We start from the raw sequence: 288358 nt of genomic DNA, 5'->3' as shown, positions 1-288358 counted from the left end.
GAACTTGTACTGTTAACTACCAATTCAGTGAGGAAACAGAATTCTGCTGGGGAATTTTGCTTGTCAGTCTTAGCAAACTAATAAATAAATTGAAAGTAAGAACTTTGCCATGATTTGCCTTCTAGTCCTAATATATTACTCAAGACATAGTAGACATTTGTAGGATATTGATGAATTAATCTATGAAAAAGAATGGTACCATCACTAAATTAGTATATATGACCCTAAAATGTGTATCATTTCCACACAACTGCCCAGATCATGCCACACCTTGTTACTTGTTTATGATAAAGGAGTGTTATATTCCATCTTTCTTTCTTTTAAATGGTTTTACATTTAGAGAGAAACAAAGAAAGTTGGTCTACTTCAACTTACATTGCAAATGTTTTTATCATTGTAAATGTTTTTGTAAGCCTAAGAAAGTGTCTCCAAGATTTTTACATCTTCTGGAGTTCATCCTATTTGGTCTTTACTGGTCCAGGTGGAGATTATGCTATATTCCCATGAGCCTATCACTCAAGGGTAAGAGAAACATTGCAAGCATAGTGATGTCAAGTCTGGAAGTTCCTCCTAGGTTCAAAGCTTGCCTCCTTTCCTGCCTATCCTCTCTGTTCTCCTCTCCATCCCTTTTCATCCTTAACTTCCCCCAATAATTTATAGTGTTTCTTCTTAAATCAGCTCTGTAAAGTAAACACAACAGCACTTTTAGAAATTCCTGAGTTGGATTATGTATTTAAGTTTCTAAATTATTTTACTACACAATCTCAATGACATCATTAAACCCTACAAGCACTCTAACACTCATCTCCTTCAAATTTCTCTAGAAGAAATGAAAATTTCTCCTATGGTTGTTTATTTAAGTCAAAATCCATTTGCAGGTGCTGCTGTGATAGGGGCAGAGACTCTAGCTTGGTGATTTTACAGCCTTAATGCAAGTGATACCTAGGGCTCAGTGGACACTCAGAGAACATTTTTCACATTACAGCTATTTATCAAACCCATCCACCTGACAAACCCTGACTTATCCCTTGCAATAAAAATATGAATAGGTCAAATCTTGAGAGTTTGGGCGAACTACCATGAATACTAAAGGGCCTGAGTAAACACTACCCATCGGAGCTTGTCAGTCCCTGGATCTGCTGAATTTTTCTAACAGAAGTGTGATGGCTATTCTTGGTTGTCAGCTTAACTACATCTGGAATCAGCTAAAACCCATGCAACTGGGAAGACTGTGAGAGATTTGTCTGGTGGGAACTCCCACCCTTTATTGATTATTTAAGACCAGTAGGACCACTCTAAATCTGAGTCACATGTTTCTGGTGGCAGCTTACAAAAAAGGACATGGAAGAAGGATGCTTTTGCTTTTTGCCTGCTTGCCCTCCCTCTTGCTGGCAAGTTCATTCATCCCGTTGATGAAGCATTCCTTTGCTGGCATTAGGACCTACTTCTTCAGGATTACAAAGTAGGATGAAGGCTAGCTGAGACATCCAGCATTGTCTGTGGACTGAGTGGCTATTAGCTTCCTGGCCTCTTCATCAGAAGGCAGCCATTGTTAGACTACCAGAACCACAGCAGGTAAGCCACTCCAATAAATCCAACTTTAATGTGTAGCAATTCATTCTATCAGTTCTGTTCTTTCAGAGAACCCTGAGTAACACATTAAATATCAATTAATTTTTTTTGTATAGATGAAAATGTAGATTTAAGTTTCATTATTCAAGTGTCATTTCAGGAATATTGATAAACACATATCAATGGATTATTATTATTATTATTATTATTATTATTATTATTATTATTGCATTTCAAGGTGGCTAATGGTATTTTATTCTGAGAAGGGAACTGGAATTTTAGGTCACTCTGTTCAGTGACAAAACAATCAATTGTGAGTAGCTTTGCTATCTAGAATGTTCAAGGTCTTCTTGCTAGACAGTCTGCCTGGCCCTCTTGGCCTTGTCTTCTTCAGACTTTGCCCAGCTTGAATTTTAGGTTCTACCAAAGCTCAACAGTTCACACACCCTGACATCTCCCCATGTCCACATTGTGACTTCTCTCCTTACTTTCCACCAGCCTCTCTTACTATGTAAGAAATGGTCCACCTACTCTTTCCATTCATCCCTTCTTCACTCATCTACTACCAGTGCATCAGTGAACACCCAATGTAGAAGCTGAGAATGGTAGTACAGGCATATAATACTCAGGAGGCTGAGGCAGGTAGATCAGGAATTCAAGGCCAGTCCATCCCTATAATGAGACCCAGGAAAAAAGGGAGGGAGGGAAGTAGTGAATTCAGGAAGCTCTTTCCTTCAGGAAGACTTCCATGATACCTATGAACTTTGTTCGTGTCTGTCTTTAGATGCCCAGGGCATTGGGGTTCAATACATAGTATATTAATAATTTGTCAATAGTCTTATCTTACAGATGCCCAGGGCATTGGGGTTCAATACATAGTATATTAATAATTTGTCAATAGTCTTATCTTACCTTCCCCTAAACTAGACATGAGCCTCTCTGTGGTAAGGGCTGTTTGACTTGTGACACACTTCCTCTAAGGTAGAGCCAAGGTCTATCAATGAGAAGCTTAAAAAATTCCTTGACAGAATTCCTAGATTAAGTGGGAATTAAGTTCATTGACAGTTTTGAAATTTTAGGGGGGAAAGATCAAGGTGTTTGGGTCTACTCTAGGCAGATACCGCCAGATGCCCTTCATGTAACATCAGAGCTGGAAGTACGTATGGATCTTCTTGTGTAGCTATTTCATTTTGTGGCAGAAGAAATCAAAGCCAAGAATACACCAGGGATCATGAACAATCCAATGAGAGACAGGCAGCTTGTATGGTGATCATTCTAGAAAAGTTTGTCTGTTATTTTTTGTTTGTTTGTTTGTTTGTTTGACAAAAGGACTGTCTAGAAAGATACAGTGTAGTCTACACAAACACAGATGGTTCCATGAAACTAGAAACAGCTGATGACTGCTCCAGGTCTAAGGTAGCCAACAGTTATTCCAGAACTTGACAGTTCTAAAATTCCAAGTCCCATGTCCTGAGAAGTCCTCTATACCGTCTGTTTCTAAAAAATCAGATGACAGTTGATTCCTCTCTCCCTAGAGCTGGGAAGGAAGACAGACAATGAATGGTTCTTAAAATGGAAAAGGAAAAAACAAACAAACAAAAAAACCAGTCTCCTTGAAAGGAAGCAGCAACTTGAAGGCAAGGTCCCATTTGATACAAAATGACCAAGCAGGTAGAGAATTAGAGAAGTAGAACCCCTGATCTCATTCTTGTCCTTCATTCCTAGCTGAGGCGCATCTTCGAGTTCCCTGTGAGCCAAAACACTTAAACTCATGGTTCCCAGCCAAAAATGCTCATAGATGCAAGCAAAGTAAACAAGCCTGCCTACAAACACAAAACCAAGACCTCCAACTCTGCCCAGTCTAGACTTCACAAGCCCTATTCTAATAAAGAAGATAGAGTTTCCCAAATTCTCAAACCATACTCCTCATGGTTTTCAAACATCTCCACCAAAGAGAGTCTGGTACAAAGGGTTATACTCACTTTCTTACCCCTTCCTTAGCCTTCTTATCACCTGGCCAACCTATGGATAATACCTCCAATCTATAGGTTAAGAGTCCAAAAGTACAATGCAGTTGCTTTGTCAAATGCTATCAAAGAATTCCACTCACGAAAAAAGAAAAAGCATTTTGTATGTGTGCACTTAAGATCCCATTAGACATCTGGACAGAGGCAAAGAACCCCAAACTTAGCACTTTTATCTTTATGCTTCAGCACTATCATGGCTATGAAATGCCCCCTACAGGTTTATATTTTGAATGTGTGGCATTACTTTGAAAGGTTCTAGACACTAGAAAGTGGGTCTAGCTAGTATGTCACTAAAAGCAGGTGTTTGAGGTTTATACTGTCTGATTCCTGCCGTGCTGTCTGCTTCTTGGTCTGCAGAATGTGAACAGTCTCTGCACGTAGTCCCACTGCCGTGAAATGAGTCCGTTCAGCCCACCTCTCCTCCACTGTGGTGGGTCAGGTTCTCTGAAAATATGAGACCAAATAAGTTCTACCTCACCTACGTTATTTCTTTCAGGTTCCAGGGTCACAGTTACACAACTCTAATTAGGATAGAAGCCCTCAACCTGTGCCCATCAAATACTTAGCAGGCCCCACATGCCCTTCAGTTCCCTGTTGCACTCCACAGCTTCATAGCTCAATTCCTGATCCCACTTCTTCCCTTCCCTCACAGCATACAAGCAGCATCTCTTGCTGTGGAGTTTCCCCTTTCTCTCCAAGCCTCCACTATGCCGGTCAGCACCCACCCTTGGCATTGCCCCTTCCTCCCCTAGAGAATTCTGTTTCACTGCCCCCCTGTGATGGGGTTAGAAAGCAGCTGACTTCAATCATTTAAGAAGATTATTAATCAGCTTGCATAAGAGCCCACATCCCTGGTTCTCTTGTCTCATGGAATTCAATTCTTCTTCCGAACATGTCACAGTGCATTACCCTGCCAGAGTTAGCGCATTTGAACATCTTGTCATTGTACGAGTGGCACAACCGTAGCATAAGTGAGCTCATCTTTTTCTTTCAGAGGCAGATTCTGGCAGCTATGATCTCGACTCAACTTTAAAATTACATTGCCATGAATCTTCCTTCGCACAGTGTCTGTCTAAAAGTAATTTTGATTCCTGTGTCACATAAGATGTTCTATCTTTAAGAGTTACATTCAAAATAGCTAATGCATACCTAAGCCTTGTCCCAATTTTATATTTGCCCTTATTTAAGTACAATTGTGAACAAAAGGCCAAGTCCTTCTAAGCATGCTCAGAGTGCCCAGAGCAGCTTCTTCTAAGCACTGATGGCTCCAATGTGGACAGGCAAAAGGAAGAGGAAGGTTTTGGCCCAAAGAGCCAGTCACAAGATACTTGTTTGTTCTGCTTTCTTTTTTAGACAAGAAGAGAACACAGACAAGTTCTAAGTGACACAGGACATGACAGAGACTCCAGAATCAAAGGACTTGGGGACTTTGACATCATAGTTGAATTATTTATGTCATAAATTATGGGATTTCAGAGCTCCTGCTTTAGTTTGCCCTAATCCAGACTTGAGTGTTCTACAGCTGAGTATTTTATTCATGATCCTGGTTTTACTTTTTTAATTTTTTTCTCAGTTTGATCTGTTCAAAGTAATGAATTAGCCAACTGTAGTAATCCCAGGACTCAGGAGGCAGAGACAACAAGATATCCACAAGTTCTAGATTTGAAGATGATATACACAGAAAGTTCTAGGCCTGCCAGAACTACACAGCCAGACCCTGTCTCAAAATGAAGCAAAACTATTGCGTTGAATTAAATAGCATTTGAAAGTATGTCTCTTCGGATCCTGTTAACCACTCCTTTTCCATTTGTTCCCTGAGGAACTCTGTTTTTCTTTAATGTTATAGACCACACAGGCAGGGTTAAAGAGGCATAAAGGAAGGGGCCTGCTACAGGTCAAAAGCATGAGGCTTTAGCATTAAGTGCTGTGTGTGAATTTTGACAATTGAGCTTTAGTTGCTGCTGCATTATAATTAGCTATGGGTTATAGAAATACCATCCACAACACCTTCCCAGGAGGAAACAATAAATAACCTATGGTCAACTAATGTCTTCAGGTGGAATTTCTCCTCCGATGAATCTGGAATCTTTGTCATTCTTTTAAGCACACAGGTCTTTCCCTCACAGCCACAAGATGGCTGCCATGGTGGCAGCCATTTTGCATAGCCTTAGTCAAAGGCAGGAAACAGGTGGGGAGTGAGGACAGTGAATGAGGGAAGATCCTTCTAGAATTCTTTGCCCCAATGTCAGTGTGCTCCCTCTCCTGCCTCATTGCCTTGAACTAGGTCACATTTAAATATCTAGTTTCTAGAGGGCAGCATTGCCAGACACTGGAGTGGTGGATTAACAGGAAAGAAGATTGTTAGGCATGGGTGGGGTGGTAGCTGTTTCTGAAAACTTTACCAAAGGAGACATCTCATAAGAAAATCCTCCAGAACTGCTCTACCAGAACTTGTTTCAGATCCTGGTGGCTCTCTAAAATATAGGTGTGTGTATCAAGGCCAAACTGAGTCCTGCCTGACTTGCATTGTGACTGCTAAAAACATTTCTAAAAGGAAATAATATAAAAAAGAAAACCAGAAGATGGAATCTGGGAGGCAGTTTGAGAGAGCTTAAAACTGTTGGGCCAATAATATCCTAGGCCTTCCATCTCCCAGAAGAGCTATCAAATCAAAACTGGAAGAGTGAGCAGAAAGTCTTCTGTTAACTCATTGCATGCTCAGAATGAAGAGTAGAGTATCTTGATGAATTTAAATCAAACACAAATGGATGACAGTCTTTGGGCTCTCTCATTTCTAGCCCTGCCCTTCCAGAACCTACCCTAAGCCCCATCCCATGAGCACAACCAGCAAGCTTTGTAGCCTAAAACAGAATTAGTCACTGCAGAAATTAAGCCCTGGCTTAACCATAAGCATTCAGTGACTCACAGAGACACGCAACATGAGAGAAATGTCACAGACTTGGCAGATAGAAATGTCTGCAAGAAAACATTCCAGTAGAATGTACTGAAACACACAGAACCAAAGCAGCAAGCCAAGCTCTGCAAAGCAATCCCAGCACAGTCAGGGGCTGTTGGGAATATATATGATACTTAAAATAAAATCCCAAATGTGAGCCTCTTCATTTATGTGTATAAACGATGTATGTGGTGTTAAAGCTACTATGCAAAGCAAATTCAGGTGAGATAGCTATTTCTGATTAATTGGAGTTGGGCAGTTTTTCTCTACTAATGAATATTAGTTTGTCTACTTGATTATCCTATTCAGGGATGAAGATGGTCAAATTTAACATCTTGTAATTCCTTTGCAGTTTGACAGTTATGCATTTGTTGTCCATTCTGCTAATGTATGCAGAACCAGAGAGCCATCATCAATGTGTGCTTTGCTTTCTTTTTGAGTGAAAGAAATTTGGTGGAATGTGTAAAGGAGCATAGAAAATTGAAGCAAACAACAGTAACAACACAAGAGTAAGCCAAGGAGAAGTCCTAGCAAGAGTTGGGAAACTCTATCAAACTGTAAATGACACAGCATGTTACCCAGGGACCCCAAGAACCTTGATGCGGATGCTATCCAGGACTCTCAGACACCCTGAACTCTGTCCCAGTGATCAACTTCAAGCAGAATGTTCTGAACCAGGAATAATTTCCTCCCTCAATGGACATTTGTTAATTTCTAGAGTCTTTTTCTTTCTTTCTTTCTTTCTTTCTTTCTTTCTTTCTTTCTTTCTTTCTTCGTTTTTTCTGTTTTGTTTGTTTGTTTGTTTGTTTGTTTGTTTGTTTTCTAAGACAAGGTTTCTCTGTATTTCTTTGGAGCCTGTCCTGGTACTTGCTCTGCCTCCCAAGTGCTGGGATTAAAGGTGTGTGCCACCAATGCCCAGCTTCCAGAGCAACTTTTTCATTGCTGCCCTGAGGGGTGGGGAAGTCACTAGCAACTCTCATAGAGTAGGGTGGAGATAACTCTAACTACCATGCCAACTATCTACCCCCAATGCCAACAGTGGGAGGGAATGCCCTAGATCACAAAAGAATAAAGTCAAGGTTGAGACAGAGGAAAGGCTTCATTAGACTCATATCATCATCATCAGAACTCTATTCTCCAAGTTACCCTTAAAGTAATAATTGACCTCTACCATAGTTTAGGGGACACCAGGCAATCATATCACCCAGGAGAGTCCAGCCCTTCAGCCATTCAGAAACACTGAGTCTATGTAGGTGATCAGATCCTTCTAAGAGTAAAAATAAGTCTAGAAGTTTCTTTCAGGATTAATTCTGAGTGTGTTTGTTCCAATAGAGCACTTCCCTGGAGAATATGGCCTGAGCCCCATGAGTTGGAAGCAAAGGATAATCAAACATTCTTTAAAGAGATGGTTTTTCTCCAGCTTAATATCAGGATTTGTTCCTGAATCTTGGGGTAGAATTGAAAACTGTTACTGGGAAATGAAGACATTAAAAATCAATGGTTAGAAACATGATGAGTAATGTTGGTACATTTTGAAACATGGTATGTAGCAACCGGGACAAGTGTATTTTCTACTCAATGGTTAACAATGAGAATGGACACACAGGTCTGATGGATGAGCCAGGCCACCTTGTATCTGGAAGACATCATATATACAGAGGGTCAGAAGGACAAGAGGCGTCACTCTCAAGCCAGAGTTGAAGTAAAGAGAATGAGGAAGGAAAAGGCAGAGACTCCAGTTGCTCAGAGCTGGTTGTCAGGAGCTGAGGGCAAAGAGTGCTAAGGTTGCTCAACTTCAGTCTCAGAAAAGTACATGAACACTGTTCCTTGTCTCCATCTGGTTTCTGTCTTCTGTTCATGTTGTTGACTATATTATATGGAGGGCAGGAGTCAAGAAAGCAGTGTCGCCTGGCCTTCATTGCTCCCTACCCAAATCCCACCCGGTATGACAAAGGGTTACCCTTCTAGACATCTGCCTGCATCTTCCGTGAGCTACCATAGCAAGATATATCCATTAAATCCAGGACCAAAGGTCAAGAGTGTGAAGAAGAGATGAGTCACCCATTGGTTCCTTCTCCTCCATGTTGTCACTGTCCCCGAGCAAGTCTAAGAGATGATGAACTTGTTTTCTGGTCATGAATCTACCTTGCAGCTTATTTTTATTGTTTCGCCTCCTTTTCAGGCTCATCACTTCTTTGCAAGTTGTTGTCTAGAGCGCTTGTACCATGCCATTCCCTCAATATGTTCCCTCTGGGCGTAAGACTAAGCCAAGGGACTCTCAGAGATAAGCCACAGCTAGATATAGTCCCTACTTTATCACAAGAAGGTCTCTTTTCCTCTCTGTCTCTCTGTCTCTCTCTCTCGTGTGTGTGTGTTATGTATGTAGGAGTATGGGTGTCTATACAAGAGTGCAATTAAATACACACAGTAAGAAATAACAATGAAACAAGCACACTAAACCTAAAACCTAATGGCTACTGTGCCTTGTGGTGCAGACTTGTAATCCCCACCATTTAGTAGGCTAAGTCAAGGAGGAACTTAGTTTCAAGGTCTGCTTGAACTATAGAGTGAGTTCAAGACCAGCATGGACAATTTAGTGATATCCTTTCTCAACATAAAGGTCTAAAGGGAGGAGGCAGGTGCACTGAGAATGAGGCATCTCTCTCGCAAACCCAGGGCTCTAGGTTCAATCCCCAGTACTACAAAACAAAAATATGACAAAATAGTTGATGCAGTATCTTGCCTCGTAGTAGTATAGTATCTCTTGATCTTTCCTGGTCCTCTGTTTATACTTCTCACCTCTTTACTTCCTCCAAGAGAGAGTCACTGTAGACTACATGTCTGTACTTCTCTGCAGTCTGAATGCTAGATCCCCAACCCCAAAGTGGGATACAACTGGAAGGCAAGGGATTTGGGGAGCAATAAAGTTCTAAGTATCCTGGCCATGCTGGCTCCCTGATCTTCAGATTCTAGCCTCCAAAACTGAGACAAGTAAGTGTCTGTTGGTGAAGCCATCTGGTCTATGACGGTGTTACAGGCCCACAAACCAACTAACACAGATGTGTCCTTCCAATCTGCTCACTGTGAATCTGTTTCATTTTGGACAACCTTACAGCTGCTAGATGTCATGAGAATCTGTCTTCTTCCTCTTCCTAAAGTGTCTTCAAAGTTTCGCTGCTCAGACTAAGCAAACTTGGTGCGGAGGCTCTGTAGAAGAAGAGAGCTGGGTGGCAGGCATCTTTAATGTTAATGTGGGTAGTCTTTGAAATCTGGTTCTGTTCAAGTCTCCTTGTCATTTGTCCCATACTATTATCTCCTGAACCTACTCCAAGTAGGCTTTCACTTCACATTTCACCAGAACTCCTCTCATCACAGGCTCTGAGTGGCTCCCCAGGGAACACTCAGTGGCTAAGTTCCAGCCCTGATTTATTTTATCTGTCAGCAGTATCTGATTCGACTCATCGCTATCTCTGCAGACATCGTCTCTGCACTTCAGACATCACCACTCCCACCCCTGAACCATCTCAGTGGTGTCTCCATGTCAATTCTTGGGTCTTCCTTGTCAGTCTGTGCTTTCAACTGTGAAGTTCCTTGAAGCTTGCCCCGAGACATCATCTTCCTCCATTTCTGGACAGATCAAATAGTCTCAAGATTTGAATATCAGCTAGGAATGGTAGTTAATACTTTAATGTCAGTACGAGAAGCTAAGGCAAGAGGATCGCCATGAGTTTGGTCAATCTGGGCTACTCTGACCTGGGTTATCTAGCAATATTCTGAATGCATATATGCATACATACATACATACATACATGCATGCACACACACACACATATATACACATAAATGCACTAGATTACCACTCTACGTCTCCCATATTTTTTTCTCTAGTCCTTACCTCTTCCCTGAAATGCATGCTTATAATTTGCCATTTAAGCATATAATTGGCACTTCACAGTTAAGAAGTTTACAACTCAAATCCTGGTCCAGAAAGTTGTCTCTGTAGCTTAAGTTACTTGATCCCAAGCATGATGACCTGAATTTAATTCCTAAGTGTACATGGTAGGAAAAGATAAGTTACTCCCACAAATTGTCCACTGATCACCACATGCATATTGTGGGGCACACACACACAGGCACACATACAGGAACACATGCCAACCGATGTAATTTTAAAAATTAAAAGCAAAATAAAACTGGACACTGAAATCTTTTGTTTTGGGGTTTTTTTGTTTGTTTGTTTGTTTGTTTGTTTGTTTTTGTTTTTGGAAACAGGCTGGCCTGGAACTCACATGCATCTTGCCTGCTCTGTCTGCTTCCTGAGTGCTGGGATTAAAAACATGTGCCACCACTGCCCAGCAAAACTGAACTCCAGATTATCCCTAAGTACTGATTCCAAAACTCTACCATTTGGGGCTGAAAATGGAGGAATCATTTATACGTCTCTCTTTTTCTCACATTCCTCACTCAACGGCTCAGAAGCACACCCAGACTGAACCACCACTCCTTGATCATCCCATCAAACGTATCCTGACCACACTTTTTAGATCTTGATCATTTCCCCTTTGGGTTATTGCCATAGAGCTCCCATAGGACCACCCTAGCGTTGATTTCCAGCGGGTCCACCAGAGTGATTCCATGGCAATGTAATCAGATTGAGATTGTATGGAGCCTCTGTTGGCCCTGCCCGCTGCTCCCATCCCACTGCCCGCTGCTCCCATCCCACTTCCTGTACAGCTCCAGTTCTTGAGTTCCGGGTCGCTTTCTACATGACCCCATATCTTCCTTCTCAACAGTCTCACTGTCTGAAGTCCCTCTGTCCAGGAGCCTTTCCCAGAAACTTTCAAACACTCCTCCTCCTTTGACGGAAAGGCTGGGACCCCAAGAGTCCATTCCTCACTGTTCTGTTTGCAATTGCAACCCTCCCTCCTCCCGAAGGCGACTTTGTCTTCTCTGCTTTGTTTATCTCTGAAGTGATGCTTTGAAACTGACACTCTGTTTACATTTAATTGTTGCTTTGACTTTTTTCCTACATGACAATGAAATAAACCTCCATGATGGTGATTTTTTTTTTTTTCATCTTGATTATCGCTGAAAACACTATGCAAGATCCACTCAAAACTTACATGATGAATGAATAAACTATGAGAACACATGAATATCTTTTAGTCATGTATAACAAACCTTGAAGAAACAGTTTAGCTTTGTTAAAAAAAAAAAAGAAAGAAAGAAAAATAAAAGAAACACTGCTCACCAATTTAACGAACACAAATGTTCCATCTCTGGAATGATTATATAACACTGTTTCACAGAAAAATTCTGGTTTTCCTTTGTTCCATACAGTGTCCAAGCACCTGTAGACACACAGAAAACAAAGCTGTTTACTATAACTTTTCAAGGGAAATGTTAGCCCCTGTGACCTCCACTTTCAAAAAACCTGGTTCAAGTCCATTTAAATTGTTCTTTTTCTCTGGACAGATTATATTCATTAGCATAGTGTTTTCTTCAATGTTCTCCAGCCTTCCTAAATTTATTTTGGGTTTGTCCAGGAAAAGTGTTCAAAGTATTGGGATAGGAGACTTTTGTATGCATATGATTTGGTCACCGATCTTGTAGGATTATGCATGCTAAATTATGCACACTTCTGCTCACACTGGTAATGCATGTGTCCTGGTGAGATGGAAGTCAAGTTCCTTAATGTCTCTGAGCAGAGTTTGCTCATCTACAAACGCTAAACACTATTACTGTTGTGATCTCTGCCAGAACTAGATGTGGCCCCATCCCTAGACTGGGTCAGAACTTTACTTCCTTGAACTGAAGAGATCTGTGGAACTCTAGAAATAAGAGACCAGACCAGGAAGTTTTCTCTCTTATTCCCCCATCCAATTTTGTTGCACAACATTCAGATATTGCTGTCCCTGCAGTTGCCCCTTGTCTCCAGCTCTCTGCAAGTTTTCACAAGGCTCTTCCATTCAGCTAGACCCAGGCGTCTAAACTGGAGTGGCTCACTTGGTCAGAAAGAAGGGCTCAGGGGAGTCTGCCTGCAGCCCTCATGCAGCACAGACATGAACGGGCAGTTGCTTCTAAGAGGATAATGGTCTTGCCCTTTAACAGAACTCCCAGTGGGAACAGTGGGCCGATGGAGACAGCCCAGCCTGACATCCTGCCCTGTTTCTCCCTTTTCATCTGGAGCATGTGTCCTATCCTTTAATAGAAAAAAACGTTTGAAAAAGAGTTTATGAATCAAACTGGTATAGCTTTGGACTGGAGACATTCGCAAACACTCCATGTTCTTTCCCCCATTTTGAATATGTCTGGTCTATTTCTGAAACAGGGCACACTGATCTTTATAATATCTTCTCCAAGAAAAGAAGCAAAACAACAATCAAAGCAGAAAAAAATAAGAGAAGCAATCATTAAAGCCTATTAACTCTGCTTTCTACCAAAAAGAAAAAAAAAATTACATGGTGAGTACAAGAAGCGAGTTTGAAGGCAGGAGGTGAGTGTTTAAAGCCCAAGAGGATTTTACAGTAGAGTGGAAACACAGCTACATGTTTCTTAGGAGTGCTATGTTGTTTCAGCAAAATCAATTAAAGTATATACACATACCTTTACAACTTCTAAACATTATGTACTTAAAAGGCTGTGGCATTACTAGCATTTACATCCTGGTGATGGCTACTGAAATGAGTATTTAAACAACTTCCAATAGCCCTGTCACTACCCTTCAATGGAAGCAAGTATGATAAGGCAGCCTACAACAGCAGAGTGAGTGGAGAAGATTTGTTCTCTCTGCACGCTCCCTCCAATGGAGCACACACGGTCACCTGGACACGCCAGAAGAATAGCAGGTGTACATCCAGCCATGATAATACTTGTGAGCCACAGGAGTGACTCAACTATGTTTAATCAGTAAAAAAAAAACAAGTCACTAAACTGAAATACAGTCATACCCTGAAATCACCAAGAACAAGTTAGATCTCACTGTAGACATTTGCTCCTATTCTACACATCCACAGATCTCAAATTATAAAATCACATATATGACACTTATAATAAAGCTCATTTCATAAAAATACACAGGTACATAAAATGTCTGTGCTACATGAAATTCATTTGTCTGTATATGGTCACACATACTGTAACATTGTTTCAGTCAACAAAGGACCACAACATATGAGTGGCCTGATAAGATTTTAACATGGGAAGTAGGGATATGGATCATTCTGTAAAGTAACTGCTATACAAGCTTCAGGACTTGAATAGGATAGTCCTGCTAAAAGGCTGAGCATGACAGCCTGCACCTGTAATCCCAGAATTGGGGAGGTGGAGACATATGGATCTAGATAATCTAACCAGTCTAGCCAATCAGTGAGTTCCAGGTTCAGTGAGAGATTGTGAAAAAAGAAAGAAAGAAAAGTAATTGAAGAAGACACTGACATTAACCTCCAGCTCCCATATGTGTGTACATAAATGTATATGCATACTTGCATGCTCATGGACACACACATACCACACTCGAGTCTGTATGCTCCCCTCCCACACACTTACATGTTTAGTAAGGCATATCATCTAGATTCCTGTAGGTATGCATCTGAAAGAGCGTGATCCAAGTAGGTCATCACAGAACATTTGATGTAAGCAGGTTATGCACATCTTGATCAGCGTGGGTGATGTGTTAGTTATGTTTGCATCCCTGTCTATAGAAGGAGATTTACTTTCCTCATCTATCTTAGTCCCACTGGAAACAATTTCTCTCTACCCACCTGGCCCTGCAGACACTTAATGGAATAACCACTCTGAGGCTTAACATCAGTTATAATTGTTTAGCCAATGGCTCAGGCTAGCTTTCTCTTAATCATTAACTCATTACTATTAATCCGTGTATCTCCCTGTTGGCTTGGCTTACCGGTGATGCCTGGGCCTCTTGCCTCCCCATTGATTCTACCTGCTATCCCTCTCTATCTCTGTTCCGATTTCCCACCTGGCTTTATTCTGTTAAGCCATTGGCTGAAACAACTTTATTCATCAACCAATAACAGAAACATAGAGTCAGAGCACACAGTACATCCCCCCCCCACCCCACCGTCAACTGTCACTTCAAAAGAGGAAGGACCTATTTGGGTCGTGGTTACAGGTCCCATCTGTTGTGTCTGGGAGGGTGTGGCAGGACTGGGAACCAGGAAGCAGAGAGCAGAAGAATTCCAGCATTCAGATAACCTCACCCTTTTCTCTTTTATTCGCTCTGAGCCCTAAACTAGTGAATGATGTCACACATATTAAGAGAGGGTGTTTCCTTCTTACTTAGTCTTCCCCGAAGAAAACCTCACAGCAACACCCAGAGCTGTACTTCAGTTATTGTAAGCATGATGAAATTCTGTGTCCATGAAAGGAAGCTACCAAGATGATGTATCAAAGACACAGGTCATCCTTCAGTACCCTATCTTCTTCCACAGCTACGAAGTATTGGGGTTATCACACATCTGCCCAAATAAGGACTATAATGCCTAACCTCCTTCACAGCCTGAATGGGATGTGACTGAGATGTGGGCAGTGAAATGTCCAGGTTAAAAATGTATCACCTTGGGGGAAGAATTAGAAGTCTGCTGGGAGGAAGAGGAACAAAGAAATGGCAATACTTTAGTTTGCTTTTACTTTGTTCCAAGCCAAACCTATTGCTTTAATAGTGTTTCCTTTCTGTCTTCTTATTAACCTAGGGGGAAGACATTGTTTTCTCTGCTTTATAACCTAAGAAACTGACCTTGACTCTACAGAGAATGACAAGACTATTGCCCTAGTGACTGTCTCTGCATTGCAGGATATTGCTCTCATCTCTCCCCACTCAAAAGTATCCTTAGGGCATTTTCCCATTTTCTAGATGCATTTACAACTGTCAAAGTGTCAGAGTTGTTCACTTAGTGGGCAACCACAAAAAAAAAAAAAAAAAGAAACAAAAGCAAATGTGAGAGGAAGAGGGGGGCAGTTGGGAAGTTGGGACACTTGGGGAAGGGGTGAAATTCACTTCTCTTGGTGAGTAACAGGTCCCTCTCATCCCAACTGGCAGACCGACTTTTCCCAACCCCCCCAAGCTAGCAACCCAATGCCAAGGGTGGGCTATCCCCTGTGAAGAACAACCTATGACCACAATACTTTCTATTTCAAATTAGTGAGTTAATTAAGCACGTGCCAAGTGAAAGTAAAAGAACAATAGCAAGTAACAACAGCTAAACATCATCATCACATAAGGCACTTAGAATGTCCAACAGGAAAGACTGGGAAGCTCCACTGAGTTCTTCTTGGAGTCCTTCACTGACAGAGTCCTGGACTAAATGTCTTCTCCATGGATTGGCTTCTAGCTTGTCATTATGACTGGGGGTGTTTTATACTATAGGATAAACAAAGGGGAACTTTGTTCTCAAGTGGACAAAGCTAGTCACTCAGCTAGAATTTTGGAAGACATCATACAGACCCCACAAAAGCCAGCTAATATGATAGACAAGTAGTAAAATTATCCATTTTGCTTCTACTCAAAAGAGCCCATTATTACCCGATTCTCAAATGTACATCTTAGAAGTGACTTGTTGCATATTTTATCATCTCTGCTCCCATCATACTTGTCACACTAAAGACTTTTTCTCTGCTACAATTTTAAACTACTGGGAGGTCTCTTGAGCATTTCTTAAAAAAAAAAAAAAAAAAAAAAAAACCTTTCTTTCTCTTCCATTCCCTAGGTGTTATTGCACAGAGCAGCCTTCCCTGAAGTGAAAATACAAAGTGAAGCAGACAGCAGCCCCTTCCTTCAGTCAGGTCCCCAACACTGACACCAAACCAAACTTAGGAGTGGCTGCCTTGTAGTCATTACTTCCAGATCTACTCAAGACTGCTTCTGTACAACCATGGCACTGTTCACCTTCATCTCCACCATAGTGTCTCAGCCCAAGATGCCTGGGACTCCAGGCTATACCTAGGAACTGTCCTTTTCTTCCCACAGCAGGATTTGAGGGACTCTTACAGGCTTACCACTTACCTCAGACATCTATTTTCTTGATGAATCTGGGAAAGGAATAAAAGCAGAAAATGAATATACTTAAAGAAAGAACTTCTATAAGAAGAGAGGATGAAACAAAACTCAAGAGGTAGTCCCCATCTTTGGAAGGAAGACTCTGAGAAACCAAAGCACAGAGACATCTTTAATGGGGATGGGGTCCAAATGCTCAAAGCAAGAAGACATTGATAGGAAAGACAGTATCCAGGAGAGAAAAAATGAGAACAAATAAAATGGGGACTATCTGGAGGAACACACTGACATTGATGGTGCTGTAGATTTCAACTTTCTGAGGAGCAATTGTCAAATTCCATGGCATTTTGAGAGCAGGCATGTTTGACCATCTGTATTGTGTTTAAGAGCTAGGTAAGAGTCAAGTGAACCTAACAGCATGGAAAAGTTGGCAAGTGGCTCTAAATCATTTTTAATAGTTGCAGTTTGTAAAATAACGAGTCCTACGGGAAGACATTGAGGAGTTTCATCACAGCTGGGTAGTCCTCATAATTTCCCTCTGAAAATCCCACAACAGCAATGTAATTGTCTTCCTGGATGTTTCCCTTACACCCCAGCTGGAAGACAGAGAGCACAGAAGGAAATGACAATGTGGCATTCAATAAGTGTTCTCAGCAAAGCTCTGGGCTGGGGGCGGGATTCAGAGATGGAAGGGTACAGCACCACTTCCAAATATTGTCCTGCACCGTGCCTGGCCACAGCTAGGAGTAAAAAGATCTAGAGCACTCCACTCTTCTACAATCTTTCTTTCAGGGCATTTGGATCTTGTTTGTTTCATTTTGGCTTCCACTCTGGTTTCATTTGAATGTGCTTGCAAGGGGTGGGGGAAGGAGAAAATTTTTCATAAATAAAGCCCCCAAGTTTTATGTAAACATATCCATTCAAAGAGAGCCCTGGTCACAAGCTAGAGAGTGTGGTAAAACCCAGGGGACTCTTAAACCTCATTTTTTTAGATGCTGTGGCCCTCCAAAGCTAACTATCAGTATGGTTTCAAGAAAATTCTGTTACCATTTCTGGATTACACATAAATGGAATTATATATTACAAACCCTGTTAAGTTCAGATGTGTTTGAAGTTATGTTGATAATATCCACCCATGCCATTACATGTACATATAACCCTTAACTTGTAATAGGATTACATTACAATAAGCCCACCCTAAGAGGAAAATATCATAATTCAAAATATGTTGGATACTTCTAACATGTTGACCATCACAGCACAGGAACACAGTGCACAGGAGAATATAAGTGGTTTCCCCTTGTGTTCATATGACTAATTGGGATCTGTGTGCTGTGGAATAACCCTTTTGTACACTGAATATGTGTTTTTCTCATTGGTTTAAAAAAGGGCTAACTGGCTAATAGATAGACAGGAAGAGGGTAGGTAGGAGAGCCAGATTGAGAAAACTCTGGAATGAAGGGCAGAGTGGCCAGCCAGATTCAGAGGAAGCAGGACATGTAGAAAATGAGGTAAAAAGTCATGATCCATGTGGAAGCATGTAAATTAATAAATGGGGGCTAATTTAAGTTGTAAGAGCTAGTTAGTAACAAGTCTAAGCTATCTGCCAAACATTCATAATTAATAAGTCTCTATGTGGATATTTGGGAGCTGGCCAGTGGGACAGAAACTTCCACCAACATCTGTGGCTTGTTGGTACATCAAGAAAGACTGTCAAATTCTGCTATACTCATAGATCAGTATCTTATTCAGCCATCTCAAAGAGGCTTCCTCCTGCAGCAGATGGGAAAAAGCATCCATACCCAAACATCATGCAGAGAGAGACCTTGGAATACACAGCTCTAAATGAGATGTCTCCATCAAATCCCAACCCTCAGAAGAAGAGATGGAAAGAAAGAGTCAAAGGGGATGGAAGATACCAGGAGAACAAGGCCCTCTAAATAAGCTGAACAACAGTCATATGAAATCACAGACTGAAGCAGCATGCACAGGGCTGATACTAGTCTGTACCAGGTCCTCTGTGTATGTAGTATAGCTCTCAGTTTAGTGTTTTTTAATGGGACTTCTCAGTGTATGAACAAGTGGGTCTCTGACTCTTGTGCCTTCTCTTGGGGTTCTTTGCCTCTTGTTGATATGCCTTGTCCAACTTCCATATGATAGTTTCTGCTTCGTTTCACTACATTTTATTTTGTTATGGTTTTTGTTGTTACCTCTTAGCAGCTTGTTCTTTTCTAATGAGAGACAGAAAAGGAGTGGATCCAGATGGGAGGGGAGATGGGGAAGAACTAGGACGAGTAGAGGGAGGGGACCTGTAATCAGAATATATTGTATGAGAAAATAATCTGTTCTTTAATAGAGAGAGAGAAAGACAGAGAGACTATCAAATATCCTTAGTCTAGAAAATAATTGAATTAAATTTTTGAAATGTGGCTTATTTCTAAGATAATGTTGTTCTTGCCCCATCTTAAAACAAAAATAAACTTGTTGTCAAACCACTACAGATTAAGTACAATTTGCAGCTGTGATGTTTTCTTTTGATTTCTAATAAAACAGTGAGAGTCCTTCAGACCAAGCCCTGCATCTGTAGATTTAAGCATGCATAAATACTAAACAGGTACAGTTTTCTTCATATAGTCATTCCCTTGTCAAAGCAGAATAAAATTTGTTTACATGGCATTAATGTCATATAATTATAAGTAATCTAGGGATGAGTTAATGCATAAAAATGAAGTGCTTAGGTTATACACAAATACATCACTTTAAGGGATTAGAGCATCTGTAGGCTGTGATACCCTGGGTTTCTGGAACCTACCTTCAGCAGATAGCATAGAATGTCTTATTTCATTGTATTAATATGCACAGTACACTGATCCATTGCATTATTTATGGACACTTTGCTATTCATAGTTTGGGTAGGGGAGCTGTTGCAAATAGCGATGCTATAAAAATTCTTGTACTTCTGTTTTGATGAACATTCACATACACTTCTGTTGGGTACATATCCCACAGGAGATTTTCTGGGCCAGAGTAGATATTTAGTATGTTTCTAAGCAGTTTCCCAAAGCAGGAGCCCACTTGCTGCTCCTACCAACAGCAGCTAAAAGTTGTAGCTACTTGAAAAGCTCACAGCTTGTCATCCTCCAGCCATTTTTAGTTCTGTATTAATCCATAATGTGGTTTTATTTTGCATTTTCCTGGTAACTAATGAAGTCAGTCACCTCCATATGCTCATTGACCATGTGATACCCTCATTTGTGATATTTATGTCCATGACGTTTCCCTTTATCCTGTCAGATATAAACCTTACAAATTCTTTTTACCACGTCACTGGCTTTATCACCCTTCTATAGTGCTGCATTTTAGTGAAGGACAGCTCTTAATTTAATATGATTCAATATATTGATTATTTTCTTTATAACTGAAGTATTTAGGGGTCCTCCACAATAATCATTTGCCATCAAAAATATGAAGCTTGTGAAGGTGGTGTTCTGTGTTATCTTGCAAGTAAGTTCATCGCCCTTACCTGTCTACAATCCATCTGGAGTTGATTTTGACTTTGGAGATAATTAAAAGAAGGAGTATTTTTCTTCCCTAATATGAACATCCAAAATAGCATTCCTTTCTCACCACATACAGTTTCACATCTGTCATAGTCATAGCTCTGAATTGGTTTGTAATTTTTAACCTGTGTATTTTTATAGCTGTCTACACCTATAATACCAGTATTTTAGAAGCAATCACAAAGGATAGGGAAGTTAAGACCAACGAAGACTGCATAGTAAGTTCAAGGACTGGGCTAAAAAGTGAGTTCTATGTCCCTAAAATATAAATAAATAAATAAAGATTAATTTGTAAGAGTTCTTGTAAGAATATGCTTCTTATAATTGTATGGCCACTGCTTGCATGAGTTAAAAGAAAGATAAAAGCAAAATGCAGAACCTAAAACAGTTCATAAACTTCTTCCCGTTCAGTCTGGCTCTTCAACATTTCAACTACTCAACTCTGTCATTCATGTTTATTTCTCCATAAAATGTGGTCCCCTGTGCCATCAAGAATATTGATGATCCAATAAAGGATCCCTGCTGTTGTCTCGGGACTTTCTTCAAAGGGTTGACATTCTGCACATTTTTATTTCAAAGTACAGAAAATTACACACACACACAAAAGATTTAACTTGGCAAACAGTGGCGACTGAAAGGTACGATCTGACTTCAGAATTGTTAAACTGCTAGAGTACATGTGCCTGAAAAAACAAGGAAAACATGTCTTAAGTCGTGTTTCTAGAAGCTTCTGACAGATAGACGTGTATGTCATCCAGTGGGGGAAATGGTTTTGAGGAAGGAAAAGTGTCTTCTAATGGAGGGAAGAAAGCGAGATGGGTGAGAGACAGAGGCTGAATGAGGATGGGACCTTGGAAAGTCTAGCTTGAGCTTGCTCTGTCCTGAGATGTGGGAAAGCCCTGTGGCCTTTTGTAACTGTCAATCAGTCCTTGGCTGCCAGCCATACAGGACAGAGTGGGTGGCACACTCCTGTGAAGAAGCAAGACCTCAAAGAAGGGATTAGCTGAGGTATTTTAGCATGAGCTTTCAAAGCAACTGGAAGACAGGTGCCGAGTAATGGGATCAGTGGCTTGGCAGTAGTCTTAATGCCTAAGTGTAAGCGTCCTCATTGACAATCTTTGCAGCAAGTGTGATTAATTGTACTGAAGTTCTTGATTCTTAACTGGTGAGAAGTTTCAACCAGATTCTTCTTCCCTCGTCCCATAATTTCTCTGTCTTCATATCCTAGCTCAAGCCGATGTCTGGATTTCCAAATTGATGGATGTTAACACTTAAGAATAAAAGGATTGCTTTTCCCAGTGTGGGTAAATAGAATAATGTTCAGTTTTTTGTTTTTGTTTCTTATGGAAATTCAAATGTACCTCATGCCTTTGTTCTGTAGGCTAATAAATGAATCCCTTGAACCCTGGAAATTTTAAATGATTCCAGTACCCAAAAAGCACAAAACAAGTGGCTTTCCTAAAGAGTTTCCTCCTTGTTCTACAACTCTGTGAAAGAGGGTTGCTTGAATATCATTATTTCTACTCTAGGGAGTGATAGATCCATATCCACACAAAACATGGTACTAGGTCAGCATGTGGTCCTGTCTCTAAGCTAAAAATCCTGTGGTCTCTTCTGCCACATCTGCATGATTTGTAGAAAGGCATAAGGATGTAAAATCAGTCAGTGCTTCTAGCTGTGATTCTGGGATTTGAGCACCCACTGAAATCTGCCAGGTATCTCAACCTCTGTGTTTGTGAGCCTGATTGTGGAGGTTGGCTTTGTCAACAGCACAGAGCTATTCAAACTAATTTCACGCATCTTTCCCCTCCTTCCCGGTTCTGTTTGTTTTTGCCTAGGTGTGCTCACTTGATCCCTCTCCTCCTCCTGTTAAGATAAAATACACAGATGAATTGTCTCTTTCAGCTGGGAAGGAAGTACAATGAAACACCGAAAGTCAAATAAAATAGAACAAGAAGAAAATGAGGCAGAAAACCCTTTTCCTATTATCTATACTCAATGGAGTCTGCCTTAGCGATAAAAACAACTCTGAATAGCTTCCTTAACTCCTGGTAAACAATAATGAGAGATCATTTCAGTGAAAGGACCACTTTGAAAAATTCAAGAGCTGATGTGTGTGTGAATAGGAGTCATATGTGAGGAACAATGTGGCTGTTATGGGAAATGGGTTTGATGAGCCATTCTTCGTTCTCGCAGATCCTGACTCAGCTTATGACAGGTACTGGAAACAAGTGCATGCCATGTTTTAACAGCACAATGGATGCTTTTCATAAATCAGTGAACAACAAAGAGTAAAAATCCTGCCCTCCGAGACACATGGTGAGCTATAAGGTGATGAAAGATCCCACACTGTGGTATTACTGCTCTGGAGAAAGTAGAGCAGGACACATGAATTGTCCAGATGAGAATTTATACAGCTGTTTCAAGTAGGGTGGTGGGTGGACCTCAGTGAGTGATGGATACTTTAAAAAGGTGAGGTGATTAGCCAGAGCAGAGAAGTGTGAAAGCCTGAGGCAAGTGTGTTTACAGACTTACAGACTAATGAGGAGGCTAATGTGAGGAGGGGAAGGGGAAAGTGAGAACTGCTTTTGATAGACATTAGAAGCCATTGCATGGATTGGGGCTTTCACTCTTCCTGGGAGCCATGTTCCTTCTAAAGAGTGAGAAGGCAGGGTTGACTGGAATTAATCTGAAGGACACAGCAAGTAGGATCTCTAGCAAAGACATTTGATGGGAGATGTCATTTCATAAGTATATTTCTCTTTGTTAATGAATAAAGCACTGTTGGCCAATGGGAAAGCAAGATAGGTGGGACTAGGAGACTAGAAGGAGAGAGGAAGAAGTAGGAAGGAGATTCAAGACGGAGGACAGGGAGAGTAGAACGCCGGCCCCTCTCTCCGGTAAGATGAGACCACATGGAAATACTTAGATTAATAGAAATGGGTTAATATTTAAGACAAAGCTAGCCTATAAAAAAAACTAGTAACAGGCCTACAGAATTATATCTAATACAACATCTCTGTGTGTTATTGGGGGCTGGCACAGCTCAGGGACAAGACGGGCAAAGAAAAAACTACTCATAACAGACATTGAGGGAAAATGAAACTTGGCACCAGTCTATAGACTACTTCAGTTAATGGGTTCTTAATCTTTTCTATGAGAGTTCAGATATTGCTGATAAAACTCGTATCTATTACTCTGTAAATTCTTCATAGATAGTCTTACATCAGGTTTAAAATTATATATGTACTTAGAACCCATTGTTCTCAGCTTTGAAGTTACAGAAGAATCACCAAGATAGGAAGAGTTCCTTTTTATTGTTATTCTATCATCCTGACCAGAAAGTTAGGATCCTCCTGACCTGTCTGACCCAAGGGTGCCACTGTGGTATTCTCCAGCTGCATGAACAGCTGGGTAGTTTAACAGTTATCAAACTTTATTCTCTATAGACCTTAATAACCAAAACCCTGATACTTACTGCCTATGGGGTACAAAGTATCTGTAAAAGTGTCCTCAACATGAAATTGCTTAGTCTTAAAGGGCTTAGAGGTTAGCAGTAGAAGATAGAACTAGAACTTGTAATTAACAATACTGAAAATAAAATGCTGAGCGTAAGTGTATGAAGTACATGTAAGGGAATTCAGTTCTCCATGACCAAAATTACAAGGGTCTTTAGATGAGGCAACATCAGAGTTCGGCTTTAGGTGAGTGGAGATGAACAAATATGATCTGATATGTGGGGTTTGAATAAGAATTGCCCTTCATAGACTCAGATATTTTAACACATTCTACAGTTGGTGGTGATGCCTTAAAGCTTGTGGGATATATAAACTTGCTTGAGGAAGTAAGTCTCTGTGGGTGGGCTTTGAGAGTTCCTAGCTTCATCCCATTTCCTGTTTGTTCTTTCTGCTTCCTGTTGTGGTTGAAGATGTGATCTCTCAGATTCTTCCTATACCTGTCAACATACCTGCCTTTGCTGTTATGTGATTGCAATTGGTTGAAACCTGTCTGTCTGTTATAACATGAGCTGGTTAGACTCTATGCATGGAATCAAAATGCAAGACAATCCCTAATTCAGTGATTGTTTAATTTAGTAGTGAAGACAGGAGACAACACATGTCTGTCAATTGTTTAAGCTCTCAAGTGCCTCTAGAAATGTCCTAGGCAAAAAGGCAGAAGTCCAGAGACCATAAGATCAGCTGAGGTGTGTTCAGCTGCTAAGCCAAAATCATGGGACAAAAGGTTCAGCTTCACTTACCTGCTTTATGCTGCCCACCTTGCTGAAGAGCCCTGGTGAGCTGAGCGGACATTGTGGAAGCTCAAGATACTACAGGTTCCTGCTAAAGCCACTTCCTGCCAGACCTTTCCTTTATACAGACCACATTTTGTCATGTATTAAAAATTATGATCTTTATTTTTGAATATTCTAAAACATATCATCTGTACAAAATGAAAAATAAATATGAAATAACAATTTCCATAATAGAGAATACACAGAATGAGGTATCCAGACTGTAGAGTACCCTGGGTGACCTTTTTTTTTCTTTCATCATCAAAGAGAACATGAAGTAGATAGAGATGATGAAGTACTTTGAAGAGAAAAAAATGTGACTAGATTAAAGGCAGATGGGAACGAAAATCAGAGAAGAAGGGGAGGGTGGCACTTAAGTCTGGCCACTTGAACCAATCAAAGTACAAAGAGAAAACCCATAAGAAGCTGTGGAAGAGGCAGGTGGTGGGAGGAAGATGGGGTAAAAGGAGAGCAAGGGACATGGAACTTCTCAGCAAAGACTTCACCCATGTGCATCTGTTCTGCAAGCCTAGAGTGGGTAACAGAGTGGAACCTGTGCCTCTTTTGAAATGACACCTGAGTTTAGACAAGGTGCAGAGAAAAGTCCAGCATCGCTGTGCTAACCATGGTACTGAGACAAGTCCAGCATCACTGCTCTAACTGTGGTGCTGAGACAAGCCCAGCATCGCTGCTCTAACAGTGTCAACTAAACAGTTTGCATTGCACATTTGCCTTTCGGTTCTTAACTACTTTAAAGGCTGCCTTGTCTAATTCTTCCTTGGGCTCTTTTCTAATAGTTCTGGCTGATTCCTTTGTCCCAATCCTGGGGACAGTCCACTTTAGAATCATTCACTCATGCAATGGGAAAAGCAGTCAGACACAGTGGCCACACAGAGAGAGCTGAGCTTCATACCAGACTGCAGGTGCCTCTCAGGAGACCTCAAGGCCAGCTGGATACCTACCAAGGTCCTTCTTAGGACCAGAATGACTGGGTCACTGCCCTCAGCAGGCTTGACCTGACTTTCTCAACTGCAAGGTGACAAGGATGAATATTTGTTAGGATCCAGTGTAGAAGATACGTGAAAGTACTTTGAACATGGAAAACCTCCTACCAAGGCTCAAACTGTGTTTAAGCAAAGCCTGTGATTCTCTAAGAAAATTTCAGGAGATGACAGAGTGGGACTCTTGGGCTAGCTTTCTGGCTGTATAGTCCTTGTTTAACCAGAAATATTTGTCTTTTGTTACAGTTTAATAGGGTTTCATAACTCTTAAAAATAGCTATTGTATATCACAAATTATTTATTTTCTTCTATATTTCCTCTGAGCATTCCCCTAGACAAGTCAGTCCCTTCTGTTGCTACTACACTATTTTAATTAATATATTATCATCACTATCATCATAACTATTAGTGTGTGTGTGTGTGTGTGTGTGTGTGTATGTGTGTGTGTTATTAGCTTGGAAACACATGGCATGGTGTGTATGTAGAGATCCAAGAACAACCTTTGGGATTGGTTCTTCCCTTCCACTGTGGGTTCCAAGGATCCAAGTCAGATAGGTCATCAGACTAGAGAAGCCAGTACTTTTACTCACTGAGTCATCTCAGACCTCTAAAATAGATTGTTGACAACCCTTCCTTAAACTGAGTCACAGCTGTCACTCATCTCCCTGACAGAAGATGCAGGAAGACATTTCCCTTTAGCCTTTCTCCTCGGGGCAGCTTCTTCTCACACACATCCTCTCACTCTGAGTTGTTATTAGATAGCTGTGTCTCCCAGACAACCAGTTTCTCCCCTAGGGAGGGAACCATACTAGAGATGGCAGAACTCTCTCAGGACCAAATAGGCCATATGGTCAGAGAGGGCAAGAATGAAATACAGAAGGGACTGCAAACAAAGGCAAAAGGAAGGTGAGCTATAAAAATTAAAACTCGAGAGGACTGCGAGAGAAGAGAGAGGCTGGGAAGCTGCAGTTCTGCAGGGGAACAGGGATAAGACTGTACCCTGGCCTCCTGTCTAACCCAACCTGCCACTCTTCTGACGAGGACACTCCCTTGAGACTCCACATACAAAGGACAAAAATGCAGTTCTGTTGGGATCTGCCTGCCTTCCTTGTCAGGGATTAAATGTTACACCCTTCACAGCTTTGTGTTTGAATACTTGGTCCCCATCTGGTGGTGCTGTGTGGGGAAAATGTGAGACTTTAGGAGATGAGACCTAGCTGGAGGAAACCGGTAACTGGGGGACAGTTATTATTATTTTCCCTGTTGCTTCCTGTCACATTGATACTTCCTCCCCACATGCCATCCCCACAACGGTGCATGAACCCTTTGAAACTGAGCTGAAACAGGGTCCCCCCCCCCCTTAAATCGTTCAAAGCAACGGAATCTGATGGATTCTTCTGCCCAGATCAAGCCTTGTAACAATTTATACTTTGATTTTGGAGATCCTTCCCATTCCTTGTCTGGTCACTCACACTGTAGTGTCAGTGGCTAGTAAGTGCCTCTCCTGATAGCTCTGCTTTTAAACAGGCAGCTTAGTCCCCTACACCAACACATAGAACCTGAAGAGATGGCTCAGCAGTTAGGAGCACCGACTACTCTTCCGAAAGACCCAAGTCGGTCCCCAAAACCCATATGGAATCTCCCAGCCATATTTAACTCCAGCCCCAGGGGATCAGAGGCCCTCTTCTGGGTCTCTGGAGGCACTGCACACACATGGCACACAGACATACTTGCAAGAAAACCCCCCACCAGAGAATGATAAAATAAAAATTGTAGAAATCACCACGAGGGATTGACACAGACTGGGAGACACCAGCATTGGGAGCCAATGACAGAGATGGAGGCATCTTGCTGAGATACCCAGTCCAGTCATTTCTTCTTGAGTCAAGCTGCAGGCGGAGCCTGCCTCCGACATCAGTTCCTTTGTGGCAACTCTCTTCCTATCTTCAGGCATACCGCTAGACCTTTCTCCTAGCCCTTCTTGTGGGGTGGTGGGTTGCCAGGACACCCATCCATTCCTCCCTTTCTGTCTCTTTGGGTTGCCCCAGGCTACAGTTTGTGAGCTGCCGCTTCTGAATGCATGGAATGAAGTGTCAACTGGAAAAGGGATGGCTTGATTGTGCCTCTGATGAGAGTGCGGTTTTTATAATGCATAGAGCCGCAATAAGCATTCGAAGTTACGTGACCTTCTGTCGGACGTGTAGGGCAATATAATTAACTTGTTTAACAGCCTGGCTTCCCCTGAAAAAGATTTAGAACTCTGGTCTAGGGGTGTATTTATAGTCCTTGGAATAGACAGTTGTTATTTTCCATGACAATTGCAGGCATCTTTATGTTTATTTTAAGCTGTCTATTTTATGAATCCATAATTCTTTAAGCATTAGTTGTGGCTTATCTGGGACTTAAGAAGAGGAAAGAGGCCAGTACTCAAAAGCATGTTAAATAATGGAAGGTGTAAGATCCAGCTGAGGAAAGAAATTGTAAAGCTAAAGAATTCAATTTAGTTTTCAACTCCTCCTGGGCTATGTAACCTTCCAGAACCTTTGAGGAATGCTTCTGAATTCCTACAGGGTGGAACCAGAATTTTTTCAACATTGTTTAAATTAAATAGGGATGGGGTCCCCAGGATTCCATAGAATTCTCATGGCTATGCAGCAGTTTTCCTCCAGGAAATATCTTCCTGATCCATCTCAAAATTAATGCTCTCAACCTGTCAGAGTCCCAAAGAAGCCACTTTACCTCAATCCAGTCTCTTAATAGAGTCCCACTGACCCGTTGTCCATTGTCATTAGAGCTAAAAATTCTAAACTCGTTTAAAAATTTCTGTATAGACTTCCTCCGACATGCCTCAAATGGCCTAGATGCTAATGTCACATTCTGACTTTGGTTGGTTATCTGGGAAACTCCCAGCACAGCAAATTGAGGACAGATAAGAAATTCCTCCAGAAAGTGGTCTGGAAAGTGAGGAGAAACTATTCCATCCATGGAGTTGCCACAGCAATTTGGCATATGCACTCTACGCCTAGCTAAGTTGGGCCATCTCTGAAAGATGCCTGATGATGTGCCCAGAAGCAGAGCCTAGGCCCATGCCCCTGTGTTTTGGATACAGTTGTAAGCATTGCTCTATAGAAAGAACTAAAAATATTTTCAAAGTGATGGTAACTCCTTGCTCTCAAGCACAAGCCCTACAATAAATAAATATGACCTACAATAAATAACCTACATTGCTGTCATAATTCTGCCACTGCTGTGTGATGCATACAAAGTGAGTTCCCATCCATTACTTTGCCCGGTCCTCAAAGGTAATCCAAAGGGTGGGTGCTTGACCTCTGTGCCACAAAGGAGGTGTCCAAGAACATTAGCAGAAGGTAAAGCTGTTTGATACCAATGGCTTTTTATTCTGGCTTTCTAGTTCGTGCTGCTTATTATACTGCATGGCTACTCAGCCTTTGAAATCTCTAAGAGGAATCTAGAGTTGAGGGACTCAACATTTTGCCATACCCCTCTGCACAGAGTTGGCTAAAGGCAGAAAAAATGTAGATTGGTGTGAAATATGCTCCTAGATGCTCAGAAATACACTTTAACTGACTGAATAAGTGATTCGATGTCTATTAGCTGCTAGGGTTTCAACACAAGTTAAGGTGCCAGCAACAGAGATACATTCCAAATGTAATCAGTAACTTAGGTACCCATTTTAGCATTCTCAAGAATTGTATGGTTGAGACTGCTGTCCACTTAGAAAGTATTCTGCAACAGAACAAGGACCAGAGACAGCAGCAGCAAAATGAACATGTCAATGTAAAAGAAACCAGTTGGCAGGAACTGGAAAACCCTCCTCCTCCAAGGCTATAAGGAACAGCGTGCCCCAGAAATGCCAGAGATAAGCAGACTTGGGAGGGGCAGGCGCTGTAAATTACCTATAAATAATCACAGCTCCATGGCCTGCAGCCTTTTGAGCCTCTCCTTAGCTCTTAGCCCACCTCTGTTCTCACAAGTTCTTTCCTTTTCTTAAGTGATATTTCTATTATAACCATGCAGCTCTGGTCCAGTGCTTTGTCCTGGGATACATGGCCATGGTGACTTCAGCAGGCACCTTCCTGATTCAGACCCACACCTCTCAGTAGGACCAGTCACAATGAAGTAGGCAGATTCAAAGCAAATGAGAATTCTGTTGTTTCCTTCTGATCTTACGTTTATCTGTACAATAAAGGCAAATGCAGAAATTTCCAATAAACCAATAACCTGGAATTTTACTGTTTGAGATTTTCAGGTTATTTTTGAGTAACTGTAATATTCATCCAACAACATGCAGGCAACTACCTTTAAGACTATCAAAATTTCATGAAGTATGGTATGCACACAGAAAGGAACAATACTATATAGATGAACTTTCCAGCATTCTGCAATTGATGTACAGGTCAAGTCCTTTCTCAGCACCTAGGCCTCGTCTATCCTTTCCTTCATGTCTTCCTGCGAGGGCCATCTCTCTTCCAACTTGTAGATTTGTTTTTTCTTTCCCAAATAAGCACATAAAACCATCTTCTAGGACCTTTTATTATTTGTGAGGACCACAGGAGAGACAGGCGGGTCAGACATCTGAATCTTCAACTCAGAAAGAAGCCTCTTCCGAAGACAATAAGCAAGGGTAAATATTTCAGAGGATTGCAGGGAGTGCCTTTAAAATCTCTCCTAGAAACTGAGCTCAGTGGTCTCTCCATCTCCAACTTCCTCATTCTAGCTGTTGAACTCTTAATCTATTGTTCAGCGTAAGGATTATTCCACTGTCAAACTCCGAGCTACATTAGTGTTGTGAGAAAAGTAGTTAGTATTCAAGGCACAGGGTGAAGCCCTTTCTAAATTAAATGAAATTTCAGTGTGGTTATATAATACCAAATCAGATTGTCTGATTTTTAAGAGAGATTTGGCTAAACTCAATTTTATATGTAATTTTCTATTTGTAGAAACTAATAGAAGGAAATTGTAATCGACATGAAAGAGAACAAGAATCTTACAGAGTTTGTCATACTCTGTTATGTATTAAAATGATAACATTGATTTCATGCTTCACTATTTCATTAAGTTTCCTGCTGTCATTAATGCTTTTATAATTAAAATAACCTTAAATTTAACTCAGAACCAAGTACATATTTACAGCTCTACCCAAATCCTTGTAGTCAGACTTCAGAGGGTTTCCCCCTTAAAGGGATGTGATTAACCTTTCCACTGCAGCCTGTATTTGATTTTGGCAGACAGACAAAAAAGATGCCTAGTCAGTAGGAATTCTATATAAAATATTTCCTAGTGAGTGGGATTACATATCAAATAAGGGTTGTATGCTCTTTGGCTGTTTCTTTTAAATTAGTGGCTACTGGGGTCTGTCTTTCCATTTTAATAAGTACAAGCTAACTATTGATCTTCTGATGATGTTATTGTGTATATGTGTTATGATATATGTGTGTGTGTATACAAACAAATGTGTATTTCTTCCTCATTTACCTGTGATATCTCCTTCATTATAAGTTCTTATACATAAATGTGTATTACATATGTGTGAAAAATACATACTAGCATATATGCATAAGTGATTGCAGACACAGCCCCTCCCTATCTGTGATGTATTCCTTTGTCACAAATTAAATTTTTTATATGAGCAGATGTAGATATGTGAGTCACGGAGGATAGTTTCTAATTCAGTTATCTGAATTTTTGTGATTTTTCCAAATGGCTTTGTAAGTAATTTTGATATCAATTAAAACTAATAATAACTAACATTTAAGTGTTAAGTGCTAAGCATGTTGCTAAGTGTCTCAGTCTGTACAAACACAAAATGCTTGCTGTTATTACAAGCTTGTTACACATATAAGAACACCAGAATCAGGAAATATGAGGACCTTGGCCAAGTCCCACAGTTACACATGGCAAAGTCAAAGCTCAAAAATCAATGTTCCTAAAGGCAAATGCTTGTAACGATTCACTCTGCTCGCCTGCCAAGCTCCATGTGGTCCAGAGCTGCCCTCTGTTCCCTGTAATCTCATTAGCAACTCCTTGAAAAGGTCTTCCTCATTCACTTCAGAATTAAGAAGTAACATCACGAAGTACCGTAACTAGATGTTGACTGGAGTTTCTATTTGACCTACAAAAACATTTCGGAATAGTGGATTTTTCTCATAAAAATTTCTTCTTCCCATGAGCTTTCTTTAAGTCTCAGTTTTAAAGCTCAATTTGTGACAATATTATAATTGTCACAAATAGGCCAAAAGTCCTCTTGCCATAAATATTCCTACTTAATCTATAATTTATTTTCTACTGGCAGAAAGACCACACTGTATCTGAGATGTGTCTCCCTGAATCTGTGTGTTGGGATTAATCTCCAAAGTTAAACTCTAATTGTATTTGGAGGTGGGAACCTTTGGAAGGTTGCTGGCCATGAACAGTCAACAGGCAATTGGATTTGTAGATTAGAGGCTTGTTATAAAAGCAAATTCTGTCTGGATAGCTTCTATCTCATATGTGAAGCTATCTATCACACTGTATTGAGCAAGAAGGACCTCACCAGATGCCCAGAAGAGACCAACAACCTCTTCTTCGTACTGTCCAGGCCCCAGAATGAGGAACTAAACAAACTTCTCATCTTTATACATTAGCCAGCATTTAGCACCCGATCACAGCAATCAGAAAAGTGAAAGAACTAAATGGGTATCAAGTATCTATTATAGTTATTGTCAAGCATTGTGTGGGACTGAAGATTTATATTAATTACAAGCTAATACGCCATCCCATAACTGGGTCATGATTGTTGGAAATAAGAGGCTCTGGAACAGGATCATTTTTTTTCCCAGCAAAAACTGTAAGTAAAGGGCCAATGGGACATGTTTGCAAGTGTTCAATCTTCCGATGGGTTGAAGCAAAAGGGCCACTATGGATGCCTCCACATGCTTGGGGGCATGAACCTGGAGCTTGGGGGAATCTCTGCTTATGTATGCTTTGCATGAGCAGATGTCACTTCATTCTTTCAAAACTACTTTTGCAAGCATAACCAGAGAGATAGCTACAGTAAGAAAATGATCAAGTTACGGTTTTGCATTCCCAATGTATCCAGTAAAAGCATGTATGGGCACCTGGGGAAGAAGACAATGGACCTGCAAAAAGGTGTATATGGATAGCATTGGGTTCTATTTATTCATGCACACACACACACACACACACACACACACACACACACACACACACGGTATATTCAAATAACCAAGACTGTATGTATAGTAAACTCAGTACCTGGAACTTCAACCTTGTATTTATTCTACTTTAAAATGCTACTCTTTCTTTTGACACTGTGACCAATACCAATTACATTTCTGTTTTGTTAAAAACATATTTTCATAATCCATATCATATATACATATTTATTTGTCTCTCAACGTATAGTCTCTTTGAACACAGACTTAGCATATTTATCTCTGTAGCTTTTGCACCTCATACAGTGTCTAGACTGGAATATATGAAAGGAACAGAGGGAGAGGGAGGGAGAGAGAGAAGGAAGGAGGGAGGAAAAAAGAGAGGGAAGGAGGGAGGGAAATGAAGGGAAAGTGAATGGACAAATGCATACATGTTACATGGTTATTTGAGTGTATTTTTGCTCTATGTTTCCAGTCTATCTGAGAAGTATTACTTCACCAAACATATTCCCAAGAAATTCTATAAATTTCTAAATTAGGGATAAACAAGCCGTTCTCCCCGAGTTTCTAAAATACCCTGGCAAAGGTCAATTGATTTGTTCAATCTTAATGATGATAACAGAGCTGGCAAATATGAGTCTTTCCAGTATTCTCACTTAATTTTTAAGGTCAAAGCAAAGCTAGCCTGTTTCGCATTTCATCAAAGTCTTTCCCTGAGAGCTCTTCCCAGCAAACTGCCTTTTCTCTCTGAGACATGTGTAAGTGCCACCCTATCTTCCCTCCTTGTTCCTCCTTTCCCTCTGGTCAAAGTCTCATTGTCAATAAGGTGTTTCTGGGCTCTCAACCTTGAGACCTACCTCCTTTGGAACCAGGGAAAGAACTGGCATCTAAAAATTGCTTAATTGGCTGCCAACACTCCACCAAAACCAGGACATTTGAAGAGAAAACTATTTTCTCGAATGTAAGGGCAAAGGCCTGGAGGAAGGGATAAGTATCTCCATGTATCTGAGAAGCTGGGCTGTGAATGGCTGCACAAGAGGGACAGCCTTCAGCAGCTACAGCAGGGCATCTCCAGGTATGTGCAGCTGCTGCTGGGAAGAGGGAGGAGGCTGCACACTCACTTGAGTCCCTTTCTGAAAGTTGTCACCATTCTGAAAAATCATCCCAGCTCCTGATTTGCCTTTTAAAAAAGCTTGCTAGGTAAAGGCAATGTTAACTCAAAGGAATAAATCAAAGCAGAAAGTGAAGAAGATATTTTAGGACAAATGGAAAACCTATGTACCTATCTAATCAAAACTTACAGAAATCAGCTACTTCATCTGCTCTTTGAAGTTCCAAGATGTAATTTGGAGACCCTCTCTTTCTTCCTCCCTCCCTCTCTCTTACACACACACACACACACACACACACACACACACACACTAATCTTTTCTTTTTTGAAAAACAAGACATACAGTGTCATAATTTTTAAAGGAATTCATCAAGAACAAATTAAGTACTGAAAAATAAAAACTGCATGCACAAATACAGACATCCTAAAATGGTCCTGGTCACACAGTACTGAAGAAGGAGGTGACAACCACTTCCTAATGACTGACACCAGATAACTGCTCTGTGTTGGAAAATTGCTATGTGCTTCTAACTGCCCACACTCTGATGCAGGCAAACAACACCAGACCTTGGTACCCTTTGTTAAAAATAAACTGTGAAGGCTCAGAGAAAAGACAGTATTGATTAGAAAATACATTACTGCATGGAGAAGCTCTGGAATCCTAGTAGTGAGAACTCCTACAGAGAACACAATTGCCCCCCCCCCCCAAACATTCAACTGACTCCCAAGATACAAACCCAGCCATAGATTACAGCTTCACAGCCTGGAAAGGGTAAATAAAGGAATAAAGCTATAGGTTCCCCATGGGAAGTCCTGTTAACCTAGGATAATTCTGAAGCAGCAACTCTAGCCTGCATGGGGCTTAGTAATCAAGCACCTAGCAATTTCTTGTACTTGACATGGGGTTTCAATAAAAGTTTCCGCAATTTTCCAAGGATATTTTTCCTTTGCCTCTTGAGCTCATGGGTAGTTTAAGTGAAGATTAATCTGGGACCTTGCTATGTTATACTTACTTCGTTAAAATATTACATTGGAAGAAGCATTTAATACCCAAGGATCCCACTGATCCCTTTTATTAAGCTTTTTAAAGGAACTCTTTAAACAGTGAACAGAGCTGCATATTAGAGTTCTCATTTAATAAGCCCAGGCTTCACTTTGTTACTGGGGGTACTTATATTCAAATTAGATGGTTCCCAGGGCCATTTTTTTGGCACAGGCTTTCACACACACACACATACACACACACACATATATATGTATATGCATGTATATATATATATATATATATCCTGAACTCTTCCAAACAGAGAAAATGAACATCTATCACCAACCACTCTGTTCATAACCAAGAGCACTGACTGTTCTTCCGGAGGACCCAGGTTCAAATCCCAGCACCTGCATGACAACTCACAACTGTCTATAACTCCCCATCTGTTGGATTGGCACCTTCACACATACACACAGGCAAAACACAAATGCACATAAAATTAAAATAAAGTTTAAAAGCAAAAAAAAAACAAAAAAACAAAAAAAAAAACAAATCAACCAAACAAACAAACAAACAAACAAAAAAAAAAAAAAAAAAAAACAGGAATCCCAGAAAGCAGAAGAGCACATTTTCAATAAGGTGCTTGTTACATGGCAAGCACTGTCTTATTGGAGCCATGGTAGCTAAGAGGCAAATGATACCAGGAACTCTGTCTCACAGACAAGGCTAGCAACTTGCCCTAGGATCACCCAAGCCTACCATAATGTTATCCGGGCTGTGACCAACTGTAATACTGAAAGGCTCTTGGTATGCTGATCCCTCCCCCCATGGTCCTCGTCATTCTTCAATCTATGAACTATCAAGAGAGGACTTAGAAAATCAAACCACAGAAAACTAACTCCTTGGCTTCAGAAGAACACATTTCTTTTTCATCTGGAGCACTGTTCAGCTTTTGTTAATGATTAGTACCAGAGTCTATGAAATATATAAAAATAAAACTGTAGATTGTTGTAATCTGTTGACTGATATTAGCCATAACTACCAACAAAATATGTGAGGTAGTCAATAGCAATGAAAGAAAAAAAAACAGTTCTGATATGTCTATGTATTCAGGAAACTGACTATGCATGTAGGAAACTGACATGCTAAACACTGAATATGAAATATGCAGTACATTTGGTGAGCCTGCTTCCCTAAAGGGTTTCTATAGAACCTTATAAAAGACAGACCTTGGCATAGAGAGACCAAGGACCAGACTGTCAGAGTTAGGATGTTTGCAGTTGCAAATATTAGAACATCCTACTAAAAGATATAGCTTAACCAATTCAAGAATTTGCAACCTTACATAATAAATAAATCTATCTGACTTATAACAGGCCCTGTAGAAGTATATGATGATACTATTAGTATTAATACTTTTACTATCATTACATATATCATATATACATATATACATATATACATAGACTATATATACATATATATGTATATATAGTGTGTGTGTTTTCAAGGTTGGTAAAATAGCACTTAGACTCAAGTGATTTTCTTTTCTGTTCTTTAACATTCACACCATGTCATTGGTTCTTCCTCTCATAAACCCAGAAATGTTGAAGCAATTTCACAGGCCATTTTCAGAAAAAAAAATTCACACCCCCAAAAATGAAAACAGCAATGTTTTAGAGAAGGCATTCTCCCAAAACCCTCAGCAGACATCCCTTAGCATTGCATGAGTCAATATTGGTTTACTTGCCATGTCTGCACTAGCTGCAAGAGAGGTGTGGAAAGGTTTAGCTGGCATTTTCTGCATTCTTAATGGGCTTGTGCAACAAGGACAAGATAGAGCAGCTTGCAGGAAGGCAACTCATGGTGCCAGTCAGCCATGCAATGAGGTTACTGTTCTGTAGGCTCTCTCACAGCTTCTGTGAAGATGAAACATTCTTAATATGCTAATGGATAATTTGAGATCATTATAAGAAAAAATATGATTTGATGTTAGTCTTTCCCTTCTGCTCACACAAGAAAAAGATATTAGGAGCTTGAATAAGTAATCTGACCTCTCTAGCAAGAGAGCAGAGAAATATGGGGCTCAGAATTTCAGGAAGAAATGTTTTTTTTTTTTTCTAAATCAAGGAGGTTCACAGAGGTACCACAGACTTTATCATAGCATCTTCCAGGCACCATGGACAAACACAGAGCTGGGCAGGGCAGCTAGATGGCACAGAATGTGGATAAGCAAGATGTCACATGCACTGAACAACAGGTGTGGCCACCATCTGTCAGTCATGGAGTAGCTCATGAAAGGGTCAGCTATCCCTGTACTGCCTTCAACATCCCACTGCACGTCAAGTTTTGTTGTGTAGAGGGAAAGAACAGAATTAGGCATTAGCAACATGGAGAAAATAAATCTCTCCCTAGGAAGAAATGATGTTCAGAGGTCCAAGTCCACACTGGGCTTGATACAGAGGAAATCTAGACTGGATGGAATATTTGAAGAGGTATACATCACAAACAGGATTCCATAGCACCAAAGTGAAATGCTAGTCTCACTTAACTTCAAAAATATTCATGCAGCAGGGATATCTATGAGTCATTTTGTTGACAGGGATGAAGGACATACAAATGAAGAATCTAAACATTGGAAGAATTCAGACAAACAGCTGGTGTTGGCCTCAGTAACAACTTTAAGAAGGAAGAAAGGGCTTGGCCATGGGGATGGTGAACATCAGAGAGAATCGTCCCAGTTAGATCTCCAGCTCCAGTATCAAAAAGATTACGATTCAAATCCAACTTAATAGCTGAATGTCAATTATTCTACCTCTCGGAGTCTCAGTGTCCTCCACAAAAAGATGATGACTTCTTTAGACAGCTGTGGGGAAGATTAAATTAATTAATATATGTAAATACTAATGATTCATGAGAAGGCCAATGGGAGCACACAGTCCTAACCCTTGTGAAATCAAACAGAATCCCTAATTTTACTATGTGAAGTCAATTAATGAGAGAGCTCAATGCAAGAGGATGGTAAAAGAAATGTTTGGAAGAGGGATACATTTACCCTCAATATAAGTTTTGTTACATTAATTAGCTTTTTATACGTCTACTTCTGAATACTGAGGGTGAAGGCAAAACTTCTGTAACACAGTTTTGTAGCTTCTCTGTGATGTATAGGAACAAAGAAGCTAAGGGAGGGGCTACATCATTTGCAGTCTTAATCACAACCTTTGTTAACTCGAACGGAAGCAAGGCATGTGTGTGTCCTACTTAAGCATCTTGATGTCAGCTTAAAGGAGGAGATGTATAATTTAAAGGTGAGCATGAAGAAATAGCTATGAAACTTGGGAATACCCATGAAGTAACATTTCTCAAGAACTGGAGGTGGGCTTGAAATCCAAAGCAGTTCTAGGTCTGTAGCTGTGTCACCCCCTCCTCCCAAGAAGTCCACAGAGCTCTTCTGGTATCACAAATCACATGGTTTATCTCACCTTCTGCATCTCCGACTTCTGCAAATAACTGTGCCCTTGTCTTCTGCTCACTAGTTTTGGTTTACTCATGACTGCTGCTTCCTCGGTTTCTGTCTTTCACAACCTTTGCTTACTACGTTTCTTCTCAGAAATCCTGATTTGTCCAACTTTAGTTTCCATCGTCCTGCCTAAGCAAGTTAGAGCTTTCTATCTTATAGACTGTCTGCAGCCACATGTTCACATCTGGTCTAATCATTTATGCCAAGGACAAAGTCCCATAATGCTAACATGGACATATTTGCTAAACAGCTGACCAAACCGATGATGGCCCTTGGCAAGTAAGGAAGGTGCCAGACCTCTAGAGGAAAGCATTCTGAGGCTTCATCTATGTACCTTAGCAAGTGCTGCAAACTTGAATCGGGAGACTAGAACCAAATAGGAATAAATCATGTACAGTCTTCAAGTTCAGAAAAACGTTGAGTTTTATAAAGAAAAGACTTTGGCACTTGATTGGGCATAAAAGAAACACCGGGGGTGTGCAACAACATAGATGATAACTAGAGCAGACAGCCAAGTCACCTAGGAGAGAGAAACTCTACACTAACTTTAAAATAGAATAAAAACATCAGGGGGTTAATCAAGCATGCTAGATCTTTTAGTGAGAATAGATACTAATGCTATAATTCAGAAAACTTACATTTTTAACTTATAACCCTGAAGTCTTAATGGTGTTAAAATGTAAATTAAGCAACTAGAAACTTGTTGGAAAAAAATGTTAGCATCCTAGTTTGTGAAGCCACCATTTGACCCTGTCAACAATCAAGTAGGCAAACGGGCATTCTTTGGCACTCAAAATGTACTTACAGCTCACTCTCAGAAGACTAAGGGGGAACTTCATGCTGCAATTCAAATGTCATCACTCAGAACTTAAGATCACAGCATGATAGGTTACTTGACTTAAAAATAAAGAAGGAATAGAAAGTACCAAATGGATGGCACGTGACAGAGGGGAGAACAGAACAGTCAGTTCTTCATAAGGAGAGCACTAACAAGATCCCTGCAGACGCAATCGCCTCCCGAAAAGAGCCCAGCAGAACAGAATGAGCAGTTTAATTCAATTTATGTTATTATATCGATGATGCATTTATATAGTCCTTTCTTTTCCGCCAAGGCTGTCAAGCACATTAGGCAAAGTTCTGCACAACAGAATTGAGTCGGAGAGCTTCTTTGTAAAATTCCTCACCTTCAAACGTCTTTTCAGAGATCCACAGAGCTATAGTTGGAGGTAGATGTGAGTCAGGAATTTTAGCTGCTTTGGAGAAATACTTGGTTTCTCTCATTTTGTTCTACCAGTTTCTAAAAGGGAATTTCCATCACTAGTTCTAGTTTCTCAATGTTCAGTGTGGGGTTTTTTGTTTTGTTTTGTTTTGGTTTGGTTTTGGTTTTTTGTTTGTTTGTTTTTTGTTTTAACTCTGCTTGAATGTTTCTACCCCCCCCCCCTTTACACACACACAAATTCACACTGAAACGTAATCTCCAGTACCAGAGTAAGAGAGGTGGCACTTGAGGAAGCTGTTAGGCCATGAAGGCTCCATTCTCAGAGATGGCCTTAGTGTCCATATAGATGAGGGTTTTTGGAAGAAAATCATGCCCATTCCCTCTGCCTTATACCATGTGAAAATATTCAGCAACAAGCTGCCATCTTGAAAGTATACAGAAACTCTCCCTAAGGGTGATAGACTCAGGTCATGAGGAAGTGAGTCAGGGTGTACTGGGCAATAGCCCCTAGTCAAAAAGAATTGTTTGGTCCCAGCCTGATCATTCCACTTCACCTGCAGAGCAACATGCCAGGGTAAGGAAAACAGCCTACCTTAGCTTCCACTCAAACCACCAGAGAATAGCTCTATCTCCCTGTTACTGGTGTCTGTGTCTGTGTGCGTGCGTGCGTGTGTGTGTGTGTGTGTGTGTGTGTGTGTGTGTGTGTGTGTTGTATGTGTATACATGTCTTTCGGCCCCTCTAAGTGTGCTTAACCTTCATCCCACCGAAAGGTCTGGGCCCCTCCCTATTCCAATAAGCAGTCTCAGCCTATTGAGATCAAGTCTGTCTGCCTCTCTGCCTCATTTTGCTCATGTTGGGCACCTGATCATCTGGGCCATGATTTTTGGCTTCCTGGCCTCCAGAACTGCAAGAAATGCATTTTTACTGTTCACAAATTACCCAATCTAAGGTATCTTCTAGTCACGACAGGAAGAGACTGAGACCCTGCTGGACACACTGGATGCTGAGAGCAGTGGCGAATGAAGGCAACGTTCACTTGGTCTGCTCTCCGCTGTGCTGCCCTACAGATTATTTCCGGGTTTATACCAATCTTTGTGAAAGCTCCCCGCAAACAGAAACACTTCCGTCCAGTGATAAAAGCAATCTCTGCTTTTAAAAATGAAGCACACTTTTATAGATGTTCTAGAAGCTGCAAATGACATAAAGCTGGGAAGTGGAATTTAATGTGTGCAGTAAAGAGGCTGGGCCTCCCATCCCTCAGCAGCCCTGAGTCTCTCTTGGCTCTTCTGTTCCCCTGAGAATTCTGAGAATTCTCCTCCCCCCCCCCATCCCTACCTCCCTCTCTCTCTTGCTTGCTTAGGACCTCTAGTCTCTGTTGCAGTAGCACGATGGTTTTGACTTACCATGGTGCCAATTCCAGGTCCTGCTCCAAATGACCTTTCAGTCCAACCATTCATCATCCGGCTCTGCCCGTCAGTGCCCCAATTCCAGATTCCCAGGAGAAATGCCTGGGACAAAAGAGGTCCTGTGATTCATAATGTACTCAGCTCCTCCAGGAGCGGGGGCCACTAAATATGGGGTCTCTAAGAACAGAAGGGAAAAGGGAAAAATTCACTTGTTAATGTCTCCCATCTCCCCTTCAAATGTTAACTCGGCTTATATTATTACAGTAATAACTTACATTTCTGACTGAAAAACAAAATACAAAAATAAGCAAATATATTTTCAATTACCTGTAATCTGGCCGGCTAATTATAACTACTGCAAACATTTTTTTTTTTTTTTTTTTGGCATAGCCCTTGAGAATTTTTTCAACCACGTGTATTTAAATGTGTACTAATATCTTTAACAAGAACAAAATTAATTCATGCACAGTACTTTAAAAACTGCTTTTTCATTAAAAAAGGATGTATGAAAATGTTATATATAGTTCAGTGCCTATAAATCAATATGACTTTTAATTACTGTGTAATGCCCATGTTAACAACATGTTGTAATTTAACCAGGCAGTTCTTATTAATATTAAACCTGTTTATTTCAATTTCTTTTTTTTTTTTTTGATATGAAAAACAACAAAAACATATCTACATTTTTGGGCACCTAACTCTGCATAATGTCTGGGAACTTTTGTTAGTGTACATTCTTCCAGGAGGAATTTCTTGTAGAATGCAAGAGCTAGAAGCAGCATAATGTACACAAATATGGCTCTGATACACATTTCTGTGGGTACTGTATCCATCAGATGTGCAGTTTTTCTCGTTTCCTGGGAATTATCATTCTCTTTAAACTACCTCAGTTTCCTCTTAACTAATGTATTTTTCCTTGGCTTGCCATCCGTGTGTCAAATTGGGCTACAGTCTTAAGGATTATAGCTCCCATTAGGCCGGGAACACCTCATCTGTGACTCCCTTTGGCCATGCATTTCATCTGACAAAGCATTCTTTCCAGTCTGACCTTTCCCTTCCCCGCTGTCTCTCTAACTTGCTAAAATCTTTGCATTGAGCATCTGTCTTTCCTTACCAAGTGGGAGGAATCCAGGAGTGTTGCTTTCCTACTCTATTTAAAGCGGTCAGATAGACCATTTCCAGGTTGAGCCCAGAAAGCCTACTGAATATTCACCCTTGGTCAGAATGTGCAGTCCTGACTGCTAATATAATTAACAATGTAGCCAGTTGTCCAAGAGACTTATTTTTGAGTTGGGCTTTGATATATGGATTTCCAGTTGCTTTTATTATGTCTTTTATATAGATGTGTTGATTATGTGTATATACACATATGTATTAATGGGATTCTATGTAGTATTTCAACACATACATACAGCACTGACTGGCCAAATCCAATCTCCCTTTATCCACACAACTTCTATCACTCAGAACTCTAGGTTTGTTTCTACTTTGAAGAACTTTCTCATGTGAGAGAAGATATTGTCTTTTGTGTCCAATTTACTTCACTTAATAGCCTCTGGGTCTATCCATTTTGCTGTGAATCACGGAATTTCTTTTAAAAAATAATTTTATTAATTATTTGAGAATTTCATACAACCTACTTTGATCATAATTCATATCCAACTTCTTCCCCTAACTCCTAGACCCACCATCCTTCACCTGCAATTTTTGCTGTCCATATACTTCTGGATGTAGGGTCATGAATTAGAGTGTGGCATCCTACCAAGAGTCACATCGTTAAAGAAAATGAATTCTCATCCTCCCAGAAGCCATCCACTTGTAATGGGTAGCCCACCATAGATGACCACTCAGACACAGGTTATAGGCAATTTGAAAGTCTTTATTCTAGCTAGCTGAGATGACACCCAAGTGTCCAGGGACCTGGGTGTGGCCCCAAGTGTCTAGAATACAGGGCTTTTAAAGGCAGAAACCATGCCCTAGCATCTCACTGGGCAGCTGCAGGGGACTTTACAGAAGCAAGCACTTTTAACAGAAGCTAAGTTAGCTAGGACATACTGACTTTTGGGTCCTAGAATAGAGTTGGGTAATTTCCCTTGGGATTCTCCATCAAAGAGAATGGCCTCAGCAAGAACGCAAAAAGGAGGAAGCTTTACACCATCTCCATCTTCCAAAGTTTCTCAGTTAAGAATGGGGACATATGAATCCCTTCCTACTCCGTGATAGAATGCTGACTGGTTTGACCCTGTACAGAGGTCTTATGAAGGCAGCCACAGCTACCATGAGTTTATAAGTTCAGTGGTCACGTCATATCCAAAAGACACTATTTCCATTCTGCTCCTCCCCAACCTGGGTTCTTAAAATCGTCCTGCCCTCTATTCTGCAATGGGGCCCGAGCCTTCCGGAGGAGCTGTGGTATACACGGCCCACTGATGGCTGAGCACCCCACAGCCACTTCTTTGCACGTTGACAAGATATGATACAAAATGGGGACAAGAGAATGGGGAGGGAGATTTTAGTAGGGACAAAAGAGGAGATTGAGGAACGAATAACTAACACTATGGATGTTTGAGAAAAAAAAAACCCACATATAGACCTAGTATTTTATAAACTTCTTAAATACATATATGCTTATATTCATATAAAGGAGTTTCATTAGTGTCTCCTTGCATGAGGGTTGTGCTAATCCAGAATAGGATGCCGAATATAAAGCCCAGTACCAGGTGCAGGATATCCCCTTTTGAATTACTGGTCAGAGCAGTCTCTGAGATTCCAAAAATAACATAAGCTATTGTCATTGCTCTTGTTTGCCCACCAGAACTTTGTAAGACCCTGTCACCGAATACAATACACACACTGTGATCACAGGACATGTAGAAATCAAGTTGGCAATGATCAGGAAGCTTCTGACCTCCTGGCCAGCTCTCAGAGTGCTAGAAGGTATAATCAGGGTGCTGGGTATAGAGGTAAATCAATAGTATTAACCAGCAATGAAGCCTGTGAACTGTAATGATCACCGGCAAAGCAAGATACACCCATGTGTGCAATAGTGGCATAGATATAATGGGGACAACCAAGCATACCCTACTGGGTTTATGGCCCACTCCACAAGGAAACACACTCCTGATGCCATACATCTGACCAAGAACATGTGGTTGAAGAGCTCAACAGGCCCCAGGACTGAACCCGTCACTATTATTTTGCTAAATGGACATAGTATCAGACTGAGGTCTAAATTAATATTTCTCTACCCATACACTACTGATGCTCTCCAATCTCACCAGAAAAGTTTCCTTGTACAGTAGATGGTAACTAACTAAGGGTTTCAGTATTCTTTATAGGTGAATAACACTTGAGTATATATCCATTTCCTTCATCTGTTCACACAGTAATAAACAGATTAGTTCTATATCTCAAATATTTTGAAATGTGCTTCAAAACACATGGGTATGTAGATGTTCTGATTTCATTTCCAAGAAACAAGATAGCTAGGATAGTTTCTATAACTACTCATTGTTTAGGGGAAACAGGTGTTCAGTTACCTATCCATTCATTCATCTTCTCTTCACACATGTCATAAACAAGCCACGAGCCTCTTGCTCTCTTTTTAGTAAGGTCATCCCCAAATAACTCTGTTAATATTTAATTGCTCAACAAGGACAAATGAGAGCAAGCAGACTACAGACAATCAGTAACAATATTTTAATCATTTTTAATAAAAAGAGAATTATGCTTATAAAAGTAATTCCTTCAAACACAGGGCAAGCAAACAAAACTAAAATCATCTGTAATTATATAACCCACATGCAACCAATAAAAAGCCCATTTTTATTTCAATTTCTGGAGTCATTATCTTCAGCATGAGCCCAGATAATAGCTGCTAAAGCAACACTTCCATAAAAGCCTTCAGGATGCATTTAGAGGTGCCTACAAAATGATCCTGTGGATGGAATGGATGGTGATGACTAACCACAGGGAAAAAACAGACAGTAGCCATCTTGGCAGTCCATGTGTGTTGTTGAGATGGGAAAACTTGGAGGAAGTAGAAAGGAATGAAAGTTTAAAAGAAATCACGCATGAAAGAATCACTTGGCTTAAAAAGGCAAAAAGAAGGACTGGGGACTTAGCTCTATCGGTAAAATGCTTGCCTGGCATGTGTAAGACCCTCCGATCAGACTTCAGCACCATACTGAACCTGGACACAAGCTTGCAATCCTAGTATTTGGGGTGGAGGCAGGAAAACCAACATTTCAAGGTTATTCTTGGCTACATCACAAGTTTAAGGCCAACCTTGGTTACACGAGGCTAGTCTCTAAAATGGTGATGGAGGGAAGAGATATTCAAAACATAGGAGAAATAGAATATTGGTTTCAGCATCAAAACAGACCCTTTTTAGCTAGAATCTTTCAGTGTAAATTTAGACATACACACACACATGCACATGGAGGATTAGTCTTTGGAATCATGCTAGATTATTCCTAGTTCATAAAGGAAAAATTAAAGAAACCAATTGTAAGGGGTATGGTTTTTCCACCCGCCGCCTGGTATTGTCCCGCAGCCGCGCCGCCAGCCCCAAATAATGCACAGAGACTCTGTATTTGATACAATGCTGTTGGCCTGGTTACTTGTTTCTTATCGGCTAGCTCTGCCCTAATTATTAACCCATTTCTGCTGATCTATGTATTTCTCTTACCAGGGAGCCGGCGGCATACTGCTTTCTCCAGACTCTCCATCTTGACTCCTCCTTACTACTTCCTATTTCCTCCTTGTCTCCTAGTCCCTCCTATCTTCCTTTCCTATTGGCCAACAGTGCTTTATTATTAACCAGTATGAGAAACATACAGAATGACATCTCCCATCATCTCCTCTTTTCTGTCTAAATAAAAAGAAGGGTTTTAACCTTAACATAGCAAAATATACAACAGTTATCAAGTAAGAATCACAGTTAACAATATTTAGTCCATTAACATTTAGCAAGATTTGAAGAAAATATTTCATCATCTATTCTATCTTTGTGTGTCTAAAGTCTAAGTAACTTATCTTTAATCCTAACTAATGAAAACAATAACCATAACTATCTGTCTTCAACTCCTTCAAAGACCACAGAAGGATTATATATAAGCTCTAGAAATGACAGAGACAACTCATTGCCTGGTCACCCGAAGTTCTTCTGTAATCTTCCATCTTCAGCCCATAGGCCATAGTGTGTCTGGCAGACTCTTCAGCAACGCAGGAAACTTTAAACTGTCTTCTTGTATTGGCAGTTTGTCAGTCACTTTTGTCTGTGTCCTGCATAATGTCTCGCAGACTCTTCCATGAAGCAGGATCTCTGTAGCAATGTCCATCTTGAATCAGAAGTCACTTTACTGTGGGTCCTGCATGTCCAGTTTATACATCACAAAGTCAAACAGTCCAGACAAGAGGAGTATCTTGTCCAAATGGCTAGTCTTGCCATATTGGAAGTAAACTCCAAAACGTGTTTCTTTAATGTCCATCTTCCTTTTTGACGCAGGTGGTGTTACCAGGAGCATTTATTTCTCATTGTCAAGTAAAACCCTAAATCATTTTAAATGCCATATTCTGTAGGTCTTTGAAAGGTTTGAAGAATTCCTATCTATCTTAAATACATCTCTGTGTGTCTTGAAAACCCTAACTAAACTCTAAGCTTTGACTATCATAGGTAATTATCTATAATCTGTACTACATTATACATTACATTTCTAAATGAGCTATACAAACAAGAGGAGAAATATACATATGACATAATTGACCTTAAATTGTATCAATAAATGAAAATCCATTCCAAAACAAACTATGCATATCTATATCATAATTCCCTTTTTACCTTTAAAAATAATTGGCTGTGATCACTACCCATTTATAACCAAGTACATTTAAATGAAACCAAACATTTATAAACAATATTTGGGAATTTGGGCGTCGTTCTTTCCAAACTACTTCCTGCTGATAGGGGGCGCTGTCATGGGGATCCTAAGAAGTTGCAGAAATCTTGGCTGTAGTCTGCGAGGCTGCTTTGTCCAAGCTGTTTTGAATGTTGGATCACCAACGACTCTGTTTCAGGGGGCCTGGCTTGCTCAAACCACATTAGTCTGGAAGGAATCCACAGCTTTTTATTTTCTGTGGAAACAAAAATAGAAATCCTTTTCCCCAGTAACTTGTCCTTGAACTTAAATGTTGGAGTCAAAGCATTTTTAAAATATATAAATTGAATTAATCCAGCAGCATTTCCTTTATCAGTTGTTATTTTCTCAACAGTCAAACAATGTAGAGACAACACAATAGCATACAGTAACCAGATTCTCTCTGAGCTTTTCATCTTTACGTGGCTTTATTATTACTCTGTTTATTTTACTTTTATTTTTTATTTCTTGACATAGGGTTTCACTGTGTAACTCTTATCTGTCCTGGAATTTACTCTGCATACCAGGTTTACTTTGCAAATCACAGAGATCTGCTTGCCTCTGTCTCCTGAGTGCTGGGATTAAAGGCCTGTGCTACAACACCCAGTTCCTCTTTGTCTATTTAAAACCATTTTATTTTTCTCTCCCAAGCCTATGTATTTTTTTTTAAACACACTGTAAACTTTTAGCACCATTTCTTAATGTGAATCTGTCTCTACTGTAAATCTTTATCTTTTTCTGGCCATGAGTCTTTATCTGTTAAACAACAACATTGTTAAAATTAAAGTCTTTGTTTCTGCCGCGGTTTACCAAAGATGGTGGCGGATACTTTTACCGCCAGCACGGAAAGCTGTGCTCACCGCCTTGGTCTGCGCTGCAACCCATAAAGCATGCTGCCTGCTTGGAGATTGCCATCTCTCATACACACCAATAAATTGTTAGCAGGGTTATTTAAAAGCTGTGCGGGTTTTTTTTTTTTTTTTTTTTTTTTTTTTTTTTGGTACAATGCTGTTGGCCCGGTTACTTGTTTCTTATCAGCTAGCTCTGCCCTAATTATTAACCCATTTCTGCTGATCTATGTATTTCTCTTACCGGGGAGCCGGCGGCATACTGCTTTCTCCAGACTCTCCATCTTGACTCCTCCTTACTACTTCCTATTTCCTCCTTGTCTCCTAGTCCCTCCTATCTTCCTTTCCTATTGGCCAACAGTGCTTTATTATTAACCAGTATGAGAAACATACAGAATGACATCTCCCATCAACCAATATAGAATTGGACCCTGTCCTTCCAAGCAGTAGGAACTATAAAGTCAAACAGCATGAAGCCTCCTGAAGTGTGACTCTTTGTTTTTCTCTGTGAGTCATACTTAACACACTCCACTGTAGACCAACTGATATCATATGTTAGAAACCATCATTGTCAAGAACTGGAAAGATTTTCACCTCAAGATTCTCCCTCTCTAGACTGGACTGGGTTTAGTGTGTCAGATTTCCACTTTGGATGGTGAATGCACTCTGGAACCCCTTACCTGTGACAAAATGGCAATGCCAAGTGTGAACACAGCAACCAATTATAGACCTGCATGGCTAGGGAAAGAGAGACATTTCTGGAGAAACAGTGGCATTTTTCTAGAAGGTTCTGAAGGAGAAAACTAGATACATTCCCTCCTCTCAAATGAGCATCCAAGCCAAGCATGGTGGCATACTCTGGTAATCCCAGCATTTGGGAAACAGACTCAGGAGGGTTCAGAGTTCAAAACCAGCCTTGGCCACTTAAAAACAAAATAAGTAAATAACCAAAACAGCGTGGTTCCAAATAATTTTCGAGAAGTTGGAGAGATAAGAGACCACTTTAGCTCCCTGTGTCTGGGAAACCATAAAACAGTAAAAATTCTGATGGTCAAATTCCCAGTGCCTGTTTAGTTTGGGCGTTCCATACCTCCACTGCATTCCCAAGAATCATTAACTGTCCAGGCAAATCAAGTGTTTCCTTAGTCCACTAAGAATCTGTCTTTTGGTATTGAACCTCTAGTATCCTTACTCATGAGCTAGCCCAACCAGCAGAGGGCTTCTGTGAAATATGGAGGACCTCCCTGTTGGATACTGCCAAAGCCCAGCACAGGTACTCAGCAAGACATGGGCAAACAAGTACTGAGTCAGGCTAACCCTGGAAACAGACAGAGCAGACAACATGTGGGCTATCAATTACAAGCCCAGAGATGCTCTGTTGTCTTCAGAAAACAGTATGCCCCCAATCCTAGCTTCTTTTTTTATGTTATATGTTACTTTGTATTTAGTGTTTGAGACAGGATCTTGCTATGTAGCCCAGTGTTGCAGGTGACCCTACTCAGACACCCCTTGGGAGACGGGGTTGGGAGACGGGGTGAGAAGACATAGCACCAGTGTCTCAGGCTCTGGGAGTCAGTGAGTAGCAGAGCATGCTGCAGACTTGTTTATTAAGGAAGTTAGGCCTGCCTTTATACCCCATCCCAAGGTCCCATTGGCTCAGGCTGCTGACTCTGCTGCACGTCCTTTCCTCATTGGTGTCTCTGGGCTGTGTGTCTCAATCAGCATCTCTGAGCATGGAGGCAGGCTTGGTGGCTTGGCTCAGGGAGGAAGTACCTGCTGCGCATGCTCATACCTGTGCTCCTACAGACTGGTCTGGACACCGGGGCTTGGGTAGGCTGGCCACAGTTTCACCTACAGCCCAGGTTGCTCTTGAACTCATAGTAGTCTTCCTGCTTCCTCCTCCCAAATTCTGAGATATAGGTATCTGCTGCTATACTTGGCTTTAGTTTTCTTTCCTCTTAATACCTGCCTGCTTGTTGGCCTGCCTGCTTGCTTGTTTTGTTTTGTTTTTGTTTGTTTGTTTTTTCCTGCTTGCTTTCCTCTTTCTCCTCAGATCATAGACTCTGACTTTATTTTTCAAGCATTTATCTGATACTCTGAGTTAATAAAAATCAAACTTGCTTAAGGACATCCCCACTATTGTTATGCAACCACGCAAAGCAGAACATTATTCCAGCCCTCCTGACATTCTAGACTGTACATTCTATGTGAGTAAGGGGTCTGTTTGATATAATTCTAGATGACTGTCTCTCATCCCTCTCCAAACTTTTAACAAAATGTGACTTTGATTAGGGCTTGGTAAACAATTGTTCAATGGGTTCATATATAATCATAAAGTACGTGGATGTAACAACTATTCCTACCACAAAAGGAGGCTCGGAATCCATGCTATAAATAAGAAGGTGCTAATGAACCCCCTCTGATACCTTTCACAATGCATTTAGTAGTTCACTTCACCCAATATTTTATTGAGTGGCCAACTCTGTCTACTGCACTGTACTAGGCATGCACCTCAGAGCCATAAAATTATTGCTTCCCTGAAGACAGAAGTCCCTTAAGAAAAGTTAGACTGCTACAGAAATAGAATAGGCAAGCCACATTTAAGCATTGTTTGCTGATGACATGTGGAGGATGCTGCTGACAGCTTCAAGCCAGCTTCCTATTTGAGGAGTCTTCAGCAACTCATGCGTCTAAAAGCCCAAACTACACCCAGCATCTTGCTGCTGCTGTTACTGTGTCTGTTTTAAGACCAAGCAGAGTGACGACTCAGAAGGGCTGTTTTGTCCCTGTACCGTCACATTCTCCTGAGCAAGGCATGCAGAGTGCCACTCTTTGAGAAGTCACCATAAATAGAAGCCATTGACGTGTATTAACAAAATTATTCAGCAGCCTTTTGCAGGCCATTTATGCATCCACTGGGTTTCGTTGAATGTTTGGACAATTAGCAGCATGGTCCAATCTTATCCATCATCATCTGTTATCCCTGTCTTGAGAGCTAGGGTTTTGTTTTGTATTTGTTTGTTTGTTTGGTTGGTTGGTTGGTTTTTTTTTTTTTTTTTTTTTTTTTTTTTTGTTTGTTTTTTGTTTTTTTTCAATGTGGTAAGTGTAAATTTTACTTTGTTTTTACTTGGTATCATATACCCTGCCAAAATGAATTCTCCCTGCCCCAGTTATGATTCTCTCTCTCTCTCTCTCTCTCAAGGAAAAATTATGCTATTTTTTCCTTGAATTTTCTGAAGTAGTGAAACCAGTTCAAACAAGTCTATATCTTATTATCCAACTCTGGAAGCACTGAGCTTTGGTTAAATTGTCCTGGCAATGACTGGGTAGAGCAGAGGACAGTACTTTCAGAACACTATCACCACACCCACCACACAGCTTTTGTCACTACTGCAGCCACAAAGGCAAACACAACCATTCCGTCTAACTGTTCCCCAACTTTAAACTTTGTCACTCCCTTTCATAATGGCCTGGTGTTCTTCCATCTTAGTGATATGCAGGAATACCAGAAACATCTCCTGCCCTTTTTAATATGTAAGGAAATGTTTTTCCAGGAGCAAAAAAACAAACAAAAAAATCAATAGCACCCTAGAGCTCTAAGAGCGGCATTGTACACAGAATGTTTTCTCTGATTAAACTGAGGTACCCAACACCCTCATTCTGGCTCTTGACTTCAAGGATTGCTTCTTTCCTGGTCAAAGGGGGACAGCTGGCCTGATGGCGAGGGTGCAAGTGAGTGGGCAGGATGATCAACTCAGCTACCACCCAGGCCCACATCCAGAGCTTTGGGTTGACCCACCCTATCATCAGCCCCATCCATGAACTGCTGGAGCATGTGAAGAGGCCAGTCCTGCAGAACCAAAGTTGGAGGATCTCCATGACACCAAGCGACAACAGGATGTCTGAGGGGAGTCTGGGTGGGGGCCCAGTGTTGATAGTGCAGCAGAGGCCTTGAACCAGATCAATTGATCATTGCAACGAACATTTGCAAATAAAGCTGTTTGGACAAAAGCTGTATGATATACATACAGTGACACAGCTCAACTTCCACAGTAAGATTTCTGTTTGTTTCATTTTGATGGGGAGGGGGGGCGTTGCAAGGGTAGAGGGTGGATATGGAGGGGTGGGGGGATGAATGGGACTGGGGTACGAGATGTGAAATTCACAAAGAACTAATAAAAAGTTTCAAAAAAATGCTGGGGTCAGGTGTCTCTTCACAGCAATAGAAACCCTAACTAAGCCAACTGGTTTCTGTGACTTTAGGAGATTTTTGTAGATTACATTAGTCCATTGTGTTTTCCCTGGCTTTCTCTACTTCATGTAAGAATTGATATCCTAAGTGATTCTAAGTCCATTTCTACTGTTTAATTTCTTCTCAGATTTCAAATATCATTACTATATCCTTCTGTTCTGGTTCTCCTTATGCATGCATACCTCTTTGGTAAATTTATTACAGACATGTCTACAGTTAACCTCCTCTTCATTCCTGACTTCTGCTATATAAATTTGTGCCTCCTATAATTAGGTAACAGAGCCATTTCCAACTCCCTTTAAATGTCAGTAGGCTTCCCTATTTGCTTGGGCCAATAAAATGAGGCAGCATGTCAAAATGAGCAGCATCTTCACAATGATTTGTATGAATCCACTCACCTCCTAGGGGTCCCCTTCTCCCTATGTGGGCCAGCATAAAGTGACCTAGTGGGGGAATGGGAAACTGAGCAGCTCAGTTATCCCAGCTGAGGTCCTAGACATGTGAGAGCTCAGCCAAGATCAACAAAGATGCACTTGACCTGAATGTGCCAGCAAATGTCTGAGATATCACCATCACTGCTGAGGGAGGGAGGGAGGAATAAAGGAAGGAAGAAAGAGGTCAGGGGAGGGAGGGAGGGAGGGAAAGGGGAAGAAGATTATTTGCACCAAGCTCCCACTACACAGATCCCGACGATGAATGGCTATGGTTTTAAACTACTGTATTATGTTACACAGAAAAGCTATTTGTGAAGTCTTTTAAAATCTCTTGCTGATGTTGAGTGGAAATCCAGCTGGGCAAGGATGCATTCGCTTAACCCACCATCCTTATGTAATACCTAATTTGCTGTTTCATCCACTGGGGTTACTGAATCATGCATAGATATCACCTTAAAACTCAGTTATTAAAACCCATACATTTAGTTTTTAATCCATTGACTTGGTCCTTATAAGGTAGGAACTTCATCCAGCATGGCCGCCACAGCTGCTGATCTAGGGTGATCCTGTCAAAGAAGCCATCAATATGACAATACTTAACACTCTGTGGGAAGCATGTTCTTCTTTATAGTTCCTGCACATTGAACCCACTCTGCTGTCCTTCTCAGTGGGATCTTAGGTAGGGAGTCCTTTAGCATGGTCACGGATTAGGATACTATAATTGTGAAATGTAAGCAGTTCGCACACTCCTGACACATAGCTCTTTATTCTTCTTTCTGCTGCTTTTCTTTTTTCATCCTCTCTCTCTCTCTCTCTCTCTCTCTCTCTCTCTCTCTCTCTCTCTCTATTGTTTTAATTGTTTGTATTGTTTTTCAAAACAGCCTGGCTATCCTGGAACTCATTATGTAGACCAAGCTGGCCTTTAACTCAGAAACCTGCCTGCCTCTGCCTCTTGAGTGCTAGGATAAAAAGCATGCACCACCACACCCAGCTCATATCTTTTATTGTTTTGTTTTGTTCCAGATTGCTTGTTTTGTTGTATGTTTTTACAACTTTTCTACAAACAGCACATTTAAATGACTTAAATAATCGATCTATAGTGGGGGGTAAACTTTCTAAATACAATAATAGTATTATGCAGTACACAGTTCAATGTCAAATCAACATAATAAGATTTGAGATCCAAAAATAATAATTTTTATTTCCTAATATATACAATGGCTTGCTTTGTTGGCCTTCATTAGTTGATTTTATTTTTTATCAGCCCTCTGACATCAATAGTTTTCATCAGTTGGATGTTTACTTCCAAGTTGGACTCTAAAGGAAATTATTTGAGTTAGGTCTACGTTACATTCAGCAAAAACAATGGACTTTGCATAGATTTGAAGAAAAAAATGTTGTGTCTTTGGCTCTGTTTGTCAAACTAAAGCAAGAGACAGAACTAAGCCAATGCAATAATTATTGGATCCCAGTCTAATTATGAAGCTTTGGAATACAATCATCATTACACAGAAGCCTTTAATAATTTCTCTCCGCACTTAGCTTTTGTTTAATAGCTTATAATTAAATGTGCTTATTTTAGCCCTAAATTCAATGGTAATCTAATTCACAGACTTTTCAGACTATATAAAGGATTTCTGAGCAATATAGAGAAAACAACAAAAGTAGAAGCATGCAAAAATCCTGTGACCTTGCTTATGAACAGATTTGGAGATACTTTTGCATCCAACAATGTCATCATTTTCATTTCCTACCATAAAATGAAGCAAGCTAACAGAAACATATAGAAGACAGAAACATATGGAAAACACACAAAAAAAACTATGTCCCCATGAGAACACATACTAGAACACGCTTTTTAAAATATATATATTTATTTATTATTATGTATGTAGTGTTCTTCCTGCATATATGCTTGAACGACAGAAGAGAGTACCCGATTTCATTATAGATGGTTGTGAACCATCATGTCGCTGCTGGGAATTGAACTCAGGTCCTCTTGAAGAGCAACCAGTGCTCCTAACCGCTAAGCCATCTCTCTAGCCCAAAACACACCTCACACCTATTTTTTTAATTAGTTTTTCTTATTTTACATATCAACCCCAGTTCCCTTTCTCTTCCATGCCCCCGATCCCTCACTCCCATCCCATTCCCCACCCCCTCCACAGGGAGGGTGAGGCCTTCCAGGAGGGATCAAGAAAATCTGTCAAGTCATGTGGAGTAGGTCCAAGGCCCTCCCACCTGCCTCTAGGTTAAGGGAGTGTCCCTCCATGGGGAATGTGCTTCCAAAGTCCTTTTGTGCACCAGGGATACATCCTGGTTTCACTGTCAGAGGTCTCTTAGACTGCCCAGTCCTCCTAATTGAGAGACACATTCAGGGGTTCTGGGTTGGTCCTATGCTGGTTTCCTAGCTATCAGTCTGGGGTCCATGAGCTCCCCCTTCTTCAGGTCAGCTGATTCTGTGGGTTTCTGTAGCCTGGTCTTGACCACTCTTCTTATCACTCCTCCCTCTCTGCAACTGGATTCTAGGAGTTCTGCTCAGTGTTTACCTGTGGGTGTCTGCTTCTGCTTCTATCAGCTACTAGATGAGGGCTCTAGGATGGCATATAATGTAGTCATCAACTTCATTATCAGGGAAGGACTTTTAAGGTAGCCTCTCCACTATTGCTCAGATTGTTAATTGGGGTCATCCTTATAGGTCTCTGGACATTTCTCTAGAGTCAGTTTTCTCTTCAAACCTATAATGGCTCCCTCAATTATGGTATCTCTTTTCTTGGTCTCATCTACTTGTCCCCCGACTCAATCTTCCTGGTCCCTCATGTTCTCCTCCACCCTGCTCTTCTCCCCTCCTCTTTCTCCTAATTCCCTTTCCACTCACTGATCCCCCCCCCCAGCTCCCAATATGCTCAGGAGATCTTATTCCTTTCCCCTTCTGTGGGGTACCCTTTATGACTCTCTTAGGGTCCTCTTTGAATACATACCATGTTCCTTTTTTTGTGACTCGGTTACCTCAGTCAGGATGGTTTCTTCTACTTCCATCCATTTGCCTGTCAATTTCAAGATTCCACTGTGTTTTTTTTCCCCCGAGTAGTATTCCATTGTATAAATGTACCACATTTTCTTTATCCATTCTTCAGCTGAGGGCCTTCCAGGTTCTTTCTATTACAAATAATGCTGCTATGAACATAGTTGAACAGATGTCTTCGTTGCATGGATGTGGATCTTTTGGGTATCTGCCTAAGTGTGGAATTGCCGGGTCCTGTGGTAGATTGATTCACATTTTCCTGAGGAGCCACCATACTGACCTCCAAAATGGCTGTATGAGTTTGCACTCCCACCAGCAGTGGAGGAGTGTTCCCCTCTCTCCACATCCTCTCCAGCATAACTGTCATTGGTGTTTCTGATTTTAGTCATTCTGGCAGGAGTAAGATGGTATCTCAGAGTTGCCTTGATTTGCATTTCCCTGATGGCTAAGGATGTTGAGCACTTTCTTAAGTGTCTTTCAGCCATTTTGGATTCCTCTATTGAGAATTCTCTATTCAGTTCTATACCCCACTTTTAAATTAGATTATTTGGTGTTTTGATGACTAGCTTCTTGAGTTTTTTGTGTATTTTAGAGATCAGCCCTCTGTCAGATATGAGGTTGGGGAAGATCTTTTCCCACTCTGTGGGGTGCTGTTTTGTCTTGTTGACTGTGTCCTTTGCTTTATAGAAGCGTCTCAGTTTCAGGAAGTCCCATTTATCAATTATTGATCTCTGTGTCTGTGTTACTGGTGTTATGTTCAGGAAGGGGTTTCCTGCAACAATTCCTTCAAGGATACCTCCCAGTTTCTCTTCTAAGAGTTTCAGTGTGGCTGGATTTATGTTGATGTCTTTGATCCATTTGGACTCAAGTTTTGTGTATGGAGATAGAAATGGGTCTATTGCAGTCTTCTACACACCATCATCCAGTAATGCCAGCACCATTTTTTGAAGATGCTTTCCTTCCTCCATTGTATAATTTTAGCTGTTTTGTCAAAAATCAAGTGTTCATAGGTGTGTGGGTTAATATCAGGATTTTCGATTCGATTCCATTGGTCTACCTGTCTATTTTTGTGCCAATACCAAGCTGTTTTCAGTACTATAGCTCTATAATAGGGCTTGAAGTCAGGGGTGGTGATGCCTCCTGAAGTTCTTTTATTGTCCAGGAATTTTTTTTTTTTTTTTTTTTTTGGCTATCCTGGGTCTTTTGTTTTTCCATATAAAGTTGAGTATTATCCTTTCAAGGTCAGTGAAGAATTGTGCTGGGATTTTAATGGGGATGGCATTGAATCTGTAGATTCTTTTTGGCAAGATTGCTATTTTTACTATGTTGATCCTACGTATCCAAGAGCATGGAAGCACTTTCCATTTTCTGGTATGTTCTTTAATTTCTTTCTTTAAAGACACAAAGTTCTTACTATATAGGTCTTTCACTTGTTTGGTTAGTGTTACCCTAAGATAGTTTATGTTGCTAAAACACACTTTTAAAATAGGATAATGTAAGAGTCCCAAGAATAAATTGATGGATTGTTATAAAAGCTGGCAGTCATCTCTGCTGGACAGGTACCTTATCACCCTCATTTAAAGAAAAGCAACTGAGAAATAGGGAGGTGTAAAAGTTTCTTTATATGATGCAGCTATAATGAGACAAACTTGGCTCCCAGACTCAGATGCCTGGTTCTGTAACCAGGCTCTTATGTACCACCCTACAGACCTCTGTATAAAATATTGCACACATCACTTTCTATGAATTCAGTGTCCTCCAATTCACTTTCTTCTGGTAACTCCAAAACTGTCCTATAGGACATTATTGCATAGGTGTAACTGGTTATTTACATACAATTATATCATCTTTACAAGTGTCTTTGTCTCAGTATACCTTCTTAGATCTCATCACCTGCTTTCCCCCCTTTTTAAAAAATCTTTCTTTTTGTACAAAATATCCCCATTGTAGGATATTTAACTAATTAGTGAAAGTGATGTTTTCATGATTGTTGCAGGAGTCACAGTTTCTTTTATGCTGTAGAGTTTGTGTAATCAATGCACCTTTTAAATTCTATAGAGTGTGGTTTTCCTTCTAATTGCAGCAAATTGGTTACACTAATCACTCTGAGTTGTTGGCCAACATATTTATAGATTTGTACCAGGCCTCCTACTACAAGATAATTGCCTAAAAGTACACAGTGTGTCCACGGTGTTGATTGTAAAACTAGACCAACATTAACCCCCCATGATACATCAAGTCTGTGTCAGGCACTAATGGCTACATAGGAAAAATAAAATGCATCGATATATTCCTTGCCTTTAAGGATACAACTTAATAGGTGCTCTAATAAAAATCAAGGATTTTATGCACTATCAGGGTAGGGATGGGAAGGACTGTGTAAAATTTTTCCATGAAAGCCAGAAGAAGAGAAGGTCTGACTCCTCTGGAGTCATGGAGTCCAAGTCACAGAGGAGGTGATAGATCTCCTTCCAAAGGTGCGCAAGTTCTCCAGTTGTAAAGAATGGTGCAGGGCCTGGAAAGATCATCACATTTGTGTCTTCTGCATGTAAGGTGAAGCTCCTGGTAACGAGGTCATGTTGGCAGGGTGGATTCAGATAGTGCAGGTCAGTCATCGTGGAAGGCCATCACATTTTTCATTAAGAATAAAGAATCTTGGAATAATTTCAATCCAAATGATTGCACCTCAAATTAAGCACATCCCACCTTGCCTTGTGTCCCTCTGTACACAGTCTAACTCCTCTATATGACATGGAGTCCTACACACAGCTACTTAAGAAATTCAGTGTACCCCAAATCGTGAAATTAAACTAATGATTTGTTTGTTGGGGTTATTGTTTGTTTTTAAAGACAGTTTGGTTCTGCAAAGCATGGATTTGATTAAATTACCTGGGGAACATGGAAGACAAGTATTTGTGCAAATGTGAGGTCAAACAAAAGTTGGAGAAATAAAAACCAGGTGCAAAGCTACCTAAGCATAGAAATGGAATGAGCACCATACTGCTCTACCAGCAGAGGCCATGAAATCCTAAAAAACCTACCCTGGAATATTGTCATTTGGTTACTCAGCTTATGGAGGCCACTTACTGCTATGACTCTTTGAACATTCCATGATCCTCAAGGCTAAGGCTTTCAGCCTCACAAATAAATGATGTGAACAGCTTTCTCTTGAACTTAAGTCCCTACCCTTTGTTATAACTCATGCATCTGGCCAAGACTTTTGGTATAATTGTACTGCCTTAATAGAATGCCTATCAACTTCAATTGTTTGGAAACTCAACCTATTTGTCCTGACATAACCACAGTGACTTTCAACATCAGCAAAATTCTGTAGGAGCAGAAACAACAGTTATAGGAAGCAAAAAGAGCTTATAAATAAGAAAGACACTAAATGTTAAGGAGATAGGGGGAGTGTAGATAGTAAACAATAGTGAGGGCACAGTGTACATTTAGGCACTATACTTTATAGTATGGCAGGAACCTTAGATGTTTCAAGAGCTAAAGAAAAAATGAGGTGCTTGGAAGAAAAGGATTTAGAGAATATAATAGACCAGGCTGGAAAAGGTCTCCCAAGTTAAACCTACATTTTTTAATGCCATTAGCATTATGAATTCCCAAATACCTGATATTCAGAAGTATCTCTTGAAACAAAAGCACTGGAAATTCATTTTAAAATTACATTATATTAATTTTCCAGAGATCTGTCTGTGACTCAGATTTTACACTTGGTTAAAACTTTTTGTCCACAGACTCAAACTAGGAGAATAAACAACTGTTTCCTTCATTGCATGCCAAAGGGTCTCTAATTTACAACATTACCATATATCTTAAAAGCAACAAGATTTTCCTAGATGGAAAATTATAAGCAGAAGAAACCAAACATTAAAACGTTTTTCCATTATAAGAAAAACATGATTAATTCTCACATCATACATTGATAAACAAAAGCATGACCAATATTATACTCCAATGCTGAGACAGAGACAAACAACATTTGAAAAAATTCACCAAGTTAAGAACATCAACAAGAAATGAATTAAAAACAGCTGGGTTTGGCTGAAGATGATGCCCATTGCCTTGGGCAATGCAAATTTTTGAGGGAGGAAAATATGTACATTTTGATAAATGACTTTACTTTTATTTAGTTTCATGTAAGACTTCAATACATCATTTATAAAAGTCAAAGTATTTAATATCTACAAAACACATTGTTTTGCTTGCACTTTAAGAAATGAAATAAATAATGATATAAAATAATTCCAGTCAAAACTATAGTTTTCATAGAGGACACTTGCTATATCTATCATAGGCAAGTGTTCCCCATAAACCCACATGTTAAAAGTTTGATCAGAAGGCTAGGGTGTTATTGTAAGTCAGTCAATCTTTAAAAGGTCTTGTTAGAACAAAGTCTTTGAGGACTCGTCTTTCTGTATCTGTCAGATAAGCAGACTACCTCCTCCATGAGTTTGACTCTAGAATTGTGCTTTACCGTGGTCCCAAAAGTGACAGGCCAACGGTCTACGGGCTAAATGAAATTTCCCTGTCTGTGAGCCAAAACCAACCAAGCTTTCTTCCGTATAAACTGAGTTTCTCAAGAATTTCTACCATAGTAACTGAGTTTTGCCTCTGATTTTTGTTTTGTGTTTTTTGTTTTTTTTTCCAAGACAGGGTTTCTCTGTGTATCCCTGGCTGTCCTAGAACCCACTCTAGACCAGGCTAGCCCTGAACTCAGAGATCTACCTGCCCTGCCTTCTGAGTGCTGGGATTAAAAGCATGTGCCACCACTGCCCAGAAGTGTCCCTTTCATCCCTTATTAAGATCAACAGCTTTTGAAGCCCCTCCCTAGGACTACACTCTCAAAGATCCAATGGAAATGAGACATTTCGGGCTTAAATCTGTCCCATTCACAGACTTAAATCTATACGTTGTGACAATTGTGACAGCTTAAGTTGATGGATTGAAAACAGGAGTACAGATCTGTCCTAATAGATATTCCCACCTCATCCAGTTCATCTGAGTCTCTGACAAGCTAGGGTTTGGCAGGAATTTCACATACTAATTCTGGATCCCAGATGATACCATTAGTTTTGTCTCTTGGTGGTGTCAGCAGCACATCTGGTTTTAACCCAAGTCTAGAAACAGGGTAAGAAATTCCCTTATGAAGACAGTAAAGCAGCACACTTCTTCTCAATTCTTGTCATTTTCAAACTGTAATAACACCGTTAATTGATCTTTGGTGGACGAGTCACATTGATCTGTCCAGCCATTGACTTGCTAATTTTTTTTTTTTTTTTTTTTTTTTTTTTTTTTTTTGCCAGTGAGTCAGCTGATAGGGGAATATTGCAGTTGTATGTCAACAATTGACTGCAAAAAAAAAAAAAAAAAAAAAAAAAAATGCCAAGAACTCCTGAAAAACATCTCTCTGTCTCTCTCCTTCACACACACAGAGAGAGAGAGAGAAAGAGAGAGAGAGAATGAAATATTGTTTTGTTTGTTGGTTATTTGCATGTCTGTGATGTACATATGAGAGAAGAGATTTAGGTCCAATGAAATAAGTGTGATGTTCAGAAAGAGATGACAACTATTAACATCAACTATGGCTCTAAAGTCAAGGGAAGAGGTTTGGTTAGGAGGTAGAACTACACATAGAATTAATAATTGAAGATATATCGGGGGATGACATGGAAAATGAGGAGAAGGAAGCCTCATTGCACACTGATAAACTCAACCCTGGCCTAAGGAGACCTCTGTATTTTGAGTCCTTGAATAATGAACCGAACCTGGCAAACACTCACTGAAAACTTAACAGACATATGCATCATTTTAAAACTTATATATATTTTATTAAGTTGCCACATTAGCATGCACGGTAATGAATTCCATCGTGGTATTTTATGACTGTGTCATTATACTTTGCTCATTAATTACCCTCCACTATTCTCCCCAGCCCCATCCCACATCTTTGTCCTCTTCCCTTATTGCTGCCTGTCCCACCCCTGTCCCCCGGTTTTCTTCCTTTACCCAGTTAAGTCTCTCTTAGTTACTAAAACCTCTTAACAAATACCTGTGTCTAGACCGATGGTGGCACTCCAGCTTCCGTCCTCTGTGGGTGGCCAGCTGGCTGCATTCGGACGAGACAAATTCTGAGCTGTAATCAATCAAGCATGTGTACGTGTGTGCGACAAAAACTTCGGCTTAATTCCTACAGTCTGCCGTGGCTGTAGCCTCATTCGCAGGGTGGCACTTGGAAGGAGTGGTGCATTATTAGCTCTGTGTAATAGATCAAAGTAGAGGCACTTTGAGAAAGTGCTCTTGCCTTAGCAGCATCCAGTCCAGGCTTTAACCTTGAAGTGACCTAGCACAGGCCACTACTCTACTGCCAGAGAGCCCTGCAGCCTCTGGGCTGTGACTGTGCCTCACTTCGGCTTCCAGTCTTGCACGCTTTCTGGAATGGAGCTCCTTAGAACCTCTGCTGGTTTGAAGGGCTTGTCAATTAGCAAATCATTATTTGCTCGGTTAAACTCTTTTAGGTATGATTTGCTTAAAGTTTATTATTACAATCTCAATATCTTAAATGCCATTGGTTACCTCAAATAAACTAACTAAATTAATTATGCGATGAACTTTAGTTCCGTTGTTGTTGTTTGCTTGTTTGTTTTGAGTTTGGCCAGTCTAGCATGTGGCTTCGTCTGGGGGATTCTGCTGAGCAGGAAGCCTCCCCCGTAATGGGTGAGCACGCTTACCCACCCCATCTGCACCAAAGAATGAAAGTCAACTCAGACTATCGGAAAAAGTAGATCACTTCAGCAGCATTGGCTGAGCCAGAAGGGCTCTTAAGCCTGAAGCTGTTGTTCAGCTTTATCTGCCCTAGCCCTGTGGGAGCGCTTGCTTTGGAATGGTGTTAACAGGGAAAAAAGGAGCTTAAAGAGCCAGAGAAAAGGCTTCCTGGTGGCATCTTCTGATCCAACCATGCCTCAAGCCCAGCTATCTCTGAGTTATCATTTGCAATGGAGAAAAATCTTCATTAATCCAGATGTTTGTAGAAAGGAGTTAGCATCCGAAAAAAGAGGGGAAATTGTATCATAAATACATAGTAAATGTTTAAAGACTGAAACATCTCATAAGAGGCAAAGTGGCCAATTCTATCAAATGTTTAGATTTTTGCTTCCTTGTTTTGAAGTATATATAAATATAAACACGCCTCTTCCAAGATCAGAGCTACACAAGACACAAACATTCAGAACTTTAAAAGGTGTCAGCAACAGGACTCTTCTAAGAGAAACGGAAGTGACTAATGATGAAATGAATGGCTATCTTCATGGTCCATGGCTGTGTCTCAGCCTCCCCTGCCTCCCTTCTATCCAGGAAGAGAGATAATAGCTAATCAATTTCTCCCCAGAACTCGACTGAGCTTGCTTATGAGACCTTTTCCAACGTCGAGTTTCTCATTTATAATTTTTCTTGACTCTCAATTGATTAATCTATTCAAGCTCTCAGGCAAAATCTATTTTCTACATTAAAGAGTAAAGTAACTCATAAGAAATGTGAACTTTTATAGTACATACAGTTAGCAAATACTCAAAAACAAACTAGGCATTAACTTAACATATATGCCCTGACAACAACTGAGGCTTTTAAAAATACCTCCTAAAAATACTTTCACTATATGGTGACCCCTACTATTGTTATGGACCACACAAAATGTTTTAATTCTGACACACTGAGGAGTTGCTAGCTAGCATTATCCTCTTATACAAACATGAAAAATGAAACTCGAATGTGTGTACCAACTTACACAGGGAAAAGAAAACCTCCATCTCCACAGAGTGAGACCAAAACCCATGTTCTCTACCAGGGCAGTGTGCAGCCCAGGAGGGACTTCTCTGCCTGAGAAACTGTGGGCAGACACCTTTGCTACTATTTTCGAGGCTTCTCTAACATAAGAGGAAACATCTATACCTTTCCCAAAAGAAACTTAGAATGGTTTTCAAACCTCTAAATGATGAAAGTTATTACAAAAAGTGAGTCCTGGGGTCATAATCTGTGCCCGGCATCCTGGTGTCCTTTGTCCTTAACCTAGTATAAGAATTACTTGTTTCAGCCTGGCATAGTGGCACATGCCTTTAATCCCGGCACTCGGGAGGCAGAAGCAGGCGGATCTCTGAGATCAAGACCAGCTTCATTTATAAAGCAAGTCTTGGGACAACTAGATCTACACAGAAAAAGCCTGTCTTGACAAAAAAGAATTTCTTGTTTCTTTGCTTTCTTCCCCAACAGGCTATGAACTCTTAGAGAAGAGAGTCCATGAACCTGGCTAAACTGTTTTCATGGAGTTTAATGGGTTTGGTGAATAAACGAATACACTGCTAAGGGATCGCTTTGTGGCTGGTGCAAGGCTGAGTGGAAAATTTCACACCGAGTCCTTCAGAAATAAGCAATGGCACAGTTAAAACAGCAAGATTAAACGGTTTTTGAGTAAGTGTTCTCATTTAACCCAAGGCCAAGTATTTTCCCCCAGAGACGAGGTTTCTCGTTGCAGTCCTGGCTGCCCTGAAACTCACTCTGTTAGACCAGTCTGGACTCAGAGATCAACCTGCCTCTGCCTTTGGAGCTCTGGGATTAAAGGTGTGCACCATCACATCTGGCTCCAATTAAAATAAAAGGACTAGAGAGACGGCTCAGCAATCAAGAGTGCTTACTGATTTTGCAGAAGACCCGGTTTTTGTTCTCAGCACCTCAAAACTTTCAGTTCCAGGAAGTTCAATGCCCTCTTTTGCCCCCCCCCCCCGTTCCTGAATGCATGTGAAACACAAGAATCCATGTAAGCATACACATACACACACAAAGACAAATAAGTCTTTAACATCAAAGTATGGCTTGCTTAGTACAGGGAAATTGGAATAGTGAAGAATTTGTAAGTAGACTATCTCATTTGCCAGATATTTAGTTATATGATACTTTTGCTTCCAACCTTTTACACATATGCATAAACATGACTGCCTAAGTACTTATCTAACATACTCATAGCATTGCCTGTGTCTCCAAAGTTACTGAAAAAAGCATTTCAATAATTAAATTATCTAGAGAGATGCAGAGAATGTATTAAACACTTAATATCCAAAGCAGTCAGGGAACACTATTGAACACTTGCCATGCTTAGCTCTAAAAAGATACAGTGACTGCTATAGACATAGGATTCCTAAACCTTAGGCTCCCCATTTGAAGAACACATAACAGTATGTTGAGGATCATTCTATAAGTACTCTTACAGACACTTTTTAGTGAGTGTAGTATGCATGAGGGTTGTGCATGACTATTCCTGGGGAGATGGGAACCAATATTTATCCATCCTACATCAATATTAGACCAAAGAAATGATTATACCCAAGCCTAGCCTAGTGTGGTAAACCCAATGAGGTTATTGGAGTTGTTTGCAAGGAGCCTAGATCAAGGGCTCCTTACAAAATTATGGGTGACCCTTAGAGACTGGTATAGGTGATGACTTACGAATGTTCTGTCCCTACATCTCGATGCTCAGCTTGCTTGCGGGCAGTTCCACTGAAGAGTGTCTGCTGCTCGAATAACTTTGGAGGAGCCTCCAGAGTCTTGTGACTTTTTGAGCCCCTGGGGCCTTTGTGAGTCTGATTAACCTTCTGAGCCCTTTGAACCTCTCCCCTTCCTTCAGGAAGGAATCTTCCAATTTTTTGGAGGAAGTAACAAACTTACGTTAAGGGCAGGTGAGATGGCACAGGTAGGAAAGACCTTTCCACTCATATGGGTGACCTGAGTTCCCCATCCATGTCAGACTGAAAGTTGCCCTCTGCTTTCAACATTTGTACATGTGCCATGTGCACCTGGACTCACATACACGCATACATATACACACATAATTGTACTACTGTATTTTAGCTTTAAAAACCAATACATATGTATCAAATCCATATGCTTCTGAATATTCGCTTACCTAGATATGAACTTACACACATATGTAAAATAATAATAAATGTTTCATGAAACAATATTAATGCTTACTATATTCCGTGTACTCCTAATTGTCCTAGTCCAGTTTAGTCATCTCAAATGCAATTTTTAAAATAACCAGTTTGACTTACTGCATTGACTTATGGTCCACTAATAAGTATGGTCCTGAATTGTAAAAAAGTGACATGATTTGTCACTATAGGCCTTAATAAAAAATATTACCACCTGCCAAGAATCAAACACAGGTATTGGAGGGATTTAAATGCCCTGAGGCCTGAACTTCCCCTTCATCATAGATCTTGTCATTCTTTAAATAAGGACTGTTGAATTTTAAGCACAATCATCACCAAAGAGGAAGAACAACCATTTTCTGCCTATAGGAGTGGAGCCCAGAAAGCCACAGAGATGCGAAATTGTCAGCCTTTTGACTTCCTGTGGCCCAGAAGAGATGTCAAAAGCTGTAATCTCCGATGAGAACCTCTCAGCAAATGCAACAGTGAATGCATCCACTGATTTGATTGAACTCATGGCAAAAAGAAGTGAGGATTACTGGGGAATATGACTACCTACATATTGAAGGGAATACTACATATTTTACAGTAGGGAGGGGAAAATATAAAAAGCATTTTGGTTCCTAAAGTCAAAACCCTAGGGTAACCAAACACCCTGATTTGCCTGGAATTACCCCAATTTTAGCACTGAGGCTCTTTCATCCCAAGAGAGTCCCACAGTCCTATGTAAATTGGCATGGCTGCCATCTTGAGTGAGTTTGCAGTTTATTGACTAATGATTACACTTGTATTGACACTGTAACATCCAACTGCATGACTCATCACCTCTGAGTAATTGACTCAGCATTTAGGGGCTTCTGTTTCCTCCTGTATATCATGGGAGGAAATAGTTTACCAGCCACCAATAGAAGGCAGAATATTTTGTGGTGGTTCTGGTCTTTCATTGATGCAGGGGCTGGACCCAGAGACAACTACAACTACAGCAGTACTAAGACAAGAACACAGAGTGAACTGGGGAGAAGCAAGGCTCCAATTGCCAGGATTGATGACAACTTCTTGCCCCTTTTAAGTAATCTGAGCAGAGGCACAATGGTCTGGACACCCATATCCTTTCAAGAACAAGGGAAAGATGGGCATCTGTAAAAATAGAAGAGTTAATTTATTATGATTTTATACATGTATGCTAATATATAAACAAGAAAAGTAAACCACCAACTGTGTCCTACCTCCAAAACAGAGAAAATATTATAGATGCATTCTATGTAAAGAAGTTGATGTTATTCCAAAAGAGGTGTTGGCAATTATCTAACAATTCCCATTTTAATTTTTTTTACACTCTCTCATGTTGGAGGTATTTTTTTTGCTTTGCTTAAATTCATAGAGTCAGCTATATTTATCTGAATAACTAGCCTCTGAGATCCATGTGTTCCATCCGATTTAATATGGCCTGCTTTTGTTGTGGATAAGGCACTTCATATTTGCATTTTTTCTTCTTTGTTCAAATGTTACTAGAAAAATAGTCATAAAATGATTCAAAGCAACCTAACCTTCCAAATGTAATATCAGGAGCCAATAATACCACTGTTCTAAAATAATAGTCTCTGATGAGGCTCTGCCCAAACACTGCAGAGGGACATTTTCAGAACCATGTTGAAAGAAGCCATGCCATCCCCTTCGTAAATGGTTAAGCAAAGATGTAAGCCATTAAGCAAAGGCTTTGGTCAGGGATGAAATCCAGGAGGATTCACTGAAGGAAAACAGTGAGCCTTAGCAGCCAAGGCCAAGATCTCTTCCAGAGCAAGGAAGCACAAATCATGTGAAACAAATTAAGACCTTTAAACTGTACCAGAGGCAAGGAATGAAAAAGAGTAGAGATAAAATGTTAACATCACTTGGAGGACATAATGTGTAGGGAACAAATAAATCTTCACAACCAAAAGACTCCAGCTGCAGTAATTAAATGCACATGATGTTTTGTACCCCATCCTGCGTGCTAACCACCGAATTAGCCGTTCTCCTTGAACAAACTTTGTGAGACAGGTATTAGAACTCACCCATAGTAAGTTGGGGAGAGATAACAAATGTGTTGAAGGCTATGTAGCTATTAAATAACTGTTGGGTTTAAAATCAGCTCTAAATGTTTACAAAGTGTGTGTGTGTGTGTGTGTGTGTGTGTGTGTGTGTGTGTGTGACAAATTTGTATGTGTCTAGTAAGGGTTTCTATTGCTGTGAAGAGACACCATGACCACAGCATCTCTTACAAAGAAAAAAATATTTAATTGGTGCTAGCTTGCAGTTTCAGAGGTTTAGCCTATTATCATCATGGTGGGCCATGGTGGCATGCAGGCAGACAAGGTGCTGGAGAGGGAGCTGAGAGTCTGTAGGCAGCAGAAGGTCTCTACGTATCACACTGGACATAGGTTGTGCATATGAGGCCTCAAAGCCTGCCTCCACAGAGACAAACTTCCTCCAAAACGGACACAGCCACTACAATAATACCACACCTCCTAATAGTGCCTCTTCTTATGTGCCAAGCATTCAGATGCATGTTTGGGGGTCATACCTATTCAAACCACACACATAGACACACACACACACAGAGAGAGACAGAGAGAGTCACAAATTAAGATTAATTTTTTTCAAAACTTTATTGATATAAGACTTTCATTTTTTTCTCAATATTTAAATAGAATAGTTTAAATTGAGCCCTTTGGTAACGTTCAAATCAAGTTTTTGTCAGTATTTCTTAGTCTGCCCTCATATGGTGAGTATTCATTCATAGCAGGTTAATATAAATTTCTCAAAGGTCACAGATCATGGTAGAATAGGGCGTCTCATCTCCACAGGTCAGTCTGAACTTTGAAAAAGTCAAATAGGTCTGGATATGGAAGTTCAGTAACTGTATTTGTGAGTTGGGACATTTACAAAGCTGTCTACATCCTACACTGAAACAGAAGGCCTGAGGATAAGCAGAGTCATCCAATGTTGAGGGCATCATGGGTGCTCAGTGAGGCAGCTCTGGTTTTGAATAACCCAGTAATGGCAATAAGGGCTGGGACAGAGATTGCCTTTCTCCTGGGATTTGTTTGGACAGAAGAGAATTTATTGCACCCTCTATTCACTGAGTTAAAAGACCACACCAACAGCTGGCAAAGCAAGTGCTGCCATGCATCTCCCATTTGCCTGTCACCGAGTCCACACATCTCTTGCCCTTGCCAGCCCCTTTGGTGTTTAAGAACTCAGGCCCCGTCATTTACCTTAGCCTGCATCTAGAAGAATGTAGAGTAGTTTATGCAAACACTATTCTGGGGACTGAGGAGGTATACATAAATAAGACAAATAAAGACAGTTCTCCTAAGTAGCTCCCAGTACAGTTAGGTATACAAATAAAACATAGAATTGTGAGTCTGGAGAGGCAGCCATTTAGAGATCAAATCACAAGACAGGCAAGACAGCATAGCAAATGAAGTGCTTGCTGTCAAGCCTGACTACCCCAGTTTGATCCCTCAGGAGCATGATGGGAAAAGAAAGCCAACTATCCACCCACACACATACACAGAAGAAATAAAAATCCATTTAAACCAAAAAAAGATGAAATTATATCAAAATCCATTAAGAAGAGATACTCATATGATGCTAAGACAAATGCATTGAAACCTCTTCATGACGAAACACCTTATGTCATAGAAGGCCATAAAAGTGTGTCAGGAACTAAAGTGCTTTACCTGGATGGAGCATCCTGCTTCCTCTTTGTTGATAGCTTCCTTCCTTCTATGTTAAAGATGACACTACTGCCCTTAAGAGAAAGAACTTCTTCTGTTTTTAATATTTTCTCTTAATTTACATATCAATCCCAGTTTCCTCTTCCTTCCATCCTCCCATGCCCCCCACCCACCCTCCCATCCCATCCCCCATTCACTCCCCAGGGAAGGTGAGGCCTTCCAGGAGGGATCATCAAAATCTGCCAAGTCATTTGGGGTAGGTCCTAGGCCCTCCCTCCTGCCTCTAGGCTAAGGGAGTATCCCTCCATGGGGAATGGGCTCCTGAAGTCCACTCGTGCACCAGGGACACATCCTGGTTCCACTGTCAGAGGTCCCATCAACTGTTCAGGCTTTCTAACTGAGAGCCATGTTCAGGGGATCTGGGTTGGTCCCATGCTGGTTTCCCGGCTATCAGTCTGGGGTTCATGAGCTCCCCCTTGTTCAGGTCAGCTGTCTCTGGATTTCTGCAGCCTGGACTTGGTTCCTTTGCTCATCATTCCTCCCTCCCTGCAACTGGATTCCAGGAATTCGGCTCAGTGTTTAACTCTGGGTATCTGCTTCTGCTTCCATCATCTACTGGATGAGGGTTCTAGGATGGCATAAAATGTAGTCATCAATCTCATTATCAGGGAAGGGCATTTAAGGTAGTCTATCCACTACTGCTTAGATTGTTAGTTGGGGTCATCCTTGTAGGTCTCTGGACATTATCCTAGTGCCAGTTTTCTCTGTAAATTCTAATGGCTCCCTCAATTATGGTATCTCTTTTCTTGTTCTCCTCTATTCGTCCCCCAACTCAATCTTCCTGCTCCCTCATGTTCTCATCTTCCCTCCTCTTCTCCCCTTCTCTTTCTCCTAACTCCCTCTCCCCCGCCCCCTACTCCCAATATGCTTAGGAGATCTTGTCCCTTTCCCCTTCTCCAGGTAACCTTGTATGTAGGGTCCTCCTAGTTTCCTAGCTTCTCTGTCAGTATGGATTGTAGGCTAGTAATCCTTTGTTCTATGTCTAAAATCTATATATGAGTGAGTACATACTATGGCTGTCTTTTTGTGACTGGGTTATCTCACTCAGGATGGTTTCTTCTAGTTCCATCCATTTGCCTGTGAATTTCGAGATTCCATTTTTTCCCCCTCCGAGTAGTACTCCATTGTGTAAATGTACCACATTTTCTTTATCCATTCTTCAGTTCGGGGGCATCTAGGTTGCTTCCAGGTTCTGGTTATTACAAATAATGTTGCTATGAATATAGTTGAACAGATGTCTTTGTTGCATGGATGTGCATCTTTTGTGTATATGCCTAAAAGTGGAATTGCTGGATCTTATGGTAGATGAATTCCCATTTTCTTGAGGAACCGCCATACTGATTTCCATACTGACTGCAGTCCCACCAGCAGTGGAGGAGTGTTCCCCTCTCTTCACATCTTCTCCAGCATAACTGTCATTGGTGTTTTTTATTTTAGCCATCCTGACAGGAATAAGATGGTATCTCAGAATTGTTTTGATTTGCATTAAGAGAAAGGACTTTTTATTATATACCTGCATTAGTGGAAATAGCAGTTCACACAAACAACCTAACACAAAGTAAGCTGGCCAACAACGGCAGCCATCTACAGAACATACACTCTCCAAATGATCTAAACATACATGGCTGAATTTTTTTTTAATGCATCCTTGTGGGGCTTCCCGTGAAAATTTAACTACCTGAGGTTTGGGGGCTAAGAAAATGTGAGAGCCACAGAAATCAAATAAAAGATGGATGAGCAACAGAGGCTAGGGAAAGGACAGAAGAATAAGGCGGAATGTAGCCAAGACTCAAAATACAGAGTGCGGGTCCCAGGGGAGCTCACTGCCATCTCTCCACCCAGGGGCAACTCCCTGCTGCAGAGCTTCGGAGTCCCGGAGGACCTGTTCCTTGAAGGTACTTCAAGGAGACTTACTGAACAACAAGCAACCAGAAAGTATGCTTCCTTGTAACACAACACTGCTTTCAATCTCCCTCAGGTAACATCAATTTAAACACTTTTTGAACAGAAACTCTGAGACAAACAATATACATACATACAGACATACATGTAACTCACAAGCATTTCTTACTGACCCCCTTTGATGTTGCAGGAACCCTGAAGTGCAGGGCCCTAGGGCTGCCCAGCCTGGTAGCTTCCCGTTCACCCCTGTTCTCACCATGTCCACGCAACATTGCTCGGTGTGAATTCCTGGCAAAGCGAGATCAGCTTTCACAACGGCGCTTGTACTCACGTTCTCGAGTGAATTGTGGACTAGAGGACACGGAATGTTAAACCATTGCTGTGGGGGTAAGAGGGACTCCATGTACTCCCTTTGGACTGCGGAGAAGAGAGAAGTGTGGTTAATCAACAGCTTCCCAGTGGAGGTGTCTGACCATGAACCAGTTATCCATACGGCTGTCCAGTGCTGTTTCACATCACACACCTGTGCATATAAGCCAGCTCTGGCTACTGCTTCTTAAAAGGAATGAGCACTACTGAGAAAAACTTTTGGTTTTAAAATTCACCAAAACATACATTTTTTCCAACAAAACTTAAAGTCAAATCGAAAGAAACAAATGCTATCTGTGGCCTAGCAAATACCCGATATTATCTATAATTCACATTACAAAACGCTTAAAAACATGAAGCATCCGCTCAGTAGTGAAATCGATATAGTATATGCCATTTTAATACTACACATTACAAAAATTCCAGCCTTCTTCCCAGTGGTTTATGTCTGCATCTTAAATGATTGCAATGGCTGTATTCTCAACTTGATCCAGAAGTATGCAGTCTTCCCTGGAAACAGCACCGCAGTAAGATGCCAAAGATACCAGATTTTCTGCAGAGTCCATACAGAACTATGGGGTTCCATAAATGATTTGCTTAAAGTCCTGCTCTCTGATGAACCAATGGCATTTACCTGGAAGGCTCAGAAGGGGTGTATCTTGCTCTTTTTGCTGGATGCTGCTCCGCTGTTGGACTGTGGGGATATTTTTAGCTTAGAATTCTTCTCATCTCCAGTACGAACAGGAACTGCATGTGGCCATCAGATCTGTCTGTTATTTAGAATCTTCATCCTTCAGGAAAGACTGTTTCAGTGGCAGTAGGTTCAGCGTTAGATTCCAAATCTCCAGGAGCCCAGCTAAATTAGAGGTTTTCTTTTTCTTATAATTAACAACTGAAACTAAGTTAAACAAATCAATAAATGCAATCACTCATGTGACTCTCTAAGCAAATCAATGAATGTAACCACTCATGTGACTCTATAGTCAGAAGCTATGTGGCTTTAGGGACAACTTGACTCCTTTAGTCTTCCTATATGTTGCGAAGAAGCTCAACACCATTTGCAGGCTTGTTTTCTACCAACCTAGAGACCCATTAACAGGGCAAAGCCGTTCCTTGGGTCCCATCAGAATGACTGGGGTTGAGCTTCGGTGGTTCAGTTCTCTGTAGAGCTGTATGCCATGACTAGCAACCGGGAATGCTGAACTGCTGCCCTTGGATTAAGGGTAAATACGAGTCCAAAATAACACTTGAGATACAATTAGCAGGCATGCACCCTAAAAAGTTCTTACTTTTACTGTCTGTTAAGACACTGGTTTTGTGCAAGTGTGTTTGCTATTGCCAGACAAATTAGAGAAATGTTTAAAGCACTTCCCTGAAAAGTGTCTCCTCATTCTTCAAGACAGTACCATCAACCCAGTTAAAGAAACATTTGATGCACAATATACCTTCAGGCAATAAACTCCTACTTAAAAACACTGTTGTTGCCAAGCTCTAAATGGCTCCTAATTGAATGAGAAAAAAAGAAAGAAAGGAAGGGAGGAAAGGAAAGGAGGACATGACTGGTCCTAAGGGGTTGAAGATTTTATAATAGACACAAGGGAGAAAACATCCAGAGACAGAGGCTTCTGGAAGAGTCCAAACTGACCATTTCTGGTAAATTAAACCATGCTATATGAGGAGATGGGGAAAGGAGAGGGGGAGGCAGAAGGCATAGTCCAGAAAACTGGCCAGGAGACCAGGAGACCAAGAGGCAACACAAAACAAAAATAAAAACAAAAACAAAAAAACCTTGTAGTCAAAATGACTAAGTTATGTAGAAACCAGAGAAGCTATGGGAAAAGTAGCCCAGACCAGTCCCTGTGCTGGTGAGTTCAGAGTAGGGATAGCCTACCCTACCGTAGGTACTGGCCTTGCTGAGACTGGCAAACAGCATCTTCTTTGGTATGCTACATAGGCACCTTAACCATTTGTCTGGAGTTGGAGACCTAACACTAATAAGTCATTGAGTGAAAGTTTCAACCATTTACTACCAATAAGAGCATGAGAGCCAAGCAAGACCATTCTTCAAAGAGTAGCCTGGAATTTGAGGTCCATACTCTGACGTTAAGCACCAGAATCTACTTTTGGCCTTGATTCCTTTCTGCTTTACATCTGTAACAAGTGTTCTAGAGTTTATGAAAATACATCAATAGTCAAGAAATAGGCCAGTACTAAAGCCTAGAGGATGACGAGACATAGATGGTCACCCCAAAAGTGGACAGTCCAGAAAATAAGGCCACCACTAGGGCAACCTGTCTCCTGGTGATTCATGGTGTCAGGCCAGTGGCAATATCAAAGTTTTCTACAGTTTTTCATAAGGACACATAGACGGTTCTAGAAAAGGGGGCTGCAAAATAACTCTAACTCCACTGGGGCATTAATAGTGTTATTCAAGAAGACAAGGCATACTTGGAAAGCCAAGAGTGGGTTTACAGCTTTCAGCTTTTTTTACATTCTACCTGATGAGGTATGCTTTGTCACAGGGCAGTTCCTGCAGTCCTAGAAACCCAAGAACTCATTTGTTTGACAACAAACACTGTGTGTGTTGTATGCACTGTCCACTCAAACACGTCTTTGACATGAAAACAGCAAAGACAACGAGGCCTGGGAAGACTAAATAGTTTGCTGAAGGTCAGACTTTGCAAACAGGTCTGTGTGGTCCAAATAGCCTGGGCTCCCTCCGGATAGTCGTGTTACCTTCCTGTGCAGTCTGGGAATGTTGCCTTGCTGCTTTCCAACAACTTTTTTTCTGATGCCATCCTCTGCCCACAGCCTTCTTGAGCCTCTAGCATTCTATGCTTCCTTTTAAAAAATTATTACATTCACTTGTTTATGGGAATAGCTATGGCGTGCATGAGGTTGGATGATAATTTGTATGAATCAGTTCTCTCACCATGTGGGCCTGATGGGTATTTGAACTCATGTCATTCATCAGACTTGGAAGCAAGTACCTTCATCTGCTAAGCCATCTCACCAGCCTGTATCCTGTCCTTAATTCTCCTTTCTGGAACCAGGCCTTAGACTTCTCTGGTGTAGTCTCCCCTAACTCCAACTGTTCCATTCTATGACCCCATCACCTGAACTAAGTAGTTTCTTGCTCACTTCTTCCAGATTCCAATATCTCTTGACACTCTCTGGCTGAAGTTAATAAATTAAACCTTTGCAAAGTTCCAATGACCATCCTTCTGTCGACATACTAGATTCATAAATAGGAAAAAAAATAGTGCTTAGGATCCTTCCCAGTAAAAATTTCTACTTGAATCTTCTGACCCACAAACTCTAAGAATGAGTACAACATAAAAGATGAGATTGTGACCTGTATGATTCCTGTAATTGAGACAATCTCCAAGAGATAAGAATTCCTGCAGCTACTTTGGAAAATAAAATGAAATGGCAATGCAAATAAATGGAATTATATCTACATACATGGACTCTAACCTGGGATCCTAGGACACAAGAGTCGCAGGGCTTGTTATGCACTTATGTTTGCTGTAGTAATGGTGAAGTCATTTCTCCAGTAGGAAAGCTACTTCTGACAGAGAGTTTGAATAAATCTCTGTGTATGCACGCAAAAAGAAATAAACTAGATCAGTAATAACCTAGGGGAATGTCTGCTCCTTTGGACCAAGCTGACACTCCACTCACCATACTTACACTGACTAATAAATGCAAGCCAGGACCATTAAGGACATTCCTCACTGACCCTGCCATAGCAGTACCACACTCTACATTCCTGAGTCATGGCCTCCCTTTGGTACCAGTCATTCTAAAATTCAACTCTAGTCTTAAGTGGTAAAGCCCTTAAAAAAAAATGAATTCCATCTGTATAGGGCTACAGCAAGATCCGGAGTTTGTAGAGAAGTTGTATCATGGGATGTTGTTTTTATAAAGTAAATAATGTCCAAAAATCAGGTAGATAAAGCTATAAAAAGATTCATATTTAGATACTTATATGAGTTTGAGTAAGGTTGATGATTTTCTTTCACCAAACAATTTTTATTGACAACATAAGATAATTAGGATAGGAACAGAGACAGGATGGGGATACTTTACTGTATTTAAATAAAGAGTTTTTTTCTTTTTCTTTTTGGTTTTTTTAAATCATGGTTTCTCTGTGTAGCTTTGGAGCCTGTCCTGGAACTAGCTCTTGTAAAGCAGGCTGGTCTCGAACGCACAGAGATCTGCCTGCCTCTGCCTCCCAAGTGCTGGGATTAAAGGTGTGTACCACCACCGCCTGACTATAAATAGATATTTTAAAATTATGAAGCCTTTGACTTATTTCTATAGTGAAGTCACCATATATAAGTAAAATTATTTATTTCTAAGCTTTCTTATTTATTTATTTATTTATTTATTTATTTATTGTGTTTGTTTATACATGTGGGTGACTGTGTGTGGAGTCTGGAGGATAAAGTGAGAGCCAGTTCTCTCTTTCTACTATTTCAGATTCAGGGATAAAACTTGAGTGATCTGTTTTGCCAATAAGATCCTTTATCGATGGAACCAGCTCTTCACAACAATAGTATAATTTTAGGAGAGAATTTTTATTTTAAAAAAAAAAGTTTACAGGAGAAATACATATGCCTATAGGGTCAATAGCGAAAAGCACTGTTTCATATAATGCCAAGAATGCCATTCCTGTATGTCTATCATATTCCTCCTACCTCCTTAGGCAACAACCCAGGAATACACTGTGATATCAAAAGTCACAAAATCAGCCGTCTCATAAAAACCGTTCCTGGCAAAAAGATCATCAGATAGAAAGCATGGCAAGCCAGCCTGCAAGAGGTCTGAGGAGTGTGCCACACCTGGAAAGGGGAGGCACAGATGGGCTTGGCTTGGAATTCACCTGCAGAAGAGACCTGACAGGTGACCTTGTCTGCAAATGCAATTCAGTGAGCACACCACAGTTTGATAAATCACTATCAACTTTGGCGTTTTGTGTGTGTGTTATATAAAACTATGGCATTATAGGCCATGGTCACCTTTTCATAGTACCTACCAGGAATGATGTGAGTCCTCAAAGGATTTCCGTGTATGTAAAGTAAACCTCAAATTTAAGCCACCCCCCCAAGGAGGTACTTACAACACCGTACCTTTCATTTTCAATCAAGAGAACACCTCAAATATAAGAAAGACTTATAAGAAAGACTTGGAGAATCAATCTACTTTAATTTATATAGAAAATAAATCTTCATAAGCTTTGATATTTCATCATGAGCAATAGAGTACATGAGTCACACCAAAATGTGATTGCACAAACCTCATTAATCACAACAGAGGATTTCTAACTCAATCCCAGACAGCATTACAGCAAGTAATGGGGCTCCATGTAGAATTTTAAGTGTGTTCATTTGAAAGGAGCGACGTGGAAAGCCCATGTTAACAACTGTTAAAGGAAGAGTACCCTGCCCCCTCCCCAGCCTGGCACTTTTGCCCCCATGCACTTGCTAAGCCACTGGCAGACATGCACCAAACAGCATCCATCCTGCAGCCCCGCCCCCAGATTCGTCATGCATCTCCCAACCGTGAGTTTATCATTGTCACTTGAGGTTTTTGTACTTTGACCTATGACAGTTAATTCTCTGATCTCTAAGGAATGATTTCAAAATACATAGAGGCAGGCTTTCTCTCCCTGTCACCTTGGACAAGAGAGTCGATGCTGGTCCTTCCTTCTAATATTTGATACCCACCCACCATTACCAACTTGCTCAGTCCAAGTCTCTTCCCAAGAAAACAATCAAAAAAGATGTCAAAGATAGTAAAGGTAGGTGGGAAGGAAGTAGAAATCTGATGAGAGCAAAATTACAAGGACTCAGACCAGAGACTATAAACTCTACATAAAAAGGAGCTGGTTTGACAAAGACTAATGCTAGGCAAAAAAAAAAAAAAAAAAATGAGTATAAAGTCGCTACCTTAAGCAAGTACAAACCTCAACACATAGAATGAAAATTAACATAAATTTAACTTTAACTTTTAATGTTCGTTTTAATCCCTCCACACATGGGGGTTAGTGGTAGGGCCCTTACTGGTGCTTTTAAGGCATAATTCTGAGGTATGCATCTTGTATCTTGCTTGTGCCCATTAGAAGGAACAATCCCTCATTTCAGGGCTTTTATAATCATTGTGAAATATTCTTTCCCTGTGTGTGATAGCTCCAAGCTGCAGCCTTAAGAACGATACTGTACCTTACGAAGCACAAATCAACGGCGGTGTGTTTTATGGGATCATTTTTCTTACGCTCCAATTGTATCTTAAAAGGTATAATAACTCATTGGATCTTTGCTCGGTGGCAATAGATGCCAGTCTCTTTTCTTGTAGATGCTTCACACTTTTATGGGACCTCCTTGGTCTCTGTTTACATTTATGCGACTTACTTGGCTCCTGTGTGCGTTTCCATTTACTGTCGCTCATATTGTTTTCATGGCTTTCCCTATATATCTATCTGCAACCACTCAGATCTTGGCACTATGTGGTTGAAAGTGGCTCCATTCTCTTTAACAGTCCTCTTCCAAAGCTGCCTGCTGCTGCTGTTACTAGGAATTCTCCCACCCCATCTTCGAGCGTCTGTTTCCTGCTGTCTATTTTCAGCGCCGTTTCCATCCTTCAGACACATTACCCAGAGACTCCAGAGAGTTCAGACTGAGTAATGCCTGAGAACTTGCCCCTGTAGCGCAGCAGTCACACACTACCGTTCTTGAGGCAGTTGGTAGAAGCGGGACTCATCAGTCATTTCATGACCTCTCACCCACAGAGCCTGAACAAAACCACCTCTTAATAAAAGAGATTAATTCATAGCCGGAGATGGTGACATATACCTATAGCTCCATTGCTCAGGAGGTAGGGTTAAGGAGGCCATGGCTTCAAGGTCAGTTTAAGCTGCACAGTCTAATTTATAAATAAAAAAGTAAATGCATATAAATAAATAAATGTTAATTTGCTATGTCACTTGAAAGACCTATCACCCATCTCCATGTGTGAATCACGGGGATACATAGGAATAGACAATGTTCCTAATCAAGTATCTGATCAGGCTATGTCACACACAAACCATCAGCATCACAAAAAAACTTACATTGCCTTCTTTGTATATAACTCCATTTTAAAATCCCCAGTGTTTCTCATGCTTGGGGAACAGACAATGTGGAAGCATCAACAACATTTTTAATTTGGATGAAGCTGAGATGGACTCTGTCCACCAGGCCAATTAGTCTACTCTCCCGGCATTATTGGGACTCATGTTTATATTGGCCGGCCCATCTCCACTCCCTGCCACCTACAAATTTATAGGTGATGTATGTGGACATGAGGCCTTTAAGAATTAATTAAATTTAAATTTGATCATGAAGTTCAGACCTTCACATAAAGGTTACTGTCCTTAGAAGACAAAGTAGATTCCCCCTACCACTTCTGCCCAATCTCGTGCACAAGCAAGAATAGCCAAGTAAGCACCAAGACAGCGATCCACAGTCAGAACTCTGAGAAATAAATGCTTGTCATTTAAACTGTCCACCCTACAGTATTTTGTTTCAGCAGTCCTAGCTGACTAAGCCATCCGGTAGCAAATGCAATAACCATAAAAATCAAAATTAATAAACTGTAGTTGAACATCTAATGGCTAGTCATCAGCGCATTAACTTCCCCTATGTAGGACTAGCCATGCTGTTTACTCTTGGTGACTCTGAATAAAATGGGCTACATTAAGACAACCATCTGTTCTGTTTGATTTGATGTCTGGAACTAAGACAAGAAACAGCAAGTTTATAGTCAGTGCAACTTGAACTTACACAGCAGAAGGTAAACAATGCTTCATTGGAGACACTGGACAGGCTATCCTCCAGGAATGTGGCTTGCATTAACTCTTGCTCCATAACAATCCGAGTTGAAATTTCATTTAGACAGCTTTGCCTCCAATGGACTTAATAAAAGTGCTAAATATTTACACAATCCCACAGCTCCAACATTGGTTTATTTTATTTTATCACTCTTTCATGCTTCATATGTGAGAAAAAGCCACAAACATTATATAAAGATTTCAAGGCCAATTAGGTTATTCAGTGATTACTTTTGCTTTCTGTGCATATAGACTACTGATGGCGTCTTGTTGATAGAGCTTCCAGCTGCTAAGGCACTAAAGGATTCCTTGATTCTTTCATAGCAGGACTAAAGCTTCCTCCAGTACTTAGCAAAAGTGGTTGTCCTCCTGCCAGGCCTTAAAATGAACTGTTAGTAGCGTTCCAGTAGAAATGGAACCTAAAAGCATTAGGTGCTAACTGCAAACAGCTGCTTTGCTGAACCAAACAGTATACAGCTTTCAAAATAAAAACAGAAATGGACAAGATGTACTGCTACTGCTAATGTATTCTTCCACACAAGAGCAAGACCCAAGAAACGTCCTGGATTTGTGTGGGTGCACACAGATTTTTCAGGATTATTGTGACTTTATTTCCTCATGACAGAATTTCCCCCAGACCTTCTAAAATTATGTCTTTTCCCACGTTTCATGAGCAATTCCCTATTACTGCCTGCAAGGGTAATCAAATTACTTTTAATCTCTTCTTCCAGGTTATTAAAAAGGATATCCAGTGTAAGTAGCCTCATAATAATAACCCAACTGACATTCTGCTAGACAACATCATCCTTGCTCAATCTAAAACAGAACCATCTTTCATTATGGTTTATATGCCTCTGTCCCCTTTCCAGTCTGTTCCCCACTCAGCAGTTCAGAATCGTTCTGATGCATCACTCCTCCACATCAAATTCTTTATTAGCCTCCCATCAGACTGAAGGGCAAGTACACAACTGCTAATTCATACCAGAGACCTTCAGTGAGCTTGTCTTGACCCCATGCCCTTGGTAACTCTGCCTTCCTTTTCATTTTCCACCCTAGAAGCCATAGCTACATTTTAGTATCTCCAATACGATAACAGTCATTTTGTGTGAAGGTCTTTTCACATACATGACAAATAGGAGCTGTATCTGGAAGATTAGGCTCCATCAGCTTTACATTAACTTTCTCCTCTTTCTGCTAAACCTCAATTAAGTCAATTATTTGCCATCCCCCAATGTGTGAGTTCCTTGGAGGCAGCCCTGAATTTGTCATGCTCACGCCTGTGGCCTCTGGTATGTCACAGACTTTCAGGAAATGCTTACAGAATGAGAAAATAAGGGTCTTCATAAAAAGCTTACTTTTGAATCATGCAGCAATTTTCTGCAGATTTTAGATGACAAAAGAAGAAAATATTGCTTTCATTGTAATAGAACAAGAGTTTCACTTGAGGAAATCATAGCACATTTTCCTTTTCAGTCATCTGAGATGAAAAGCAAAATTGACAATATATACAGAGCAAGTATATGCCACAAAGCCAGGACGATATTTCTACTATATTTGAAAGCTTCCAGTTTTAGGCATATCCTAAGGAGTTTGTCTGCTTCTTACAATTATCAAATCCTATGGCAGATAGAGTCCCCTGTGATCATCTTCCATTTCTCTACAAGTTATGAAAGGCATTATAGTTTGAAAAGTCTTTGACACAAAAATTCTTCTGTGCAAAAAGACTGTATCCAGTGATGTGGCAGTAATGGTTTACAGTTTACTGAGCACTGGGGTAAAGTGTATGGCCTATGGCATCTGCCACTTCCTATGGTGTAAGTATCCCACGGCAGCCAGTGCTAAGCTGTGTTCAGTATCCAGCTTACAAAATCCCTCAAAATATAACAATCTGCTTTTACAACACTATGTGAACATCACTAGTGATTCACTGGCTACGTAATGTCACAAAAGCATATTTATAGACTTACATGCTTACAGTTACATGGGATACAAAAAACAAATTAAAATAACTTTCAAAATAATGTGTGCAGTTACAATAAAAATATGCAACAGAATGGTGCATGCCTTTAAACCCTGCACTTGGGAGGCAGAGGCAGGTGGATCTCTGTGAGTTCAAGGCTAGTCTGGTCTACAAAGGGAGTCCCAGGACAGCCAGAGCTATTATACAGATAAAACCCATCTCAAAAAAACATTATATACATATATATATGAAAAATGAAAAATAATAAATGCAAAGAATGAATTCATACTATTTTACCATGAGAAAGTTGATTTTATAATCAATAGATTCCTTCTTCCTATTGCCATCTAGAATCTACCCCAAAGCCATTTCTCTGGTCAGACCCCATTCCCATCACTTGACTGGAAAGAAGTTATTAAATACTATAATAGAAATTTCCTCTCGACTACTGAAAAGTTCACCAAGTCACTGACCACAATTTTTACTCACCACAGATCACACATAATTGTCACCATGAACCAATAAAAGGGCTGCTATCCTTTAGGGATTCAGACAGACACAGACCCTCCTAGCCTCAAAAGAACTCACAGTTCAATCTGAAGAAAAACAAAGGAAACTCCAGGCAGAAACTCCTAGCCAATCATTGTGACCTACAGAACACGCAGTGTATGTACATGATACATCCCGCAATGGAAAGGCCAACATTAAAGTTTGAACTTGAAACAGTAGCTATCAGCCATGGAAAGATTAGGGGAGGGGCACTCCGTGAAAAAGGCATATCACAAGAGGGAACTTATATAAGGACCAGGTCTCCTCTGCTTCTGACTAAACACATTCAAGAGCAGAGCATCAGAGGAAGTGCAAGGAATCCTGATGATTTTAGGAGTGATAGAGCAGTAGCAAGGACTTCTTCGGTGCTATGCAGAGGGCGTGGAACTCAAGGCAAAGGCAACGCATTGGAGAGCAGCTAAGACTTTAACCTGGGGAGCAGTGGGCTGCTGCTTTAGAAAGATGACTAGGACAGGACCATGTAAGGACCCTGGATTGCAATGGGGTGAGAAAGAGACCACATCCCAGTAAACCCATGTCTCTATGCACCACTGTTGTTCCCAAGTTCTGGATGCACCTTAACTCTTAGCAAGTGCCAAGAGACTTCCTTTTTAAAAGTGAGAGCATTCTGCTCTCTTCTTGATCCGAAAATCTCCTTTAGGTCTTCCTCCTCCTCTTCTTCTTTTTCTTCTCCTTTTAATGGAGCAAACATGAGTCACCATTTTGTATCATAAACTTAAGGGAAGAAGGGCTAAAGAGATGGCTCAGAGGTAAAGAGCACTGTCTGCTCTTCCAGAGGTCCTGAGTTCAACTCCCAACAACCACATGGTGGCTCACAATCACCCGTAATGAGATCCGGTGCCCTCTTCAGGCACGCAGTCACACATGCAGGTAGTACACTATATATGTAGTGAATAAATAAAAATTAAAAGAAAAAAACTTAAGGGAAGAAGTAAGAGTAATACTTAGCAAAGCAAAAAGATCGAAGGCCAATGTGAATTCAAGTTTAAATAAGGTAATCCACTGCTGTGGAGGTTTCACGTTGTACACCATCATCAACCATCAACGTGGTATCAAACAACAATGACTATCACCACTGCTCTTTGTTGAAAGGTTGAATGGGTTATGTTGTGGCTCTAGTCTCTCGCGTTGTGGCTGAATGTGGAACAACTCCAAAGGACCGCTGTTGGCACACTTGATGGCTATTACCGTCTACTGACTGGGACCTCAGGAAGGGTTCGCAATTAGATCTTTGTATGGTCTCGGCTTACTTGGGGCACGATGTAGGATTCTACAACGAGTGAGCTGTGATAGACCCAAGTCTATTCTTTAGAAGTGAGTCACTATGGCTGGTTTGTTTAAAAGGACAAGAGTTAAGAGTTCATATTTGATGAGGGAAAATATAAAACAAAAAAAACAAACAAAAGAACGGCAGATTTCTTTAGCAACTGTCAGAATTTCTTCATGTTTCTAACCAACTCAAGATACAGTAAGATATCTAGCCTGCTCGCACTTGTTTCATTGACCACGCCCATTGGGGGTGTGGTCCCAGGTGCTGACTGCCACCTGTGGGAGGCTAGGTCTGGGGTCCTGGACCCCAGCTCTCTCTCTTGCTTCCGATTGGTCACAGAGGGCAGCCAGTGTAGATCCTCGGAGCCCGGGACTTGCAGCAGTCATCTGCACCGCGTGTAAGTGATTTCTCCCTAAATAAAATTACATTAATCTATATTTGAGCCAGTTCCAGGAATCTTGTGCCTTACACCAGTTGTCTATTTCATCAAGGGATATCTCTTTTCATTCTGGCGCAGGAAGCAGGGAGTGGCAGATAAACCACCACAGCCAACCATGTCTAGAATAGACCAAAAGGTTGTAAAACTTCCCATCTGCGTTCTCTGATGAACACCCAGATCTTAAGAGACTGAAGGATCAATCCACATGCAAAAGTTGAGCCTAGACCATGGGAGTCTTCCAGCCTCCTGGAAGGTAAGAAGAGAGCTAGGACTACTGTGTCCTCAGCTAGAGGGACAAACAGACAATTTCCAAAGTGGGAAGAATCTGAAAACTGACTCAGGAATCTATGTAGAGTTGTGAGTGATTGCCATCACAGAGTGTTTGGGGGGGGAGATAATTCTTAAAAAAAAACAAAACAACAAACAAACAAAAACCTTTACATCTTCCAAAGGTGACAAGGAACACATTCAGCTTCTCTATATAGAGAAACCTGCATCCAGGGATGGCAGAACTAGATAAAAACTTTTGTGATAGAATTTTCTTATAACAAGATTTATTTCCATCCAGGTGTGATGTGCTTTTCACATCTGGCTTACAAGAGGAAGAGTATTTGAAATTCTCACAGCTTACAACTAGGTTAGACTAAAGTCATTTGCAATGTCTATGTGATAATTTTCTACACCCTGATCAGCAGAGGGGGAATGAGCATGACAGCTATAAATGCAGGGAGGAGAGGAAAAGGAGATGCTGTTTCTACGTGGTTTGGACCTACTTTTGGCAGAGAAGAAATAAGCATCTGCATTCTCATCCCATTAGAGATCTCCGGGCTTCTCTGTCTGCTCTTCAGTAGTTTAGGGCAAAGGAGTAGGATAAGAGGCAATGTTTGATGGCCCTATAACTACTGACCTAATAGTGACCTAATTGCTGACCGTTTCAACGATCTCATAAAAATCAAAAGTCTCTCTGCTGGCACACTTGGTGGCTACCACTGGCTGCTGGCTGGGCCCTCAATGAGTGTTCCCAACTAGGTTTCTGGTCTGGGCTTCCTCGGAGCACACTGTGAGATTCTACAGTGATTGAGCTATGAAAGACCCAAGTCCATTCTTTAGAAGTGAGTCACTATGGGGCTGGTTTGTAAAAAAAAAAAAAAAAAAAAAAAAAAAAAAACGACGGAGTTCACATTTGGTAAGTTCATATTTGGAATAAGGGGAAAATGCTTATTTAGAAATGCAAATTTCTGGTTTTCACACCACCAAGATCCCAAATGAAATTCAGAGTGGAAATATCTGTTGGAAAGAATAGAAATTTTACACCAGAGCAGGAGAACAGGAAAATTCAGGGTCAGGAAACCAATAGAGATGACTTAAAATAGAGAAGGAAGTAGATGAGTCTCTCAGCTTCCCCATGGCAATGGAAAGTCCTCTTTTTGGGGCTGATATGAAACTAGGAAGAGTTCTAAAGGGAAAGAACACATTGATTGACTATAGTGGAAAAGCTGATGGAAAACCAACAGGATAGGAATTAAAAACTAACTGGATAGCATCGTCTGGTCCACTCTTAGAGAACCTCTCCACCTCCATCATCTCACTTCCATGCTGTCTTCCCACATCTGGGCTCACACAACTTGCAAATACCCCACTCAACTCTCCCCTCCCATCCAAATCCAATCCCTTTCTGTCTCTCATTAGAAAACAAACAGGCTTCTAAAGGATAATAATAAAATATAATGTGATAAAAACAAAACATAATATATCAGAACAAGACAAACCAAATACTAAAAAAGAGAAAACACAAACAACAACAACAAAAAGGAAAAGAACCCAAGAAAAGGCACAAGAAACGTATAGATGCAGAAAGCTGCTCCTTTGCACACTCGGGAATCCCATTTAAAACACTCAACTGGAAACCATAATGTGTATACAAAGAACCTGTAGTGTAGAAGGAGAAGAAAATACCCACAAAAACCCAACAATCTGACACATTAGGAGACAAGGAACTTTCAAGGGCGTCTTTAAGTTAATTTTGTTTTGGCCATCTACTGCTGGACATGCATCCTACCCTTAAGAGGACTTTGTTTCCTCTGTGAGATTCCTTAGGAGAAAATTAAATTTTCATTTGCAAGTGGTTATCAATTGGAGTTAGCTTCTGGTTTAGGGATGGGGGCATGTGACCACTTCTCCTTCAGGTCTAGGACCCCATCTGATGCAGATCATGGCAATTCTTATAAAGAAAAACATTTAATTGGGCTGGCTTACAGTTCAGAGGTTTAATTCACTGTCATCACAGTGGGAAGCATGGTGGCGTGCAGGCAGACATGGTGCTAGAGAAGTAGCTGGGAGTTCTACATCTGAATCCACAGACAGAAGGAAGGAAATGCCTGACGTGAGTATCTGAGACCTCAAAGCCCTCCCCCAGGAACAAACTAACTCCAACAAGACCACACCTACTCCATCAAAGCCACGCCTTCTAATAATGACTTTTCCTATGAGCCTACAGGGGGCCAGTTTTACTCAAACCACCACAACCTCAGACACCCTCAGTTTGACACACTATTTTACATTTAAGTTATTGGTCCTTAAAATCTTCCTGCTCACCTTAATAAATATTGTAGAGCTCATGTAGTTACCTCAGAATATATTTACTATCTAATTTTTATGTGACTATGTACATACACAGACCAACCAATGCATCAATAGTGATAGATAATACATAGGAAAAACACAGTCACTGGTTGTTAAACATGGCTAACAATAGAAACATCTGGGGATGTTGTTAAAATTCATAGTTTTAGATTTCTCCATAGACAAACTGAATCAAAATTTCCAGGGGTGGAAATATGCACGTAAACAGAAACAAAAAAAAAATTCACATTAAAACTTAAAATCAGCTTCATTTGGGATCCCAGCCACACTTAAAATCAGAATTATTCAGCAATGTACTGTGGCCTGCTGATTCCAATAAGGCTAATATTAATGCCCGTGAGATAATCTATATTTTGGATAAAGAAACAGGCAGTCATCTTATTCCACGCAGTAGCATGAAGGCACTTATAGATGGCCAAGATGTCCAACAGCCCCACGGAGAAAGTGCTGGTAGCGCAGTAACCTGCTTAGAACAACTTCTGCTCTCATTTCCACGCACAGAACTCATAATAGGAAGATTTTACAGCTCATGATCATTTTAAGCACCATGGATTTATGAGTATAGCTGCCTCCACTGTTTCAAAAACTTTACTGAGAATTCTATATCTTCCTGCAGTCCCTTAGTATGGAGATGATGTAATTTATTCTTCCATGTGAAGGCTGGGGGAGTGTAAGAAGTTAAGGAGAAGGTAAAACACAATATAGTGGTGCCAGCCTTTGCAATAACATTTTCTTTAACATCTGCTGTGACTTCGTAATTGAAGCATGAGAATTAATTTTTGCTCAACGATTTTCCCCTTAGAAGAGAAAGAAATTTAAAAAAAAAAAAGTATTTAAAAACAAAGGCAATGGAAACTTTCCACAAATACACCTCGTTTTTTCCATCTTTCTTAGCCTAAGCTTTGCACTGTTCTATACCAAATCTTAATAACATCCTTAAGGTGCTAATTTTTCTAAAACGTTAAGTCATAGTATATGCCATGCTAGCTATGGCAGGGGTCTTTCATAAAGGTGACATTGATTTTAGTTCTGGTTTTATAAAAGAATAAAAGCAAAGTGTTTCAGCTGAGTGCTGTGCCAGTTGGCTGCCTCCAGACAGAAGGTTCATTTTCTTCCTTTACAGACTTACTAGATAGAAGACCATCCTAGAGATGCCAACTTGACATCAGGTTCATTGCTAGCCAGGATGCTGCTCCTTGAATGGACTATAAAAATATTAGAGTTCCAATATTCAAAGCCAAGCTCAACAAAAATACAAACTGCAATACTGTATTATATTTCTTTTGTTGTTGTTGTTTAGAGACAGGGTTTCTCTGTGTAGCTTTGGAGCCTGTCCTGGAACTCGCTCTGTAGACCAGGCTGTCCTCGAACTCACAAGGATCCACCTGCCTCTGTCTCTCAAGTGCTGGGATTAAAGGCATGCACCACCACCAATATTATACTTCTTACACTCTTCTAGGGATATGAGCACCCTCCAAGCTTTCCTATGCAACTTCATGGCCCCAATATCACAGACAAGAAAGGCTTCAGAATCTCTTCTCAGGTCTACATCTTTGAATGTTCAGAAAGTTCCCACATGGCTTTCTGAATTCCAAAACCCCACCTTATCTACTTGCAAGTCACACTGAAATTAGAATTTACGGTTGTTCCTGGAGGCTGACAGGATCCTAGCAGTAAGGCATGCTGAGTTTCTCCAGATGTTAGCCCAAGGCTACATTTACTATTATCACTAATTTCTGCTTGTGATGATTTGAAATAGAATGGCTTCCCATAGGCTCAGATGAAAGTTTGGTTCCTAGTTGTTGGAATTGTTTGGGAAGGATTAGGAGGTATGTCTTGCTGAAGTCACTGGGGGCAGGCTTTGAGGTTTGACATACCCAGGGCATTATCAATTCTCTCTCTCTGTCTTTCTTTACCTCGTTCTCTCCCTCTCTTCCTCTCTGTCTCTCCCTCCCTCACTTTCCTCCCCTTCTCTCCCTCCCCTCCTCTCTACCTTGTGTCTTAAGATGCCAGCTCTCAGCTCCTCCTCCAGCACCATGCCTTACTGCTTGCTGGAGTCTGCTGAGACTGTGAGCCCTCAAATAAACTTCTCTAAGTTGCCTCTATCATGGTGTCTGGGAGCATCACGACACTGCTCACTAGAGTTCAAGTGCTACTGGTCCTCATCTTGCTGATGAACAGTTAAGGTGGAGCCATCTACCACCTCTATGAGAAACTGGGGCTTCTAAAACAGTAGCTGCAGACTTTAACCTGAATGAGAATGTCCTGCAGGCCTATTGAAACACAAAGGCTGGCTCTCCCCAGCAGAGATGTAATGTAGTGGCTATAAGAATATGCCCTGCAGGTTTCTCCAGCCAGGCCTTGATCCACACAGAGGGATACTTTCTCAACCTAGACACACACACCTGGGAGGGCCTAGGCCCTGCCCCAAATGATATGACAGACTTTGGAGACTCCCCATGAAAGGCCTCACCCTCCCTGGGGAGCAGAAAGGGAATGGGATGGGGTTTGGTGGGGGAGGAGGGGAAGGGGAGGGAATTGAGATTGACATGTAAAACAAGCTTGTTTCAAATTTTAATTTTTAAAAAAGGAAAAAAAGAAGAAGAAAGAAAGAAAAGAAAAAAAGAAAAAGAATATGCCCTGCACAGTCTCCAGGGGGGGCTGAGTGTCTCCAGAGAAGCAGCCTAGGAAAAGGCCTTCCTATCCCCTCTTGTGTGAAGAAATGTCCCATTTGTTTCTTTGGCTGCTGTTCTAAGGGCACAAAATAGACCCTGCACATGCAGCCCCAGATAAGAGAGCTGATTGGGACCACCCCTGTGGGAGGAAGTACAAGTGCATGCATCAGTAGAGACTGTTCTCTGCTCCGAGTCCTTGCCTTTAGCTTATGTACCCAGTCACTCAGGCACCTCCTCACTACCCCTGTCTGCTACCATAGGAAAAGCATTGTCCTTTGACCGACTAACTTTTCAAGCAATCCCTGCCCTTTATGGTTATGTATATCATTTTTTTTACGACTGGAGTTTTTAATGTCTACCCGAGATTTGCCCTTACCCAAGGTCAAGTGGCCTGCCCAAGTAAGTGTGTACAATATTTAATTTGAGAGTATCATAGTCTCTTCTGCCCTACAGAGTCCTCAAACGCAATAAATTTCAGTATTGTCTTGGCAACCTTCAAATTATATAGTTGAGATGTCATAAGGAGACAAATTGTGACTAAGGGCTATTAATAGATTTTTATCACTTTGGGTGATGAGCCTTAATTAACAGATGCAGGCCACATGAACAAATGTGTACATGTGAGCATACACACACACATTGGAAAAAAAACCCGAGACAACAAGTTCTCCAGCAGAAGGAGATGCAATGCAAGGTTTTCCTTTGCAAGGAGATTGCTGTCCGTGCAGCTCCCTGCACGCTGTTAGAGTGAGTATTATGCTACTCGGTAAATCAATAGCTGTCAGTCACAACATGCAACGAATCTCCAACCCCCAACCTTAGAAGTCAGTGCTCCATCATTAGCATAAATGTGATCATAATTACAAGGAGGTAAGTAGACAGGTGAGCCTTTTTTATGGCTGGTGACCTTTATTGTCTCAGCATGGTATACTATTATATATGCATACCCAGTCAGTTTGGAAAGTGCATATTAATAGTAATACAAAGGACTTGTACCCTGATCAATGTTTCCTTATTTGCTATGTATAGAGTTTTAAATGTATAACAATAGCAAAATTTGCTCAGTGTTGCTCACTACCAGTATTTACTCTGAAAAGGCCCTTAAGGCATGTTCTGTATAAATAATATTGTAAAAAGAATTACATTTTTGTTCCTATTACTAATATAGGTAAATCACCTTTGCATGCACTTGAAGGTAAAATGAAATTACTCACCAGTGTCTTTCAGTGGTAACAAATCTGAGTGAGGGAACAGAAATAAGAAATGGAACACCTTCACCTAAGTACACAAAAATCACATTTGTGTTTAATAACCACAATGTAATATCATTCATTTTTAAAATACCTAATTGATAGCTGTTTGTTTTCTTCATATAGTAAGCTCCCAAGTGTAAGCTTTGATGTTTTCATTATATTGCACAGGTCCCACAGTTTATACACGGATTGAGCCTTCAAGAACTTTTCCTTTTTTTGAAAAAAGTTTCATTATACAATCAAGGCTTGTAAAAGGAGTTCTTAATTGGTCTAGATAATAAAATGCCAGGATCAGATACAGAGGGAAACGCTCTGAGAGATCAGAGAGAAGGAGCAAGACACAGCACACGTCACCTCCAAAGTGTCTTAGCGGACAATAGAGCCATTTCCTGTTTCTCCCTGCTTATATCCTCTTGCTACCTAGCTACATCACTTCCTGTCTGTCTGTATAGACCTCCAGACCTCTATGGTAAGCTAATGGCAAACTCCATTCTCTGACCCCCAGACAGGCTTTATTTGTGTGAGCAAGAAATCACCACAAAGGCTACTTTTGGAATTCATGATCCTCCTGCTTCAACTTACCCAGTGCTGGAAGCACAGGTGGGTGTATGCCACCATGCTAGGATGAGTTGTTTTTCTTCTAGAAAATATAACAGATACTCAAATGCACAGAATATCAATGTGATCTCAATGCGGCCTCGCAGCGGGGAGGTCTGTTTAGGAGTAACTAAGATGCTAAAGGGATGGGAACTTATTATGTTAGAAAATTTACACTGCCAATACTGTCCATGCCAAACACTAAACTGTCGTCTCCAGTTTCACCATAAGTGTGTCCCAGGTCTCTGGCATACATCTAAATCCAGGCTCTCGCTTCTTGCATAAAATGTCGTAGTATTTGCATGTGAACTACCCCAATCTTCCTATATACTTCAGTGATCTCTAGATTATAATACCTGGTAGAGTGTGAATGTGACATAGTTGCTATACTGTATTGGTTAGAGACCATTAACAATGGGAAAGTCTATATATTTGGGGCAGTTTTTTTTTTTTTCAGAATACTTTCCATCAACATTCAGTTGAATCCACAGATGTGGAACATGCAGGCATGGAGAGCTAGCTCTTAGCAATCACCACCTTCCTTGTTTCCAAATGTACAACTAGACTTGTGCATTGCTTCATCCTAACTGCCTCCTTCTTGTACCTTATGTACAAGCCCGGTATTCTGTTGCTTCTTGTTTCTCCTAACTTCACATTGTATTTTAAGTAGTATGTAGAGGTAAGTTGTTCACTGTACTTGGCAGATTCTATATGTGACCTAACAAAAGCTACACATGCATTCACTTTTGGGACATTTGGATTGTTTACAGGTTGAGATTCATAAAACTGAAGCACTGTGGGTATTGGAGCAATAAAGCAAAATCAGTCAGAGATATTGTGCCACACATCCAAACTCTGTTCTGTTGGAGTTGGGCAATGCAAATATTGACATTGCTAACAATACATGTATTATAATTCTTGTGTATAACATGAGGCATATGTTAGCAAGCCCTTGTGCACATATCTGTTGAGTGTGTACTTGGTTGATGAGTTCCAGGGTCACAGGGTATATTTGGCCTCAACTTGTTATGAATGATACCAAAGTATAATACTAACATATACTATTATTGGCGCTAAATAAAATCTCTATTGTTCTTCACCCAGGTCTCAGCTTGAATTCTACATCCTTTTGGGTATCCTAGTTAAAGAACACAGAACCACCACTCTTCCTGTACTATCTTGTCTACTGCTCTCAACAGTTTTCCTTCATATTTGTTTTCATGTTGATTGTTGCTGTGTACTCCCCCAATGAAGGCAAGATCCAAGCAAGCAGGAACATCTTCTTGCCCAAAACAAGGGGCTCTCCTGGAATACAACAGAACCCCAACAAATATTTGTTGAGTGCCTGCTGTAGATGCTCACAATAATGCCAGTAGGAAAGATGTCACAGAACATAAATTTTGAATATCCTATTGAAAGGAGCAATAATTTTTGAAAAGGAATTTCATGATCCATAAAATATGTTTACCAATTAGTATTCAAGAATAATTATCCATTTAAATTATCCTGTAGTATGACCATCATGACACATGTAAAATAATTTTTCCTGCCTCATGAACATGGGGAGCACTAATATTGCCTCTCCTGTGTGAGAAAACAGGTGCCTGTAAATAAAGATGTCTCGCCTTTTAAAGTAGAGCCCATAGCAATCAATTGGCATGCCTGCCATAAACAATAATGCATGGTTTCTCAAGGAATCCAGCACGTAATTGATGATTTAGTCTGAAGAAGCCCATGATTGTTTGATATCTATGGAATCTTCCAGCCAACTTTACTGTCTTGATTTTACACAGCACTTGAAATAAATATTCATGAGTTTTTATTTTACATCCAGTCTCTGTAAAATAGAAAACAGTAATGCATGACTCTGGGAATGTGCTGAATCCTGTCATAGCACTTCAAGGCCACAGTGACAAATACCCAGTCAAGGAGCAGGAAGTCACTTCCTAGCAGGAACAGGACCAATCTCCCAGTGACTCTAAATAACAGAGTCAGGCAATGATATATGAAACTATAGTTCATGATAGATCACTTCCCAAAGTCCCAAATCACCAAATATTACTATGGCAACTGATTGGGTGGAGATTTTCAGTGTTCCAACCTCGTGACTGGTCCACAGTTTCCTTTCTTTTAACATTGTTCTGGGCAGGTGGTTCTACCCACCTGACCACAGTTAAGTGGATCTGGGATGAGTGTCTAACTGAAATCTGCTGATGGCCTGTGTGGTGGCATCTCTGCCAGCAGTACTACTCCACACAGAAAAGTAACTAAGTCAAGTTACCTCCCATTAGGGAGTCTAAATGCAGGACATGAACAGCATTAGAAAAAATGGGGGAGTGTAAAAGAAACATGATAGAATATGTGGTTTTAACTATAAAACTCAGGATACACAAATCACAGTTTTATTTCTTCTGTAATCCTCCAAATATTAAAATTATTCATGAGGCTAGAAAATAAAAAACAAATAAAAGCTATGAGAATTATCTTGTGCAGCAATCTACTAATCTTTGATTTAAACCCTTATGCACCAGCTGCTGTACAGACAACAGAATCACAGAGTAGGCAGAAATCCAGAGAAAAAGAAGTCAGTAGAAACCGTGTGGCAACAGAATCTGTGTGTAGGAGAAAGCAAAACTCGGGAGGTAACAAACAGAAGGGCAGAGAATGGCAGCTGTGACCTAAAGAGGTAATAACTTAGAATTTAAAAAAAAAGTCATTATGTAATCACAATGTTTTTATAATAATGATACTAAAAATGGTAATGATGTTAACATTCGTAATAATGCCAACAAGAAATTATTATTAGAGTCAAGTAAATCACAGGAGTTTTCATGATTTTGAGAGATGGCCAAATTGTGAACATTTGTTGTCTTCCTCCCTTTTAAATTTTGGTGTGAGAATCAAACCTGAGATTTGAATTCAAAGTGAATTATTTCTAATGCCAGAGAGTTTCCAATTCAGCAGATCTGAGGTATGCTCTAGGAATCTTCAGTGAATACATCTAAGCTTGATATTCCTGCCCCTAAAAAAAACCAAAACACAAAATCATCTCTTAAAAATCACTGTTCTAAAATATCCTGTAATTGTTATCCATTACTTAAAACTGGAAGAAAAGGCTACCCATAGAGGTGCTATGTTTGATTTCAATTTTGCATGGTGGTGCATCCAAGACACATGGCTGTATTGGTTTTAAAATTATATGTCTATTAAGTATGTTTTTTTTCAAAATTACGTATTTCGAATATTGAATGATGAAAAGTCCTTATGTGTCCTGATCCCAAGGAAATATAGCAACTTATCTTCCAGTTACTCTGCTCTAGCCAAACCCATCGATTCCCTAATGAGCTAATTATGTTTGTGTCTGAATGCATCCGTGCATCCTATGGTGTTTTGAATGAGGAATGTTCCCCACAGGCTCATGTACTGAACATTTGGTTTCCACTTGATGATGTCATTGAGGGCGCTTATAGAACCTTTAGAGAGTGGAGCCTTACTGGAGAGAGCCTACACTTGGGGTGGGTGAAGATTTTATAACCCTGCCCTGTTTTCTTCTTACTCCTTTAGCTTCCTGGATGCAGATGAAGTGTGATCTTCCTGTTTCTTGTTTCCTGCTCCTACCACCATGCCTGCCAGTGCCCACTATAATGGGCCCTCTCCCTCTGGAACCATGAGCTAAAATAGACCCTTTCTTCCTTAAGTTCCTATTGGTCGTGATAGTTCATCACAGCAACAGAAAAATACATACCCACCTACCCAACCTTGCCCTGGGGAACAGCGAGGAAAGAGCTCTAAAACAGAGTTGTGTAGAAAATTGAGTGATGATTGTGTTGGGACCTATAAGACTTGGTTTGGGGGGGGGGTGGAAATGAAAACTGGAAGTCATTAGAGATAGTCCAAACAAGAGCCAAAACTAAGTTTACTGGTGAGCATCAAGTTTTAAGACTGTTGGACCATGGCAGCAACTAGGGACAAGAATCAAGACCAAGCTCTCAGAGCTGGAAGGACAGAACAAGTACAAACTAGAGTCCAAGCGAAACGGTCTCGTCTACATCACACCAAATGATGCAAATGCCATTTAGTGGTTGCTGCTTAAGTTCACAAGCTGGTGAATAAGAGTCAGTGAATGGAGGGCTCATGTCAGCTTAAAGGTTCCTATGAATCAATTCTTCCTCTAACAACTCCTGTCTAATTCCTAGATTCTTAGAGGATGGGAAGTTGGCAATAGGGCCTCTTCCTAGACACTGTAGTATTTGCAGATACAGCTCCCTATGCCATTGGACTACAAGATACTAAGGGCTTATGAATTGATATCTTGATATCCTACAAGATGGGAAATATAATACCTAGTCCACAAATCAGAAATATTAATACTTGAAATAAGATAACATGTAAGTGTCTGGTGGTTGGTTAATCAGCACTCCAAAGTTCTTGGTAACTGCTACCAACAGTTGTGGCTGCTATATGCCACCATTGCTATGCTCTATTATTACTTCTGATCAAGCAATTGTGTGTGTGTGTGTGTTTGCTTTTTTATTGAGTTATACATTTCTCCCACTCCCATTCCCCCCTCCTCTCCTCTTACACCTTACTCCCTACCCCCTACATTCCCAATATACTCAGGAGGTCTTATCCCCTTCTTACGTAGAACCATGTATGTCTCTCCTAGGCCCCTCTTTGTTACCTAGTTTCTCTGGGATTGTGGATTTTAGGCTGGTTGCTTTATGTCTAATATCCACTTATGAGTGAGTACATATTATATTTGTCTTTCTGGGTCTGAGTTACCTCACTCAGGATGGCTTTTTCTAGACCATCCATTTGTCTGCAAATTTCAAGATGTCATTATTTTTAACCACTGAGTAGTACTTCATTGTGTAAATGTACCACATTTTCCTTATCCATTCTTCGTTTGAGAGGCATTTGAATTGTTTCCAAGTTCTGGCTATTACGAAAAGTGCTGCTATGAACACAGTTGAGCAAGTGTCCTTGTGGTGAGTGTGCATCCTCTGTGTATATGCCCAAAAGTGATATTGCAGGGTCTTGGGGGTATATTGATTCCCAATCTTCTGCAGACCCTACCAACATCTTTCTCCTTTAAACTGGATCTCTCCTTGATGTGTACTACCTGCCCAGACCACAGCACATGCTTTTGACTGTCAGTTTCCTTCCCAGCAATGAATGGGCCTCAATCTTATGTGTACCCAATTATCCACCCTCCCTTTAGAGTTACATGCCCCACCAGGTAACAAATAGACAATGCTCATGTCCCAGCTTAAAGCAATCCCTTCTCCCTTACCAGTTCTATTTGCAGGCCCAATTCGAATACCTCCTTCTTTACAATGCTCTCTGATCTCCAGAATGCCTAGTACAAGTAGTCTAAATAATTAATCTGTCAGTTAATCACTTAGTAAAATCTTTTCAGCAGTCTCTTGAATTGTTATTTAAATCGTGTGCTGTTATTTAATTTATCATGCATCTGTCCTGTGTACTTAGTAAAATAGACCCTTTTGATGGTAGCGACTATGCCTTCCTCATCTTTGTATGCCCCACAGCTAAGTACCATGCTTCGCATAGAGCTCAATAAATAAATGGGATTTGATTTGAAATGCTTAGTTAGAATACCATAAAAGACTAAACCATTCCACATTCGGGGGAAGTCATCAAGATTTAAAGAGGCCATTAAGGACTAATCCAGTAAGGGAGAGGAGAGTAAATTGCTTACCTTTAGGAAGATTCGCTAACTTTCTAGGCCACTCTAGTTCTATTTAAGCAATTTACTAAGGGTAAATTACCAAATGGTATAGGAAGTTCAGAAAGGTTAATACCTGTTACTTCCCACTAAGAGGTGAGTTATTACCTCCCTTCCAGCCAGATCCATCTCTTGTTTACAAGTATATTGAGAGTTATGTTCAAGTAGCCATTATGATTTAATTCTCACAGATGAGGAAAACCGTCCTGTAAACTGGAGAAGTATGATGGCGTGCTAACATTAATAACAGCTGATTTGCTGTAATGTTGACAACAGTCTTCTTGCCCCATATTCCAAAATGTTTATGTGCAATAGGAATGAGGGGAAGAAAAAAATTATACTGGTACCCAATATAAATAAAGTATGAAACATAATGCCTACTTCATGGAGCTACCATCCCAGCTGAGAGAGAATGGGCGAGAAGAGAAATGGAAACACACAGATAGTCGTGACACACTTGGGTGTGTGTTTATTACTATTATGTGATGTTTTCAAGTGTTCTGGGAAGATAGAAGAAACATGAGGGGTCCTGTGGCTTTGGATAGGCATGGGACCCGCTGTGGCTTAAGGGGTTGATAAGCATTCTCCAAACGATACATGGGAAGGAAAGATGATCCCAACAGATAGAGATGTAGAAACAAAAGTTTGGAGGGGGAATAACAAGAACCCTGGATCTGTAGGCAGAGGGAGATTCCAGAAATATTCTTATCCAAACCATGGCTTTTTTACACCAAACACAAGCAAACAAACACAGATAAGATCAAAGCATGTTAAGTGACAGCCACACAACTAGGAGTGGACAAGCAACCCATGAACCTGTGTCTGCCTGACCTATGCCAGGTTGTGACATATGTGTGTGTTTTACCATATGTTTTATATTTAATAGAAGGTCAATAAAAAAATGCAGGCTTGCTCTCTCTTCTCCTCTGTCCTCTCTGTCTCTGTGTCTTCTCCGTGTGTCTTTACCTCTTTTTTTCCTCTTTCCTTCCCCCTTACTCCCCTTTCTAATAAAACTTCTCACTCAGAAAAACAAAACAACGAAACAAACAAAAAACCGCACGCTTTGCAAATGAATTTTACTCCATTTGAAATTTCATATAGACCCATTTTATCGCTTACCCAACAAGTCCTTATTGGTATCAACCCTGCGCCAGGTGTTCTACTAAAAAGGCAGGAAACCAAGACTGGGGTCAAGAAGAATTCTGAGGTGCACCGTGAATTCACCAAGTTAGCATGTTGGTGAAGGATGTGAGCAAACAGGCAGGCAGTTCAGTCACATGTTAAGTGTTGTAATAAGGAAATAGAAGGGGCTGTGGAAACACAAAGGACTTGGAAGAAGTTCTGGGACAAAGAAGAACATTTCTCCACAGAGTAAAAGCGAAAGGATGGGAAGGGGTTGGCGAAGTATGCCGAAAATAGGCAATAGTACATGCAAAGGCCCAAAAGGAACAAGAGAGCCAAAGCTACCAGTAGATTGTGCCTAAGCAAGAGTCAAATTTCAATATGGCTAATTACACTGTAACTATTAGTGTCTTGTTAATTCCGCTGTTCTATTAACGAATCCTCAGACAACTCCCGCTTGTCACTGGAATCAGAAAGGCGTAGTACTCCGCCCTTCCCTGGCATTTGTAAAAGCAGATTCCCCTTGCACTTTGGCTTTCATCTCATTATGAAACTCAACTGCTGACTTATCCTCTAGCTTCCCCATTAGGCCCTAAGCTCTGTAAATTTAAATGCCATGTGCCGGATCTCTGTTGCCTCTCTAGCAGCTTACACATGGTCTTGTACAAGCAATCGAATGATGGAGATTGAACCAATGCTCCCCCAAACATATCCAAGTCCTAATTTATGGGATTTGTGTCTTCTTGTGACGGGGAGGGGGGGGAGGGGGAGTTTGTAGATGTAATTTGCTTGAATAACTTGAGAGGGACCGAGCACCCTGCATTATCAAGACAAGCTCTAAATGCAGTCATGTGTGAAACGCTGCAGCCACAAGCTGATAAAGACCAGTAACACAAGCTGGAACAGGCAAGGAATAGAAAAACTCTTTGGGATGGACATGGGACCCTTGAGAGGCAGGGTCTGATAGTGGCTCTTGAGGTCTACAGCCCAGCCCCATTTTTGATCTGTCACCACTTTCAGGCCCACCCAAATGTGAACAAAGTATCCCATGCTCCTTCTGCCATAGCCACAAGCTCCTCCTACTGTCGTCCCATCTCCTCCCTAGTGAGGCTGTATATACCCAAACCAAGAACCAAAGTTCTTGCTTCTTTCAGGAATTTCCACACAATATGGAATGTTGGTGCCAAGAAGTAAGGCCATTTCTATAATAAACCTGATGGTGTGACTTCTAAGTCTTTGAAAATGTATGCCATGGTGTCAAGAGGTTGGAGCTATGGGCTAAAGAAACGCTGGGATTCTGTAAACAGTTTTAATGAGGTGTTCTGGTGGGAATGTGGAAGACGGGAGTGTGGGGAGAAAAAAAAAAATGACAGCGAAGACTTGACTCATGAGGATTCAGAAAAGAGAGCATGAACTCTGCCCAGAACAGGGAAAGGTCATCCATGTCGCATTCTGGCAAAGGATCTGTTCTCCTCTGTCCATGTCCCAACAACTTGAATGAAGCTAAATTGAAAGGCGATGGCCTAATTGGTTTGGTGAAGAAAATTTCAAGATAGTGTGACATTCAGACTGTGAGGTGGTTATCACCCACTGCATTTACCTGACTTAAAGTGGTGGAGAGCAGAGATTAAAACCCAAAACAAAACTTAACAAAACTGAAGTTTGGTGAGGAAAGGGGTTTGAACCTGTAAAAGTCGCAGACAAGCTAGACAAAGACTACTTACTACCACTAAAGAGGAGCCTTAACGGTTCCACTGGGTCAATCAGAAAGGTGAAGCAGACATGTTGGGAGTAAGCAATCCCCCAAGACCACCCAGGGTGTAACAATGCAAACACATTTGAGAATTTCTCAACAGAAAGCAGAGTGCCTGAACAAAGAGAGCTTGGAGGGTGCTTTACTTCAGTAGAGTATCTAACTTAAATGTCGCCCAAATCTCAAGCATGAAAGCACACAGAGACATTCCAACTGTGGGCCTCGGGGACTCAGGCTGTTGTCAAACTGGCAGCTGAGCTTGACATCATCCACGTGGCGCTGGTTTGGTAGTCATGCAATATTCAAGACTTACCAGGTCATGGAAGCCCATTATGGGATTCCAGAATGCCACTAAAGCAAGCCCTGGTGTGTGTGTGTGTGTGGTTGTGTGTGTGTGTGTGTGTGTGTGTGTGTGTGTGTGTGTGTGTGTAGCTGTGAGAAAGTGAGGCTTGCACTGTAATAGAGATTTCAAGATATTGTTCACGCCCAAAAACATGGGATATCCACCAAACAGAGCTCAGACACTAAGTGAAATGTCACAGGACAGAGGCCACCATGTGTTAGAGGCAAAAGGACTTGTGATGCAGGGTCACCCAGCATGTGCTGAGATGCTGGCCACAGTGCTCCTGGGTTTGACATTTGTGCTTCTGAGTCTCCGTCTTGCTTTGATCTGTTCTTTCACTACTATGACCCCATTCGTCCCTCTTGGGATGGGGGTGTTCACTCTGTGCCATTGGATGTTGGAAGTGTATAATTATCTTTTACTTTACTCTATTATCTTATAAGAGCTCAAAGTTAAGAGATTGCCTTAAGTTTCAGAAAAGGTTTTAGATTTGGGTTTTTTGAGATAAATTGGGAATATTGGAGACTACTTTAAAGCTGGATTTATTTTATCTTGCATTATGGGAGGAATTATGAAAGGGCCAGCAGCCTATGGGGATAGGGATAGACTACCAGGTTTGAATGAGAAATATTCCCACAGGTTCATGTGTTTGCATCTTCAGTCCTCTGTCTCAGGTGAGGGTTCTTGCTACAGTTGAACAGTTTGGGGGAGATGTGGAGCATTTGGGACATAAAGCCTGGCAGAAGGAGATGGTTCTCTGGGGACAGGCAGCATTGATGTGTGTAGCCTGGCCCTGTTTCCTGTCATGTCTCTGCTTTCTGATCTACTCAGATATGTGCAAGCAGCTTCCCGTTCCTGTCACCGCAGTCACAAGTTGCTTGCTCATATTATCATGTCTTTTCTGCAATGATGTGCTGCACCTTCAAAACATGAGCCCAAACCAACCTCTACTTCCTTCTCTCACTTCTTCCAGGACTTTAGCATACTCCTAAAAGCCACATGTGCATGCAGTGGAAACTAGAGACAGACTGGGACTGTAGCCTTGACCAACTAACAGACAAGGCTGAAGGTTTGAGTCCAGTACCATAAAATATCACCTGCAAAGCTAGGCTAATGGTAAGCTTTGGTGTGAGAAACCATGTTGCTATCTCAGAACACAGCTACACAAGACTGCTGTTTTAAATTCTCTTGTCACATGTAAACAAATCCAGTTTTTAAAGATTACCTATTTACACAGTTAAATATCTCTGTGTGTCTGTGTATTTGTGTGTGCCTATGTGTGTGTATGTCTATGTGTGTGCATCTCTGTGTGGGTATGTCTAGATGTGTGTCTCTGTGTGTATTTGTGTCTGTGTGTGTATCTGTGTGTGTGCTTATGTGTGTGTGTGTTTGTGTGTGTATCTCTGTCTGTGTGTGTGCTTATGTGTGTGTGTGTGTGTGTGTGTGTTCATGAACAAAGCTTTAGTAACACAAAAATTAGCAAGGCATTGAACCAGCCATGAAGAAGTTCAGACAGCAAAGGAAGCAGACAGATAAACAGGGAGGCCGGGGCCCTGAGTTATACCTCACCACTTTTCAGTGAGGTTGCCAAAGCTTTCATCTTGTGGTTGAAGCAGACTAGAAACCACAGGACTCCCTTTCCTTAGCTGGCTTCGTTTACTTTGAAATAACAACTGACACCTCCTAGGAAGACAGCACAATGGGACAAAAATTGTGACAGTAGACAATGGGGACATCTACAGAGACTAGTGTATTTAAACTCTGCCCTTAAACATAAGTAGCTCTTTTTTTAATACAGAAAAATGACAGAGGAAACGGAATGTGTGAAGAGAACATGGCATGTCCTGGGAAAAGGAAGTGCTTCAGAAAAATACCAATTATAAACAAACGTGGGAAAGAGAAATACAGTGAGGGAAGTCAAGACTCGAAAAGTTAAGTTAGAGCTAGAGTGACAAATTCCTGCAAAGCTGTGATCTCCGTGTTGTCAACAAAGGTCATACTGAGTTCTCCAGTGAATGTGAGACACAACCTGTGCCTTTCTGACTCTTGCTAGTGCTGGGCCATTAAAATTAAGGGCTTTGAAAAGGTAATGTTGAGAGGTGTTTAAAAAGTTGATGGAAAAAGACCAAGACTGTGACAACCTAGAGAAGAAACTGGCACCAGCACATTGCCCAATAGGATCATTTGCATACAGAAAAGGGAGAGGTGTGTGGGCCTTGGTGAGGAACCCAGGATCATTTTGCAGTTCCTAGTTTGACTCACTGTGGGATGATTTCCAGGGTAGACTGTATTAGGTTCCAGTTGATTCAAGGTCACCTGGGAAGGCAGTACAAAGCAGAAATGTGCTTGTCGTTTAAAAGCAAGACATGGGTTTGAGATCCTGAATGATATTGGTCGCCTATTCCCATCCAAGTCTTTTTCTCACCTGTACGCTTAAAGAGATAATCAGCTTACAACCATACAACATACAGACTCAGAGCCCTAATGTGGTGATATCTTGCTTGAACAAATAAAGCCTGTCTGGGGTCAGAGAATGGAGCTTGCCACTAGCTAACCACAGAGGTCTGGAGGTCTGTACAGACAGAGAGGAAGTGAGGTAGCTGGGCAGAAACAGGATATAAGCAGGGAGAAACAGGAAATCACTCTCTTCTCTGCTGAGACACTTAAGGAGGTGAGGTGTGCTGTGTCTTGCTCCTTCTCTCTGATCTCTCAGCGTTTCCCTCTATATTTGACTCCAGCTTTTTATTACCTTGACCAATTAAGAACGGCATTTACATCCTAAGACTAGAAGGCAGCTGAAGAAAGCCTGTTACCTGATGGCAATATAGCATAGAGATATAGTACAGGTCATTCATCCTGAGATTGTGATGTGAGTGAAAGCCCACCTGTTGTTCTACCAGTTGCATGAATTAAGTACCTTATATAATGGTTGCGAATCATTATTATTGATTGTTTTACTGGTTTATACATTAGCTATACTTAACTGTTTAATTGCTAGTTTAGGGTGTGCTCAACTATTTGCAAAAAAAAAAAAAAAAAAAAAAAAAAAAGTTGACTTTCTCGACATTTACCACAAAGGCTTTCTAAGTTGTGTTCATACAATGAAACTACCTAATGTTCGTTTCTCAGAACGCACCCTGTTATTAAGGATTCTATGACTGTATCTGATTTGCTATCATTATAGTCTAGTCTACCTGAGTCATTTATAAAGCTTAGGACTGAGCCATGGTGCAGTGAAAGGGTTGTGATCTCACTGTCACTGAAGTCAGAGTGGAGATGATGAACGCTATCCTGTCACAAACTCTTGACGATGACCTCAACAGTAAGAACACATGTCTCCATACTCCTGATATATGTCTGACTGTGATACTTGAAAAGACAAATGAACTTTAAGTGAGGGCATATACAGGGTCAATCAGCATACCAACATGGCTTCCACTGCCACCGGCATGGAAATCATTTCTGTTGGGGTCTCCAACACTTGCCGTGTTACATGATCAGTGGGCACTTTCTGAACAAGCACTTCTATATTTTCACAGAGAGATGCCTCTCTTTCCTGGCACATTCTTCTTGCACGACCTGGCTTGGCTTCCTCTCTCACTGACTACTCCATTGTATTCTCCGCAGCCAGGTCCTTCTCTGATGTTGGACCTCCAAACAATATATTTTTTTCAGATCTAAGTTTCAGAGCATGTTTTCTCTTATGGTCCTGCCTTTTCCTCTGAGCCATCCATGTGATTTCCATGACTTTCAATTCTTTATGGCATTCACATTTACATCTAAATGACCTGGGCACCAGGCATACATATCCATCTGCTTACTTGAAATCTCTATTTGGCCACATCTTAGATACCTCAGATCTCACATATTCAGCACAAATCTTTTTCCCCCTTTCCTATCCCCAGCTCCCTATATTGGCCTTCCCATAGAGTATTGACATGGTAAGGGGAATTCAGTCAGGTAAGCCATAAATCTGCCAGTCTTTTCCTTACCCACTGCCTTAGTTACCGTTTTATTTCTATGAAGAGACACCATGAGCAACTTGAAAGAAACAATGTATTGGGGACTCACAATTTCAAAGTGTGAGTCCATGACCACTTTGATGGGAGGATAGCAGCTGGCAGGCAGGCAGGCAGGCAGGCATAGTGCTGGAGCAGTATCTGAGAGCTTACATCTGATCTACAAGCAACAAGCAGATAGAGCTAGAGAGAAACAGAGAGAGAAGAGAGCTAACTGGGAATGGCATGGGCTTTTGAAACCCCAAATCCCACCCCCAGTAACACACTTCCTCTATCATTGTGCCACCTCCTAATCCTTCCCAAACAGATCCACCAACTGAGGACCAAAGCAAAAACTCAAATATATGCGCTTACAGGGGACCTTTCTCATGCAGTCCAGCAAACCTACATCTACAGTTGTTCTGTGCTCAATCCACCACCCATCACTTCATCCTCCAAAATGCACAGAACTTCAAATGTCTTCTGCTTTTATCTTCCCTGCCATCTTTACTCCTAAAAACCCCAGCATTCCTGACCTGGACTAATTCTTTCAACATCTGACATGATTCTCCTGTTTTTCAACATACTTCTTTCCAGCCATTCTAGAGGGACTGTTCTTTAAATGCATACACAGAAGAATGGGGTCTCTCCACCATGTGAGACACATTCAATGTAAGGCAGAAGTAGGACTTCTCAAGGGCCTAGCTGTGTACAGACACACAGAGAAAGACATAAAGACCTTATACAACTCCCTGTGCTAAAAAAGAAAACACAAACAAAACCTTTCCTTTTAGAACCGTTGGATCTAATCCAAACTCTCCAACCCCCAACCTGACCTGACTGCCATCTTTTCTCTTAACCCATTCGGCCCTCACTCCTTCCTTGGTCTACAGCCATAGTAGCCTTCCTGATATTCTTGGACCCTGGCACGTTCTCTTGTTTCCTACTGTGGAAACAGTCTTACTCTTTCATGGAAAGTAAACACAGCTTCCTTAAAGATGCATTTCCCTAGATATCTTATTTAAAAGAGCCCTCACCTTTGCAAACACTTCACTTTATCAATGCTATACTTATTTTATAGCACTGTGTGTTTGTGTGTGTGTGCGTGTGTGTGTTTATGTGTTGGCTCTCCATCTCCTCCATTAGATTCTGAACTCCACTAGAATAGTGGCCATGTGTGATTGCTGTGTTCTTAGCACCAAGCACAGAGCCTGGCACATGGTGACAACAAATAGCACTGGAAAGGCCCAAAGACAGGAAGGGAGAAAAGAAAAAAGGGAAGGAGGAAGGGAAGAAGAAGGGAGGGAGGGAGGGCAGAGCGGGAGAAGGGAGCTTGGTTGGTACAAACTTCAGAGCCTCTTACTAAGGACAGTAACTTTAGCTCTTGTTGTTTAAACCAGCAGAGCTTCTGTATGCAGACATTGGGGATTTGCCTTGTGACACCAACACTTGTACAACTGCGAGAATTAAAGCTGGTAATTAAGGCTGGCAATCAGGGTTTTTCAGTTCTTCTGGATTTAATAACCCTTAATTTGCAAATGCTTGTGCCAGAAAGGCTGCATCTTCAAAAAAAAAAAAAAAAAAAAAAAAAAAAAAAAAAAAAACATGAAAACATAGCTAATAAACAAGCACACTCTGTTTGATTAAACATCAGAGGAGGAATAAAACCCTGAAAAAAGCATTCAAATGTTCAGCACATCTTACTATAAGAGGAAGGAAAACACAGGCAAAATGCATTCAAGAAGGCTTGTGTGTTTGCAGGGTTGTGGTCCCTCCACCCCACCCCTCAATAAATAAAGAAGTGTCTTTCTTACTCCAGGCTAACCTTCCACCAGGGTCTGTTTCTTTACCTCCCCTGATGTCCTGCTACAAAGGTATTGTCCTCCACTCCCTGTATGTCGACATCAGGACCTCTCCACTGGTTTTTCCTCTGACGCCTAAACAAATCCAGCTTCCTAGTCAAAATGCAACTGGTCCTCCATACCAATGAGTTCCACATCCTCAATTCAACAAATCTCTGAATGGGAATATTTGGGGACAATCTCTTTTTTCCTCACCGTTATTTCCTGGGTGATACAATGTGAGCACTGCACACATAGCATTTAGTCTGCATTGGCTGTTATGGGTGACCTAGGGTTGAGTTGGTATGGGGGAAGATATGTGTGGATTATTCGGGCACATTCTGCCTGGAGCCTGCAAATGTTAGCAGGTGTTTCTGGAGCCAGTCTCGATGTGGATACAGAAGGGCAACTGTATGCAGCTTTTTATTTCTCCATGTGCAGTCTATCTTCCTCTCTAGCATGCTCGCCTACAGAAGTCTTTCCTTCCTTAGTGAATTGCCTTAGAGATTATGCTCTTACCATCATCTCCTTGACACTGCACTGGCAAAGGTCAGCTCTGACATCCCAACTCTTTGGTCTTTCTTCCTTCCACTTGACCCCTCTGCATCACCTAACCATACTGGCACCTCTTGGCTTGGAAACTGGAAGCAGTGCTTCTGAATCTCAAGGGCATAATACCAATCCATCTAGCCCCATTGGCTAGCTGCTTCTCCTCTCTGGCTGGCCAATGGACTGAATCTACCTGTATTTCTTTCTATCGGTGCATTCTCCTAACTGATCTTATCCATTCCTGCAGCTTCGGTTGACACGTGCATCACTACGTCACGTCACACAACTCTTCTGTGGTCTGTAAACGCTAATTCTGCTACCTGCGTTATTTGTGGGCATCTAAAACCATCTCCAGTCTCTACACTCACACTTGTTCTAAACGTTCCATATCTTAATGGATGGACTGCCTCTTCATCCATCATCGATGACAAGATTCTACGATCAGTCAGACTCGCCCCTCTCCTTAATTCCAATGCACAACCAAGTCCTGTTTTCAAGTCATTTTTCCAGTGTGTTTCCTTCTTATCAGGCTTGTGTGACCTTCTAAAACTTCCTCTTTCTCCAAATTTAACAACCATCTACCATGTCACAGTAAGGTGCTTTTCTTTTTTTCTTACATTTAAAGTTCTTTCTCTGTGTCCTGCTTCTCGCCCTTGTATTATCTGCTCACCCACATCCTTGGCCTAGAGTTTCTTAGTCTTCATTTTACTCACGGAGTGTTTAGTTTGCTGGATTTTCAGTCACATTTCAAGGTTAAACTCTGTGGGGACTTCTTAAGCCTCTCAACCCTATAAAACGGATGAGTCATGCTGACTCTCTCATTACGGTGCACACGGACATCTGTAATGCCACCCCAAACACTGTGGTGCCTAAAAATAGTCCCACTATATTCTAGGTTTCCTTTGTTCTAGTTTCGCTTCCTTGATTTTGAGAACTGAGACTTTCCAGTCTTCCTCTTCTCTGCATAAGCACGGTGTGAAGCTTGGCCACCTCAGAAGCTTGCTGAGTGAGTAAGAAAGCCTCTACACTGTCAAAAGCACACACACACACACACACACAAATGCCATCATGAAAGGCAGTCCCTTCTGTCTGGGAGCAGTCACACGGCCCATTAAAAATTTACTGCGCCAACATTCACCTCAAAATCCGGTTTTGCTTCTAAATGACGATCTTAACTGTAACCCTGATGGAATATTAAATATTTATTGGATAATGTTTTCTATAATAGAAGGAAGCATAGGTTTTCAGGATTGCCTAGAGGTTTGATGGTAATCTAGACCTTCCATTTGCCATTTGCTGCAGGGCCTCTGTTCCTACCCCTTGTAGAGTCATGCACCCTGCTGACTTCTCTGTTTCCCATACTACAGATACATGCCTGAGCCATCTCTATACTCCAGGTGCCTAAATGTGCTGTGAGAAAAGGTCAGTGGCATCCCACTGAAGTTGTTATCCCAACACTCCTGACCTTGCATTACTTAACTTTGTCTTGCTTCCTGAATTCACTTTCACTATCTGAACCTGACCTATGAGTTATCTTTAGTTCTTTATCAGAGTTAGTTCCTGGATAACACAGACTAGGTCCTAGAAGTAAAGGGAGCTGATGAGCAGGTAATGAGAATACACTGAAAATTGACAGGAATGAAAGGAACAGAGGCCAGACAAGGGTCCCCAGTACTGGAGGTCGGAGACCAAGATTAATAAGAAGCCTATTGCAGATACAGCCCAGAGCTGTATCTGGCCCTTTGAAGTCAATGATTATCTCATCCAACAGGGAACGCACTGGGTAGAAACTGAGAAGTAGAGGTAAGGAGAACAGACCTGTTCAGATCAAAGACAGAGCATGTCAGAAGCTGGCCTGGTTCCCAAGAACAGACAGTAGTAGAGTCACAGCGAGAATTTGACTGTGGTTGTCAGCCTCCAAAGCCTGCGCTGACACACTGAAGCACCCTCAACCTCCACGGTGCTAGTGGTGGTCAGTAAAAAATAGAAAACACCCGACTGGGCACATGGTTCATAGAATGAGGTCACCGTCAACAATAGCGTCGTCTACGGTGGACCCCACAAGGTCATCGGCCACTTTAAAAAAAAAAAACAAACAAACAAAACAAAAAAACTGATTTACTTTGTTTCAGCATCTGAAGGAGCTTTGTGTACCCTTCAAATTTAACAGCTCCGTCATGCTTGCCTTTCTTGCCATTTTTATAAGATGGCTGTTGATTACTGTGGTGACTTTTCCTTGGGTCAGTCCATTGTGAGTCTTCCTACCTCTGTACAAAGAGCTTCACTGCAATGAAGTGGCTTCTCTGTGATTTCACCTGTGAACTTTATTCCGTGTTGATTCAGCGTTGCCTTGTTTCCTCTTCCAGCTGTACTTCTCCAACGCCCTTCAAAGGCTTCTCTTCTCCACCCAATCATCAACTCTCAGAATTCCAACACTCATCTTCTCTACACTCAGAGTTGGGGTATAATTAACGTCTCATCCGAGGCTTGATGAACTCCTTCAATATTATTATTCCTCCAATAGAAATGTATTAACAGTTTTTCCTGAGTATGTGTGTTACAAGCAGAACACATTAGATGTATTGTATGAGCTGGAGAGATGGCTCAGTAGCAAAAGAAAAAAAAAAAAAAAAAAAACAGCTGTCATTGTAGTAGACTTGGGTTCAATTCTTACCACCTACATGGTCACTTATAACTGTCACAGTTATGGGTATCAAGTTCCAGGGCATCCAATACCTACTTCTGGCCTCTACAAATACAAGGTACACACATGGTACACCTACATTTATGCAGGGAAGCACATAACATGAAAATAAATATTTATCAGTGCATTCAGCAAAACAAATAAGTAGATTTACAGGATAAATTATTTTAACACAAACAAATGTCTAATAAGAAGAACACAAGGAACAAAGCACACTTTAAAATGTGGCTCCACTCACACCAAGGAAAACCAGCTGTGTCTCTAAGTTCAGAGAATGTCCACACGGGGAAGTTCCTGTATTTTTTTCATTTTAATCAGTTAATCCCATGTAGAAGTAGAAAGATCAGCAATTTTTAAAACATACTCCATGGCATACAGAGCTGTTCAACAATACTCAACGCAAAGTAAGCAACACAAATGCCTTCACATGGATAGCTAGATCAGAGCACTATCAGACCAATAGTGTCCCCGTTTAAAAAAAAAAAAAAACAGTAGAGTTTTACATTTGAAATGTAATCTTCCACAAGAACATAAACTTATTTTCTTTGCCATTTCTCCATATGACCCGACCATGAAAAAGTGGGGCTCCTGCCAGACAAGACGATGGCTACTAGTGACTGTAGCACATGACCTGGATAGTCGGGGGAAGGGCCACATTCTGCTTGAACAGTAGGAACACATATTGTAGGTTGTAAATATTTATACTCATTTCCAAAAAGGAAAGAGCCAGGAATAATTTAAAATTTAGAGTTTCTTGGGTTCTTAATCTTTGGATTAGAAAACCGTGGTATTTTATTGTTAAGGTCATGGTTGCTTGCATTTAAAATGATTGGGAGAACGACCAAAGAGATTTGGCCATTACACATGGAGGAAAAGAAATAGAACATTTGTCAACTTAAAAGGGTACACTTATAGCACAGATTAAATAATACCTTTAAAATGCCCTGTGGCATTGGTTTCCAAAGAGCAATCCAATTTCCGATTTCTATATGCTTGGTTGGATTGTCTTTTAGTGAAGTTTCTTGGTGCTCCACAGTTATCCTTCATGCTCTAAAATGGTCAATGTTGTTTCTTCTGCATCTCCTGTATTCAAGTTTCACACACAGTAAATGCTTCAAGTTATTATCACACAGCTCTTACATTCTTCAGGTGCCATTAATAGCCCCACATTTAAAAACTAATTTTACACTGCTCTTGTTAAGGCCATGAACTTTGCCATCAGAAGCCTGGTGAGAACCAGTTCTGACATTTAGCCCACTGTGCAAGCATCACCCACTTACTGATGCCTGGGAATCCGGTTTTTCACCTACAGAATAGGAATCATGAGAACTTCCCCTTACGGATCCAGTCTCACTGGCCGTTTAACTTTGCTACGTTTCTGAATTCTTGTGCTTCCATTTTCCTCTTTTATAAAAGTACCAGCACTGCCTCCTTTGTAAGGGTATTTAAGGATCGAATGAGATGGTTTGTGTTAAATGTGTAAAACAAGCATATTTCCAAAGCGTCATCTGCTGTTATTGCTAAAAGGACAAGATGAGCTGTAATTAGCCCGATTGAGTAGAAATAGCCTAGCGTTTAATAATTTGGGTTCATCTTATGCTCTGCCATTTCTGGGATAGGATATCTTATGTAAGTTACTCAACAAGTTCTCTGAGCTTTAGTCATTTCAACTGTATTAAAGTAAAAATTATCAATATTAAAAATAGCATGCACAAAGAACAGAGTAGGAATCCAATACATGGTGGTAATTTTTAGTATCATGCAAAAATCACTCCAAAAAAAAAAAGCTCCTCATCTCTCAGAAGCTTCTAGCTCAGACTTTGTGAGGAATATAAGAAGAAAGCATATGCTAGATAAATAAGAAAAAAAGTAGCAGAACAACTACAATACTAGAGCAAAATATTTTAAGAAATACACCAGGAATTTCACAAAGTAAAAAGAAGGCTCATTGGATTCACAGCTGTTCCTTATGCTTGGTAGATGGTCAACGAGCAACTGTTAATAAGAAATACACAGATCTCCTTTTAAGAAAACCAGGCCTTGTACATAATTGGCCTTGGTAATTATCAATGACAAACATATTAACTATGTAGAGTTGAAAAAGGAAAAGGAAGTGTGTGTGAGAGAGAGAAAGAGAGAGGGGAGGAGGGGGAGAGAGAGAGACTTCCAAACCAGGAGGGCAGGAGGGTAACTTCTTGCTAACCTACAAGCTTTTACATACCAGGCTGTTACAGAGATTGTATGGTGAGATGTACTCTTTCTCAAGCTGTAGCAGAATTGGTAAGCAGTGGATCTCACTTTAGAATGTATGTATGGTCAGTCTGCTATTCATGACCACATGAAAACATAGCTCTTCATCATGGCCACTATTCACCAAGCCTGACAACATGGAAATGACCCCTAGAACCTCCTGTGGTGGGCAAAAAGCAACTCCTGAAAATTTCCCACTGATCTCTGTACACATACCATGGCATGCACCAGTCTTACACACACATACACACACGCGAACGCTCGCGCAAATAATAATGTAACAAAAAAAGTTTAAGTAGTATCAACAGTCTTGTGACATTTTCCTAAAGTTGTTTATAACTTCAAAAAGTAAGGAAAGACACAAATATATGTTGAATAATCATAGGCATATAGAATACATATCCACTGATCTAAGAAGAAATGGGTGTTTTGACCAGTAAGCAACCCCAGTTGCCCTTCAGTATCTGAAGAAATTGATTCATGGACTTCTTACAGAGTGCAAAATCCACAAATGCACAAATATTTTCCATAAAATGGATTAAAATTTCCATATAACCTAGAACATTCTCTCATGTACTTCAAATAATTCTAAATTGATTGTAGCACCTAATGCAGTTAGATGCTATACAAATAGCTATTATACAATATTGCTTAGGGAGTAACTGTCTATCAAGTATAGATGTAATTTTAAAAACGCTTTTCATGCCTCCATTGGTGGAGTCCACAGATTTGCTGATGGGGGCTGACTGTAAATGACACAATGCACAGCTGTCCTAGTTGCCATTCCTTAACCTGTTCTAAGGCTGAAGACTGTGCTATGTCAACGTGCTCTCCTTGCTTCCTGACTCCAGGGCCACCCCTATTCAACTTCCAGAAAATGAAGTTCCCATCAGTATTAGATCAGGCTAGCCATGAGGAGAGGCCTTCCTTCCTCTGTATTGCTCTATCAACATTCAAAGTCTACCACCCTGATTGTTAACATTTTGTGTTAACTTTACTAGGCCATGGTATCTCATTATTTGGTCTATTATCTGTCTAGCTGTTGCTTTTAAGGTGTTTCTTGGATGTGGTTAGCATTTAAATTGACTTGAAACAGATTATCCAATATAGTATGGGGGAGCCTTATCCAATCAATTAAAAGCCTTAAAGGTAAAGACAGATGCTCTCTTGGTAAGGAAGAGTTCCATCTTCAACTTGTCACTTCCGAGTCAAGCTGAAAGCTTGGTCTTTAGCCTGGTAGCTTATCGCACTTAATCCACAGGAATTTATCTGCTACAGAGTGAGGAGCTAGGTGGCATAACACTGTCAACTGTTAGGTTGAAATACCTACTATTCTCTGACCTTAAGCCTGGCAGCCTGCCCTGCAGGTCTCAGGCTTGCCAGCCCCCACAATTGCACAGACCAATTCTTCCTAAGTGCCAGCATGTTCTCTCTTACACACACACACACACACACACACACACACACACACACACACACACACACACACTCACGGATAACAGCTGAGGATAAGGCTAAAGAGGTAACCGGGTGGAATAGGAGAAAGTATAGATCAAGTAGGTCCTCGTAGAACTTGAGAGGGCTCTCGGAGTGAGTGCAAAAGCCCTTGGACATTTTTGAGTATGTATGACACAACTTGACATGCTTTTTTAAAAACTTCAGTTTGTGAGCAGACCAAAACCAGTACTGGAAATCATTTCAGTTTTCTGTACCTTCTTTGTAAAATGTGTAGGTCAGATTAGAGACCCTTTGAGGTTGCATGCAGCTCTTAGGAAATGATAAAAAAAAACATGAGTGGAAAAGATTTTTCAGTTTCCAGTTTAATGAAATGTTTTATAGTTTATGATGAACCAATTGCTTGAGTTATTTTTTTTAAACAATGAATGTGCTTGATGATACTTTATGATGTATCCCTCATCAAAGTGTCCTTCAAATGTTCAGAATCTGCTAGTTGCCATGGACCCTCACTTTGCACAAATTTCTCACTAAAACTTGGCACGGGGAGCTTCTAAAAAGGAAACATGACAGGAATTCAGTAGAGGCAAGTTTTATTGTGAATCAAATTTAGGCAAAACTAATCAAGCACTGGCATGAGTAGTTAGTGCAATGTGCTGAGACACATTTTCCCGATAACACTCACAAAAGAAATCCAAACACAACTGGTCTACCTAGGCCAAACTGCTTAAAATAATAAAGATATTTCTGCATTGGATTAGTGTTCAGTGTGAAAGTAGTATATTTGTATGTATTGTCAGGGTTCTTCAGAACTGAAAAAAAAAATAGATAAATGATGGTAGATAGATGGATAGATAGACAGACAGACAGACAGACAGACAGACAGATGTAATTGATAACAGAAATTCATTTTAAGGAATTATCTCTTGTGGCTATGGTTGTGTGTCTAGCAAGTCTGAAATTTGTGGGACATCAAATTATCCCACTTATTTGAAAATTCATGTTATATCCCAATCATATTTTCATTGTTATCCACTTCTCTCATCTTTCTAGACATAAAACCAAGATCTGTAATTCAAAAACCTCTGATTAGATTCATGCATTATAATGCATAAGAACTCATGAGAACACTAGTATCACTAATGTGGGAAGGAAGAGCAAATTTCTTCTATCTCTTTCTGTATCGCTATGTTGATAATGTATGTGATATTTAAGAATTGTTGGGAAATCCCCCGGTTCAATCCAGCTATTGTTACTTGTGATTCTATTTGAAGGTGGGGTCTTTGGACCTGTGAGACTAATCTCTGGGCACAGCTATGAGGAAATTTCTGATTGAAGTAGAAGGACAACCTACCTGTGGGGTTGTCCCTAGACTGGGGGTCCCAGACTGAGTAAAAAAGTTTAGAAATCTGAGAGCCAGAATCCATCTCCCCATGTCCTGACTGTGATATGATGTGATGGACTGACTTGAGCTCAGGGTTCCACCCATGTCCCCCAGCAATCGACTGTATGCTCGAACTGTGAGCCAAAAGAAACCCATCCTTCCTTACACTGCTTTTGTCATGGGAACAAGAAAAGTAATTAATACAGAAGGTTATTTCATTATAAAGAATTAATGCCCACATAAAAAGATTATACTTACCCCATCTCATAGGAGGTTATACACAAAAAGATGGCTGTCTTCAAATTTGCCAGCCACTTGATCACGGGCTTCCAAGCCTCTGTAACTTTGAGGAGTAAATTGATTATAAGTTATTTTCCCTATAGAATATTCATTATAGCACCTCAAGAAGACTAAGACTTCTGTTACATGAGAAGCTACCTGATAATGCACAGACAACTTTTATAGCAAGTGAGTCTAGGATGTTAGAAGTGACTTAACGTGCTTGCATGGGACATGAAGCCCCTTTTCTCCTCCCAGGTAAAAACTAGTTAGCTTTTCTCATGCTGGAGTTGCTCAGAAAAATCCATCCCTTCAGAGGAATGCAGGTATGATAGCCTATTAGATGATGTTCCTCTTTTTTTTGCTGGGATCAGCTCTGAGTGCACTGGGCCTGCAATATTTACCTCAAACATTCGTTCTACCTTGGTGTTAATGATCTAGTTTCCCTACAGGAGTGGAGCCCTGTGTGGCTTCTGTTGGAGGCCCATTATTTTTAAGGACAGAATATTTGTCACTGGAGCGAAGGTACGTAAGAATTTATCGCACAGGACTGACTGCTTACCTAGATTGTCCCAGATACCTGGCCTACTACTGTTAGTTTTATGTCATCTGCACCTGTGTCTTGGGTAACTCTTGCCATTTAAGTACCATGCTTTCCCATGAGTTCCCGTGGGGCCACGCAAGGTCCACAGTCTCCACTGTGTCTGTAGGTCTAGTTCTAGGTGCTGTCTGCTTCTCTCGGAATACCTTCCCTGCACCAGAATCTGCACAGTGAGCTTTTACACTGTTTAAAAGGGCCTGGATTCGTCCCTTGTAAAATTAGGGGGTTGGACTAGAGATGACCCCTTCGGTTCTGGCAATCGTATGCTTCTATAAATGTCTCTCCTACTTAACAGACCTTAACATTGCTTCAGCGAAAATGAAATCATACCAGGCCCGGAGTAAATTATTTTGACTCCACCATTTCTGTGCCTAGCTCTTTTCTGATAAGTTTTCCATCGCGATTTTTGGGGTAATGCTTCTGCTTCTTTGAGGGAGCTTTCCTGCCAACACCGTAGTTAAATTGTCCATTCACCCCATTTTTCTAGTCAGATCACTTCAGAGGCGTACTAAAGATTTTTCTTCCACATTTACTGTATCACTTAAATAGAACTTAAAGGGAAAACTTTGCTAACCAATTGCTTCCTGTCCTCGGGACCTTGTCACTGAGGTTTTTGGCCGGGACCCAAGCAGGCCGCTGGCCCTGGGTCTCTGCTGGTGGGATATCTTCGGGTTGAATCACTTCCTCTTCTGTTTTGGTGAAAAGGTCTTTTCTCACAATGCATTTATTAGGAAACTTGCTCCCCGAGGCTTATATGTAAATAGAGGATTATGAGCATAGCTAATTTACATGAGATACAAAACATAGTCATAAAGCATAACATATTATAAATGATACAGTGAACAAAAATTAATATGGTTTCCAGTTGCATAAGAATAGACAAATCCTCTTGTCATTTACTTTTGGTTTTAAAACCATAGTTCATAACAACATTGGGTTTTTTGTTTGTTTGTTTTTTGGGTTTTTTTTTTTTTTTTGGTTTTTTTGTTTTTGTTTTTGTTTTTTGCCTATTAGCCAGTCTTTCTTTTTACATCAGAAAACATCGGCAGAGACTTGTCTTAGGAAATAAAGTATCTATACTACATACATAAGCTGGATCTTAAAAAAAAATATGATTAATGAGATTGTTTTCTTTTTTGGAAGCTGAATTAAATCAAAAGCATGATCAAACCACTTGGCTGCACAGCAGTCAGTCATTAATATTGCTTAAAAATTTAATAGGAAACAGCTGATTCAGTAGGCATGGAGCTATATGGCCTCTGTAGAGTTGAACTTGTCTGTCCTGAACCGCATTTGAAGGCATTCCAATAGCTCCAGACGAAATAGTGACAGCATAATTGGCATTAAACAAGATAGAGGATATGTGCTCTTTGGCTATTGTGTTAGCAACTAAGTACATTGAAATCTGCCAGAAATATGATCTCCAAAAAGAACATTACCAATGTAATAAATGCTTGTGACCTTTAGCTCTTCCAAGGGCTTAGTATAGCTATAGGAGGAAAACCCAGACCTTTTTACATTGACTTAGCCTCTTCCTCAGGCAGGGCAAGAGGCTGTATTAGAAGAGCTGTGGGGAGACATTCCATGATCCCAAGTCTTTCTCACACTGACTAAAATCCCACCAGAACCTTCTCCTAAGCATCTGCTCACTGGTAAAATAGTTGAGGAGGGAAGCATTTGGTTCCAGTATGAATTCTTTTTCCTGAGAATCACTGCCAAGGGAGGGAAGTGAAGGTAAGAAAACCACAAACACATCAAGAAGCCACACTTGCCTTGGAGGGATGGGATGTAAGCAAGGCTGAGGGCAGGGCCCACCCCAAGACTTACAAATACAGAAGTTTAATTCATAATAGGCAATGCTATGGCATGAGGGCGGAGGGGAGGGAGAGAGAATGTGACAAAATAGAAATGATACATACACCACTCAGAATTCCACTCTGTTCTGAATTAAAGGTCAAGCAGATAGATGTCTGCGGCAGCTCTTAGATACTTACTTCAGATGTTCTTGTAAACCTTCCTTAGTTGCCACAATGTGTAGATTGTGCCTCTTTGACACGGCCCTCTTCTTCTCCCTGGTCCCCTCCTGTATTCACTTCCTTTTCTCTCTTGTCATTTTAGATCCATCCTCCTTCCCTTCCTTTGTTCTGCACTCTTGATTTTCTGTTCTTTCAAGTCGTGATCAATCATTGTATTCATTCTCCCTTCTTACTGCTGTAAGCGCTCCTCAGCCTGTCTTCCTCAATACCGCCACTCTGGGGCTTGTCATAGATGGCTCAGGGCTCCTCTGCTCAGGTCTTAGAAGGCCCTCAGTCACTTGCATGGTACAAAAGAAACCAAGACTAAGTTGCATGTCAATTGTCATCTGATATATGGTATATCAGTACACAAGCACACATGGGAACACGTACACACACACACACACACACACACACACACACACACACACACACTTTGAATCCTCAATACCAAGCCACTTTACATTCTCAGAACAATTCTGTCCTTCTTTCCCATCTCCACTCAGTCTTCCTGGGGTAGAAATGTTTTCCCATCTACTGTGCATATCCACTTTTATCCTGGCAATCTCCCATTCAGTTCTCAAATGGAGGGTCTACTCTACAAGACCTTCTCCAACTCTTTCTAACCGTTCTAGCATATCATCTGTATGTACCATGGCACTCCAATTTGTTTACTGAGCAATCACAGCACCTGAACATCGAAACGGCTCAGTAAATACTTGCTGCTTGCATGAGAGTTGTACATATGTGCTGGCATGTGTCTCCGACTGTAAGCTTCTCTGTACTCTCAAAAACCTGCCTGACAGAATAGGACTTCCGTTGCTGAGTGTTCCTGCCAGGGAAATTCTCCGACTGCTACAGTCTCCCCCACCTTTAACCTATTTGCATATTTGACAATAAAATCTCAGAATTCTAGCTAGTTTTTAGAGGATTCACACTAAAACTTTAGTAACTTCACATTCATGGAGAAGAGAAACAATATTGATAACAGAAAGTGGTAACTTGTAAAGATAACTTGCTGGTTGTTTTCAAATTAGAAATGACTGTACACCTTTAGCATTTGTGATAGTGACTAAAGATTCAGAGATTGGTGATATATTGAGCATAACTTAAATATGTCCTACAGGGATGCCTTCTCTGCTTCTTGATCCTGACTTCATTCTGGACACGAGTTTCACCACCTCTGAAAGTGACAACATAGAAGAGCGTTGTGCCATCGGTAAGAGCGTTGGAATTGCTCTACACAAGTGAAATCAGGTATTGGTTCACATTTGCCGAAGGAGGATGCTTTGAAAATCCTCTGCTGAAGAGTCTCTGATGGGTGGGAGAGCAAAGGTCAGATTCATTTTAACAGTCAATAAAATGCGACACAACGTATAGATCCTGTAGAACTAACTGAGGCTATAAAAAAGTTCATTTTACTTAGTATAATGGTAATACTTAATACTGATGATAAAATTATAGAAAACTGTCTTCAATGCCAGAATGATTTTTTTTTAAATCTTGACTAAGCAACATCTTCAATATCATATGTGGTTATGTGGATTTTGTTTTGCAGTGATGCTTATTGGCTAAGACCAAACGAGAAGACCTCCCCCACTTCTTCCTCTCCCTTCCCATCTATCCTGCCTAGCAACTTTGTTTCCCATTTTCCCCAGGGGAACATTTCATTCCCCAGGTCCTTAACTCATCACTCATCAAAAGTTTCCTGAACATCCACTTGCCTATATGCACTTACCTAGGAAGATTCAGTACTAAATAAAACAGTTTGAAGTCCTCGTCTAAAGTGATATTTTGTTTGTAATCTAACAAATGAAGCTTGCCGGAAGATCAGAGTGCAGAGCTAAGCCAATAGTGAGCCACATATCTAGTTGAGAGCTAAGCCACTGGTTAACCCCACACATGCATGCCTACTCCAGCTTTGAGGTGACCCAGGGCTCAACTCTTAATGCTATCCTTTCTGAGTGACACCCATGAAGGGGCTGGCCAGAGCAGGTCTGTCTGAAGCCTTCCCTAGAGGGAGGTTTCTCAAGCAATGATTAACCATCCTGCAAAGGAAGAGTAACAACGGAGGAGGGATTTTTCTTCAAAGTCATCATGCACTGTGTGATAGTTTGAACGTAACTGGCCCCCATAATCTCATAGGGAGAGACACTATTAGGAGGCGTGGTCTTTTGGAGTGGGTGTGGCCTTGTTGGAGGAAGCGAGCCACCATAGAGATGGGCTTTGAGGTTTCCTATGTTTAGAATAACAGCCAGTGAGTCAGTTAACTTCCTGTTGCCTACAAGATGCACCACTCTCAGGTCCAGTACCACATGGCCTGCACACCACCACGTTCCCCATCATGATGATAATGGACTGAAACTGTAAGAGAGCCACCCCAATTAAATGATTTCATTTATAAGAGTTGCCTTGGTCATGGTGTCTCTTCACAGTGTTAAGAAACCTAAGACACACTGAATAGGAAAACTAGACAGGAGTGGAGGAATGTACATACATGGTGGGCAGCCCAGCTGTCTGTCTGTGTAAGGCTATGAAAAATGGCAAATGTGTCCAGGAGCCTCAATCCCTAAGGTCTGGCTTGAGAGAATACAAGGTCAGAGCTGTTGGGACTCAGATCCCATGACTGTCAGAACAGCTGCTCTTTTCTTCCAGTCACATGACAACTGATGATGCCTCTGAGGTTTCTCCCTGCTAATTACCACTGATTGCCTTAAACCATACGTTTCAAGGGAAAATGTATTTTATGAAATTTTGTAGGTATGAGTTTATAAATTGGAGTTACCGGGTCAAGAGTGTTTGGATTTCAGCAGGGCTAGTAATAACATGGGGCAGGATGTATGGTGACTAGAGTGGCTTGCCCTGGTGACTAGAGTCATTGGAACTAATGCTCCAAAGTGCTTAGCATTCTTTTTTGGTTACCTAATCTATTTCACTGAATATACGGATAACATTTTTATGCTGAAATTCTTGTGATACAATTTCTTTCCCATTCCCTGCTGTGTGAGCAAGGCCAGCAAGACTACGGGGATCCAAAGGCTTAGGCTGTTCTTTTCCATCACAGCTGGTGTGTATTCAAAATGCAAACCCGCCTGGGTATTTCCAAGGAGAACGTCCTTTTCATGATGAAGCTGGAGTAATCTATTCTTCAGTAGCAACGACCTCTGTTTTCATGGCCTCATAACTGAGCCGTTTCATATGAGTTGATGTATTCTTTTGAGATCAGAAATATCTGTCATAGATTTTTTTTTTCTTCTTCTTAAGATCAGGGTAATAAGCAACCTAGGTTTCTCTGATCTTCAAAGGGAGCTATAAATGACTCCAAGGTCACCAGGAAGAAATTAGCACAAGCAGCAAAAAAAGCCAGATGGATGCTTCTTCTGATTGATTCTCACTGCTTTTCCAAAATGGAAGGAAATAAAAAGAAAAAAGTTTTTAAAAAGTGACTTTAAAAAAAAAAATAAATCTAAAAAGGCTGATGCCTATCTCACTTAAACTGAACACATGGTAATGTTGATCAATTTGGTAAAAACAAAAGGTAGAAAAACAGTAGTATAGATTTTCTCTTTAATTGCATATTAGAGAATACGGACTGCTCTGATTATACCAGTTATATGTTGGATAACAGTAGCTGTCATTTACTGCCTAAGTGCCTGGCTTTACATACAGCATAGACTGATGACATGTGCCGGCTCTAGACTCTGAGTTTATTTCCCACCATTTACCATCTGTGTGATCTCAACAAACAACTGAACCTTTCTGCCTGCTCTTTGGAACACTGAGGATAATCATAGTATTGACATGAGAGAATTGTTTGAAGATTAAATGAAAACTATGCTATAGGTTCACATGCGTGTATTATTTCTCTGATGACATGCAATCAAAGAGATCACATTTCACTTCCATTTTAACAGGGAGAATATACAATATAAGAATTTAGGGTTTTATCAAAACTAACCACCTAGATCAAATCAGCCTTGTAAAAATCTTCAGAACCTGGCTTTTATCTGCCACAGCATACTGCATTTGTTAAATAACACTGGTAACCTCAAATTCTATTGATTTGGGCAGAATACAAAGAATTTATATGTGTCTGAAATTAACAATATGTCCCTATAAAGAATCATTCATTTGACATCACAGTTTTTAGGTTCACTGCTAATGGGCTTATGGGGACTTGAGATGAGCTCCCATCCAACAAGAATTTCCAGTTCATATCCTCAATCAGCCATGAGAATAATTTAAATGTGAAGGCAAAGACGTGTGTTTAGAAACTTGCAGTTCAACAACAAAAGCCTGGGCGTATTTCTAACTGTGCATAGCTTGTTATTTTCCTTTACTATTCTTGATGGACACAATGGTTTAAAATGTCTACAAAAGGAAAAAAGTTATTACAAGTTTATGCATGTGCCGTGATCTGACTTGACACTCAAGAAGTTGAAGTTATGAGGACAAAACTAAATGTGTAAGGATTTGGCCCATGTGATGTAGAACCAGTAGTATGCTTTGACTAGTAGGTGCAATGGTAGGCTGTTGGAGCTCAGAACATAGTAAATAACCTCAACAAATGTATTGGGAAACTAATATTCAAGTTGCTTAGATTGACAGCTCTCAGTTGCAACCCTGTATTACTCATCTCCAACAGGACAATTTTCTTATGAAGAGTTCTCATTTATTTACCACCTTTAATATTTTTCCTTGTACTTATATGTATTATCCAAGTTTGCTTCTCTTTTGAAAAATAATAAGCCAGTGAAGGGGAGATGACTTGTCTTTGTTTGGAAGTGTGCCAAGAAGAAAATCCACTCTCTTCAATTTTCTTCCTAAGCAAAGATGATACTCAGAGTTCTAGATTTGAATTCCCAGAGAAACCTTAGTTTTGAAGAGATCCTCAGATGCCACCAAATAGAACACATTTTGCAATGGATTTTTTTTTATTCACAAGAGTAAAAATTAAACCATAGGTGATGACAACCAAATGAGAAAGAGATCTTTAAAATCAAAGGATTTTTGATTATGTAAGGACATATTCCCACAATGTGGAAGACTGTAGCCTTCTCCAAAGTACACTAAGGGAAAAAGATGTCCACATATGCCCCCACTCATTATTTGTTCTTGAGAAGTATGAGACTCACTTGGAAAAGCACTAAGAAGCAACTCAGAACGGCTTTAATAACATTTTCTTAAACTGTAACGGTTGACAGGGTTCTTTAAGACTCCGTGGGCAAACACAAAAACTTTGAACAATCTCAGAAGGCATAGCAGATCACTCAAAGCCTATTTATGGATATAAGGACCCAGAAGAAGAAGTTTCTTCAGGGCATGATTTATGCTTTATAGGATGCAAATCTGAACCATCCAAGCATAATAAGCACTCCACTCAATGGAACGGTTACCAAAACAAACCTCTTCATAGCCAGAGTTTTAATGGATTTCAAAGTGCTTCTTCATATGACCAGTGTAACTGGGAAAGTGAGGAAGGTAGGCCGAGCAACACAAAAGGTGCTTACACCCCCTGTGCCTGATAAAGCGCCTACTCTATGACAGGTGGCTTAACAACACCCGTGATTCCACTAGAATTATTTTGATAAGGGAAATGTCCCCTCATACATATACTTACGGGTCTTCGTCTTTCAATCCTCTAAAACAGACAACTAGAGTGATAGTTTTTAAAGTTTCACAAGCTGTGTGTTCTTTTATCGGAAATGTTTGGGGCCTCAAATTTCTTGGGAGTTTTGTTGTTCTGTGTTTGCCTTTTTGTTTTTGAGTTTTAGTGCTCAGTGCTTTGGATCACCCCAGATTTTCAGACTGAAGATGCACAGCCTGTATTTGGTTGGGGGTTGGGTATTTCAAGGAAGAATATGAAGTCCTTGCTTTGTCAGTTTGTACACCTCTGCTTGACTTTCTTAATATACTTCAACCAAAACAACATGTTGCAACAGATTGGCTGCAGAGAGCAGATATGAGAATCCAGATGTTTCCAGCCAGACACAAAGCAGGTCTACAAAGACAGAGAGGATGGCACATTCCTCCTGCTTGTTTTGAGAATGCTAATATGGATTTGCATGTCTTACTTTAAAAGAATTAAAGATAGTTAAAGCTTTCATTTTAATTTCTAAGTAGATGCTCTTTGGAGTCCTCATTAAAATTTAAGAACATTAAAGGGGCTTGGGTAACAAAATGCTTGATCATTTGACAAGTCTGAGAGACAGCTTAGTAGATGAGCAAGTGTGGGTTGGGGGGGTGCAGATTGAAGGATAGCGGGGGGGGGGGCTATGTGGGCACGATGTGACTTCTCTTGGGACAGAGTTCCTAGAATGGCACTAAAAGTATGGGGTGAGAGATGGACCCAACCCAGTATACTTTTTCGTTTTGCTTGTGGCCTGACCCAAACACACACAGCTGCTGTGGCAACTAAACTAACAGGAAGAGCTCTGAAAAAGTAAGCAATCAGAGCGTAGTGTCATAAAACAAGGATGTATCTGTAGATTGTAGAATCAAGAACACCAAAACTGCTGCATTCTCAACACAGAAAATGGGGCAAAATTTCCAGAGTTCAGGATTTTTGTTTGTTGTCACTTTGTAAAAGATTCATAAACTTCTGTAATACCTGTCAAGAGTTTTTATCTTCTGTAATACCATTTCGGGGGGTGGGTGGGGAGCAGTTATTAAAGGGTCAAATCAGCAAGAGATACAGGCAAAAGCCTAACATACTCCCCCAAGGCATATATTAAAATTTAACAACAACCTTTAGGCACTAAGCATTTTGCTTGATTTTCCTGTTACTGTGGATGTGTCTTGACTTTGGAATTGTGAAACAAAAAGTTTGCTGGAGATTTACTTGATACCTCGTTCAGGGTAATTTAACTTCAAGTCTCATTAACTTATCTAAAACGTGGATAATATTTATCTCATATAACCCGTGCCAACAGTATATAGTATAATGCATTGCGGATCTTTCAGCGAACAGCGGACAGTGCCTGTAAAGGGCAAGGATAGCTGCTAAGACTGTGCAGACACTTTGAAAGGTGGAAAGTCTAGAGCGCCAGTGTCACTACACACAGAGAGAAGCGCCACGGGTCATCCATGTCAGGAGGTGGGAAGAGGCTCGGGAGAATTCTGGGATATCCCGTTTTCCACGTCCCGACCCCAGGTCCACTCCAGCCAGGCATACCTGTCCAGCGGCCACCCCATCGCACCAGTGTCCAAAGGGCCCCCGCGGCTTCCCCGCCAGATTAGAGGCGCAGGACCCTGCAACCGAGCTGGATGTATCCGCAGAGCCCCTAGCACAGGATCCCACGCGGACCCACGACCCACCCGCTGTTCCAGGGCAGATTCCAAGTGGAGCCTGCACGGTCTGGGGATCACAGCAAGGAACTTCCAAGTTCACAGCCTCCGACCACCCACCACCCTCTCTTCGCGGTAGCTACGATCAGCCTCGAGGATCTCCCGCGGGGGCCCCAACAGCAAGGTCTGAGACTGCAGAGCTTCATCATCAGACCACCCCGCAACCTCCACCACCACCGACCCCCACCGCCACCAAAACCCGAGCTCGGGAGCCCCGGGAATCGAGCGGCCAGAGTTCGTGCGTTCGCACATCGATTGGCACTGCCTCGCTGCTCGGGCTCCGGGCGCCGGGAAGCCGGCGCGAGCCCGGCCGAGTCCAGCGGAGCGCGGGGCGGGCACCCAGGCAGGCGGGCCAGGGGATTGCCGAGCGCACGGATGAGCGCGGCTGCCGGCTCGCACTCCGTCTGGCGGGTGGCGGCGCCGGCTGCTGCTGGTGCGTGCGGCGCGAGGCCCGAGCCCCGCAGTCGCCAGCCCCATCGCCCCGCGCCGGCGCGCTCACGGCGCGTCCCTGCACCTCCCCCGGGAAGGCCGGCCCGCTTGGGGCTCGCGGCCGAGGCAGGGCCGGCGGGAGGGAGGGAGAGAGGGAGGGAGGGAGCGCGCGCGGGCGGCCCCGCCCCTCCCCCTCCGCCGCGGCGGAGCGCGCAGGGAGCAGCCAGGGGCTCGGCGGCGGCGGCGGCGTCTGGCCCCAGCTCCTCCTCCTCCTCCATCTCCTCGCTCCCTCCATCTGCCGTGGGTATGGCCCGTCGCTGGAGCACAAAAGAGTCTCCGCGGCGGGGGTCGGCGTGGCTCTTGCTTTTCCTCGCTGGGGTGTACGGTAAGTGTCCGCCTCCCCGCGCCCCGCTGACCGAACAAAGCTGGGGCGACCCCGAAGGGGCCACCAGGCCTCCAGGACGGGCTTTGCCTAGGCGACCCGAGGAGACCCCGGCTCGCCGGCGGGACAAAGACCCACGCGGGGTGTGCGGGGAGGGTTGTCTGTCTGCTCTCGGGGATGCTTGGGGTCCGCTCGCCGACGCCGACCCCTCGGGGCAGGGGAGGTGGCCGGTCCGGGCCAGGGGACCCTGCAGAGCGGCAGCGTGCGGGCGGACTTGCCAGCCCGGCGCGAGGGCCCGGCGGCTCCCTCCTCTAGCGCTCCGGGTGCACAGTCCTCTCGCACAAAGATGTGACCGTGACACTACGAAGGGGAGGTCGCCTCCGGGACGGTCCGGCCACCACCACCCTCGATCCTTCCCGAGGCAGGAAGTTCTCTTCTCGTCGCGCCCATCTCTCTTGGTCCCCACTCCCTGTAAAAGCATCTCGCTTGCTTCCTTCCCACCCCTCCACCTCGGTGCCCCGGGCTCTGTGGGTCCTGGGCATGTAGGGTCTTGTTGTTCCCCAGTAGCTGCACGCCAGAGAAGGCCAGAAAATAGTTTCCAGCCCCACCTCAGTGTTTCCCTGTTGGGGCATACAAGTCTACCCTGACTCCCTGTTCACTTGCCATTTCATCCACGCTGTTGTCACTGTTGTCTTATTCCATCGGTGATCTGGTTAGGGCCACTTCTTTAAAGATAACAGAAGGCTGATGGTATGTCAGGAGTGTGCTTTGTATGAACGAGAACTAAGAAATTAGGAGGGATGCTCATCACTTGAGACCTGAGGTTGGGCTCGTTTCCTACTTCACCTTAGTTCTCACTAGTTAACTCCTTGAGTGGGTATTGCAGAGAACACGATTAATAATTCCATTTTGGAATATTGCCTTGATTTCTCCAGAAAAAAAAAAAAAAACAGTTCGAAGCCACCTTTTTTTTTTTTTTTTTTTGATAAATTTTACTTATAAAAAGTCCTAGTCATTTGCCACAAATACTGACTCCGTAGTATAATGGTGGTGGTTTCTGTCAACATATAATTCCCCAGCATATGGTAGCATCTCTTTTGAAAGCATTTGCCTGTGGAATTGAATATGATGGTAACTTTCAAAACTGGAGAATTCATATTACATGAGAAATATAATGAACTTAAATTGCCATTTACTGCCAGCCAAGAAACAGTAATCTCTTCAGTATAAATCAGGATGTTTTGCTCCCTTACCTGAGTAGTGTAGTATTTTTTTTTTTTTTTCTGGGCAACTGTCAGTGATGTGTTTGTGTGGGGCCAGGAAACCCAGTGCATGACTTTTGATTGTTAGTTCCATCCCAGCTTGGCTGATGACTTGTGGGTGTGGGTGTACACGAACGATCAATAGGCTATTATGTTGTTTCTTCTAGCCCGGAGGTGAGTATAGTCCTGCTCTAGGTTTGGTATAATGGCCCAGCAGAAAGGAAAGAGAATGGAATCTTTAATCTAGGGTGATTAGGAATGTCCAGTTGTGTAGCTCTGCACTGTAATCAGAATCCAGTGTTTGCGGTGTCTGATCAGACTAGGAAGGTAAGTGAAGACTTCAATAAAACCCACGCCATCAGTATTTGAACTAAAAACCTTTTGCCTTTAGAGGTTAAGAGGCTATGGAGCAGTGTTGGCCTTGGTGTATTCTTTTGTACCAGTACACAAAGTGGCCTTCTGGTAGGTGCTTTACAAGGGTTATCTTTTGGGTGGTTGTTTTCAGTGGGGGAACTGAAGGCAGAGACCAAAACTCCTTTTCCCAGCACTGTGGGATCATGTTTATAAAACTAGCCAGTGATTAAAGTTGATTGATGTCTCCAGCCACTCGAGTTTCAAATGACAAGAAAATAGGAGGCAGGGTGATGAACAAAACATTGATCTATATTGGCAGAGCTGAAAGGGACCCTTCACTCTGGAGCAAGGGACATTCTCTGTGTACACAGCTGGGTCTCTCTCTTTCTCTGTGTGTATCTGTACCTGTCTGTGTGTGCGTGCTGGCTCACTCATGCATGCCTGTCTTTCTCTTCACCCAAATTTGGGTTTATATTAATGGCCAAAACAACAAACTGTAGTGATGGGTAACATATGTACTCTCCTTGGAATAGTGGCATTTGGGTACGTGGACTATTTAATAGCTGTGATGAATAGCTGATGTACTATGAGAGACTACACTTGAATGTTTAAAACATATTTTGGGAGATGTCTCAGTAAAGTGCTTGAAGACCTGAATTTCATCCCTAGAACCCATGTAAAAAGTTGGGCAGGAGGTCATGCACTTGGGAAGGCAGAGACAGCCAGATTCCCTGGGGCTCATTAGCCAGCCAGTTAGCCTAACCATGGCAAGCTCCAGTCCCATGAGAGATCCTTGTCTGGGACAGATGGGCAGTACCTGAGGCCTGAGGAGGGACAACTGAGGTTGTCTCTGACCTCCACATGTACCTACATGTGTGCATGCATGTATATGCACATACACACACACACAGGGCTTCCATAATAAAATATCTATTTCGATAACTCCATAGGTGAAAGGTGTTTGCTACAAAGCCCGGTGACTTGAATTCAATCCCTGGAACCCACATAAGGTGGAAAGAGAGATCCATCCTCACAGAGCTGTCCTCTGGTCTCCATGAACATACACTGTGACACACACCCTTGCTCACAAATAGGTCCTGCACACACACACATATTTACATGAGTAAAGGAATGAATACATGGCATTAGTTCTGTTAAAACTAGTGACTATTCCGAATACCTTGACATAGACCTGGTAAAGAAAGGTTTTCAAGCCTGTGTTTAAGGAATTCCAACACTGTTTTGTTTGCTTGCTTGGTGGGTTGGTTTTTCAGGTTACTTTTGGATAGTAACCAAAATACAAACCTTTAAAACATTTAATATAGCTTTTTTCTTTTCTTTTCTTTTTTTTTTTTTTCCAAGATAGGGTTTCTCTGTGTATCTTTGTAGACCAGGCTAGTCTCCAACTCAAGGAGATGCTCCTGCCTCTGCCTCCCCAGTTCTGGGATTAAAGGTGTGCACCACCACTGCCCACCTCATATAGCTTTAAAAATCCTTACGTGATGTTTATATTCTTTACATGGCCTTTTATTTTTCCAGTGAACTATGATATATGACTGTTATAGCTGCGGGTTATCTTTCTCGATGCCCAGGTCTTATTTGAACGTTAAATTCTGTTAAGGTGTGCAGTGAATTTTGATTTGTCGGACAACTCACGGTTTGTGTTTTCTGAGGTAGTCATCCTAGGACCAGTAGTTACCTTCCAGTTCTCCTGTTAGAATAGCTTTGCGTGTGTGGAGGAAGAGGAGGAAGTGAAGGTTGGCAGCCGCACTGTTTAGACGGTTGAAGGAGTAAAAGCATTAGATCTGGGCTAGCCCTGGGCCCACTGGTGGGGAGCAAGCCCTGCTCAGCTTCTCCTCTCGGGGTGTCTGCCTCGCCACACTGTGGAAGTTCTGAAAACTTCCCTTCGTTAGAACTCAGTCTTGCTCTGTCCCTTCCTGTCTGTTCTATACCTGCCACTCAAAGCGACCCTTAGAGTAACTTCACACTGCTTTCTAGAGGCTTTAAGTTCTTAAGATGGCACCCGTAGGTTGGTGACACACTGAGACATACTGCCTGTCAGTCATTCTCCCTCTTCCCTACCTCATCCTCCCTGGTTTGCTGATCTGGATTCTTCTTTGGGCCTGCTGTGTCATTTGATGAGCCCTGTCCTAGAGGGGACCTTTGCATGTCGTTGAGAACACTTGTTTTGCTTGTCTATGCGTTTATAAATTGCCTCCAAGAGTCGAAGGTCATTGCTTTTTTGCTAACTTCCTGCTGAAGCATTCGGTGTCAGTAAAAACTCATCCTGACCTGTAACTGACTGACCTGTGATAACATTCATGTTTGAACTGTCAGTCCATGTGGCCAAATGCCTTTATTGTGCACCTGCTGTCCTAGATGTTGTGGAAGGGTATGCTAGTCTCCTTACTCTTTATTTTATATTTAATGGATGAATCTTCTTCCCATGGAACATTCAGCAGCACTAAAAAAAAAAAGTCCAGTTTAAGGATAGACTAGAAGTTCCAATTTTAGAAAAGTGGTAGAAATAACTGGAACAGAAGGGGGGTGTAGTAAGCTGATACCAATTACTTCTGAGAAAGTCAGGCTTGATTACATAAAATATGTTGAATAAAACTGAATTAATTGCTTAATATAAATTCTTCCTTGAGTTCAGAATCTCAATTCTGTCTATGCCCTAGGGGAACTGTGAAGATGGGCATCATATTCTACACAATTCTGGATGGTTGTTTAGAGGGGTAGCTGTCTCCATTCCAGGAAGAGCTTAGAAGAGATTTGAATGATGTGTAGTAAATGATTTAGAAGATTCCTAGAAAGCATAGTCTCCACTGAAGAAAACCTAAGAGGGATAGCAAGCTAAAGTGGGAACAGTTAGAAGAAAATGTTGAACCTTAAATGTTTTAAAGCCAGGATATCCCTCTGCGGCCCAGGCTACACAGCAATCCTCCTGCTCCGGACTTCCCAGTGCAGAGAGTACAAATGTGAGCTGCCAGGCCTTTTTTATTTGAAAATAGAAAGTTTATGACTTATGGATAAGTAAAGGGAGTCTCTGTTTCTGGTCTCATGTATTTTGTTGTTACTTAATTGGTAATTTTTCTTAAAATATTGTCAGCAATATTACCTAAAGAATGAGAATTAAATAGGAGATGGATACAGATGAGATTTGTGTTACATTTACACAAATAGAAAACGCTCTGACTTTGAAATTGTAAATTTCAAATTTCAAATTAATACGTTATTGTGGCAAGTCTTTATAAATAAATGAAGGTTGTTCCACATTTAAGACGTGAAATAAAGTTGACCTCTCTCTAACGTCTAAGGTTCCTTCTCTTCTCCCCTTCTCTCTTTAGTCCTAGTTCCCCCTCCTCTTTTGAGAGAAGTTGTTAAATATACAGGGCTTACTACCATCACTTATATAAGTATGCTGAATTAGCTTAGTGAGGTCTCACTTTCTAACCCTTAAGAAGAGAGAAGGGGAAACTACATTAAGCTTCCAGCATTTATCCCTACAAGTTCTGTACCTGAACGTCATTCATTGATAGTTTCAGTCCATCTCACCTGTTCTTTAATAAGAGAAAATTGGAGTTCTGAGAATTGACTTGAGATCATATAGAAAGCAATCATAGAAAGCCTAACCCTCTTTACTCATCCAGGCATCTTGCAAATACTCACTATTAGGTGCTACCAAGCTGACTAAGTTTCTCCCTCATGGTGCTTACACTCTGGTCAATGAATTGTTGCAAGTTCTCTGGCAGAAATCAGCAAGCTTGGGAGATAATAAATGATGGAGTAATTAGGGACTGATGTCTTTCCTAGGGGACCATGAGGGTTATAGTCAGAGAGTCTTGTGTGTGGGAGCAGTATGTGGAAGGCCTGGAATCAGCAGAGCCCGGAAGACTTGGAGCGTTGTAGACATGGGCACACACTTGCTATAGCCAGAGCATTTGCTATCTGTGGGGAGTGGAGGGGAGGAGACAGGTGTAATCAATAGATCTTTGAAAAGACCATAGTAAAATTTGAGCTTTATTTTAGGAGTTAACTATTGGAAAGGTTTAAATGACGTGATACAATTTTTATTTTGAAGTCATCACTTTTGCTACACAGAGTGGATCATTTGAAGTAGGCAGGGTGGTCAGGAAATTGGCTGTAAACCTGTTGAGAGACACAGGTGATTGGAACAAGCTGTTGGTAGGTGAGGTGGATGGGTGTTGTCCTGTTGATAAAGAAGGGTATTTCCTTATAAATTAAAATAAGGGAATACAGTATAAATAATGGAAGGGAGGAGAGGGAAGTGTTGGTGGGTTTGTACTTGGGTACATGGGCTTAGGGTGGGAAAGTGTAATGGCATCTGATTGTTACTCTGTGCTTTCTTGAAGTTGTGTAAAATGAATCATGAGTTAAGAACGAAGAGGAGAAAGATATAATGACCATCATTTCCACACCTCCCATCCACTCTAACGGTGTGGACCCTTGAGAACTATCTGTTAATCCATCTAGAAAGACAGTAGGACAGACACTCAGTGTGCCAAGTGATGTGACTATGCTCCCTACCAGGAGGGTACTGTGATGAGTTAATACAAATGACAAGAACTCCTGAGGAGATGGAGGACAATGTCTCATGGAAAACTCAGCTCTTCGGCTCAGTCTTTTCTCCCACCAAGTATAGAGCATACCTTTATCAGTCTTAGGAGTGTTTCAGGCAAGAATCCAAGGGTAGAATGGAAGATAAATTTCAAGTATCACTTTGCCCAAGTTTAAAAAGTAAGAGATCAATAAAAATTGCTTTATGTCATTGGAAAAGTCAAGACTATATTAGTAGATTGGTGAATTTCAGAAGAAATTAGGAAGAATAAAGTGACCTCTCACCTTCTTACTGAATCCTGTATCTTATTTATAGAAGGATATAGTTTCAGTAGGTTGTAGAACATCACCGTAAATGAATGTGACAGAACAGGTCTCTAGTTTTCTTCTTAAATATTTGATAACTCACTGCCCTGTCTGGACTCAGTATGACAAAGTCAAATTGTTTTAGACCAGTGCTGTCACTGTTGAAGGAGTCCAACTTAATACCTCCTTAGTTCACCTAGACATTTCCGTTTGTAGAGAAATAAAAATGGTGCCGACATGTCAGTGTTAGAGTTAAGTGAGCACGGTAAAATGTTCAGCCCTTGGGGCTTAACCCTTTCAGATATGAGGATGAGAAATGCCAAATGAGTGCATATATCTAATGCATTCTGGAATATGACTCAGATATTCAAGACTTGTTGCTCGTTCTCATGACACCAAAACCTTCTTTAGGAATAGACTGTAGAACAGCTTTGTACACACACAGAAAGTACCCGATGAATTGTGACAGTCGGTGTGAAGTGGCCTCCTTAGGAAAGACAAACTAGGACCAGTGCTGCTGGCTCTGCTTCTGCCGTCTACATGTAGACGCCTGTCGCTTTATTCCCAATATTAATGATATTCCTCTTACATCGTTGTACTGGCTGCCAAGCCAGTCCAGGATTGATTCAGTCACACCACACATGCAAGTCAGGGTGACTTCTGAAATAAATGCAGGCTTCTTCCTGTAACTCGCTTGCATAAACGCTAGCAGTAGGACCAGTGAAGAGGCTCAGCTGGTAAAGGCACTTGCCACCAATGCTGACACCCAGAGTTCCGTCTCTAAGACCCACATGATGGAAGAAGAGAATGACTTCCCGCAAGTCTTCCTCTGACTTCAGTACATATGCTAACTAGGGTGGAACACCCGCACACTTGCATACACCTGTACACACACATGAATGAATGAATGAATGAATGAATGAATGAATGAATGAATGAATGAATTGGTGGGTGGTTAGCAGTGTCTCCCATCCCTGCCCTTCCCCTGCTGAGCTCTTGCCATGCTGTGTGCTTCCCTCATCTCCTGTCCTTTGCACACATTCTTCTATCCACGTCTGCACTAGGCTGCCTTTCAGCTTCCCTTTAGAAGCTGCTATCTTGAGAGGTCTTTCTTGGCTTCCCCAAAGCTATTATAAACATCTCAAATGTATAAGCCTACAATATAAAAGATACACACACACACACACACACACACACACACACACACACACACTCACCAGTGGTCATGCTTTAAAAAAAAAACAACAAATTAATGTTAATATTATTTAATCCAGTATGCCTAAATCATTATTGTTTGTACATAAAATCAATAGGAAATAATTATTAATGAGATACTCTGAATTATGTTTTTCATGCATTCTTCAACTCCAGTGTAAATGCTATACTTAAGGCTGATTTCAGTTCAACTTACGTTGCTTAAAGTGTTCAGTGGCTGCTTGAAAAAGTCAGTGTCTATTAAAATTGAATATGATGTTCTCTATGGCCCAGCAGCTTTACTATTAGGTATAAAACTTAACACAAGTGCATAATGTGTGCCTAAAGGCACATGTATCCTTATTACTGTAGTCCGAGACTGGAAACAGCCCTTACATCAGCAGTGGGCAGGTAAACAGAATATGGAGTGCAGTATAGCAATAGTTCTCAGCCTGAAAGTCTCCGGAACCACTTGTCTTGGAATCCAAATAATATTTTTAAATTTGCCTAAACCCATGACAGAAATTAAAATTTTAATATTAATCTACTTCAAATGGCAGTAAGAAACATGTTATTATCATTACACTGATGGGTAAAAGTATGTTAGATGACACATATTTTCCATAACAACAACAAAACTCCAATGAGAAGAATGGAATTGTTTTACATTTGTGCAAATTATGGGAGAGTTCTGTGTGTAAAACATGCTTGGTATAATACCAGACAATACTTGTTGAATAAATGAATTCATTTACCAATAACTGAAGCGAACCATATTCATGGTATTTCTAATGTTGGAATATTTACGCATTCTTGAGAGTGCCATAGCAGGTTAGTGATGATAACATTTTATGCTGGAAAGTATTTACTGATATTTATTAGACTTTGTAAGATCAGTCAACAGCCACGCTTTGCTTTCTTTTCCCCTTTAGTTCTTGTCACTCTTGTAACCTTACCTGCCCCCACCCCACCCCTACTGCCCCCACCCCACCCCTACTGCCCCCACCCCACCCCTGCTGCCCCCACCCCACCCCTGCTGCCCCCACCCCACCCCTGCTGCCCCCACCCCACCCCTGCTGCCCCCACCCCACCCCTGCTGCCCCCACCCCACCCCTGCTGCCCCCACCCCACCCCTGCTGCCCCACCCCACCCCTGCTGCCCCCACCCCACCCCCTGCTGCCCCCACCCCACCCCTGCTGCCCCCACCCCACCCCTGCTGCCCCCACCCCACCCCTGCTGCCCCCCACCCCATCCCTGCTGCCCCCCACCCCATCCCTGCTGCCCCCCACCCCACCCCTGCTGCCCCCACCCCATCCCTGCTGCCCCCACCCCACCCCTGCTGCCCCCACCCCACCCCTGCTGCCCCCACCCCATCCCTGCTGCCCCCACCCCATCCCTGCTGCCCTCCACCCCACCCCTGCTGCCCCCACCCCATCCCTGCTGCCCCCACCCCATCCCTGCTGCCCCCACCCCACCCCTGCTGCCCCCACCCCACCCCTGCTGCCCCCCATCCCTGCTGCCCCCCACCCCATCCCTGCTGCCCCCACCCCATCCCTGCTGCCCCCACCCCATCCCTGCTGCCCCCACCCCACCCCTGCTGCCCCCACCCCACCCCTGCTGCCCCCACCCCATCCCTGCTGCCCCCCCACCCCACCCCTACTGCCCCCACCCCACCCCTGCTGCCCCCCACCCCACCCCTGCTGCCCCCCACCCCACCCCTGCTGCCCCACCCCACCCCTACTGCCCCCACCCCATCCCTGCTGCCCCCACCCCACCCCTGCTGCCCCACCCCACCCCTACTGCCCCCACCCCACCCCTGCTGCCCCACCCCACCCCTGCTGCCCCCACCCCTGCTGCCCCCACCCCATCCCTGCTGCCCCCACCCCATCCCTGCTGCCCCCCACCCCATCCCTGCTGCCCCCACCCCACCCCTGATGCCCCACCCCACCCCTGCTGCCCCCACCCCATCCCTGCTGCCCCCACCCCACCCCTGCTGCCCCCCCCACCCCACCCCTGCTGCCCCCACCCCATCCCTGCTGCCCCCACCCCATCCCTGCTGCCCCCCCACCCCACCCCTGCCTGATTTTCATATCTGCTCATCCATTCTTTTCATTGTTGATTTTGGTGGCTGGAGCAGTACAGAAGTGTTTTCAGTGTTTGAGTTGTGGTGGTTTTGCCTTTTAAGGTTGGGAAAGCGAGTTGTGTTTATGAGCAGTATTGGTCCTGTGGCGAGAGCAGAAACAAATGGTTTTGTCTTAATAAGGATGCCTGAAAAGAACATCCTTCTCACTGTGATTAAACTTTATTTCACTGAGCGACATAACAGAGATGAGCCTGTTCGGACTTGGAGGAAATGGAGTGGCCTCAGGAGAGTCGAAACCCTCGTCTGAAAGGCGAGAGCTGAGGAGAGGGTCACCAGGAGGAGTACCAAAACAAGAAATGTGAACTGAGCTCGCCAGGGTGGAGGGTCTCTTCAATCACAGTCAGGCACAGGGCATCTGTTTTATGGACTCATACTGAGTAGCAGGTTAAAGTACAAAACAGCCAGTTTCTTCTTAGCACTGCTATAGAAATTTCCCTGAGTACCAGCTAAAATAGTTGGCTATCCCTTATAGACCACATGACAAACATAATTAGTATAGATAAAATTGCCTCATTAAATTAACTTAACCCCATATTACTTTTCTATCAAATTACAGTAAAGGGCTGAGTGGTTTTATATATATATATATATATATATATATATATATATGTGTGTGTGTGTGTGTGTGTGTGTGTGTGTGTGTGTGTGTGTGTGTGATGTATGTATAATATATGTATATACATACATAATATATATTTATGTTGCCATACACTGTACATGTTTATGGAGTGTAGCATCGTAACCATATATATCTATGTGTGTGTGTGTGTATATATATATATGTATACATACATACACATATACATGTATACTGTGTGTAGTTATCAAATCTGAGCAATTAGTATCCCATCTCTTTTTTTTTTTTTTTTTTTTTTTTTTGGTGCTAGGATCCTTTAAACCCTTCTGATTTATTATAAATATAATATACATTGTGAACTGTAGTCGGCCTGATATGCTAGAGAGGCTTAGAATTGGAATACAGGATGTGTCCTTGGTTTTACTTTATTGTTTTATTTTTAATTTCTAATCTAGCCAAATGTGGTGGCGCAGACCTGTAATCCCAGCACATTAAGAGGTGGAGGAAGGAGGATCCAGGAGTTCAAGGCCACTCTGACACCCTGTCAGAAACCAAACACAGAGCAGAATCTCTGCCCTAAGTAAGGAGTTAGCTTTAATAACAGACTTTGCACTTCCTAAGGTTTCTTAGCATTCCTAGGGGTGTAGTATGTGCGCATGATACCCTTGGAGGGATAACTCCTTGGTTGATTTGTTTGTTTCCAATTTCTTCCTTATGTCCAGTTTGCTAATTTATATTTTCCCAGGATATAGTCATTTCGTCTATATTTTTATTTTGCTTTAAAGCTAAAAATAATATTCTCTTAAAGCATTTTCCACATTAGTGATTATCGCCCTTGTTATTCTTAGTACCCATCCGTCTCTTAGCTTTGCCATTGTTTTCTTGAATAGACTTAGCACACTTGTGTCTCTGTTTTAGTTGTCCTACTCACTACTCACTTCGGTGTGGTTTTATGGTATACTGATTCCCTTGCATCCTCACTTCTGAGACAGTCACTTTATAATCATTGACATGATGGAGACCTTGTTTTGTGAATGTTAACACACATGCAGATTGGTACAGTTGGTACCGAATTCTGGACACAGAACAGATACATCACTTTGGACTTCTTCTGCTAATCCCTGGTGGTTGTGCCTGCTGCTTACATGTATCGACCCTTGATAAACATTGATGAGTTCATTACCATAGTGATGGGGTTTTGAGAATGCCATGTAAATGGGATTGTTCATAACCATCTGAGATTAGTTCCTTAAATTAGCATAACTTTGAGAGTCCTCAATTATCACACTTATCGAAAGTTTGTCCCTTGTTATTGTTAAGCAGTATGCCATACAAGCTTGAGTTGCTTCCAGTTTAGGCTAGCGTAAATCCACTGTAATATTAAACATTCGTGTATAGGTTTTGTGTGACATGAGCTTTACTCTCTATGGAGTTACTATTTAGGGGTTCAGTGCCTGTGTCTTAAGTTTCTCACATATGTTCAAATTGAGGAGGAAGCACCAAGCTAGCTTGTCTTCCACAGTGCTTGACAGTTCGCCTTTTATTTCCAAATATGTTATGTGGACATTGACCTTTTCAAATGTCAATCTCTAGAGTACAATCTGGTTGTTTTTAGTATATTCACAGACTGGCCACCCTCTCCCGGTCCAACATGAGAATATTTGCTTCAGCTCCAGGTAAAAACCCTATACCTGTTAGTGATTATTGCCTAGTCAGCACTTGCCACCCTGGCAACCATGAATCAGTCCTGCCACTAGACTTACCTATTCTAGATGTTTTATGTGTGATACATGATCTTTTGAACATGTCTTTTACCTAGCATGTGTTATTTTTGTGATTTCCCAATGCTGTAGCATGACTTGATGCTTCATTCCTGGTTTTGTCCAAATCATAATCTATTCTATGGCTATGTCTCATTTTGTTTATTCATGTGTGTGACATTTCAGTAGTTGTCACTTTTTGTGCTTTCCCTTATTCGGGGTATTTAAAAGGGAATGGAACTCGTGATTCATACTGGAATTCTGTTTGCCTTTGTAAAAATCTCCAAACAGTTATCCAAATGGCAGTGCCATTTTGTTCCCATTAGCATGGCATTCTCTACTCTGTACTAATGCTTTGCTGTCTGACTTTTTTACCATAGCTAAATGGGTGTGAAGTGGATGACATTGTGGAAAAAATAATGATGTTGAGGGTGCGCGCCCCCCCCCAGTTTGATGGTTGTTTGTGTGTGTGTTCTTTGGAGAAACATTCATTCAAATCCAGTGGCCATTAACAATTAGTTAGCTTACTTTCCTTTTTGTTGTTGTGGTATGAGAGTTAGAAACCTTTGGTGCATGGTTTGGAAATTCTCCTGTTCCCTAGGTTTTCTTTTTCCTAATGTGTCCTTCAGCATACAGGTGTTTTCAGTTTTAAACAATTACAATGTATCTGTGTTTAGCAATTACAATGTATCTGTGTTTCCTTTTGTTGTGGAGGCTCGTGTTATATTTAACAATGTATTCCCTAGTCCTACAGTCCTAGTGGTTTACTCTTGTACTTTTTCGTGAGTGAGTGAGTGTGTGTGTGTGTGTGTGTGTGTGTGTGTGTGTGTGTGTGTGTGTGTGTGTGTGTGTGTGTGTGTGATTTAGCCCTTATTTTAAAGTCTATGATCCATATTGTTTTTGATTTGGTTTTTTGTTTTTTAATATGGTGTGTGATAGGTCACCTCATTCTTTATGCATGTGGCTTCCTGTGTGGATTATTTGTTGAAAAGACTTTTCCCACATTTAATTTTCCTGACACTGCTGACAAAGGTCCCCTGACCTAACTACGGGAGTGCACTTCCGGGTTCTTAATTTCATTGCTTTCATCTGTCCATCCCTATCTTAATTTCTTTTCCCCTTGCTGTGATGAAATGCTCTGACCAATATAACTAGAGAGAGAAGGGCTTATTTGGTCTCTCAGTCCAACCACACATCAGGGAACCAAGAAAGGTAGCAGACATTCGAAGCAGGTGTCTCTGCAGTCAGGAAGCAGAGAACAGGCATATGCGCATCCTGCTGCCCACAGTGCAGGACACAGCCAGGAATTTCTTATCTGCAATTGGTTGGGCATCCACACAGGAGGTGGGTCCTCCCATCTCAATGGAGCAAGATAAACCCTCACAGATATGCCCAATGTCCCATCTTCCAGGTGAGTCCAGAGTCTGTCAAAGTAACAATTAACCCTATGTCAGCACACTGTTAATTACTTGCTTTTCTAGTAAGTTTTCAAATGAAGGAAGTATGTATCCTCCGGTTATTCATCTTTCCCAAGGTTGTTTGGGTGATTCTGGATTCCTTATATTTCATGTGTATTTTGTCATTTTCTAGTTATCGTGGTGGGGGCAGCTGGGTTTTCATAAGGGTCACACTGACGCTGTTTGCTGAGGGTGGTGAGGACGGCTGTCCTACCAGCTGTGGTTATGATCCCTGAGCAGGGGCTGTCTTTCCAATTTTGTCTCTAATCTCTTTTAGTGTTGGTTTGCATATACATTTTACATTTTTGTTATTGTAGTTGAACATATTAGTATGCTATTTTCCTTGCTCTTGTAAATTGAATTATCCTGGTTTGGTTTTTAAATTATTAGTGCAAAACAAGAATATTTTTCATACATTTTTGTGATTTTACTGAACTTATTAGCTTAATAGACTTTTGGGTTTTTTTTCATAACTTGGGATTTTTATATTTAAGATCATAGTATATCTGCAAACAGTGAGTTCTATTTCTTCTTTACTAGTCCACTAAGTGATTGTTTTTGTTTTGTGTCCTTAGCAAATTGTTTTTAGCCAACTAAAACCTTCAGCTACTTTTTAAAATAACTTTTTAAATAACTTTAAAAAGAAGTACCAAGAATAAGCATCCCTGTTTTTATAGTTACATTTAAATTATTGTAGCAAACATTTTATTATTATGGAGATGGGAGGAGGGTTTATATCACTCTATTTTGCCAAATATATATATATATACATACATATATATATATATATATATATATATCAGCAAAAACTAAACACATACTCAAACCACTTGCATTAAATTAGCTCCCATTCTCAATCCTTTCCCTGTTCACTGTGACTTTGTTCTGTTTTGTTCTTGGTTTCCTTATAAGAATAATAGTATTTGGGCTGAGGGAACTGTGTGTGTGATCTGAATGCTAGTGTCTCCTCAAATAATTATCTGAAAACCCTAATCTCTGGGGTGATGGTGTTAGGAAGGGTGAGGCACTTGAACATGTGGGTCCTACTCTAATGCTTGGGATAATTGCCCTTAGAAGAAACAAGTGAAAATTTGGGGGAGATACTAGCATTCGGGTTAAATATATAAAAGGGAAATCATTTGCTGATTCTGTTAGCCTAAATACTTAACTATTGACATTGTATATACTATTTACATTGAGGCACAGGGCAGTTCATCATCTTAGCTGAAGCTACATAATCACAAGTAGGAAGGCTAGGATTTGAACCTGGATAATGTAGCTGCAGACTCTGTGCCCCACATCCTTTTTCTTTAATATTTTGAAAAAGTGAAGTTTCTGTAATATATACAAACACATTTATAAAAGGTGGTTATAAAGATGGGGTTATGCTCTAACAGACAGTTCCTTCCTGAGTCATATACCATAGGCTATCAAATAAAATGCCCAGTGCTAGGTATGTGTTCTTTCCTTTCAAGTTGTTGGTCATTGGGGTCTCATAGACATGCCCCCAAAATATTATAGGTCATCGTTACTCTTGGTAATCCTCTAGAACCTAATGCTAAGACCCTACTACTGAAGACACCACACACTTGAGGCATAGGGCATGGAGAGATCAAGCTGGAAGGTTCTTTATACACTGCTGAAGAAGAAAAGTCACCCACAGCCTCACCAGCTGTGACCCCTGAGAGCTACAGTGACAGCTGGTCTGGCAAGACCTACCCTTGTGCGGTAGTAGGATTTCTCCTCTTCAATACACAATGCTGCTGCTTTGAGGTGTTGCTTAGAGACCACCCTCAAATCAGTGCATCTTTGTAAACAAGCTGATTTAATTCTTCTTTCATTTATCCATTTTAATTTATTACTAGAACTTATCTGCTTGTGGGCCTACTGATGGATGAGCCAGAGATGCTAGATTATTAATGTCTTCTGAATTTATTCTAGTTTGTTCTTAATTGAAATTTCTAAGTAGCAAGATACTTGGTTATTGGATTTTTATACTACCTCCCCTCAGGGTCTGCTGTAAGGCTATTAAGTGACTCACACAAAGACTTTCTACACCAAATGCTAATTTTCTTTTTTCTTTAGTAGATAGACAAATGACAACATAGAGGAACAGTAATTGGATAGTTAATAAAGTTAGAAAGATTAACTTCAGAAGCATTTAAAAACACCACCAACCAATTTAGCAAATAAGTAAAACTCAAACTGTTCTATCAAATGTTCAAAGTCATTAATAACGACCAAACAAGACTGGTTAGGGCTCAATGAAATGAATATTCATGCTTAACTAACAGAAATACTGTAGATATTATTGGACATATCTTCTGTCCATACACTATTTTCTTGATGTTTATAATTATATTACTTATAATTTTGTTCGCATTAATAACTATTGCTTAATTGATAAGCTTTTGCTAATTTTTCTTTGCTTTTTGTGTTTCTGTGGTTGAGCCTTAAAAGTACAATTACCGAGTCAAAGGCTGGAATATTTTTAAAGTTCTCAATAAAAATAATAACCATTTGTATTTACTAGTTATTACATTGAATGCTTTATATATAATTTATTTAATCTTTCCCCCCCAAATCCAAAACGGATCATAATTTAGTCCCATAAGTAAGCCACAGAGATTTTTTTTAATTTAATTGTAGCCAAGATTTATTTCCTAGAAGAATTTGAGTACATTAAGCCTTTGCTCATAGACTTTAAGATTATATGTCTTTTAATCCTTCCCAGTGAACTATTACAATAATAGCATCATAGCAGTGAGCACAGTCAGAGTCATAATTATGGTCACTGAATACCATTTGTCACTGAAAGGATTCAGGGTCATGGGATGGATGGTTGGTGCCAGTGTGGTATAGAAGACAACAAATGACTGGACTATTCTGCATTACAAAGCAGGGAAACTACCAGAGACTACCAGTTCATGTCAAGAGGACACAGGCAAAGTTATCTAAGAGGTCCATTGGCTGGAGGTTAGAAAACAGCAGCATCACACCAGTCATGAAGACAGGTGATGGGAATGTACCAGATGTGTAGAAGCGTGTCCATCCTTCCAGGAGTGCGTATTCACTCACAGTACGACACAGGCTGTTGTAACAAATGAATGAGTGCATACCAGTGCACACCAAAGGGATGGCACACTCTCTGTCCTCTAAAATAAGCGACTGTGAGAAAAGAATTCAACATTTATGTGTTTTCTCTTTATGAGACAATGTTTCAGGGTAAGCAAATACCTTAGCAGGAAAGGGTTTTTACTGAAACGCAGCCACTGGTTTGTGTGCATATTATCCGTTGCTTTTGTGCGGCATTCACAGAGCTGAACGCCTAAAATACTGAAGCTCTCGTCTTACAGAAAGTGTTTGCTGATCCTTGAACCAGGTGAACAAAATTAAATGAACTAAAAAGGAAGTGATGTCACAGAACATGGCCCCTGAGCAGCTGGTCTCCTTCCTATAACCAATCAGTCCTATGGACATGAGACAGATCAGTCCAAGTTCAGCGGCTGGAACAGAGTAACCATGTGAACCATCGAGTCTTTGGAGAAGGCTGTATGTGAGCCCACAGAATAAAGAGAGCCGAGATTATCAGGCAAATCTGATTATGGCCTACTTATAGTAAACGATATCAAGACTCCTTAAGATCTTTGTTAATAACATTATAGATAAGTAGAGCTGTGCTGTGCGAGACATGGGGGAAAGATGCTTAGCACTGACTTTTAACACACCTCACAAGAACACAGTGGTGAAGGTAAGGAAAGCAGTAGCCAAATGCAAGAGCCTTAGGCCTACAGGGCTTACACACGTCCCTAAGTGTGGCAGGTCCTCAGGTAGCTTGCTTTGGGCAGCTACTGGCACCAGTGTGACCTTTGGAAATTCCTTCATCCCTTGGCTTTGTTGTCAGTGTGAGCATAGCATAGTAGTTGTCCCTTGCTCCCCTGAAGCGTCTGTCCAGGGTGAGCCCCCATCCTCAAGAGCCAGCATTTCATTCCCCCAGGAAACGGGAGAGGGATGTGTCAGCTTAATTGCTGCACTGGAACCTCCTGGACTTTAGATAGGGCATGTCAGTTATTCCTGAGATGGCCTTGGAGTAAAAGACACATAATGGGAAAGTGTTGTGCAAATGACAAAACTATTAGCTGCAATAAGACACATTTATATCTTAGGAGGTATCATGAGACAATTAAATGCATGATTTTCATAATAAGATACACCTAAGCTTGGATGTTATATTTTCAGGCTGTGTTACTGTGAACAAGTTGCTACTGCCCCTAACATTTAATTTCTTTGTTTGTGTATACTGGAGACAATACCTACTTCAGATATTTACTGTAATAAGTACATTGAAATCAGCTCAGTTGGTAAAGTGTCCGCCTTGTACCCAAGTTTGATTGCTAGAACCCATGTAACAAAAAAGCCAGGTGTGGCAGTGCACACTTGTGGCCCAAGCCCTAGGAGGGGAAGACATGGATGGGTCTCTAGGGCACGCCAGCTTGACATTCTTGGTGCACTGCCGCCCCCTTGAGAGAGAGAAGTAAAAAGGTGGGCAGCACCTAATGATACAAGAGATCCTCTGGCTTCCACATGTGTGTGCACACACAGGCATGCATACATGCATACACACACACACACATAACACCTGTACAACCTGCACAGATACATGTGTAGGGAAGCACACATACATAATAGGCATAGGTACATTTACATGGAATCATTTTCAGAGGTTACATAACAAAGGGTAAATTCCCATGTGGCATCCCTATAGGCTCTTACTGTGTGTGTATGTGTGTACTCACACACATGTGTGGGAGTACAGGCATACACAGGCCACAGCACTCTGGTGGAGATGAGAGGCAGGCTCTCTGGAGTTGGTACTCTCCTGCCACCTTGTGGAACCCTGGGATTGGATGCAGGTTTCAGGCCTGCCTGCATGTACCTCTATCCACCGAGCCATCTTGCTGACCCATACATGATAAAGGTTTCAATCTTATGACATGGGTAAGTTGTGAGATAAACTTTTTAGAGGTAAATAGGAAGCTAGCTGTTCACTGAGAAGGGAAAGGGACTAATCATTAAATAATATGATACATAAATAATATTATTAAGAGTGTAGTCTGTAAGCTGAGGGTAAGCCCAGAAGTCGCTGGAGATTGAAAATGATAGCAACATGTGCTTTCCTACCCTCTCCACCCCAGTGGCCATTAACACTAATGCAAAGACAGAGCCTTTCCTTCCAGTGTGCGGCTTCTCACACTTTAAGAATCCTTTATCAAGTAGTTTACACTCCAAAGCCACTGCCAAACAGTGGTCTCTGGTGGCGCCTGCAATCAGGGTGACAGTTAATCTGAGTTCTCTCCCTCCTGGCTTTCACACATTTGTCTGTGAGGAATACTTGTCTTCCTCCCATTCCTTTCCTTGTCATCGCTTACCCTCTTCACTGTAACATAAAACCAAATTTTACTTACACCGAGGGTATTTATGCCTTATTTGTAAATCTGGTAGTTTGAGCCATTGAATCAGTAAGCATTCGCAAATCTCACTGTCAGAAACCATAGGTTCTCCAGGCCACAACAGGCTGGCAGAAGCATGCCTAAGGTACTCCGGGTTTGGTTGAATTGAATTAGCTGAATTAATTACACAAATTATGGCAGTTGATTGTTCACCCCCAGAGATGATAAGGGCTGTGGTGTATGTTCAGAAGTCAGTACTAATCTGATGGAGTATAGAAACGGAAAGACCATCCCCTTTCCTAAACACACGGACATGTTTCCTGAGCTGGGCGATGGGTCTTAACTCACTCACTGATGGCCGTCCAGTAGACTGCTGCAGACAGAGGGACATCAGGTGTATAAGACAGATGAATGCAGGTGTATAAGGTAAAGCAGGAAAGGGAGGCTAATGATAAAGGTTAAAAGATAGGGACAAGCCGAATCATGTGGGCCTTATACGTTCTTATGAATAAAGAAGTTGAAACATTTGTTAAAGATTAACATGAGATATGCCTTTAAACAGAAATGTCTTGTAGTAGTTCAGAGAATGAGGGGATGAGAACAGTGCCAGGGATCAGAGAGTTGTGAGATCAAAAGTAGGAAGCCGGTGTAAAGGCTGATTCATCTCTTCCTACACTCATCTACTGTCTAACATGAGCCAGGCACTGTTCTGTGTTTTTATCCCCGGGGACCTTTCAGTCAATGCAAAAAGATGGGGGAAACGTATTAGGGATACAAAATAAAGAAACATCAGGAGGATTAGAAATAAGGGTGTGAAGAGCCAAGAGGACCGAGCATATACTGCATGGGGGAAGGAGAGATGGTAAAAGAATATGGAGTGACTTAGGGGTTTCTGTTTGGACATGATGGAGATAGTCATGCCGTTCCTGAGAGCTGTAAGAGGAAGGGTCAAGGGGCGCAGAGAACTCCAGTCTTTGGCATAGGTGATATTAAGGCACAGTGGTATGACAGCAAGAAAGAGTCTTTAGGGGAAAGCCATCAACAGTGTGGTGCTGGCTCTAGCCCAGACATGGAGATTATTGGAGTAGACTAGAAGACCCAGAATCCACATGCACCAACAATCATCTGGTTCTTGACAGAACACACATGGGGGAAAATAGCCTCTATGAAAAGTGATTCTGGAAAACTGATTATCCGTATGCTGACTGAAACTGGATTCTTAGCCCTCACCCTATACAAAGATCAATTCAAACTGGACCCAAGACATTCATGAAAGATCTGCTTTGAAACAACTGAAGGGAATGTAGAGGAAATACTCAAAGTGTAAACATAAGCAAGGACTTTCTGAGAAAGACTCCAATAGCTCAGGAAATAACCAGAATTGAAACAAGATGGCATGAAATTGACAGGCAAAACATCTTACATAGTTAAACAAATATTCTGCGGCATAAACAAATGTAATACATCTTTATATAATCAAGCAAATATTCCACAACAGAGAATTTCTCCTGTGTGGTACTTTTCCAACAAGATGCCCTCAAAGCTATTTTCAGACATTCTTTCAAAGAATGTGTGTTTTTACACCTTGAGCTTTTGATAGGATGAATCTTGATCCAGGAACCTTTCCCATTGTCTCAGTGCAGAGTTGAGTCCTGTAATGGGTTTATTTATTTATTTATTTATTTATTTATTTATTTTTTTTGCTCAGCTAATACTTTCTCCAAACTTGCTTTGTCAGCAACTTTAAAAGTTATTTACACTCCTTTCCTGCCCAAACATCACAGCTTACAAATCCTGCTGTTTGGTTTGTGATTCCCACTGCAAAACTGGCTAAAAGCAGCAAGCAATAACTAATCCACAACCAGGGATAAGACTTGCCTGAGAAGACCTGGGGTAAAGGATGGGTGAGCACGTTTGAGAACCTGCCACCAGTAACTGTCAGTTTCCCTTTCAAAATCTGAGTATCTTTGCAGCTTTGGTTTGTTAAAGAGGGCCTAGTGAATCTGGTCAGTTTAAGGGACTTCCTTAAGCTGTTCTGAGTTATTCACTTCCCTGCTTAAGGAGCTTCCTACAGGATGGAATGTTTCTATCTCAGAAGAAAATTACACAACAAATACTTACCACTTACTATTTTATGCTTTGTGGTCATGGGTCTGGCTAGAAGTTGACACAGACCATTTCTCACCTTTCATGTATAATAAAGGTCAGAAAAATACCACATATGTGATGTGAAATAAAACACTAAGTTAAAGTCAGGAAAAAATTAAATATATAAGTGATATTTATGATTTTAACAATTTGGTAGGTTTTTTTAAATGTTAAAACGTATACTTCAAAGCACTGATTTTTAAATTTTTTTTTAATCTTTTAAAGGTAGGTTTTTTTGTATATTGATACATTATAATAAATCATTTATAATTATTACAAAGCTGGTACTTTTCTAGTTGCTTTCATTAGTTGAGTATAAATGCCAAATGCTATTAGTGATATCAGCAAACAAAAGAAGGCTGTAGCCACCTGCGACTCAACTATTGTTGATCCTCATGTCTAAGTAGTTTTTGTTTAGTGGCACATCTATAAAAGGAGGTATCACTGGATATCTTAAAGAAAAGCTTAGAACTTCATAGCTACAGGATTTTATCTTTAGAAAGATAACATTCAAGTTCATGTATTCAACAAGCCAATTGGGAGAGTAAAATGTGCTTTAACAAGACAAACATGGAAATGTATTGTGAATAAAGACAACGTGTCTACCTTACCTTGAGGGTGCTTATGGAGGGATGGTTGAACTGCTAACACCTCACTATAAGTGCATATATTTCTTCGTGTTTGATTTGTTTATGATGGGGAAGGGAACAAAACGGATGTACAGTACCCTGGAAGTCACACATTGAAATACTCACAAAAACCAGGAAGGCAATAGCAAATCAATAAAGAGGCCTTTGATCCCTGTCAGATTAGCAATACAAGAAAGTGGGGTTTGGCCACCTAAACATTTTATTTTAGAAGAGGTCAGCCACAAATGCTCAACAGATATACATATAGAGCTATGTGTAGACAGACATTAGAAGATTTTTAACAAAGGCAAATTGCTTATTTTAGCAATCTTTTTAATGTTGAAATTAAATAGACGAGGGTTTCATCTGGCCCTACCAGTTACTAACTGAAAGATCTTGGATGACTAACTTCTCCCGCTCATTTTCCTCATCTGTAATTTGGAGCTAATGACATTCTTACACCTTCAGGAGGCAGATTTAATAGTAAATGGCAAGTTCAGCACAGTGTATAATGCAGGGTAAATGATGATGCTCAGTGGCTGTTGAACTTGAGGGATATGGAGTGGGGACTGGCTACAGAGGACAACCAGACAGCCCTTTGGAGTTGTGAAAATGTTGTCTTGGTTTAGTATAGGCTGCAGCACTGTATGTACCTGTCAGAGCATACCAATAGTCCTCTTGAAGCCATGAAGCTTTTTCAGATAAATTCTGTTAACACAGCTGATTTCTAAGAAGTAACTGACCCTTTCCTCTGCACTTCAGTCTCAGTAGTGATTGGTAAAATAGGTTTATAAAAGCCCTTCCCAGAACTGCCCCCAAACTTAAGGGGAGAAGGTGGGAGAGAGAGGAGGGGAGTGGAGAGGAGGGTGCTAGGGGAGAGGGGGGAGGGGAGGATGATAGGGAGGGGAGGAGGATTATTCACTAGAACAATTTGAAGCCAAGTTAGAGGATACCACTTTACACCCAATAGGATGACTTTGAAAAGGCAGATGAGGGATTGGGCTCAGGGGATAAGAGCACTTGTTTTGCAAGCCTAAGGGCCTAAGTTTAAGTTCCCACCACCCACATAAAAAGCCAGGCAAAGCTGTGCTTGTCAGTCACCCAGCTTTGAGGGGTAGAAGCAGGCAGATACTGAGAGCTCTGACCTACCCAGCTAAAATGGTAATCCTCCACTTCAGTGGGGAAACCCAACTTAGTGCAGCAAAGCAGAAGATAGAGGGAGACACCACGTCTCCCATACATATGGCTATGGGCACACACGCTCACACAGTCCTGTACATGCAGCACACACACGCTCTCAAAGGTGATGACCACAAGGACCAGCAAAGATGTAAAGATACCGACCCTTCATCCTTGCATGATGGGAATGTAAACTGCTACAGCCACTTGGAAGATAGTTTAGTCATAGCTCAGAACATTAGGTTAGCATACACCCCCCCCCCATTGTATTCTCTGTGTATGCATTGGAGAGTTGTGAACACGCCCTCACAAAAAGGGGAGGCTGCACCATTGTGCAGCTGATAAACAGATAAGCAAGATATCTATGTCCAGTAACAGAATATAAAAGGGAGTGGAGAGTGAACATACAGTTTTCATGTGTTTGACTAGAATACCCAGTCTACAGAATCAGAAAACATATGTGTGTTGTTAGGGGCTCAGTATAGGACAGATGGGGAAATGCAAACTTCTTTCAGGGAATGATGAAAATATTCAGACCTTAGAACGTGGACTTAGCTGTGAACTTCTTGAATGTACAAAAAAAAAAATCACTGACTGTACACATGATTGTATGATACATGAAATGTGTTCTAATAAAGCTGTTAATGAAAGTAGTATAAACAGATTTATGAGACTTTCTTGGAATTCTGACTCCCCTAATATCTTAATGTTTGTAAATCATAGGAATGACAGGTAGGAGGGAGTCTTTGGACTTGTATCATCTTAAATTCCTTTTCTTATTTATTATGGGTTCTTATCCTGGTGGTTCAAGCCAATTTTAGAATGAAAATTATTTCTGTCTCCATGAACAGACACCGAGATGCTTAGCAGCAAAAGTCATGAAGCGTCTGTGTGTTCTCTCTGGGGTGTGATTCATTCTTCGGATCCTGACAGGTTCTGTTGCTTAGCCTTTATACTGAATAGTTCAGAGTCATCATGGAGATCTCCTTTATTTTTAACTGTGAATGAGTGTGTGTGTGTGTGTGTGTGTGTGTGTGTGTGTGTGTGTGTGCGCACACACACACGCACAGGCATGCATGTTAGTGCAGGTGTCCATGGTGACCAGAAGCATTGGGCCCCCCGGGAGCTAGACTTGAAAGCAGTTCTGAGCCACCAGCATTTGTGCTGGGAATTGAACTCAGGTCCTCCCCAGATGCTTATCTTTAAGATGTTTCAAACAAAATCTTATTAAAGTAGTAGTATAGGGTATCTTCAGTATCTTTTACATAAATCTCATATTACAGATAACTATTAGTATTAGTTTTGGTGACATATAGATTCTGGTCAGTTCATAAAAATCTGTCATGGATGACTTAAATTACAAGGCTGTAGAAATAAAATAATAGAATTCTAGTAATTGTGTGAAATAGGAAAATCTAATGTTAACTCCTTTTTTTGGTATGCAACATCCCATAGCCATTTTGGTTTTGGTAATGGTGGTGCTGTCTTTTGTTTTTGTTTGTTTTGATACTACGAAACCCTTCTTCATTGCACTGAATTCCTTACACATTTTCAAAGAATTCATAAACAGGTCAAATTATATTTGGGAAAAGTGTATGTATTAGTGTGTTTGAAGGACCACACCAAAATGCCTCCAACTGGCACTTAACAGCAGACGTTGGTTTTTCTACAGTTGTGGATACTGGAGTTCACAGTGATGTGAGACCGAAGCCCTGTGCCATCTCATGCATGCCTCCTCTCTGTGCACATGTGAAGGGAGAGCTCTCTGCTGCTTCTTTCTCCTAAAAGGATGCCCAGAGCAAAGCTCAGATCATAGGACTTCATTTAGCAGAAAGCAAGCATTGGGTGGTTCTGAGAAATGATATGGCTACTCTTCACATATCCTGTCCTGTCCTGTGTAACACAGGCAAAAAAGAGTGTTTCACTGTCAAGCTGTTTCTTCTAACAGACTGCATAGAGGTTTAAGTATAAAAGACTCATTGGTAGTGCAAAGATAAGTGTGTATTTGCCCTTTCTCTTTGGATAGATAGATAGATAGATAGATAGATAGATAGATAGATAGATAGACAGACAGACAGACAGACAGACCAGGCAACAGTATGTCAGAATTGAGGATTCTAGGACCAGAGTTTGAGTATTCATCCCTGAAATTATCTTTTGTCAGGTTCAGTGTATCCGGTTTTATGTTGAGGTCTTTGATCTATAGGGCCTTGATTTTTACACAGCAAAGTATGGGTCTGTTTGGGTCTTCTACATGCAGCAACATTTGTTGAAGATGCTGTCTTTTTCCAGTGTATATTTCTGGCTTCTTTTTTATTTTAATCAAAACTCAGGCATCCATAGATGTGCGGGTTTATGTCTGGCTTTTCAATTCGATTCCATTCATTGTTAGTATTTAGGCATCTGTACTGGCCTGCCTTTGGAGTTTAACAGGATACACCCTCAGCTGCAGCCACTAAGAGCTCCACCTGTGCCTTGTCTATTCAATGTGTTCCCTTTTAAAGGGGCTCTGCCCACCTCCCGTCTCTCTCTTTCCCTCTCTGTCTGTCCTGTGTCTTTCTCTCCCTCTCCCTCTCCCCCTCCCCCTCCCTCTGCCTCTCTTTCCTTTTTCCTTCTGCTCCTGTCCCCAGAAGCTGGTCTCCGGCTTTCCCTTTCCCCCTTATTAAAAAACCCCTCTGCTTGAACTCTGTTACATGGTGTCTTTCTTCAGCCGCTTTTTAAAAATTACAACATTGATCAACATGTCTGTTTTATTGGCAATGCCATGCTGTGTTTTGTTTGGTTGGTTGATTGGCTGGTTGGTTGGTTTTTCAAAACAGAGTTTCTCTGTGTAGCCCTGGCAGCCCTGAAACCAGGCTAGCCTTGAACTCCCAGAGATCTCCCTGCTTTGCCTCTTGGGAGCTCTGTAGTATAATTTGATATCAGGGATGGTGAGAACTCCAGTAGTTCTTTTCTAATTCAGAATTGTTTGAGCTGTCCTGTGTGTGTGTGTGTGTGTGTGTGTGTGTGTGTGTGTGTGTGTGTGTGTGTGTGTTTCCTTATGAAGCTGAAATCCTTTCAAGATTTGTGAAGAATTTTGATAGGGATTACAGTGAATCTGTGGATTGCTTTTAGTAGGATGGCCATTTTTACTATGTTAATCCTACCAATCCATGAGCATGGGAGGTTGTTCCATCTTCTGATATCTTCTTCAGTTTCTTTCCTCAGTGCCTTCAAGTTTTTATCATACAAGTCTTTCACTTGCTTGGTTAGAGTTACTCCAAGATACTTTATATCATTTGAGGCTATTGTGAAAGGTGTTGTTTCCCTGTTTTTTTCCCTCAGTCTGTCATTTGAGTGTTGTTGATTTTGTATCTACTTACTTTGCTGAAAGCATTTATCAGCTGTGAGTTTCCCAGTGGAATTTTTAAGGTCACTTGTGTACAGTATCATATCATCTCCAAATAAAGGCACTTTGACTTCTTCCCGATTTGTATCCCCTTGACTTTTTTCCGTTATTATTGTTCTAGGTAAGACTTAAAGTACTATATTGAGTAGGTGTGGAGAGACAAGGCAACCAATGTTATCTTTCCATGATTTTAGCAGAATTACTTTGAGTTTTCTCCATTTAAGTGGATGTTGACTAAAGGCTTGTTGTAAATTGCCTTTATTATGTTTAAGCATGTCTGGTATATTCCGAATCCCTCTAGGAGAGAGAGTAAAAGTATCATGACAGGAGTTAGATTTTGTCAAAGGCCTTTCTGCATCTACTGAGATGATCATATGGTTTTGTCTTTCAGTTTGTTTATAAACTACATTTATATACATATATATAAACTACATGTATCAATTTATGTATGTTGAACCATCTCTCCATCTCTGGTAAATGATCTTTTTTATGTGTTCTTGGATTCAGTTTGCAAGTATTTGTTTTTTAGTATTTTTGCATCTATATTCATCAGGAAAATTGGTCTATAATTTTCTTCATTTGGTCTTTATGTCATTTGGGTATCAGGGTAACTGTGGCCTTGTAAAATGAATTGGGCAATATTCCTTCTATTTTGTAGACCAGTTTGAGGAGTATTGACTTTAACTTTTCTTTGAAAATTTGGTATGATTCTGCACTAAAACCATCTGACTCTGGGTTTTTTTTTGGGGGGGTGGACTTTTAATGACTGCTTCTATTTCACTAGGAGTTATAGGTCTGTTTTGATTGCTTATTTGTGGTACCTATTGAGAAAATTATTCATTTCTTTTAGATTTTCCAATTTGGTAGAGTACAGGTTTTTAAAGTGTGTCCTTAAAATTCTCTGGGTTTCCTTGGTGTCTGTTGTTAGGCCTCCCTTTTCATTTCTGATTTTATTAATTTGGATCTTTTCTCACTACCTTTTAGTTAATTTGAATTAAAATTTGTCAGCCTTATTTTTTTTTTCAAAAGAAACATGTGATGTAATTGACTTTGTATTTTGTTTGCTTCTATTTTATTGATTTTTATCCCTGAGTTTGATTATTTCTTGCCACCTACTCCTTTTGGATGTGATTTTTTTTTTTTTTCTTTTTGTTCTAGAGCTTTCAGGTGTGCTGTTATTTTACTACTATGAAATCTCTCCAGTGTTTTTATGTAGGCACTTAATGCTACAACCTTGCCTCTTAGAACCCACTTCATTGTGTCTCATAAGTTTATTTTGTTTTATTTGTGTTTTTGAGACAGGATTTCTCTATGTAACCCTGCCTGTCCTGAAATTCACTGTGTAGATGAGGCTAGCCTGGAACTCACAGAGATCCACCTGCCTCTACCTTCTGAGTGTTAGGATTAAAGGTATGTGTCACGACTGCCCGACATGTCACATAAATTTGAATATGTTATGTATTCATTTTCATTTCACTTTAGAAAGTCCTTAGTTTTTTTTTTTTTTTTATTAATTTCTGTGTTGACTCATTTTTCATTCAGTAGTAAGTGGTTCAGTTTCCATGAGTGTGTGAACTTTCTGTTGTTTCTCCTGTTGTTGGTGTCCAACTTCAATCCTCGGTGGTCTGATCCAATGCAGGGAGTTATTTCCATTTTCTTGTGTCTGTTGAGACTTAGGTTGTGTCTGAGTATGTGGTCAATTTTGGAGAAAGTGCCATGAGGTGCTAAGAAGAAGGTTTATCCTTTTGTGTTTGGGTTAAATGTTCTGTAAATGCCTATTAGATCTGTTGGGTTTATGATATGGGTTAACTCCAGCATTTGTCTCTTTAAGTTTTTGTCTGGATGACCTACCTGTCTATTGTTGAGAGTAGGGTATTGAAGTTCCTACTATTAGCATGTGAGGGTCAGTATGTGATTTAAGTTGTAGTAGTGTTTCTTTTACAACCTTGGGTGCCCTTGTGTTTAGTGCATTGTCAAGAATTTCTGTGTCCCCTGGGTAGATTTTTTTTCTTTGATGTGTCTGTAATGTCCTTCCCTAAACGTTTCTGATTAGTTTGGTTTGAAGTCTGTTTTGTCAGATATTAATAAAATGGTCACGCCAGCTTGCTTCTTGGATTCATTTGCTTGAAATATCCCTTTCCATCCTTTTATCATGAGGTGATGTCTATCCTGATTTTAATATTTTAGAATGCACCACTAAAGGATAATGTGCTTTCATTTTTAATGACTATAAATGCATTCAATTTATTGTTAGTTTTAAATAAAACTCCCTTAGTTTTACTAAAGAATCCAGCTAGGTTCAAATTTACATTCATTTAAACTTTTGTGTTTCTTTTTGTAAGTTCAACCACCGCCTTTATAATGGTTTTTGTGAGCAACCAAATATGTTTTAAAGAAGCTATTTTTACATTTTTTGCACTGAAGTTTGCCAAGTATATCCCGGTAATGCAATTAAAGGTGTTCCCTGTCCTCTGCCTTTCCTATAAATTGGAATTGGATTTAGAACCAAGGCTACATGGCCACAGGAGCTATTTTCAATCTAAAGTTGAGTCAATTGCAGTTAAATGAAATGAACTTGTTTGTTGAAGTACAATGCCCTCATTTCAAATGACCAGTGTCCTCCACTTGCACCAAATGGTTGCCAAGTTAGATGGTGTCTCTGTGCTGTGCGTTCACCTTTGTAGGAAGTCCCATGTCACAGCTCTTTTAAGAAAAGGCTTGCTCAGATTCACTTTCCTTTGGGGGCATGTTCATCGGCTGGGAGGCAAGCAGTGTCCCCAAGCCTCTTTTCTTTCTGATTTTCATGGCTGATGCTCAGGTCCATCGTGTCACTTAAGGATGCAGAAGGCTGGCCATACTTTTAAAGTCACTTCTCACTAGCATGCTCCCCAACCATGTCACTGCTGCATTAACTGATGTAGACCAAGTCATTTCTCAAAAAATGTTGGTAAGTGAAGGTACAGCTCATCTGCTGTATAAAGGAAAAGAGGAAATTCAAATTGAAAATAAACTTCAACTACGTAACTCCTCAGGTAATGTAAGGGATCAGATTCTGTCTGAAAGGAAAATGCTGCAGCCGTAGCTTGCCCTTTGCCAGCCATCCAGTTGTCCCTTTCCTCTTCTTAATAATGCCCTGGTGTGCCTTAGAAAAATTAACACCTCACCCCTCAGCCTGGGACCTTCATTCCATTCATTTTCTCATGAAAAGCTGGTCATTTGGCTGCAACAGCTGTAAACAGAACTGTGGGACTGGCATTCTGTCTTCCTAAGGGTGGGTGTGGTATCTGGAGCTGCTACAGTTGCTTTGTAAGTCAGCAACGTGTGACCAGCAGGATTAGAACAAGGAAGCTAGACCTCTCAATGGAGTCTTGTCTGGAGTCCAGTCTGCTTCTCTTTTTTTAAATTAACTTTATTGAGATAAAATTTGCATGCAGTAAAATGTGCTCGTTTCGAGGATACGTTTTAGTGAGTGAACTTTGCCTAACATAAATGCACATGTAACACTCCATTCGCCATCTCAAACTGTTCTTTCATGGTGCTTACAAGTCAGTTGCCCTCACTACCCACTGTAGGCACTACTAGGCTGTTTTCTGTCACTCTTGCGAGGTGTTTCTTTAGCTGGGACGTTATGGTTAAAGTCTTTCTCTGGTGCCCCATCAGGCAAGGCTGGGCTCCCCAGGCCAGTAGCCCAACTGAAAGGAAGCGTAATGGTGAAAAGGAGGGAGGAAACGCGGTTGGTGCACTGAGAAGAGGAAGAGGGTCTGGTGACCCCTGTACTTTGGGTACTGACATGAGCTCTAGTTTTCAGTGGAGGAGGAATTAGGACAAGGGCAAGAAGGCCCAGACCACATCTTGATGAGATCCGATTAGCTGTCTACCCAAGCAAGGTGGGGTCTGGTTGTACACGGTAGTCTAAGGAAGTCATGGCTCAAAGGGAGCAGTCAGGTTTCTGTGAGGTGACTGCTCCTGCTCCACCCACTGGGCCACCCTGAGGGCCCAGGGTGACTGCAGGCCCTGTGCCTACAGCCTGGAGCAGGTGACAGACAGGTCAGGTTGACAGATGTCCCTGCAGTGATTCCTGTCCTATTCAGACTTGAAGCAGACAAATACACTGCAAAGGCAGAGCTTTAGGGCCTACGGGAGGACTCAGCGCTGGCTGCTGTTTGATAACACAGTTCTAAGTGCTTGTTACATTTCCTTCTAGAACTTCACTGGCTTTTCTAGGTTTGGTTGCTTGTTTGATGTTTCCATTTTCCCTCACATAGGTGTGTGTTTGCTAGTGTATATTCATCATGAAAAGAAACTTTCCTAAAATGGCTGTGCAGTTTTATACTCCTGCAGCAATTTAAAAAGTTGTAATTTTATTAGATAATGACTTGGTCTATTTGGTGCGTGTGTGTGTGTGTGTGTGTGTTCATTTCAAATCCCAATCCTTCACCAGTTTTTCCCATAGTTGTTTTTGTTTACTGTCCTGCCTTTTTTAAATAGATGTGCAATTACATAATCTACAGATATAAGTTGACATTTCTGCAATTCTCAGTGCCTGTGGTGTTCCAATTGAATTGGCTCATATGGGAATCTAGTGGATACATCGTCCCCAAGTCTTACTTTTGGCAGAAAGGCCCTGACATTCCCTCCTTGAGTAGGACACTTGGATTCTTTGCTTTTATTTCATGTAGTTTTGGGTAATTTTCTCAAGAGATGGCCAGCTCTTGAGAGCCAGGACTTGGCACAACTCTTATTTACATGTCAAGTACTCTTTATTTGAGCAGAGAGAGAGTAAATATCCCCAATTATGTCATGTTCTGTGATAGTCCCCAGGGTTGAAAACTAGCAGAATCCAGCTTCATTCCATTGCTGCCCACAGCTCTTCCCCCCAACTCCTCCCCTCCCAAGAGGACCTAGTGGAGAATTATAAATACTACACAGCGAACACAAATGTGATACATTTTTAGCAGTGCAGTAAACATTATAGAAGCCCACTGCCAAGTGGCTTCACCCAGCACAAAGAATCAGATCTAAAGGTGCAAAGACAGCAAGACCTCTAATGTGTTTCTAAAGCAAATCCATTATTATTGCAAATGAACAATAGAATGTGGATGTAAATCAGAGATGAAATTTTACAATCCATTAGATAGAACCAGTCTGGAGAACTTGGCCAGCCTGGCTAAGATTCTAAGATTTTTAACTTTTCCTTTAAATATAGTAAAAGGCAAGCTATATATTGCTCTGTGTGTGTCTGTGTGTGTGGTGTGTATGTGTGTATGTTTGTATATGTATGTATGTGTGTGTATGTGTGTGGTGTGTATGTGTGTGTGAGTGCGTGTATGTATGTGAGTGTGTGTGAGTGTGTCTGTATGTATGTGAGTGCATATATGTATGTGTGTATGTGAGTGTGTGTATGTATATGTGTGAATGTATGTGAGTGTATGTGAGTGTGTTTATGTGTGTGTCTGTATGTATGTGAGTGTGTGTATGTATATGTGTGTATGTGTGTGTGTAGGAATGAGTGTTTATATGTATGTGAGTGTGTGTTTGTGTGTGAGTGTGTGTATATGTGTGAATGTATATTATGGGATTGAGTGTGTGTATGTGTGAGTGTGTTTGTGTGTGTGTATGTATGTATGTATGTGAGTGTGTGTTTGTGTATAAGAGTGTGTATATGATGTGTGTGAGTGTGTATGTATGGGATTGGGTGTGTTTGTATGTGTGTGAGTGTATGTATGTGGTGTGTATGTGTCTATGTGTGTGTGTGTATGAATCTGAGTGTCTATGTACATATGTGTGTGTGTCTGTATGTATGTGTGTGTGTCTGTATGTATGTGTGTGTTTATGTGAGTGTGTATGTATGTGAGTGTGCGTATGGGAGTGAGTGTATGTATGTATGAGTTTTTGTGTGTGTGTGTGAGTGTATGAGAGTGTACTATATGGTGTGTGTGTGTCTGTATATGTATGAGTGTGTGTGTATTATGTATGTGTGCGTCTTTATGTATGTGTGTGTGTTTGTGTGAGTGTATGTATGTATGTGAGTGTGTGTGGTGTGTATTATGTGAGTGTGGGTGTTCGTGTATGGGGGTGTGTGCATGTATGTGTGTTTGTGTATGTATGTGTATGTGAGGTGTGAGTATGTATGTGTGTTTGAGAGTGCATATGTGTGTGTGTGTGTGTGTGTGTGTGTGTGTGTGTTTAAGTCTGATAATTCACTGCTCTATATATAGCGGAAAAGGAATTGTGGGATGCCGAGCATGCTACTGTTACTGTCAGTCATTAAGGCTGATTTTGCTATATAGATTGGGTAGCTGCCTCCAAGAGCTAAGACTATTTTTATAAACAGGAAATGCATATATGTCTGCATCCTTTGTTTTTACGATAGAAATGCACAGTTCTTTATGCCATGGGAATTGTTACAGAATCTGAATTCTTCCTTAAAATAACAAGTATAAATGTCTTAGAGACTAATAACCGGTGTTTTAGTTTCTGCTCATCCAGTTACTTGATTTGAAAACAAGTTACTAGACCATAAGCAGCTTTGGTTTCTTCCTGTGTAGGATGACTGTTAAGGGTTAAGGACTCGCTGAATGGATGCTTGCAAGGCATTTATTTAGGAGTTAACTGGCACACATCTGCCAACCCTTCAGTGTGGTTCTTCTTCTAGATCTTTAGCTACTGAATGAAAAGAGAATAAAAAGAAACCACCAGATGGAAAGACTAAGTATAAGCGTTATTTATGATCCCACCACTTTATACAAGGTAACACACTCAGGCTTTCCAGAAATAGTCCAATCGATGTCAGTGTCTAAATGCCCCAGAGCTGGGTGGGATCCCCAGGAGTCCGTACTGGAACTCATGCCATAACCACACTGCAGTTGAACCTCACACAACCTCACTCCTGGTTGGTTGTCAGAACTGCGGAAGTGTACAATGTGGATCTGTTAACTCTTAGTGTTTAGTTGATGCAGTGGGAACCATTAACCCTTCTTAATATTTATTTAGTGAAACGAGGGCCATTAACCCCTCATAGTATTGAATTAATGGTGTTGGAAACAAAAATCTGTCAAAAGAAATAATTTATTATTTTATTGAAACCTTTTAGGTGTCCCCACTCTGTTGGCTGGTGTTGTAATTAGCCGGCTGCTAATGTATAGGTACAAAAGTAATGTTCATTACACTGTTTTCTTTTTCCAGTATTTGCTATCAGTAAGGATAACGTTCTGTGAAACTCTGTAGAGACCACATATGTGCCGCTGCCGCCGTAAAAGAAGGCAGCATGTGTGCACATTCGTATCTGTGGTGTTCTTTTCTTGAAGTTGGAGGGGCCAGAACTGTCTTCTTTGGGTTGTTACTGATAACATGGAAGTCTAGGTGTTGTATTTGTTAAAATATTTTTGATGGCAGTACACCTAGATTAAATTATCCAGTTCAGCTGATTTGAGTCAGAAACGTCCAAGGTAATAACAAGAAAATGTTCGATTTTAACAGAGATTGTTACTTTTTTGACTTCTGGAGAGGACCATGTTCAAGAAAGAGTGAGTATATGGAAAAGAAGCAGTACCTGGTCTTGTATTCGAGGGTGCTGTCAGTTTCTAAGAGCACTGGTGCTTTTCTGAAATTCTAGTGTTTTCTCAACACTGAGCAGTGTCACATTTCTTTTCACCTAGAATGATAAGGCATGAGCAGTATTTATTCACTTTCTCATATATATATATATATGAATAACATTTTAAAGCAGTCTGTGCATACACACACACAACACACACACATATATACATATACATATCAGATTCAGTCTTTGTTTAAATATGCAGAATACACCTGTCTAACCCCTGTTCCTGGAGTTTACAGATTTACATACCCCTAGACCTATCAGAGTTTATATAGACGTACATACGTATGTATGTATGTAACATACTAACCTGCATACCAGGTAGTGGGACTGGTGTTACATGTTTGGCCATCTAGTCTAGAATCCATAGTATACCATTTTCATTCCTTCAGCCTGTTCTGGAAAAGGATTTAACATATAACATAACATATGTCTACTGTTAAAATCCATAGTTTCATTTACCCCTCTGAGGATAGCAGAGCACGGCTGTATGTGTTCATGTGCATTGTATGGAAAGCCTAGGGCAAACAAACCACAGTGCCACTCCACCTTTCACACGCACAAGGGCTACTCTGTGCTCAACTTACACACACACACACACACACACACACACACATTTACCCTGTGCTCAGCTTACACACACACTCAGGCAACTCTGTGGGAAGTAGACACTGAGCAGTAGACACTGTGCCCTTTGACAATCTGCAGTAGTTGCTATTGAATTTGTTCCTTGTTTTGCTTCTTCCGCCTTTAAAATGAGTAAGCTGTGAATAGTAAAGAAGTGGAGGGGATCTTTCTGATGGCTCTCACTCTCATATGTATGATTTACATCACTGGGCAAAACTAAATGGTACTTGTGTGCTATTAACACACAGTGATTGAAATAAGCGCAGCCGTGTTTGCTTGTGTTTGATGCCTTACATACCTGCTTTCACTGCTGCGTATTGTTTCTAACTGAGGGGAATATAGCGGCAATGTCGCTGTAGTCTGCTGAGTGTGGTTTTGTTAGGGTTGTTTATTCTGCAGTAGTAATTCTGTACTTTACCCACTTGGATTAAAAATGAATAACTGTTCAGTGTTCTGTGCTATGACATCGTTCTGTCCTAGGAATTGTGACACCGCTCATTTATTCATTGTCACTGGTTTGAGCATTTGCTCTTCTGGTCTAGGAACTGAAAAGAAAAAAGAAACATGGCTGACAAATACTCTCTTCTAGCACCTTTTAGTGAGGTGAGGATGTTAGGCAATGGTCCCCAAACATGGAACTGTAGTGTAATACTCAAAAAGGAAAGTTGTTAGTTACAATGTTGCGTTTTCTCCACAGTCAACATGAAAGAATTTGGCTTTCCCTTCCTTTTACTCAGCTAGCTTCAAGGTAGAACTGAGGATGTAGCTTAGAGGTTGAGTGTTTGCCCTGCAAGTACAGGGCCCTGGGGACAAGCAACAGTGTTGGGACAGTGATATTTGACAGAGAATAATGAATAATAAGAATAAAAGTGTCTTTCACAACATGAATACCTAAGGGGACTCCATTTGCTGTAATTCAAGGGAGCAGACACCTTAGTGCTTTTCCCAAGTCTCAGTGGCATCTGGCAAGTCGCTTGTGTGCTTCTGTGGCAGGAGGTGTACAAATCAGTGGCTTCCAGAATGAGAGATAATTGTCCCTTCTCTTACAACCATTAAAACAAGAAAAGGTTGAAAGATACACAAGACAATGAGAGGCCTTTGTTAAAGCAGAGCGCTTGTAGAACTCGCAGGGTGACAGTGGCTGATGGACTCTCAACAGGGTGACTCTAAGTCACCATCTTCTCTACAGTCACACTCCAGTTTCTGCTGACCGGTAGCTGATCGCTCCTTCTGGTGTTGATCAGCTCTCTGTAGCTGTGAGATCTCTATAGTGCACCGTATTGTAATTCCCAAACTGTTTTGCCTCACTCTTTTTGGGGGGCATTATTATAAAAAATTTAGTTTCTGATAATTGAAAGTCATTTTGTACAGTCTTCTCTTAAGAATGTGAAAATTTTCTATGAGTTTTACCTTGGAAATTAGTTTATTTATTATGTTTGATTTTAGGAAATGGTGCTCTTGCAGAACTTTCTGAAAACGTGCCTATTTCAGGAGTGTCGACTGGTAAGTCATCTTTTGTAATGTTTAAATTTCATGCATGACTTCTATGGTAAATATTGAAAACCCCCTGGTAGCTTACGAAGTGATATTTGGCTATAAAAATTATTGCTCCTTTCGCCACATGTAATACGGAGGGAAGGAACTGGAACATGGGAGAAATTCTCATAAGATAAAGTGATATTGCATGCCTGAGGGTTGATTATACTTTTCCAAACAGACTGTGTAATTATTTTCATGTGGAAGATAAACCAAGAGAAAAGTCAGCTCAAGTAGAATTAGGTATTTTTCTCTCCATGCAAACTTGTGTAAAATGAAATTAATTTGGAATGTTATCTCTAGAATTTACAGCCTTAGAAATGAAGCGTCTTGTTAGATGTTTTAGATTCGAAGGATACTCCACGAAGACCTGCCTCCTTAAGGGCACCCTTGGGTCTGTGGAACTCAGAAGTCAGTGATAGAAGCAGGGTCTTCATCCACCTTAGCTACAGCTTGGTGACCAAAGGCCATGACTACACAGCTGGCGCTTGTGGATGGCTTCCAGTTGGTAACTATATTTGCCCCATTAACTGTAGTTACCAGCATATCAGAAACAGTTTATTTTTTTCAGTGTATGGAAGTGGTTTCTCACTACTAATAATTAGCAGTAGTTCTTCACTTCCCTGTATTATTGATAAGATTTAGGTAGTTAAAAGTGACACAGCAGTATTTGTCTACCTAGTTTTTATTATAAATTTGATGTTGGTTTTGTGATTCTGACTTTCATTCAGGAAGTTAGTGGACTTGCCATCTTCTCTGGCTAGCACTGAGCGCACAAACACTCCTGGTCTCCCCCAAATCAAAGGCTCTCTTCATCCTTTCCCTTTGTGTTCTCACTTTTCCATAGGCTTTTAGTGTCCATCGATTTTACATCTCAAATAGAAACAAAAATGTTTTATGCTATTTATTATCGTATGAGTGGGACACCCGTGAGGCAGTCAGGGACTGGCTGGTGGGAGCCGGTTCCCTTCCACATGGGCTGCAGGTAGGAACCTTCTCACTGGCTCAGTGAAAGCCACGTTTTAAACTTGGCCTTGTCCCCTCCCCCATTTTAATAGCAAATAAGAACTGTGATTGCAGTCCCAACTCACCAGTGTTTTCAGAACTTATCTCAGGTTGCCTTTCAAATGTTGGTTCTTTGAGCCTGCTGCAGCAGGTTAAGCTAAGCAGGTTGGTTTCCTCTGAGTTCTAGGAGCTGGAAGTCCAAAGTTAGGTGCTTGCAGAGTTGATTCCTGGTGTAGTCCCTCCTGCTGTTCCAGTGGAGCATCACCCTGTGGGCTCACTGACTCTTCTGGAATACCTCGAGGGAAAGACGGGGTCTCTATTCCTTCACAGGTGTTATAGTTCTTATTATAGGACGCTTACAGTACTGGAGTGACCTCGCTGCTCTGTTCCGATGGAAATCATGAACACAAACTACATGTAACTCCTTTTGTGTCAGTAACTCCAAGCTTTGGTAATCGGGACCCTCAACTCTTACTTACTATTGCAAGCCCTTGGTGGTGTTCTGTGACAGGCTTTTCCTGGGTAGGCGCAACACACAGAGTTTACCCAAGTCACCCCAGAGAGGGAGCCCACAACAGACCAAAGTCCAACTTGGTGAGCCATTGAGTTTTATTGGGGTTACTTACAGGGATATGAGTGAAGGGTTATTCACAGGAGCAGAAATGACTCTAAACAGCTGCATCACCAAAGCCCACCCCAGTGTAAGTGACAGTTGACAAGATCCAGGATCCTGGAGGACACTGGGCAGCCTCCAGGTAGCTCAGCCGGTTGGAGAGTTTCCTTCCCAGGTGCCTCAGTTGGTCTAAACCTCTTCCAAGCAGCTGGACTGTTCTGTCTCTCTGAGGCAGCTAATCTGCACTCAGTCTTCCTTGCGGATTGGCTGGTCTGAGCGGTTTCTTTCTTGTCTTAGAGCGCCCCTCAGTCACCTCTATTATTTACTCTTGGGAGGGAGGGCCCTAGTAATTCTGGTCAATTTCCAGAACTTCCTGAAGCTATTTTGAGCTGTTCACCTTCTATCTTAAAGAGCCTACCACCAGGATGGAATGTTGTAACAAGGGAGGAAACCGCTAGATGACAGATAGTCCCAGAACTCCTCTAGTTGCCTAGGCCTGGGCTCTCCTCTGTGGTCTTAACTCTGCACTCTGTCCCATTACTGCCTGGAGTCTTGGGCTACTGCTTCTGGTTGTTTCTGTGGCTGGCAGCCATGGGAGTTGGTTCTTTGTAAAGCCTGCTCACCCTGCTTTCCCTTGATGAAGAGCACAGACAGATAATAAAACTGGAGCAGAGCACAGGACAGAGACCCTGGAGACAGTGAAAGCATGCTGCTATGTCACCAGATACACACACAGAGCTGTTGTGAATGGGGGTAGCGCTCCAGGTAGACCTGCTGTGAGGAGGTCAGAGGTTGCTCGTAAGGCCATCTGAAGTAGCTATAGGCAGGATCATTTAAGGGTCTGTCATTGGAGCTGTCACAGCCAAGTCTTCCTAAGCAAAGCAGTGGCCGTGAGAACTGCAGGGGTCCCTGAGGCCACAGGCTGTCCCCTTAGGGGTTAGTGGTTGGTCTGAAGTCCCCATCTGTCATTCTGCTGGCCCAACTTACTGTGAACTGTGGGGAGGTTATCAGAAGAACACAAAGAACCAGGGAGGAAGCAGCTGCTGTGGCCCTGGTGAAAATGGCAGAGCCAGTGATACAGTGTGGTTGCTTGCCATCCTAATGAACCTTCAGGAGCAAAAGCAAGTGTCACCTACAGCCCCACTGGACTAGGGAACCATGGAGACAACCGCGCTTGTTCTCAGGAGGCCTTTGCCATGTCTAGCTTGGGCCACTTGCCTGGTTAGAACTTTTTCAAAGTTAACCCCTAGCCTACCCTTAGTGGCCTGTCTCAGGTTCCTCTTTTAAGACTGTCTGTAGCACACTGGCATGAATGCTTCAGTGGGTAAATGCCCTGACCACCCAGTTCAGTCCCCAGATCCCACATGGTGGAGGTGGGACCCAGATCCCTGTGTCCTCCCTCTGAGCCCCACACGGACTCTTTGGCTCATGTGCCCCTCCCCGTACACAAAATGAATAAATGTGAAAAAAAAGTGTTTACAGTGATAGTGTCCTCAAATATTGGGAACGGGTTCCAGCATATGAAGATGAATTTAGTTCATGACAAGAAGTTTGAAGAATTAGAGTCTTCTGAATGGAGGAATGGTTGGGGCGTGCAGAGGGGCGATGGGGTTGGGCTGGAAGGAGAGGAAGGAGGGGAAACAGCAGATGGGTTGTAAAAATTAATAAATAAGATACATATTTTAAAAATGAATTGGGCCTTGTTTTGTTAGCAGTTCTGAGGGTTAGGCCAGGGCCTGGAGCATGGCAGGTGACAGCTCTTCCTCCCACTGAGCTCCACCTCTACCTCTGCCACTGCTGCTGTTGGGGGAGGGGCAGATGGGGCAGTTAAGAGAGGGGCTCTGCAGCCCACACTTCTTCCAACTAGCTGTAGCTAGGTGAGTAATCCCCCTGCCTCCACCTTCCAGATGCTGAGATTATGAGGTTATTGATGTGTGCTGTCCACAGAAAGAGTCTTTCAGCGTAGCCCCTGCCTTGTGAGGCTGGCATCAGAATCACACGACGCCATGGCCACAAAGAGTCCATGCGTTTGATCACTCCCAGAATTTACTATGTTAGAAATTAAAGCTGAGAAATTGCCTTAGCACATATATATACAATTTAATAAGCAAGAATGAGTTTTGTTGCAAGCTTGTGTCTATAGCATAGTTTTATTAAAATATATTTTTCAAGTCAAAAATGTCAATAGTATTATTGTTCTACAATATTGTAAAGCCTTTATTGATGAATTTAAGGTGTCTGGATTCTCAACATCTGTTTCTGCATTCAGTCTTTTGCAATTCTTTATTTGACACAAGGAAATAATACCATTGGTATGTAACTAAAAATGTATAGCAGTGTTTTAACAATCTTCTTCAGACAATTGTGACTGTCCTTTGTTACAAAAATCCAGCAAGTGGTAGTTTCTAAAAGGTGAGGTGCAGTTGCATCGGAATCCATGTGTGAGCTGTTTTGTTCTCTGTGACCCTGCGGTGTGGCTGGCTTTGGCCTCTGAGAGTATTTTCATTACCGTGTATGATTTTATAGTATGTCAATCACCTAATTCTCTTTGCTGAGTTGTACAGATTAATATGGAGTGTGAAAAGCTAGAGAAATTTGGACATATCCAATGTCAAATTGTAAATCTAATATCAATGCATCAAGACTGAATTATACTTCTTATTTTTGTCTGTTTGCTTGAGGTTAGGTTGCTGGACTCTTATTTACTATTGCCTTTGCTCTCAGTAAACTCCTTTTGAAGAAACATCAACAGAAATTCACACTTTTAAAGGAGTAAAATGTGTTCTCCATAAGCCTTCCCCCACTTAGGAATTTCAGACACGTGTAGACATACTTATTGTTTGCTGCAGCTGCCATATCAAAACACCACAGACTAAACAACATAATGTGTTTTCTCGTGAGCCTGGAGGCTAAAAGCCCACAATCAAGATGTGGCATAAATGGTTTCTTCTGTGTTCTCTCGGTGGCTTATAGATGCCATCTTACTGTATCCTGCCTTGGAATCTGTTCTGATGACTTCTGAAGTTACATCACAATATCCCACCCGGGTGACCTCATTTTTACTTAATTACCTCATCAAAGAGTCTCCCTGTAATTATAGTGAAACTCTGCTGAAGTACTGGTATTAGGACTTTAATAAACGAATTTTGAGGACAATACAACTCATCCCTTAACAATGTATATTTTAATTGTGTGGATTTATACATCAATAATATACTCCATTCCAGAAAACAGCAAAACCATATAATGCCTTATAAAAACCATCCTTCTATGAAGTCCAGCATATAAGACCTATCCCTATTACACATTAAAGAGAATAAATAAGTGGATGTTTTCTCAAAGCCTTTGGTCAGTGAGGACAGCTGTGGATGCATTACTGTCCCTTGTAAAAAGTTTTAGGTTTGGAATGTTTGGGGACTAGAGTATATATAGATAGACTTTATTAATTAGACATCTCTAATCCAAAAATCTGAAATCCAGAATTCTCCAAATCTGTAATAGTAACAAAAAAAATCTTATTAGACTTTATAGAATTTTGTATTTCATATTTGGAGGCTAGTAAAATGCATGCTGTACAGGTTTCTAAAATCCATGTATCCAGTAGAATTAGGTCCCTTTGATGCTGGTCACAGGCTGAGCTGTCTTGCCCAAGCAGACTCTAATGTCAACACATCTTCCCATAAAGAAGCAAAGCTCAGGATTCTGTGTTGCTGCCAACTCTGTGCTCAGCCTTCATCTCAAGACTTTCCACTCTGTTTGATCCAGCAGCCCCATGACCTGGCTGTCTGCACTGTAACATCTACTGAAGATTGTTAATCAGTTTCTAATTTGTCTAGTTAGTACATTTTGAAAGTGAATCTTTTAAAAAGGATTGTTTTTGTTGTTGGTTTTTTTTTTTCTTATTTTACATATTGATCCCAGTTCCCTCTCCTTTCCTCCCATGTCCCCCAATCCCCCTTCCCATCCCATTCCCCACCCACTCCATAGGGAGGGTGATGCCTTCCAGGAGGGATCATCAAAATCTGTCAAGTCATCTGGAGTAGGGTCTAGGCCCTTCCTTCTGTCTCTTGCTAAGGGAGTATTACTCCCTCCATGGGGAATGTGACCCCAAAGTCCTTTTGTGCACCAGGGATACACCCTGGTTCCGCTGTCAGAGGTCCCTTAAGCTGCTCAGGCCTTCTAACTGAGACCCATGTTCAGGGGGTCTGAATCAGTCCAATGCTGGTTTCCCAGCTATCAGTCTGGGGGTCCATGAGCTCCCCTAAAAGAATTATTTTACTACAGGAAAAATCAGGACCATCCTAGACAAATCAGAGCACAGGTTCACCTTATTTGTAACTACTTTGTCTGTTTCTGCATATTTTTTTATTATTTTATATAACCAAGTCCATTTAAATGAAAACAAACATTTATAGACAATATTTGGGAATTTGGGTGTCGTTCTTTCCAAACTACTTCCTGCTGGTAAGGGGCGCAGTCATGGGGGAATTCTAAGAATATGCAGAAATCCTGGCTGTAGTCTGTAGCTGCTTTGTCCAGCTGTTTTGAATGTAGGATCACCTGGTACTCTGTTTCAGGCGGTCTGGCTTGATCAAACCACATTAGTCTGGAAGGAATCCACAGCTTTTCATTTTCTGTGGAAACAAAAATAGAAATCCTTTTCCCCAGTAACTTGTCCTTGAACTTAAATTTTGGAGTCAAAGCATTGTTTCTGCATATGTTAAAGTACCCTGGGACCTTGTGCCCAGGGACCGAGGTAGTAAGAGCCTTAGTTACTTTCCCATTGCTTTAGAAAATGCCCTGAGCAATGGGAGCTTGAGGCAGCCTAGCGAAGGGTGAATGTGCACTCAGCTGGCTTCCTCCACTCTTTATAGTCTGAGGTCCTCTGCCCAGGGCATGGCCCCTCCCACAACTCCAATGACTCATCTCATGTCAGTCAGTGTAATCTAGATCATCCCCTACAGGCATCTCCAGAGGCCTGCCTCCAGGGGATGATAGGTTTGTCCAGTTACAGTTAACACAAACACTCAGAGTAGGTCATGGGTCCCAAGGAACCTACTTAATGGAAGAAGTGAGCATGTGCAAACTGCACCTATGCTGTGGTCTTATCATAATAATTCCTGCAGTAAGTCATTAGCACACTAGGCCAGATAATAAATGCACAGAAGGCCTAGAGGTGATATCTAGTGAATAGTAAGGGACTTGACGTCCATGGTTTCACAGAGAGGGAATGGTAGGGCTTGCTTAGCTTTGCTCACTCTTGCCATTCAGGGGGGCATTGTTAATTTATGATTGGTGATATAATTTTGGTCCCATTCTTTTCTTGCAACACTTTGTTTCTAATAGACTATTCGTTTCTGTCATTTTCTTCCTCAAAAAACTTACAGGAAATATACATTTGTCCCTTGCTCATTTTATGATTATCGGTTTTCATAAGAAATATTACATTATAAAGTCTGCTGACTGTGAATAAGAAAAAATGTATTAAATGTCTTATTTTTATATTTTTTTTCTTTGAATTTAGAACTATTCTTTATTTTTGCTTTTTTGTTTTTTTAATGTTTAATGAAACTAATTAATGAATAAATAGAATTTTAAAGACCAACCTGATTTAGAAGCAATCAAAAGTAAGAAAAGAATAACCAAGTATTGGTTGTCTGATTCAGGTCAATATCATAAGTTAGAGTAAAATTTAGTTTAAATTAAACACATCTTTAAAAATCAAATACATTTGTTTATCATGTACAAAGGGCTTGTTATAATGAACCTAACCTAAAATATGCTCCATTCTATTGATTGAAGAAGCTATATTGTGGATATATGTAAAGAAAATCACCTGTGGGCTGGAGAGATGGCTCAGGGGTTAAGAACACTGACTACTTTTCCAGAGGTCCTAGGTTCAATTCCCAGAACCATGTGGTGACTCACAACCATCTGTAATAGGATCTGATGCCCCCTTCTGGCCTGCAGGTGTACATGCAGAGCACTCATACATACAATGTAAATAAATTAATTAAATTTTAGAAAAGAAAATCACCTATTATATTAGCCTCCTAGTATATTGCATTAAGAAAAGCACCACCTCCCAGGGTCATTTAACCAAGAACAAGTCCAAATTTGAATTCTCTACTTTATCCTCTCTGGGCTGTCTGTCTGCTCTATGAGGCCAAGTCTGTGCATGCCTGAAGGTTTGTGTTTGTGGATCTGTCTCTGTGTCTTTCTCTTTCGACACAGTGTGTCTGTCCATAGCAAAGGGCCCCCTCTGCATCTATTTAACAACAGAGAAAGCTGGGGAAGGATCACAAGAACCATGTGGGGAAGGAATGAGGAATACTTTACAGAAATCTGCAGTGGCGTTAAATAAATCTTTAATTACATTAACTGGTCCAGATAACAGAATCATTGTTTATTAACAGGGATCTAAATGTTGCATTCAACATTTGTGGTGGATACTCACTTAGAAGATGGCTTTCCATCTCTATGCTTGCTGCTTTCAGCAAATGATATACATGTGTTACTCTGGGCTGGAGCACCAAAGGGCCTGTAATTTAAGACTGCAGCTGTGCATTCTCTGTTCAGTCTGATTTCTCGGGAACTCCAAGGCAAGCAAGGTTGATCAGCACATTATTCTCTTAAAAGCAATGTAAACAAACAGGCTGAGCACCCAGAGACTAGCAGTCTCATCTTAAGTGAGGTCCAGCAAAAGTTCCAGTCTCTTAGAATGTAAGAGACACTTTGTCATGACACATTGTCACAGTGTATGTAACATTTAGATTCATTTCCTCTGTGCCTTTCTGTGTATACCTTAAAAACTATATTTTCACTTAATTACAATAATCTTAGTTCCTACCCTTTCCATTTAAAATCATATGGACTACTTGTTATTTTCATTCATGTTTATGTCCATTATATTAATGCATAATATTTCCATCATGTGGGACTTACAATTAATGTTTTGGAGCACATCACTGCCTTTGTCCAGTGATTTCCCCCTAGTGTAGATCATGGCGCAAAAGATATATGTATTATTGGGTAATATAGTACCTCATGTTTTTACTTCTAAGACTGTCCTCATAATATAAAATTCTAGTAGAATTATTGTATCAATTTCCTGTTATCCCTGACCCAGGCCCCCTGAATGTGGTGTTAGTTGGGAGGACTGGTCAATCAATGGGGCCTCTGGTAATGGATCAATATTTATCCCTAGTACACGAATGGACTTTGGGAGCCCATTCCACATAGAGAGATACTCCCTCAGCCTAGACACATGGGGGAGGGCCTAGGCCTTGCTCTAAATGATATGATAGACGTTGAAAACTCCCCATGGAAGGCCTCACCCTCCCTGGGGAGCAAAAAGGGGATGGGATGGGGGTTGGTGCAGGGAACAGGGGAGGACAGGACAGTGTGGGAACTGGGATTGATATGTAAAACAACCTTGTTTCTAATTTAAATTTTAAAAATTATATAAAATAAAAAAAGAGCTGTGGTCTGAAATACCAATCTATCTCTCCCTAATGCCCTTCAAAATATTTAAAATAAACTGTTTCATTTGTTTTTCTATTGAAAAAAAGAATTATTGTATCAAAAAGGTTGCACCAGTTGACACAGTTGTTTGCAGCTTATGTGAGCATTTGCATTAGGTGTGATAGTCATTTCTTGCTTAATATTTTTCCTTGTGGCATTTCTATCAAGTCCTAACCTTTTACTCTCCCCACTCTGTTTTTTTGTTTTGTTTTTTTTTTTAAAGAAAAGAAAAAGGAAATTAATTGTTTCTTTTTTGATTCATGGCCTAGAGATACAATGTTGTAAACAAAAAGAGTAAGATTGACTTCTCTTTATAATTAGACAAAAACTATGCTCATTTTTATAAAATTCTGGTTGTTAATTAGAACAGATTTGGGGCCTTAATCCTTTTACAGCTGAAAGGGGTTTTTATTGTTTGTTTTGTTTCTCATTTAACGTTAGGACTGGTGTGTTATACTCAGTTCAACAAGACACCTCTGTGTTCCCACCTTCAATAGTTGAATGCTCTAAATCTAAATCTGGAATCCATTCTACATTTCATGAAATCTTTTATCAGGCAAAGCAAACATATAAGAGCTAAGGAAACGAGTATTGCTTCCAAAGTTCTTTAATCCTTGTTAATATTGTTAGGTTTCAGACCTGGGACAAATGGCCAAGGTGACGATTTAATATATCAAAGTGGACACTGGCTGGCAGCTGTTACAAGGCCCTCCTGGCTGGCATACCTTGCCCCCCCACCCCCGCCCTAAATTTTTCCCCACCATTCCCCCCAGCTACCCTTCCCTAGATAATCCACCCATTCTGGTTACCTACCCCTTCTACTCTGTGGCCTCCTGGCTGTTGTACTTTGTCCCCTCCTCTCCCATCTCTCTCCCCTGCCCATCTCCCCACGTGGCCCAGGGTCACATCCATGCCCACTCTCCCAGACATCCCTGCCTCTGTCCACATTCTCCCGCATATCTACAGTGAGTCTTTACCTCCACCAAACCCAGGAGTAGTCACATCCCCTCCCTTTTTATTTCTTTTTTTCATTCAAATATTAATTAATGAATTGTGGACTTCAAATCGTTTTTAAGCATTGTTTTTAATTATCAGCATTGATTCTTTCAAACTCATCCTCCTTCATTGCCTTCATGGGCTTGCATTATGTAAACACCTATTGGGACACTCATAGGTCCAGCACACTGCTGATCCCAAAGCCGTTAGGACTGCTGGCTTAGTAGTGACCTTAAAAGAGGGGATGGGGGTATACGTCCTACTCTCTGAATTGCAGCCTCCTCACTTACACACGAATTAACAATTTGTGTATATGGCTAACATGACTTGTTTTTAACCACTACTTAATTTTAAAAACTACAATGTAGTATTTTACAGTTTCACTGAAGAACAGTTAGTCTGATAAAATATTAATTCCAAAATTCCTAAGGGCTTATAAGTAAGGAATCTAAAAGGAAATAAAACTTAAATGGCAATTATTTGATAGTGCTATGTAGTTAATTTTAATATAGGAAGTTACATGAAGGAGCAGTGGTCTTTTGTACTTTTTCTGTGGAGGTTTAATAATATTTTACAGTTTTTCAACCAAGTACCTTGATCTGTTCCTGAAGCAATCAAAAGGAATTTCACCATTTCATTTGACCAATGCCTTTTATCCATGCGTCAAATAAAGACATGACAGGTTACTACGTTCTAGTGGATAATAAATCCCCTAAGATGTTTAAGATTGGAGAGTATAAAATAGAACTTAATGGAACCCAAGAAACTCCTCCAGACATAATGTGAGTGGGGATGCAAGATATACATGTTTGAGGAAAGCAGCACACATCAGTACAGTAGGGCCTGTCCCCGAAGTGTTCCACATGCCATGGTAGAGCTCCTTGTGAGCTCTAGGAAAGGGAGGTGATAGGGATGCTATCATTTTTGTATTTATGCTATGTAGCTTCATCATGTTTATATGTTACTATACTAGATTTATATTAATATGTTGTGTAATCATGTTTTATATGTCACCAAGTATCTATTAATCATCCTCTTTAATAAGATTGTAATGTTTTGTGTAACGTTATCATATTGAAAAAGTCGGGGTGAGTACCAGGCTATAGTCGAAGCGTGTAGTGCTGTGAGGGACTTAGTCTTACTGCAATCCGATATGCCGTGTTTTGTTCATGCTCATGGGAGACCTGCTATTTCCTGGACAGAAATAGAGAACTGTGTTAGGAGGTGGGAACAGGGGCGGGGGGAGCAGGAGGAGAGGAGGGAGGGGAAACTGCGACTGGGGTGTAAAATAAATAAATTTATTTTAAAAAGTCCATGCATTAAAGGCTTGGGCCCCAAGACAACGCTCACAGGAGGTGGAACTGAGGTGAAGACAGAGGGAGGCCTTGGGATCCCCGGCTGCAGCAGCATGCCCTGGGTGGTGGCTGTAGGGTCCTGGTCCCTTCTTACTCTCTGGTTCTCTGGGTTACCATGAGGCATCACAGGTTCCTCCATGTTCTCTCACCAAAGACCTAGAGTAGTGAGGCCAAACTTGACCAAACTTCCAAACCTGAGAGCCAAAAGTATCTGTTTTTCCTTGTAAGTTGACTATCTCTGCTACTCTGTTATTCTTGCAAGAAACCCCAGCAGGTGGGTGCAATGGACTTTTGATATCAGCTTGCTAATATAGCCCAGTATACCTAAGGGAGTTTTTGATCTTTGGTCACATGAATGGAACAAAGGAGATGATAGTTTTTTAGTCACCCCTCATTCAGCACGCTGCTGTATTCATTTTTGTTTATTACTCTTCAAAAAGATCACAATGACATAGTATGTCATGGCTGATGGACATGTTTGTTTGCCGGGTACTGCTTCCTGCCTCGTCTGTTCTAGGCTTCCCTCAAGAGTCACCATGAGCTTCACAAAGTAATAGTTTTCCCCATTCATGAGCTAGGAGTACTCACGTACTCAGCATTTAAATCTCTGGTGTATAAGTTAGAAAATGTAGGTACCATAACAGTAGCTTTCATGCCCTCGTGACTTTAAAAGCTGAATAAAAGGCTGAATCTTCCCCATTTGTCTTACGTTGTGCTTTGCCAGCTGTTTTAGGATTAGCTCTAGTACTTAGAAACTTCCTAGGGAAGGCTTAATTTCTTACAGTGTAATTATATTCAGTTTCATTGCTTTCCTCATATCATATTTTTCTGTACTTCCAGAGTTCCTCTTCAATATTTTTGCCTCTTCTGATTTTATTGGGTGTTTTATTTTACCACCATGCAACATTTCTTATTTTTTGTCATGAGCATTAACAATCTGCTTTGATTAGAGCTAATATCCAAGCAAAATAATTTAATTCTTGAGGAATGTCACTTAGAGTAACAGGAATAATTCTGTTGATACATCCATGCTTACATATCTGTGCTCATGCAGCAGAATATTCCTGTATGTCATAAATACTGGATGCAAAACTTCTAATAATTAGTGTAATGAGAGCCTTGTAGGAATAATAGATTACTGTTTTTCCCCATTTGTACTCATTCTTACCTTTAAAATTGCAATATAAAATTTTCCCATTTTAGACTAGTAAATAATGTTGTTAGAATGCTAATAATCATTTCCACTGAAAAAAATTTTGGTTTTCTGTGGGGGAGGGGCCTTCTAAACCCCCTTGTAACAGCTCTACCACTGAAAGACATTCTCAATGCTTCTGATTTCCCCTTAAATGATTGGTGTTGGGGCTGGAGAGATGGCTCAGAGGTTAAGAACACTGACTGCTCCTCCAGAGGACCTACCTGAGTTCAATTCCCAGCAACCACATAGTGGCTCAAAACCATCTATAATGCGATCCAGGGCCCTCTTCTGGCATTCAGGCATACATGCAGGCAGAACACTGTATACACAAAAAAATGAATCTTTAAAAAGAAAAAAGATTGGTGTTTTATTTTAAATTAAGTGTGTGTGTGTGTGTGTGTGTGTGTGTGTGTGTGTGTGTGTACATATGCACGCATGTACAGGTTCCCATGGCCACAGGTGTCCAGTCCTCTAGAGCTGGATTTACAGGCAGCTGTAAGCCAGCTGGCATGGATGCTGGCAACCAAACATGGGTCCTCTAGAAGAACAAGAAGAACTCTCAGTTGCACAGCCATCTCTCCAGCCCAAGCGGACTTTGGCTTTCTATAAAGAATAAAATAATGATTTTTGAAGTACTTTTTAGTGAGAATAATTCATACTGCATCTCTTTCCTTCCCTTCTGACTATGTCAGTGTTGGTAGTTCTGTTAGGACAGAGGCAGTTCTGTTACTAAGGGGAATGATGTACCCCTTCAAATAATGTCATTAAGAATACATGTAAAATATAAGTGTAGCAAGTCTTAAAATAGCTAATCCTATGTGTAGAAGCATGTCTCAACCTTTTGTAGTTATGTACATTTGTTCACATGTATGCGGGTGTACTAGAACATGTTCATGTGTGTCTGTTTATGCACGTTTACATATGTCCTGTGTTCACACAAAAGTGTTATTTTTTGGTATGTGAGCACCACCTATTGGTTTCTCATGTACTTGGATTTTTTTTCTTTTCTTAAAACCTAATTTAAAAAAAAAAAAAAACCTAATAACATAATAATAATCTTGCTAGTTTTTCCCTCCAGTTACTCTAGTCTTTATTTAAAAGTTGGAGGTTTTGTGCTGTGTCATGGTCTACTCCATCCAGAGTCCCAGAGTGCTGTGGTAAAAAGTAACAGGAAGAAGGTCTTTTAGAATATGTTTTTCATGAGATTGTTGTGGCTGTCTTAATGAAGTGGAAACAAAACTATACTTGGTTCTCAATAAGTTTTTATAATAGAATTACACTCGAAGAAATTGAGCCATCATTCGTTAAAAATCAATCTTTTTTTTCTTTCTGAGGGATGGGATTTATTCTGTAGTCAGAGATGACCGCAGTCTCTGATCTTCCTGCCTCTGCCTCCCAAGCACTGGGATTGGAGGAGCGTCCACTGTGCCCAGCTCAGGAAAATCACTAGTAATGAAACTTAACAATGGCAGTCATAAATAATCAATCAGTAACTGAGTGACAGCAGCCTTGATTGTAACTGTGCATGACGGCAGAGTCCTTGGTGTGTCCCTTGTATTCCAGCCATGAGTCTCCATGTTCTAAAAGTGGCCTGCATCTGACCCTTGGGCAGTGTGTTCTAGTTCCTGATAAGCTTGAGCCTTTGCTCTGCATTTGGAACATTGAAGCATCGATGTGTGTTTTCTACAAGAAGGGACTGGAAGCAGTTTGGCTTGCTTTATTTTGAAGACCATCAATGGTATTAATTACTGCAGTTTATTTCCTGTCATCCTTAGCCTAAATTAAGTGGGCATCAACCTCTGTTTACCCAGTTGTAACGGCAATGAGGGTATTTGGCTGTCTACAAGTCTGGTCTCCTGATCTTTAAACTCTCAGTGCAGGCCATATATGGTACCAATTGCACATTACTCCTTTTGGCCCTCAGCAATGCTTTTTATAGGCATGTATACTAATTAGTTAATTAATTGGGACTCAGTGTTCTTCTGGGGTTTTTTTTATTTGATATATAATTGTTATCGTTTTTTATGAAAATTGTCCCAAGATTTATAATAATTCCTCATGTTAGCTACACTCCCCACTACTTTAAAGGTCAGAAAATATAATTGATTAAAATTATATGAAATAATAGTTTATAAGGTTTAAGTTCTACTAAAACTATTAGCTTTCTTTCTTTCTTCTTTCGTTTCATTGCCTTTTTCCTTCCTGTCCAGCCAAGTGTTTTTATTTTTAGTGGGAAAGAATACATTGTCAGATTACCAGCATGATTCTAGATAAGTAAAAGCATATCTAGGCATGAATGTTTTCTTTTGTGGTATTCAGATATCAAATCACATTGTGATATTTTAAGTATTACTTCATAAGTTTATTTTTCAATAGTTTAGAACTCTTTCAAGACCCTTGTCTTAGTTATTTTTCTGTTATTGTGATAGAAACGCCATGATCCAGGAAACTTATAGAAGGAAAGGGTTTGGGGTGCGCCCATAGTTCCAGAGGGATGAGAATCTATGGCAAGGAAACAGTAGGCATGGTGGCTGGAGCAACATGCTGAGAGCTGAAGGCTCACGTCTCCACAAAGAGGAAGGAAGGGGTCTGGCATGAAGCTTTTGAAAGCCCCACTCAGTGACATACTCCTTCCAACAAGGCACGCCCCTAAACCTACCCAAATAATGCCACAGGCTGGGGACCAGGTACTTCTGAGCCTACAGAAACATTCTCATTCAAACACAACCCTGAGAGTATGCAGAAATGGTTTTGAAGTGCTTTAGTGTCTTACTGTCTTCATCCAGTGACCTACTTTATTAAAAAAGCAATTCAGTATCTTATGGTTACCTAAAGCTCACCGAAAATAACTTGATGGTCCCAAAGATCTAAGCACATTTACTGAATAAATGTTGAACTTTAGCTAGCTCACAATACAATGAATTTAAAAGATAAACTTGAGAAAAGATTGATGGGGGAATTGATTGATCTCTATACTTAAGCCTAAAAACTCCGGTGCCTGAGTGATCTAACTGGAAAATATCCTTGCCTGCCAGCAATGTCCAAGTAAGGGGAAGAAAAATAAAATACTAGAGTGGAATAGAGAGACTTTCTAAGCCAAACCACATCTTCCTGCATGGGATTTGACGTCGAAGTGTTTGGTTTTTGCTTTTGTTTTTTTGTTTGTTTTAAAGAAATGCAGTTGTTTATGAGGATGTAATGAGCTAAGGTCGCTCTGGCTATCTTCCAGCTTGTGGAGAGACTCCAGAACAAATCCGAGCACCTAGTGGAATAATCACAAGTCCAGGCTGGCCTTCCGAATATCCTGCCAAAATCAACTGTAGCTGGCTCATACGGGCAAACCCAGGGGAAATCATTACTATAAGGTAATCCTGATACCTTTCGTATTGTTAATCTTGTATTTACAAGTATGAGTACAATTTCTAAATAGCATTGCCATAGGCACAGTAATATAAAAATACCTTGCAGAACATAAAGTAAGTGATAGTTATCAGTGTCATTTAAAAAGTAGGCAGTGACCTAACAAGGTGTGTCTTCAGTATTTTCTGTTGCTGATAGCATGCAGTATAGAGCTGGAAGTCCTCTTGCCTCAGCCTCCAGAGTGCTGGGTTCCCCCTCCCGAATCCAGGATGAACACGCCATATAAAATACAACCCACTACACCCAGCTGTCTAAACCACTTCTTAACAAAAGGTGTGATTTGATAAATAGCTTATTAGGATCAAGAATAACCTTTAGCAGCGCGTAGAGAAACAAAACCCACCAACCAGCTCAAAGATCCATGCCTCATTCGTTGACACCTCTACTTTAAAGAAGTTCAAATACGATTCTGAGTAGGCATGGATGTGTTTATAAAACTGTAAACATGCTATTAAGCATACCTTGAATTTAATTTTTGCTTCTTTGATATGTCGTTGCATGTGTTGCGGGTATGTTCACCCACGTTTGCACATGTGGCGATCAGAAGCTAATGCTGGGCATGTTCCTCTATTACTTTGCACCTTTTTCTTTTGAAAAGAGTCTCTCACTGAGCCTGGAGCTGTCTTAACTAGACTTGTAGCCAGTGAGCTTTGGGAATGAGCTTGTACCCCCTGTCCCTCTAAGTACTAGACTTACAGACATGTTCCACCATGCCACATGGGTTCTGGGTACCCAGCCCACATCCTCATGTTTGCACGGGAAGTGCTTTTCTCACAGAGCCAGCTCCTCAACCTCCCCCACCCCTTTATAGGTCAGAAGCAACGTGTCCTGTGCCTTGATCATATACAACCCGTTCAGATGTAAAATGAGCCCATAACAGGAAAGTTTAAGTTGATTTACTTTACTAATAAGTAAAATAGAAAGTATATCATTCTCCAGGGAGATGCTTTAAAATATCTAACTATTAAGGATTAAGGATAAAGTGTATATTCAACTTTTTAAGGTAAAGTTAAGATCCTGACTAACACAAACTATATAGGAATACAGAAGTGTGCTGCGTTTGTTTTATATTTTAAGAGACTGAGCTGGCCTTCAACATGATACATAGCCAAAGATGACCTGAATTCATGATCTTCCTGCCTCAGCTTCCTTAAGAACCATGGTTATAAACAGTCTGAATTGAAGCGGGGAAGAAGATCCTAGCATTACATGAGTGAGAGCTCTCTGTGTAGACTTTAGAGATGAAGATGTAAACTATTTCTCCTCTTTCTTCCCCCTCAGCCCATAGACAGGGACTGCAGACTCAAGCCCCAGGTCTGGTTGTTTTGCTTAAGAAAACATGTGGGGGGAAAACATTCTCATAGCCGTTGGTTGCCTCCCAGCAAACATGAAGACTTTGCTACGTATTGACTCCATGGTAGGATCTGCAGTTGTAGAAACACAGGAGAAAAGGAGGAAGGGAGGGAGGTCCATCCAGAGCACCTCCCACAAAGTAAGCCCATACCCCACACTCCAGACAGTATGAAGAAAGTGTAATCCACCTGTAATACAGTTTACTCAGACATTGCAATATTTATGATGTCAGGGGTTTCTTTCTTAACCTTTTCTGTCCCCCCTATACATGGTAGTCTGGTCAAACCTATGAACTAATTCCCAGAATGTTTCTTCATTTATAAAACACATCTCATTGCAAAGTATAATTGCATAAAATATAACTAACTAACTGCTGGGTATATTCGGATATTTATAATATAATAATATGTTTATTGACATGTTGACTAAAATAAATCACAGGGGTTTTGTTGGTGTAAATAGTATTTTTAGGCTGTGAAAAACTTAAATGTGACATGAAAATCTGACTCATTGTAAGAGAGAGGGGCAGGTATATAAGGGTCTCTGAAAGTGCTGTGCGTGGTAATGAGGCAAGGGCCAGCCTGAGCTGGAGTGATTGAGAGTGTTTAAAGAACAAATAGCCTGACATAATCCTTGCAGTTAACTTCCTTATCACTTGATTTAAAGTGGAGGCAGAGAGATAAAGTCAAATTTTCATTTGTTAGCAAGCCATGTTCAGATTTGGAAGCAAAATTGGATTTCTCATTTCTACTAAGCAGTGGCTGCTTTTCCTGTCCTTGTCTGACTTTTTGCCATTTACTTGTTGCCCATATTTTAGGGACTACATGATAATGTTTAACTGGAAAGTGATTTATATGAAAGAGTTTCCCAAACTCAAGGACCTTTCACAACAAATGTTACTCTCGTTTGTCCCTGCTCTCCCTCTCCCCCTCCCCCTCCCCCTCCCCTCCCTCCTCTCCCCCTCCCTCCTCTCCCCCTTCTCCTCCCTCCTCTCCCCCTCCCCCTCCCCTCCCTCCTCTCCCCCTCCCTCCTCTCCCCCTTCTCCTCCCTCCTCTCTCCCTCCCCCTCCCCTCCCTCCTCTCCCCCTCCCCTCCCTCCTCTCCCCCTCCCTCCTCTCCCTCTCCCCCTCCCTCCTCTCCCCCTCTCCTCCCTCCTCTCACTCTCCCCCTCCCCTCTGTCCTCTCCCTCCCCCCCTTTCTTTTCCCCCTTCCCCTCCCCTTTTCTCTCTTTATTGCTCTGATTTGCTGTCCTGGGGATGTTAGCCAAAGTGGGTGACCCCTAACTGAAGAGAAAGAGGAGGTTTATTTTCTGGCTCAAGCAGGAAGAGCTGTAGGATGATCAGGGTAGGGAAGGGGTTTTCCTAAAGATATTAGCAACAAGAGCCTGTGCTGTCACCTGGTTCACCGTGGTTCTGGAACCTTCAGAAGGATGCAGGTGTAGGGGCCGCGAAGAAGATGTGTGGTTGCCGAGGACATGGCTGCCTGCCGGAGCAGAAGACACAGGGACCTGGAGTCTTGTCTTCCCTTACGTCCCATTTTTATGAACATTCTTGTCTTGTCTTCGGTTTTGAATGACTCTTCCGACATTCTCTTGTTTTAGTTTCCAGGACTTTGATATCCAGGGGTCCAGAAGGTGCACTTTGGACTGGTTGACAATAGAAACATACAAGAATATTGAGAGCTACAGAGCTTGCGGGTCCACGGTGCCGCCCCCATACATCTCCTCACAGGACCATGTCTGGATCAGGTTTCATTCAGATGACAGCGTGTCCAGGAAAGGCTTCAGACTGGCGTACTTTTCAGGTGTGTTTTTGAAAAGAAAAATGCCGAACCACATTTTGTGGTATTACCTGCCCAATCACTTTAGTTCATTTTCTGAACTGTGTCCCTTTAATTATGTGTCAGCCCTCAAGGTAGCTGAGGTTGAAGACTAGAAGCTAAAGTCAGCTGCCTTAAAATTGAGTATCCAATTTGATGTTTATATAACCATAATGAAATTATTAATTGATAAACTGAGGTATATCTTCTAAAACATCTTGAATATATTTGTTTTGAAAGACGTAAGCTTGCCTCAAAGCTTTTGCCCATATTGCAAAGACTACATCAGAGTATTTTTTTTTTTAGTGTGTGAATTACTGTTTTCATTACATCTTAAGTAAAAGACAAAACCCATTCCACCAGCACAATTTACAGCCTCAGACTTTTTAATTTTTCTTTTCCTAAACCATTCCCAAGCATGACCAAGTCATACTCGTGTGGAAAACTTAGAGCACTCAGGGTACCTGTTTCTTATCACCGCCGCCTTTGTAACATTCACTCAGCTTGAAGTATTTCTGCCACCTCCTTACCCGAAAGTAAGCTGGTAGTGGACAGGCAGCAATGAGCCAGCTTTTGTCAGATTCTGTAGGAATGTGCTTGGGTCTGGTTCGTGTCTGTTGCTCTTGTGGAATATTTAACATGGTGTACTGGAATAATTCCCTAAACACTTTCCCCCCCCCCCCTCCTTTATTAACAATTCTACTCAGATTTTTGTGCTCCAGGAAGCAACCATATCTGGTAATAAACACTGGCGATCATCGTGAAGTCATTAAAAATAAAACTATAAAATGGAAGTATTTCACCATGATTACATGACGAATAGCCAACTTAAAGATGACAGTTTATCAAAAGCAGGTCTGAGTTGTAAGATACACTACAGTGTGCCTAGCAAAGCCCCTGCCATGTGTGAGGATAGAGACAAGCGTGGTAGGAGAATGGGAAAACATGTTTGCAAAGTGTTTGCCTGGTTGGTTTCCCTTTCTTTAAACGTGTCTCCTGTTTTAGTTATGTCTATAGAACGTTAAATTCTTAGGCGGTGTATCCTTTGGTTCATGTGTCTTAAGTCATTTCACTAAATGTTCTGCAATGAAATAGCTATCTACAAAATAGCATTGATCCTTTCATATCTTTAGGCAAAAGTGCCAGGAGCTTTGTGGGGAAAGAACAACACTTAATAAATGGAGCTGTTGAGTATGTAATGCCAGTGTGAATTCCTCACTAGAGTTTAACACACTTCTAACAAGGTTTTTAAAAGCCTTCTCGCTTACTAGAAAAGCATGCACTCCCTGTCTTTTGTAGTGTGGATGTGCTTTATTTTTCTTCTTCTGTCTCCCGTTTCCCTTCCCCACGTTCTCCCAGGGAAATCTGAGGAGCCAAACTGCGCCTGCGATCAGTTCCGCTGTGGGAACGGAAAGTGTATTCCAGAAGCCTGGAAGTGTAACAGCATGGATGAGTGTGGAGACAGCTCCGACGAGCAGGTCTGTGCCAAAGACGCCAACCCCCCAACAGCTGCCGCTTTCCAGCCGTGCGCCTACAACCAGTTCCAGTGTCTGTCCCGCTTCGCCAGAGTGTACACCTGCCTCCCCGAGTCTTTAAAGTGCGACGGTAACATTGACTGCCTGGACCTCGGGGACGAGATTGACTGTGACGTGCCCACGTGTGGACAGTGGTTAAAATACTTCTATGGTACTTTCAACTCCCCCAACTACCCAGACTTTTATCCTCCCGGAAGTAACTGCACCTGGCTGATAGACACTGGTGATCATCGGAAAGTCATTTTGCGCTTCACTGACTTTAAACTCGATGGTACTGGTTACGGTGATTACGTCAAAATATATGACGGGCTGGAGGAGAGTCCGCGGAAGCTCTTGCGTGTGTTAACCGCTTTCGATTCCCACGCCCCTCTCACGGTCGTTTCTTCCTCTGGACAGATAAGAGTGCATTTTTGTGCTGACAAAGTAAACGCTGCAAGGGGCTTTAATGCCACTTACCAAGTAGACGGCTTCTGTTTGCCGTGGGAAATACCCTGTGGAGGGAACTGGGGGTGCTACACGGAGCAGCAGCGGTGCGATGGGTATTGGCACTGCCCGAATGGAAGGGACGAAATCAACTGTACCATGTGCCAAAAGGAAGAATTCCCGTGTTCTCGGAACGGTGTCTGTTACCCTCGTTCTGACCGCTGCAACTACCAAAACCATTGCCCAAATGGGTCAGACGAAAAGAACTGCTTCTTCTGCCAGCCTGGCAATTTCCACTGTAAAAACAACCGCTGTGTGTTTGAGAGCTGGGTGTGTGACTCCCAGGACGATTGCGGGGACGGCAGCGACGAGGAGAACTGCCCGGTCATCGTGCCTACCAGAGTCATCACAGCAGCCGTCATAGGGAGCCTCATCTGCGGCCTGCTGCTCGTCATCGCCCTGGGCTGCACTTGCAAGCTTTACTCTCTGAGAATGTTTGAACGGAGGTCAGTATCAAGACAAACTTCAGTTTACCGTTTCCGCAATAAACATATCATGGCCCAGGGGTTGGGGTAGCTCAATTGGTGAAATGCATGCCAAATAAACAGGAGCTGAATGTGATGGCCAGTACTCACACATGGGACTAAACATGGAAGCGGAGATATGAGGACCGCAGGGGTTCACCACCCACCCAGCCTAGCCTAATTGGCAAACTCCAGGGTTCATTCAGTGAGAGCCTTGTCTCTGTAAACACCCAAGTTGACCTCTGGCCTCCACACCCACACAGGAACTCACACTCATGCATGTAGGCATATACTAAAAAGAGAAAAGATTTAAAAGGGTGGCCCAAGTGTTTGCCATAAGTCCTTTTGATGTGGTTTGGAGATGTATAAATGTTTAGGATATATAAAATTAGGATGGAAAGCCCACTAGTCAAAGATAAACAAAAGCCAAAAATATTATTTAGCTTTATGAGATAAGAAATACATTTACTAGGTTACTGCCTTGAGGGGATTTTTACAAACTTATTCTCAGTTAGAGTTTTATCTTGTTTTTATAAATATTCAATAATTCCACATATCAGAGTCTCCAGTGTTTGTAGCATTCTACAAGTGAGAAGAAAATAAATGAACCATAGTCTCTCAAGCAGGCTCACACTAGGGAGCAGTCTCTGAAACAGTGGTGTGAACGTCCTCATGGTGGCAGCATGTGGAAGCCCTTAATCCAGAGGTAACTTTTGAAATAGGAGTGCAGAGTGTACAGAAGGGACACTGGGGAAGTGTGTAGGATTCCAGCCATGCTCCAAGAATAAGTACATAATTCATTTGATCTGGAGCCTTGGAAACACTGGCCATGCCCAGTTCAGTGAGAGATGGGTTCTCAGTTTAGCCAGGAGGAGGATGGGCTACAGGGAGAGCAGCTTCCAGTGTGGTATAAGATAAACTGAAAGAAGTTAATGGCAGAGATGTCTCCCAAGAGGCCATTGTGGGGACAGCTGCCTTCAGTCCTAACAGTTACAAATTACCAATTAACAAAGAACAGGGCCAAAGGGCTAAAGATCACAGATGGTGCACAGATGCGTGGGGTGGTAAGAGCCATTGCCACCGTCTTTTCTCTGAGAAACTTGACCATACCACAGCAAAAGAACACGGTGGTCAGTCAGGTCTCCAGTGCCATCCGGCTGCTGACTCGAGAAAAAGCGTAAAGGCCTTGATGGACAAAGTGTCCTCTGAGACCTTTCAACAACCATCTCCTAAAGTCTAGGGGCTTTGGGTTTTAAAATCTGTTATTTTATCGTGTGCCTTTCACAGAGATTTAGTGATCTAGGCTCTTGCCGGCATAAAATGCCTCTGGCCACACCATTCACATCAGTCTGGCCTCGAGTAGAGCATTTCCTGAGTAGGATGGTGCGGTTGAGTAAGTTGGTTAAAAGACTCATCTGGCCTACATACTGATGGTGGAACACGGCCCTTGCTGCCCTCTGACCCTTTCATTCCTGTTCACAAAGGTCGTTCGAGACCCAGCTGTCCCGCGTGGAAGCAGAGTTACTCCGGAGAGAAGCCCCTCCCTCGTATGGACAGTTGATTGCTCAGGGCTTAATCCCACCCGTGGAAGATTTTCCAGTTTGTTCACCTAATCAGGTATAATACAGATTTTAATCCCTGATTCACCATTGTTTCCAGTGTGCGTGTAGTAAAGCAGTCAAGCAGATATTAAATATATGGAGAACTGAAATTATGTACTTTATTATATTGTAAACAGAATCTATAAAATTCTAATTTTTATGATTATAATATGATTACCATTAGACATTTTGCTTTTTATGATGAGTGAGTGCACTGAAATTTGAAAACTTATACCTGTTTTCTGACTGAACTGAACACTCAGAGACTTAAGAATGAATACTAAAATTAGTATACTAACAATGTTACTTAGCCAGTTTTAAGTAAAAGTGACTGAAGAGAAGTTGTTTGCCCCTCGTTTGAGAGAGAACTTCAGTGTCTAAGAGTTTGGTCTATTTCCTTTGGGTTGTAATTCATGTTTCTTGATTCTTCAAATTTCTCAGTAAGTTTTTAAAAATTTTCATGCTGTAAAAATATACCAAGGTTCATTTTAGTCAGAAGGGTTTATATGAATGTTGATTTTAAGTGTATCCACAAATGTTTATAAAAATGGTTCTCAGAATTGGAACTGAAAAGCATGGATATTTTCTCAGTGACTCTGGAAACAGATCACCATTTCACTGCTAGCTCATGCCACCTTATTTGAGTGTTTAGCAAATCCTTGCTTCGTATTTATAGGTTTTGAACATTTTTCCAGGTGTAACTTATATTCAGAATTTATACTGGCCAAATTTTGGGTGTAAACAGAAAAGAAACTAAAGTATAGTTTCCCTGTATTGTTGGCCCTGCCACAGTCAGAGTGTCTTTGGAGGTAGGTGACAGAGTATGTTTGACTCAGTTTGACTGGCTCCCATCACCCTTGTCCCCATCGTGCTCCGTGAATCTAGGAGGAGCACAGACCAAGTAACTGCTCACAGGAACCATTTGCAAGTCCAGGAGCCTCCCCAGCCAGTCCCTCGGGTTTCTAGCCCACTGAAAGGATTTGAAGGGCTCACTCAGAGCTTTGCCCATGGCTGCATTCTATTACTGTGAGAGGTGCAGATTAAAACAGACTGAGGGAAGGTACATGGGGCAGGGTCCAGGCAGCCCAGTGGACCTAGAATTGCTCTGTTTACACCTGTGTGACAATATCCCAGAGCTGTCACCAATCAAGGACACCCACCTGAGCCTCCATCCAGACTCACATAGATAGGCACGATCAATTGTATGTGGCTAGTGGAAGTCTGTACCCTCCTCAAACTGTCACCTCGCCCTGACTCACAGCATGGTAGCTGCCTGCCATTCCCCAGGGAGATGGCCTTTTTCCATCAGCCATGACACTTGAGAAGCCAAGGTCAGACAGAGGCTTCAAGGAAGGCTGAGTTCTTTGTTCCACATTGCTCCATTCTGCAGAGCTATAAATTATCCCTGTGAGAGAATTCTCTCTTTAAACAACATTTTAAATGAAGTGCGTTCTTGAACAGTAAACTAGACTTTGTGTTAATGAGACCAAACTTTCAAATTTGAAATTTCTGACAACAAATTACCATCTTTCCACGAGTTTTTAAAAGAAAATAATTGTGTGATTTGCCATCTGGTATAAAATAAGAAATGTTTCCGGGGAGGTTTTGCTGCTTCACAAATGAAGCCATAGACAGTCATGCACCAAACATCCATGATATTTCCCATGTAGAATCTAGTGTTAAGCTGGCCGTCTTTATGAACAGGCTCTTAACTGGGTAGGGATGCCTCCTGGTTGTGGCTGTCTGTAATGATAAAGTGTGCTGAGGCCAGTCTCTGCTCACCCATGTGTGCTATTAACCGGTGCTCACTTGACGGTGGCTTGAATATTAAGTGCTCAGGTCTGTGAAGAAGTTCTTTCTAAACTTGAACTACTGTTTTTTTGTTTTTTTAATTTTTTAGTTAGATATTTCTTAATTGGTAGGGAAAAAAAAAAAAAAAAAAAAAAACTCAGACATTTTGTACTGAAAGTCCACGTGTGCTGATAGCCAAATACATACTAAAGCTGGGCTAGGAGATTCTCCTTAGTGGTGGCCTCTTAGCCTTTGCTGAATTGTTTTCAGACTGTACAGGCATGACTACAGAACCATGACAAACAGGTGCAGAACATATGCTAGCGTATCTTCCCCATTCCCTGCCCTTTTGTTTCTGTGAGAGGAAGAGCCAGATGCTGGGCCTTGGCAGAGGAACGCCTCAGCCAGCCTTCTCTGAGACACCCTAGGATTTTAAATGCTCGATCCAGGTTCACGAAAGCCCTGTTTGTTCCAGCTCTATAACCACTAGGTGGAGCTTAGAGACTATTTAAATGCTGCACATCTTAAAGAATAATCTAACACTTTCATCTAGAACTTCTTTTAATTACATTTACTCACTGTTGTGTTTGGAAGAAGGGGCATGCTTGCTATGGTGCCACCTGTGGTGGTCAGAGGACAGCTTAGATGAGTCTGGTCAGCTCCAGGTATCAAACTGGGCAGCCAGGCCTGGAGGCTCAAGCCTTCACCTGCTGGCTTTCTTTCAGTTGTGCAAGATACTTTTATTATGTACTAATTAATTTGTGAAGCATTCCATATTTTAAAGTCTATAATATAATCATCAGTTTTAAAGACTAATATGGGTTGTGTTTAATCTTAAACTGAAAAAAAAGCTTAATTCTTAAAATTGAGAAGGAATCCAAGTATATACTTTCCATGTCTATTGTGTATTACAAGTGTGCTCTGCCCTTTATTTGTGACAGTAGAACTGAATCCTCATTGCTAATTCATTCAATCCTGGATGACCAGCTCTGAAATGCAACTTCCACACTGACCGCCAGTCCAGCCTTGTAAATCAAGGCTAGGTTTTTTGTTTTTGTTTTAAGAGGATAAAGGGTCATAAACATACACGATACCAGGTCACTTAGTGAAGTCCGGTGGAGATTTGTTGATCTCCCTGGTTGTAAATGAATCTATTTTCTACCCTTGGTACAGTTTTGGAACTGGATTATTACTGAGGCTTGAAATAAAATACTTGCAATTGTCATAACTCTCAGTCGGTCCTGCCAGCTTGAGAGGTCTGTACTTGAGAGAGGGAGTGTGGATGAGGAAAGAAACAGGCTAGAGACAGAAGATAAGTCAGGAGAGCACCTCAGTGAACACTGGAGTCCCCCTTAAGTTTATTGCTCAAAATTCTTACATACAAAAGACAAGGAACAAACAGATTTAATTACTTCCTTAATTCTTCAAACATTTAGTAACCACGCCTTAAATCAAACCTCTTGTTATCTGGCTTTGAGAATTAAGACATTAGTATTCTGTCATCTAGGTAAGACACCCTCGCCTTAGGCCAAGCATCCTTTAGTAGCCACACCTTAGACCTTTAGTCTTAGGCCTTTAACCTTGAAAGAGCAAGGATAGTTTTGAACTCTCTGACCTTAAGTGAATATGGAACGGAGCCACCTCTATAGACCCAACAATTCTCACTGGAAAGTTGAGATTTAAGTTAGAGTAGATTCTCTAGAGTGGACCCGAGGAGCCTAAGGAATTTACTTCATCCCACTCCTAGTAACAGTGAGTCAGAGAACGTTCTTCATCGTTACTGATGTCTTCCTTTTTCCCCATGACTTTTGCAGGCTTCGGTTTTAGAGAACCTGAGGCTAGCTGTCCGCTCTCAGCTGGGGTTTACTTCAATCAGGCTTCCTATGACGGGCAGGTCCAGCAGCATTTGGAACCGGATTTTTAATTTTGCAAGATCACGTCACTCGGGATCGTTGGCTTTGGTCTCAGCAGATGGAGACGAGGTTGTCCCGAGTCAGAACAGCGGCAGAGAAACTGAAAGGAGTCACCTTCACAGAGGCTTGTTTTCCGTGGAATCTGATGACACCGACACAGAAAATGAGAGAAGGGATACGGCAGGAGCGGCTGGTGGGGTGGCAGCGCCTCTGCCCCAGAAAGTCCCTCCCACCACAGCCGTGGAAGCCACCGTGGGAACAGGTGGGAATTCCTCGGCCCACAGCACCCGAGGTGGTGGCCACGTGGATGGAAGGGATGTGTCCAGTGTGGAAGCCCCGAGTGTGAGCCCAGCGCGTCACCAGCTCACAAGCGCTTTAAGTCGCATGACTCAGGGCCTGCGCTGGGTGCGGCTCACGCTAGGTCGATCGAGTTCCACCAGTCAGAACCAGAGTCCCCTGAGACAGCTTGATAGCGGGGTGAGCGGAAGAGAAGAAGACGATGACGTTGAGATGCTAATCCCAGTTTCCGATGGAGCTTCAGACATTGATGCCAGTGACTGCTCCCGGCCTCTTCTCGATCTCGCCTCAGACCAAGTACAAGGGTTTAGACAGCCCTACAGTGCAGCGAACCCTGCAGCCAGAGCCAGTAACCGCGATGGCCCCTGCCAGCGCTGTGGCATCGTGCACACCGCCCAGATACCAGACACTTGCTTAGAAGCAACAGTGAAAAACGAAACCAGTGATGATGAGGCTTTGCTGCTGTGTTAGGATGGAATCCCCAGAGAGACTGTACGAGCTGGAGCAATATCCATTCATTGTTTTGTAACTTCACAATTAAACTAGTTTTAGTTTAAAACAAAAAAATGCAGGGTGATTTTTTTTATTAATTATTATTATTATTATATGTTAGCCTGCATGGTTGAATTAAATAACGTGTTAACTCTATGAGCTAGAGTTTACTGGTTTAGCAGTTAAAAATGCATTATGTATTTGTTTTCTTCTGTCATGTTCTTCCATTTGTTTTTACTTTGTTTTAAGTCCTGGTACTTTAGTTTAATGGTAAAATATGGCTGCTTTAATTCACTGTCATCTATCTCATGTTAAAAGGTTTAATTGAATCATTTATGCTCTTTGACACCATGTAATTTATTATACTAGATGCTAAGGTTGTTAATGTACAAAAACAAAAAAAGAAAACAAACTCACATGATCACCTCTTTATTTGCATTACATTGTCTGCTACCGGATTTCATCAGACGGGCCTGTCATAGGGAAAAGAATTTCCTCTCACATTTAACACACAATGATGTAATAAAACTGACGTACAGTTAGATACATTGCTGTCAGAAAACAAATTTTTCTAGATTTTCTAATGCTGACTTTAATACTCTAATATGGTACAGACCAAATGGTAAAATCCCAAGACATTTATGTTTTCATCTCAATTTAGGGACAGAATTATGCGGACGAAGATACTCTACTATGCATTAAATTTTGAACTTTATAAAATATGTACAGAAATTGTACATGTTAAGTTCCACCTGGTAATGTCTTTCTTCAGTACAGGGATTTGCTTGAGTTGGACCCTAAGGGGTTTGCACTAAAGTCCTGCCAAGGTCTCACACAAGTCTAGTGTGCTGGCACTATCACACTTTAGATGCTATCATTTGCTACCACAGTGACTATATATTTCCATAGCTTTCGGGAAGGGGGACCATTTTTATTACAACTTGAACTTGCTTTGCTGGTTTCATATTTATTTGTTGTATTTAAAAATTGCATTATTGTAAGAGTGATTTTTTTCCAGTATATTTTATTCTTGGGGGTACAGAAGGGGGAGAGTCACCGCTATAATGTTGAAAAGCAAATTAAGAATTTGTTCTGATTGCCCCCTCTTTAAGTAGAATGAATTACAAAACCCCATTTTTTTTTTTCTTTTTAGTGTCAATTCTTGTTTATTTATTCTTTAGCTGTCTGTTTTAGTAGCTTAATGATTGTGTATGAAGACGTGTTTGTATGTGGTTATTGCTATTTATTACATTTTGAATACTTTGCTGAATGTCATTTTAAAGCATGTTTGAGGTCTTGTGTATCTGTCCTGTATGCCGTCAGGAAGACCTGACAAAAATGTTTTAATATGTATCAAAATTAAAATAATTTTTTTTATTGCCTTGGGGTACTTTTTAAATCCACATTGTTCTTTATTTTTGTTGACCTTCAGCTCATATACCAATTCAGACCATATGCAATACAGTTGAAGCCATGGAACAAGGTAGATCGAGCCTGGTCTTAGCTCTGAGCACCTCTGCGGTTAAGTTTTAGAAGTGCCAGTGTAGCTTGCTGACATGTACCATGTGCCTGCTAGTTCTGGGGTTTGCTGTGGTTTCTCTTTTAGTTTATGGCAAACACTGTCCTACTCAGCCTACCCAGTCCTTAATCCCTCACCGGTGTTCCTCGTTAGCCTGAAAGTAAGTCTACAGATGTTTCTGTCTTCACTTTACTTTTTCAGGTAGTAAGATTTTTTTTTTCTTTTTTTGATAGAATTGGATTTTGTTTGTTTTTTGTTTCATCTCATGATTTTTCATCTTTGAAAAGTCAAAAACAATGTGTAATAATCTTGGGAAATGAACCTCTCTCTACATTCACTAAATATTCCAAGGATACTTTACAAGGACTTTTTACATAATACACATTTGAATAGCTAGTACATTTGTTTGGGTTTTCTGTACACCTGGCCCTACCCGTTTATTATCAGAGCAGCAACGTTGGGAAAAAAAAAAACAAAAGAAAATAGACATACCGGAAGGGGGTCCTGTGGCCGGCGCCTGCCACCGCTCCAGTGCACCATGCTGGAGTACACCCAGGGACATGAGGGTCCTAGCCCCCCTTGTCAGACTGTCACCCCCCACCCCCCAAGCTGGAATAAAAATGAACAGGAAAGAGTGAATCCATTCCATTCAGTTTGCTAGCTGCTTACTTCGTACCCACCATGGTCACACGTGTTCACATTTTGCTGCCCTCCAACCAATCCCCCTGAATTCCAAAGAAAAGGTAACATCTTGATTCCACCAGCTTTGTTTAGAGTCCTGTTGAAAGCCCAGTGGAGATGTTGATAGAAGCCTTTTCTTGGGGTCACTGAACTCCCGAGGGTCGTACAAAGCTGACAAGTTAAATGAGATTGTTGGTTTGGATTCAAAGTTGACCTTTCCTTCAAGGTGGTGGAGAGGAAATGTTAAGGATTTTAGAAGTTTCTTGGCCTCAAACCTGATATCCCATGGTATCACATATACATACACAAAACCATATCCATGTATGCATGGTGGTTTGCCACTGTTCTATAGTGATATATGTATATATGGTATTTTCTCTTTTAAAAATTCTAGGACCTTTTGGCCTGTGCCAGCCCCTAAATGTGATGTGAATCCTGTGTTCACAGGACATTCTGAGAGCTTTGTTTCCTCCCTGCAATTCCTTATGGGACAGAATTTTCATAGCAAATTAACCCATTTTTAAGTGCCTGTTATTGCCCAAGTCCTTCACAATCCTATGACACATAAAACACTATTCTTAGCAATGATGGCAGGATTAAGACCTAACCTCTCTCGTGTCTTACTCAACAGTTGAAAGATGAATCTCAAGTGAATGTAAATTTAACAGTTGAGAGATCCCAGCTTATCATGACAAAGGCTCAGGGAGCCTGGGGCTCATCCTAATACATAACCAGCACCATGTCCTGAGCTTACTGTAAGGAACAGACATTTGTAAAGGCCCCAGTCCATCCACTGCTGTATGGCAGACTGTCCCAAACTTTCTGTTTAAAAAGACTACAATCTTGCAAATCAGAACATGTGGCTGGGGAGTTCGCTGCTGGCTGCTGGCTGCTGGCTGGGGGGGGGCTGGGGTCCTACAGGGAACTCTGTCCCAGGGTTTGTGGGTGCTTCCTTTCAGCATGGAAACTGGAATCTAGAAATAGTGAACCTCTACAGAAGCTGCAGGCTTCTTAGAACAAAGTCATAGGCCTTCTAGAATATTCTGCTACATTCACTTTCTTAAATCAAACAGATCCAATAGGGAAAGAAGTCAACTCCATAATCAGTAATAGAAACAGCAAAAAGTTTGTGACTTCGATACATTAAAAAAATAAATAAATAAAAATAAAAGCATTGAAATGCTATTATAATGTTTAAGTAGAAAGACAGTTTTATTGTCTCCAAAGGCAGCTTACTCACTAAAAGAATATCAAATCAGCTCCACTCTTACCTGTCAATTGGATTGATTATATCCTGTATTTGCTTATTACTTATATTTTTAAAAGACCTGCATTGGATAGGCATATAGCCAAGTGTGGCAATTTGGATAGGAATGCCCCCCCCCCAGACTCACTTGTTGAATACTTGGCCTGTAGGGAGTAGGACTATTAGGAGTGGCCTTGCTGGAGGAAGTGTGTCACCGTCACCATGAGGGAGGGCTTTGAGGTCTTATATGCTCAAGCCATGCCTAACAGAACAGCCTTCACCTCTATTACCTGCAGATCAAGATGTCAAACTCTCAGCTTCTTCTCCAGCACCATCTCTGACTGAACGCTGCCATGATTCCTGCTATGATAATGACGGACTAAACTTCTGAACCATAAGCCAGCACCAGTTAAATGCTTTCCATTATAAAGGTTGCCATGGTCATGTTGTCTCTTCACAACAATAAAAACCCTAAGTGTCATAATACCTAGCATGTTTGAGATCCTGGGTTCGATTCCCCACCATGCTCACAAACCAAACATGATTTATACAACTTAGAGAAACACTTCGGCATTTTGTAAATACTAATGATGCACAGCTATTTTTTCAACTACACTTAAAATAACTTCTGTCTCAACACAATATTCTAGGATTTATTGGAGGCAGCAAAATAGTAGGTAAAAGTCCAGAGCCAAATACCTGTATTGTAACCCTTTCATTTTCCTTACAATGTAGCAAGACACTTCACCATGGAGAGAACACATGTTGGGTTGTTGCCAAAGGCATTTTGCATCTGTTAATATGATCATGGGGGGAAGGGATTGCCACTGTTGTTTAAGCCCATTGATATGATTTATTAGATTTGTCTTCATTATTCATCCAAACATCAGCAAGTGACTTTGTCATGGGAATCAGATGCAGGATATAGCTTTAGAGCCCAAATTAATTCCTCCTGCACCGTATTTTCACTTACAGATCAGTAGATTGCTTTCCTATTTAGATCTGAATAGCCACATAATAAAAGTTTCCACTGTAGTAAGGAGATTAGAAAACCCTTCCGTAATCAGTAGGGTGGCTGTGCTGAAGGAGAGGGAGCATGTGTTGGCCAGGTTGTGAAAGCCGGAGCTTCACACATTCCTGGTGGGAATGTAGACTCATGCCGCTGCTTTGTAAATACTGTCTGGAAGTGCCTCAAAAATGAACATAGCCACCACATGGGCAAGATACAACAGAAAACATATCTGCACAAATTGTGTCAGCAAATGTTCACATCAATATTATTTTTAACGGGCAAAAAGTGGAAAATCTAAGAGCTCATTAACGTCATACATGAATAAACATGACCAAAAAAGTCTCACAAATGCATGTGGTCCCATTGATAGGAAACCTTCAGAAGGAGCAGATTTATGCAGACACAAAATTTCTAAATGGTTGCTTGAGGCTCAGAAAGAGAAATGAGAAGCAGGCGTCTATTTGCCCTCTCTCTCTCTCTCTCTCTCTCTCTCTCTCTCTCTCTAACTCCTAAGTGTGTAGCTTAGAATCCAAAGTTTCTTTGCCTCCACAACAGCTGCTTGCATTTTTTAAATTGCCATAAATGAAGAATCAGTCCCTTGAGAAGGTGTGCACTTATACTTCCTTTATAATTAATATGCTTTTGTTCTCTCCCAAAGGACATCCAAGGTTTGAGGTTATAACAATAAAAACACATTTCCCCCAGGAAAAGCCATTTATGCAGATTTTTCATGTATCATATGCCATGATGTGGTCCCAAAGAAAAATGTAAATATTGATAGGAACAAACAGACGATAAAGGATGGGAAACAATGGATGGAAAATACAAGAATTTTGGAGATTACAGAGTGCTGGTTTCTATCTCATTGCTTTTTCCTTCGTGGTTTGTGGCATCAACAGCTTGACTTTTCTACAAATGTTCAAATACATATCAACTATATTTGATATAAACGTTGTAGCTAATGTGAAAGCTAAGTACCAAAGATTATGAAAATGATATGTAGGACATATGTTGGGAATGCAAGATAGGGGCTCATTATGTGAAGGAATCCCATTGATATTCTCTTTTAGGTGAATAATTACTCAATACATTTTTATCATACTATGAAAAAAAAGTTACTCAATGAAAAAGCATTGCATAAATCTAGAATGCCAGCCACAATTTTGCTATATGAAACCAAACTTACAGATGTCCACTAAAGGATGTATCAGTCATAGTTGAGAAAGAGCTAACAAATATGTATCGATATAAATAGTTCCAAGGAGTGACTTTTTTGATGACAAGAGCAAACCAAACACACAGGTGGTCTCGAGAAGCCATCTGTGGCTGTGGTCTGTGTCTGTATTTGCACATTTGCCTAACCAGCAAAGAAGGAGATCTGCCAGTGAACAGCATCCAGTATAAATCAATTCTTAAGAACTTGACCCTACAAGTTCCAGTGTGACCTCTTTAGTGTGTTCTGTGACTGCTCATTACAGTCCTTGTAGCTGTTTTCAGATATGGCCATTTTTCCCCTGCACAGTTTTATACAGTTGGATGTTTTCTATGAACCTAATAAATGAGACCTAGTCATTTGCAACAAGAAGTGTTTTCAGGAAAAAAGAAAAAAGAAAAGGAAAAAAAAAAAAAAAAAGCCTACAAGAAGACAGAGCCATCTAGTGGTAGACGTAGGCATTCCAGCTACTTTGCAAGGCATCTGGTTCAATAATTTTTCAAACTTTACTTTGAAGTCAAAATTGAGAATTGATATGTAAAAGATGCTGAAGCGGAGTTTTGAATTCCAAAGAGTTTAAAAGACACTTTTAATTACATCATTAATACAGACCAAACGCCCCTCCATGGAGTCCCACCGCACCAAGGTATAAAGTTCATCTTACACAACACTGTGCAATAGACCTTTGCATCCCAAATGACGTATAACACGGCTTATGCTTGCCAGAACTTCAAGAATCAGTGGCTTCGAATAGCTGGTAACAACACAAACTCTTTATTCTCCCCAACACAACATGGTCACCTTGTTTGTTTGCAGTAGTTTGCAAGAGTAATTTCATTCAAACAAATATGTATTTAATGTGATCTACATGTTTAATGAAGAGGGAGACATACAACCCCAGTCCCTTCACCTTCTCTTCGGGCACAGGGCTGGTACCTTGTGTGTCCAGGGCTTGTACCACTTCTCTGATTCACACCCAGATCACCAGTCTTACCAGTGTTGTTGTCTTTATAAATATAATATGGCCGTGTAGCTCTGAGATGGAACCTACTTTCCCAGAGATTCCTAGGTTCCCCTCTAAGTTGCAGTACTTGCTGGCACATTCTGCCTGTGGCTTTAAGACCTCGACACTAAGGGTTTCCATCTTTTTGTTTTCGACATGCCTATCATGAAGCTCAGGCTGACTTCGGCCAGCTATCTCCACACATACTGCATAGCTGAGGATTACCTTGTAATCCTGCAGCCTTTAGGAGTTCTGGAGTTACAGGCATGTGTAACCCCAATGTTTCTAAGAGGTGCATGGTAGCCAAGCAACCTACTTACTGAGCTGCATCCCCAGCCCAATTTACAAAAGCTGACATTCAAAACTAAGCATAGATCCTGTATACTGGCTTTAGAATGTGGGCATCACAGGGTGGATGAGTTGAAGGTTTCTTGAATGAAAACCTTGCCTTCAATCGCTGCTTCCTTGTGACCTTAAACAAGGCATTTGACCTCAAAGGGCTCATGTGTTAAAGGGCAGCATAATACCTCAACACTTGGTCAAGGGGAGTACTTAAAATTATGGGGGTTCCAAATCTAACCCACTGCTGACAAAGTGGGCTGAACCTTACCTGATGCTGGTACTCCTCCTCAAGGAAACTGGAGGGGTGCTTTGGGGATGAGGGCATCCTGGGGTTGTATTGGCCCAGTCTCAACAGCTCTTAAAAAAGCCATTTTCTCATCTGTCTTGCCCTTTATCCCTGAGCAGTGATTGTTTAAAAAATATCCCAGCTTCAGTACAAGGATTTTAAAAGAAGTCCTGATTGCCTAGTCCATCTGCTGTAACAAAATGCATGAGACTGGGTCCTTCCTAAATGACAGATTTCATTTCTCGAAGTGCTGGAGGCTGGAAAATACACAGTCAAGGGGCTGGCTGTTTTGATAATGGCAGCTCCCAAAATTACTCCAACCCCAGTGGTGGCAAATGTGTCCTCACATAAAGAAAAGGACAAAAAGTCAGAAGGCCACCATACCTCTTAATATTATCGTATGGATTGTCTCAACATGAATTAGAAAGTGACTTTTCTTCTTGTACCCAGTCCCTCACAAGAAGCAACACCAGGAAGGGTTTATTCTGCCTGGGGGGGGCAGTGTTATTGAGAGGGCAGGCAACAGGAACATAAAACAACACATCATGCTGTATCTGTAGTCATGAAACGGAGAGACTCCGGAAGTGGGGCCACACCAAACCTCGAGGCACACCCCTACTGACTCCTCACTTCCTCTAAACTGAGGCTGAATCCGCTAAAAAGGCTCCAGCCTTCTAAAACCACCATGAGCTGGAGACCAATTGTTCAAGCAAGGAGCCTGTGATGGACACTTGACATTCAGAACACAAGACACAAGAATTCAAGCCATTACACCTGTCAGCCTGGCGCCTGGCATCACTGTGGCATTTACACACAGCTCCTTCCCAAGCTGAGCCTCTTGACCCAGGAGGAAGAACCAGAGATAAATAAAATGCTCCTGAGTCTAGAAAGCAACCCCTTCCTAGTTGTCAGCTCTCTGCTGCAGCCTTGGGGTGGGGAGTGGGTGTTCAACTCTAGAAATACCTTTACTTGAAGGTTCTCTGGATGGGAAAGAATAGAGAAGGGTGAGCTGATAAACTTGTCAGCCTATTGCTCTTCATGTAGGAAGAACAAGACTCTGGAGTGTCTAGTCCAGGCTCATAGTGGTTCTTATTGGGGCCACGGTTTAACTTCCAATACTCATTTTCCTTCCAACCTCTCAGTTCTGCCTATATTCCTAAATCCCAGTTCCATCACCCATCCAGGTAGAAGCTCAATATCAAGCCAGAAAGTTTGTTCCCACCACAGAGCCAGGGACCTAGAGTGTCAGCAGAGGCCAAGCTCCTGGGCTGAGCATATTTCGTTGCTGAGGCTCAGCCTCCACCCTGAAGGTACTGAATGGGAACAATGCCTCCAGAGCAGAGACAGCATCTTCCTCTAACCCTACTCTTTTCTCCATTACTATTGTCTGAGAATCTCAATGAGCCATTTTCCCCCACCCATGACATACCCACACAACCCCTCTTCTGATAAAACTCGGAGTAAGTTAAGCCTGGTGGTGATGGCTACACCTTTAATCCCAGCACTTGGGAGGCAGGCAGATCTCTGTGAGTTCAAGGCCAGCCTGGCCTACAGAGTGAGTACCAGGACTGGCTCATAGTTACTGAGAAACCCTGTCTCAAAAAAACAAAACAAAACTTTGAGTTAATTAAATGTGGGGGAGTTTGTTTTGTGCTGCATCATGATATAAAGTGTCCAAGATAAAGAAACCTTTGAAATCATTTATCTGGACAGTTGAGGAGAGAAGGACCATGCTTCAGGGACACCTAGTCTCACTCTCCCAGGGGTATTGACTTGCACACCTGTAGGAGTTTCTTTCTGTTTATAATTACCCCTTTCACTGTCTCACAAAGGTCTCTTGACAATAATTATATAAACTTTCTGAGGTTTTGGTGTTCTTTGTTGTTTTGTTTTGTTTTGTGTTCCCCCTCCCTGGCTTGACAGCCAAATGGTTTAACCATTTTGAGGCATGGATACGCTGGTGCTTCAGGAAATTTGGCACAAGCATGCCCCGAGGTCCATCTCTCAGGTGATTATTGGAGACCACTATCTGCCTGCCCTGGTCAGCTTTTTCAGCTTCCCTCTGACAGCTCCTTGCCTCCCTCCCCGTTTAGAGCCTGCCTCTGCTCAACCCTATCCTCACCTTAGCTTAGCCATCTGGAGACCAGAATCCCAAACATGCCAGCACAGCCTGCCAATCACTGAGGCGGCTTGCTCTTTTTTTTTTTTTTTTTTTTTTTTTGTGAAGGGGGAGCCAGGTCATGTGTGACTGTTCTGAGTTGTTATTGCTGCCGGTGCTGGGATCTACCTACACAGGCTTCTTCTGTCTTTTCACCAAGGAACCAACTCGATTTCTATCTTTCACTAAACTGTTTTCCCTAGGAAGGCAAGCCCCTGCCTGCAGTCTTCAAATTCCAAGACCTCTCCCCTTTATTGACTCCTAAACTCAGTGGACACCCAGTCTCAGTGCAACAGGATGCCTGAGGCTGTGCTCAAGGTTTTGTCCCAGCCTGTGACAGGCCAGCCCTCCCCTGGGGTGGAGCCACACCTGTGACCAGCACTTAAACCCTTGCAGCTAGCTGATCTGCTGTAAGAGGTCTGAGAGCCTGCAACCCAGCTGGAGAGGGAGTTTGGGCACAGTTCGTGGAGACCTCAAAGGAGAACCTCCTCTGGAGATCCCCAGCGCCCCTGACCATGGCACCGCAGGGAAGACTTCTCATCCGCGGGGGTCGCGTGGTCAATGATGACTTCTCACTGGTGGCTGACGTGCTGGTGGAGGACGGTGTGGTGCGAGCGCTCGGACAGGACCTGCTGCCTCCTGGAGATGCGCCCCAGGGGCTGCGCATCCTGGATGCAACAGGCAAGCTGGTCCTGCCCGGAGGCATCGACACACACACGCACATGCAGTTCCCGTTCATGGGCTCTCAGTCAGTCGACGACTTCTACCAGGGCACCAAGGTACCCAACTCATAAGCCTATAATCAGGGGTCTCTGGCGACCCTACCTCGCTCACTCCTGCCCAGAGCTAGGGATTGGAGTAAAGTGAGAAACCTGAGCTAGCCCTGGGCGCAAAAGCACGCCCATCTGGGGTGAAGATGCTGTATGCTGTGGTGCAAGCCCAGCATGAGGCCCCTTTACTCCTTTTGGGTAACCTGGTGCTGTGGAAGCCATCTGTTTCCTTGCTCGCTTTTCTCTAAGCGCCATCTCCTGGTGTCTGAAATCCTTCTTTGTCGTGATACTCCATGAAGGTTTCCAAAGCTCCTACTGTCTATATGATTGGCTTGCTTGTTCTTCAGATAGGCGCTCCCAGCTTTTTCTCCCAGTTCTCCACTCCAGCCACCAACAAATGAAAACTCCATTCACCTAGAACAGTGGTTCTCTTCCTTCCTAATGCTGCGACCCTTTAATACAGTTCCTCAGGTTGTGGCGATCTCCAGCCATAAAATTATTTTTGTTACTACTTCATAACTGTAATTTTGCTACTGTTATGAATGATAATGTAAATATCCAATATGCATGATATCTGATATGAGACCCCGGTGAAAGGGTCATTGGACCCCCAAAATAATCGCGACCCACAGATTAAGAACCTGAAAGTTACTGTTGTGACTGGAGAGGCCTGAGGGGTTTGGAAGACCATAGTGTCTACACTGGACCCAGCCAGGATTTTCAAGATAGCATTCTAGGAGTCCTCTTCCAGTCTTCACTCACACCAGGGTGACTTCTCCAACACCTCCCACCCACTTGCTCTAGGCAACAGCTAATGTGGATTCTTGCTGCTTAACTACCTGCCCTTAAAGATGTGCGGGAGTGGCCAAATCTGGATCCCAGGAGAGAAAGGCTTGGGGTCTCTAAAGGAAGAACCAGATGTTCAAACTAAGGAAGTGCTTGGGAAAAGTTTCTGCGGAGCTTCTGGAGCCAACATGGGGTTATCAAGGTAGCTTTGAGGGAAATGAAAATTGCATCTTCAGCACCTAGGCTGAAGATATCAAACCCTCCTGCACCGTTTTTTTAAGTCTTGCCTCTCAGCTTCCTTGAGAGAAGTGGCTTCTTCCGATGGAAGACACCCTGATCTCCTCAAGGCCAAGGTTCTTCATTGGATTCTTCTCAGGGCTGTGTATGAATGCGTCAGCCACAGAAGCCTGGTACAGACCAAAAGGCTTTCAGGGCAGCCCGCAAGTTTCTGTTTCTTTTACTAACCTGGGATTCGGTCCCTTTGCCCTGCTCACACCTGCCCCCATCCTACTTTCCCCATTCCCCATTCTCCAGAACAGTTCACAGAATGGAGAAAGGCAGGCATATTTGACCCAGAGAGAAGGGTCGGGGGCAGTCTGCCTAATACAACATTTGGAACACTTCTTCTTAGTTACTTATTGCCAATGTCTGTCAACATGGTAATAAATACCTTGTTTTGCAGGACAAGCTGTTGCCTCCTTTCAAAATTGGAGCACTGTATTATGACTATATCTTTTTCCCTTTTTACAAAATGTCATGAACTCATTCTTATATTTGGAATGAATCTGTCGGCTATTGGAACAATTCATGATTATAGACAAGTAGAATAGTAATAGATGAGTAGAAGAAGAAAATTATCTCCAGGCACATTCTCAACACTCACCCACATTTTGATTTATTCCCTTATGGTTGTTGTTGTCATTGGTTTTTCAAAACACGCTTTCTCTGTGTAGCTTTGGAGCTTGTCCTGGAACTCACTCTGTAGACCAGGCTGGCCTTGAACTCATGGAGATCCCATCTGCCTCTGCCTCCCAAGTGCTGGGATTAAAGGCGTGTTGCTACCACTGTCTGGCCTTCCTTGTGCTTCTTGATTCTGAATACTGTAGAATGTTGACAGCATATGGGGTGTGTGTGTGTGTATGCCTGGGCATGTGAAGCAAATGAAGCTTCATGCTAACATTGACACGCTTAACCTTTTCTGTCATTGAAGACTCATCACTAATGCCCAATATGACTTTGAGAACCCCCATTTGCAGAGAGGGGAGCAGCCGCTCTGTCTACCACTAGCCAGCCTTGCTTCAGCATCCTCTTGAAGGCCGAGTAGTAACTTTCCTTCCTTTATTTCTGATCAGGATTCCAGATGAAGCAGTGATACAGAGGAGTTTGGAATGTGGAGGACGAGGGGCATGTCTTCCCTTTCTCAGGATCAGAAAGGGAAGTATGTGTCCTAAGGTCCAAGCAGTTGCTTCTTTCTCTTCTACCCATCCCTTGGACATTCTGGAATTTTTATAGCAAAGAGAGATTTATGGTTCCTCCCTGGGAAGGTGTCTCCTTGCTACAAGTGATAGAACGTTGCCAGATATGAAGGGACTTACCCACCAGGTGACTCTTTAGGTATTTGTATATTTAAAGATTGTCAAATGTTAAACAAAACCTACTTCTTAATGAGCTGAGTATGTTAAGCAGGCATGGATATGAGCAGAGAGAGTAAGGCCAAAGGTTTTGTAAACACCCATTGTCTGCTAATGCCAAAGGGTACTCAGAAAGGGTCTGAATTGCCAATGTTGACCTTAAAAAATGGTTGGTAGATCCCAGGAAACAGTTGAGAAAGGCCCAGGAAGAGACGAGGCTCCTTCAGGGAGAAAGAGCCAGATTCACACAAGCACTTGGGTACAGACCTGAGTTCTGGGAGATGCCATGAGGGCCTTTTGACTCCCCTCCCAGTCTTCACCACAGCTCTCAAGGTGGTATTGACAAGCCCTTGGTTTATGAAGTTAGGGACAAAGACCTTTTGTAGCGAATGCATGTATTACATATTTCAGCACCTGGAGAAACCCTGCTTTAGTGCTGTTAACTGCTGTTTATCCCATGAAGATCACGCTGTATACCAACTGGGCTAAATTATGCATTATCCTTTACAATCATAGGTGTCGTCACCTTCATTTTTAACAACTGGAAAAAAAGAACTGAGACAAGTTACCTGCCTAAGGCGGCACAGTCTCAGAAACGTCCAAGTTAACAGCTTTTCAAAATTCAGCAGCACAGCTTGACCCCAGTCTCTAGGGCTCTGCCCTGTTAGGCTCTGTGCTTTTGGGGAAGCATCCAATGTTCTGATCTATCAGAGCAGCCAATGATGGATGAGAGAGCTGTACAGCTTATGTGTTAACTCAAGCTGCAGTCCTCAGAAAGGAGCTACAGTTGCCCTGCTCTTCACCTCCCCAATGCTGGAGGCAGTTCAAGTTATCAAAATGAATACTCATCAGGGGTCTATTCGGAGGGCATCCGAATATGCATTTATAGCCACACCATCGTCCAGGACATAGAAAGAAGCAAGTACCTTACTCACAGAAAGCCATAAAGTAAATATGATCTATGATGCTTTCAGGAGGTGGACCCAAAGGTTAGAAAGCAAAGCTGCTTGCTTTCTGCCGGCACAAGGATGATCAGTTATATTTTCTGACAAATAGAAGGGATACTGCTTGTGGTATTCTCTTTTACTGATCACTTGGTTGTGATGGAGCCCAATTTAAAGAATGAAATATAGGCCAACTAAAGGTTATGTGTTTTGTAACTCTAATTCATGTCAACCATTGCTTTAAAGCCTGTAATGGGTTTATTTAATTACAGGTAAGAGCTTTCTGGCTGATGTAGCTAATGGAAATGTGGTTCTGCTCAGAGGATGTCCTCTTTCATTTCGTTGTGGCTAGGCACTAGATGTAGAGTGATCTTCTAAGAGCCCAGTAGCCATGGAGAAAAAATAATGTGTGTTTTTTTTTCTCAATTCAGTAGATACTGTGAATTCAATAAACCTGAAGAAATTATATCTTGGCTCTTAACTACATTCTGCAAGGGTTCAAATATATGTATTTATGTTGAGACAAAGGCCCAGGTTGGGTGGGTGAACATGCATTCAAAAGCAATTAGACCAAGCAACTGGCAGTGAACCCAGCCTCCTAAAAACTGGGGGAAACATCCCAGCATGGCTTCTTCCTTTCTTTCTTTCTTTTTGTCTTTTCTTTTTCTATTTTCTTCTGTCATTTTCTTTCTTTCTTTCTTTCTTTTTTTTCCCCCCCCATCTTTTTTTAAAGGACAAAAGGTTCTGCTTTGCTTCGGAATGTCTTGGTGGAATGCCATGAGGACGATCACCTCCAAGGGGTATGATTAAGCACTTTTACAATTGTATTTATAGAGCTTCCTCACCTTGTAGATGAAACCTTGAAAATCCCCTTTCCTATCCCTTGCCAGAACTCGACTTTGCTAAAGAGCTGGGTGGCTGACCCAGTGACCTCTGGAACATCACTTCCTGCCTTGGGGTTGTCAGCATTTGCTGGATAAATAATTCAATTAACAAAAACTATTTAAAAAAAAGTCTTTTTAAAGCCAATATATACTTATCATCCAGCTCTTAGGATCTTAGTAAGTTGCTGGAGATTTTATAGACACTCGATATATATTAGTGTAATAAACTGCTTTTAAAAATAAAAAATGTGCAATGGAATAAAGAAAATAGTATTTAAGATGACCTACAGTCTTGAGATTTTTCTACCTATCTGTTCAGACTTTGCTTTATGGGGAGACATACAAGCATATGTTTTTTCTACGTACTTCACTGAGTTAGCAGTGTTCATTAAATGCCTCCCTGTGTCCTTAAATGTCCCAGGTGTATACAACCTTGTGGCCCATCATTCTTGTTCAGACTGTCTCAATGTTTTCTGCTTAGCCTCTACATTTCCTGAGTATCAAGGTGTGTTTCTACCAATCTACAGATGTCACAACTGGGAAACTCCAGAAGCACCCAAAGCCAGTGTATTGCAAACCAAATGTATCCACCTTCCAGGCTTTTCTTTCTGTTTCTCCAGCTATTGATGGCTACACTGTCTTTTTCGCCATGGCAGGTCCATAGTAGTTTCTAAGGGTTTTATTGTTGCTGCTGTTGTTGTTTGCTAGTGTGTAACAGCTAGCAGATAGGCCAACTGTTGTTCATTTGCTTGCTGACTGCCTGGGAAGCCATTCCCAGAATGCCTTGCCAGGACAAATAAATGTTAGACAGGCATATCTTAAAGGAATTTGATACACTCAGAATATTCTTAGTTTGTGCTTTTTTTTTTTTTTTTTTTTTTTTTTTTTTTATAGCCCCCACTTCACATCCTGGCCATCGGTACATACTGGCTTTAAACAGAAAGCTAATTTACAATTTAATGGAAAAAAAAATCCTAATTTTTAAAATGGCCTAACTTTTTTAAATTACTAGACAGGCTAAGCTTTGAATGTTTGTATTGTGTTAGAGTTTGGTTTTCCCAGGTCTGAGCATTTATAATTTTGTGCTTTAAAAAAAAAATGTCTACTTAATGACCATAAAGGTAGTTTTCAGACTACTCAAAAGGAGGAGAAATAAGATCTTAAAGATGAATTTGGGACTCTGATATTAAACAGAGCTTTGTGCTGTTGGGGGCTGCTGTGTGTGTTAGGGAAGCCTCTGAGTCCAGAACTGGCCTCCTTTTACTGTTCAAACTCAAACACTCTATTGTTGTTGTTTACTTCTAGGTTTCTTTCTCATTTGCTCAATGTTCAGCAAACCAAGGTTTCCACGGTTCTGTCAGGAAGACTTCCTTCACCATCTTGGGTTGTAACTGGGAACACGAGAATTAAAATGGCAAAAGTTAGTTTTGTCGGAGAAGGCATACTTTTAAGAAAATGTATGCATGTAGGTGGGGATTCATGGAGAAATGTGCTTCCAGCAATTGCTTAGAACAGGGGCCTATACACCGTCTGAAGAGAAGGAGAGGAGAGCGGCAGTGATGAGAATAATAAGGATAGTTGGGGAGGAGGAGTGGTATGTGTGTGGGAAAACAAATGACTTTTAGGAAAGATAAATGGACCACAAGGAAACAAATGAGGGAAAAGACTGCCTTGATGTCTGTTTAAGCTTCTGGACCACAGTAATGAGTCATCCATCCCCGGATGCAAAACTCTTGGAGTGGGTATTTATAATAATTAGGTTCTTTGGGGTGGCCCTGCTTGATGACAGAGATGACAGTGCAAATGTCTTTGGCTCATAATAATTTTTATGCTGCAGTGGCACATTTCAGATCGCTAACTGCTAACTAATAATAACACTTTCTTTAAATTTTATTTAGAAATTATATTGGTTTAGGGACCTGTGATTTCTCCAGCCATGAATAGGTAGTGGGGTTGGTTTACAGTACTAAGCATGGATCTCTTCCAATTAAACAGCGTTTGGTTACCCCCAAGACAAAAGTACCACTATGACCCCATCCGGCCTGCCCAGTCATTAACGTTGTTGAGGTCCATTTGTGGGTCTACCTGCTTTCATAGAACCTTCTGATACTACAAGAGAAAGTCTTTAAGAGGAGGAGGTTCCCAGGTCAGTTTCAGCTTGACTCCTCCAAGTCCTGTATTCACAGTGTTTGGTGTCTTCAGCAACAGGGTCTCACCTTGAAGTACTAGGAGGCAACCAAGACAGAGGAGGGGAAACAGACAGTACCGTGGCTTCCTTAGAGCCTTAGATCTAGGAAACTAGAACAACACTGAGCATCCAGCCTTCAGATGTGCCCAGAGTCTACATTTCACATTCCCATGGAAGGATCTATGACTAGGGATAGCCATAATTTTGGGAAATGGAATTTCCTGCTAACTTGCAGCATAGGTCTCAGAAACATTTAGGCAGCTTGGTCCCTCCCTCCCTTCTCCTTTAAACACTTTATGAACCAAGCACTGTAATGAGAACAAGGCATACAGAAACGAAGCAACATCAGTAAATCTCAAGGATGGGGGGGGGGTCAAAGTTCCCTGGAGGACTCTAGACTGTGGCTAGGGCTAAGAATCAATCAGCAGGTAAGGTAGAGAAGGGGTCAGGGAATGGAGGAAGATGAACAGTATCTCTCTCTAGGGTGGAAAGAACGGAGCCTCAGAGAAGGAAGGGCAGCACCGTAGGGAGGCATGAATTTATTGGGAGGAGATGACAGTAAAAACCTGGGAGACAGTTAAGACGTGAGACCCACCAGGCCCTTCGGGGCTGTGTGACAGCTGCTCTTTCTTCATTTTAAGAGCAGAGCAAAGTCAGGGAAAGCCTGGAAGCCCTAGTCTCAGGGGCAGGTGTCTGTCAAGGAGAACCCCTGTCTTCCAGTTGAGTGTCTATTGTCTCTCAACACCCCCAGGGGAAAAAATTCACAGCCCACATACTGCTCCTTCCTTTCCCCATCCCTTTCCCCTCTTGGTGTCTTTTCTGCCCTGGTTTATCTGGCTAGGCTAAGAAATCATGGAAGGTGACGATGCAGAAAGGACCCCTGGAATGTACAAGGGTGCCCCTGGGTGTATGTGGGGACATTTAGGTACTAGACTAAGAATTTAGGGGGAAAGTATGATAAGTCTCAAGGGAGACACGTAGGTGTCTAATACAAAAGGCACAAATAACATACTCAGTGTTCCTAACTTGGGGAGTTAAAGAGGCAAGCATGCACAGGACACCGTCAAAACCCCAAACACACTTATGGGATTGTGACTTAAGCTGAGGTTGTAAAATCCGATTTCACACCTCTGTGTGACTATAAGAAAGCTAACAATTCAGCCCAGAGCTTTTCTCCCTAAGGCCCAACTGTACTGTGAGGTTTCTGTTTGTTTTATTTGGGCCACGTGGTAGATTTTAGTGAACCAGAGTCACACTCTTCAGGATGAGCTTAGACATGGAAAATGGGTGACACCATAAAATAAAATATGCTTTGGGGACATTTCAGAAGTGGTTTACCACCTAATATATTCTTCAGTAAGAACTTGTGTTATGTTCCATTATGACCCACTGTGGGATAGTTTGTCTCTAGGTAAATTCTATTGTGTGTACACTAGAGACATGATAGGCCCTTTTGTCCCCTAAACTGCAGCTTAGATAAATTGGAAGGCTTTCAAGGGCAACCATTCAAAGAAATTAGGATCTGGGAGAACTGATTTATGAGCCAAGATTAAAAAAGGTTAAGGCATTTTGCTTGGCTAACTGACAAGTAAAGGGCTGTCAATCAGGAATAAAGATAAAAGAAATGATGATGCCACAGCAAGTGACCCTCTCCAGGTCACTAGAGTCTTCCAAGCCATTCCCACCCTGGAGGGAAGGAGGGAGGAAAAGAGAGGAAGAGAGACAGAAAGGAGAAGAAACAAAAGGGATTGCTCCTCTCTTCTCTTTCTTCCTTCTAGTTAATTAGAAGACGCATTAGCCCCAGAAGTTGAGACCGACCTGCTTTAGTTTTCCAAGCGTGCTAGACCTTCTGTCTTCTCAGACCATCACCTACAGCTCTGTCTATGATGTATATATATCATAAACCTGTCTATATGCCAGGTTGGGCTCTTAAGAGAAAATTTAGCAGACACTGAAATAAGGTTTGGCTAGGGGAAGCATGAACTGACCTGCCATCATAGCACCCAGAAATCCCTGCTGAAGACATTAGTCTTGGCTGGGCTGTTGTTCTCATTTTATTGGATCATTTTGTAGAATGTCACCTTGTTCTTGGGTCCTGTTTGTCTCTCCCAGAGCCTTTCTAGCATCTGCTTCCCTTTCTTTCTCCTGCCCATGGCTCATCATGATTGTAGCTATCACTGAGTGGACAGGTACCCGACCCCTCACATTCGGGGTGCTCCATCCTGAACTTGTGCTTCTCCAAAGTGCCCGGTGGGGCGCTCCTCCTCTGCCCTGCCAGTGCTTATGCTCTGAGTGTCCCTGCCTGTAGTGGCATCTTGCCTTGCTAGTGAATTTGTAGTAGTGGCCACACCCTTTGAGCGTGGTTTCAGGTGCAGATGTGACCCCTTTAAGGCAGAGGACTTGCAGGCATGCTGCACTTTCTTAGAGACTGCATCTTCTGGAGCAGGAAGGCTGCCGCGGTTATTTTCTCTGTAAGTTCGTTCCAATAAATACCTATTTATCTTTATCTTGGGTCTGATGAACTCATTTAAACCCTGCCTTCACCTGTCAAGTCCCATTTTGGCTCCCATTTGCCCCCCCACACACACACACAGCTGTTATCCTGCCTTTCTCCTCTGGACACTGCCATTCTATATAGACGGCCTTGATTCTGTCCTTGACCACAGCCTGATGAGTTCCTGACTCTTCTCCCTGGTGCCTTCCTCAGAGCCTCCCTTTTCACCACTTGCTTTCCCCAGGGCCATGGGTTCTGGAGCACAGTGGCTCTGCCCCTACCCTGCTTCTGCCAAGTCTTCTAAGTAGTGTTCTCCACTCAGTCTCCTGTACTCTGTAATGAGTTTAGCAACACTGAAGAGCTGGACAGAGACTGAAAGATGCAGAACTCCAGATTAGTTGTTTCTGAGCACACAGCAAGCAAGTGCTGTGTGTTAGATACCATCAGAATTATTGGCAGCTTCTATATGTACTTCCTATACTTAATATAAATCCAGACTCGCTCAGTCCTCTGGTTTGAAGCTCTCTCTCTCTCTCTCTCTCTCTCTCCTTCTCTCTCTCTCTCTCTCTCTGAGTTCCCAGCAGCCTTTTCTGTAAGTCTTCCAGACAACTTAGTAAAATTTCCCACCTTTGGGGTTTTCTATAGCACTAGTGATGACAGGAGTGATCTGCTCTCTGTTATTCCAGTATATTGTACAATTCTTACTTGTATTTCTGTCTCTTCTTCTAGAATAACAGTTATCAATCTGTGGGCTGCAACCCCTTTGGCAACCCTCTATCTCCAAAAAAATATTTACATTATAATTCATAGCTGTAGCAAAATTACAGTTATGAAGTAGTAATGAAAATGATTTTATGGCTGGGGGTCACAGCATGAGGAACTGTATTAATCAGGTTGAGATCCACTGCTCTAGACTATCCCACACCCTGAGGGAAGAAGAGAGAATTCATGGCTATTGGTGTGGTCCTTCCAGGGTTCCTCCATTCCAGGTAATGGCTGTGTGTGCTGGCACCCTTTTGTATAACACCTTTATTAGGAAATAATTCAGACACAATACAACTCAGCCATTTAATTGTGTGGCTCCATAGTTTCTGGACATTTGACAGAATTGCGGTGACGTCACCAGTCTGTTTTAGAACATTCCTATCACCTGTGTCCCTCCACCTGCCTAACTGTAACTTAGGACCACACTCCCATCCATCTCCTTCAGCCGCAGTCAACCTCCGCTCCACTTTCTGTCCCCACGGACTTTTCTCTCTGGAACATTTTCCTCAAATTATGCAATGTGTGCTCTTTCATGACTGGCTTCTGTTGTTTGTCATCGTGTGTCTTAGAGTTCATCTGTGTTGTGGCAGGAGTCAATATTTCATCCCTTTTGAAGGCTAAACACTGGCCCATCATTTATCTATTCATCAATTAATGGGTATTTGAGAAGCTTCTACTGTTGATGATAATAGCAAACACGGACTTTGTCTTTATGTACAAGTCTCGGGGAAGACGTGTTTTCACTGATCTTATCTGTATACTGACTTGCTGGGTCATGCTTGCTGTGTTCAACTTTCTAAGAAACCTTAAAATGTCTACAGCATTATCATACCTTCTCACCCCCTGTAACCTAGTTTGTACATCTGACAATAAACTTTAATGGCTTCATGGTGAACATGTGCAGAGACAATACAGAAAAAACAGTTATTTACAAAACATTTGTGCTGTATGAGATAATGTGAGGAATCTAGGTGTATTCCCAGGAGAGTGCTTGCAGCATGTGTTATTATTATGCCATTGTATATAAAGGAATTGAGCATGAACCATTTTTTTTAATCTACTAGCAGTGATGGCACCAATTCCCCACACTCTGAGGGACCACCATATCTAATTTCTGCACATCCCACATGTGGTGGGTTTTTCTATATCTGTAGACTTGGAAAAGTTTTTTTGCAAACACTTTAATGAACCATTTTCTACTAGAAAAAAAAAAATGCACCCAACCCCTGAGGGACACTTTATTGTATTGGAAAGGCACTTGAGAAAGAATAAAGGTGACAAGATTAATCTCTATTCAAATAAAATTACAAAGCCTGAATTTTTTTTTTAAGTCTTGTCATTGTACCATAGGAGTTTCTTAGGAAATGCAAATATGTATTTTCTGCATGAATAAGGACAATGTTATTTAAAGGTGGTAACAAAGTGTTGAATCTTATATAAAAAAAGCAAAGCGGATAAAAGTAGAAAGAGGTGGAAATGTGCCCAGTGACTTAAGGAAGAATAAAAGTATTACATAAAGGAAGAGAAGGGAGAACACAGCTGACATTGGCCGCACCTGGGGTGCAGTATGGGCAAGGAGCAGGAGTGAGGTCCGAATGCCACTGTCCCTCTGGGGCCACCACAGAGCCACATCTCAGGAGATGAGAGGTGATGTATATAAGAGAAATGGGACAATGCCTCTATAAACTTCTGGCTATCGAACAAGTCTCAGAGGCACTTTGCACACCTTGTCCTACTCGAGTCTCCCACTAGCTGAGGGCTTAGATGACACCGGTATTGCTCTCTCTTCTCAGATAAAGACTCGAGGGTACAGAGGAAGCTGCTCTGGAGACCCAGCTAGAGTCTCCGTGCTGTACTGTAGAGCCGCGAACCCCCCAGAGCCCCAGCTCTAAACTATTGGACCACCATTCTTCTCTGGTTATGTTTGTTTCCCTCACCTACACTGTTTGAGAACAGCAATTAAAAATGCATTAACCACCTTGTGACTTTCACTTAAATGAAATCTATTTAAATAACGAGTCGAAGGCATTTGTTTTTGTAATAGTTTTTAAATTACCTGTAATGTGGCGTGATGTGCCACCAGGTCTATGGAGGATTCAGAAAGGATGCAGGGACTCGGGGACCACGTTGATGAAGATTAAACTTCATTCCGGAGGCAACAAGAGGCATTAACTTTCTGTAATTTTCGGTTGGCACAGAATAACCATGTAGTTAAGAGTACATTTTGCCACCTGTGTAAACATTGTGTAGCCATCAAAACAGGGCAATTATCATATCCATTGCCTCGAGCATTTAGCATCTCTCTGTGGTGAGGACATTCCAAATCTCTTCCAGTTAGCACAAACATAAAGTGCAGTTGTTAAAGGTGCTCTCTCGACTGTGCTATTGAAACCAGAAGGTATTCCCCTTGGTCTCTACTGTGTCATCAAAACCAGAGGGCATTGCCCTTTATCTAATTGCAGCTTTGTTCCTGCCGGCTGCCCTTAACCTTTTGAGCCAAGTGGCTCGTCTGTGGGTTGGAAATACCCCTCTGCACTAAGGGACTGTGGGTGGATGTTTAGGACCATCAAGGAACATGCTAAAACAGTCAGAGATGAAAAGGTTCTGAGCGAAAACCAGCGCAGGTGGTGACCACAGACGTAAACCAAAGAAAGATGGAAGCGTCCCAGGCAACTTCAGGGTGCAGAGGCTTCAGCCCTGTAAGTTTTCCAGGGTTCTCTGAGTGGATCACAGGGCTGCCAGCGATAGTTTCCTAAAACAGATCTCAAGGAGATGGGCTTTTACAGATGCAGGTGACTTTGTTGTTGGTGGTGGTGGTGATTTTCCAGACAGGGTTTCTCTGTGTAGCTTTGGAGTCTATCCTGGAATTCACTCTGTAGCCCAGGCTGGCCTGGGACTCCCAGAGATCTGCCTGCCTCTGAGTGCTGAGATCAAAGGCGTGCGCCACCAATGGCCAGTTAGTTTTTGTTTTTAATTGCTTCTGTAGTCTCTACTCTTCTCCATCTGAGGGTTTCTGCTTAGTTGTTTTTTGAGAAAGGCACTCACTCTGTAGCCCGGGCTGGACACCCACTCACAGCAACCCTTCTGCTTCAGCCACTCGGGGATTGGGACTGAGAGCATGAGCCAGCACAATCGCCCATTTCAGCATTTCTTTACAGCCGCATTTTCTTTTTCAGAAGCAGTTCCTGGCATTTTAAAACTTAGAATTTTAGTTTCTGGGGAATCTATTTGTGCGCCTTAGGGTCTTTTAAAAGCATCATCTTTAGCATTTCCTGGACCCATCAGATTGGTCCAGGGTCTTGCAGATGTACGCTTTCACGGAGTGAGAGGCGACCTACCCACGGATGGATGACTCATTGGCCCGAACCCTCTTGTGATTTCCAGGCTGCTTTGGCTGGCGGTACCACCATGATCATCGACTTCGCCATTCCCCAGAAAGGCAGCTCCCTCATCGAGGCCTTTGAGACTTGGCGCAGCTGGGCGGACCCCAAAGTCTGCTGTGACTATAGCCTGCATGTGGCAGTGACATGGTGGAGTGACAAGGTGAGGCAGCTGGCTTCCGGAGTATTCCCTCTAGTCCCCTTGTCCTTTGCTCTGAATGAAAGCCAGAAGCTGACAACGTCAAATGGCAAACCCTAGTAATGTCCCTGCCCCCAGGGGACTGGAGGGTGAGTTGTCATTGTACTTTCTTCTGAATCTGTTGAGTTCTGAGTACTGTGATGAATTAAAGTCAAAACATTGAAATGTAAAAACATCACATAAAGCACACATTGAAAGTCCTGCTTATTCACGGTAGGGTCATCCTTTGTTTAATCTAGGAATTGTTGATGTTTCCTCTAATAGCCATAGTACCTATCCCTCTTATTCTCACTCTTAGAAAACTTTAGTGTCTGAGTAAAACATCAGAGAAACTCTAAGTTTATAATTTCTTCAAACTGGAGGCCTCCATTCCAACGGAAGACAAGCTGGGGACCTTTCCAAGGCCCATTCCCAGCTGTGTCCAGGGGTGACTTAGGCTCTCCTAACACTACTCTGTTGTTATCACCTGAGAACCATTTGCAACAGATCTCAAAACACCCTTCCATGCCCTGTAATTATTTAGGCCATGATAATGGTAAGATTCAGATAGAAAAGATGACTTTGAGAGCCGTTAAAATATGTTGATTTTCTACTGAAAATGTGTGTGTGTGTGTGTGTGTGTGTGTGTGTGTGTGTGTGTACATGTGTGAACCTTGGAAGATTTAAACCCTAACTCATTCTTCATATTAGATTTCATTCAGAAATTTTAGGGGTGGGGCATGAATCATGGAGATACTTTTATTTGAGTAGCTCATACACCGACCTCCTTTTCAAAACTTGTTTCAGATACCAAGTGAATATAAAGCAAGCGTTCGCTGTGTGACGAGTACCCAGCAAACAGCATTTCAAGGGTCATAGTCCAAGTCCATCAACATCGAGTTGATGTCTCTCCCCAAACAATATTCTAAGGGATGAGTTGGGTCTATTTATACCTTTAAAGGCAAGTCGGCCCTTTTTTTCTTCCCTTCCTTCCTTCCTTTCTCCCTTCCTCCCTTCCTTCCTTCTTGGCTTCCCTCGCTCCCTTTTCTTCCTTCCCCTTTCTTTCCTCCCTCTCTTATTTCACGAGAGAGCAAAGGCAAAGGTAACAGCCTTCACAGTCCTTCCATACTTTACCAAGTGGCGAGATCTCCCAAACACAGGGTCTGTTGTGTTCCTAAGCCAAGTGCTCAGTATAGCCTGGAGCAGCAGAAACTTGTTATCTCTCAGTCTTGAGGGTTGGAAGGCTAAGGTATCTGGTGATTGGTATGTCCTAAGGGCAAAAGGCTCCATCCCATGCTTTTCTAGAAGCTTCTAGTTCTCTGTGATAACCTTCTGTGACCCTGGCCTTGCAGAAGGATTATTCTGACTTCTGCTTCCAGCGCCTCATACAAGCCTGCAATTCAGGTTCTTCTTTTTCAAGACCTCCAGTCATCGGGGATCGGACCGCACATTGATGACATCATTGTAGCTAACCACCTGTAGTGAGCCTACTTCTGAATAAGGGCTTTCAGGACTTTAGCAAGGTTTAGGGGACACACAAGGCAATTTGCCAAAACTTATTTTCCCTTTTTATGAAGATTCTTTGTAGTCTTTTCCTTTTATTGGAAGTTTTTTTTTCCTCACATACTATATCCTGATTATAGTTTTCCAACCCTCTACTCCAAGTCCTTCCCCACCCCCAACCCCCATCTGGTACATTCCCTTTCTGTCTCGTTAGAAAAGAACGGGCTTCTAAGAGATAATAATAAAACACAACAAAATAAAGTATAATAAAATCAAACAAAAACCATCACATTGAAGTTGGACAAGATAAACCAAAACAAGGAAAAGAGCCCAAGAGAAGGCACAGGAATCAGAGAGCCTCTCATTTGCACACACAGGAATCCGATGAAAACTCTAACCTGAAATCCAGAATATATACACGGAGCCCCTGTGCATGCTGCCTCAGTCTCTGAGAGTTCGTATGAGCGTTGCTCTTGCTGACGTGGAGGGCTTTGCTTTCTTAATGTCCCCATCCCCTCTGGCTCTTACACCCTTTACACCTCTTCTTTGATGAGTCTCTAAGCCCTAAGGGTAGGGATTGGATGGAGCCATTCCATTTAGGACTGACTGTTCGCTGTGTAATGCCTGGCTGTGTGTCTGTATTTGTTCCCATTTGCTGCAGGAGGAAGCTTCCCTGATGATGGCTGAGCACTTGCATCTGTCTGAGTCAGGAAAGTCAAGAGTATCTGCTTTTCTATGTTTAACTCGGAGAAGAGGGCTTGCTATGCAGTCACATGCTGGCCTTGAACTTATCCTCCTGCCTCCACCTCTGAGAGGCAAGATTACAGAGTGTGCCCGCATGCTCAATTTGGTGCTTTTTTTCTTGTTTGTTTTTTTGTTTCTTTGAGACAGTGTTCCTGACTGTCCTGGTCCTCACATAGATCTGCCGGCCTCTTTCTCCCAAAGCTAGGATTAAAGGTGTGCGCCACCACCGCCTGCATCTTTCTACTTTTTAATGAGTAGAAAGTTAACCTTCTCTATCTGAGTACTTACTCCAAGAATTAACATTTTCTACCTTGTTTAATAAGGTTTCTCTTTGGAAGTAGGGGAGTGTTCTCTTTTTCTGTAATGTAATGGTTATGTACAATTGTCTGGGTAGTTTAAAGAGCAAATTTTAAATATTGAATATTTTCCCAAAGAAAGGCCCATGCTAGCCTCTTAACTTATAGCACAAGTGCCTGTTTTTTCTTTTTTTTTTTTTCCTTTTTTTTTTCTTTTTTTTCTTTTTTAAACTAGATGGCTGGAGCCAGACACTCCTTGGTGTACGGTGTACCTGGACCAGCATACTAAACCTATAGAGGGAGAAGATCTCGCCAACCATCAGTGTATGGATGCAGGAGTGGATTGTTGATGTGTGTTTGCCAGCTCTGGTTGCCGTAACAGCGTACCATAGGCTGAGTGGTTTAATAACATTTACTTCTGGAAGCTTGAAGGCAGGAAGTCAGTATCGATGCACCGGAAGAGATTTCCTGTGAGATTTCTCTTCCCAGCTGCAGACAGCTGTCTTGTCACTTTATCTTCTCTGAACCTCCCCTCTGTGCCAAGGCTTGGTGCACCCCCCACATCAAGTTGGAAGAGATTCTATCAGCTGTGAACAACACTCATGCTATGCTTGCTGTACTTTTGGGTGTGTATGTGTGTGTGTGGGCGTGCATGTGCACACATGTACATGTGTGTTTGTATGTATATGTGTGTATGTGTGTTCGTATGTGTGTGCATATGTGTACACATATGTGTGAATGCATGTATGTGCATGTGCACATATATGTGTGTGTGTTGTGTGTACGTGTGTGTATGTGTGCTTGTGTATTTGTGTGTGTGTGTGTGTGTTCAAACAACTTTTCTTTGAAAGTCTTAATCCATTTTGACACTTGAATTTGGCCTTCAAGGTCTCTTACTGGGTGGTTTGATCTCAGTTTGCCTCTGATGTTTGATAACTCTGAAGATTCCCCCAAGCTATGACTGCTCCAGAATCTTGCCAGTAGTGACCTCTCCCCTCCCCGGTGTTCTGCCAGGACACTACAGCACAACACTCAGTTTGTGCTGGGCCTGCCCACTACCTTCCTCTGAGAGCACAGCCTGCAGCTTTTACATTTGAGCCGGAGTTCTTAATACACATAAGCTTCGATGCCATCTAGACCCATGGGGCTCTGCTGCTTCCATGTGGCCTCATCTTCTTCTGGAAAAATCCCCTCTAATTGGAAGATAGATAGATGCAGGGAATGTTATATTCAAGAACAGTAATGAAGTTCTTTGGGGAATGCTGTTTATTCCCCATGATTTAAGCTACCACAGCTGCAGTTTACCAGGTGAAATGGGGTGTGACCTGGGAGAAAGTTTGTGGGTTTAACTTCGTGTTTCTGAAGCTGTCACCCTTATATTGCTTCCCTCCCAATATAATCTTTGAGGGAATGCTGAAACTATCATTTAAATTAAAGAGGGATGTATGGTTGTATCTGTCACCTCCACTCCAGGTAAAAGAAGAAATGAAAACCCTTGCTCAAGATAAAGGAGTTAACTCTTTCAAGATGTTTATGGCCTACAAGGGTCTGTACATGCTGCAGGATGAGCAGATGTATGCAGCCTTCTCTCGCTGCAAGGAGATCGGAGCCATTGCCCAGGTGCACGCCGAAAATGGAGACCTGATAGTAGAGGTGAGGGTCCCTTTCCAACCCTTCTATAGACAGGAAAACAGCTGTAACTTCAAGCAAGGACATTGGACCCTAAGAAGGCAGACTCGGCGCATGGAAGGGCAGAAACTAAGTCGCTCATTGTCCGTGTCTCATACACACCTGACTTGTTTTTCTCAGTCCCTGCCTTTGATTTTGTTTGGTGAGGTCTACATGGTTGGGTGAAGAATTCTCCTTTTGCAGCCAGCTACCTATATTCAGTTTTTAAAACATGCTGTTTATTTTCTTTTAGCTTTACTTATTTATTACTTACATGCATGTGTGCCTGCATGGGTTTGTGTGCCCATCGAGGTCAGGAGAAGTTGGATCGCCTGGGACTGGAGATACAGACAGTTGTGAGCTGCCACGTGGGTGCTGGTAACCGAACCCAAGTCCTCTGGAAGAGCATCCAGTGCTCTTCACTGACGAGCTGTTGCTCCAGACCCTGTAAATCAATTTCCTTTACATCCCTTGGCAGTGGCTTGTTGTCCATGTTTTCAAAGGCTCGGGCTACTGGTACCGAATGCTAATGTGTGGACATCAGCGTGGTCTGATGAGGGAGCAGATGGCATTTTAAAGCCTTACACTTCCAGAGACTGGGTATGAATGTGTGCTCCGGGGACTCCAGAGATATTTCTTTCTCATGCTAGCTCCATTACTAATGCCCAAAGGGTTCACCATCTACAAGATTTAAAGAGCTATCTCTACACCCTTTCTGTTAGCTGATTTCTCGTCTTTCCCCAGGCTTAGCTCCCATTAAAGTAAGATTGCAACTCAGTAGCCAGGAGGCAGTGGTTAAGAATGAAAGTGTGAGCTGTAGACTCAAACAGGCCAGAGTTTACATTTGACCGTGTGACTTTCTCACTGTGTGACATGGGCAAGTGATACCATTCCTCTGAAACTTCACTTGTAGCCCTTAGAGGAAGGAAGGGAGGGAGGGAGAGGGAGGGAGGGAGAGAGAGGGAGGGAGGAAGGGAAGAGAGAGAGAGAGAGAGAGAGAGGGAGGAAAGGAGGGAGGGAGGGAGGAAGGGAAGGAAGGAAAGGAAGGAAGGGGAAGGGAGGGAGGGAGAAAGGAAGGGAGGGACAGGAAGGAGGGGAAGGAAGGAAAGGAAAGAAGGGAGGAAGGAAGGAAGATTTGAAAATAATGGATCTAATATTATTAGCAGATTGAGATGGGAGCAGTGGAGACTGCAATTCAGTAGAAAAATAAAACTAATTAAGCAATATATTACAATGACTCACTCCAGCAAGGGTCTCGAGTAGTTCTGTTTTGGTGGACTGAATTAATATATTGAGTCTCAGGCATGGACAGTGTTGGGCTTTGCTTCTTACAGAATGGGAGAACAAACTTCTTTTTCAGGGGTGGGATAGACAGAGAGACAGACAGACTGTGAAGACCAAAGGGCAAAGAGACAGGATCTCCCACCGACTGGGAACTCACTGATTAGGTCAGACCGGCTGGCAGTGGGTCCCTGGCTCTGCCTGTCTCGGCCTCCCCGGCATTCCAATTGCCCACCACCACGTTTGGCTTTCTCACATGAGTTCTGTGAGTTGAACTCAGGTTCTACCAACTGGCCAGTCTCTTCAGCCCCTCCCTCTCCCCCCCCCCTTTCCAATCCAAAGCAGTGCGTGGTAAAAGAATGCACCGGGGCACTCCTAATGTATGCATACTATCGGCACATGCGGTCTCTGCCCCTACACACCTACGGCTGACAGACCTAAAAGTCTATCCGAACTTTTAATCCCTCCTAAATAACAACATTGGTCATTAGTAACCCTTCCTGCTACCTTTTTTTTTTTTACATTCTTGCTGTCTTTTTAGGGGGCTAAGAAGATGTTGGCATTGGGGATAACAGGCCCCGAGGGACATGAGCTTTGCCGTCCGGAAGCAGTGGAGGCAGAGGCCACTTTGAGGGCTATCACCATAGCCAGTGTCGTGAACTGCCCTCTGTACGTCGTGCATGTGATGAGCAAATCCGCAGCGAAGGTGGTAGCCGATGCAAGGAGAGAAGGTGACGTCAATGGAACCCCACCAGCTCAGGCTAACAAGCTAGCGGGACACATAAGCTTCTTGTGCTTAGCATATGAGGAAGTCGTGTTAGTGTCTGCCTCTTTCTACTTTTACACTCATCTGTGTCTTTCATCCTTCCTCTTCATCGTCAACGCTCATTTGCTTCCTTCCGGTTACTTCTTCCTTCCCTATGCTCAGGACCTCAAACTAGTCATACTCTGCCTATCAACACACTTAAAAAAAATGTGATAGTGAATTTTAATTTTAAAGCTAATTTTACAGCGACTTCCACATCTCCTAATCATCCAGCTCACCCTGCTAACACCAGACAGGGCCAGGGCAGAGTTCATGTCCAAGAGCTTGTTTTTGAATTGAATCGATTTGCCTGACAGCACCTTGAATGTTGGGTCAATTGAAGCAGTAACCCCCAGAGCGTTTCCATGATTACACTTTTGAAGGTTATTTTTTAACTTTAAATTGATTGTTGCCTCAGTTCTATAGTTCAGTCTGAATATAGTCATGCAAAAGAAAGAAAATTTAGCCTGGCACAGTGGTACACGCTTTTGATTCTAGCACGAGGGAGGCAGAGTCAGGTGGATATCCGTGAGTTCGAGGCCAGCCTGGTCTACAGAGTGAGTTCCAGGACAGCCAGGGCTACACACAGAAACCCTGTCTTGAAAAGAAAAAAAAAAAAAAAAAAAAAAAATTCGTGAGCCATATTCACTATAAAATGTAACCTACCATATCATGTGTTAGGGATGAGGTTAATTCGAATGAGCTCACAAGGTCTTACTACCAATACTGCTCCATCCCTCCCCCATTCCCTGCCTGTATTGGGCTTGCAGGTGAAATCTCTCCTGCCCCTCACCAAAACAAAACAGAAAGTAGCTGAAAAAAACCAACTGCAGTTCTAGCTTTTCACCACCAGATGGTGATGCTGTCAGCTCTATGGAATGGCTTTTCTGTGTCACACCAGGTACACACTGTTAGACCAGAGTGAACATTAAAATGTGCAATCTGCAGAAATGCCTATCTTTTGTTGTTTTGTTTTCGAGACATGGTTTCTCTGTATTGCTTTGGAGCCTGCCTTGTAGCTTGCTTTGTAAATAAGACTGACTTCGAACTCACAAAGATTCACACCTGCCTCTGCCTCCCAAGCCCTGGGATTAAAGGCGTGGGCCACCAATGCCAGTCTAGAAGTGCCAGTCTTAACCCTGCCTGATCTTGGAAGTTCAGGCTAGAAGTTGTCTGTTGACAGTGTATCTTTGTTCTATCCGTGAACAAAATTCAATTAGGAGCCAGTTATAAATATATAGGACCAAATTCAACTATTATTAGTTTTAAGTAATGGGCATTTTAATTTATTTTAAATTAGTCCTAATTACAATTTTACTTCTTGAATATGGGAACTGTTTATCACTTTACATTAGTCCAAGTTTCAAAATTATATGCAAAAAAAAACTTGTTCAAAAAGTTTAATTCCTTTTAGCTTTTCTTCATAGCCCATAAGAAAATTTTTTGTACACTTATTTCTGGTCCAAATGGACAGTTTCTCTTTAAAAACTAAAATTATCAGTATCTCCTGGTTTTCTTCTTTCCTTCATAAATTTTATTTTGAATAAGCATGTTAGTAATTTTCCTCTTGCTGTTTTTTTTTTTTTTTTTTTTTTTTTTTGGTTAGAGCTATGTCCTTGAGGCTAGCCCTTAGAGGATAGGTTTTCATCTTTTCTATTTGTAGGTCTAGAATATGCCACTGCGTTTAGTCAAATAATCCTCCCATGGTGGTCTGTTGCCGCTTTGGTTCTTACAAATGAGCACCATGGCAGTTACCTTCTGCAGAGACTATTCAGTATTTGCAGAAGTCGTGAAGCTTTTCTACTGCCTCTGTAAGAAACTGTTACAAACTTGGTGACTTAAAAACGTGAACGTGTTAGATGGCTATTCTAGAGGACAGAGTATAGAATAGTAGAGAGCCCTGCCCCTTCCTTACCTTTCCCAGCAGTAGAGCCTGCTCAGGTTCCTCAGTTCACGAGCTCCCACTTTCCGTGCTGGATTGAGCATTGTTCATACCATCCTATTCTGGATGGCCTCTTGTCTTTCTCCTCCTCTTTAAGGGTCTTAGTGTGACATCAAGCCAACTCCAATAGTTTAGAATGATTCTCTCCTCCTCAAGGCTCTTAACCACATCTATAAGGTCCCTTTTACTACATTAGGTAACATACGAACAAACTATGGATTGGCATGTGACCATCTTCATGGTTCCATTGTGCGCCTAACGTAAAAGAGAATCATCTAGAAGTGGGATTGCTGGTTCAAAGATTAAATGGACATGTAACTTTTTAGATACTGCTAGATTCATTTCCAAAGACGCTATGAGCCACCTGTAAACAATACCATGGTATGCAATGATCAAAGAGAGCAGAGCTCCAGAATAATTCAGCATGGGGTAGCCCATTCTGTGAGTGAAACCCCTCTTATGGATGGGAGGGTGTGTGATCCAGGAGGAACCAGAAGGAAGAGGAGAGGGACTAGCAGACCCAAACTTTTCCCATGGCGACTGCATCAACAAACACAAGGGCAGACCCTGAAAGTGCTAATGGCTGGTATCCGGAGGACCACACTGACCCTCTGTGAAAGATTCAGGTACTTTATGCATTCATTATCCTCTCACAAACAACAGTTCTCAACACCAAAGTGCAATACAGATCTGCCATTTGTAACTGTGTCTAAATAGGGAAGAATTTATTCTTATGAATTTATAATGTGGTGAAAATATATGAATACTTTTATAACCCCCCTCCTTCCTTCGTTGGCCCTGATCTCTAAAGTGGGTCCCAAAATGCAGTGCTGATGTTGTCCAGGAGCAACACACAGAGCCTTAGCGCCCATCCCAGACCCTCTGAACATAACGTGCATGCCTAACTGAAACTTCAGGTAGTTCATATTCTTATTAAAGTCAGAATGCAGGCACAAAGGTTGTCCAGCCATTGATCACCTCTATTGACACATTAAATTTGACTTTCTACCGCAATTGCCAAATGAATACCCAGAAGGAATGGGCTGTGATCATAACAGCTAACACAATATGTACCTCATAGAGTAGAGTTCTAAAGGTTTAAAAAAAAATTTTTTTAAACCACTTCAAGTTTTAGTCCTCATTTTATTTTAATATATTACTGTTTTGAATTATTACCAGAATATTTCAGGCTCAACTTTGTGACCGTTTTTGTGACTGATGACGTTGAGGCTTGGGAAAGATCATTAAGCAAAGCTCAGATGACTTCAATGGCAAGTGCCATTGAGGTCCAGTCCAAGTCTGCCGACCCAAAGCCAAACCTTCTCATCTTATTAAAGAGCATGGTCTAGATCTGGGGTGGGTACACGGTTAATTGATTGGACATTTTAAAAATTAGCTGGTTTGGGTGCCCTATAATTATGTTTCAAAAATTTGTATTGACATCACTATCATTATCTTAGCCCTTTGGCATTATTGGAAGGCTAGAAATGCCACGAATGGATTTGCTAATGTATTCACTGGAAAGTTAGTTATCTCACATTTCCCTCAACCATTCTTTGGGGGCCAGTGATGTTGGTCACCTCTACTGTGAGTTTTAAGTACCCGCCTTCAAAATTCTAGACTGCCAGTGTGTAATAATGACTTGCTAACTGGAGGAGTACCAGTTGTCTTCCAACCACGAGAAATGAGTAACTTGGCTCGTGTAAATCTTACCTGCCACCTGAGTTTTGTACCTGAGTTTTGTTAGTAATAATTGTCACTTCAAATGGCATAGGTTGTTGTGCCTGGCTAGTGCTTTTAGTGAAATTCCAGGAATGTCTTTGCCTGCCCCTTCCTTTCCTCCCCTTAGGGTGAAGAAGGAACTCGGGGGTTGTAACTGCCACTGCCTTATTATTACAGTGGTGTGACAGTGTCCTTCACCACATTCATTTCCTTCCCATGATTCTGTCACTCCCCTGCTTTGCCTCTAGCCTAAGCCCAACATTCAGATACAGTGTAGGAGTGTGACACTAGTCTCTCCCTGGCGAAACGATCAGTGTGAAGAGAAATTTAGCCACTCCATGAGGTGCAAGCTGGAGCTATTCACAGCAACTCATGGAGAAGCAATTCTAAGCTCCAGGGTCAAGTGCGTCTCCTTCACGCCAATAAGGCTCCAGAACACACCTAATTTTAGTTGGCTACGTATTTAGACCATTGCTGTCTTACAAAGTTTCTTGGTTTTCCTGGAATTTCTCCAGTTAGCTCTTTTTAAATAGGTTCAGAAAAGAAACACAGGCCTTCGGTATCACGCACAAGCAGTTTCAGCTGCTCCTCCTGCTTTCCATTAGATACAAGCAGCTCCTTCTGCAAGGAGGGGCTCTTTCTGGAGGGGTAATCTTCCTCCCTCCCAGCTTCCCTCTCTGCCTTCCTGCCTTCTTCAACTTCTCTTTCCCCTGTTTCCTCCCTTTCATCTGTGGTTTTTTTGGGTCTGGTGGGGTGTCCCCTCACAGCAATAAAAACCCAAACTAAGACAGTTGCAAACTACTTTTTCGACAGTGCAATTTCATTCTGGCACTGTTACCGATACCGTACAATTGTTTGCTTTTTCTCTCTAACCAGTTTTATTCTCTGGAATATTCTCATTTTTTTCCCCAACATAGCAATATAGAAATTTCATTAAACCTACATTGGGTCATAAGCATTACATAATTCCCCTTCAGTTTTAGGACATGGTTTAATCTGAAAGCTGATTTTTGATTCTGAAATTTTTCTTCTGTTATTTCATCTACATTTATTTCCTCTGTTTGCTTATTTACTTCCCCCCCCCCACCAACATCTTCATTGCCTTCCGATGTTTTCTTCTGCTTTAAAAAAAAACTTATTTTTTTTCTTTACATTTTATAAAATGTTTTTGTTTGCTTTCTCTGTCTTCAGAAAACTGAGACGAAGAACATAGGTTTATCATATGCGAAGCTAAAACATACAACATTAGGATTTGAACTCACATCTGCACAAACCATTCTACCACCCTGCCTCTGTTTAATTTTCTCTTCAGGTATTTTCTTCTTCTTAAAGAAATTAGATTTTGAGTCAGTGCGGCCCAACAGAGCTTCACCTTATTACTTAGTAAGAACGTTACTTTGAAAGTGCACCTATCATCAGACTCCATAGTCAAAGCATCCTCCCCACCTGCAGAGCCTCTCCTCACCTTTTTAACTTCCTTTCATAGATCTCAGGGTGAAAGGTTCCATGCAGTTAGGAGCATCCACTCCATCACTTCCCTCCCTTAAAGCTGTCTAGTGACTGAGCGAGTCCTATTGGCCTAACCGAGACTCCGAAACCTCTAGAATCTCTTAGAGATGTAAAGTGCAGTTAAGCAGAAGATTGCAGTGGGATGATGGAGTCTTCGTAGTTTTGGTTTCGTGCCAAAGGATAGAAAAAGACTATGGAGACTGTGGATAGGGAAGATACAACCTACCAAGACAGTTGCTTGGGAGGAAACCGATGATGGAGATATCTTTCAGCCCCAAGAGTTATTGGAGTCATCTGCTTGCAAGCACGGTCAGAAGACAGAAGACAGACAGCGCTGTTCACAGCCACCTGCAATGCAGAGCGAAGGAAACCAGGAAGGGAAATGGGACAGTTGCCTGGTCACATCACAGGCAGCTTGTGGTTAACTGAAGGTATTTAAAACTGCATGCACTGCACCAGGGAATGGAAATGAAAGATGCTTTCCTTAGGAACATGTGTCCATGGTCCCGTATCACAGGAGGAAAACTTTAATTCTGGTGAGGCCACTGCCCACGAGTTTATCTCTGGCAAATCAATGGGTTTCAATGAGCATCAACTTCTTCATTTATCAAACCAGCCCGAGGTGTTGCTGTGAGGTCAAGTGAGGTCATGAGCAAGAGTTCTGAAAGTCACACAGACCAGACCTATGCTAATGATTTCTCTTATCTTGTTTTTAGCTCAAATTTATCAGAACTCGCAATTAGGTTGGACGTTGTAGTTTGACTCTCTAATTTTTGGACTATCAGGTTCATTGGTTTCCTTCTCCTTTATCCCTCTTTTTGTAAGTTCTGGCCTTTTCAAACTCATGGAAGGGAGCAAGGAGCCATTTCAAATTTTTATTTTTAATTTTTTTTATGTTCATAAATATGTAATGAGAATAAAGATGAAAATAGACCCCTTAATGAAGAGCTTGTGTACACTAAAAAAGCAGCCTGTCACATCTGAAAGGAGATTGACCCTTCTGAGGAAATTACCCGTCATCTGCTTTGGGAGCAGCCTGGCAGACTCTGACAGATACTGACATTTAATTTTTCCTGAGAGCTATTAAGATGGGAGAAGTCTGGGAGCCGCGCTCCCATATCATCTCGTTGCGCTGACTGATTGAACTGAACATGTGACAAGGACCTTTCCCTGATGATGAAGCACCACGGAAAATCCTGAGGTGGCACCTCATGAAGCAATTGCAAATCAAGTCAGAGTCTCGTCGTCCAAGCAACTGGAAGTAGAGCTCCTGGAAGAGCAAAGTCTTTGGAGTCACAAATGGAGATTGTGCCTGTCTTGGTCCTTTTCAGTAGAGACTGATACCTCTTAGTTCACTACACTCGATGGCTGCTTCTCCCACAGGCCTCTGAGAGATGCTAAAGTTATTTCTCTCCTGGAGTCAGGGCAGTATGGACCTGGAGGGGTATGGGTGTGTGTGTATCAAGGAAGCAAAGCATAGCAGCAGAGTCTGGGTTCCTGGGGGACCACTTTCACAGGCCAGGGCGTGTAACTTGGTTACTTAAGAAGTCAAATCCCTAGGCTTTAGCAAGCCTGGCTTTTACCGTGTCTCTATTTCCTATGCTACTGGAGGAAGAGAGTAGTTTTGGAGGAGGAATGGGTCTTCGAGATAATAGGGTGCTACGTTTCCAATTAGAAGACTCAGGCAGCTGGTAGCCATCAACTGTGTGCAACCTCTAAGAAAACCAATTAAGTTCAGTCATATATCTGGATTGTAACTCAAAGTTAGCATCTGATTAACCAGAGTGAGCTCATTTGGCATTCTAGAATCTACTCACCATGCTCTTTTTTTTTTTTTTTTTTTTTTTTTTGATTACTTGCATGTGATGAGGTTGATGCCAGTGAATCTATTATTCTGACAAATGCTAATCAGATAGGAACCTGATTTTAAATTCAAATTCATTGTGCACTATTAAGTTTTCTAACATTGTGTGCTTTGGACGGCCTCGTTTGCATGCAACTTTTGAGCTACAGTTTTATTATCTGAGTGTTCTTTTATTGAATATAAGTCTTCAGAGAAAGTTCCTTTAGAGGGTGTGAAAAGGTTATCAATTAACCTACACCGTGGTTGGAGTCTGTACGGCTGTATTAGTGGTAGCCTGTCATCTGGCTACAAGGCATAGAAGTTGAGACCACTGACACAAAATTGCTAGATTCAAGTCTTGCCTGGTTCACACCACCTATGTACGGCATATATAAAGTAGCTGCAAAAAGATTATGTAACCCTGTAGCTTTATCTTTACTTGGGACAGTGAAAGCATTTACCTCTTAGGATTTTCAGATTGCATTATTAGTTCACATGTAGCCCCCAGCATCCTCTGGGTTATGCTTCAATAACAGTGGAGTCAAAAAAAAAAAAAAAAAAAAAAGAAGGAGCTTACAGCTAGAGGTTTATTTCCTCTTCCCATTTATGTTTATATCCATCGTGGGTTGGCTCTGTCTCCACTAGATACCCTCTTCTCTCTCCCAGAGTCATGTTAGAAGAAAAAGAGATAGTAGAATCCAAAATGGTTGTAATAGCCTAAGCTTGGAGGCAGAACATGCCATTTTTGATCAATCTAATTGATCAAAATAAAGCAAGTAGCCAGCCTGATGCCAAGTGGCTAGGAGATTGAACAGAATCAATGCTCAGTAATTATCAGTCCTTAACTATTGAGTCCTAATCACAAAACGGTTAAGCTATAGCATCATCCCCTACTGGACAAAGACAAGGATCTGTGTGTTTGTCAGACAGTGTTCTTAAAAGTGCCTTAAGGGGCTGAGTCCTACATTTGCATATTCCAGGAAAGGTGGTCTATGGCGAACCAATCGCGGCAGGTCTTGGCACTGATGGCACACATCACTGGAGTAAAGAATGGCACCATGCAGCCCACCACGTCATGGGTCCTCCACTGAGACCTGATCCTTCAACACCTGGCTTCCTCATGAATCTGTTGGCTAAGTAATAATGTCTCAGATAACTGTGAAATATTTGGGTGAAAGCTAATCCTTTAGAAGTCTCATATTTAGGTGAAGGAGAGCTGGCTTTATACCTACAGCTTCTGGTCTTCTGCTCTGTTTAACCCATGGTATCTGGGGAGCATAAAACACCGGACTTACGGTATTTTAAGTTGCTACGATCTAGGGACTAAGTTGTTGTATGGATAATAGCCCTTTCTAGTCATTCTGAACATTCTACCATGCCTCGTTCACATGTACCCAAATTAGAATTAATGGGAAGCTTTACACCCCCCACACGCACACGTGCGCACACAAAGCGGTTACCCTTTTCTGACTTCCTTCCTCCTTCACACTTCTGTACCCCAGAAACTATTAATAAACCAAACTGGTATTTTTGTCCCTGGTGACACAGCTGTTCTCAGCCAGTCTTACACCTGTGTTAAAACAGTGTGGACATCTGGCCATGGGTTGCTCTGGAAGACATGTCTCCATTGTCATAGGTCACCATGATGATATTATGCATGACATTTTACACACACACACACACACACACACACACACACACACACTTCTACTTACATTGCTCCTAGTGCCCCTGTTATTATTAACATTGTCCGTCCATGCAACCATCAATTTCTACATGGGGCAAACTCACAGCCACGGGCTCCTAAGTCTTGGTGCTGAGTCCAGCATTCACCCTATTATCTCACAGACCATTCCTTCCTCAAACTTGTCATTTTCCTCCAACTAGGTGGGAAAATGACAAACAGTAAAAGACAGACTTGCTGGGTATTCTGCATCCTAAATCTTATGACGTGTTGCTGAAAAGTGCTTCCAATGATAAACACACAAGAAACATGAGATGTGCACCCAGAAATCCTACTCAATGCTTGCCGTCCCATGGAGGAAGCAGTCAGAGGCTAAGAGACACCAAGGAGTTTCCCCCTACATGAGTTGCCTACTCACCTCCTCATCATTCTCTTTCACTTCCATTCTTTACAGTGGCGATCTGACCACAACAGGGAGTGACAATTGCACTTTCAACACCTGCCAAAAAGCTCTGGGGAAAGACGACTTCACTAAGATTCCCAATGGAGTGAACGGTGTCGAGGACCGGATGTCAGTGATATGGGAAAAGGGTGTGGTGAGTTTCACACAAAATCATGTTGTTTGGGAACCAAACCTTCACAGAAAGCCCTCCCCTGCCACACATCACCTCTCAGGATAAACTGGGAATCACACTGTCACTATCAACTCCATCCCTTCACACCTCCAGGGCATTATCAGCAAACAGTTGGTTTTTCCTCATCGTTCATTTCAGAAGATGGGTTACATCATTGTAATTGTGCAGGGACATTGGGGGCCAATCAATTTACACTGGGTCCAGATAGGGTTATTCTTTAAATGTCATCAATGTAAATAATTGAACTGATGACAAATATATGAAAGATTAAATTTGCTGTCTGAAATTATATAGATGAAAATCTATGGGGAAAATTATTTTTAAAACTAATAAGTGGGGAATGAATAAAACTTTTCCCCCGAGGATGGAGTGTTATAAGTAGTTTTTTCCTGCCAGCCTGGTCCCAGAGCTGCACCAGCCCCAAATAACACACAGAGATGCTGTATTACAGATAATGTGTTTGGCCAGGTACTAGTAGCTCTGTCTTAAATATTAACCAGTTTCTATTAATCTAAATGTTTCCACGTGGTCTTATCTTACCAGAGAGAGGGCCTGGTGTTCTACCCTGTTGGTCCTACATCTTGAAACTCCTCCCTACTTCTTCCTCTTTCTATCTAGTCTCCTAGCCCTGCCTCTCTGGCTTTCCTCTTAGCCAACAGTGCTTTATTCATTAACCAATAAGAGAAACATATTTACAGAATGACATCTCCCATCAATGGAGTAGAATCACACAGACAGATGTCAGGTGTGAGGCTGTCTCTTCAGGTAACGTGTAGTTATGAAGAGATCTACAGAAAGACTAAGTAGACCCCAGGTCCCCACTGCCATGTTTTTCAAAGACTTCCCCCTTAGATAACACATTAGTCATATTTCACACTTGAGAGTTCTCTTTGATGAGTTTCTCCTACATCTACTGTCATTTCTAATTCTCATTGTCTTAGTTAGGGTGTCTATTGCTATGATGAAACCCCATGACCAAAAACATATCATAGTCCATCATTGAAGGAAATCAAACAGGGCAAGAGTCTGGAGGCAGGAGCTGATGCTGATACTGATGTCATGGAGAGGCTCTGTTTACTGCTATGCTCATGACAACTTGCTCAATCTGCTTTCTTATAGAACCCAGGACCACTACCCACAATATTGGCTATGCCTCCCCCCATCAATCACTAATTAAGAAAATGGCATACATCCAGATTAATGGAGGAATTTTCTCAATTGAGACTCCCTCCTTTCACATAACTCCAGCTTGTGTCAAGTTGACATAAAACTAGTTAGCACACACATTATTCACCAAGTCCCATCGATTTCACATTCAGAATGCCTCCATCTCATGGGAGGCTTGTATTTTGTTTGGACTATTCTTATAGTCCCAAAGCTGATTTCCTTATTCTCAGCAACCAATTGTTCCGGTCTGTTCTATCCTGGAGTTGCCATTCTTGAGTGAAGCTCTGTTCATGTTACTGTCTTCTCAAGAACACTTATGTGTTGTCCACGACCGAATGGAGTATTTAAGCAACCAATTTAGTATAAAGGTCTTCAGAATCTCTCTAGCTCTAACTTATGTTGGTCTTCCTCTTTGACCCCCCCCCTCTTTCACCACTCACACCTCTAACATCCCTGATGATTCCCCTTTTCTTTCTCTTGGCTTAAATATTCTAGATTATAATCCAACGTCCCTCCTTAAACTTGTGTTATTACAGTAAATACCTTTATAACAACAGGTTTTTCATAATCCATTATAGCTCCCATTATACATAAAGATATAGTTATATACACCTTTAAATATGATCATTAAATAATTGAATACTTATGTATAACATGCATGAAACTGTATAATTTTCTGAGACAGTAAAATGATTTACTTCTGTGATTATTAGAAATAAATAAATATTAAGGGAAGTTTTGTCATATATACATATAAAAGCTGTATCAGGGTTCTATATTAAAATTTCTTAAAGCAGACTTCCCAAGATTTCTGGTTCTCATCATAAATTTAAATTGAACAAAACTGTACCTCCTGGTCTGCCTATCTTTTATCTTCTTAAGGCATTGTCAACTAATTTAAAAGCATTATAACCGATCTTCTTGACTATTCAGTATTCTACCTAATATTTACACGATCATCTCTCAAATCTGAGGCCTGCAATAAATAGGGCAGATCATAAATATCATGGGTGGTGGTAGAAAACTGTATGTGGGAATGGAAAATGCATTGTCAGTGTTTAGCCATCTTGGGTGGTCAGGGGTAGAAGGGAGGAGATTGTTTGTGATAGGATTTTTGAAAAGTCATCTCCAGGCTTCTATATGCCATCATCTTCATCAATGATGCAACTGGTTTATATTGAGCATTCACAGATGCAGCACCTTGACGTAGGGAATGGGATACAGCTCTGTTTGGATTAATAGAGCTGTCTTTCTGTTTGGGTTAATAGATGTTAAGTCTTTCCCTCGTATCCCCAGAGGAGGCTTAAGTGTTTGATCATCACAACAAATGCATCTTCCTTCTTTGAATTGGTTTACAGCACAGTGGAAAAATGGATGAAAACAGATTTGTGGCAGTTACCAGCACAAATGCAGCCAAAATATTTAATCTTTATCCAAGAAAAGGAAGGATAGCTGTTGGCTCAGATGCTGACATTGTGATCTGGGACCCAGAAGCCACAAGGTAAGCCTGAGATCTTGCATTACCTGGTTTTACCCTCGTAGAAAGGCCCTCGCTTGCAAAGAAACTTTGCCTGGGCCTCTACCAGCCATTGCTTAATAGGTGATTTATTTTGCCATGCTCAGGGATTCTAGGACTGGGCACAAGATAAAGGTTTTGATGTATAAATTTTTCTTTGTTTTTCTTGGCATAGAGGATGCAAAAGCTGTGTAGAACTCACTGGGAATGGATAGGTATAGAAAACCAATATGAATTTGCCATTCCAGTGCCTGGCAAATGCCCCAGTTCACACGGAGGGAGGATGCAGAGCCATGAAGGGAAAAAAAAAAAAAAAAAAGGCTTAATTTGAAAACAGCTGAATTGGAAACTCAAAATAATTACAGCCTTTTAAGAGCTTTGAGATAGAAAGATTCCAGCACAACAGACATCACTTTAGTTAGCCAAACTTTCCAGATGAGCTCAGACCCAGCCTGTCATTCCTAGTAGGTTTAATTCCTTTGTTCCCAGTTTCCATAATTCTGTGTTAATAATTCGGCTCTGAAAAATTTCACCAATGTTTAAAAAAGCATTTGATGAAGGTTGAATTTCTGCTTAATCCTTCTTGTAGGATGTTGTCCCCAACAGCACTTGCTTGCTCATTTGTGCTGTGGAAAACACTGGTAAGGAAATGCCACACACTTCAACATTTTGTGTGCACATTTGTGCATACATGAGAATTTGATGGGCCTTCTATCTTCACTATACGGCATTTATGCAAGGCCTAGTATGTCTGTTTTGTTTATCATATAGCAAAAGTGCGTACTTTCTGGGAAGTGATATTGTTACAGAGATACAGCTTCAACAGACGTGTCCTTGGGCCACCTTCTGGGGAAAAGATGGCCATTTGGAATTTGGAACATGAAGGATGCTACTATGGCTGAGAGCCGAGAAACAAGCCCCAGATGGTCTTTTTGTGGTTGGCACTGTCCTCAGGATACTCTTTGCTCCTACCTAGGGACTAGTTAGTGGGATTGGCAGGCCTTGGTCACAGCAGGTAGCCTTTGGCCAACACTCCAGCATACACCTCACTCTGCTTTATAATTTCATGCAAAGCAATAAAAAGCTGCTTGAGAACCTTAACTCAGATAATACCCTGCGGTGACAGCCAATTGCAATCCAGGGCCTTTGCTGCTACGCTGACATGGATTTACATTTAAAAAATCAATAGCTGATAAAGCTACTTGTAGACAGGATTCTAATAGTCTGGGAATGGGAATTGGAAAGTATTGCTTGGCTCTGTGGACTCTGGACAACCGGGGGCTGGCGGCAGTTTGGAGAACTTCTGACTCTCTAAATTGCGCTCTGCGTGGGCCCTACTGCCCAGCAATGGTCCTCTTGCTGCAATTTCAGTAGGCAGCTGCTCCAAGACTGGAACCAGGTGGGTTTTCTGAAATACCTTGTGGCTTATGAAGATCACAAAGTTTAATTTAAAAGCCCAGAAATTCTCAAGATTGTTCTCTCGTGGAAGGAATGTGTTAAAAGTGAAGCCTCCTATTGAGTCATTGTGATGATAACGAGTAATAGTTTCTCCTATTGAGTCATTGTGATGATAACGAGTAATAGTTTGTGCAAATCAGTGGGGCCAGAGATACTTTGTTATCTAATGTAAGGAGTAAGGATTTTTCCTCCTGCCGCTGGTCTTGTTCCGCTGCAGCGCCAGCCCCAATTAACACACCGAGACTCTGTATTTGTTATAACGCTGTTGGCCAGTTACTTGTTTCTTATCGGCTAACTCTGTCTTAAGTATTAACCCATTTCTATTAATCTAGTATTTCCACATGGTCTTATCTTACTCTTACCGGGGAGCCGGCTATCATCCTGCTCTCTCCAGATTCTCCATCCTGACTCCTCCTTCCTACTTCCTCTTTCCTCCTTGTCTCCTAGTCCCTCCTCTCTTGCTTTCCTATTGGCCAACAGTGCTTTATTCATTAACCAGTATGAGAAACATATTTACAGAATGACATCTCCCATCAATCTAAGATGTTGTTTACCAGGTAAAATGAAGAAGGATGGGTCTGTGGTGATGAGAAACCGTGACAGTGGACAACCTTCATGGTTTAACTCGTGGGTTGTGAGTCCATAGCTTTGGCTTCTAAACCTGTGTGTTCTCCGAAAGCTGAGCATTTCATATGATACTTTCATGGTCTATTTTTTTTTTAACCTAGTGCGGGAGGGGGGAGTTGAATTCCATCCTGTGGTTTTCTGTATCTAAGTGGAAAGTAAATAAAGATACTCAGTTAACTATGAAACTATCCAGTCTAGTACCTAACACGGTAAAGAGAACTTCTTCTCCTCCTCCTCCTCCTCCTTCTCCTCCTTCTCCTCCTCCTCCTTCCTCTTTCTTCTTCTCCTTCTTCTTCCTGTGCAGTTCAAGACAGGGTTTCTCTGTGTAGCCCTGGCTCTTCTGGAACTCACTCTGTAGATCAGACTGACCTCAGACTCACAGAGATCCGCCTGCCTCTGCCTCCTCAGGGCAGGAATTAAAGGTGTGCACCACCACTGCCCAGTCCTCTATAGCGCTTCTTTTAAAAACAGGCAACTAAAAAATAACAATAAAATAAGATAAAATAAGAGCAAATAAGCTGAATAGGATGAAGCAAACAAACTACCAGGAGAAAATAGGCTCCCCACCCCAAAAGAGTACAAGGAACACATATTCACATTCACACACACACATAAATCTCATAAAAACACAACATTGGAAACTATGATATATGTGCAGAAGACCTATAAGGGGGAAAAAGGAGGGAAGGAGGGTGGGAGGGAGGGAAGAGAGGGAGCAGAACGGGAGGGAGGAAGGAAGGAAGAAAGGAATGAAGGAAAAAGAAAGGAACTAATCCCTAGGGCTTAGCATGGTGCTGTACTGTGTAAGCCCAGCTCTTGGAAGGGCAGGGCAGGAGAGGAAGATCACAGACTTGGAGGCCAGGGTACATGACACGAAAGACTGTCTCAAAACCACAGCTGTTTGAGTTCTGAGGGTCACACCAGCTCAGGTACAAAGCGCTGCCTTCCTCAGACAACTAAACAAAGAGAAATGACCGGAATGCAAGGTTGTGAATAATTCACTCGATTTATCTACCCCATTTTGCCGGTTGGAGGGTATTTATAGGCTGTGATTATGTCCCCTGAGTCATGCCTTGGGCTATACAAATTTAGATCACTTTCTCCCAAGCTCCTGTTACTAATGTCTATAACTCTGTTTTGTCCCTCCTGTCCTAGTCACTTGCTAGGTGCATAATGATCCAGATGTGTGTGGTTATCTTTTTAATTGTCTATATATTCCTTACTTAATTTCCCTCTGTTCGGTCTAAGAATAACTAATCTAAGATCAACCTCAAAGTGTTCTGTAGCACATAGGCATTTATTCATAATCGGTTAGGCATTTATCCAGTTCATTTCTTTTGTTTGTTCTTTACCATTTCTTACATAACAACTGCTCTTCACATAATAATGACTAAAGAAAGTGAAGCATTTAGAATTTTCTTTGGTGAATGAATATATGTATTCAGCCTTTAATTTGGAGTGCTATATCTTAGCACTTTCAATCAAGGTCTGTTGATCATGGGCCAAAAAAAAAAAAAAAAAAAAAAAAAAAGCCGGCTCAGGCCTCCTGTGTGACTGGTATGAGATTCATACCTGAACTCCATCAAGGGCCACTTGAGGTCTGCAGAGCTCAGTGGCAGAGGGCTTGCTGGTCTTGCTGAAGTTCTGGGCTCTGTCCCTGATACTATGCACACAACATAAAGAATAGACAAAAGTAGGTCTTTGTACATCTACTCCTCTTTTTGCAAAACAAGGTAACTAATAATTACCATGTCTATCACAAGATTACCAGGAAACAGCATGTGTATGCATGTTTTTGTAAGCTAAGAGAGTCATTATAGGGTGTTTGTTTTAAGCAACAAGCCCCAGGTTCTAGTCCCAGCACTGCATAAATCAGATGTGCTGTCACATACCTATAATTCCAGACCGTGGGAGGTAGAGACAGGAGAATCAGAAATTCAAGGTCATCTTGGGATATATAGTGAGTTTAAAAACCACCTGCTAAGAAACATGGGGTGGGGGGAGGGACGCAATTAAGCTATGTTATTATGATCTTACTCTTTTCTAGTTTGGATGGTGGTGTACTTTGTCCAGTATTTTCACTTTTAGTTATGCTCGGCTAATTTTGCCCATGTTGACCAAGTAGCCAGGTGAACAAAGGAATTCTATTGTGCTCACCCCCCCCATCCTCTTAGAAACACAAATCTTCTCATTTTCTCTGCTTTTGTTACCCGATTGAATGTAGAAAAAGACTATCAAACTAATGAGTGGGCCAAGTCGTCTTTGCAACTTTTATTTGACATTTTAAATTCTTATGATTTTTCTCTAATATGCTATAATAATAATACTTTGCACTACTGTGAGATGTGGAGAATGTAGAGGAAAGAGAGAGAGGGCTATTGAGGGGGAGGCTTCATGGGATGAGGGGTTGGATGAACATTTAAACAGTGAGAAAGAGTTCACGTTTAAAGGGAGAAATCATGCTGTGTATCTGGGTCAATCACAACACCCGCTTTCTCTATTCTTGGCCTGCTCATTGTGAGAAAGGTACTCAGTTGGGCTCTCTGTTCCAACCGAAATTTATGCAGATGACCTCAACTGGGACATTTCTAATGCACCACAATATTTTTAGACTCTCTGCACACATCATCCATAGCTTTCCCACTGCCCTTAGAGATGGAGAATAGTCACCATTATCACAGCCTACCTCTCCCCACCCTGCACTCTGAATCCTCGTGAATATTGCACACCTGTTAGCAATGATGTATCAGAGACTTCCATCACTTTCTAAACCTTTATTATAGTCTTGAGGTGTAAGTGCATTTAAAAAGAGGAATGGGGGTTCACAATGATGGAGAATAATGGGGGATGTCCTTCTGTGTATATGTTTCTCTTATTGGGTGGCGAATAAAACACTGTTTGGCCAATGGAGGCAGGAAGATAGGTGGGACTAGAAGATGAGGAGAATTCTGGGAATGGTAGGCAGAGAGGCGCCACAAAGAGAGGCCATGCAGTGGAGGAAAGGTCTGGACCCTTCTCCAGTAAGAAAAGACCACATGGAAATACTTAGATTTATAGAAATGGGTTAATAATTAAGCCAGAGCTAGCCAATAAGAAGCCCTAGTCATCAGCCCTCAATAATTAATAAGGCATCTCTGTGTGTTCATTTGGGGCTGAAGCAGCAGTGGGACCAGGCTGGGACAAAATACCCCAGCAACAGGAGAGGACCCCCTTTGGACCACCTAGCTCTGCTCTGCTATTATTACCTGAAAGAATGGCATGATTGTCACCGTTAATGAACTAGAGCCTATGCTTCATTCATGTTTGCTTAGCTCTTAAATAGCATTCATTTCTGCTCCAGGATCTCATCCAGGATCCCTCATCACATTTATCCGATGTGCATCCTGAGGCTGGTCTGGGGAGTGGCGGTTTCTCACCCTCTGTTTTTAATTGCTTTGCCAATTCTGAGGGATGATGCTCGGGTATTTTGGAGAAGGCCTCTCTACTGTGGTTTTATTTCTGATGTTTTTCTCCTAACCAGCCTCAGGTTTGGGGAAGGGACAATTCAAAAGCCAAGTCTCACTTCCCATAACCCTCGAAGCGTGGACGAGGAGGATGTGAGGCCACAGGGCTCAGGCAGAACTGAGGGACTTGGCTGAGTCAGTCTTTGCCAGGTTTAGCTACAGTTCTGATCCTGCTTCCTCTGTATTGTTTCTCTGGAGAAGTTGATGCATGCAACCCCACCTTAAAGAGTGAGGCGTTATGCTCTAGGCTTGGGCTTGAATTGATACTTTAGAACCTAGGCTTGGTCTAGCTTCACCCAAAGTAGAATTGCAAAGTGGAAGACAGCAGCCTTCCACACTGCACAGGAGGCCTGTGTGTCTAGGCAGTGGCTCAAGGGACACTTGGATGATTGCCTTCAGCAACAGCTGTGGCCTGGAGGAAGTCAAGGAGAGCATCTCCTCGCTTGTGCTTTTAACTTATTGTACATGATCCTTAAATGACTAAGGAATGAAGGGATACAGGCGGATGTCAGTAGAATTAAGATTTTCTAAGTGTGGAAGGATGCCCTGATTTCCTGCTTTCATTCTCTTTGACTTTGGTGCTGAGAGCTCTTTGTTAAGCAGAAATAGATGGACTGCTTCCATGTGCTCACAAATTCACTCTGAGCTGCCTCCCTCTCCTTGGGTATCAGGCACTGAGGACCAACAATGTGCAGGGCTAGGTCTTTGTTTTAGGAGAACTGTCACCGGAGAGGAGAAGAGATACAAAGTGAGATGTTCTCAGTCTCAGGAAGGCTGTGCTTAGACTTTAGTATGAGAGGCAAAAATAAGACATCATAGACACTCAGAGCAGAGAGACCCTGCATGGGAGCAGATACAGGTGTAGCATCACACGGGCTAAGAGTGGGTAAGGCATCTGTCCCTGAGAGGCAAGACTGGAAGCAGAGGCAAAGTAAACCGAGGCACCCAGAGAGGAGTCAGGAGAGAAACCGTGAAAGCTGAGGGTTGTATCCAGGCTTCAGAGAAAGGGAAGACAAGGCCATCACAGGCTGCCTCCAGTTTTAAGTTTGTTTACCATAGACTGAGGTGAATTTTCACAAAGTTAGCCTTGTGAAAAAGCACTATTTAATCAAGGGGAGAATTGAATTTATCTGAAGGGGGGTTATTCCTACGTATGAGATTTCAACGTTGACTATAGTCTGATGTTATGTATGCTTTCTGTTTGATCATATCATTAGACACTAGACATTTTTCTGCACAATTCCTCAAACGGTTTTTAGCAAAAACACTGGCCAGCTTTGGTTAGTTATTACGGAGAACGGCAATGTGTATTAAACCCTGTGTCCTGAAGGGGGCGCCCACGGCCCACCTAAGCGGCTGATTACATAAGTGAGGATGCGTTTGCTAATAATTTGGGGGCTTCTTGGTACCTAGATGTTTTTTGCTTGTTTTTGATTTGTGTTGATTATTAATGGAATGTTGAAATAAGTGTGCTGGTCACAGAAGCTGCTGTCTTAAGAATGAGCTTTGTTAATGTCACTGAAGATCAGTAGAAAGGAAAGCTGGGAATCTACATTTTTCTCTTCCTTGTTTTGTAAATCTATAAGGAAGCTGCGTGCCTCCAGAGTGAGGCATTTGACCTGTGGTGATGGACAGTGAAGAGGGACTGGAGTGGGTGTGTGAGGGCAAGGGTTGGCTATCCCGATGAGAGATTACCTTAGACATGCCTAGCCTGTGAAAAAGTCCCTGCAAAATCATCTGCAATACCTCTTCTGTGTCGTTGCACAATATTAATAATAATAAATAGTGCAAAGGGAGCATCAGCCTTCAGTTTGGGAAATGAAGAGTCCCCTGTATTCAGCTTGACAGCTCATCGAGCCGGTGTCTATCGCTTGTGACAGACTTGTGTCCCAACGCTTCACTAGTCAGGGCAAAGATTTAAATCTAAGGACATACTCCTCATCTAGTTGTTTGACCTATTTTTGTAGAATATTCCGGTACTTAGATTATGAGGAAGAAATCAGGAGTGTGATTCTCCTACGGTGCCGAGACAGAATCTCGTAGGGGCACGTGCTCTAAACAGAGATCAGCTAAAGTGGCCAACCTGTTAAAAATCCGATTAGAGCGAAGGGCGTGTAAGCTACTTGCAAGCCTGCAGGAGCAGCAGTAACTCATGTTCTGGCGATTTAAGTCTATCCTCTGAGCTCCAGTTCTTCGGTATTCATTAAAGAGCACTTAGTTACTATGGCAACCGTCCCTTTTCAGTATTTATGAGCTACAGGGTATCTCACAGCATCTCAAGCACACAAACACACGACTGAATACTGTATGCACTGAAACATTTGATGGAGACTTCTAGCTGCTCTGTGTTCTGCAGAGGAGGCATATTTTCGTTTCCGGTTATTTTTGGTTTATTATTTATTTTAAACTCAATTACAGCAAGCTTTGACCCTGCATACGCGATTCTTGGAGACATTGTGCTGCCTCTCCTGCTTAATTTCCCTCCCTTTCTCTCGGTAGATAGAGATAAACGAATTTAACTTTCTAGTCAGTGAAGAGCAATGATTTGAGGGTTATGAACATGCCCCTGGGTTCCACAGGGGATCTTTGTATGAAACTGAGCAGGAGAGGAATGACTGCCACCCACACTGAGTGGAGACTGGAAGGAAAAATGAAGTGATGGGTAGTAAACAGCAGCAAGAATAAACTGATGCTTAGGGTGTGTGGAGATGGTCATATCATCAGGGGTAGGTAGCTTCAAGGAAGCTACTAGGCATCATCTAATTTCAGAACTGTAACCCTCCTCTTCTTCCTACACACACACACACACACACACACACACACACACACACACACACACACACACGCACACACAGCAGCCCAGCAGTCCGAGATTCTGTTCTGAACAGCTGATCAGCATATGGATCTGTCTTTCCTGCCTGTTCCTGACAGAGTCTGTGAAGAGCTCCCCCAACCCCAGCTCATGCTATCCCAGGACACGTGGAGAGGGGAGGGGAGTAGACACACAGGGCTTGTGTATGCACCTAAGAAGCGAGGGTGGCATGCATCATGGTTTCACGCTCTGTTGCTGTGGAGTTGGGCACTGCAAGTAGGCTTGTTTGCGTTTTTGCACATCTGCAGGAGCATCCTCCACAGGGCTGTTACTGCAGATGTTCATGGTTCCTGGGACAGTGTCATGGTGGGTGATAATTTATAGTGAAGCATGTTGAGGTATAAGTGCTTGTCTTTTCAATTGTTAATCCACACAAAATCCAGCCCACTATCCAGGCAACTGGAGAAGTAATAGCCTAGTGAAAGGAAAGAAAAACCAACTTTTCTGGTAAAGACTTTTCTTTAAAAAGGTTTGAGGCTGAACAACTTCTTTGCCTTTCTGAGCTGGGTGTGACTTGGGAATGCTGCTTGATTTTAAAAAACAAACACTCATTTTGTTGTTGTCTGGCGCTGCACACTACACACAAACCCTCGGCATACAAGTAATGCTCGCAGAACCTGGAAGACAGTAGTGCCCACTCATGGGCAGGTGGTCAGTGTGGAGTGAGTGGGGGCTGTGACGGCCACAGCTGTCATTCAGAACTCATTGTATGGCGACGTCACTGGGCAGGGACTGAAGGCAGCAAAGGAGAATGCCCACTTTTCACAGACACCTCCACTGAGAGGCTTCTTGGGTTCTTCTGGCTGAGGTACCCTGATGAGATCAGAGTTCTTCGGTGCCCCCAAGAGCTGACTTCTTAAAAATCGTTTCAAATGAAGATTGTAGAGTCTTTCTCTGTCCCAACAGCCAGCTCCCAAATCACGACACAGACTTTTTTATACATTTTTTAAAATTTTATTTAGACACAACCTTATTTTGCATATCAATCCCAGTTCCCTCTCCCTTCCATCCTCCCATGCCCCCAACCGACCCCCACATCCCATCCCTCATCCACTCCCCAGGGATGGTGAGGCCTTCCATGGGAGTTCATCAAAGTCTGTCACATCATTTGGGGAAGGGCTAGACCCTCCCCCTTGTATCTAGGCTGAGAGAGTGTCCCTCCATGGGGAATGGGCTCTCAAAATCCATTCCTGCACTAGGGCTCCATGGACTGCACAGGCCCCCCAACTGACACCCACATTCAGGGGGCCTGGTTTGGTCCTATGATGGTTTCCCAGCTGTCTGGCTGGGGCCCTTGAGTTCCCACTTGCTTTTCAAATACACAAAGTGGAAGGGCAAAGTGAGAAGACCTAACTCCACTTTTTACATCCAAGTTGTAAAAGCAGGGTCAGCAAAGGGGTTGTCGGGTTTTTATTCGTTTGTTTTCTACCTCAACTACTGTTTGTTTCTTTTTAAAGTTTCGTAAACTTTAAAAGTTTAGAAGTGTGAGGATAAGGATAAGGGTGATAGTTCAATAGGAAATACCCAGGCATAGTATATTAGTCAACTTCTTGACAGAAACAAAAGAGAAAGGACTCATTTGAGCTCTCGGTTTCAGGGCCTTAGTCATCACGTGAGGAAGGCACAGCCAAGCAGCCCAGCTCACATCAGCAGCAAGGCGGGTCTGGAGCTCTTTACCTCATGGAGGAACAGAAAGTAGAGAGGCAAGAACCAGGGAGGCTGGGCCCCTACTGACCTGCTTCTGTGAGCCAGGTCCCACCAAGGAAATGTTCCAGTGTCACCTCTGAAATAGTGCCACCCGCTGGGAAACAAATGAGGCTGTAAAGTAAATTTCAGATTCAAGCCATGACTCATGGCTCCTAGCCCTGTGTGAACCGGTGGAGGCTACGCTAGCTCAACTGAAATGAGACGGTGCATGGAAGGCTCATGTGTCACTTGATGTGTAGCGCAAGGTTGAAGAGCCTCGAACATTAAAGGAGAAAAGGCAACAGCTGACAGCAGAGGGAAGGAAAAGGCAGTTAAAAAGGCAGTCATTAACTTAAGCCTCATCCTTGTCATAATCAAGTGTGGAGGCCCTGAATGACGCAATGTCACATAGATTCTGCTGCAGTCTCTGAAGTTTTATTCATTGCTCTATTGATCAGGAAAACAGCCAGCCAGGCTCCTGTGTTGCACAGCTATTTCGGAGGCTGGGTATAGGAGGAGTTTGAGCAACATGGCCAGACCCCATTTCGAAAAACCATAAGCAAGGGCTAAGGCTGTGGCTCCGTGGTAGAACATTTGCCTCCAATGTATGATGTCCCAGGTTCAAACCCCAGTATGGCCAAAAATTAAATGTCGCTTGTAAATGGATGTTTTTTTCCCACTGGCCAGTTCCCAAATAACCATTCAGAGGTTCATATTAAATACAACTGCTCAGCCAATAGCTCGGGCTTATTACTAACTAGCTCTTACATTTAAACTAACCCATTTTTATTAATCTATGTATTACCGTGTGGCTCACGGCTTTACCTATCCTCTAGCATCTTGCTTCCTCAGTGGCTGGCTCCCTCTCCCCGACTCCACCCTTGTTCCCTTCCTTAGTTTGGTTTTTCCAAGTAACCTTACCCTGCCTGCCAATTGGTCAGTCAGCTTCTTTATTAAACCAGTCAGAGAATAACTTACACAGTGTATAGGAATATTCCACAACAACCCCCAAACAAATGCAGATGTGAATAAAATCTAGTACAGACGCCAGGAGCTCAGGGACTATGGCACAAATGAAGGTACACGGACTTCTTATATGTAGCTGGAGCGTAGATACATAGTGGGAACACATTGGAAACATTAGTCAATCTGTCTTCTGAACTGTGGTTCCCACCTGCCCACATCAACCACGCCAGATGCACAGAAACTGGACCTGGGACCCTGAGAGAGGAAATGGGGGCAACTCAGGCTTGGGACTTTCCTCCCATCCTTTTAGGTAATACAAATATTCACTTTTAGACTCAAGCCTGCTTTTGTTTTTTGTCTCGCACCCGGGACACATGGAAGCAGACATGCACGCTGTGAACAAACATCCACCCTGCCCCTTCATCCTGTTCCCGCTTCTTGTCACGTAAGCTGAGATTCTTGACCAAGGTCAGGGCCTCTTTCCCGTGTTCGTGGGCAACAGACTGCATGTGTGTCCTTGGTTTTAAGAGTTCCTTGGCTGGTCCATGGCACAGACTTCTGCAAACCCGCCAGGGTGTCTGGACCCCAGCCCAGAGCACATCCGGCTGGCAGTATGGCTTCTCTGGACACCAGAAGGAGGTTGACTTTCCAGTTTGAAAGACCTTGTATGACTGCAGATCACCTAATCAGCATCTTCCCAAAGAGAGAGTGACTACACACACAGAGAGATCTAGGAAGGGTCGGGGCAGGGTAGGTTTGTTCTGCAGCTGTAACTGGAGTCACAGAAAACCTGTTGCCTCTAATTTCCTCTGTCCAACTTGATTTCTCTTTGGCAGGGAGGCAGATAGATCGATACTGTTTATTATGTGATGATTATGTTGCCTGACGGAAAATTTCCATTGGTTCACCAGGCTGGCCTTTAGCACTGTGACTCGGGCTGCAATGCCTCAGTGTAAGGTATTTCACACGGTGTGAGGCTTCTCCATCTGTCTGGAGCCCACAGAAAACTCCTTCTGGAGGGGTCTGTCAGGCTGCCCCTCTCAGGGCTAAGTGTGGCACGTGTGCAGGGCATGTCTGCCGTGTTGCTGTGCCTGCCGGTCTGATGCTTTGCAGGAATGAAGGCTGTGGCTCCATGGTAGAGCGTTTGCCTCCGATACATGATGTCCCATGTTCAATCCCCAATACGGCCAAAAAGAAATTAAATATCCCCAAACAAGCACACTGGGTACAAAAGTGAATAAAATAAAGACACGAAAACTTCATACGTGTAACCGGAGTGTATAGAACATAGTGGGGACACATTGTCTTTTGGACTGTAATTTCCACCTGCCCTGTGAATCCTTTCTTCTAGATGTTTTCCTATATTTGTAATGCTCTTTGTCTCTCCTACTTTTGAAAGGTGGCTTCTTTACTCTGTCACCTGGTTGCCTAACCCCTGAAATAGCCTGACTTTGCTATCAACTCTACTCTATCGCCAGGCATCTTAAGGAAACTAAGCTCCCAAAGAAAAAAGTAACAAAAAGGCAATTTGTTTGTTTGTTTGTTTGTTTTTGTTTTTGTTTTTTGAGACAGGGCTTCTCTGTAGCTTTGGAACCTGTCCTCGGTTGTAGACCAGGCTGGCCTCGAACTCCCAAAAAGCCGCCTGCCTCTGCCTTCTGAGTGCTCGGATCAAAGGCCTGTGCCACCAACACCCAGCATGAAAAGGCAATTTATTTATATATTTTTTTTAAGTGGAGTATTCCGGTACAGGTGGTTACTGAATTCCATATGGCAGGAGGAAAATACTGGTAGTTACCTATAAACATGGATTTATTGCATGCTTACTATGTCTAAAAAATTTCTAAAATTTCTGAGCACATGGGGAATATAAGATACAACATTTGTTATCAAAAAGGGTGTGTGTTGACGGGGCAGGCAAGACACAAAGGTGGAAAAAGACAAGTGACATGTCAAAAGGACAAACGAAACCATTCACATTAGTACAAGAGATGGAGAAGGATTGAATTCTGATGGAGAGTGGGTGGCGGGAGGTCCCGATGACAATGCTGAGCTGGGTTCATCGGCAAGGGCCCACAGAAAGCTGGGTTGTGTTTAGGATAGAGCACGATCAAGAGAATCGGGAGGGTGGCTGAAGGTCTGCAAACAGAGCGCAGACAAGCGACTGTGATGAAGTCAGGAGTCAATAAGGGGGGTGAGGAAGGTACCCTCAAGACATAAAGACACTACAGGGTGAGGTACAGGGAATGGGGCTGGGATCATTCTCACTCATCCGGACAGAGCCTTTGAATGCTGAATTTCTGACACAGCTCAAGCAATTGTTGTTTTCAAGCAGTGGTGACAGTTGATCTGAAGAGTGCTTTACGACCTTTATTAGTTAGTTTCCTATAGCTGTGGTGGATTGGCACGACCAAAGCAATTTATAGGGGGAAAAAAAGTCTATTTTGGTTTAAGATTTCAGAGGAATAAGAGTCCATCACAGTGGGAGGCGGGGAATCACAGTTGGAGGCGGGGAATCACGGTGGGAGGCGGGGCAGCAAGCAGCACGTTTTGTGAGACCAAAACAAGAACATATACCTTTCAAGTTAAGGTTTCTGTTTGCAGTTAAGACTAAGTTCCTGTTTGTCCTCTGCAGGTTAAAGTTTCTGTTAGTAGTTAAAGAATAAACAAAGTCCTTGCAAGTAAAGGTTTCTATTTGCAATTAAGAAATAGTTCCTGTTTCTTAGATCTGATGTAAACTGTAAAACGTTTTTCAACCTACACCACACTTGGGACCCAATTCACATGATGTATATCCGGACCCTTGGTCCTTCCCTGTCATTGTATTTTTCTAACAATGTAGCAGCCAATTCTTTGGTCCCTGTGAACACTTTATCTCCCCCATAAAAGAGACCTCAAAAGGACCTGCCTTTTAATATCCCAACTTGGGTAGAGGCTGTGGAATTGGCCATTCCCCTAAAACAGCTTGCTTTAATTGAACTGAGGATTTGATCTACTCTTTTCTCTCTCTCTCTCTCTCTCTCTCTCTCTCTCTCTCTCTCTCTCTCTCTCTCACACACACACACACACACACACACACACACACAATTTTCAGCCCGTCTCAGAATACAGAAGTAGAAGGGTTAGGGAATGGTCCAGTACGGAATGCTCACATAACATGCATATTGGCTCAGGCTCCAGCAGCCACCAAAGAAACACCCCCAGAAGCCATCAAAGGGGGGGGGGAGAGAAGGGAATTGATTTTGGAGATTCTCCCCCCCCCAGCATGGAAAACTCTCCCCAAGAAATCGATGGAACACCAGACATGGAGTTAAAGAGAAGTGAGTTGTTAAGATCACTACCACAGTTTAAGGCCAAATTTGAGGCAAGCTTTAATTAAATACTGGCCAGGTGGATGGGCTCTGGCCAGGTACATACTCAGGTTCCTGTGAAATGGCCCAGAATCAAGTATGGCGAGGGCTTACAAAGGAAAACCCATAATCCATTGCATTTACCATCATATCCAATCAGGGGCAAGCATACATCCTGCCTACATACTTCCCGCCCACGAGTAATGAAGGGCACTGGTGCAGATGGGTCAAACAGACTTGTTTAGGGGAGTGAAAACATGTGACTCGTTATCTCCCATAAACAACAGCCTCCAGCACTTCAGGACCTGTCTGTCCTTGGACAAGGGGCTTACAGATCAGAGGCATTTTTGTTTCTGGGATCTCTAAGGCATAGGAATTAAAATTTTAAGATGTAACTTTGGCTCTCACACAGTGTTGCTTAATGACCCATAATTAATTAAATGTCAGGTGTGCGTAATAGACAACACTCAAAATCAAGTGTCAGGTTTTTAACTTAGGACCTAATTGGGCAGATAAGAAACACCCCTTGGGCAAGCTACTCCCCTGACCTTGGTAAAATGTAGATTTTCCTTTGATAAAAATGCAGAGACAACAATGATAACACCAGCCATTGGTGAGTCTGGAAAGCAAATAATGCCTTCACTACAGTAAAACAAAAAGAAACATCGATGCAGTCATCATCATGGATAAAAATAAGGACTGCAAAGAGGTTTAGAAGCTAACAGGAAGATGCCACAGGCAAACAAGGCTTAGCAGAGTCAACAGCAGGCCCATTGCCCAGCTCCATTTCTGCCAGATGCATTTTCTCTCCTAGCACTGACAGGTCAATCAGGTGCTGTTTTGACCACAATGCTACCAGAACGTCCCTTGGATGCTGCATTGTGCCGAACCATTAAACGGTTTTGGGAATGATCCAAATATATTTTAGAACCCTTTGAATCTCAGGTGCTCAGTAGGATAGCGTGAACTGTGGCCTCAGGGAGGATTATCTGGACACCCCTCTGTGAGGATCTCCTCTAGGTCCATGGTAATGAGCATCTTTTGTGGTTTTTAAAGTTTCACTATTTTAAAACTGAATCCTCTGATTGTTTCCATTGTATTAACTCCTAAACGCAGAGCCAAACAGCACACTCTAGCAAACAGCATACTCCCACTCGGGCACAATCTTGCCTTTCCTTTCACTTTTTGCTTCTTTTATATGTAAAAATTATTACCTTTCAACTGCAAATTGCTTATATTTGAGCACTAACGAAGCTAAGTACCTTTTCATTTACTAGTCACCAGATTTAGTTCCCCCCCCCCCATAAAGACATGTCTATTCATGCCTATTGTTACTGTTTCTTTGGGTGACATAATACTATTTGTCTATTTAAGGGTTCTATCACATTTCTTGCAAGCTCTCCAAACTTCTTTGAGAAATAAATGCTATAGTTACTGGAGAGTGTTCTGGGTAAACTGTGAAGTGCCATGTGCCTGTTACTATTATTGAAATGTTGACCTTGTTCATTAATCCACGTGAGAATCCTGTTCCTAACTCAGAAGCAGCGTGGCTAGAATGTCAGCGGCATGGGCCTGGGATTTTCATCTGTTCTTGGCCCATCCACAGCACCGAAAACAGTGCAGGCATGCATGCAGCAGGGGACCAATAAATGGGGCACCCCTAAACACTGAAGAATTCGCTACATTCCTTCACCAACATGAAGTTTGTTTTGACTTCTTTTTTCCTTCCTCCCTCCTGGATGTGAGGGCCATCTGGCTGCCACATCTGTCACCCCATTGATTGCCAGGGTTGATTCGGCTGATCTGGCTAGCTAGGTGGGTGTCCCCTTCCTCCCTCACCTCTCCATGGGCTTCCCTCCTGAAGCTGAGATCTTCAGTCAAGGGTATACAAACAAGTAGCTGCCCCCCCCCTAGAATCTCCAACAAGCTCTCAAGGTCTTCCCTCCCTTCCTCCCTTCCATCCTCCCTTCCTTTTGAAAGAACTGTTACCAGAACAAGATGCTCTAAAGACCAAGTTCTCTGCACAAAGTAGGTTTATTTGCCCCAGAGGGACAGTTGGCAGGGAATAAGAGACAAAGACAGAAGATAAAGGACAAGGGAGAAGGGAAAGGAACAAAGGGGGTAGAGGAGATAGTTGCTCTGCAAATATCCATCAGGACTCTCTCCTGGTAGAAAAGAGTTAGACATGGCCCATAGGCAAATGGTATAAAGGTAAAAGGAGAAACCCCTCTGCTGGGATGAGGTGTTTACTTTTAATTAGACATGTTAATTAGGTGAGCCAAAGGGGGCATTTGATTGCTGTACTTCAATACTTTGATAGCTGGGCCTTGGTGGCCAGCCTCAGGAGGAGGAAGTAGACACATAAGGGAATAGACCTTGGGTGGCAGCTTTAGGATTGTAATCTAATGGTTTTTTTGTTGTTGTTGTTGTTTTTTTTTTTTTTTTTTTTAGCAAGGAAGAGGTAATGAGGAGGAGGAAGGGCAAGGCCTGCCAGAGCCATGTTTGTCGTGTTCGGGCCTGCTAGAGCCCCTTCACCTTCCTTTCACTTGAAACCAGAGAGTGTTGTAGACAGCATTGGCAGGCCACAGTTAGGAAGTAGCTATCTTAAAATCCTCCACATCTAAAACCCATGTCTGAGAACCTAATTTCTCTCTGGTGACATCACAGACCCAATTAGCAATCTAAGCTCATTTGTTTGAGAAACAGGAGACAAGAAAGGTTTAATGATGCAGGAGTAGCATTCAGTGGTGTGATAAAAGACTCCAAGTTTTGCTTTGTTTTCAATTTATGAACATCTAATTCTGAATATATGGCAACTCCTTCTCTGCCCTCTCTACCAATCTTCTGGTACTTTTGAGAATATTATGTATACAAGGTCTAGAAGAAATCACAGTGCCATGCCTTCATAATGATGGATTCTTTGGTGACTCTTAAGGGGAAAGATTTTAGATAGACATTCATGCTGATTAGTAGATTTTCCTAGAAAAAAAAAAAAAAAACAAAACAAAACACAATGACTCAATGGGCACCTGGGACATACTTCTTCCCCAAGGTTTTTCTAGTATGTTTCGATGCCAAGTTTCCATGTAAGGAGCCCTAGTATTTCTGAGAGGGTCTGGGGAAGAATTTCACATGTGTTTATCACTTCCAGTGGGAAGCAACATACCATGGCTAATCTCTTGGTATTTGAACCACAAAGACTCCAGTTTGGTTAGTGGTGAGTTACCTATGTTTCTCTGAGTTACCTCAGTGTTCCCACAGGGTATAATGAGGATTAAATAAAATAATGTATGAAGAGTTTCTGGCATCAGAGTCTCAAAGATAAGTGTTCAGTAAATGGAAGCCATAACTAAATAACTTAGCATCACATTTATTGGATACAAAGCACCAGATATAATTGACCAGTCGACATTGACTAATAGCACAAGAGGTGCTGTTAATAAACACAATAAATCCAAGTGAGTTCAAAGGTGAATGTTTTGAGATTTTAAAAGAGAAAGAGAAATAGATCCTAATGAGCAACAGTCCCAGAAGTAATCCATCTAGGATATATCAAGGTTCAGTCCAGAGAAGTAGAAACATGTGTATGTGTCTGTGGACAACCATACACTTCTCATGCTTATAGGTAAGGCTGACCTTCCACATTGGTGAGGGCTGCAGTCTGAAACTTTGTATCTGATGCTGGAGCTTGAAGTCCACAGGGAGGGATGCTGGTTGGAGAGACATGGCTGACATGAGAAGAGCTAAAGAAAGGTGAATCGTAGTATAAGAGATCTCACAAAGTAAGGCCCATTGGACTTCCTGCTCCTCTGTCTTCAGTGGTGTAATGGGGTATCTGCCATTGGTCCTGGACCCAAGCCCAGGAGCTAGAGCACATGAAGGGGACTCATAGGACTTTATTAAAAGCAACATTGGTGGGTCCTGGTCTTGGCTTACTGAGGAATGCCTGACCTGCAACTCCTTTGCCTGCTACATGATGACTGATCAAGTTCTCCAGAGAAGAGAGTGGTTTCCTGTTTGTCCCTGCTTATATCCTGATTCTGCCCAGCTACATCACTTCCTGTCTGGCCAAATAGCCAATCAGTTACCAATTCATTAACCAATAAGAGAAACATAAACAGAAGAACATTCCCCATCAAAAATGCACCAGGCAGAAAAGGAAATGATTAGCATCTCTGAATTCTCATCCAGCTGGAAAACAGCTGATTATACTCAGAATCCCCAATGTCCTGAACATCCTGGTCATTTTATAGAGAGTGAAGAGTGCCCATCTACCTTTTTTGTGTTTTTTTTTTTTTTTTGGTTTGTTTGTTTGTTTTGTTTTTGAGCAGGGCCTGTGATGCCAGGAGAAGGCACCTGCCTGCTTGGGTTTGGTTTCTGGTCCTGACTCTTGAAAAGCCACTCAACCTCACTAGCTACAAGGATGTAGTGATGGGAGCTGCAGAGAAATCAATGCTCATGAATGTACTCCCGGCCTGGCAGGTGATTGGTCCATGCCTAGAACTTGTTGAAGCAGCCACTGAACCCATAACTTTGGGGTCACATTTGCTGTTAGTGTTGACTTCCTTGGCTTTCTCTTTCTTGTTTCTTTTTCTTTTCTTGGGCCCCTCCTTCCTCTCCTTTCTTTCCCTCCATCTCCTCCTCTATGTGCCTCCCCAACCTGCTATGCTTTAATCTTTACCCCCACCCCTGCACATGAGCAAGCCCAAAAGCATGTCATTCTGTTCTGGTTTTGCCCCTGGAGACATTTAGGACGCTGGAAAAGTAAAGTTTCTTGGTGATTGTCCAAATACTCTGAGCCATAGGTGTCTGCTGCTGCTATTCAGCTCTGCCCCTGCAATACAAGTTCAGCCATAGATGAAATGTTAGCAAATGAAGGTGACTGCATACCAGTAACATTTCATTGATAGACATGGACTTCGGGCCAGACTTGGCCTGTAGTTGATTGGCCTGCAGATTCCTTACACTGGAAACTCATTCTCTGACATCCTGATCTCCATGGAGACATCTGGGAAGCCTTTGGTACCTCTTAGGGGCATGTTTTCCCACAGTGCAGGGTTCAGACAGCAATTCAAGCAGTGACTGGATAGTCTAGCCTGTGCTACCTATCAAGTTAGAGATGATCCTGGGCTACATGGAAAGATCACAATTCAATCTTTTTAAAAAAGGAAAGGAAGGAGAAAAAGAAGGAGGAAGAGGAGGGTCTTTTGTTCTTAGTTGCATACCTCATGTTTGAAAACTCTAAAGCAATTCTGTTGACTACTTGGATTGTAGGTAGCATCATCAACTTAAAGCTGAGTGATGGCTTTTACAGGCAAAGTATATAGGCATACAGTGGTACCTGCATATTGCATAATCACTGTGTTTAAGACTCAATGGGCATGCTAAGAATTTTTGTGGTCACGTGATTACTGGGAGGTTAAATGAGCTAATGTTAAATCTTACTTCAAGTTATTAATCTAAACTGGACAGACTTGGGACTCTATTGCTACTCAGTACATAACAAATAGTTCATGTAACTTCATAAAAATGCTGCCCAAACTGCCAGAAAGGAACAAAGAGATCATGGTTAGTACTTGGAGCTGTGTTCTAGAGACCATAGTCTGTCTCCGCTCTGTTATCTGCCTCTTTTTGCTGCAAACCCTCTGTGGATTTCCTCCAGGTCTTTAGCTTTCTGGTTACCTGCCGGGTTGTACCTGTTCCGTCCCTTTGCCAGCATTCCTCCGCCATCAATTATGCTTGTCTCCTGTGGTGGGGCCGGAGAAAAAATAGGTCATCTTCTTCCATCAAAAAAAAAAAAAAAAAGAGTGAATTTTGAATGCCTTAGCTATTTATTGTCCCATCTTCTCTTCCCCATTTCCTCTGTGGAGAGCTCGGCTCTTTGCTTTTCTTATTTCAACAAGTAATTCCCTTTCAGACCCATGATTCAGAGCTAACACTGAGTATCACGGGCACCTGGCCCGCCAGGTACTTTTAGGTAGTTTAGCCCAGTTGACTCCTGTGTAAGAAACAATTCTTTTTCACCCAGGCCGTGCCTGGGGAATGTGTCAAGAGATGTCATCTTGTCAAAGGCAAAGCAGCTCCCCAGGAAAGTCACAGAATGATAAGGCCGAACCCACGTGACACCTAGCAAGCTATTTCTAACTCTCACTGACTGGCCATGCCAGTAGACTAGCCTTCCAAGACCTAATCACCATCCCTCATCTCTTAAGCACTTACCTGCTCAGTATTCATAGGATGTGGCTCCTCCTATTCTGCTAGCCTGGCTGGCTTACATCCAATTCCTATTTGTTCACAACATTAAATTATTTTTAGCTTCCCATTTTCTGAAAGCTAGTGATTAAAATATGCAGTATTTATGTCAAGTAGCAATACAGAAATTTGCTAATACCTTACTTCCATATAAATGAGGGTGCATACAAATGTCTTCTAGATGCCCAGGGCTGTGTGAGGTACACGGGGTGAAGGACCAGGTCCCTACCCCAAGGTCAGACTTCTAGCATCTAACGCAATTTATGGTGTCATGATCTACACCACCATCTGTGGCCTATATGACAGCCAGGAGCCAAAGACCAGAGCCACAGGGTCCATTTGTTCCTCTAAGTCAATGTTTAAGCAGCACTTTTAGGAACCTGCACCAAATGTTTTGTCATCATTGAGCATCAGTCCAGCTCTAAGCAACTGTCCGATTTAGATCGATAACATGGTTGAAGTGATTGCCATCTTTTCTGTGGGGTGCTGGTGTAGAAGTCTGAAAGGAGGAAAGAAGATTGATAGTGCCTGGAGCTTAGCAATGACAATGTGCTCAAAGTAGCACCACTTAGCATTCCCTGAGATGTGCCTACTCTGCTCCCCACTTACGTAACTTGTCACGCCCATGAAGCTGACAGAGGAGGTAGTTTGGAAATGTGTCCCTAAGAGAGAGCTCTGTGCACTGTGATCATGCTGACAATGACTGGCCAACTCCAGCCAAGGAAATTTTACTAGCATCTGAAGTCCTTTGATCCCACACAGAAAACAGATCAAGAAGCACCAAGACGGATGGAAGGAAGTGAGTTCCTCTTTATTTCCTGGGGTGAAGAATGTTTCCTGCAACTGTACACTTTTTTTTTACAGGGCTCCTCATGAAGCTTGAAGGGCAGTTTTTTTTCCAGCCTTTGAAGCCACACAAGATCCTATCATAACTCCTATCTGTAGCATGGGTGAAGTATTAATCCTTTTTATACCTCAGCCTCCTGTAGCACAGGAATAATAATTGTGCCTACTTCCTAGACTATAGAAAAGATATAGCAATGAACTATTACTGTTTTGTGTTGAGTGTACAAGATGTCATGACGTGGAGAAATGAGGTCTCCTTCTAAAGATGCCACGAATAGCACTGTATGATCCCAGTGCCTATCTTCCTGTATTTTGTTTCTCCTGGAAATCATATAGGAATTCACCCCTGCTATGGATAAGATGAAGGAGTTATAATACAATAGAATGCACAGACAAGTCACTTTGGGGGGGTTCAGGAAGATCCCCAAAACCCAGAGTGTTCTAAGGAAAGTCCCTTCCTTTACAAAGCTCTCTTGGGATGCTCACAGGAGGGGCTGCTGCCTGGGCTGGCTTTGCTTCGGTGGATCTTCCATCTATAAGACAGGCAGCTGGCTGGCTGCTAGAAAGCCATTTGCAAAGGGACACAATGTTTTTTTCTGCAGCTGTGATGTGAGTGGCATCAAAGCTATTGACTAAGTCAGAAAGCAGCCTAATGTTATCTTTAAGGCCTCTGCCTCCCTTAGATACTGAGTCCCTAATCAGGGACTCAGTAAGTAGAAGGGACACTCCCTCCAGGGTGACCTGCCTGCCACTCCTGTGGTACAGGCTTAGGGTGAGCTTGACAGAGGTCAGCTTCCCCTGGTCAGTGACCAGAAGAACAACCTCACCGTGAATCTGCTAATGAAGAGACAACAACCCGGAGACCCAATTCACTGCAGGGGAAGAGAGGTGTTAATCACTGAGACAGCTACTGGCCAGTAATGAGATGGATGGATGGGAACAAGATCCTTCAAATGCTTGGGAGGTCGGAAAAGTCCCTGATAGTGTGTCTTGCAGTTCTCTGTCCCCAAATGGAAGAAGCGTCTTGCCCACATTCATATCTGTCGTCTAGGAAGATTTGCTTGTAATTCTCTTCTCCATTCAAGCCACTTGCTCTCTGCCTCACAAACATCCGTGCAAATTCAGCCACATTTTTTTTCCTGCCTGTCTATACCATTGAAGTCTCTTGAAATTAATACGCTATTTTTTGTTGTTGTTGTCGTTTGTTTTTAACGTCACATCTAAGAGGGATGCCGGGCATTTGGGCTGAGCTTATTCTGCTTAACATTGTGTCTTCCACTGCTCTCCATTTTGCTGAGAATAACAACAGCATTTGCTCTTCTTTGTGGCTGGGTCTTCTGGGCCATTTCAGCTGTTGACAAGCACTTGCCCTCCTGGCTGGTTCCATAGCTTGACTGTTGTGAATTGTGCAGAGATAAACACGGCACACGCAGCTCTTCCTTGTTCTAAGGACACACTCTCTCTCACTCTTTGACTACTGCAGCCAACTCTGCTCACGGATGTAAAGATAACAGTCTATGGACGGCCAAGGGGAACCTGGAGCCTCCTCCGTCGTCACTGCTTTGAAAGGAGAGAGTCCATGGGGCAGGGTGTGTTCTGTGGGCGATGGGGAGGGGTTTGTACCCTCTAAACACTTTCGTTTTCCTTTTTATTGGGGAAAGAAGACATCCCTCCCCTGTCTTCTTTAGGGAATAGGAGGGTACTTGTTTGAGAGTCTCACCAGATCCTCTCCCATGAGAAAAAGAGGAACATTGGAGTTTTGGCCTTAGAAGATGGGAGAAGATTGCTCAGGGCTGTACTGCAATGCCCTCATTTCCACCCCACCCTGGGACTGTGGATGGGGCTCACCTAAGAGCAGAATATACTGCACAGACACATAAGGTGTCTCCAGCTGTCTCCCGGCCAACTGGTTACTTTTGGCTGACTCCCTTGCAGTCAAAGCCAGGACATGCATGTCACTGCCTTGGTCCTTGTTGCAACACTGACCACTTAGCCATGACACAGGGCCTACCAGATAGGAAGAGGACATTATAAATCTGACCTTGACCTTCACATGAAAGGCAGCCTCTGTTGGAAACTTCAGCGGGATAAAGATGCAGGGAGGCATTCGGAGAAGGTTGAGGCTGCTTCTGTGCACTGTGACAACAGCCTTGGATGAGGCTTACAAGGCCATGCATAGCACTCAGCTCTTTCTTGAAGGGTCAGCTTTCAGGTGACCTCAGACTTGACATTCAGGAAGCACTTCAGATTTATGCTTTTGAGATGGCTGTGAATGGTGGATTTAGTCAAAATCCCAGAGGCCAGAACGAGTGCTTCCTTCCTTTCATGGCTTTTGTCAAGGTATTTTATCACAGTGACAGCAAAGTAACTAAGACAGCAGGGCTGTACATAGAGAATGCTCTCCAGAGCTGAAAGTGTTTCCTAACCCCTGTGGTGTCTCTGGGTATTGAACCGTGTGAGCCTGGGGCAAGTTCTTAAACAGCTTTACTGCAGATTCATCACTGGAGAAACGGAGGAATAAGACTTAGCTTGCGGCTGATGATACTGCTATTGCCAAGTATGGCTAGTATCAATGAACCCCTGCTTCTTGTAAGTGGCTAAGGTGCAACCAAGGATGATAGCTATGGCACGTTTACATGTTTATTACTAATTGACATGTGCCACTTACCAGAACTGGAAGGCACTCAACAGCACTCCTGGACTGGGCATCTACTTCTGGTTTCCAGAACACAGCCAATGTCACCACAGGTAAGAAATAAAATTGACCTGAATAAACAGGAGAAAAATCCTGCGATCCCTTTTGTTCGGCCATTTGAAATTTATAAAGCACCACCCCCCCTAACTGCAGAAATAAAAAGGAAACAAAATAAAAGTCAGAGAATTTGAGGCTCCAAGGGAAGAAGCAGTAGGTTTTGTCAGAATACTAGGTTTGGATTCTGGGGGGGCCACAATTCTTTTCTTCATTCATTCAGAACAACTGTAGCTATTCGGGGGATCCGGTGTGACATTTGTGTGGTGTGCGATGATTAAAGCAGGGCCATCGACTGCCTGCCCCATTTATCATTTCTTTGTGGGAACACTGGCAGAGGGCAGAGTTTTAGGGGTCACGGAATGGAAGTGAGGAGGGCGTTGAGGGTTAGGAGCTGAAAATGCAAAGATACAGACCCAAGAATCCTCCTAAGAACTGCAGAATTACAGCTCTGCTGGAAGGAAAAGTTGGGTGCTGGTGACCCCTGTCAGACACCTTCCTTGTGAAAGTGGAAGCAATTCTTTTAGATGCTTGGAATTTACATCACATGTTAGTGTGACTGCATTTATATAACGCCTTACAATAAAGACTCTCTTAGATGTTATCTGATTGTCCCCTTTCTCTTGCTTACCGTGAGGGTGAAAAAAAAAAAAAAAAAAAAATCAAAGCAATGACCTTTACTTGGTGTGGAGCAGAGAAATCTGATCTGATGTTTTTTCACTTGTCAACCTCATTTTAAAATTCCCACAAGTCACAGAAAAGGTGTAAGCACCCAGATCCATGGCCCCCATATTTCCTTTCGTAATTGTCTATGTTTCCATATGTTTTTTTCTAGAGGAGGTATGCACAACCAATAGCCCATTTTCTTTCTGTTTAATATAAAATGATTTTGCTTTTCTGGAATATTCTTCTCATCTTTCGGAAATGCCAAGTATTCCACTAGGGAATTGTTACACTTCAGCTTTTCAATAGTGTAGACAATACTGTAATGGCGTCACTGTGTAGATCATACCCCCTCCAACAGCCTGTTTCCCTTCATTTCAGAGATTTCTACCTTCAACTTCCCCTTCTTTCTCTCCTACTCCTTCATCATCTCACAGAACCATTTTAGTATGCATTTTCCTCTCTCTACACCCTTCCACACATACCTCGAACTCTCCTTCAAATTCATGACCTCTTTTAGACTAATTATTTCATCAGCATGAGTCTTTTTCCTTTTACTGAATATATATATATATTCTTTTTTTCCTCAAATAATATATCCCGATTTATGGCCCCCCTCTCTCTCACACACACACTCCTCCTGATCTCCCATCCCATCTGGGTCTACCCCCTTTTTTTTAATCTCTTATAAGAAAACAAACTGGCTTCTAAGAAATAATAATAAAATAAGATAGAAAGAAACAAGCAAACTGAAGGCAAAGGGCTCAAGAGAAACAGTAAGAAACAGATATAGACACAAAGGCCCACTCAGTCACACACTCAGGAGTCCCAGAGAAACACTAAACTGAAAGCCATAATATACATCTTCAAAGGACCTGTAGGATAAAAAGCGAGAAGAAAACATATATAAAGTATATTTAATTTAAATAAAATTAAAATAAAGCATGAGATAAAATTTAAAAATGGAGAGATCCCCATTGTGACATTGTAAGACATGGAATCCCCCAAATATATATATATTTACCAGAGTTCATTCTCTGTTGGTGATCTCCTGCTGGGTATGCAGTCTACCGGCAAGAGGACTTTGTTTCCCCAGTTAGACCCCAATGGAGAAAACGAAATTTTCATTTACAGATGGTTATCAGTTGGAAATCGCTTGTGATAGGGATGGGGCTGAGCTCCCTTCTCCCTTCAGCTCCCTAGGATGCCGTCTGGTGCAGGTCCACACAGGCCCTGCTCATCAGCAATCAGCATGCATTGGTAACCCTTTCACTGTCTTCAGATCAGTCTTTTTTTGACTGCCAAACTTGGTTTATTTGGCAATATAAACTTAACAAAGTCTTCACGAAAAATGTCCATCTTAATGAGTAAGCATCTTTGGAAACACAAAGTGAGTCCGGTCCAAACTTGAATGAGGTATTGATAGGAATGATTGAACCCAGGTGAAGGCCAAGCTAGAGGACCTCACAGGAGAAAAGATGCTCTTGGTCCTAAACCCTGCATCAGGTATGTGCCTTCCACTCACCCCACCAAAAGGCAGAGCTTTGTCCTCTTCCCCAGTGATCTTTTGAAGAAGCCATTTGTTCTTTACATCCTCCAATGAAAATGCCTTCCTCAGAAGTGGTTTTTACAGCTTGCCTTCCCTTCGTCTCCTCTGTTTCTGCTACTCCATGATAGTGCCTTGCTGTTGCTTAAATTGCACTTTTTTTTTTTTTTTTTAAAGCTTGTTTTTAAATTTGACTTCGGTAGATTTTATTATTAACTGTTAAGAGCTTGGGACCTGTTTTTGATTGCTTCTGGCCTTCATTCTTAGGCTGTAAGAAGCCCTGGTCTGACAGGCTCACCAGGGACAAGGGGCCCCTTGGAGTGCTAGAAAGCACCGGACCAAGAACATCCTACAGTAAGAACCATGGAACTGTAGCCATAAAATCTTAGAAAGGTTGTGGGAATAGTTGCCACACACTGGAAGAAGTCACTCAAGCCCAAAAGTCTGGCCTTTCTCTAAGTTGTTTCCTTGTTGTTGATTTTTGCTTGCGTCCTTTCTTTTTAATCTTTTACCATCAACATATAATTTATCCTAAGTCAGGCTGTGCCTAATGTAACTGGACACTTGAAAGAGTGCTTTCCTCCTCAGTATTGAAGTTATGGTTATATTTGTATTTCCTCCTACTCGGCAGCGATCTTTTAAATAATCTGTCACCTGTAAGAAAGAGCCTTTCGTTGTAGCAAGCAAGTACCATCTGATTCAGCAATTTCACTCCTGGGTCTATACAGTGGGAAGGTGTTCGCACAGTGGATATAAAACATTCTTTCCGCTAGGCGGTGGTGACGCACACCTTTGATCCCAGCACTTGGGAGGCAGAGGCAGGTGGATCTCACTGAGTTCAAGGCCAGCCTGGTCTACAAAGTGAGTTCCAGGACAGCCAGGGCTACACAGAGAAACCCTTTTTAGAAAACAAAACAACAACAACAACAACAACAAAAAAAACCCACATTCTTTCCAAAAAATGTCTTGTGAGGTAAAGTATCAGTCAATTAGCTATTTAGATAGTCCCCAGTGTGCATCAAAGTAACAAATTGTCCACAACAAATACATAGTTTTATCTGTCAGTGTAAAAAGTAAAATTAAAATAAGCTACTGGGTTTGTTAATGAATATGCAAATATGCATTATAAAATGATTATTTTAATATATCTATTCCAACTGTTCTCAATTTTCTAATTTTGCCATTCACAGGGGAAATTTTTCAAAATGTCTTTCTTTCCTTGATAGCTAGCAAACTCTAATAAGTATTAGATAGTAGTTCTCCCTGGAAGACAGGAGTGAAAATAGGATTTGGGAGGGGGATCCATCCAGCCTCACTGTGTCTGTCAAAGTCAACACTCTTCAGGGCCAGCCTATCGTTCAGAATGTCTTCTACCTTACAAGGCGAGGAAATGCTGTTCTTTGAAATACTTTTTTAAAAAGTCTCAACATGACAGACAATGACCTATACCACTCAGCCCTCATTTGTCACTTAAAGATGGGTGTCTTGGATTTTCCTCTTCCAGAATATAATAACTTTGTAATAAAATGTTAGTGGTCTGTCCTGTTCTGGCACCGTAATGAAACCCTGCCTGTCAGTTTTCTCCTAAATCAGCCCTCTTATAGCATCCTCTATTCACCAGATGAGCCAGTGATGATCTGAGTCTGTTCTGGATTTACAAACGCAGGAGGATCTCAGCCAAAACTCACCATCAGGCTGTTAACTTCAACATCTTCGAGGGCATGGTTTGCCACGGGGTACCCCTGGTGACGATTTCAAGAGGCAGAGTGGTATATGAAGCAGGTGTTTTCAACGTCTCAGCGGGAGACGGGAAGTTTATTCCCCGAAAACCGTTTGCTGAATACATCTACAACCGAATCAAGCAGCGAGACCAGGTGAGCCAGCCCCACCGCAGTGACCACCCTTAGCCACCCTGGGTGTCAGGTTTGTTATTTATTGCTCCTGGTGGGGGCAGCATGCCACAGAGGGCTCAACGTGGTCCTGGGGTGTCGAGATTGACTAGAGAACACAGGCATATCCCAGCTTCCTGTATGAGAAGTTCTGTCTAGCTGGAGGCTTGCAGATGTGTCCCTTACAGGTTGCTTGACTTGTGTTTTTTCTGGGTAGGTTCCTATTCACCATTGTGGTAAGTCAAGGTCTTCCAAGAACCAGGCCACACAGACCATGGCACTTTGAGGGTAGGGGTTGTTGGAGACACCTGTGAGAGAAAGGAAAAAGGAGCTGGGAAATACTGGGAGCTAAGAATGCCATTCAAGAATGACCTGAGAGAGGAAAGAAGATAAAGTGAGGGGCACATTCTGGATGGCTGTAGTTCAGACTAGGCTGGGGTCAGTTTGGGGGGGGGGGGCTCTGAACCACTTCTCAGGCTCCTAGCTCCAGATGGTCCTCAGTCATTGGCTGGGAGCTGCCGTGGGGGGCGTGGCCTGTATGTACACTTTAACTTAGCAGCTTTGCCTTGAGGAACTGTGCTCCTTTGAGCTAAAAATCTACGAGGTGCTTTCTCAGGGTAACCGCCAGAGATGGAGTTTTGGGGAGGGGAGATCTGAAGATGACTCCTCCCCACTACCTAGCAGTAGGCCAGAGCATGTTACTAGTCGTCTTTGGGCTCTGCTTTCTCACCTGAAAATTAAACATTTCTACCCTCAAATAAGATTTTTTTTTTTAAATGTCAGAATTACTAAACGTCAGTCACGTCTTATTGCTTTCCCATAACTTTGCTTTTCCAGATTCTGTAACGAAAGCCCACACACAGTCTTTGTAACAAAAAAGAGGTATTTGGCCCAGCAGTGGTGGTGCAGACCTTTAATCCTAGCACTTGGGAGGCAGAGGCAGGGGGATAGCTGTGAGTTCGAGGTCAGCCTGCTGTATAGAGCAAGTTCCAGGACAGGCTCCAAACCTACTGTCCCGAAAAAGCAACAACAAGAAAAGATATATTTGTTTTTTAATGTATCTTATATTTTCATGTTTTGTTTGTAAATTTTGTTTGTTAAATTTTTTTTTATTTCACCAAATGCACTAAAATATTGTAATAAGAAAAAGTTAGGTGAAAAAAATGTAGAATTCTGTATTTTGAGGGAGGGGAGGCAACCCTGTGCTCTGAGTTTGCACTGAGGAAGTCTCCCAAGGCCATGCTTCTGCCCAGGGGAGTGTTGCTTCTACTCTTCCCATGCATGCTTCTCCCCCACAGGGTCTTTGTAATACACGGATGGATTCCTTCTGGAACTTACCCCTTGGTCAAACTTTCAAATGTGTGTTTCCCTCCCCAGAGTTCTCTAGCTGTTTTTAATTTGTTTCTTTAAGTTCTTATGGCCTCTTTGGTTTCTGTGAAACGTCTTGTGAACTTGTTTTATTTGCAGATTCCCAGAATCCATTATACAAAATCTCCACTTTTCAAATAATTTCCTAAGGTTTTGGTTAGGTAAACCAGTACTCTTCAACACTTTAAATTCCTCCCAAACACCACAAATCTATTTCTATCTTTCCCCCTTTTCTTTCTTAGGACAGATCCTAAGCCTACATCCCCCACTGGACCACATCCTGGCCCTACAGTTCTTTGTACCCTGGATCTCACTCAGAAGAGATGGTGTTTCAGATGGTGTTGAGTTTGCCGAGGGGTTCATTTAGAAATGTTGACACTGACAGGTGACAAGCTGTAACAGCTAGAATCCCAGGTGTTTCTACTGGCCTGTGCCTTAAGTAGAAGCAATCACACTAATGAGTGTTTCTGAAGGCATAACACACTGCTAAGGACCAACTGTGACACAGTGAGGAAAGGTGGAGGCGTCCCTTATTTTAAAAGATCAGAAAACTGAATATTCAAGGAACCAAGGGGCTTGTTTCGTGGGGCTAGGAGAGAAGTCCCAGATGATAAGAGCATTTGCTGATCTTTTAGAAGACCCAAGTTCTCAATGGTCTAATCAGGTGGCTAGTGACCGACCGCCTCTGCACCTTCAACTCTAAGGGCGCCTCCACCCATGGGACATACACACCAAGATAAAAATAAACAATTATTGGGGTTTGAGAGATGGCTCAACAGATAAGAGCACTTATTGCTCTTCAGATGGCCCTGGTTCGGGGTTTTAGGTTCAGGACCTACGTGTTAGCTGATAGCCAACTATCACTCCAGTTCCAAGGGATCTGACCCACTCTACTGGCCTTCCTGGGCATAGATATACATGTAGGCAAAACATTTATACACATAAAACATTTTTCAAAAAATTAAATACAAAATAAAAGACCATGAATCTAAAGGGATGTGGAGGCAATATTTTTTTATTGGGGGGAGGGATATAGGTAACTAATCTTGCCAAGAACTCTTAAAATAAGGAGCTAAGACTTTAAAACATTCTTAAAATTTACATTTAAAAGCCATTCAAGGAAGAGCTTTAGCAGAAAGGGATGAGAAATGAAGGAAACAAAAGGAAAAGACAAAAGTAACAGAAGCTTAGCTATTTCAAGTCTCCTGAATGAACAGACGATGCCACATTATTAAGTCCTTATCAAACACAAGGAAAAAAAAAAAACCTCTTTCATTTCACACAGGAAGTTTTGTGTATTTAGAGTACTATAATTTTCGACAAAGTTTGAAATGAGCCTTCCCTAAGCTATTCTCAAAGCCATTCTTTCTTTTCTCCCTTTGGTATTAAGCAAGTGCAGCCTTGTCAGGAGAACACGGTCACATTGCACTTTATAGAGAAATCAGAACAGCTTCCCAGAGAGAAATATGGCTCTAGAGCACTGCTGCCAAGTCTTTTAAACCGGCTTGTAGCTTTGCAGTGATAAAGCATAATTTTCCTTTTAGATAAGAGAAAATCGAGTGGATGACCGACTCAGTCCTTGAAATGGGTATTTTCCATCTCCAGCGCTGCAGTTTGTCAATGCCTTTCTCAAGGTGCCAGTGTGAGAGAGTCATCGAACTCATGCCACCAACTGCCATCCAGTCCTGATCCACTGGATTGATGGCTAATATCACGCAAAGGTGAGCCATGTGCTGGAGCTGGCTCTTTGGCATGGAAGGGACACTTAAGCATCTCTATCCACACCCTCATTCATGTCAGCTGGGAGCCTGAGAGCAGACACAGGAGCACATTTGCATCGCAGAAGGAGCTAAGTGCTACAGCAGGAATGTTCAGTATGGAGAGAAAAGAAGGCAGCTTGCTGTTACTGTTTTCCAGACTGCTGCTTGCTGGAAGGATACTTTCCTGAGACCTGAGATGTTCCAGAATCTGAAACACTAGGGAATTTCACATGTCAAATTTTATAGCTAGGAGTGCCCAACCAAACTACTTCAAAATATAAAAGATGTCTAGCCTCAAGCATTTTGAGGGGCAACTCAACCTGTGCTTTTTCTTTGCCTTATCTAACCATTGTTCAGTCGGTGATATCTATTGACTATCAATCAAGTAGGTATCATGGTTTAATTCTTACAAGCCCGGAGATGAGTGGTGGTGGTCCTATGTTATAGATTGTTGAGCCCTCTCTCTCCTGTTGAACCTGGGAGCTGCTCACATTGTGGTGACTCACTGAGAACCACTGGGTAGCTCAGTTTGGTGGCTTCCTCAGAGGCAGGCTGTATTTCACCCTCAAGCAGCTGTCCTTCATTCCATGTGCCTCAGGTTGGGCCACTGTGTGCTGCTTGGCATTTGGAGTTTCTGTTGTTTTTATGGACATTTGAGCGTCTTGGTCCCTATGGGTGGCACAGTACCTGTTATTCCATTGAGGTCTAGGGAGATTCTCTATTGTTCCTGCTACTTTCAGAAATCCTTGCACCTCCCATTCCACCCTCAGCAGATAATACAGTCACATTTTCTATCAATTTACACGCTGTTCCTCTTCCCTTGATCAACTAACCAAAAAGCATTTCTATAATTATGTAGATATAACGATGATTGCAATTAATGTTTATTCATAGCACTGCATATAATTCTCATTTTGTCTTTCTATTAACACATCACAATGACAATCATAATTAAAGATGATGAACTCAAATTGAACTCTCATCTGCTAAAGTAATCCACCCATATTCTGTCAAGTGAGGGGCTATTTTTGCTTTCTTTGTTACTTAGGGCACCCTTTCACACATGTATTTACCTTCAAGCCATCTTATTTGATTATAGTACTGTTCACATGGAAACCACCAGTGCTGAAGTGTGATTACCAGATCTTGACTAGGGTGTACTAGAGAGATGGCATGACCCATAAGATGTGTCCTCAGCTCTCCAGTGTCTTGAGATGCAGCTTGAGAAAGCTGAATGAATAATTTTAAATAATGTTGCTTTCAACATAATACTAAAAAGTTCCCAGAAGTCCAGTCACCAAGCATCCTCTCTCATCTCAATATTTCTTGATCATCAGGCATGATCCAAAGTACTAGGATATAGAGACCAGGAAGCCAGCAGTCACTGATGCCAAAGGGCTCACATCCTACCTATGTTGTGGTCTGTTCCCACAGACAGACAGAAAGGTAGCAACTGAACACAGAAGGAAGTTAAGGTCCAGAAACTTCTGTAGAAAGAGGTGATAGAGCAGGAGCTGAGGAGGGCCAGGTGGCACACAGATGCGTGCACAAATGTCTGCCCAGAGCATTCACTGAAATACACCATGGGATTTACCAAGATGAACAGATAGAAAGGCAAGACCTGTAAGTAGTAGGCAAGAGAGGACAGTGTAGGGAAAAAAAAAATCTTGGTTTGCTTGCAAGGCCTGGGTTATGGCTGTTATGATGCCGAGTGCCCTCTCCACTTTCAGAAGTGTTCTGCTTCGGATGATAACTTTGTAGGGTTCAGTGACACATCATACAACCTACCTTGTCAATAGAGCCACAAGAGGGAGAGGTGTGCCAATGAAGACTTGAGATGGAGGATGTAGTCAGAGACCCTGGGGCCAGACAAGTTTAAAGTACCAGAAGTGACCAGGGCATTGCTTGAGTGGCACTTATGGGAGACTGGCACTCTCTGGATGTCTCAAGATGATGACAGAGTCAGGATGAAGGAAAGCCATGATGGGTCCAGGAAAACCTCTGACTGAATTAGGAGACGGCAGAGGGACAGTCTGGCTCTCAGAATGTGCTTCACCAGAGCTAAACCAGAGCTGTCTGTGCCCTGCTCTGTCAATGACTGAAGACAATGCTTTGCTTTTAGAATGTCTCACATTTCTCAGAGATGGGTTTTATTCACCATTTCACAGGTGAGGATGCAGACCCAGAGGCATTTAGTAACTTGTCAGTTCCCTACACATAATGAGTAGAAAGAGAAGGTTCCAACCTAGATCTGGTCTGCTTCAAAGCCTACACTGTTGATCAGTGTATTAGTTTGAGTCATTAATGTGCAACCCACAATAGTGTGTGTGTGTGTGTGTGTGTGCACATGCACATACTTATGTGTGTCTTTGCACAGTATTGTATAGACTGAGAATACATTCGATGCTAGGCGCTACTCCACATGCTTTATATTTATCTCTTCAACAACCCTGCTGTGTTGTACAGCCTTTCACATCAGCGAGTACTAGGAGAGCTGAAGCAAGGAATGAAGGACTCTTCAGACCAACCAGCTCCACAACCCACTCTTACAACCCACTGAAGTTGACAGTCTCTTGGTTCATCAGTGAAGATATGTGCATGTTTGCAAACACCATGATTTTAGTTACTTCTCATGAATTCTGTTGCTCATAAAGTTCAGAATGCTTTTCAAGTTCTGAATTAACTCCATGTGAGTGTGTTGCCTTGAGGGTCACTAAAGAGGTGAGGTCCTGCAGAAGGCCTGTTATGTGCCAATGCAACCAAGAAAACAGAACATATGCAAAGTAGTCTACTGTGCAGCCAAATATCTGAAGACTTGTTGGAGAGAAGAAAGAACTCTGTGACTATAGGCAATTGGGATAGAAATGGGAAGAACTGGCAGGTGGGGCTGGAGAGATGGCTCAGCTGTTAAGAGCACTGGCTGCTCTTCCAGAGGATCTGGGTTCAATTCCCATCACCCACACGGCAGCTCACAACCACCTCTAATTCCAGTTCCAGGAGATGCAAAGCCTTCTTCTGCACTCTGTGGGCATTGCATGTGTATGATACACAGATATACATGCATGGACATAAAATAATGTTATATACTTAAGAAGTATAATAAGTTTTTTAAAAATATTTTTTTAAGAAGGACAAAAAGACAGAATGAGAAAGAGAGCTATAGGAAACGATGTAAAGTTACAAGAGTGTGCAACCAGATGGAACATTTCTTGGCTTGCTTCCTTTTCCCTGGGAATTCATGTGGGTGTTTGAATGTGTGTGGACACATGTACGTGCATATGCATGTACACATGTCAGCCCAAAGTCTACATCACATGCCTTCCTCCCATATTCTTCTTCTTAGTGGGGCAGGGTCTCTCAGCTGAGCCCAGAACTCACAGATCAGCTCGTCTAGCTAGCCAGCATGGCCTGGAAAGCCCGTGTCTCTGCCTCCCAAGGGCGGAGGGTGAGGACATGGAATGCATATGATAGACTCAGAGTTCATAAAGGGAGCTACAGCCAACTTGGAATTCAAGTGAGTAAACCACAACAGAGAAATAAAATATGTTCTGTTTCAGACCTGCACACCTACACCAGTGCAGCGTGCACCCTACAAGGGAGAAGTCTTCACATTGAAACCCAGAAAAATGGAAGAGGATGACAGAGCTGGGACCAGGGTTCAGGGCCACTCTTGATTCAGGTGCTGTGGTTCAGCAAGTGCAAAGTAAGTGGTCTGGAGTAAGTATCAACAGATGATTACCTGATGGGGGATGCTGTGGATATTTTTCTCTTATTGGTTGATATTTTTCTCTTATGGGCAGGATTTAGCCAGGCAGGAAATCCAAACAGGGATAGAGAAAAGTAGTAGGTGAGGTTGAGGAGATGCCATGCAGCTGCCGAGGGTACAAGAGACCTGGGCATCACCAGTAAGCCAAGACCATATAGGCATACGCAGACTAATAGAAATGGGTTAATAATTAAGAGAGAGCTAACCAACAAGAAGCCTGAGCCATCAGCCAAGCAGTTTATAATTACTATAAGCCTCTGTGTGTTTATTTGGGACTAAACTGCTGCAGAACCTGACAGGACAGAAACTTCTGTCTACAATCAGCAACTCATATAATTAGTATCTCCCTTCCCAGGCCCATGAAGAGTCTAGAACTTCAAAGTAGAGGGGACACTGATCAAGGCCTTAATGACTTAGAAGGTTAGATGTGCATTTTGATTGACAGGCCTTGAGCTAGCCTAGAGATTCATTCTCTAGAATGTTAGGGAATATTCCAAAGGAGACTCCAGAGAACCCCAGGGAATCTTCTCCGAGTGCAAAGCAATAGGCTAGCTGCAGGCAGAGTGCTCCATGGTCAATATTTAAAAACCAACTAGAACTTTATGTGTGTGGGGGGAAATGATTCTTTGTATTGTGAATGCAGTGATGGCCCTATGATTTAGAATGCATGAAAAATGAATAAAATTGAGGAAATATAGGAAAGTTCCATAACTTTTTGGGGGGGGGAGCTGGAAAGTTTTATTAAGGGAACAGGGATGGGAAAGGGGGAGAACGGAGGGAGGAGACCTCTGGGGAAAGGAGTGGTGGAAGAGAAGAGAGAGATGGAAGGAGAAAGAGACTAAGACAGAGAGAAACAGATGTGGCACAAAGACCTGCCTGCCTCTTCAGAGGAGCAGCAGGAAAGAGATGAGCAAAACCCACGGAGCTTTTTGAAAAAGTTTCCTAGAAGTGTCTGGTATATCTGACACTGTTTCTGGAGGAGTCTAGCCAGCTTTATGCAAAGACATGTAAGGTGGATCTGTCCTGTCCTGCCCTGCCTTCGGACATGCAGCGCTTTATGTTTTGGAATGCCTACTATTTCCATTTTTTCCCCTCCAGTTTCTTTCCCACCCATTATTTTCTGTCCATGCTCCATCAAGTCTCCATTAAAGGACAGAGCCATGGTTTTAGTGTCTCTGTGATGTTGCTGCTCTGTGACTGACTTGGTAAAATGTACATGTTTCCCTTTTGGTGCCTTTACTAGATTCTAATTATTTGTGAACATTGTGATGTATATTTGTGTGTTTGAACATGTAGCAATCTGGGACAGTCTCACACCAGCGGGCATGTTCAGCTCACAGCCTATAGGTCACAGGATAGCTGTTAGTACAGCCCCACACACGACTATAAACAGGCTTAAAAAGCACCTTGAGGTGCTTTGTGCAGCCGTTTCCTTTGGAAGCTTGATGGTATGGCTCTCGGTGTAAACTTTATAAGTGATATCACAGGGCAATGTCAAAGGGTTAGCCGTTGCTGTTGGAAGTTGAGCCAGTCGATGAAGGTGTAGGTGTGTGTCAGCTGGAGTGCCACTGGATAAAGCTCTGGCTCTTGGCATGCTCGGGCACTGCACATTCTCGTTGGACAACCTGTGCCTCCCTGCTTAAACCGTGTGACAGCGGGGAGGTGGATAATGAGCACTGGGACACTGCAGGCCTGGCCCCCTCATGCAGGCTGCTCTCTCATTACTGGACACTGTCATACGCCATTTAATAACACTAGCCCCGAGCCTCCTTACTGGAATTATTCTCATGATTCAGAAAGATTATATTTAAAATTCCGGAGATTAACTAGAGAAAGAAATGGGGCTGGATGTGACCACGTGTTCCTTGCAGCTTTTGCAGGAATCGGCTTAGTGTTTACTTTGATTAGAACACTTCTTGGCATTAGCTTGGATTCAGACTCTTTTTGTGAGGACGAATGTTACACCGAGTGCCTTTTATTCTCTTCAAAGGTGAAGTGGTATAAAGGGCCTCCTCCCTGCCACACTGCCAACCCCTGGAGAATGGAGAAGAGCCTGTTATTTCAACTCCCCGAGATCCTTTAGGAAAAATAATCGCCCTGGGTCTCTTTGATTTTTCTCTCAGAAGCAATGGCTGTCTGCTTCACTGTGTCTTTGTTGTGGCGGAAGATTGAAGATATAAATGAGTGTTCTTGGGGTGGGAAGTCTGCGTGAAGATTCATTGATGACTCCAAATGTCATCTTGCCTCACAGTAGATTTCTTTCTTTGGGTTTTTAAAGATGACTTTCTTGTGTAAAGTGTTTGTTGTTCTGTTTTAATGTCTGCATTTGTTTGAAATAGCACTGTGATTTTATGTTTGATTGCAATTAATAAACACTGGAAAATTCATTTTGTATTCTGGTGTCTGAGTCCCATGTGTCTCCTTCTACCTAGTGGGTAGGTCTAGGACCTGGAGGATTGGTTCTGACAAGAGAACATGATTTCTTGTGTTAACAGAGGCTCCTACGAGTCAAGTCCCGTGACGGGTCCCAGGAAATCAAATCAGTGTTCAACCATTAAATGAGTCTAAGGCAAACTACCCAATCAAATCACAGTGATGGATTCAGGATTTGAGGGCATTGAATGGAATTGTCATCATCTGGAGATATGTTGATCTGTTCCTCCCAAGCTCTTCCTGTGTCTTGGTCCCTCTATGCATCAGGGTTGGGCTTCCCTTTCTTCTTCTAAGTAGATAGGCCAAGCAAGATGTTTCTGGTTGTACCCACACTCCAATACACACTAGCCCACAAGAGGGTGTGTTTGCATCTTTAACAGAGGGCAGTGGGAGGGGGGAGGCTCAGCTGTCATTTGTTCTGAGCTCATAGAAGAGAAGGATGGTAAGATGAACCCAAAGAGAAGTGTTCCAGTTCAATTAAACTGCAAATCCTTTCTTCTCAGGTTAAAAGATATCACAAAACATTTTATTATTTTTTTACTTCCTGCACACTGCTTGACAAAGGCAACTCTCCAATAGAATATAGAATCCTACATGAGTGAATAAGTCAGTTGCTCTCTTACCCAGAAGTCAATCCTCACACATCATTTAATGCTCACTTGAAATGTCACCTTTCCCCAGAGGCTTTCCAAAGTAGGTTAGGTCCTTCTTTTATGCAGTTCCATGGTGGGGCCCGGCATCCACCCCATCTTCACACCTCATCTCACACAGCATGCAGTTACCTCTGAATCTGTACGTTCTATGCCCATGGATTCAACCAATCAATGGCTCTTATTTCCTTGTCGTGATTCTCCAAACAATACAGTATTTCAGTCTCTGCACAGCATCCACTTTACATTAGGATGTAAACGTGATCAAAGGATGGGTTCAAATGTAAGGAAGGGTAAGCACACTTAGTTAATGTGATGTCATTTTATGTGAGTAATGTCAGCATCCTCAGATTCGGGGATCTGCACTGTCCTGAAGCCAACTCCCCATGCGTACTCACCAAGGGACCGCTTGCCATAACGTCTCACTTCACTTCCCTGTCTCCTCCGGAAGCTATAAGGTGGGGCTTGTCTGGTTGTCTGACCACGTCCACATACCCTGCACAGTGTGGTCAGTGATGGGCAATCAGTAGATACTTTTGTATTTTTAAATAAAAGAGGAAGTGAAAGAATTCCTGTTAAGTTCTTCCATTTCTATCGATGAAGTTAGAGAGTCTTCAAGCTTCAGAAACAAGCTCTGTAGTCTTTCCTGCACAGCTCTTCAGGAGAAGAGGGAAGTGACTACAGGATTCTACTCCAGCAAAGCTGCTGGAAACGCAATGGCATCCCTCTGTATCTTACAGATTGCTTGTGAAACCGTGCTCCTTTTCCTTATGAATTTTGATTGGTCTTCCCAAATCTCAGTTTCTTCCTTTACAAAACAAAAACAAAACAAGAACTTGCCCTCCCTGCAGGGCATCCTGAGGCCTGTGATGCCCAAGCCCTACATAGCTGGCAAATGCTAGCTCCCATGAGTCAACACAGATGTGCTGTCCAGACAGCTGTTGTGTTCTTTCCTCGAAGTTCACCACATTTGGGAGTGCCAAACCCTTAGTGATGGCAGCACAAGTGTAGGCACAAGACAAGGGCATGTGGCCATCCTGGAGATGCCAGTGCGCATGATGGCCAGGAAGTGGGAACCATGAGCAGTCTGAGGAGAGATGTATTTGCAAGCATGGAGATAGTTGCCCTTTTCTGTTTCTGACCTGGGCCCGTTCATCCCTCCTTGGCAACTTGTTGGTCTCCAGCTCCTAGAAGGTCACCATATTGAGGCCGAACTTAGTGCGGACACCTGATCAGCATAGCGCACTACAGCCCAGAATTCCTGGTCTCAAGCCATCCTCCTGTCTCAGCCTCCAGAGTAGCTGGGACTACAGGAGTGTGCCCACCCGCCCAGGCCATAGGGATAGTTGAAACATGGAGGTAGCTACATCATAGCAGGAGCTCTTCTCCTTGTGTGGGAGAGGGCAGCATTATGGACTTGTTGCCAAAGCTTCATTTGAACCAGCCGTGCAAGGCATGCAAATATCCTAAGCTTCAGTTCTTCTATTGATGAAAGAAATTCAGTAGCAAAGACTATTGTCTATGCAAGGGTGGTTGAAGACTAAGATACCATGTAGGACACCCATGACTCTCTGTCAGTGTCGGTACAGAGGCGTGCCCTTCCTGCCTTTCCCCCATGTGGCTTTCCCTGTCTTCTTTCCACATTAGTCAACACTGAGTGCAAAAAAAAAAAAAAAAAAAAAAAAAAAAAAAAAAAAAAGGCACACAATACAATAATTAGATTTCTTTTTGTCTGGAAAATATCTGGGGACAAGCCCTTTAAACCAAACAATGTCATCATCTAAGAACCGTCTGCTGTGCGTAGAGCACAGAACCAGACCTTTCCTCTTGGTGGCCACTGCCCCTGAAAAGCTGCAGAGTGACACAGGAGGGAGCTCAGGAAGTCCGGGTTGAGGGAATAGAATAGTTGTGTGGGTGACAGGTAGTGAAAGAGGAAGAGAGCATTGTAGTGTATACACAATGAAAAGTAACTCAACAGCAAACTGTGGTTTGTGTTCATGGTCGGAGCTGCATCTGCTTTAAGAGCCATCCACGGTGAGTCGGTAGTGTTTGTAAAGACCTAAGCCCCATGGGGACTGGTCCTCAGGACTTGAGACAAGGGTGTTTGTATAAAAGCTAGAGGGTTAGGGCAGATTAACTGAGGTTTTTCAAACTGTGGTTTGTTTTGTTTAGTTAGTTTGTTTTTTGGTTGGCTGTTTTTTTTTTTTTTTTTTTTTTGTCTTATAATGGGATGTCATCTCCACAAGAACACAGGACCTCAGTGGTTTTCTTTAATGAAACAAATGTGTTCAATAAATCCTAAATCACACCACCTATTAGGCCTTCATTATGTGCCCACACCAAGACTAAGCTCTGTGGACTCTATCACTTAATTCTGTCTATAAGCTCATGAGATAGCATTGTTCTTTGTTAACAAAGGATGAACCAAGACTTGGTTTAACAATTGCCCCAAGTGTGACTGATGCTCCGTTGGTTGGCAGATGACTCAAGATGTAAAATAACTGCTCTAATGTAGTCCTTAGTCAAAACATCACACACACACACACACACACACACACACACACACACACACACACACACAAAGCCCACAATCTCAGAGAGGAAAGAGAATGTCTATCTAATAGCTACAGAGAACACCATAGAACATTACAGTGGCTTGGGCTCCAACAGCAAGCCTCGATCGGCAGGGACCATGGCCAAGGAACTGAGTCACTGTAGAAATGCAATCAGCCATAGAATCGGTGGGGTGTGGTGAAGCAGAAAACACACACAAAGCAGCCAGCACACAGCCAGAAGGGAGTGAGCGAGCACCTGGCAAATTATCCAGCCAGTGACATTTTCCTGTGTCACTGCAGAGCCCTGGGAAGGGACTGGAGGAAAGCAAGTCTCTCCACACTGGGTTCATTACCCAGCCATTTTCCCACTGGACCTTTCTCTGATTTGACTTTTGGGGTGCACCCTGCTCCCTCAGCCTGCCTCATCCTTCAACCTTGTTCTTGTGGCCTCTTACACCTCTCTCTCAGCACTAGGGACTCACTGAGTTAGGAGTTACTGGTGCTCCGAGCCCCCCCTCCACCCCCTTCCTTCTGCTTTCTTTTCTTAGATGGTTTTCAATTCTCTGGGAGGCTTCACACCTTGGGGGCTGATCTCACCCTAAATAAAATTCTCTCATCTTGGGAACACACAGGCACGCACGTCCTCTCCGATCAATAGTTACTGCTCTGCACTGGTCTGTGGAGATGAGGGAGGTTTTCAGCACAGTAGGAAGATGGGAACACAAACCTGGAGGAGCTCGCAGCAAGAACATTGCTGTGGAGATATCTGGGAATGCCTGGGCTCCTGGGGCTGCAGCAAGCAACACTGTCTGTAGAGCTGGGGCTTCAGGGCCCAACCTGAGAGGGGGAAGCCTCCAGGATAGTCTTGTTTCTTTGTTTTGTTTTGTTTGTTGGTAGTTGTCTTAGGTTTTCTATTGCTATGAAAAGACACCATGGCCATGACAACTCTTTTAAAGGAAAACATTTAATTGGGGTGGCTTGCTTACAGTTCAGAGGTTTGGTCCATTGTCATCATGGTGGGACATGGTGACCCACAGGCAGACATGGTGCCGGAGAAGTAGCTGAGAGTCTTACATCTTACAGGTAACAGAAGTAGTCTACTGTCACACTGAGTGAACTTTGGCCAAAAGATACCTCAAAGCCCACCCCTACAAGCCCAACAAGGCCACGCCTACTTCAACAAGACCACACCTCCAAATAGTGCCCTCCCTTTGAGGGGCCATTTTCTTTCAAACCACCACAGCAACGAAGGATAAATGAAAACTCTTTCATCGTCCAGGATCCTAGAATATGCAATCATGTCTCTGGATTTGAAGGCTCGGGAGAGAGAAAGAAAGGTCTTGGTGGTTTTGTTTCCTGAAGTTTTTGGTGGGTGCTGGCTTACCTGTCAACAAGAAAGGACTCATAGAAAGTGATGGTGACTCAGAGAATCAGCCACAGGAGGCAGTGCCTCCTGCAATAAGAATATACAGCATGGGTCTGGACAGATGACTCAGCAGTTAAAAGAAAAGCACTGACTTCTCTTCCAGAGGACCTGGGTTCAATTCCCAGTACCTACATGACAGCTCACAGCTGCCTGTGACTCCAGTTCCAGGGAACCCAGCACCCATGGCAAATAATGCACATAAAATAAAAATAAATAAAAATTTAAAAAAGAATATACAATATGGGTGATGTGACCATTTGGAGAAGACTTGGTATCCATGTATCCATGCATCTAAGGATAAGTACACAGCCTGGAGAATGTCATTTACCTTCTCTGAACCTCAATTGCTTGATCTGTGAACTGGAGAACATAAGCATTCCTTTGCTTCCTTGACTGCATTGGTAAAGGAACCCAAAGAGATGGCATTTGTGGACAAATCAACAAGAGTTTACTGAGTGTGAAGGCGGGGTTTAAATGATTTCACCAGACCCAAGATAAAGATAAATAGGAATTTACTGGGGAACAACTTACACAGATTAGAGTAAAGAACTGCCACAGCCTTCTTGCTCCAGAAGATGCAGTCTCTGCCCTACCAGTGCGTTCTATAAGACCCTAGAGAGAGCAGGCTCGCCCCTCTTCTCCCTTAAAGGGGTCAGATTGGCCTGAAACCACGCCCAAAAGGTGTGGTCACTACTGCAAGTTCACTGGCAAGACAAGACTCCACTACATGAGTGCACCATAAAGACAGAGGTCCTGAGTTCAATTCCCAGCAAGCACATGGTAGTTCACAACCATGTGTAATAAGATCTAGTGTCCTCTTCTGGCATGCAAGCATACATGCAGAGAGAGCACTGAATACATAATAAATAAATAAAAATTAAAAAAAAAAATAATATAAGCATGACGCTCAGTCAGTGGCTCTGGAAACTGGCAATAAAAGAAGACATAGACTGAGAGCAATTAGAAAGCAGTTAAAAATAGATGAGCTCACAGTCACACAGAAGGGCGCTTCTGCGAGGAGAGCGCCAAGCACAGGAGAGAAAAACGTGGGCAAAAAGGGAAGGTTAGCTGTGGATCCCGGAAATGGAGGTGTTGCCCGCCCCGCTGGAGGAAGCTAAGGCTTTTGTTTATTGGTGCACAGAAGCTTGGGGCTGGGGTGAAAGCTCATGCTGTGGCATTTTCTGAGTCACAGTGCTCTCCACACAGAGGGTCACATGTCCAAGCTAAAGCCGGATACAACCACATCAAGACCAAGGTCAGGCTGAGCACAGAAATGAAAGGGAAGACATTACATGTGGGGACCAGCAGGGTGAGGAAGCTAGGCATTTTGGTGACTTCTATGGGGCAAGGCTAGAAGATGCAGAGGAGGCTGACTACAAGGGATGTGTCCTTCCACTGGGCTGGGGGTTAAGGTCAAGAAGACAAGAGTCCCAGACAAGGTGACAGTGGTCTCTGTTGGCTAGGAAGGAGGCCTAGAAGAGACAATGCAGGACCAGAGCTATGGGGTAAGGAGAGGCTGGGTCTCGAGAGTAAGACACACTCTGATCAGGGCGGCAGGTTCCTTTGTGGCCTTTGTGCCCAGATCGTCCCACAGGAGTCACACAGAAGGCATTTGTAGTTACATTGGAGGGACCTGAAAGATTAACATGGCCAAATTGAAAATGCCCAGCAAACCAGGCCCGAAGACAGGCCTGAGACCCCAGTTATTTGGGAGGCTGAGGCAGGAGGATTGTAACTTATTGGAGCCCTATATCAGTATAAAAACATAAGGTAGTGGGCTGGGAAAAGTAGCCCAGATGTAGAACACTTGCCTAGCATGTGCCAGGCTGGTTCAACCACAATATTACAAAGAGAAATAATTTGACAATTTAAAAATTATAAGATAGGCTCCAAATTTGAACCCTTTTTGTGGCTTTGGCAACAATTAGCTTTCTTTCTGGTACCAGATGGTTAGCATGGGATACTTCTCTGTCCCTCTTGGCAACTATGGGTCATCAGTCTTGTTCTATGTTTCATACTGTGGACTTAAAACAAAACAACAACAAACAGCCCTCACCTTAAATTTGTGTGACCATGGCCCTGGGCACAGGTCTAGATCACTCCGAATCCCAAGTTCCAACACAGAAGCAGTTTCAAGAAGTAATATAGTCTTACATAATGAAGAAAGTCATAAGTGAAGATAAATAAATATATCTGCAGTTGCAGCAAGATGGGGAAACTTTTCTATTGGCTTCAGAACTATCTGATGACTTTTCCTAGCTTTGGAGTTGGAAGGAAGCTAGTGATCTGCCAAGTTCATGCATTCCAAAAGGTTTAGTCATAGAACATAGGTTCTGATACAGAGACAGGCAAGGAATGGAAGTGAAACTTAGACTAAGGTAAGTAACTGGCCTCTGAAACAGTCCAACCTCTTTGCAGACATAGCTTCTTTCCAGGAATATTCTCTCTCTCTCTCTCTCTCTCTCTCTCTCTCTCTCTCTCTCTCTCTCTCTCTCTCTGCCCCCAGAGTTAAGATTGAAGGATTATGCCATCATCTCCTACCTCACCCCTTTCCTTCTCTTTATATCATGCAAGACTTAGAATTGCCACGCTCCATTTAGTGACTTGTTTCCATGGCAACCCGTTTCTGCATTTTGCCATTCTCAACCAGCCTATAGTGCTATGCCTGATTCCAGCTTCTGAGCACGGCAGCCCCCAGCCATGTTTACATCCTGTCCTGACGCAGAGTGTCTTGAAAGAGAACACTGTCTTCTCAAATAATTAATTTAGAACTACATTTAAATTCATTAAGGCATGATCTTTAAAGTGTAGAAATAATTTCTTCACACCCGCTAGTCAAGAAAGAACCTGCCTTGTCAGTCATTTTCATTGACTAGTTCAAGGCTGTTTGCTGCAGGCATATAAAATGTGGTGGTTTGAATGAGAATGCCCCCACCCCATAGACTCGTGTGTTTGAATGGTTGGTCCCCGGTGGGTAGAACTCCTTGGAAAGAATTAGGAGGAGGTGTGGCACTTCTGGAGAAGGTGTAGCTTTGTTAGAGGAAGTGTGTCACTAGGGTAGGCTTTGAGTTTTCAGTTTAGCTCTCTCTCTCTCTCTCTCTCTCTCTCTCTCTCTCTCTCTCTCGGTTGTCTCAACATATAACCTCTCATCTATTGCTCCAGTGTCTGCCCACTGGCCTGACTACCTGTCTGCCTGTCTGCCAGCCTGTCTGCCTGTCTGCCAGCCTGTCTGCTTGCCTGTCTGCCTGTCTCCCTGTCTGCCTGTCTCCCTGTCTCCCTGTCTGCCTGCCCATCTGCTTGCCTGTCTCCCTGTCTGCCTGCCCATCTGCTTGCCTGTCTGCCTGTCTTCCTGTCTGCCTGCCTGTCTGCCTGTCTTCCTGTCTGCCTGTCTCCCTGTCTGCCTGCCCATCTGCTTGCCTGTCTTCCTGTCTGCCTGTCTGCCTGTCTCCCTGTCTGCCTGCCCATCTGCTTGCCTGCCTGCCTGTCTGCTTGCCTGCCTGCCTGTCTGCCTGTCTTCCTGCCCATCTGCTTGCCTGTCTGCCTGTCTTCCTGCCCGTCTGCTTGCCTGTCTCCCTGTCTGCCTGCCTGTCTGCCTGTCTGCCTGCCTGCCTGCCCGTCTGCTTGCCTGTCTGCCTGTATGCCTGCTACCACACTGCACACCATGGTGATAATATGGCCTACCTAACTCAGGAGCTATAAGCAAACCTCCAATTAAATGCTTTCTTTTTTAAGTTGCCTTGGTCCTGGTGTTTCTTCACAGCAAAGACCAGCAACTAAGAACGTAAAAGACAACCATGGAAAGGGTCTCCAGGAGACCCTGGGCTCCAAATACAATGTCTGCCTCTCAGAGTTTCTTGACACCTACACCTTCCCTGGTGATCATACTTTGGTGGTGTCTCCATCCTTAGTGATGCAGGGCAGGACTTGATCTCAAGCACATGAAGGAACAAGAGTCATGATGAAAATTCACTTTTGTTTCACTGGTATGTTTTTTTCTTTTTTAACTAACAAATCCTTTATTTTTTTTTTTCTTTTTCACATGCAATCTGTGTATTCCTGTGAAGGTCTAAGGCAGAAATCTGCCTCCATGACTCACTCACCTTATTCTTTGAAGTAAGGCCTGTCAGTCAATCTCAGAGTGTGCCAATGTGATCAGTTTCATTAGCCACTCAATTTCCTGTCTCTTCCTTCTTGACCTGGAATTGCAGGAGCACTGACACACCCACCTGGCATTTGCTTGGGTCCCAGGGATCCAAACCCTGGTTTCCTTCTTGCATGGCAAGCATTCTAACTGCTGAGCATTCTTCCCAGACTCTCTTTGTGTTTTCTAAGTCCCTTGCCAGCATCCTCTGCTTTGGTGAGGCTGCAGACCCATAATTATTCACCCTATCCTGGGTTGGTTCTGGACCGTGGTCTGCATCGGTTTTCATTTGTTTCATTTTGGACTTTTTAAGCGTTACAATTGCAAGAGTTTTAAGAGACCCTTGGATAGGAGCCCACAAATGCTGTTTGACAATCAGCTTGCCCCTTCAGAATGGATTTCCATATTTTCTAGCAAAACCATGTGCCATTTACTCTTGACAGTCACTGTAGATAGATGACCTTGTGTTCATAGTCTTTGCCCCAAGAAGCTAGGTTGGGCCACCTGGATGAATTCTGTTCCTCACAAAGCTGTGTTCAAAACCTTATCCCCAGTTCCTTAAATGTAGTTGGTCCTTTCTTTTCACAGGTTACAGCTCTTCGAATTGAGCAGCATTTTCACAAGATCTCCAAGTAATCTAGAGATAATTTACAGCGTCAGGGAGGATGCATACAGGTTACGTGCAAATGACATATCATTTTACCGAGGGATTTAGTAGAATGTTTGATACAGAATGAAGACTATTGCATAAAAATGGGCAAAAATTGAAATCACAGTGTTAAGCACAGAATGCCGAAGACTTCCTGCTGCCACCAGAAGTTGGAGGAGACAGGGAAAGAAGTTTCTAGAGATTCTAGAATCCATAGATTCTGAAGGCACAGCTCTGCTGATATCTTCCCTTGAGTTTTTAGACCTCAGATTTATGAGGGCATACATTTCCACCCTGTTAAGCCATCCAATGTCTGGTTTCTGGTTACAGCCGACCAAGGAAATAGATACACTCAGCAAGTCAAACACCTCCTACTTTCAAAGTTCAAGTCTCGAAATGGGAATGTGCCCAAGTTGCTTTTGTACTTCTGGATGAGAAAAAAAAATAAACTTTTTTTTTTCCAGTTCCCAACACTGAGTGATAGAATTGGCATAATACACTCAAACCAGTAGTTTAGAAACTGCCAGGGTATTTGCAGCACCTCTGGGGTTCGAGTGGGTGACATCCTGATGTGGGGACTACTTGCAAGCCAACTTGATCCTGCTGTCAACCTCTGCCCCTCCCCCATGACTTGACAATGACTGCTTGGAGTTGCATCACAAACCTGCAAGGAGGCAGTTTGAGGGTTGGCAGTGATAAGAGATGGCTCACATATATATTCATTGCAAATTCTCCTCCAGGGAAAAGTCCTGAACAAAGTGCTTCTAAATTGTTTTCCGTTTTGTTTATGGAGAAAAGGCTGGGAGGCTGGAGAAGCTGCATTGGAGATGGAAACAGATGTAGCAGTCTGCCAGGGATGATGACAGTTGCTAACAGCAGATCCTGAGGGAAGGAGACTCCAAGAATGCGTAAGCAAAGCACTGATTGGGGCTTAGACACAGCAGAGCTACAAACAAACCTGGCTTCTAAAATGAGAAAGTCGAAAATATTTGCATCACCAACTTCTGTCGGGAGGGAGCTGGTCTCTGGGTGAGGATGAGGCCCTTCTTGGCTCACAGGCTGATGGAGTTTGATAAAAGTCTCAAGTTAATTGCCACTGAAGCAAATTAATATGAAGTTCCATAACTAATGCAGAGCGGCACAAAAATCAGAATCCAGGACTCCTGTCAGAACCCCATGCCCTTTCCAAATCAGAAGTCAAGAACAAGTAAAGGTAGACAGTTTTAACCCAAACCTTCCAGATTTTGTGGAGTCCCATTTTCTAGCTGATTAGCAGACAAGATCCCCTAAAAGCAGTTGAGCAAAATTCATAAACTAAAGTTCATGGTTTGGGCTCCACTCTATTTTAAAAACACATTAACATCCAATTTTATTTCTAACATTAATGATTAGACATGTTCCCATAGAAATCTGGGTCTCTGGCTACTCTGGGAAAAGTTGCTCAGTGGGAAATAAGAATTCCCTCACCCTGCTGTTGAGGCACAATTGGGCTGCCCTCACACACCTGCCTGGCCGGGCTAACTTACACTATCTACCTGGCCTGTGTAGGTAGTTTGCAACCCCTGGGACCGGGAAAGAAAAACGGCCTGGGCTGACAGCTGGGACTTCATATCACAGAACTGAATAGAGGGAAGTGGGCAGGAGAACACAGAGCAGGAAGGGGCAGCCAGCCAAGGTCACAGAAGCAAAAGGTCTTGCCTAAAATTCAGGGATAGAGTTTTCATCTATTTCTGGACAAAAGAACAGGATGTGGGAACCAAAACTGTGGTCAGCTCTCTTATGGCATACAACAGCGATGACTTAGGCAAAGCATCTTCCTTCTATTTTTAACAGCTCTCAGAGCTGCGTCAGAGGAACATGCTGTTGACTAATCTTGTCGAAGCATCTTTTTCTGAATTGCATAAATGCCATCTACACAAGCTGAAGAACACTGGAGAGAAAAACTGCAAAGACACAGGGCACATCATTAATAGTGTACAAACTGGAGCGGGTGTTCTAGGCCACGGCTCTTTGGAGGTTCTCTGGGATTTTGTGGTTGAGCCACGCAGACATGAAATGAGAAGTCCTTCATTTGTTTGAGCTGAATTAGTGGTTGGTGGTGTTTTTTGTTTGTTTGTTCACTTCCCTCCCTCCCTTTCATTCCAAAGTACAAGGAGGGCTGCTTTTTTTTTTTTTTTTTCACTATATGAGAATGTATGTAGCTTTTTCAGCAAAATAACTTTTTATTTGTATATCCTTGTACCAGGAGAAGGCATGCTAATACACCATGCTTCATAAGGCAGTGCGGGAGAGAGGTACTGGGTTCAAATCCTGCTTCTGGAACAAGCCTCTTAGCTTTTTTGTGCCTCATTCATAAAATTACAATACACTCAGAAATTTGGTGAACTAAATCACTCAGTGTGCCTGATAACCACTAAGGACACTAACAGATACTTGATTACACTGCCTCACAACAGTTCCCGAGTAATAAATAATAAATAATAAACTCAATTTTAAATTTTTGAGGACAGCATTTTTTATCACATCAAGTGTTTTGAAAGAATGTATTCATTTTCTTCAATGCATTAACATGTCCGCTTGTACACCACGGGTACTTATTGCTTCAGTATGAACACTTTTCTACATGCTTTCCTTTTGAACACCGTTTTGATTGATTTCTTTCTCCCCTAATTAACATATCACATTTACAGCGGGTGCAACGCCTGCTGTGGAAAATCAAGACTTTCAATTTTCAGGTCGTCAGCTACTGACATCGCAGTCCGACTTTAAACTGTACGAAATTACATGTGACATTTGGAATTGAATAACAGTTCTGAATGCCTCTGTGTCTATGGAGAAAAATAACATTTCTTTTGACCCAGTGTTATCTTTCCCCCTTTTCCGCAACTAAATCACACTCGTGACCTGAGAGCTTCTGTTGTATTTTGCGATTCATTGACCAACTGTGAAAGTGCAAACCAATCAAATGCCAAGAGTCTGGGCCACCTTCCATGCTTCTCTCCAGGGCACTGCTGTGTCCCCAGAATCCTAGGCTTTAAGAGACAGCAGCTTCTTTGAAGATTCTTGGGCTCAACTCTTTCAGACGCAGTTCTCTGAGAGGTGAAGTAGCGTGTAAAGTCATCGAGCTGGCTGCTGACTAAATGGGGTGTAGGGGGCATTTGAGAGCTTCTCTGTGCATTTCTAACTTAAAGACCGTCTATCCACCATGTCCTGTGTCAACTCATGGATATGTCAAATGCCTTTCCACATTATCAGGTGTTCCTTTAGCTATACCATACAGCCTATTGGAGCTCAGCTGTAAGTCAAGCCTGATTGGAAGTCCTTCCTTGCTGTTTTTACTCTGTGCCTCAGGCTTTATTGTCAGACAGAACTTGAGAAAAGTAGAGTTTGGATTGATAGCAATGAGAAAGAAAAGAGAAAAACAGAGGACCTGTACTTATTTATTTTGGATGGGAAGAGCTCACTGGGTTTTGTACATATCTTCTCACTCTGTGTCTGTGGGATGGAATGGATACATTCTACATGTCTTCTCACTGTGTGTCTGTGGGATAGATAGATACATTGTACATGTCATCTCACTGTGTGTCTGTGGGATAGATAGATACATTGTACATGTCATCTCACTGTGTGTCTGTGGGACGGATACATTGTAGATGTCATCTCACTGTGTGTCTGTGGGATGGATTGGCTATGTCTTAGGGCACACATATGGAAAGACAAGGCTGCTTACATTTATAACTAATTTATAATTTATAACTAACGCCTAGCACAAGGATTTGGATCCAGGCTTCCCAAGTCTAAAAACCTGTTCATGCTACTGTGTGTTTTTTTCAAGATTGACTTCCACTTTAAAACAGTGTGATCTAGCATCCTCTAAATTTAACTAAATATTTAATTAACTTTAATCATTTAATTAAAAATATATTTAGTAGCAAGCCATGTTTAATAAAAAGCTAACAATATACAAAGTGGTCTTGTGCATGGCATCCTCGCCCATTCATACCATTAGGTGGTTGGACCACAGAAGAGGAGGGCAATTAGCATTTTGTGTTATTGAAACTCAATGGCTCATCAACAATAGGGGGAACGCCTGTGTGTATAACCAACTACAAAATTAATTACGTAGACAGCATGTAGATGTGTGTTGATTTAATCAACAGTCCCTCTTCTCCATGGCTTTCTAAAATTCTCCAAATGAATGCGTACTGAGATTGCATAATCATCTCCATCACTGGTATTCTTTAGAACATAGATTCCCAGCGCCTTCTACAAATACCTTCTACAAATACCTACAAATACATATACATACACCTGAATGTATATTTGCAGATCTGTAATTTTCTCTTTCTTTTTTGCCTATTCAGTTATTTTTTCATTGTTGCTGTTGGTGGTGGTGGTGGTGGGGTGTGTGTATGTATGTGTATGTGTGTGGACATCAGAGGACAGATTTTAGGAGTAGGATCTCTTCTTGTACCCTATTAAGGTACGCTCTCTTCTGTTTCAGGAGCTCTGAACACTCCACGCTAGTTGGCATTCAATCTTCCAGTGATTCTGTCTCTGTCTTCCATCTGGCCTTGGGAGTATATAGTTTGCAAGTGCAAGCCACCACACCTGGCTTTTTGTGGGTTTAGGAGATCAAACTCAAGTTATTGGGTTTCCAAGGTAAGGGCTGCTATATCCCAATCCATTTCACTAAAATGACTCTAGGTAAGAACCAAAAAGGGGGTTGAACCCTGAACATTTGGAAGCTTGCTTGGCCTATCTTTTGATTTGAATTTTACCTGTGCAGTGTCATGATATTTAAGGCTCATAAAACAGATTTTCAGATATGTATATGTAGCTAAATTCAGTCCCCACTCACTTTTTCAGCCAACTCCTCTGCCATCTTTAATTTAAATCATTGACTTTAGTGATATTTGTTACACATTAGAAATCACTATTATTAATTTAGTGGGAGCCAGTAAGTTCTTCCCCAGATTGAAATATGTGTGTTTCTTTGTCATAGGTGAATTAAGACCAAAAACTGACAGCTTCAATACACCCCACACTGTAATTGAGACTGACTAGATCCCAAGGGGAAAGTGACAGACAGAATCTGAGAAAGAAAAGGTGCATAAAATTGTTCATTATATAAATTTATAAACATAAACATTTGTTTAGAAAATGCAGCAGACAGGTCTAGGGATACAATGCTTTGGGAGAGCACTTGCCTATCATGCATAAGGCCCTGCCATCAGGATTCAATCCCTTTTACAGGAAAACCAAACAAACCCACTCTACACAGGCACATGAAGACACAGGGACACAAAATCATCAGCGTTTAAACAGTCACAATTGCAAATGCTTCTTTGCCGTTCCAAATCCTTTTCTGCTTGACATTGATAGCAATTATGTATGCTTTTACTAGAACAGGGTAAAAGGGATGATGCATTTATGATCACCAGAGGCAATTGTTTGGTGGTCTAACCGATTAGGGAAAATCCTGGGTGACCGGGTTAAAAGGGATTTCTTGAGTGTGGGGTTTCTCAGAGTTTTTTCACTACCCCAATCTTCTTTGTGATTTCTCTAGGAATTTATTACATGATGTTTCCCCAAGAGTCCCCTTTTCATTAAGTGACCACGGGATGAATGATGTGAGGAACCTGTTTTGAGAAATACCAAATCAGACACATCTCTAACACAGGTCCCTTGGAGATCTCTAATTCTGTAAGATTCTGTGGTGTGTGGTTCTGAATCCCAGCTGCCTGCAAGAATCACTAAGTAGCTTCAAACATGCCAATGTGGGGGGCCTGCCCTAGCAGCAAAGTCAGGGCCTCTAAGATGAACTGGGCTCCACACATCATAGAAGTTATAACTTGTTACCAGCCTGGGGCTGCTGACTAAACAATATGAGCTCCTCTGAAGTGATTAATGCCAATCACTGTACTCCAAGAACTCTGCCTTCTGATCCTATCAAACACCAACAGAATTATGATACCTCATTTTCATATGTCTAAAAACAGGTCTGATGGTATACGCCTTTAAACTTATCATTTTGTGCGTAGATGCAAGCAGATCTCTGAATTCCAGGCCAGCCTGGTCTATAGAGTATGTCCCAAAGCAGCCAGGGCTGTGTAGTAACACCAAGTCTTTCACCAAGTGTGTGGCACACACCTTTAATCCCAACACTGGGGAGTCAAAGGCAGGTAGGTCTCTATGAGTTTGAGGCCAGCCTGATCTATCTAGAGAATTCCAGGACAGCCAGGGCTACAGGGAGAGAACTTGTCCAAAAAAAAAAAAAAAAAAAAAAAAAAAAAAAAAAAACAAAACAAAACAAAAAAAAAAAAACTACCAAAACAAACAAAAACAAAGAAAAACATTTTAGCAGACTTCTTCAAAGTTCTACAGATAGTAAATAAGTCCCGAAAAAGATACACAACATCTTCAGCAACCAGGGAAATGAAATATTTAAAACCCAATGCCACTACACACCTACTATGATTTAGTCAGACCAAAGTCATAGTTCTGGGACTAAAGCTTGCCATCTTTTAAACAATAAATAAATAATAGAAATAAAGAATAAAGAGAAACAAAATGTTTTATAGATGATTTGGGGGGCCAAATCTTCAGTAAAGAAGGGGGAAATTTAAGAGCAGAAGGGACACTAATACAGATGACTTTATTCAATTGTCCATCATAGCGAAAGACCAACCTGAGCAGCGAGGTAGCCTCAAACCAGGGGACAGTGGAATCTCTCAGGGGGCAAGGAGATAGTGAAAGCCAGTTCCATGTGTAGGTGATGTTGCTTCATAGCATGGCTGAGGACACAGGGATCAACACCAAGTAGGCTCACAGGAGTTGCTGTCTGAGGACCACAGGGTTCTAGCTAACTGCTGGACAGTAAGAAGTGAGGGAGGTCTCCGCAGATGTGCAGAGCAGGCAGCCTCCAGGCAGTTAACAGCACTCAAACATGGAGAATATTAGTACCAAAGGCCAGGCTTTTGACATACCGGGTCAGCCTCAGCTTGTGGTGAAGAAACACACAACCTAGCGACTCAATCGAGAACATCCATCTTCCAGTCCCATTTCTATAACATACCTGCTTTGCTAGCTGTTGGAAGGTTAGCAGAGATGTAATGCTGTGCCCAGACAGAGCAGGAAGTGGTCTAGCCAGAAAAGCCCACAGACAGAACAGGGAACATGAGGGTAAGGTCACAAGCTTCATGGGAGAAGTCCTATTCAGACCCTTTCACCATTTTCCAAAGTGTCAACAAATGATGACTGGCTTTCTGTTCCTCAGGTTCCAGCTTCTGGAATCTCATGTAGCTCTCTGGTCTTGTGGAGGTTCCAGCCATTTTGCTGTTGAAATGCTGAGAGGGCTCCCACCCTACCCTAGTAGGTTTGATGGGCAGATCTGAGAAAGAATGGACATGTGCAGATATTCTGACCCAAAGCCTCTGGGAAGCAGAAGAGAACCAGTCCTTGCTTAATTTACCTGTTCTCGGGGATGCTTTCCTTGCCTTCTGTGGTCTCCTTGTCTGCACCACACCTACTTCACACAGTTAGAAGCATAAACAAGCTTCAAAAATGTTCCTTAGAGGGGATGACTACGCCTTGTGGCAGCATTATAAAGTAAGAGACACATAAGAAATTATTAAACTAGAAAATCACTATCTAGTCACCATGGCAATAATTTTTGCATCCACAGAGGCTAAAATTAGAGGGTAAACACATGTTAAACAGGATGCAAAGTTTCTCCCCACCGGTGCTTATTAATTACAATGGAAAACAATAATTAGCATGGAAGAACTCGCCAGATGTCACCTTCGCCCTATGATCAAACGCAGCATGTCAGAAACGTGGGCTTCCTGCTGTGATGCAGGAAGAAAAACACAGACTCACTTTTGTAGTGTTCTCAACTAAAATCCATCACCCTGGTTTAACCAAGAGGGAACCTGGGCAAACCCGAATGGAAGGAGATAAAGTAACCGGCCATGATTCTCCAAAGGTGTCGAGGTCCTGGGACAAAGGAAATGCTGAGTTTTTAATCCCTGATTGGAGCAATTAGAGAAATAGCATCATTACTGGTAATGTGGGACCTTGGCTTGAATCCAGGGTCCAGGAAGGGGTGCTAATCCTTTGGTTGGAAAAAAAAATGGAATAACAGCTCCTGATTCTGTATCTTTCAAAGTCATTTTTTTTTCTGATTTTGAAATTGTTATGTAAGATGTTAATGTTCAGAGATGAGGGCAAGTACAACTTTATACTGCAAATTTTCAAAATGAAAAGATAAAAGTTTTTAAAAAGGAAGATAGGACTTCCTATCCTGGTGCTTAGAGATAATGGGATCGGTATTCAAGGGAGATTTCCCTTCCTCTAGATATCTAAAAGAGATCCAAGATGTGTGTTTTAATACGTGTTTCCCAGGAGGCTGCGCAATACACCATCCCATCCCAAAACTTTGTTTGGAAGAGTTACTAGAAGAGATAAGAAAATTGACAAAGGATATGAGAGATGAAGATGTAATGGGAAGGAATTAGGTGTTCTATAAACGGGCTTCAGAAAGAAGCTTTGACAAAGGGGAATAGGCAGGAGAGGCAGCTGTGGGTGGTACTGTGAGAGACAGCCTACGGAAGACATTAAGGGGGCAGAAAGAGACCAGAAGGTTAGTAGACACACTGCTGACCTTATACACATAAGTCCTTGACACCTGCTTGTGAGACTGAAGTAGAGACTTCATAATTTGTTCTTTGATTGTTTGTTCTCTTGTCCTATGCGTGCACTCCTCAGTAAGAGGCCTGGACATAGCTTCCGTATTGCTTACTTGTCTACTGCAGTGGCAAATCAAGGCAACTTATAGGAGGAAGCTTAGTATCCAGAGAGATAAGGCTTGTCACTGTCACCGTGGGGAGGTTTGATGATGGGCAAAAAAATGGAGGCAAGACCAGCTGAGAGCTCCATCTCCAGCCACAAGCAGGAAGCAGAGAGCAAACAGGATTTGGTACATAGCTTATAAAAATCCAAAGCCCTCCTCCAGCAAGGCCACAGCTCTTTAACCTTCCCCAAATAGCCCCACCACTGAAGACTAAGTTTTCAAACTTTAGAGCCCCTGGAGAACATGTTCATTCAAGCCATCCCAGTCCCTTTAGCTGTGATACAGTCTAGATACAGTGTTTTGTTTGGAAGACAGACTGAAAAACCATTTACCAGGGAGCCATTCAGAATTATGATTGACAAGCAGCTTGAAAAATCACCAGAGAGGGAAGAGGACCTTAAAAACCCAAACATCTGTAGATCTCCTCATATAGCCCTCTACTGTTGAGCAGACAGTGAGCAGCAAGCAGCAGCTGACCCAGGGAGAGGGACTCCATGTTTGTCACGGGTCATCTTCGTTTGCAGGCTTCTTAAGTCTCTTCCCAATCACTGCCAGGACTGGAAGCCAGAAATGAATCTGAAAAATGGAAGAACAGGCACTGGAATCACCTCAAATGCCTCAGTCACAGACTTTGAAAATCACAGAAAATATCCTTGTGGTCTCTCTTGGTCTTTCATTGGCTGTACTATTTCCAGCTGTGTGTGTTGTAGGCGTGTGATAGCAGCCATGAAAGTGGTCTCCTACTTGAGAAGGAATGAGTTTCTCTCTAGAGACAAGCGATTCATTCCACCCACCCTTAAGGAAGGAGCTACTTTGGCTTTGTTTGTTTTAGTTTTTGAAGACAGGGTTCCTCTGGGTAGCCCTGGCTGTCCTGGAACTTGCTCAGTAAACCAGGCTGGCCTCGAACTCAGAAAATCACTTGCCTCTGCCTCCCCAGTGTGTGCCGCAACTGCCTGGCTTAGTTTGGCATTTGTAAAGCAACTTTACTTTGTTGTCCTGATGACCTGAATATGACAGTGCTTTGAATTATTCTTTTAAGAAGTTGTAGTTTCTTGCTTTCCTCTTATTAATATTTATAAAATCAGTAATGTGTATAGGAAGCATTTATATCTACATCTACATATATGTACATATACATATCGAGGATACAAATAGACTTATTAGAAAATGAGAAAAATTCTTTAAATAGCTGTAGCTATTTCCTTCCAAATTTTACTTTATCTTTGGTATGGATAAGATCTTCCCAATAGCCAACTACAAATACTTTATTCACTGAATGATACTGTAGTTGACCTCCTAACACGAAGCTGTAGAATGTTTTTGTAGAATACCTTCCAAAGTCAACATTAGTTTAATTAGAGGCATACTCCCCCTTGATCTTACCTTTTTAAAGTATGGACTTAGTTTTCTTTCGACTTCTCCCAGTGGCTGCTTTGATCTCTTCTCAAGGAGCTTTGCATGGAGGTATTGGATTCGTTCCTCCTCCACACCAGGGTAGAAGGATGCTGACACCAGAATTTTCAGTTGCATCAGTGTGGGAGACAACAGTCCTAGTACTATTAGCATTACAAGGATAATACTGAGAGGAACCCAAGTCTCAGACACGCTGAGCCGTGGTTTAGGAATGCAGCTGGGTTCAAACATAGATATATTAAAGGAAGAATCAT

General features: G+C 42.0%; 3 protein-coding genes across 4 annotated transcripts in view; 2 read left to right on the top strand and 1 right to left on the bottom strand.

Annotated features, from left to right (window-relative positions):
- The first annotated feature begins 124682 nt into the window (after positions 1-124682).
- Lrp12 (LDL receptor related protein 12) lies at positions 124683-190289 on the top strand. Of its 2 annotated transcripts, XM_051202761.1 has the most exons (7): positions 124683-124845; positions 160947-161003; positions 176954-177089; positions 180097-180299; positions 181674-182778; positions 184281-184413; positions 188003-190289. In XM_051202761.1, exons 1-7 carry the CDS (start codon positions 124767-124769, stop codon positions 188867-188869), a joined length of 2580 nt encoding a protein of 859 aa, XP_051058718.1. In that variant the 5' UTR covers positions 124683-124766; the 3' UTR covers positions 188870-190289. The 2 variants fall into 2 exon arrangements, with proteins under 2 accessions (XP_051058718.1, XP_051058719.1); XM_051202762.1 differs by lacking the exon at positions 160947-161003 and having other exon boundaries at positions 124685-124845.
- Positions 190290-198779: 8490 nt separating this feature from the next.
- Dpys (dihydropyrimidinase) lies at positions 198780-265891 on the top strand. The gene is made up of 9 exons (XM_051202606.1): positions 198780-199129; positions 212197-212355; positions 216387-216566; positions 218404-218593; positions 226664-226820; positions 227822-227963; positions 230528-230670; positions 258867-259074; positions 265775-265891. Exons 1-9 carry the CDS (start codon positions 198866-198868, stop codon positions 265889-265891), a joined length of 1560 nt encoding a protein of 519 aa, XP_051058563.1. The 5' UTR covers positions 198780-198865.
- Positions 265892-286150: 20259 nt separating this feature from the next.
- Dcstamp (dendrocyte expressed seven transmembrane protein) overlaps positions 286151-288358 on the bottom strand; it is a 7807-nt gene continuing 5599 nt past the window's right edge. The window contains exons 2-3 of the mRNA XM_051202605.1: positions 288075-288358; positions 286151-287267 (exon numbers count right to left, since the gene is read on the bottom strand). The exon at positions 288075-288358 is cut by the window's right edge and continues 25 nt beyond it. Coding sequence (XP_051058562.1) covers positions 287193-287267; positions 288075-288358 — 359 coding nt within the window. The 3' untranslated portion in view covers positions 286151-287192. The remainder of the gene's footprint in view (positions 287268-288074) is intronic.

Source organism: Phodopus roborovskii, unplaced genomic scaffold (assembly GCF_943737965.1).
Source record: "Phodopus roborovskii unplaced genomic scaffold, PHOROB, whole genome shotgun sequence".
In the NCBI taxonomy this organism is placed as follows: Eukaryota; Metazoa; Chordata; class Mammalia; order Rodentia; family Cricetidae; genus Phodopus; species Phodopus roborovskii.
This window is presented reverse-complemented; position numbering and strand designations above follow the sequence as displayed.

Excerpts from the sequence above, each read along its gene's own strand:
- Dpys (XM_051202606.1), top strand. The coding sequence starts at position 198,866 with ATGGCACCGCAGGGAAGACTTCTCATCCGCGGGGGTCGCGTGGTCAAT. Across the intron at positions 218,594-226,663 it reads AGCCGATGCAAGGAGAGAAG|GAAAGGTGGTCTATGGCGAA; the intron begins GTGACGTCAATG and ends TGCATATTCCAG. Across the intron at positions 226,821-227,821 it reads CTCATGAATCTGTTGGCTAA|TGGCGATCTGACCACAACAG; the intron begins GTAATAATGTCT and ends CATTCTTTACAG.
- Lrp12 (XM_051202761.1), top strand. The coding sequence starts at position 124,767 with ATGGCCCGTCGCTGGAGCACAAAAGAGTCTCCGCGGCGGGGGTCGGCG. Across the intron at positions 161,004-176,953 it reads TATTTCAGGAGTGTCGACTG|CTTGTGGAGAGACTCCAGAA; the intron begins GTAAGTCATCTT and ends GCTATCTTCCAG. Across the intron at positions 177,090-180,096 it reads GGGGAAATCATTACTATAAG|TTTCCAGGACTTTGATATCC; the intron begins GTAATCCTGATA and ends CTCTTGTTTTAG.